Source organism: Gasterosteus aculeatus, chromosome 6 (genome assembly GCF_964276395.1).
Source record: "Gasterosteus aculeatus chromosome 6, fGasAcu3.hap1.1, whole genome shotgun sequence".
In the NCBI taxonomy this organism is placed as follows: domain Eukaryota; kingdom Metazoa; phylum Chordata; class Actinopteri; order Perciformes; family Gasterosteidae; genus Gasterosteus; species Gasterosteus aculeatus.
The window spans coordinates 8630603-8911065 of record NC_135693.1 but is presented as its reverse complement, the minus strand read 5'-3'; the positions used below and the strand labels follow the sequence as shown (position 1 = coordinate 8911065).

At 45.1% G+C, this 280463-nt stretch overlaps 20 protein-coding genes and 1 pseudogene across 50 annotated transcripts in view; 12 read left to right on the top strand and 9 right to left on the bottom strand.

The window, feature by feature from the left end:
- Window positions 1–2504, top strand: part of LOC120820816 (uncharacterized) — a 5446-nt gene extending 2942 nt beyond the window's left edge. Inside the window, exons 3-7 of the mRNA XM_078104872.1 lie at window positions 1–1275; window positions 1348–1527; window positions 1611–1783; window positions 1869–1986; window positions 2072–2504. The exon at window positions 1–1275 is cut by the window's left edge and continues 1998 nt beyond it. Of these exons, the coding sequence (XP_077960998.1) occupies window positions 1–1275; window positions 1348–1527; window positions 1611–1783; window positions 1869–1986; window positions 2072–2260 (1935 nt within the window). The 3' untranslated portion in view covers window positions 2261–2504. The remainder of the gene's footprint in view (window positions 1276–1347; window positions 1528–1610; window positions 1784–1868; window positions 1987–2071) is intronic.
- Window positions 2432–10804, bottom strand: zc3h6 (zinc finger CCCH-type containing 6). Of its 4 annotated transcripts, none has more exons than XM_040178772.2 (12): window positions 10281–10804; window positions 7944–8133; window positions 7748–7858; window positions 7404–7653; window positions 7170–7312; window positions 6774–6902; window positions 6578–6692; window positions 6374–6483; window positions 6034–6251; window positions 5562–5956; window positions 5267–5464; window positions 2432–5109 (listed from the first exon to the last, which is right to left on the bottom strand). In XM_040178772.2, the coding sequence occupies exons 1-12, from the start codon at window positions 10328–10330 to the stop codon at window positions 3620–3622; spliced, it is 3399 nt and encodes a 1132-aa protein (XP_040034706.2). In that variant the 5' UTR covers window positions 10331–10804; the 3' UTR covers window positions 2432–3619. The 4 variants fall into 4 exon arrangements, with proteins under 4 accessions (XP_040034706.2, XP_077960268.1, XP_040034704.2 ...); XM_078104142.1 differs by having other exon boundaries at window positions 5267–5461; XM_040178770.2 differs by having other exon boundaries at window positions 10077–10555.
- Window positions 10805–11395: 591 nt separating this feature from the next.
- On the top strand, window positions 11396–20364 carry fbln7 (fibulin 7). The gene is made up of 8 exons (XM_078104143.1): window positions 11396–11764; window positions 12711–12873; window positions 14221–14397; window positions 16581–16706; window positions 16852–16989; window positions 17471–17608; window positions 18012–18150; window positions 19318–20364. The coding sequence occupies exons 1-8, from the start codon at window positions 11690–11692 to the stop codon at window positions 19688–19690; spliced, it is 1329 nt and encodes a 442-aa protein (XP_077960269.1). The 5' UTR covers window positions 11396–11689; the 3' UTR covers window positions 19691–20364.
- A 1483-nt stretch (window positions 20365–21847) lies between these two features.
- On the bottom strand, window positions 21848–29679 carry tmem87b (transmembrane protein 87B). Its single transcript, XM_040178051.2, has 19 exons — window positions 29418–29679; window positions 28763–28823; window positions 28588–28679; window positions 28354–28488; window positions 28204–28257; window positions 27857–28028; window positions 27530–27591; window positions 27032–27215; window positions 26855–26954; window positions 26647–26740; window positions 26124–26195; window positions 25375–25483; window positions 25190–25248; window positions 24993–25096; window positions 24830–24903; window positions 24653–24723; window positions 24386–24438; window positions 24262–24292; window positions 21848–23511 (listed from the first exon to the last, which is right to left on the bottom strand). The coding sequence occupies exons 1-19, from the start codon at window positions 29565–29567 to the stop codon at window positions 23470–23472; spliced, it is 1719 nt and encodes a 572-aa protein (XP_040033985.1). The 5' UTR covers window positions 29568–29679; the 3' UTR covers window positions 21848–23469.
- A 411-nt stretch (window positions 29680–30090) lies between these two features.
- On the bottom strand, window positions 30091–41584 carry mertka (c-mer proto-oncogene tyrosine kinase a). The gene is made up of 19 exons (XM_040178050.2): window positions 41171–41584; window positions 40161–40476; window positions 39978–40078; window positions 39714–39884; window positions 36897–36983; window positions 36674–36789; window positions 36403–36592; window positions 35623–35768; window positions 34503–34638; window positions 33468–33618; window positions 32869–32954; window positions 32693–32788; window positions 32520–32600; window positions 32337–32429; window positions 32105–32223; window positions 31887–31996; window positions 31619–31778; window positions 30965–31101; window positions 30091–30836 (listed from the first exon to the last, which is right to left on the bottom strand). Exons 1-19 carry the CDS (start codon window positions 41337–41339, stop codon window positions 30392–30394), a joined length of 2910 nt encoding a protein of 969 aa, XP_040033984.2. The 5' UTR covers window positions 41340–41584; the 3' UTR covers window positions 30091–30391.
- A 658-nt stretch (window positions 41585–42242) lies between these two features.
- On the bottom strand, window positions 42243–43314 carry LOC120820815 (lutropin-choriogonadotropic hormone receptor-like; annotated as a pseudogene).
- A 1572-nt stretch (window positions 43315–44886) lies between these two features.
- Window positions 44887–53299, top strand: sft2d1 (SFT2 domain containing 1). The gene is made up of 8 exons (XM_040178055.2): window positions 44887–45179; window positions 46022–46108; window positions 47024–47106; window positions 48406–48487; window positions 48757–48792; window positions 48898–48956; window positions 50775–50804; window positions 52818–53299. Exons 1-8 carry the CDS (start codon window positions 45114–45116, stop codon window positions 52855–52857), a joined length of 483 nt encoding a protein of 160 aa, XP_040033989.1. The 5' UTR covers window positions 44887–45113; the 3' UTR covers window positions 52858–53299.
- A 2233-nt stretch (window positions 53300–55532) lies between these two features.
- On the top strand, window positions 55533–57342 carry prr18 (proline rich 18). The gene has a single exon (XM_040179319.2). The coding sequence runs from the start codon at window positions 55887–55889 to the stop codon at window positions 56655–56657; it is 771 nt and encodes a 256-aa protein (XP_040035253.1). The 5' UTR covers window positions 55533–55886; the 3' UTR covers window positions 56658–57342.
- An 8664-nt stretch (window positions 57343–66006) lies between these two features.
- tbxtb (T-box transcription factor Tb) lies at window positions 66007–70460 on the top strand. 2 transcript variants are annotated; one of them, XM_078104140.1, is made up of 8 exons: window positions 66007–67651; window positions 67738–68002; window positions 68112–68246; window positions 68415–68476; window positions 68564–68625; window positions 68716–68892; window positions 69189–69303; window positions 69618–70460. In XM_078104140.1, the coding sequence occupies exons 1-8, from the start codon at window positions 67446–67448 to the stop codon at window positions 69886–69888; spliced, it is 1293 nt and encodes a 430-aa protein (XP_077960266.1). In that variant the 5' UTR covers window positions 66007–67445; the 3' UTR covers window positions 69889–70460. The 2 variants fall into 2 exon arrangements, with proteins under 2 accessions (XP_077960266.1, XP_077960267.1); XM_078104141.1 differs by having other exon boundaries at window positions 67282–67651; window positions 68719–68892.
- A 3015-nt stretch (window positions 70461–73475) lies between these two features.
- On the top strand, window positions 73476–115525 carry pde10a (phosphodiesterase 10A). 10 transcript variants are annotated; one of them, XM_040178623.2, is made up of 23 exons: window positions 73476–73834; window positions 73938–74149; window positions 95938–96069; window positions 102597–102625; window positions 103660–103783; window positions 104291–104340; window positions 104470–104610; window positions 104861–105016; window positions 105348–105398; window positions 105841–105899; window positions 106167–106218; window positions 106750–106892; window positions 107296–107388; window positions 107537–107723; window positions 108601–108743; window positions 109278–109361; window positions 109443–109593; window positions 109715–109870; window positions 110546–110718; window positions 110836–110947; window positions 111125–111205; window positions 111623–111711; window positions 113081–115525. In XM_040178623.2, exons 2-23 carry the CDS (start codon window positions 74011–74013, stop codon window positions 113178–113180), a joined length of 2445 nt encoding a protein of 814 aa, XP_040034557.1. In that variant the 5' UTR covers window positions 73476–73834; window positions 73938–74010; the 3' UTR covers window positions 113181–115525. The 10 variants fall into 10 exon arrangements, 7 of the variants coding, with proteins under 7 accessions (XP_040034557.1, XP_077960265.1, XP_077960261.1 ...); XM_078104139.1 differs by having other exon boundaries at window positions 103611–103783; XR_013467873.1 differs by lacking the exon at window positions 73476–73834 and having other exon boundaries at window positions 73902–74149; window positions 110422–110718.
- A 1125-nt stretch (window positions 115526–116650) lies between these two features.
- LOC120821049 (uncharacterized protein C6orf118) lies at window positions 116651–121494 on the top strand. Of its 4 annotated transcripts, XM_040179409.2 has the most exons (10): window positions 116651–116743; window positions 116880–117543; window positions 117686–117808; window positions 118440–118499; window positions 118652–118776; window positions 118859–118941; window positions 119125–119312; window positions 119524–119577; window positions 119666–119727; window positions 119816–121494. In XM_040179409.2, exons 1-10 carry the CDS (start codon window positions 116700–116702, stop codon window positions 119862–119864), a joined length of 1452 nt encoding a protein of 483 aa, XP_040035343.2. In that variant the 5' UTR covers window positions 116651–116699; the 3' UTR covers window positions 119865–121494. The 4 variants fall into 4 exon arrangements, 3 of the variants coding, with proteins under 3 accessions (XP_040035343.2, XP_077960260.1, XP_077960259.1); XR_013467871.1 differs by having other exon boundaries at window positions 119125–119577; XM_078104134.1 differs by lacking the exon at window positions 119816–121494 and having other exon boundaries at window positions 119666–119755.
- Window positions 121495–122096: 602 nt separating this feature from the next.
- LOC120821050 (group XIIB secretory phospholipase A2-like protein) lies at window positions 122097–124522 on the top strand. Of its 2 annotated transcripts, none has more exons than XM_040179411.2 (4): window positions 122097–122831; window positions 123178–123254; window positions 123403–123568; window positions 123667–124522. In XM_040179411.2, exons 1-4 carry the CDS (start codon window positions 122237–122239, stop codon window positions 123783–123785), a joined length of 957 nt encoding a protein of 318 aa, XP_040035345.2. In that variant the 5' UTR covers window positions 122097–122236; the 3' UTR covers window positions 123786–124522. The 2 variants fall into 2 exon arrangements, with proteins under 2 accessions (XP_040035345.2, XP_040035344.2); XM_040179410.2 differs by having other exon boundaries at window positions 122105–122831; window positions 123178–123266.
- Window positions 124523–127899: 3377 nt separating this feature from the next.
- On the top strand, window positions 127900–131159 carry LOC120821017 (group XIIB secretory phospholipase A2-like protein). 2 transcript variants are annotated; one of them, XM_040179350.2, is made up of 4 exons: window positions 127900–129125; window positions 129582–129658; window positions 129807–129972; window positions 130071–131159. In XM_040179350.2, the coding sequence occupies exons 1-4, from the start codon at window positions 128531–128533 to the stop codon at window positions 130187–130189; spliced, it is 957 nt and encodes a 318-aa protein (XP_040035284.2). In that variant the 5' UTR covers window positions 127900–128530; the 3' UTR covers window positions 130190–131159. The 2 variants fall into 2 exon arrangements, with proteins under 2 accessions (XP_040035284.2, XP_040035283.2); XM_040179349.2 differs by having other exon boundaries at window positions 129582–129670.
- oit3 (oncoprotein induced transcript 3) lies at window positions 130243–137601 on the bottom strand. The gene is made up of 9 exons (XM_040179347.2): window positions 137446–137601; window positions 135000–135374; window positions 134799–134909; window positions 133765–133887; window positions 133538–133660; window positions 132932–133092; window positions 132432–132844; window positions 131527–131626; window positions 130243–131416 (listed from the first exon to the last, which is right to left on the bottom strand). The coding sequence occupies exons 1-9, from the start codon at window positions 137489–137491 to the stop codon at window positions 131252–131254; spliced, it is 1617 nt and encodes a 538-aa protein (XP_040035281.2). The 5' UTR covers window positions 137492–137601; the 3' UTR covers window positions 130243–131251.
- A 1178-nt stretch (window positions 137602–138779) lies between these two features.
- Window positions 138780–176709, bottom strand: mcu (mitochondrial calcium uniporter). The gene is made up of 9 exons (XM_040179050.2): window positions 176515–176709; window positions 158622–158732; window positions 146078–146141; window positions 144663–144833; window positions 144221–144325; window positions 143914–144074; window positions 143365–143568; window positions 142560–142676; window positions 138780–142365 (listed from the first exon to the last, which is right to left on the bottom strand). The coding sequence occupies exons 1-9, from the start codon at window positions 176629–176631 to the stop codon at window positions 142285–142287; spliced, it is 1131 nt and encodes a 376-aa protein (XP_040034984.1). The 5' UTR covers window positions 176632–176709; the 3' UTR covers window positions 138780–142284.
- Window positions 176710–182760: 6051 nt separating this feature from the next.
- On the top strand, window positions 182761–207957 carry micu1 (mitochondrial calcium uptake 1). The gene is made up of 12 exons (XM_040178432.2): window positions 182761–183029; window positions 186811–186975; window positions 187937–188129; window positions 189121–189283; window positions 191415–191458; window positions 199562–199676; window positions 201722–201804; window positions 202244–202444; window positions 203630–203767; window positions 204855–204963; window positions 206922–207011; window positions 207140–207957. Exons 1-12 carry the CDS (start codon window positions 182815–182817, stop codon window positions 207301–207303), a joined length of 1680 nt encoding a protein of 559 aa, XP_040034366.2. The 5' UTR covers window positions 182761–182814; the 3' UTR covers window positions 207304–207957.
- Window positions 207958–209612: 1655 nt separating this feature from the next.
- On the bottom strand, window positions 209613–217906 carry nolc1 (nucleolar and coiled-body phosphoprotein 1). 6 transcript variants are annotated; one of them, XM_078104124.1, is made up of 16 exons: window positions 217538–217906; window positions 217190–217245; window positions 215659–215822; window positions 215487–215560; window positions 215285–215390; window positions 215044–215162; window positions 214783–214891; window positions 214348–214473; window positions 214181–214270; window positions 213996–214094; window positions 212604–213623; window positions 212451–212492; window positions 211329–212306; window positions 211022–211137; window positions 210859–210942; window positions 209613–210755 (listed from the first exon to the last, which is right to left on the bottom strand). In XM_078104124.1, exons 1-16 carry the CDS (start codon window positions 217904–217906, stop codon window positions 210597–210599), a joined length of 3711 nt encoding a protein of 1236 aa, XP_077960250.1. In that variant the 3' UTR covers window positions 209613–210596. The 6 variants fall into 6 exon arrangements, with proteins under 6 accessions (XP_077960250.1, XP_077960249.1, XP_077960248.1 ...); XM_078104123.1 differs by having other exon boundaries at window positions 212451–213623; XM_078104122.1 differs by having other exon boundaries at window positions 211329–212492.
- Window positions 217907–218118: 212 nt separating this feature from the next.
- Window positions 218119–220044, top strand: mrps6 (mitochondrial ribosomal protein S6). The gene is made up of 2 exons (XM_040178436.2): window positions 218119–218568; window positions 219940–220044. Exon 1 carries the CDS (start codon window positions 218230–218232, stop codon window positions 218560–218562), a length of 333 nt encoding a protein of 110 aa, XP_040034370.1. The 5' UTR covers window positions 218119–218229; the 3' UTR covers window positions 218563–218568; window positions 219940–220044.
- Window positions 220045–220759: 715 nt separating this feature from the next.
- On the top strand, window positions 220760–227634 carry psap (prosaposin). 2 transcript variants are annotated; one of them, XM_040178434.2, is made up of 14 exons: window positions 220760–220952; window positions 222993–223126; window positions 223294–223368; window positions 223490–223615; window positions 224164–224361; window positions 224449–224592; window positions 224674–224730; window positions 225564–225731; window positions 225837–225929; window positions 226049–226232; window positions 226356–226519; window positions 226603–226683; window positions 226837–226944; window positions 227070–227634. In XM_040178434.2, the coding sequence occupies exons 1-14, from the start codon at window positions 220919–220921 to the stop codon at window positions 227103–227105; spliced, it is 1602 nt and encodes a 533-aa protein (XP_040034368.2). In that variant the 5' UTR covers window positions 220760–220918; the 3' UTR covers window positions 227106–227634. The 2 variants fall into 2 exon arrangements, with proteins under 2 accessions (XP_040034368.2, XP_077960257.1); XM_078104131.1 differs by having other exon boundaries at window positions 225564–225929.
- A 1831-nt stretch (window positions 227635–229465) lies between these two features.
- slc29a3 (solute carrier family 29 member 3) lies at window positions 229466–234322 on the bottom strand. Of its 2 annotated transcripts, XM_040178435.2 has the most exons (7): window positions 234193–234322; window positions 232656–232767; window positions 232167–232568; window positions 231723–231805; window positions 231257–231483; window positions 230960–231122; window positions 229466–230624 (listed from the first exon to the last, which is right to left on the bottom strand). In XM_040178435.2, exons 3-7 carry the CDS (start codon window positions 232491–232493, stop codon window positions 229997–229999), a joined length of 1428 nt encoding a protein of 475 aa, XP_040034369.2. In that variant the 5' UTR covers window positions 232494–232568; window positions 232656–232767; window positions 234193–234322; the 3' UTR covers window positions 229466–229996. The 2 variants fall into 2 exon arrangements, with proteins under 2 accessions (XP_040034369.2, XP_077960258.1); XM_078104132.1 differs by having other exon boundaries at window positions 232167–232767.
- A 1714-nt stretch (window positions 234323–236036) lies between these two features.
- Window positions 236037–276192, bottom strand: unc5b (unc-5 netrin receptor B). Of its 6 annotated transcripts, none has more exons than XM_078104126.1 (17): window positions 275418–276192; window positions 249624–249854; window positions 249226–249369; window positions 248743–248846; window positions 247833–248013; window positions 247289–247456; window positions 246615–246779; window positions 244969–245001; window positions 242294–242488; window positions 241558–241926; window positions 241351–241438; window positions 240858–241032; window positions 240533–240772; window positions 240042–240191; window positions 239405–239569; window positions 239118–239314; window positions 236037–238744 (listed from the first exon to the last, which is right to left on the bottom strand). In XM_078104126.1, exons 1-17 carry the CDS (start codon window positions 275500–275502, stop codon window positions 238579–238581), a joined length of 2856 nt encoding a protein of 951 aa, XP_077960252.1. In that variant the 5' UTR covers window positions 275503–276192; the 3' UTR covers window positions 236037–238578. The 6 variants fall into 6 exon arrangements, with proteins under 6 accessions (XP_077960252.1, XP_040034894.2, XP_077960253.1 ...); XM_040178960.2 differs by having other exon boundaries at window positions 239136–239314; XM_078104127.1 differs by having other exon boundaries at window positions 241558–241899.
- Window positions 276193–280463: the final 4271 nt, after the last annotated feature.

Sequence of the window (280463 nt, the reverse complement as noted above, 5' to 3'; positions counted from 1 at the left end):
AGACACAGCGCGCGCTTCTCTGACCTCATAAACAACACCAGGAAGGTTTTGCTGCTGGTCGCTGGCACCTGGTACAACGCTGTTTACACTCAGCTGCAAGGAAACCCGCCGGCAACGCCCGCCACCGTTGCGCGGCAGCTAAACGAAGTGATGGCTTTATGCGCTGAAGCCGTCCAGCTCTTGACGTCGTCCGGTTTAACGTCCCAAGGCGACGGTCACGAAACATTGAGCGTTTTACACAACAAGCTGAACAAAGCCCAGAACAACACAAAGCATCTGATCGAGTTTTCCTCCTCAACGGACAGACCGGGGGATCAACTCGAGGGCCTCTGTGTCCTCTGGGGCCTGTCGATTCAGGTGTTGCTGCGTTCGCTTGACAAGATTTTGGGGACATCAACCGCGACGAACCCGCTGAGCCCCCAGAGACACGTGGCCGTGTTGTCTGAGACCTCGCTTCGGATCCAGGAGGCGACGAGGTTAACCTGCCAGAATTGCAGAAGTGCGTACAAATCCAAACAGCTGGCAGGATACCAGAATGAACTAAAAAGCCTGACTGAAGCGTATCTCCAAGCTGCAGAGGAGCTCGACGCGATGCCCAGCGTCACGCAACTTGCAAAATCTGATGTCTTCCAGAGGCATCTTTTGATTAAAATCCGAGCGCTTTCCTCTCATTTAAACAAGACAAACAAAGATTACGACGCTGCGCTTCAAAATATTGTCAGTGTCGCTCTTTTTTCTGCTGAACATTTCAAGGAGAGCAACACGGAGGACACAGAGCGAACATTTGACACCGCTGCTGAAACGCTGCTTGAAAATGTCAAAACCGCAACCAAAAGGGTCGAGGACAGCTTGCACTTCATCCGCGACCCACATGTGCGTTCCCACCTGAGGTCCGTCAACGACCACCTGCCTTTTCAGATCTCGGATGTAATCAGCAGGGCGAGGCTCATGCTGGAGACTCACTATATTAGTGACACACTCAGTCTGGACGTGCAGATCCAGTGCTGGTCAGCCAAAGCTCGTTACGTGGCGGAGGAGATCAGGAAACAGGACGGGATTCACCAAGAGGTCAAAGAGGTCATCACGGCCGGTCTGCAGGGCAGAAGCCTTGAGGATAGCACAGAGGCGTCGGCCGGGGGGCCGTCTAAAGTAAAAGAAGGGGGATTTCCCTGTGACGTGACAATGACGCCGTGGCAGAGAGGCAACGCGGAACGCGTAGATGCTGCAGAAACAAATACTAATGCGGTAAAATATGGAGATGGTAATATTGAAAATGTAGGTATTTCATCAAGTTACACTATTATTCAATTACCTTTCGGTCACAATTAATCATATGTTTCTCTGCAGGACCGGGTCGGGTCCAGCGGGCCCAAAGAGACTCATTCGCTGACGTCCACAGCCCTTTTTCTAAAGCAAGAAAGTGACAGCTGGGATCCCAAGGACAACAGAATTGTCCAGATGACCAGGAAGACGGCTGACACACTCTGTTACATGACTCAGTACCTGAGGAAGAGAGGCCCAATACTGGTAACCACCACCAGAGGGTACTTTACTCCCTTGACCCTGATATATTTTGCACCCTCATCCACAATCATTCCATTTTCTTTCAGAATAAGGAGGCATTTGTCACCGCAGCCAAAAACGTGATCTCAAACTGCCAGTCAGTCACTCAGTTCATCCGAGTTATTGCCAACCACTGCCTGGATAAACAGTCCACAGTTGAACTCTCCCTCATAGTTGAGCAAATTCTCACCATCACTAACCAGTTCAGCATCATCTCCAGGTAAGAAGAACAAAGCGGTAAATCCCACACTGAACTGAGATAAAAAACAACGGCGATGAGAGCGTTTTTCTTCATCTCCACTCAGCGTCAACGCTGTAACACCCGGGTGCAGATCATCCGACGAGATCCTGGTGAAGAACGCTCAAAATCTACTGCAGACGGTCCTGCGGGGGGTCCGCGCTGCAGAGTCAGCCTGCATCACAGTAAATCTAACAGCAAAATAAGAGATGACTATGAGAAAGACGGAGGCTCAGACACTGAAGCGGCTCAGTGAACCTCTCGTTTCAGGGGCTGAAGCAGCCTGAGCCGGACTCGGATGGTGCCGAGGCCACGGCCTTGTGTTTCCAGTGGAGGAGGAAACTGGAGATCCACCGAGCCCAGCAGACCTCGAACACGGAGACCGACGAGCTGGGCTTGAGGAAGACCTCCACCCACCCGGCGGCCCCCAGCCTTGTGCCGCCAGTTGGCTTCAAGTGACCACCACCCCTTCAAAGCACGAGTGGAAACAGTGTCTCAAGAAAGAAGTGTAAAATAGATCACACATTTAGTTTATTTAATAAGATAATGTGAAACACGGGGCTTTTCACAGACTTTCACATTTATATTGATAAGTTAGTCATTGTTTTGCACACTAATGAGACAATGCACTTTGATGTGTGACTCTGAACTGTTTTATGTCTTTATTTCAGGTATTCATAATAAAATCACTGAAGTGTAACAAGCGTATGTGTTAAAATGCCATATAGTATTTTCACAACCATCAAAACTGACAAAAAAAGCTTTTTTTTCATTAAAACACTCAAAAACAGGCTGTACATGTGATACTAAATATGTATATACACAGTGTGAAATATGAAAATGTTTTTTTAAAGTACATAGTTTAGTTTAAGTCCAACACAGCTCATTTGAACAGAGACTGGACTTTTTAAATACACGCCAACATCAAGCGAACAACATCTTTTTGTAGGACACGCATGACTCATCTGGAGTCAACTTAACAGGAATAACGTTCATATCATCTCAATGCAAAGCCAGCCAGATAACATCGGCTTTCTTTGTAAAGTAAACTTACTAGTTGTGATAAACTGTTCGATATCGATATTTACAAGCTTGTCAGCAGTGAGTGTTTTGAGGAATGATGATGTCGAATTAAATGAAGTAACCAGTGATTGAAGTCATTTTCTGTCATTGCAGCTAAAAGCCCACACGGTCACTTTACATCCACAAAGCGTTTAGCTCAGACGTTTGCCAAAACAGAAGCTGAGTTACAGCAAAATTACACATTTCCTCTCAGCTGAGCAGGGAACCGTCTCATTGTACGAATAGATGTCACGATTTAAAAATTACAAACTCATATCGGTGTCAAGTCAATAAAAATGTAAATTTTCAAGAAAACACCTGTAGACTTATTGTGGAAAAAGTACCTCATTATAAAAGTAAGATTGTATAATGTAAAAGTGCTTTGAAATAAGGAAATACAAAAGAAAACAATTTAAGGGAATATTTCAGTTCTCTAAACTTATATCGACTTGACAATATTTTAACAGGATGAATACAGGTGAATTCTTTGAGAAGACTATACAGATTACCATAGTTTCTTTTTCTGATCTTGTAAAAACATACATGAATCAAAAAGACCGTAACAATCACTTTCAAAATACATCATAACAATAAAATGGTTGTGTTAAAAGCAACTATGCACTGTGTACAATAGATAGTACGTCAAGCTATACAGGATCATTTATGTACAGAAATGAATAAGTTCAGGCAAAGCTGAATAGAAATGTCTCATCAGCACACCGACCTGTGACTTCATATATTTCCACACTGGGCTGCTTACTGACAGAAAGGCGAAGCAGTGGGATCAAAAGTCTTGAACACATCTTTGAGTGTCCTGTCGTCTGCCTCCTCCTGTGGATCTTCCTCTTTTGGTTCCTCGTCCTGTTTGTCCCGTTCCTTCTTCTCCTCTTGCTTATTTTCCTCCACCTCCTCCTGTGCTCTCGTGGAGCCGTGTCCGCCCAGCTTGGCCTGCCTCGGGTCGGCGTACTGGGGTCGGATTAGCCCGGCCAGTGCCTGGATGGGGAGGTTATGAACCGCAGGGGGTTTGACAGGCGAGGCGGGAGGCACCGTGGGAGAACCGGAAGGCGGAGGCCGATCCGAGGCGACGGCCGTGCCTCTGGCCTCCTCGAAAGAACCGCTTTGTTGGGTCGGTGAGGGTGGCGGAGTACTGTCTTTCTTAGCTGGGAGTTTCAGAGTCAGGGTCTTTTTAGGCGGCTCCGCCTGCTCCTTCTGTTCGGTTTGGTTCCGAGGATCGTACAGACTGATGCCGCCGAGGATCGTAGTGGGACTCTCGAGACCTCCGCCGGAGGACGCCAGGCGAGGGGCGTAAGGAGGCAGCCGCTCAGGCTCCGGCTTAACTTGCCCCGCTTGAGGAGAGGAGCTGACGCCGGCCTTCTGTAACCTCGGGTCCACGGCTCCTCCCACAGAGAAGGGCACCTTCTGACCCGGCGGCTTGGAGTCCAGACTCCCTTTGCGCTTCAGTCTAGGATCCAGAGTCTTCCGTTGACGCGGATCCACGGGCCTTTCGGTGGAGGATCGGGACTCTACGGACCCAGACGGCAACCGGCTCCTACGTTCCTTCAAACGGGCGGCGACCAGTCTGGGGTCGATGGCCGGAGGGCTGGAGACGGGGGGAAGGTCGGACAGGCTGGTTCGGTTCATCTGGGCATCTGCGATTAGAGGGGGCAGGGGCAGGTTGATGGAGTGTTCCTGTTTGGGCACCAGGGAAGGGATGAGGTCCTCCGGGCCCCACACCACCGTCTGTGCAAAGGCCGGCCGCTGCAGCAGGATGTCCACCCGGATGTGGCTGAACTGCTTCAGCTGGCAACGGGGGTCTCGCAGCGCCACGTCAGAGCTGGCCTCCACGGGGATGAGCACAGCTTTGTCCCGGAGTTCCCGCTCTCCTTCGTCGTCCTCGTCCCCCGTGGGAGGCCTCTGGGGAGCAGCGTGGCTCTGCTGGCGATAGGAGCTCTGCTCCACAGGCCTCACCTTCCGGGGGTCCCTGGAGAACCTCGGGTCTGCGACGCCATCCGACTCCTTTTTCATGTCAGGCGGTCGCTGTCGAGGGTCCGTCTTCACGCGGGGGTCGCTGGGCGGGGCCCTCTCCTTCACCAGCCGGGGGTCACCCAGTGCCGGGGCAACTGGGGCGGTCGGGGGGGGCTTGGACTGGGACTGCTGCATCTCACTCTGCTTCTTGAGCGATTGCAGGATGGAGGAAACACAACTCCCATCCTCCTCGTCGCTCGAGTACCAGTTTGTGGTTTCATCTGCAAGAAATACCAAATTATAATTTCACCTTTATTACTGACGTGATTGGGTCCTTTACCTTGTTAATAATAATCTGTTTACTTCAGTCCGTGCTCCATTTCTGAGGGCCTGAGTTTTATTTAATCTTAATTAAGTCAGCACACCGGGGGAACTTACCTCTGTTTGTACCGCTATCATCCTGGCCTTCTGCTCTCTGTGGCTCATTTCCCTGTAGATGTGACTCTTGTTGTTGCTGCTGCTGAGTCAGGTGTAATAAAATGGCCTTCTGTACAGCCGGCGGTAAGGACTGCAGCTGGGACTCTGCACCCATCTGCTGCTGGAGGTTCTGCAGGGCGGCCATACCGGGGTCTACTACTTTGAAAATAAAGCAGAGAAACCCAATACTTGCAATTTCACTGAAGCTTAAAACATAAACTGACCTTTTAGATAACAGTATAAACACTGCATTCACCTCCTTGTGGACCGATGACCTGGTTTCGGAGGAAGTTGCTGAAGAACTCTACCGGGTTCTGACCCATCGACGGAAAAGGGAAGAGACTCTGCAGCATCTGTAGATCCGCCGGAGGAGGGAACGGAGGCATCGGCATGTTGCTTCCATGGAAAGGTGGGGGTGGACACGGGGGGATCGGTGGCTGCATTGGAAATCTGTGCGGGGGGTGCTGCCCCTGGGGGCTCTGAGGCCCGGCCGGTCCAGCGGGGTGACCCATGGGATCAGGAGACCCGGAGGGAGGAACAGGAGGAGGAGCAGAGGGGCCTGAAGGCGCCATGCTCCCACTCGGCGAGTCCTCGGACCCGGCGCTGAACTGAGCGGCGCCTTCACCCTGATTCTGGGAGAAGTTGGATCCGCTGAAAAATAATGTGCAACGTGAGGTCAGGGGGGAAAAAAGCTATTTGGAGTTTGATTAACGGGGGATTTCAGTTACCTGAGACCAATTTTTTGTGCCAAGTCGACGGTAGGCAGGACGGAGATTTCAAACAGCGAGGGGATCTTCTTCCCCCCATCCGTAGGACTGCTCTGACCCGGGGTGGGCAGCAACCCCACCCCAGGAGGAGGCTTGGGGAGCGGAGCGATGCCCTGCTTTCTCAGATCCTCCAGCTCCAACTCGTCCTCGCGGGCGTTCTCCTCCTCGGTGTTGATTATCTGATAGGTGAGAAAGGAGAAATAAGACGGCCGTTGACCACGACAGCCGAGTGTCGCTTAGGATAGAAGGTTTATTAAAAGCATAAAAAAAAATAAAAAAACACACTTTGATTTTGATTCACCTTATCAAGCAACTCTTTGGTGACATCGTTCAAAGCCTCGTGGGAGAATTTGCAGTTGTCCCCTTGATAACATTTGGCTCCAGTATGAAAGAACTTGCACGGGTATTCATGTACACTCGTGAGTTAAGGAGTAGGACCGATTCAAAAATCAGGCAATGCGATGACACAAATGTAATTCAAACACTGGTGCAGAGTGAAGGATATTGTGCATGTAAATGCAATGATCTCCTTTACTGCAGTATCCTTGGAGGTAAAACTTACAAAGTTCCCTCTTCTTATCTGGTATGACAAGCTCGTGTTCAAACTTGCACTGTTCCCCCTGTATGAATGAAGGACAAATATTAAATAAGTTTCAGCTTACAATGTTAAATCAACTAAACCAACATGGACGCTGCTGTACCTTGATGCATCGACCCTCCAGGAAGTACTTGCAGATGTATCTACCGTTGTGTTCGACCGTGTGCTGATTGATGAACTCCTTGCTCATAATTGGTCGTTTCTTCTGAAACCCAGAGGAATGTTTTCCTTCCTGAGACAAAAAATAAAACAGTTTTCTCCACTTTAGTGTTAATGTACAGAACAAACTGTATTGTACAAAGATAAACCGCAAACTCACAAGCTGAAACCCTGTAAAAATAAAAGAACGCATTACATTTTGAGGTAGACGCTAACAATACAGGCAGCGGCTAATACAACATTTCATGTATTTAAATATCGGGGACAGTTGTGCCTCGTATTCTACTAAAATAATAAATAACACCAATACATCTGGCAGATTTTTTTTGGGCACACGTACCGGCATCATGTCTTCCATGCAATGGTCCCCCCCTCGGCCTCGTCCCCGTCCTCCCCAGGGTTTTCCCTTCAGCTTCTTGTTCTTGTAGAGCATCCCGCGGCCTCTTCCTGGGCCGCTCCCTCTGCCCCGTCCCCGCTGCCCAACTGAAGACGGAAGAACGTAATAGTGAAGTCCAGATGATCGCATGTGAAAAGTGGTGGTGATTTTGGAAGAACAACAGAGGGACATTCATACAGTGCTGTTGTTTCATCCCCCTCATGCTTCCTCTCTTCATCTGGCCCTGGGCATGGCGTCCCCTCCCACGACTCTGGGAAACGGAATCTTTCGACTGCGGATACTCGGACATGTCGTCTTCGTAGTCCTCCTCCTCCTCCTCGTAGTCGTACTTGTCTTCGCTGTAGTCGCTGTATTTTTCAAACTCGCCGCTCTTGTGCTGCGGGGACTTCTGCGAGTTGCCGTGGGCGCCCTTCGAGTCGCGTCCGTGCTGGCAAAGGTCAAAGGTCAAGTGAGAAAAACGTCCACCAGTAGTGCCCCTTATGAAAAAGGAAGGGTCAGCATGGCGGCGGCGGTGATCTCACCTGAGAGGACGGGCCATCAGATCCCTGGCTCTTGCGGTTTTTGGATCTCTCTGGTCGGTCGTAGTCAGAGTCGTAGCTGTCCGAGCTGGAGCTGCTGGAGGGGGAGTGGTGCTGAGCAACAAAAGGAAAAGCACATTATTCAAGTGAATTATTACGTAGCTTGAAATGATGCCTTCACGCCGTTGTTATGGCTTACTTTGGGTCTGTCGCGCCTCCTCCTTTTGGACCTCCTCTTCTCTCTGGTCTTCTTGTATCTTTTCCTGGAGTGTCTGTGAGTCTTCTCTTCTTTCCCTTTCTCTTCATTACCGGCTGCAGCCTCTTTGTTTTCCTCTTCAATTCCAATCCCTTCATCATCGATTTCTCCATCTTCCAGTTCGCCATCCTCTCTAAAAGAGTCAATAGAATAAGTAGGTAGGTTATTATTATTTTTAGATCGTATTTTGTCAGCTTTAATAACCCAGCAAATAACTTATTATTTTTTATTTCTTATTAAATAATTATAAAAAAAAGTCATAATGCATTTTCCATTCATTTGGAGAAAAGTACTAAATATTATGCCTCACAGTTTCCAAATTGCCTTTCCTGCACTAAAACATCCTGTCAAAATGTAAACGCTTAGTTTTGATTTTTCTGTGAACCAGTATGTGGTTGTTTCATGAAAGCCAAATAAATGTTAAACTCAGGATGAGTAATATCAATGAAAACATCCTATTTTTTGACTGCAAGGTTAGTTCGTATATTTTATGACCCCCTGTACTCAAGAGTTAAGTATGATTTAGGCTCAAATTGAACCTTCATGACTAAAGGTCCACAACTACTGCAAAGTAAAAGTAGGTTATTATTATCAACAAACTCAATGGGGCTTAAAGGCCTAAGCACCCCTCTAGGAGCATTTGAAAGGCATAACTGCAAGAATTGTTGTTGACGTTTAAAGACACAAACATCTACTGCTGTTATTAAACTTTTCGGTGTTCTGTGACTTTGTGCACCTACATTTATATTGACCGCTGTGTGTCTGCAGAGGAGCTGCTACTGAATTACGACTGAGCTGGTGACCAGGCGACTATTCACTTGTATATATTTAGATGGTTAACCTTTAACAATATCCCCTGGCAGTTAAAAAAAATCAAGCTTTTGTATCGTCTGTTTGACATTTACAATCATGCATTTACCAGCTGATCACTCATCCCAGTTTAAATGTTATTTTTTCTAAAATGTGAAATAAAGGTCAGCGCATTAAACAAAAACACCTTGCAAAGGGAATGAATGTCCAACAAACAATCCAGGTCTGTTTCCATAAACATAATTTACAATGACCTTTGACACCAGTGTGAATCGGGCCTCAACCGGGCTCCCTTCATACAGCCAGATAATACCTACATTTATTTTTTGATCCAGTTAAAATAGGCAGAGAACTTTAAAAGGCTAAATATGAAACATTTGCCAATTTAAAGTCACATTTGGTCAGAAATTATGTAACTGTAGACTGATCAAATCTAGGAAAATACTTAGTTCTAGAATGACTGGACGATGTTATACACATATCACAGCATGCATATTCAACTTGCACGTGCAAAATGGAACCACAACCATCTTTACCGAGCACAATTAGACCCATGCAATTTACCTTTCCAACACATTTTAAGATTTTAAAATGTAATTAAGAGGGGAAACAGGTTCCCAGGGTGAGGCATGCAAGGAGTAACACAGGGACTGGCAGCCCTCCAAACTACTACACCAGCTTATGTTCCAACCAAACACCGCACCAGTTGTTTCCTCTTCTCTGCTTGATCGTGTCTTAAACAATAACATCACCTGGGGGGGAAATATTTGCTTTAACCCCCAGGAAACTTCTGACCTCCTTTGTTAAACATGATTCTACAGCCCTCCGAGGACTTTCAGACCAGTCCGCGAGGCACACAAGTCTCCCTGCCGGCACCGCCGCCCGCTGCCCGGCAGGGGGCGCGCCGCGGGGATGGGCGTGGCCCTGCCTCTTACGTCACACGTCTTTCGCATCTGCAGACGGCAACAATGAAGCCATGACATTCATCCGAGAACCGCTGCGACACAAACGACGAGGCTTCGCCATCTCGCGCGGAAATGATCGTGTCGTGAACTCTAATCTATTTGGAAAGCGATATCTCCGTTGCACCAGAGAGGCATGCAAATATTTTTTTTAGGAGGTCGGGAGGAAGGGGGGGGAGACTGTGGACCTTAGATCCTGCAATTCGTGGGTAAATAAAGACGGTAACACAAGCACGTAGACCCACCACAGCACTCAAAACGCACAGATGAGCGTATTAAGAACGGCATAAGAACGGTACTCGACCTTTCATCCCTTGCAAGCTCAGAGTCTGTCATGTTTTTGTCAAGAACGGGGGCTGGGGGACTGGAAACCAGGCTCACAGAAGCCATTTGGAAAACGGATCTGCCTCCTTTCTCCCCGGTACGAGAGTGAATTAAACTCAGTCACTCGAGGAGACGTTGGGTTGTGAGAGATGCTGGAAGATTTCAGACTGGAAAAAAAACTCACGGTGTTACATGTCTCGACAGAGACCGTGAACGGACACTGTCCTCTTTCATATCAATGTCGTTTTAACTCTGTGAGCACAGCTCGATACCCCGCCTTGCTAATGTCCCGTCGGTTGACAGCTGCCATGGTGAAATAGAGGAGACGGAGGGAGAAACAGACAGAGGTGTAACCATGTTCGTTGATTTCAGCATCTTCCTAGGATTTCTCAACAAGGATATCATCTCAAAATGGCTTCTGAGGTCTGCTGCACATTCCTAAATCATGTATTCCTCCACGGACATATATAGTCCTTTGAGGATCAATCTAACATGGTTACGGTAAACTCTCGTCTGCTATTGGTTCAGCATCGCCCGGGTGACGAGAGCTGCAGTTTCTATTGGCTCAAAGCAACGTCAGTTATTTTCAACATCTGCAACAACAACAACTACGTAAAATACGCACAGCTATATTCTCGATCAACGTTTACATTTACGGGCGTGTCTATTACGCAGTTACAACAGCCCGAGTGTATGACAGTTTTGAAGGCAAAAAAGATAAAGTCGATTCCCTTTCTCGAGTCTTTTTTTAGCGTCTTTGTATTTAGACAGTGTCTCGGGTTCGGGCGCTCTGCAGTCCCGCCATTGACCACAAGGTGTCGCTCTGCTCCTACAAGACAAAACGCTAAAATACTTGCTTGTAAAACTTTTCACAAACAAACATAATCCACGTCCGGTTGTGAGTAAAATGTGTATTAAAGGGTCCACTGTAGACTCAAAATTAGTGTTGTTCATCATAGTCTACAAAAACAATGTTGCCGTAATGGTCGGCGATAGCTATTGGTTAGGAAGACGTGATTTCACGGTCAGAAGACGTGAAATCACGTCTTTTGGTAAATGAGCATCGTACAATACCGAGGAAGATCTTATTTCGAACATATCGAGTCATTGGAGTTTGTTAGGAAAAATAATACAATTGTCCCCCACCCCCCTTTAAAAAAACATTTATTAACAAACACAATTAAATGCATATCATACTCCTTATATTTACCAGGTAGCCTAAAGTTATACTGTCCCTGACAGCAACGCGGAGATGTGAGGAGAAAAACACGCACATGTTCCGGAGGGTCTCGGTGGGAGGGATTCTACTCCGTGCAGGAAACAGTCACGGTGGCGTGCAGAGCTCCAGAGGCTGAACCTTTCGGGCGAGCAGATAAAGAGACGGGAGCGCATCTCCGTCCCGGACACCTGACGAGCATCCTCCCAACTCTCCACCCAAGGGGACAGAAGCTCTCAGGAGATAATAAGGAGGGGGTGTTTTTTCGGGGGTCGGGAGGGGGGGGGTCGGGATTTTTTTTTTTATACCGAAGCACCAAATCTTTGGAGAACACCAACTGGGAGCAGCATTACTTTATTTTCACGGGACCGTGAGCGATGGCGCTGTCTTTCCGACGCAGGTGTTTGCTGCTGCTGTGTTTGACCGCCGTCCACAGTGATGCTGCCGTCCAGGTAACCGCACTTCACCCCAAAGCCTCGTCGAAGCGGAGCAAAATAGACTATATTTGGGAAATATTCTTAAATTTTATTAAAAGTAATCAATTTTAATATTTTGATCCTACAATCCCCAAAAAGTAGCCAGTGCTAATAATATTGTGTTTTGCACGCCTTAATCCAGTTTATTGTCAGCCTATGTGTCATTGGAAGGTTTGGGATCAGGCTGCAGTTTCCACTGGCGGAAAAGCACAAATCGTTTTTGCTTTTGTCACAATGGAGCATCTGGATATAAGTCCTTTCATGTCTTTGCCTGAAGCGCAGCAGTGTTTTAAATACTGCACAAGTCCAAACTGTGCGCATGTTGTATTTTCATGTTTTGAAGCTGGTTGTTTTTTGTGTTTGGCCCGACAAAGTGCAGGAATGTAAGGTATGTTGCAAATACATTTTTTTCTCCAATGAGCATGTGATTAATAAACCCTCCTGAAAGGATTAGAGGCACTTTCTCTGAAGAACTCTGTAATGGCTTGACAAGCTTTCTCCCTCAAGTAACTGCTAGTGGCACCCATATTTTAATACTATTTTGAGTTTGCACATTTGTGAATCTCCAATGAACATGTGACTTCCATCCTACCGCCATGCAAAATATACTGAAGAACAGAGTTTTGGACTGAGGTCATATTGACATCTGCCTAACAGCTTTTGTCCAGCTGTGTCAGCCACCAGACTTGTGATATCAAGCGGAAAGAGGAGAAGAAGAGAAGATGGTGGGCCTAAAATATCTCGTGCAATGATGTTTAATGGAAGATAGATCTCAATCGAGAGCAAATAGTGTTTAAAATAAAATAACCGGCATTAGGCAAATTTAGTAAAAACATGAATTTATTCTCATATCCATGAATACTCTCTCTAACCATACCAACAATAAGATGGGTTTGACAACAATAAGATGCTTTATCCACAGACGTGCATGGACAAGCATCAGGTGGTCGGGGTGCTCCGTCAAATGGAGAAGTTTCTGAAAGGCCAGGAGTTGCGTTTTACGGAAGGCCTCAGGATCATGAAGTCAAAGCTGGCAACGCTCCAAAACTCTGTCTCCAAGTTACCTCAAGCCGACCAGTCAGCTGGTGAGTAATGATCCGATAACGACGCGTACCCGAGGCGTCACACTCCTCGTTCGATTCATAATTGCACCCATGCAGTTCCCGTCGTGCCGTTCCCACTGTCAAAAAGTCTTCTGTCCTCAATCATAATCTTGATGAACTTGTTCTTGTGGTGGTGATGCCTTTGCACAGGTTGATGTTGCGGGGAGCAATGAAGGGATGAATGTGACGTTATCACACATATGCTAATTGTTGGAGTTAATATACTACGTTCTGTCACATTAGCCCTTTTCACATTCAACTGCGCAATGGAATTTGGTGAAGATATTTAAGATAAAAATGTGTCTAAATGTTCCTGCGAATAGATGCTTGGTGTTTTTGGAAATGGAGGCAGGGTTTATATTTTTACATAAGTAAAACATCCATTGATAATCCAAAGTTAATACACATTCTTGAGGTGTATGCTGTAAAATAAACTTACCATAAGCATATGGTGGGCTGTAAACCATAAATACAATACAGTTTCCCAATGTCTGGTTATTCAATTGACATCCATAAAGTTACACATGCACAATACGACATTCACTGAATGATTCTTCACCTGCAGAACAAAAGAAGATTCCAAAGAATACAGTTTGAAACATTTTGGGAACATTAAATTGCTTGAAGTAAATCTTCAAACAGATTTCGCTTTTTCTGTTATGGGCTTACAAATTCATCCAACGGTCATCTCAGTTACAGAGCTGGATACCTGACAGGGGAAGTGGATTTGTGGAATTGTGTTGTTTGGCAGCAAACACTGAGACCAATTTGTTAGTGATGGACCAGTGCAGTCCATAACTCTCCAGTGTTCCTGGCAAGACGAGAGGAAGCAGATATTTTATATTTATACCAATAAAGCCTCAAAAAAATGAAAGGGCTAAAGTGAAATTATTGAAATACCAGCTTTAAATGCTCGGGATAAATATCCCCAAATCCACATAAAGAAACAATGTGATACATGGATACATTGACAATAAATGGAAGTCTGGCTGCGTGACATTGATCCTCCATAAAGTAAATGGTGGTTTTTACTCAAGGTTGAAAACATAGGAAACATTTTCTCCACCTGGGATTAGGCTCAATGTTATGTAATGTAATTACGTTCTACATTACACAAGCCTTTCCAGCGTTGTAAAACAGCGTAACGTTTGTCTGCCGGCAAAGTTTTGACTTTGCTGCCGCGTTGAATTGGAACGAGGCCTTTGAACCGTCCTCCCCATGGAGGCTGTGCGCTGCCCAGTGACACGTGTGCATCCCCCGGGAGGGAATGCCAGAGGATGTCGGGAGGCTTACTCGGCATGTGACCAGCTTCCTCTCTCTCTCTCACAGCTCCCACCACCTGCCCCACGCTGGAAGCCCCCGCCCACGGAACCAAGTTCGGCTCCAAGTATTTTCTCGGACACGAAGTCCATTTCACTTGTTTCCCGGGCTACCATCTCGTCGGCTCCGCCACTCGTGTCTGCCGGGACAACGGCACCTGGACCGGCATCAGCGCCGTCTGTAACGGTGAGCAAGACACAGAAGTTTCCACGCCCGTCGGCCTCCAACACAGCCTGATTTTTACCCGTGTGTGAGACCCGTGTTGCATTTGCTTCAGGTGAGGAATGCGGCCTCACTTCAGCAGCTGCATGTTTTCATCACAGGATTAGGATCCCCCCCCCCCCCCTGTGATTTTCTCCATGTATAAACACACATCCACTACTTTTCTGACACACACATATATAGATAACAGGCAAAGAAAAGAAGCATTCTTCAGAGTGGCTGGAACTCATCGGTGTACTGAATGAAGCCCTCATTAAAATGGCATTAAATGTCTCGGAACACAGAAAAACACCTGTACTGCATTCCACTGGGGGGGGGGGCACCCTCCAGGTTCCCCCTCCTCGTGAAAGCCGGTGGTTGGGCTACTGTAAGACAAACCCCACCTCTCCTGCTCATGTTTCCCTGCCTCTTCTTAGCCTCACTGGATGGGGTTAGGTGCCGACATTATATCCAGACCATCATGCTCTGATAGCACTGAAGTATGTTAAGCATGCTATTGATTGCCCGGTCAGCCTTTGCTAGTGGCGCTCCCGGGTTGAACATGTGCATACGTTTATTGACGTTGATGGTTAAAATAACAGGAGAGGGCTCGACTCTGCACAGTATTATCGCTGTGAAAGTTTTCTTTCAGCCAAGGATAAGTAGTCTAAATTTAGTCATGCTTAAAAAGCAGAATTGACAGAGTGTGAAAACTTTAAAGTTAGGAAAGGTTTAAAAATATCAAGCCGGGTGAAACGCGTCTCTTTCATGTTATGGCCCTGCGGTGGCTCCTGGGGAAGCCAAATAAACATTAAAGGGATTGGTTTTCATGCAGCGGCGGCTGCTTCATCATTTCAACGTCCACACAACTCTAAGCGATGATATATTATAAGTAAGATCTAGCTTGTAGCCACTTGTTGTTTTCAACAGTTTGCGTTTCTCGTACCTTCTACAAGTGGTCGTACTTTCTTACTCACTCATACAGTATCATCATAAAACCTTCACATTGTAAACCTCTTCTTATGTGTTTCACAAAGCCTTAAAGTTATGAATTAAACACACTTCCATAGACTAACAAGAACAATTTTAACATTGAAGCAGGAGCTGGATTTCGTTGACTTAGTCTTTATTTCTTCCTATAAGATTTTATAAAGATAACTACGTTTCCAAAAATGGAAGAAATAAATGGGCGTCACAGGCTTACAGTTGACAAATTGTGCCAGTACCAATTTCTCCTTTTTTAAGCATCAGTTATCAAACTGGGTGGACACTTATTGCATCATCGGTGCGTGGATGAGAGGACATTTTTTCATTTTGCTGATTGATAAATTGGGCTGCAGATGATTCCTGCCAAACATTCTGTTACTATTCCATGCATTTTATACTAAAGTGGTATTTTTTACTTTGTCAAAAGTGGTTGGAAACACACTGATGACCACTTTTTATACCTTCACAAATAGAGAAGAACTTCAGCCCGAGGCAAAGATTAAAATGTGTTTTCATAGTTGATACTCTTTGACAACAAACAATGTCGAAGGCAGCATCAGGATCGATGAAATATGTAGTAGCCAATGTAGCCAACTTTCCCTGACTCCCAACATCACTGCGACAACACAATCCTGTAGATACAGAAAAGATTGGTGCTCACGTACCATATATGCTGTGAATGGATCGGGTCCAGCTTACATCCAGGACATGGTGAAACCCGACGTCCCAACCCGGACTCTCCGCTCTGCATCTGCAAAACTGCTCGTCCCGCCTCACTGAGAGCGAAACACTCGACTAGATCACGACTCCTAAATGGTGGAACGAGCTCTCTGAAGACACCAGGACCGCAGAGAGCCTTCACATCTTCTGCCGCAAACTAAAGACACACCTCTTCAGACTCTACCTCGACTAAAGACTAACAAATTGTAGCACTTAAATTGTACTTATAACGCCACTTATCTATAGCAAATTGTAAATTGGCTTATTTGTGGAAATTGCACTTCTTGCTCTTCTGAGTTTGTATCCCTATGGTTGAATGCACTTATTGTAAGTCTCTTTGGATAAAAGCGTCAGCTAAATGACATGTAATGATGTCCTCCCAGAAACGTGTCCCTCAGAAGGACTTGTCTCCTCATGTGCCTTTGATACTCTTTTATTATTATTCTCTCCTGCACCCACAGATGTGAGTGAGTGTGCAAGTAATCCCTGCCAAAACGGAGGTACCTGCGTGGAAGGTGTTAACCAGTACAAATGCACCTGCCCCCAGAACTGGAGTGGCTCCCACTGTCAGCATCAGACGCAGACAGGTGAGTACCACAAACGCACCCGAGAGACTCTTTGCTTACTTTCTTCTTAGTTCACCGAGAGATCTTCTTCTCATGCGTTCCGCTCGAAAGATCAAATGTCAAGACAGCTCTTCGCCTCTGACGATGTCTCCCCTCCCCAACGCAGCACCACCTGAGTGGAGCGTCATGAACGATCCGGCGTTCAGCCGGAGACCTCGCTGTGCCCAGGTGAACCGGGCCCAGCACTGCAGCTGCGATGCAGGCTTCCACATGAGCGGCACCTCGGACAGCAGCATCTGTCAGGGTGAGCCGTCGACCACGTGCTCCTTAGTTGATCCCTGTTTGGGAAATGGTCTTTTCCCCGCTTGTCCTCGCTGGGGGGGGGGGGGGGGGGGGGCGGTTTGCTCTGCTTAGTGACAACTCAGCAGGACAAATGGGATAGCATTAGTTTAAGGGATTGTAACGCTGAAAAGATCCCAGGGTACCAAATCTTGTACTTGAAATCTGAGGGATCAGTATGTGACAAACAAAATAATCCTCTTGAGAGGTTGCAAGCTGATTAGCATCCATTTAGATCACAGGTCAGTAGCTTTTAAGAAGGTAACTGGGTTGGGTATTATTTGTGTTTTCAACAAGTTGCCTCAGATGCGTTAACGCTGCGACTCTAAACCTCGATACGGACGATAACCTGGGGGACAGACTGACACTGTTTGAGGCAGACCACGACTTCTGACGCCTGTTCCCAGAATGCGTCTCTTTGTCTGTTTCCATCTCTTTCCTGACAGATGTAAACGAGTGCGAAGTGTACCGACTGGACAGGGGAGGGAAGCTCTGCGCCCACGAGTGCGTGAACGTCCCGGGCTCGTACCACTGCGCCTGCCCCAGTGGCTACAAGTTGCTCCCAGACGGGCGGAGCTGTGAGGGTGAGTGACAAGAGGGAAAGAGGACAAAGGCCCATTCACGGAGCCCTGGCCGCAGAGCCTGCTGGGTATTTTAGAGGAATACCTGGGACTGAAAGAGAGAAGCCTTTAGCAATGAGCTTTTAGTTTCTGCAGAGGTGTCTGCCTGCCCCCGAAACCTCGTTACCACTTTAATTTGCACCCCTGAAGCTCGCAGTGCGAGCCAGTGGAATGAGTGAGCTCACCCTTTTTCCAGCAGAAGGGATCTTTAGGACATGAGACTAAACTAGAAACCCAAATAAACAATCCCAGCGCAGCCCCCCCGCTCAGACTGTGGTAACCAGGAAGCAGGGAGTCAGTCTGGCAAGTCTCTCTCTACACGCTTCTCGGTTCTTACATGCCCCCCCCCTGCTGTTTTGTCTTCCAGATGTGGACGAGTGTTTAACCCAGCAGCACAACTGTAGCCGAGGGACAACATGCATCAACACGGGGGGGGGATTCCTGTGCGTCAACCCGGAGTGTCCCGCCTCTCATGGCAACATCAGCTACGTCAGGACGTCCCCTTTGTAAGTGGAGAGACCGCACGCTCACCAGGATTAAGTCTCAACTTTTAAATGGCCGCGCGCACATCGAATGTGAACTTTGACTTGGCAGAGCGGGACGAGCAGGAAGAGAACAGAGCATTGGTGTGTTTAGCGCGTGCAGGTAATCCAAGCCAGTAAACGTGGTTAAAAAGGTTAAGACGCACGGATGGACCGTCATTGACGAGGTGTCACCGCCTCAAAGCTCCCCAGCTGAGACACGTGGACGGAAATTCAGTTTTCACACAATTTAAGACATCGTTTTTGGCAATATTGCAAAATGGTGGAAATTACATTAAACCTGCCTTGGTGGCTGCTGAGAATTGGAGATATGCAGCAATACAACTTTAGCAAACTAGTCTGTAAGAGAAGTCGAAGGCTTTAGATGAAACTATTACTATAACTGTTAAACATCCACTAGTTAACCTCCTGTTTGTTGCAAGTGCTGCAGTGGGAGTAGGACTAGTAGTACTAGCAGTTTTTGCAGTGATGGTAGAAATGCTGAACAGACGATATGCAGCATCATAGTGAGGAACGAGGTTGAACGAAAAATAATATAATAATAATAATAATAATAATAAGTTCTGCTCTTTTTCTCCTTGAACCTTGAACATCGGTGTCCCGGCCAAATCTCTGGAGAAATAATAACTTGTATGTCCATATTCGCCAAGTCATCAGCGAGCTGACTCATTAAGGACCTTGAAACAAAGTTCTGTTTAATTTTACTGAACCATCAATGTGGGGAATTACTGGCAGCAGAGGGATTGAATAAACGTTTGGAAAACACTTTTACCAAGAAAAAGCAAAGAATCGAGAAAAGACTTTCGCTGAGTCCCCATTTCGTAACGTTATGCAGCTTTTCGTTATGCTGCTGTGCACGGAGATCGTAGTTTCAGAAAAAAGGGGTCACAGCTTTCTATGCACATGACCTCATACGTACTGCATATGTGTGTCACTTCTTTCGCCACAAAGAGCCACTCATACAATTTTTTTTTAAACGATTATGTAATTGTTTTCTCATTGACAAAATGGCTGCACTACATGAAAACTGCCAAACGCACAGGGAGCGGAAAACAAGCATCACTTTGTCCTGCAACGCCGCCTCCCCCCCCCCCCCTGCTCACACCAGCTGCTGCCTTTCTGTCCCCGCAGTCAGTGTGAGAGGAACCCCTGCCCCATGGACAGCAGATCCTGCCACCTGGCCCCCAAGACCGTGTCCTTCCACTACCTGTCTCTGACCTCCAACCTGAAGACCCCTGCCACGCTTTTCCGCATGGCGACCGCCGCCGCCCCGGGGCGCACCGGGCCGGACAGCCTGCGCTTCGGCATCGTGGGCGGGAACACCCGCGGCATCTTCGTCATGCAGCGTTCTGACAGGCAGACCGGGGAGCTGATCCTGGTGCAGCAGCTGCGCGGGCCGCAGGAGATCAGCGTCGACGTGGACATGTCCGAGTACAGCGAGCGCACCTTCCAGGCCAAGCACGTGGCCAGGGTCAACGTCCTGGTTTCGCCGTACGGCTTCTGAGGCCGTGACAGACAGACGGAGGAGGAGGAGGAGCGAAAGGAAGAGTTTGTTATTGGCCACACCAGAAAAAATTGACACAGTGACAAGCCAATATTAATAGAGCAGTTATAATATGAGCAGCAATTCACAGGAAAACACATCATAGATCCTTCTTTCATAGTATGAGTATGAGTGTGTTTGAATGCCCGGCAACCAGCTTAACGTGAGCAGAAACCTGTTGGGAGGGATGCAGGACTGTTTGAGTCATCGCCGTTGTCCATCATAGATCATGTGATCAGGGTCCGGCCCGTGCACTGCGCTTTGTTGATGATAAATCCCTGTAGGACTTTAGTGCTCTTGAGGCTCTAATTTATTGGAAATATTATTGCTGGTTTTTACATTGTAAACATACTGTACGCCACATGTTTCTCTTCCACCATATACTGTATATTTGTTTTTTTCGTACCAGCTTACTTTGTTTAAGCACCATCCATTATACTAAAGGGGTTGTTGTTCAAACAGTAGATGCAGTCCTGTACCTGAACATATTTCCTTTAATACTCATATTTTGTATGTTATCCAGAAATCGTATATTCAGATAACTGTTGATTTGGCAAGCTTGCAAGTGCACTACACAATTTATCTGGAATTTTAATTTTCTCTACATAACTGAAATAAAGGAGGTCTAAATTTCACCATTTGTTATAAATACCTCGCTTGACGCTGAACAGTGTGCTGTTAAATGTCCTTGTGGCTGCGCTGTTTTTCCTTCCGCAGTCTTCTACCATTATGAGCGGCTTTTAATGAAGGAAATTCAAACCAACCAAGTGACGAATGAACGCGGGGACAGTTAGAGCGGAAGAATGTGCGCTTTATAACACGAAGACAGCACGAGCCAAAAGAGCATTTCCCAAATGCCTCCGAAACAAAACAGCGTTTTATATTTGACTTCCATCCCGGGGAACAGTAACGGTCACGTTTTGAAAACACGTCCTCGCGTGTCTACGTGTTGGAAAAAGGAGACACTAATGTCCACCACATGTGCGCTCTTAAACCCTGTCCTCCTCTCACTCGTCCCCATCCAGGGGTTCACGCAGCGTTTAAAGAGCTGCGCGGCCTCCGGGCGGGAGCGGAGGGTGAGGATGGAAACACGTCCCCCCCCCCGGCGGTACGCGGCGCTCTGAGAGGTGACAACGCGCCTCAACGGCAGTCGTTTCCTTGACCGACCGTAGCGGGAGGGTTTCACACGGCGGCCTCTGTTTCCAGGGCCGGTGTGCGGGGCTGTTTGATGTTTCATCCATTCTGAGGCAGCGGGATTCATCGCGCACAGAGGAATTGGAGAGCGCCCGAGCTACATACCACAAGCCATTTGCTGGAAAGTAACAAAACAAATATACAGACTCTGAGGAAGCTCCTGCTTTGTGCTTCTGGTGACTTCAGTGCAGGAGAAGTAATAACAGATGAAGTAATAGAAACACAATGTCATTGATGCATACAAATATGCAAAGGGCAGCACTAAATAGCCACTAGAAGCTTAGGATTCTTGTTTGTAGGATTATGTGTTTTTGAAACTTTAGGAACTGATGGCATTGCATCTTACTTTAGATTCAGCTTTCCTGTTCCGGTGTTGATTTTTGGGATTGATACATTTAAATAAAACCTTCAGCTAAGAGTATATACAACATCCTCCGGAAACACATTGTTCTTGTTCTGCCTACTCAAGCACAATAACAGAAATCATAATGAAGTGATACAGCAGGCGCACTTTAAATACGTATATGACATTTAACTTCTGGTTGTTTAATTTAGTCCTATTATCAATGCAGACAAAAAGGATCAATGTCAACATGAAAAACTAAAACGTATGTACGGTATGTTGAGGTTGAGATGGAGGAACTGGGTCTGTCGGGCTCACGGGTTTCTTAAAACGAGACTGCGCTCTTCTGTTTGTCTCCGCAACAAAATGATTGTACATTTGTAGCTGAGGTATTTTGGCTGTTATCGATTTTTTTAAAAGGTCAAAAGGGAAAACTATATTCATATCTTCATATTGTAACGACTGTGTGGGCGTCACGTGAAACGTACTCAAGGAAAATCCTTCTTCTCCAATTTCCTCTTGAATCTGGTATTTAAATAACATACATTTGTTAACGGATGCAGCAAAAATAACAACCAAAGTAAAACATGTAGTTTTATTTCCAAATGAACATGTCATAGACAAAGAAACTAACAGTCTTCTGTGTAAGTGTTAATATTGAAACCCTTCCTGAGTAGGAAGATTGAAGAAAACTGCTGGTATGAAACATTTAAGCCCAGTTCTTCATGACACTCGTGAGAGGAAAAAGACGACTCATATTATCCAGGCACGGCTCTACCTGCGGAATTACGCAATAACAGGAATCAGGCAATACCCATCTGTACAAATAAACGAGGTCCACTGCAGGTGTCTGCAGTTTTATATAACAGGACAACTTGCCGGCCAAAGCGCAACCGTTCCAGCTTTCCGACAAATACAAAAACTGAATAACGACGTTATAAACCCGGCGATCAGCTTTCACTCCTGCTCACCGTATATAACTGTCCTGCCGTTACACTTACTCCCAAAACAACACATGAAGACGATGACGACAGTGTTTGCAAGTCCAAAACATCTGTGCAGACAATTTTAGAAAACAAAATATTAAGACTTAAAACAAGACTTCACAGCACCTGCGATACAGTCGAAATGTTTTTTGTTTTTAAATACAGCAGAAAAAAAAAAATGAAGCTGCAGTTTGTCATTGAACAAACAGATTGTGAAACTGTCGAGTGTCCAAACGAGTCGACTAAACAGAAGCAAACATTGTAGACACACAAGAGTAAACATGGACACACTCTGCAACAACTTAGAAGTACACTTGAAACACAAATAAATAATGAAATTATTTAACTCCATATTGACATACATACGTTATATTGCTCCCTATTTCAGAACACACAAAAAGTAGCTTCTATATGTGACGCAATTTTACATTTCTGAACGCAGGTACACTTAAATTCAAATAGTTCGCGGTTCACCCCCCCGAACACTCACACACCCATACTGAGGATGCAAGAGACATGAACCAAGAATCCAGGCCTCCTTCAGGAACTACATGGAGCCAAAGACATCAACTTCAAAGTGCATGAAAGAAATGTTCTATTGAAAGAAATTATATAGAAAAAATCCTGTTTGGAATTAATTCATAAATTTAACTTAAATTTGGCCTGTCCAAAATCTTAAATAAATAAACCATTACTGCTGTTGATTATTGGAGGGAAAAAAGGCTTTAAATTAGCTCCCCATTATAAATCATCATTTTGTTTTATTAAAACAAAAAAGCATGGCGATACCCAGAAAAAGACACTCAAAATACATTTGAGGGAACGTCCAGGCATAAGGACCACTGCTCTTAATGCTCTGATAACATATATGATCATGAACATTCCAGAATTAAATACAGCACTTAATATTAAAAAAAAAAAACTCTTTGGAAAGAAAGGCTCAAAACTGATCACAATCAGGGAATCAGTGAGCCAGTTGGTCAGTGAAAAGACAGTTTTCCTCTGGTAGAGTCTTTTCCTCTTAGTAGTTGAGGAAATGAGCAGAGCTCCCCTAAGTTGTGACTTGCACCACCCTGCGAAGTAGACTCTGTATGGGAAGGGTCCTAAAAAACAAACTGCACTCCGCCATCACCTCCGCCCGACGGGAGAAAACTGCTGCAGACGCAGAGTCAAAGACATTTGCCGTCTTCTGCCTCTTCTCTGGCGGACGCGTTGCCTCACTCCAGCTTCGACATCTCATATCTGGTCGTCATAATTTCCTGCAAAATAATATTAAAACGTGAAGTAAGCCGCTTTGTCCGGGCTATTAAGAAATCCCATGGAAAAAAGTATTCTTGCAGGTTATTATTCATTTAACAGGGGAAGACAAACGCAAGCTACTCATTTCTATCCAGAACAAATAATTTTACAAGCTGCTGGCGGGTCACTTGCACCCGTGACCTCACCCAGCTGTGATGCGGCACGGTGCTAAAGGGTCAGGGGCCACGAGGCATCGCTGCAGCCCGGGTGCTGGAAAGAGCACGTTGTCACCACTAGCTGGCAGGGAGAGAGCTGACCTGTTAAGACTGAGTGCAGCCACTCCTCACCTACAGCGCCATGCACGCCATCTCCCAAATAACAAGATCCAAAGCCTAAAAATAAAAAAAAGGCCTGCGGTGCCTTCTTACAGTCACTGAACTGTGATCGGAAAATCCTCCTTTGGGAGAGCGGTTTAGTGAACAGTTGGTATATGCATGATTTCAAGGTATGTAGGTAGGTAGGTATGACCACAACATATCCACCAAAAAAATTCACTGTGGGTCCTGCAGTCACTCCCCATTTCCATTTCTTCACCGATGCAGTAACTCCAGAATGAGTCCCAAATGAGCATCACGCAAGGCTTTCTCGCTTGGCATTCTTGGACTAGGTTACTCATCTCCACATATGTAGACCAGCTGTTTCTGGTTGAAGAAATAAGGTGTGGGAATCCTGTAATTATTCATATTTATAGATTCTAAAGTAATTTGTACCTCGTCTGAGTCGAGCAGGACTGGTAGAGCTCTGCGGAAACAAAGACACTTTATTAGAATCACACGTGTTTTTTATGAAAACATCTTGCCGGGTTATTAAATATAAACTTGATAGGATACTCACACATCCGTGAGAGAGCTAGGAATGTTGTCCTCCACCCACTTCAAGTCTTCCTCCTTTAAAAGTGGGAAAAAGAAAAAGAGGATGAAACAAGTCTTAATAAGTGCAAATACTGCCATCTGCTGAAATGCGTGACACTTCTGCAGCTGCACTCCCTAAACACGAACAGCTATTCTCATCAAAACGCGCGTTGTTTTTAAATAATCCACACTGAATAACACCAATCAACACAGAACTATTGCAAAGCAAGAGTGCCGCTGTGTTACTCACTGGATTTATTTCTGGCGGCTTCGCTGTACCATTGGCATCACTCTTCGATGCTCTTAACTTGATGCCGTCAGCTGTGAAGAAAAAATTGGAAAGAATTATGGAAAGCGCATTAAAGCACAGTTAAGACACTCCAAAGCGTTTGCAGTGCTCCGGACTAAGCAGCACTTCGCATCGTACCGATGTTTGTGGAGGCGATGAATTCCTCAATCTCCTCATCGTCGGAGTCATCAATGAGGGGTGTGAAAGCATACCTGCAGACACGGCGGATTGAGAGATCAATAACAGAAGCGTCCAGTTCCGCTCAGGTCCGTCATTTCAATTCTCCCAACGGACGACTTGCCTTTGGTTGTTTGCCGACGGTCTCCATAAAAACATGATAACGAACAGGATGACGGAGAACAAGAACCTCCAGAAAGCATCCTCCACCCACAGCTCAATCCAGTCCTTTACCCCCAAAAAAAAGAAAGAAAAAAAAGTGAAATTACATGTTTATACAGTTTAACAGAAATACTGATGAATGTGCCAAACGTTACTCACAGACTGGCAATCTGCGAGCCGGAATTTCTTTGCTATCCAACCCATGAAAATGATGGAAGCTGAAGGAAAGAAGAGCCACGTTTGAAGCAACTATGTGTGTCGGATGTTTTTTACAGGTTACGTATGGAGGAAAACCGAAATAACCAACACCAATTTTCAATATTGCGATTGAAGGTTCCACTCACCAATGACAGCAAATATCAGTGTGTTTGTGAAGTGCCTGTACAGAGACAACTTGACGGGGTTTTTCCTCAGCTTCAGAGTCTTGATGGTTTGTGCAAGGCTGACAAAGACGTTAGTGGCAGTCAAGGTAAACAAGGGACAGACACTACACAATAGAACCTATAACCTTAACATGATTACACGCAAATACCTTTTTCTCAAGACACCGAGTCACATACCAGATTTAGGAGGTGAAGATGGGCTATTCTGAGCAACATTGAAATGAATGACAAATGAAACACTGAGAGGAGAGTTAAAATGAAGCCTGGTCGTATAAAGCATGATTCTGTGTGTTTAAACAGAATCAAGGTTTTTGATTTTCCAGTTGATATTCTAGTAAATGTGTCACATTTAATTAAAAAAGACGTTACAAAAGAGCATGCAAGTCACATTGCCCTTTCTAGTAGCAGTCATATATTAAACACCTGTAAAGGGTGGTGGAGTGGAATGCAAATAAATTCCTCTAACCCACTCAAAGAATATCCATTAATAGAAAAATAGCCCAATGTCCCGGAGTTTACATTAAAAAAAAAAAGCAATAGAGGACCTTAAGAGCAGTTAAATCACCCAGAAGAAAAAAAAGTTGCGATACATTTTAGTTTGGAATGAATGCTGAATGCAGTAGATTCTGTGTGGAGGAGCTGAGGGGCAGAAGGGAACCACGGGGGGAAGGGGGGGGGGGGGGGGGGGTTGTGGGTGCACAAAAGGATATCCACCAGCATAGAGAGGAGTCAAGCAGAGCCAGGGGAATGTTTGCCAGCAGGGCCAGGTCAGAGTCTTTCGCCTACAAGGGAGGACGGAGCAGGGCCAAAAGGACACGAGGAAGAGGAGAAAGACGTTCCCCAAGAGACAAAGAGGAAACTACAAATTAAAGCCAACCGAGAGGCGAGAAAACCCGCTCGCCCAACAGCTTAAGTATGACTTTGCCTTTACGTGACGTTGCTTATTGACTGAGTACACTGGAAGGATATGAACCAGATGGCGCAGGAGTCAAAAACAGCCAGAACAATTGCTGTAATGAGAGCGGGGCCATTGTCTCGACCCTTTTTGGCCCCCCGACAAATCAAGAAAATACACAGATTGTGATGTCAGTTTAGAGTCAAATCATTGCCCATCCGATGCTTCCGGGAGGGAGAAATCTCTTTTTTTTTATCTAAATAACACCAGCTGAGTTACTAAACTAACACGCAAGAGGTTGTGTGTTGTATGTTTGTTCTTTTCTAATCACAACTCACCCCAGTAATCCTCAGGACACCTTCAATGCTCGCAAAGGAAAAGTAGAGGATTCCAAGCCCAACGACTCGGTGCATTACTTGCCCCAGTCGAGGCCTAAAATAATACAGACAAAAGTAAAATTAGAAAAAGTAAAATTGCCTGATTTGTTTTGTGCAATAATTTGTTCAACTAAGTGGAAGCTTTGTGTTCAAATACACGCGGACGTACTTCACGATGCCATAGCCGAGGCTGACGATGATGACGAGCAGTCGGGCCAAAGTCCGCTTGAGGGCCGAGACCAGCTCAGCAAAGATCAGCAAGCCCGGGGCTGAAGGGGAATGAATTGCACTTACAAAACCAAACAATTCACTATCTCAATAGTGACGGGGATCTGGAGACACTCACAAGCAGAGCCCACAGCGTTGGTGTTTTCATACTCGGCACAGAAGACCGCTTTTTCCACCATGCCGAGGAATATGACCCCGGCTATCCAGAACTGGATCCTCAGCAGATCCTTCCAGTAGCACGCTGCCCAGATGAACCACAGCAGGGCGTAGAAGATGTACACTACGCACATCACCATGTAGAACTACGAGCAGGCGGAGGGCTTAGGTTATGAACACATATGGAACCAGTCATCACACATCTTTTTTTTTTTGTTCAGACTTGCTATTTCAGTGTGATTTGATCGGATTGGGGGTCATAGGTTTTGTGAATAGAGTTCGTGAAATAAAAGCTTATTGTATTGAATTTTGGGTGAACTGTCCCTTTAAAGCGGCAGTTTAGTCGCGGCTAAGATTAACAAACCAAAAACAACTCCCCCCTTAACATTAATGTGCATGTATATTTTGAAAATGGTTAAATTTTGGTTGCAACTTAAATCACCAAAAGTAATTTACTCACAATCATCAGAGGCCACTCCGTGATAGAAATGTAGCCGTGGCTGCCTTTCATCATCACATCCACTGGGAAATAAAATCCAAACATAAGACAAATATTAACATGATTTTGTTTTGTTTTTTTGTTGTGACAAGCTTTGAAAAAGGGACACTTCAGTTTGGAGTGACAAACAGTTTAGCACATACGAGTCAGCCTCACATTAGGGAAGTCAATTTTGCACATTAATGCACCACAAGCAAAGGGAAACAAAACACTGTGTCCAAGTTCATGTGTTCCAGTCACCAAATACTTTCGCTGCAGATGATTTATGTGTAAAGAAAATGGTCTCACGTGTTAAATTCCAGTTGGCATTCGGTTTACTGGACACAATCTTTACAACCAGCAAGTAAGGCCCGTCCCTCCACGTCGTGCCTATGACGTTGTCTTGGATACTTGCACTGCTTTTGTTGCCATCGCTGCGGCTGTCGTACTCCTCTGTAATCAACCAGGTGTCTTTCTCATCCTGCAGTATTATAAAAAAATGTTTATTACCAAGTTGTGTAAATGTAACACTAGCTTTGTGCAAGCAGTATAAACAAACCACACACACGAAACAAAACACTCTAATATTTAAAAGACATCGGAATGTTTACTGTGTGACTTTTCAGAATAAATAAAGATTGCTCGTGTTTTCTCACAGGCACTTCCCCCTCAACCGGCGGACTGACAGGACGCGGCCCTGCCTTGGCTTTCTGAAAAACACAAAACAGTCACCGGATGATGCGAGATAATAAATGCCATGACGCATGCGTGTGTGAACACTGAGGAGAGTAACTAAATAAACCTACTTTGAGCATTGGAAAGGAGCGCAGTCCGTCATTACATTTGATGGGACGGTGTTTGTGCTCGATGAACTCGCCTTGTCCGAGGGGATTGGGGTCCAGGCCCTCCCCGCGACTCTGAGCGGTCCTCCCGTACATTTCCTTCAGACAGGGACAGTCATCACTCAGCTTTCAGAAACAACAACGGCCCAATGGACAAACTGTCAGACGATTAGCATCACATTAAGCGCGTGCACTTACTTCGATGTTGTTGAATTCATTGTGACATGGGTAGTATTTTAAATACCAGTGAATAGAGAGGGACACTTCCTCGGGACAGCCAAAACGCACGACTAAAAGAATAGGACGGTAGTGTTGATTATACACAAGGGACAAAGACATTGTTTAATCAAGTCATTATCCCTTATTGTCTTACCTTTCAATTCAATGTCTGTGTCTTTATACATGGATTTTCTTAACAGCAGTGGTCTTGAGGTCTGCAGGATAAATAAATAATACGTTTGTGCCTCGTTCATGAATGACATGCATTGGTTTTGTAAGAAATTTGAAGTGATTCATTATCAGGGAGGGATGAGCTCATGTGATTAAGAAACTGTAATATTGTTCATAATATCCGTAACAGACTGAGGTTGCACCGCTCAGTCAGCACAGCAAACCGTGCGACTCGATACACAGACACGAATGACAACAGAGGGAACCCGAAACTTCTCCATACTTAAATTATTGAAGAATGTCAGGGAACTGTGTCTCAAGAGCTCCACGAAGCACCAGAGTTTCTCTCAGAAATGACCAAGAGCCCTTCACGCAGCTGTGCAACTTAACGTTAGCCAAGTTAACTTTCTGTGTAGCCAGCTAGTTAGCTCCCTGCTAACCCGTTTCCCACTAACCCGGGAGCGCACTACTCCGCTAACAACACAACCGGACCGGTAGATTTAGGGACACGCCGTCCCGGTGAAACGCTGTTGACGCAGGACGGGATTAGCCGGAGGACCGGACACACACGGGCGAGCCAGCGCAACGAGGCTAATGCTAGCTGCCGTTAGCTCGCCCGGCTGCTGAGCAATACTCACATTTACAACAGTGATTTTCCAAAGGCCCGTCTCGGGTGCTGCGTCTACCGCTTCTATGGCACCGAGGAGAACAAAAAATAGCACAGCCCAGGGATAGAAAACTGCCGTGGTCGGACGGCTCCACGTCCCCGTCCTGACGGCAGCAGCCATGTCGGTGCGGGAGTGAGCATCGCCGGCCTGCAGGAGGCGCCGTGAGCCCGCGGAGGAAAAACCCCGCAGCACCTTTTACCCCCGCGCGCGCGCGCGCGCACCTCGACCGCGCAATAATTTCTTTATTGCAAAAACACGTGACTTAATTGATCTGCAGGCTCAGTTGTAGCCCGTCACGCGGTTACGCGCAGAAGTAAACCCCGCACGTTGATTTGTTGCATAACGTCAATGGAATTGTGAAGGTCAGTAGAGAAGTGATCTATGCAAATGCAGAGATGCTATTTTACTAACCACTATCATTGAATTGTATTGTATAATTGTATCGTTTTTAGTTCAGTTTCTAGTTGGGATCTGTGTGTATACCTGGGGACACATTTTTTCTATAGCATATTTACCCCGTTGTTGCAACTGCAACTTTTTATTTTTAATTTACTTTTATAATCATCATTTAGTTTGACAAGATAGTATTTGCACTGTCACCAATGTGAAGGAATCGGTTATTCTTGGAATAATCTCAAAGGAGTCTTGAGGAAAATCATGTATTTCTCTACAGTATATAAGATCACTTTACAAATCTGCATATTTCTATATTTACATTGGAACACAAAAAATCCAATACAGTAAACAATTTCACAGTTGAGTACATCTTGAGCTTATGGAACGTGCACAAACATGTTGGATGTTGACACGCAGACATCACTCGTAACACTGAGATGTAAGCTGCCCATGTGTGGCACAAAGTGTTTATCATCAGGACATGTCGAGGTGCTTGCAGTGCAATGTACTGCAAACCAGGGTGATAGTTTTATTACAGGTACCAATCGTCAGAGCAGGAAAGAATCGTCCCTTGAGCTGTGATCCACAGCCGTCGAATCCGTCGCCTCATTTGCTTGACTAAAAGCATCACTCGACAGAAGAGGAGTGTTCACTGTAGCAGACCTCACGGAAGCATCAGAGGACGTCACCACCACATAACGGTCATCGTCCTCATCGTCCTCATCCTCCAGGTTCCCGTGAATGTCCGCAATGACCACGGAATTCTCTGCTGCCTGATGGCTGCAGGAAGGCGACGAGCTAAATCTAGGATGCTGTGCAGATGTCGCTCCGTTTGCGTCCTCTTCAGGAAAGCTGGTGTTGATATAGATGATGTCGTCCTTGCTGAAAGACTCCGGCAGCTTTTCTGTGAGCTTTTCCAACATTTCTCGCAGCTGGGGAAAGGAGGGACGGTCGAGCGGATCGGTCCTCCAGCAGCTGTACATGAGCTCGTACCTAGACGCAGGTAAAGAGAGGCTAGTTCTAAATTCTCCTTCTAATTTTTACTAAACATGTCAGTGTTGAGCAAAGCAGGCCAGTTTTTCTAATAGTAGATACTTGTTTCAAGAGGTGGCAACACTCACAGGTCATCCAAACAGTCTCCTGGCTGCTTCAGTCGGTTTCCTTCATAAAGGTAGTCGTAAATTTCATGGTTCTGGATGCCGGGGTACGGCGTCATGCCTCGTGTAGCAATCTCCCACATGGTAACGCCAAATGCCCACTGGATGATACAGAATATATACATATATATACATATATATAAATACTATTAGACCCTCAACATGTGATAACTAAACTACATTTGTATTTGCAGTCCACTACAATTAAATGGGTTTTTTATGCATTCGGTTTCGATTTTCACTTCCAATTTTTATCAATTTCATCAATTTTTTGAATGTTACAATATAAGGGGAAAACATTTGTTTTGTCAATTCAGTGGCATACATTTGGATTTTTCCCAACAAGTTCCAGGTTCTAAAATTTCAAAAGTAGGAAACACTGCAAAAGAAGGAACAAATCCACTTTAAAAGGAAGGCTGAGTAATAAGATATGCGTACATTCACCGGACTGCTACGTGCAGATCTCGGACTTCTGGCATTGAAATTCATTTGTAGTGAAACAGACACCGATACGCAAAACAGAGAGTGTAGGCGAGGGGTTAGTTCTTCTTTTGCTGATAGTGCACCCTCTCTTTTTACTGCAAGAACCTGTTTCAAGGAGCATATGTAGGTACTTACCACATCACTCTTTATGGTAAAAACTCTGTCTGCCAGACTCTCGACTGCAATCCATTTTACAGGCATTTTGGCTATTCTCCCCTGCCTGTAATAATCTCCACTGTAGATCTTCTTCGATAGACCAAAGTCTGCTACACACACAGTCAGGTCGTCCCGCAGCCTGTTAGACAAATAAGGCATGGAATGAAGAAATAAGCCAACTGCTCACCCTCACCAAATTTTGCCGTTAAAATAAAAGCAACTGTCAAAAAGAAAGTTAGAATCTTACATGCAGTTGCGAGCCGCCAGGTCACGGTGCAGAAAGTTCCGACCACTGAGATACTCCATACCCAAAGCGATGTCGACCATGAACTTCAGAAGTGTCTGAGTGGGCAAGAACTGTGTGGAAAAACACACAAACAAAAAACTATTATAGGTTTAGTCTTTTAAGAAAAGGAGATCACATGAGTTGGCTGGGATATATTCTTTGTTTGGCCGGATTCTTACGGCTGGACTTTCTCCCAGGCGTGAGCGCAGCAAGAAGCTGTGAAGATCGCCGTGCGACATGTACGGCAGGATGACCATCGGCTTGGGAAAATGTCCTGCGCCTTCTTCCATGCACACACCTAAAGGAGACAAGTCAATACATGGAAAATAAGAGAAGGGTGCTCAAGTTAGAACGGAGCATGTAACAGAGTAGTGGGATTCTTCAACGATGTGATAACGTGTCAACACGCACCGAGCAATTTGATGACATTAAGATGATCAAAATCCTTCATGCAGGCCGCCTCATTCAGGAATTCGTCAATCTCCCTTTGAGAGAAGCTGTCCACTGTTTGAATAAAGAGCAGAGAGAGTGATCTGCCTGCCCACCTGTTTATAGATGAGCAGAAGATGTTTGTTTTTATTGATAGATACTCACGTTTCATTGTCTTTACAGCAACTCTCTCCGATGTTCCATCTGGTCGTCTCAAATGTCCCTCCATCACAGAGCCAAATTCACCTGATTAACATTGAATCAGAAGCACTTCATACTCTGCACTGTACGTATGTGTGGTCGACCCAGACATAACGGCTGCACAGGTGCTCGCTCACCCTCTCCAAGAATCTTCCCTATGGTGAGCAAATTCCTCGCGACCATCACGTCCTGAAGCTTGGCCTGGAGTTCCTCACTAACACCGAGGTTCACAACTGCAGACAGGACCCACTCAAGTTATGCATATTCAGAAATGTGCCTTCTGCAGGACAAATTACAGTAAATCTCTGCATACATGTGACTCCTATGGCTGATCGGTTGTAGGACCTCTGGGTGTTGTACTGCACGAAAGGCTGCTGCTTTTCACCTTCGAACAACCGCCTGCAAAGGGGGGGGGGGACAAAAAGAGAACCCCCTTATTCTCTCACAGATGTCCTGCAGCTGTAATGAAGTAGTCCTAGTAAGGAAACCCTCAGAGTTGTTGCTTTTGAACTCCCATACTGTTTTCTTATCGTTTTGGCAGCCTGCAACACATTCCTATCCGTATCCTGAGTCACGGACTTCATAATACGTCCTTTCAGAGAATTATCAGCCGTTTGCTGTCCATTTCGCCAGCTGCACAGTTTTTAATACAGTTCTCAGGTGAGGACCACGGTCATTAAGAGGAAGTAAAGATCGTTTATTAACAGAGACTGCAAGTGTTCGGGTTTGAGTCTTCCAACATCGTGTCATTGAATCTATTGTTCTATCTAATGTATTGGTTTCTTTCGTCAAACCATGTGGACAAATGCATGACAAATAAGGTGATCTAGCAACTTCAAAGTTTAGACACTTGGGTTGGTGAGGTTGGTCATTAAACCCACATTGTGTTTACAAAGAAGATACCCAGCATACCCAAACCAAGATGTAGAAGTCCTGTTGCGGAAATAGATGGCTCCAGGGATGATAATCAGCAGGACAGCGATGCTAACCACCACGACCACCACAACAGTGGAGGAGTCTGGAGCCCTGGTGCCAGGGCTGGACGATGGGGGCACCACCGATTCTGAGATGTACAGAAGAAATCATATGCACATTTTAGGAAGATAACATCCGGTGTTACAATATCTCAGCTCCGGTAAGTCTGTTTTTCCCCCCAAATTAAGATTACAGTAATAAGTTATGAGATAAGTTGCTTTAATGTGAATCAATGAGGGAATGTGACCGTGAGCAGCTTTAGTCTTTTGTGTTGTCTGGCGTAACTGATTATCGATACTAATGAGTCGTAAAAGCTGGAAACTATTCAGCATTTTAGCATCTGTGGTTCGCTCATCTCAATGTAAACAGATTTTTGAATTGGTGTTCTGTTAGATCAAGAATTTGAAAGCTTTTGGAAAGTTGGTTGCTATCAACGGCTAAATGGAAAATACAAAACATCTTCAAGGTCAAATACTAATCTGCCTTTAAAGCCTCATAGCGCGTACTCTCACACCTGCGACTCTGCTGTTATTGGTTTCCGGCAAACATTACATTTTAACTTTAATTATAAACTTGTGCTTGCCACAGTTTATTTTCTGCAAAAATCCCAAATCAAATGGCAAAATCCCAATGGCTATTATTGGTCAAGAGAATCAACGCCTGGTATGGGAGAACAAAAATATGTTATCCAAGCAGCACTCTAATGCATCTTGAAAACAATAAACTAGTTTCCAAACAATAGTTTAAAAAAATTTCCATGATACGATTCAAATGATGGACAAACTTGAGCTGTAACCTGATAAACTTGAGCTGTAACTACGACAATAGTCTGGATGTTAGTGGCCCTGCGAGGCGTATAGACACAGCATTGAGCTAATCGGTAAAATCATTTCACAATGACAGTATCGGTGCTTGACTTGCTCTAGAATACTTCAGCTGAACTCGATGAGGTGAATCTATAGAGCAGCTTACTGTCCGCTGGCACAAACAGCCAGACTCGTGGGCTGACCATGCCGCTCCCAGCCTGCGTGCACGCAGCCACCTCCACACTGTAGGTCGTGTTGAATTCCTGCACATCTACAAAGGCCACGGTGTTGTAACTGTGGATCTGAAATCACAGAATAACAACAAAGGAACATCCTTTACACGTTTGCAACATCCCTTCTCTCCCCATTTCTCAATGTATCAAGAAAGAGTACAAGAAAACTGTTTCAAGGGACGGGTGTTGGTTTGACATATGCTTGGAAAATCCCAAAGAATTGAATAATGGACGTTATCATATATAATGAAACTACCCCTGAAAAAAAAAGGGAAGGAGAACAACATTCTGGAAGGAACATGTGACGGAGGTAGGGGTTTATTTCACAACACCACATGGTGGGGTTCCGTTTCTATACCAATGTGCTGACGGCCAGACTGGGAACACTGAACCCATGATTCATGGTGGAGTCATTAATTAACGTGAATGACACCAACAAGATTAAAGATTAAATTACAACTGCACATCCTCAACTCATTTTGAGATTTAACATCAAATTCTGAGGTAAATGACGGCAGCAAGACTTCCACCGTGAAAAACAGAATTATAAGAAAGGAATTGTTATTTCTCCAACCTCCGGCGGTTCCTGGTGCAGGTGGGATCGATGATTAATTAAGCTGCGTTTCCTCACATTTACAGTCACTGCTAGTAATACAAAGCCCACGGGTAATATGACATCATGATAGTTGGACCTACAGTCAACATCCCATTGTATTCATAATTCATTCACTCTAAGATGACTCAAAGCCACATGGGGAACAACTAAAAACACAGTTTTCACACCATCCGCTTCCTTTAGCGACTACATAGACAGGGAGGACGGGAAACACACTATTGTACAAGTTAAAAGGAACTTCTCGAAAATAACTTTCCCTGCCTTGTTCATTCCAGAGAGGAGTGGAAAGACTATTGGTCAGATATACCAGGCAAGCTTACCTCACATATTTTGAATATGCAAGAGTCATTCTTTTTATGTTTGGCAAATATGAATCCTTGTTATCAGAAATATAGAGAAAACATCAGCATTTACAAACAAGACAGAAATATTTTTACCTTGTTCTCCTTTTCGCCATGTCTGACAATAACATCGTAGCCACTCAGGATGCCATTTATCTTATCATCTGGAGGAGGTTTCCACCTGATCACCAGCCAAGACTCATTCAGCTGTGCAGTGACGTTTCGGGGATAAACTGATGGAACTGATAATGTGACAAGAAATGGGAAACAGAAGGATTGAGACGCTGGCAAGAGTATTTAAAATAAATCATGAAACTAACACAGAAGAGCAACCTATAAAAGAGAAAGTAAGTCTTCCCCTCTAGTGAAATCTTTGATTACAGTTTGGAATGTGGTCACTTCCTGGCCGGCGTATCAAATCTTTCAACTAAAATATCTTCTATGGTGGCTTAAGGAAGGAAGTTGAAAGCAGCTCCACCCAGGAGCAACGTTGTGTTTTCACAGTGAGACCGTTCCTACTTCCTATGTGACCCTTCAGGCAAACAACAGAGATTTTCAGTGGATATTACATTTGTTGTGAAGGGGACTTGCCACAAGCAGAGCACGTAGCCGTTACATGCTACTACTGCAGGGAGGCTTAAATTAAGCACATTTTGGATGGGAAAGTAGGCTAATTACAGTGCAATGTTCCTTAAACCTAAACCGCTATGATGAGAAGGAGGCACACAGAGGTTATTTTTAAATAAACATTATGGTTGTTAAAGTCTCAGCCTTGTGAACTCGCAGAAACTGGTTCATGTGCTCGAATGGATGAGATTCGATTTTAACAAGACTAAACCCGTAAATTGTCCCATAGTTCCTGTGGTAGCAACACACCTCCCTCTGTGGTGTTGCTCTGGATCCACGTGGTGACCGGAGAAGCTCCCACCTCATTGCTGCACGAAACGCTCACGTTGTACCACGTCATCGCCTGCAGCCCGGGGACTTCACACTGAAATGGCGGCACTGTGGCATTAACGAACCTGGTGGTCGTCACTTCCCCTTTCCTCCGGCTCACCTCCTTCACCTTGGATGCAACAAGGAGAGCGTGATGATCAATGGGGAGAGAGTTAGCGAAAAGCACGGTTTGAGCAGAAGTGGGACGTACCCTGATGTGGCACTTGGTTAGTGGAGAGAAACCATCATGTCCGGGGCTCCAGCTCAACAGTAACTTATTGGGTTGCCTCTCCGTCACGGCAACATCAGATACCGGCCCGGGAAGCACTGCAAAACCATTTTAAAAATCCTTAACATGAAGGAATATGGGCAGCTTCCAGAGCATGGACACGTTGTGACATGTCCAACCGCCCCCCAAAAAGACCTAGTTTTACCTTTGATGTTGATATTTGCTTCTCTGGAAGTGGTGACACCCTTCGAGTTGTGAGCTTCACAACTGAACTGAGTGTACTTGTCCACACCTGCAATGGAGACATTTTAAAACACAATTTGAACTCCGATACTGTATAAAAATGAAACAATCGATCCTCAAGGCCAAGATAGAGCTCAATATTTTGATAATGGTGTTTTATTCAATATGTGATTCAAAACGAAAGGAAAAGAGCCTGACTGGTTCCGGGTGGCTTGATATTGAGGCTTTTTGTATAAAACCTTGTTCTTCAGGTATAAAATCCTGAAAAACAAGCCAGCCAGAAACAATCTGACTCTTTGTTAGAACAAACAAACTGATTTCTCTTGTATGTCAACAGCCAATCTGGGGCAAAGGTGCAATGTCAGCCCTGATAGAGAAGCTTGAATGAAAACTGTTGCAAAAAAACACATTTGGGAATGTCTCATTCCTTTGTTTTACCTCAAATGCTGACACAGTAGCACCTCATGCTCCAAACGAGCCTCTACCGTGTGACGTACCGTTGTATCAATGCTCTTGCTAGGTCCATTTTCCCGGACGCACAATTACTATCTGTCAACAGCCACAGATCTGCCCGATTACAATAGAACTGGACAAGCGGCTAAATAATGTCCCTTTTGTGCTCTGTTTTCCAGCGTCTCTCTCTCAGAAACCTTTCCACAAAGCTCATCACAAAGCAGCCTGTGAGAGACGACTGGAACCAACAATCTGCAGAATATTACGTCCTCTTAAGTTTGCTTCCTTTCTGCTCGGAAGAACCACGGGTCAAGAGTGCTTCCCCTTTTGCACAGACCCTGACTGCGATTTGCCTGTTTGCACCAGGATGGAGTCTCGCTTGAAATACGTCTTCCAGACATCTCAATTCAATTTGGTATCACGTGGATCAAAAACGGAAAAAAATGTGCAAATACATCAGCACATTTTTTTGTTTTTATTTTTGTATTATACAGTAGAGCCTCAATTCTATCAGCTCGTGGCTCATTAAAGAAAAAATATGTTTAAACCATATCACTTTTGGGGAAATGAGTAATGGTCAAGCACCGCAAGGAAATTGATACAAAAAGCAACAACTCCATAAACTGTAATTATTATGGAGAAGTTTACCACGGGGCTTATTTCTTCACTTTTGTATGATGAATATTTTTTTCCTAATAGAGTCCTACTTCACTGTCAGGTTACAAATAATCCCATGACTTTTCGTAGTTTTATTCCACTACATCTGGTTCAACAGTTTGTCTTCTCAAAGCTTAACTGCATTCGCCTGCTGTTCTCTTCTTGATAAACAATGATATGTGGTAATGATATGTGAGCCTTCTCTTCGAGAAGGCGCAATGCCCCCGATGCGTAATCTGAACGATGAGCGCATGCTAACAATCATGCTGCATTCGCATCACGCTCTCATAGCATCACGGGCTGCAAGCTGTTGTGAAAAAAGGGGTCCGAGGCTCAACGCATTCACGAGGTCTAGAAAAGTGGGTTTGCACCATTCCGTTGTGCCAATATTTGATCTCTGGCAGCACGCAGCCTGCCAGCCTCCGCGTCCAGTCCCTCCCTGCTGGGTGGTGGGTTGCCCTGTGAATGAGGTCTTTGTCCCTGGAGCCAACCCCCCGAACTCCCTATGCAACCCCCCCCCCCTCCCCCTCTCCCAATACCCTTACTGCCGAGGCCCCTGCACATGCTGGACCAAAGCAGAGCGCTGAACCTTTAACCCCTCAGCTTTGGGCTGACTGCGGTCGCCAGGCCCAGCCTGCGGCGCACTGGAAGTTAAGGGTTAGAATAAACAGAACTGAAAGGTTTTGGTTCTCATAAACAAGTTTTGTTTATAAGTTGGAAAAAAAAGTTACAGAATTCAAAGAAATGTTGCTACAAACAGTCTAGTAATTATATGCATTAAAAATAACGTTGCATATATCAGAGTGATATATCAAACTTCTTGTCTAACTTTGGGAAGTGAGTAAGTACACTTCCCATAATGTCAAACTACAGCATTTCCACAGATTAGTTATTCTCTACTTAAGTCATATTTTCTTCACCTAGAGTAGCATAACTAAAAGCTCTGAATGGCCGCGGTTAACCACTCAGCAGAGCTGCAGGAGGACCTGGTGACACTGATTGTGGTGATGAATCTCATCGCAGTAAGCAGCCTATAGATGCTGAGGCAGCAGAGTCGAGACCGAACAGAAACCACGTACAAAGTGCTACTGGCCGAGCACGACCTTCTGTCACCAACGTCAGCCAAATATCCTTTTGAGCGTTCACATTCAATCACATTAGCAAGTCAAATGAAGCGAAACTAAGTCATTGATTTGATAAGCTGTAACTTGTGTGTTCCTTCTACTTGAGCAGCATTTTTATAGCGTTAAAGTTGAAAACAAAACTGAATTTGGTTCAGATGAGTGGTTTTCCTTTGAAGTTGATCTATGATTCCTATAATGAGTTCATCTTTGCACACTTATTAAACTACCTTGGAAAAAGAACTCTTGTGGCGGGAAATTCTGTCAGGATATGGACACGCTTTTTAATTTAACAAATATAGTTCTGAGGAAATATCTTAAGCTTTCTAACTGAACAAAATACGTATCTTGTGTTCAGCGTCTTATTGTCTGATTTGAGGCGTCACTCAGATGTGTCATGGTTTGCATTCACTAGTGTGAGAAGAACACTGACGCATCTCTTTAGAGACCACATCAACAGGAGCAGGTGACACAATTGAAGGAAAGTAGCTGTTACTCAGGAGATCGATCCCTGTGAAACACGGAGACTTTGTGGTCGATTGTCTCACCTGACACAGAGCAGCTGCTGCTGGAGTTCTGACAGTCTCGATAATGCAACCCATCGCGGAGCCAGCGGATTCGAACGGGGTCCGGAGGTCCGACCGCATCGCACGACAATGTGAAAGGCGCGTTTCTCGTTACATTCCTGTGCTCCGGCTGATGGATAAATGTCGGCAGACCTGTGGACCAATTAAAGACGCGTCATGAAAAATGGGGACGCCCTGGAAAAAAAAAAAAAAAGCATCCAATTTTGGCACCGTGCGGAAACTCACCTTCCACCTCGATTGTGACGGGCTGAGACTCCACCGTCGTGGTGCTGATGGTCAGTCTGCAGCTGTAGTTGCCGGCATCCCCTCGCTGCACGTGGTTGATGCTGGAACACAGTACACAAAGACACTTATTAACCCGTGTAATCAGACCATCACAATGCTTTTCACCCCCCGTGCGCTACCTACCCGACAGTGGACAGGAGCGTTATGACCCCGTCCGTGACGGTCTGAAGCTCATTGATGACCACCTGTGTGTTCCCCGCCAGGTCGGCGCCGTTCTTAACCCAGAGGATGGTGGGCTCCAGCCTGGCATCTGGGATGTCGATGGAGCAGTTGAATTTAGCCTCATGGCCCTCAGACAGCTGGATAGAGCCAATGGTGGGCTTAAAATGCAGCCGCCTGAGCTGGTCCTGGCTCAGATAAACCCTTGAAATGCGAACCGGTATCACCACAGGATCAGAAGTCCTGGTAAGACGCTGCAGCCGCCCCGTGAAATGCTGAGCTGTTAACAGACAGAGTTTTACATCAGCACCTTGTTTTACCTGCATGGGAGTTGAGGTCTGACCATCAAAGTGACAGAACTACAGTTCTAGGGTTCATCATCAGCATCCAATTTTAATACCATAATAGATCATGTGTCTTATAGGGCGTTAAATACCTATTTCGTTTTTATACACAATAATGGCATGATTAAGACGGTGTGCAGAGTAAAGCATTTGACAAACTGGAACCGATGAATTTTCAGACTTTGTGGCTAAAATGAACTTAAATGACGAGTAAATTATCAAAACATGTGTGGTATATTAAAGAAATAAATACATTTCATGAAATAGTACAAAAAATCAATCAATCCACCAAAATAAAAAATGTATATAATAAATATGGACTCTTGGAAAGTGCAACAACAAATTAATGAAGACAAAATCCAATAATGCAAAACAAATAAGCCACCGTGTTTTATGGGAAGGAAGCGATCATTTTCATTTACCACCTCGGGAATGTGCCTGAACGTCTTCAAAGGACGCAGAGAGAACTTCGTCTCGTCCCCACAGAGCAGCTTTAACGCGTAAACGGAGCATTTACACCCGTCGCAGCAGAGATCTCTTCCCTGCCGCTGCACATCGGACCCGGTTCCACCACAGATGCTTTCAGCGGGACGCGGGAAGTCGGTGCAGGAATGCAGGTAAACAACTCACCGCCGACCGGACTCCCGGCGGCCACGATGGCCGTGATCGCCGCAGAGAGGAACACGGCGAAGCAGCGTGGATTTGACCTCCTCGCCATGGCGCGGTCCGAGCGGCTCGCCGCTGCTGTCTTTCTGTCCCCGGTCAGCGCGTGTTTCACTGCGGGGACGATCTCCGACATCTGCCTCCGCCGCGGCTCGGTGTTCACCCGAGGTCACGTCCAGCTGGGGAAGGAAAAGTGAACTTTTCCCCACGTCACAGGAGGGATCCCACGAGGGCGGGACTGGACGCACCGAGAGACTGAGGACAACCAAAATACAAGGAGCGCAACAGGAATGGAGCTACAGACACGCAGCAGGACTGAAGCGGTTGTCTTCTCCTTTTTCTTTCGTTTTTTTGTTTTATTTATCTTTCTTAAAGATTCGGCTCCTTACAAATATCAGCGTAGTATCTTACAACAGGCATTATATACACGTTTATAGGCAATAATAACAAAACCTGGTGGCACACTGACGTTTTCTGCCGAACACCTCCACCGGGTGGTCATTTACTGTCAAGCATTGCCATCATACATGAAGGTAGATTCTTCATTTCAATTCATTCATCCAATCTGATACACGGCCAACTTCAGAATAAAGCAAACAATTCATCTTGATTATAGTATTAACCGGCTTAAGATGAACTGACACATGCACCCATCACAAGAGATGAAGTTAATCATGTTTCTATTTGACTAAACAATCAGTCGTATTGCTGTGGATTCACACTTTTTCAGTGTATTCTTGTCCACTTAAATTATCCATTTGAATGCAGGTTAATTTTTTTGCAGAGGTTGGCAAAACATTCAAGGCAGTACCAGTCAAAGGTTTGGACACGCCTCCTCATTGAAAGTGTGTCCAAACTTTGGACTGGTACTGCAGTAGCTGATTTGTAGCTTCCTTCTAAATGTTTTCATTTGTCGATGTCCACCATAATGCCACCGTATATCAGGAACTTTTGCAGGTTATGGTCCTGTTGTGGTATGTCCGCCTCATTCCTGTGCGGTATCCTTCATGATTGGATCCCAGGTTGCTCTGTGCAGCATTTAAGCCCTCGTGCGATGAACACTGGCCTTGCTTCCACCGTCGGCCCATGGCGCTCCTGAGCTGACCACGCCCGTCCTTTCCCCCCTGAAAGCCTTGGCGAGGACGGCGTAAAGGAAGGGTTTGGCACACGAGTTAACGGAGAGTAAGAGGATCAGCAGAATCTGGGAGTCAGTAACTGTGATGGAGGGGGGACCTTGAATGTATCGCAGCGCGTAACAAATGCACACAACAACGGGGGGCAGTCACGTTGAAGAGCGGGATTAACTACGATAAAAGCCTGGCCCACAGCTTTTATTGCTCCATGTCCATCAGTCAGCACATGCATACTTTGATGTAACTGCTCCCATCAACCACAGGCCACATCCCCGACCCCAGACAGACGAGCCAACCAGCTGCCATTGTACTCGCTGCATTTGTAACCCAAGCGGCGCTCTATCCGCACAGCGCTGGACACGGTGTGCAGACACTCAATCGACGTGTGGACATAAACAGCTTTTTCCCCCCAAACACAGACCGGGAAGCCTGAGGCACCACAACTAAGCCCTGTCTGCCATTCTAAAGCATGCTCAGTGCAGTGACCATGGGTAGATGGTAGATCCCAATGCACAGGTCACAGCACAGCAAGAGGGCCAGTATGCCGAGGAACCAGATTGCCCCTCCGAGATAACTGAAGCATGCAATGTCCTCACAGATCTACAGTTGGACGGGTCTGACAGGAGTCCCGTTCTGGTTAGTAGGAATTCACATTTCTTAAAAAAAGAAGCCGATCACCGCCCAGAAGAACTATCAAGTCGCCAAACCCTGTTTTTTTTCAAAGGAGTAGAACAAAATTAAAGGCTGACCAATTTGAAATCAGTAATGCTGCCACTAAAGCCCTTCTCTAACAGCACAGTTTATCTTTAACCTTACAGACGAAGAATAGAGAGGGAAGCAGTTTGTCGCTCTTATCACAATATGTTGAGCCATTAGTCCATGCAGGGCTGATGGGAAAGTATCTTCACAAAAGGCATGAAATCAAGAAAAGACTCACTTATTTCTTTAATATAAGAACATGAGACACACCAGATGCATCTTTGAAAATCAATACTCAAGTTCTCTGTTGTGCCTAAATCTTTGTCTGACATTATTTGCTAGACTACATTTCTGGGATATACTCTAACAGCAGAGAGGCAGAGCTTACTTTTGCTCGGCCTGTAAATGTCACAGAGGAATTCCTGGCAGTGACTGGGAGATGGGCCTCCCGTATGTCCATGCAGCGGAGGCAGATCCTTCAGGGCGTACGCTGACTGAGAGAGCAACACCAGAACAGACTCCAGGTAGCTCAGTTGGTGACTTTGTGGGACCTTTCGGTTGTGGATTGAATTATTCATAGTTTTAAGTATTTTCCAATTATTCTCTAACTCGCTGACTATATCTATCTGACTCGCGGTGAGGACCCGCACATCCTCACAGACCAGGGACTTTCAGTAACACACACCCATAGAACACACTGGAGATCTGGATCCTTTGATTCGCAGAGATTTATTGGAGCAACAACACTGAGAATAAACCGAGCTCTTTCAGGGAAGACACCAACGAGGCGATGATACAACGCATTAGTTTATACATTCCTCTGATCGGGCGAAGCGCTCCCCTACAATCCTAACTACGTAACTCTCCTCCTGTTGTTGTCGTCCCACTGTTCTTGTCCTTCACTAGCCCCTCTATCTGGCGTGTTGATGCTAAACTAACTGGCTCAGTCTGGTCGGCCGGCTCTCCTGTTCTGTCTCCTTGCGTCTACACACACACACATGAGGCCGTTGTCCCACGCCTGCTGTCTCCACGCCTGCTGTCTCCACGCCTGCTGTCTCCACACTATCGTGTTGTTTTGTATGTTTTTCATCTAGATGATATTCGCTAACGGCCAGTCATGTTGATGTTGAGTTCAAGGCAAACCAAGTCAAAACCACAGTATCCTGTTGTAACATATACACATTGCCGAGAGACTGTATTTCATATTGACATTGAAAATACGGCATGCTTACATGACTGATTGAGCATACATTTGGGTACTTTCCCTTTAGTAATCATGTCAGACAGTTATATATTTAGACATAAGCCCTCTTAAAAATACATTAGAAATGATGGTGTTTAACAAGCAGTGTCCTTTGCTTGGGTAACACCTATGCATTCATTCGACAAAACATTCTCAATATTCTTCACAAGATAAGTTGGTAAAATGACCACGCACGGTCCTGATAGATAAGTTACGGACTGATGGGCCAACTGGCCACTGGATGGAGACACAGTCAAATGAAAGGAATAGGATGAGGCATAAAACGGTATTCAATCCCATAGATTTTCACATATTTAATAACCGGTATAAGGAATTTTAAATTGTCCAAACTAAGAAAAGAAAGGCAATTTTCAGACCCCTAATGCAAGTTATATTTATGTGCATGTTAAAAGCCTAAACGATTAAACATAAAGTAAAATATACCATTAATTGTGCAATATACTTTGCTTAAATAAACATGATCATATTTTGAGTTAAATAGTGCAATTAAATAGTTCATTTGCATTACAATTATTTCCAACAGGATTTCCACTTGGAAGGAAGTTCCGGGGGAAGTGGGTAGTTTCCTAGCTGCCTTCAGCTGATCTAGAGTCTGCTATTTAAACCCCTCCTCGTTGACGTTGGCTGACGTTCGACGCAAATAAACTGATTCTGGGTCAGCCCGTACAGAGAGCCGTGTTGAGGGAGGCAGGAAGTCAAACGGCTTACTACTGCGATCCAAACTTTCAGACTTAACGTCGGATAACAGACGGCCTGTTCGAAGTACAGAGACTCTGAACCTTCCCGCCTGTTTGCCAGCGAACCGCTTCCAGCGATGGACAAACTCCGCCGTGTGTTAAGCGGCCATGAGGAAAACGAAGAGTTGGGTCTCACTGACCAGGTAACGTTAGTCGGCGGCGAGCTAACGAAGCTAACGTTAGCCGTGTGACAGTTCGCCATGCTAATGCTAACGCGGCGTCACGTTAAGTGGAGAAACCATGATACAAAAATCTATCTATTAGTTTATTTCCCTGTCTGAGATTGGGCTTTACTTCTCAGATACCTCCAATTAACGTTAAAGTGTGTTTGTTTTCCTTAATATTATTACGAGTTTACTTAGTTTTATTAGCTGTATGTCAGTATACGCGCTAGCCTATAGACATTTCCTAAGTTTGGCGACGTTAATGCAGCTGTTTCATTAAGCCGTTTTTCTGAGTATGTTTTATTTAACATTAATGCCAACTTTAACCCTGTGTTTCTGGCCGCATTCAATCAATTGTAACGTTTGTTTGTTTACGCTTTTTACACGCGTTGCCGATGAGGAGGACACCGGGTAAGATGCTGACGTGCACAATGTGTTTGTTGTAATCAGTTAACCTTCGTGTTTGTAACTCTTGTAGCCTGTTGCGGAGTAAAAGTTCCACACTGGAACACCACAGTCTGCCAACTTTGCAATTCTGCAATTTCTTGCAGATTGTCCGCAGGCAGGTCGGTTCGGACTGTGGTCACATGGTGGGAAATAAACACATCTGTTGTGTTGTTCCTTCCATGTGACTCCAGAGGTGCTCTGTACTTTGGTTGTATTTGTATTGGTGTTGCATTTGGAGTAATGTTCTGTCTTTTAATGTGTGTTAGACCGGTGCTGTGTGTGTTTTGTGTTTTATCGTAGCTGGGTGTTATTTGTCCTAATCACCAGTGGGTCATTAAAGTTGTCTTGTGACATCCTCCCATTGTTCCCACCAGATCCTCGATGCCAGCACGCTCAGCTACAGCACCAGGGTGAAATGTTTCGTCATATGCTTCGCTGGAGGCATCCTGTGTTCAATACTCGTGAGTGTCTCTGACTTTGTTGTTCAAAAGGCGTCCTTTATGTCCTGTCCGACGTTATGCTGTCTTTAGGAATACCGAGCAGACTGTTACTTTTGTTAGGAATGTTCCAAGTAATTTTTTTTTTTTTTCTTCTTTTTCTTTTGCTGTGTTTTTATTTATAGGCACTAATAAAACTTTCAAAATACCGTGCCTCAGCGCAAATACCATCCGGACAACTTCCTACGCTCTCTTGCACGCTCGCAGATTCTGGCGATGGAGAAATGTCATTTGTACTTTATTAAACCGTTCGCTTGCTGTCAGTGAAGAACTGCCTTTATCAGTTCGCACTGGGCAGAGCCTCGTTGCCGTTCTGAAAGGAAATCTTTTCACTGGCTTCAGCTCTTGATAACACTCTGAAGCCACCACCTAGTGATTCACACTGACAACGCCGCTAACAGAACCTACGCAATCGCTGGGGTGGTGAAAGTCACGTGCTCTCTTTCCTGTAGAAACAAGGTAGCAGCTCCAATAGGTGCTCTTTGGGTGAGAGCCAGTTATAATCTGCAGGTTAAGTGACCTAAATGTTCTTCCACTGAGATCCACTGTAAAATGTGTTTACACTTTGTATACTGTTAGTCTGCAATATGAAAGCCATTTCACTGAAAGTGGTCCTGATGGTTGGCATGCATGTCGCACAGGCAGCTTAAGCAACGCCTCGTATAGTATTTTGGCAGCAGGGGGAGCCCGTCGGGTGTCATTAAAACCCAAGGAGAGCTCACAGAATTCCCTTTTTTATTGCTTTTTGTTTGTTCCAAAAAGAAAAAAAACAACGTCCAGGATTTATTTTGATACTCTCCATTTATCCCTATTTTAAGGTTTTGGGCGATTATTTGGTGTAGTTGACAGACTTTTTTTTTGGTTGTTTTGTTTTATCAGGGATCAGCGCTGCTGTTCCTTCCGAATGGCATCAAACTATTCGCTGTCTTCTACACTATAGGGAACGTCGCCGCTCTTTCCAGGTGAGTCCAGCCCAAACTAGCAGGTCAGAATTGTGATGACTTGACTTTTCTTTCTCACGAGCATCGGCCTTATAAACTCTGCAACCGTGTTTTCTTGATGACTACTGTTGGTCATTGTTGGCACAGGTACACATTTTTCTCCTGTTTCTGCTTGTCAACTTTCTAAAGACACTATGGCAAAGTAATTATGCCAATTGTGTACGGTCTTACCAAGACATTTGTCATTCTGATTTGATAGGCAGTGGGACTAATGGTTCTGCTCCAGACTGTAGGAATAAAGCATGAATTATAATCTCCGTCATTTAATCAGATATTCATTAGTGTAACCGCACATTTTTTTGTATTACCACAATCGAAAAAGGCAACATACATTCATAGTTTAATGTATGGGTTAAGTAACATTAGAATTTTATTTTCTGTCACTGGGTATCAGTGTCGTCCATATTGGATTATTTAGATAAGCCAAGGGCTGGAGCTAATCAAGATGTCTTTTGAGACCGGTCAGTCTTTTGTCTGGTGTCGTATGTCCAGTGGGTCTAGATGTGCTGTCATGGTCCAGGTTACCAAGTCAAACCAAGACAGTGTCATATTTGAAGCCACGTCGTGCAATTTTCATTCTTATGTGACTTTGACTGCTAGAAAAGTACTCGGTTACCTCAACGGGAGGTTATTTCAGACAAATCCCATGTTATAAAAACATACAAAACACACATTAATTAATTGTTTTTATCTTTATTTGATTTAAAACCGACTGGTTTTTTTTTAATTTTTTTTTATTTCTTTCTTTTCCTAGTTTGTCTTTTCTTTTGTAGCCAAACTAATTGCGTGGTCCCACTCTAGCAAACACCGGCGTGGCAGCATGCGCGTGCACATCATCAGTGTCTGTCAAACCGAGCGGTCGCTAAAGCAGCATCCGTCCCTCTCGGCAGACCCGTAGAAAGAGCCTGCGTCAACACAGACACCTCGGATGTCTCATCTAACAGATGTGACGCCGCACAGACTCCCTCCGACCCACGCAGCTCTGCTGGGCCCAGAGCCGCGTGACTCGTCGGCGGGGAAAGCCTTTGTCTCGTTGCATTCGCTGACGTCACACTTGCGGCGTGTAGGAGGTTTGAGACGCCTCTCCGTGGTGTTTTGGGCGTGAAATGTTTACCCGCTATTAATCCCAACATTTAGATTATATCTGATTATGGCGGCGGTAATATTCTGGTGTCTGTTGAAAGACTATTTGTTTGTTCTGGAGAAATAAAAAAAGGTCGTCAGGCTGTATAAACATTTTGTGTGTTTGTTCCTGTAAAGCACCTGCTTCCTAATGGGACCACTAAAGCAGCTGAAGCGCATGTTTGAGCCAAAGAGACTGATAGCCACCATTGTCATGCTGGTAAATACAATGTGCTTTACTGTTACTTTGAGGCTGAAGTGAAGCCAAATGCGTCACTTGAACTGCACTTGAAATGTTTTGTCTGTCTGTGTATCGGAGAGTAATCCATACCTCTTCTATAGTAGGTAATGGATGCCGTTTTTCTTAGTTGCTTTTCTTTTTGTTTTTTTGTCAAACTTAATATTTGATGTGAAATACTGAAAAAAAATCAAGGGAACGTCATTCTGCGTGCGAACGAGAAGATAACCCTTGCTTTCTTCTTCCGGCAGCTCTGCCTTGTCTTAACTCTTTGTGCAGTGTTTTGGGTAAGAAACAAACAAGTGATTTTCTTTTTAAAGCCATTTATAGCTTGTATTGTTTGAAGTGTTTTCAACTATTCAAATTAACATTGTGCTTTTTTTTTTTTACAGTGGCATAAAAAGGGCCTCGCCATCATCTTCTGTATTCTACAGTTTTTGGCAATGACCTGGTAAGTGTGACTAGCCACGTTTCCACTGTGCCAAATTTAGCAATTTATTTACCCATCACTCACACCTACTGCGTTGACTGAGTCTTTCCGTCGGAGAGAACTTTGCTGCCTGTAAAGCGCCGGTGTTGTTCTACTTGGGGACGTAGACAGATGTGTTTTGGCCTCCGTGTTGTTTCTACACAGCGTCGCTCGCAGCTCACTGGGCTCATTGCTCATGTCCCATGGAAAGAGTGCGTTGTGAATGCGTGGCACCTCAAGCTCCTTTTTGTTTCGTGTCCCTTACTACGAATGTTTTTTTAAATTTTTTTTTACAATGGTTAGTTTGAGCGCTTTGAACGGCTCCACTCAGTTTAAACAAATGCATTTTTAATCCACGATCATTTAGATAACTAATTAATGGCTTGAGTCAAGAAAAATACCAAACTTTCTGCTTCTCTTTTAAACACCATATGGCAAATTACCTTTTGAGGAACTTTTTCAGACTAAGCAAACGTAAGAAAACGAAACGTAAGAAAACGAAACGTAAGAAAACGCCACGTTAGCACTACAACCTTCATCAATTTGAATGTATTTGCACAGCAGTAACACGAGACTTCCAGGTTTGTGAATGTGGAGTTAGACATAAACCCCCGTCAATGCAGAGGGGCGTCGGGGGGGGGACAGGAAAGACAGCTACGATGACGATGTCATTGCATCACTGAGCAGGACTGACTGCTTTTTCACCTACATGTTGTACATTCACTTCCGCTCCGCCTGCTTTCTCTGAGGCATCGCCATGGTAACCGCAAGTCACACTGCTCATTCTTAGCAGAGGGGCATGGGGGGGCACACAGTGCACTCCTACGCAGGCGCTCAGACGTCTGTGTGAAGGTGGTTCTGTAATAAGTAGTGTCTCATACCACACACACACACTCTGGTTGGGGGGTTAAAGTCCAGTCTTCTGTAGAATGACCATTAACTTTATTTAGTTTATGTATTCAGAACGTTCAGAGGTGTTTTGAAGCACTTGCTGTCATTATTGAAGCTCACAGATGAGTTTCCTGCTCCGTGGTGGTGAAGTGAGATGCTTTGGTTAATCATTCAACTGCCAATACCGGATTCCTCACATATTTCAAATATATCCGGGTGTTTTGTGCTGATCTTGAGCCGTAATCATTTCCAGTACAGGGTATTGTGTCTTTGGTGTGGTCTGAGTTTGGCTACCAAGCCGTCTGTAATCTTTTCACTAATGGTTCCAATGTATCCAAGTCATTTCCAATCAAGTGCTGTTAATCCCCCTGCAGAGCGACATCAAAGACCCTTCAATCCAACGATTACTGCTCGACTCTTTAAACCATATCTTACATTTCTGTGTTCTGCTCTTAAGGAAGCCATGTTGTGCTGCCTATGAGACTTAAATCTACTTCAAGTCCTTGGTTCTGCGTGGTGTTTTATTCTTTTAATCGTTAATCTCTTTAACGTCACATCCTTACAAACGCATTGCGTCATTCCGGCAGACATTGTTTATTAAACGTGAGAGCCTTAAGTTACGATCCGGCTACTTCCAGTGATGTGTTAAAATACAGGAAGGTGTGTTTGCAGTCCTCTACATGGTGAACATCTATGTCACGACGAAGCTTCTATTAAAAAAAAAAAAAGAGTCTTTCACTAATATGGCCAATTAGCATGCACAAAAATTGTAGGTGATACAAATATTAAGAGCAGTGTATTTTGATAATATCTCTTACTCAGTCTCGTAATATGTTATAATGTCCTCTTCTAAATCAGTCACTTGTTTTTGTTGCTTAATCCGGTCTTTTTTGTATTTGCATGTTTCAGGTACAGCATCTCTTACATTCCATTTGCCAGGTAAGACAACTTGATTATATGACTTATGTTTTCTCTGCGTTGACCTGAAGGTGTTTTGCATGTTCTTTATTTTACGCCCAGTTCTAACCGCTGCTTTAGTCGATCTTTAGGAGCTAACATTCATACCCTGACAAGGCCCGTGTCTACAAATGACACCCTACTGCTGCAAACAGATCCTTCAATGAAAACATGTTTTCATTTATCTCCAAACCCTGTTTGCCCCGACCATATGGCTGTAATCCTCCCCATAAGGACAGTGCTGGCACTTAGTCGGCAAATGGCAGCTTGTTGTTTCACGCTCCTCTGTGCTTCAGCCCTGTGGAGCAATTTGCTTTATCCATAAAATCTAAATGAAATCATTTCTTGTGCAATAATGCTCTTCTAGCCAGATTTCCTAGTATTTATCTGCCAAATGTAGCTTTTTATCTGACTTGTGATGAGCTTATGTTAAGCTCTATAGGTTTAAAGCACAATGCAAGGTTTTGATTAGATCGAGACCCAAATAGCCCCTCCTGCATAAGAGAAAAGGGAACTCTCCGAAGATTCTCTCTCACCTATTTACTGCTTTGTCTTTCTTGTAGATAATGTGCCATAATAAGCCTAATGGCATTAAAATCATACTGCATGTTTGTCATTTCTTCAGAGTGCATTAAATCAATTGAATTGAAAGAAAATACTCCACCAAACTCTGATGTTCACCTCCTAAGTTGTCCCATACGGTGTAGCACCTCGTTCCTTAAACCAACCAAGCACAAGGTGTGACGTTGTTTTGTCCTTCCAGCTGTAAGATGGATTTATGTCTCATTTGGTGAGCGGTCCAAAGCCCCCCACACCGCTCCCAGGCCAAATGCCTTGTGTATTTGGTCGACCCTATAATCCATGCTGACAGCTGAGAGACGTCCCATAACCACCCATAGTTCCCCCTCCCCCAACCCAAATGCTAATAACAATATAAAGCTCGGACAAAGACCAATTTGCCGTGCCACCCGAAAACCAAATTCCTATAGAGAATGCAAATTTGACTGCCAGTCCTTCAGCTAGGTATTAAAATACTAAAATCACATGATTATTTCTTTGTCCTTTGTTGCCTATACCCCACACTTAAGTCAAATCATTATTCTCCCCTTTTTTTAAGCTCCTTACTTTAATCCATTTTCATTCAATTTAGATTTAATCATTTATCTCTATCATTTGCCCTGTTGTTACAGGGCGGCATATTTTGATCACAGATCTCAATCTCTCGGCGGGAAGCATTAGGCTGCTGTCTCTCCCTTTTCCGATCTGTGGTCAAACAAACCGTCATACCTGCGTTGCCAAATCGCCACATGGCCAACGGACTTGATCTGTTAATGTATTTTACCGTGTGGCCTATTTATAACTAAGACCAAGGTACTGAAACCTGCTGCATGGACACGTCGCTCGGTGCTTTAAGGCTGCTCTTGCTCTGCCGCTTAATTAAAAGATGGGGGACTGACCAAAGCATTCAAAGGAGCAGGTTTCCTGTCTTGTCTGCTGTCCTCCCCTCCTCCCTTTCAACCTGCTTATGATTCCCCCTCCTCCCCCCCTTCTCCTTTTAACCTTGACGTGTCCCACACCACCTCCACGGAAATCTTACCGTGGCTAGAGGCAAAGTCTGCATAGCAACACACCGATGGCAAGAGTGAACGGTGTTGGGGGGAAATGGAGCAGGCAACGACTGTCTGTGGTTGCCATGGTGATCACTCGTATTGCATCATCCCTCAATGCATGGTACCTGGAGAAAGGGAGCCCCCATCACTGAGCATGTGGTGCTTTCCCCGTCAAAACACACTCACTTATTCATGACGAGCCCAACCCAAATCATCTAAACGAGTGCTTTTTATGTCTTCTTTAATTTTGTGCGCATGACAACATTTTGCCTTTGCTTTGTTATCTTTTTTAATAACATTAATCAATATTCCAGCATTGCTTTTCTCCTATTTCTTGTCGTCTTTGGTTTATTTATAATCCTATTTTTTACTTTGTTTTCTGCAGGGATGCTGTGATGAAATGCTTCACAACCTGTGTGAGCTAGAACTCTTTAGTGCGCGAATGTGAAGACTTGTCTTAATATGCAAACTGTAAGAACGGTAGCTCTGTAAAATATACTGTGTTGTCTGTGTTGTTTATACGCTGTATCTCCAGATTTTTACTGTGGCTCGTTTCATGCTGTGAATCTCTTTTTAGGCTACACTATAATCAGACTATAGCATATTTTGCTTTGTATGTGGAAGAAATGAGTGCATTTAATGCTTAATATATTTAAAGATTCCCTTATGTTTGCCTTTTTCTTTTGAAGATTTTAAAACATTTTGCATTGTGCAAGGAAATTATTTTGAATGAGTGCCTTTAGCTTTGCTTACAGTATTTGGTATATTACTGTGTATGCAATGTTTTATGTTATTAAAACACATTGTATGAGGCACTGTTGTGTGACGCTCTTCCATGTTTCTGTATAAATATTTTCCTTCAAGCAATTGAGACGGTGCTTCATTGATGCTCTGGAACTATAGAATGTGAACCCACCTGCTCCACTTAGCAAATCAAATTGCATTAACATTGCCTCTCTTATTTTAAAGTTGATTTACTGACAGATGTAGCAATGACTCCCCCCCCCCCTGTTAATTACGCTTTTCTGAGCATTGTAATTTTGATGTGACCCCATAACCCAGAAGAGCTTCCATCTAGTTGGTGGTGGTCTGATGGCATAGCCTTTGAGGATGTGGTTGTCATGACAACCTCCTCCAGAAAATTCATGAAACCTCAGCCGCCCTCCCCCCATCTGTTGTGCAGATGCTCACACTATCCTGATAAGGGGCTGTAATTTTGTTATTTCATAGAATACTTTGGACCAGTAGTTATTTATTCCTGTATTTTATAACTGCCTTGTGCATTAATAGCTACATGTAGGAAGACGCAGGGCACCATGTTTCCCTTTGTGTTCGCTACAACAAACATGCCTCCTCGTCTCCCTGCTGTATGCGACTAACAGAATCGTACTTCCTGTTGTGCAGACCCCGCGTGGTGTCATTACACGCTCGTATAGCTGTTTGTGTTTGTGGTGGATTAGAATGGACAAAATCTCCCCTCAGTACTACTTTTTTTTAATTTTTTTTTTATTTAACCGACTTGGCGGCGACCCAGCAAATCCTTGAGGAATTAATCAGAGAGCTAAAGCGCTTCGGTTGTGTGGAGGGAGTGCGGTTGTTTTTGTTATTTGCTGTCTTTGCCTGCTTGGATTACAGCAAAGTTTGAAGATGACTGGGTGAAGATCGCTGGCCTCAGGAATCTGTCCGACTCCCAACGGTTTCCTTTTTTATTACATCTAATCCATTGTTGTGTCGGAGGGGGACCCCCCCCCCCACCACACACCAAAAAAAACCCTGATAAAAAAAAAAAGTGTTTCCTCTTCAGCTCATCCTGTAAAAAAACACTCCGTTCAAGCAGTGAGTCAGCGGCAGTTCAACTAAATACATTTCTTTTGTTTTTGGTGTAAAATATTCTGCTACTGAAACACAATTGAAGTATTATGTAGAAAGTCAAACACATAAAACAATCCACACACCGTTGGCACCGATTGATTTATTTGTGCACCATAATGTTACTTATGTCTTTCCTTTTAAATCCCTCACATTTATATAGAAATGTGAGGGAGCTGTTAAACAGTAAATGTCCAAATGTTTCACAAGCAGTAAAAGCTCAACATCCTCAAGCAATATTTTTTTTAAAAGCTCTAAAACCTGTAGAGGTTTTTAACGGTTTTCTTGTTGACGCATATTGGCTCAAATGGATGCAGCGTGTACTGCTTCTCTTCCTACACTTGACTTACTTTTCCCATTCCAGAACCCCACACCTATGGGGCGCCGTTTGTAAAATGTCGCACGTTCTAGAATCCTGCGCAGTTTTGCTACATTTAGCATTATCATATGAACAAAAAAGCACGACAATATTCGCATGTCACTTTTTCAAACATTTAGAGAGAAATTCATGTACATTCATGCAATAACTTTTCCAAGGATAATGTTTGGCTAAATCTAAATGTTAAAAGTAAATTTAAATGTGTGAAAATGTGCCTCTATTTGAGGTGTTATGGTAAAAGGGCTTACAGCCTTAAAAGTCATTTATTGCCTATTTGTAAAGTGTCATATCCCAATCTTTGAACTGTTTTTAAACCAGATCCCAAAACGGTAACACTCTACTTTCATGTTGACGACCTCTATGCTCATTTACATTCAACATTTACATTTAACATTTAGATTTAACATTTAGATTTAGATTAAACTTTTACATTTAACATTTACATTTAACATTTAGATATAACATTTAGATTTACAATTAGATTTAACATTTAGATATAACATTTAGATTTAACATTTTGATTTACATTTACATTTTACATTTATATTATTTAACAACAACTTTGTTACTGCCAAACATCCTTGGAAAAGTTATTGCATGAATGTACATGAATTTCTCTCTAAATGTTTGAAAAAGTGACATGTGAATATTGTCGTGCTTTTTTGTTCATATGATAATGCTAAATGTAGCAAAACTGCGCAGGATTTTAGAACGTGCGACATTTTACAAACGGCGCCCCATACACACCTTCACCTGTGGTCACTTTCAGGATACATAACAGTGTTTGGCGGATGATGGTATTGTTCCGGGTGAGAACATCCAGCGCGTAACAGCGGCGCCGTGCGCAATGAGATCCGGGCACCGGAACGTCGCTCGGCGCTTTGAGGAAGTACTTTGGGGGGGGAATTATGAAATGACATCACCGCCGTTTTCGCCTTGGCTTTGTTTGGCGCTTCACGTAACCACGCCTTCCTGCCTGCTCCCCCATAAAGCAGCCAGGCCCCGCGCGTGTGCACCAGTTGAACTCCGGCACCTCGTGGACAACAGGTGCACGACGACGCAGCAGCCGCTCGCCGCCCCGCTGTTGGATCATGCACACGGAGCGCCGCTCGTCGCTTTGCGCAGGGCCTCCTTGCCCATCTGCACTTTGAACATTTTTTTTGCACGTTTTTTTTTTTATCCTGATCGCTTCCAGCCACAAAGAAAATGCCTTTTCCGCCCATCAGCCTCCACCAGCGGATCTCCTCTCCGGGCAGGGAACTATTCGGGAAAAAGAAAGCCATCGGGGCGACTGCCCACAGCGAGCACACCAGCAAATCCGGCGGAGAGAAGGGAGGCTCCGATAAAGAGAAGCAGTCCACTTCTTGGACATCGGCTAATTTAAGGAATCTGGGGCGAAAGGCCCCGCAAGAGAAGCGTAAAAGCTCCGCTCAGAAGGCGGGTGCCGGCCAGGAGACGCAGGAAAAGAGCTCCTGGCTGTCGGTACCGAAACCTCAGGACTCGTCCGAGAGAGTCAGGCGCTCCAGCTCCATGGACTCCGCCAGGCACCTCAACGGCAGAGAGGAGGGGAAGAGGGAGGTCCAGTTCACCCTCAGCCTCACGCCCGAAGCCATCCTTGTCATCCAAAAACGGAATCTCGAAAAGCAGATGATCGCTAAGCAGCAAAAGTGTTGCGCCTCCGCGGACTTTCGCCACAGGCGGGTTTTTCCATCCAAAAAGACGCACGGAGCGTCCAAGGGCTGCGACCCCGTCGCCAAAGTGGAGCACGGCACCGAGCAGGACATCACCGCCATCGTTAAGATCTCGCTGTTGAACGATCAATACAAGTACGACGACGTGGAGTACGAAGAGGAGGACGCAGACGTGGATGAGACCGTCGTGAGGAAGTGTAAAGAGTGGCTCAAAGGGGTCGAGAACGCCGCCGCTTTGGGGAAAGTCGACAAACTTTCTACACTCCCGCACCTTAAAAGCTGCTGACACCTGAAGTTTGAGTTGTTGTTGTTTTTGTTTTTTTACTTTATTTTTGTTTTACGCAGACTGAAGGAATGATGGGGGGCCGCTGCGATGGGCTCTTGAATTGAAGTATTGTAAATGAACTGTTTGCAAAAGAGAGGGGAAGAAAATCCTCTCCACAGGAATGTCTACTTCTTTTTGAAGCAATTTCCTAAGATAGATGTCACAAATAAATTACACGTATTGAAAAAGGAAAATATACAATCTGCGTTGGCGTTCAAACGAATGGGACATTAAAGGCGAATTGCAACCAACAGTGCTTCTTATATGCGCCACAGGGTCGTTGCTTTGCTAGTTTATTGCCAGTTCAATGTTTTGTTACAGTTCAAACTGAATACCTTAATAGCGTCGTCCTTTGCACATGTTCTTTAGTTTTCCGTGGGGGGGCTGCGGGTGGGCACAGGGCTCCGCGTAAAGGGACGTGGAAGCGTTTCTTTGTGCTGGAGAACAATACGCTGTCAACAACGCGGCTTTATACGACTGCTGCTGAGACCAAACTGGACTGTTTTTATCTTCTCTGCTGCGAGGGTGATGTCCTTTTGTAGGGATGTATCAGCAATGTACAGTATTTAATATTGGCTAAATATTTGTACTGTCAAAATTGATGACTTTATGCCATTTTAAGTAAAAAATGTTTTTTTATCAATTATGCAAGTGTCACTGAGCCTTTTAAATATTTCAAAACCAAATGTGTGTTGTTCCTCCTAAATAATTCTGTTACATGATGCTGATTTTCCAGTAACCACACTTTTTATTTGAATGATCTGTTGTTGCTATAGCTACCTGAGGCTATTTGGGCATTACTGCCGTAAGCCTCTTAGATTTCCTGTTAATTAGGGTTGACCAGTGTGCTGAGGAGCCTGCAGGTGCATGATCCCTTCAGGAGAGACTGGAAATGTCCACCCTGCTTTACTATTGTCATATTAAACCAAACAATGCACTTACACAGAGATACAAGGGTACGTTCCAAATCGCTTGGGGACAGTTTCTCCCCGAGTGAAGAACAATTTGGCAGCAAAGGTATTCCCAGTTTGAATGTAGGGCTTAATTCGGGCAATTCCAAAGTTATGTGGTACTTTCTGAAGAACCATGTTTTGATTCTATAAATGGTAATAAACGTAATGTACTGCTCAGAGAGAAACCACAGGTCATAGATCAGTTGAGGGCTTAGTAATAAACTATGAACAACTAAATAAACCAAAGTCAAAAGATAATTCAAGCCTTGGTTCTCATCAGCTACAGAATGCTTCATCGTATTGATCATCAGTCACGGTAAACTTTGATTACATTTTAGGCAGAGTCACAAATATATTTAAAATGTGTGTACAATGACACGGTTCCAATCAGGCTTCACTCCTTTGTTCTGCGTAACTTGGTAACCAGAGTTCAACACAGTCTGGTACACTTTTAAGTCACGAGTTGGACTGAAGATTTCCGATGTTAAAGACAAAACGGTGTGTGCAAAAAGCCAATACAGCAACAACCGGTAAGCTATTTGTAAAAAAGTATTCCTAACCTCATTGTACCTGGATATAATTTAGGACTTTGGTGCCAATAAACTTTTCTCTTACGGTCAATAGAGGAATTTGACTAAAAATCCGAAAGCAATTTTTTCTGAAAAGATGCCCACTTATTACCTTTTGTAGTCAAAAGGATATTTTTGAATAACTTGAGAGGGTGACATGTTATCCTGGTGTGCCCCCGCCGTGGTGATACATGGCATTACAGGACTCTATAATGGGAATAAACAAACAAGCTGCCAGGCTAATTGTTCCCATTCAGTGTCACAGAGGGTTTTAATTGTCTCATGTTGCGGACTGAGATCACGGCCGGGTCTCGGTACAGTGTGTACCAAGACCCAGAGCCTCCAGTGATGATATTATCTATTGCCTCTGTGGGCGAGAGTTGTGTAATCCTGCTCCATTGTGTCATTTCAATCGTGTCCTTGTTCGTGTGCCTCTCTACGGTATTCGCTGCGTGGGGTCTGGTTCAGGCCTGAAGGCCAGCGGCTAAAGACCACGTCTGTCCTGGCCGTGAGAGCTGCATCATCATATCTGAAGTAGCTCAAATACTTGTATTCAAAAGGAAAAGTGTAATTCAAAGAAGCAGAGAGTGTCAACGAGTTGGGGAGGTTGCCTTGGTGGAAACACTTTTTCCAAAGGGCTCAATCATTTGGAGTTGTTAAAACTCTTTTCACCTGTCCCCTTTTTTATATTCTGCCACCAACTGCTTCTGTCTACACCTGCAGCATCTTGTGGCTTTGATTTCAATTTTTATCTGCTGGCTCTACGTGGATCAAGAGTAAAAAATTTAAAAAAACAACGGAAACGGCTGCAGTCTTCCATCCCCTTTCTGTGCAGCGTCATGGTCACTTTCTAGCAGAGGATGGTTGGACCACCATCAGCAGCATCATCCCCCCTTGATTTATAGTGGCAGGGAGCGCAGATGGATGCCGCCTTCGCCACGTCACAAGAACTGCAGGTCCCTCTGCTCTGCCGTGACAGTATTACTGTGGCAACGGAACAGATGAATCCCCCGTTTCCAGCAGCTTTTGTGCGAAAAGACAAAGCAGACACTTCCCGAACAGACTCAGCCCATAAACTTCAGTAATGTGTTCATTCAGCGGCTGCCTGTTTAAAAACAAGGCATTTCCCGGGCGACCTCAGGGAGAAGCGTTGGATCAGACATTGCAGTCCTCCCACGAAAACTTCAAGCATCTTACATTCTTCATTTGAGGATTATGGGGAGCACGTGGACCCATGTTTTTCCTGGTTAATCTGCTGTGGTGTGCACGCTCTTACTCCCATAAACCCTGCATGCTTTGAGTAAAACACTTTGCCTTTTTCCAACTTCACATCTCATCTTTATAGCCAGGATAACATTTGTTTCAAGATGCAGTCGTTGAAAACAGCATCTCAAACCTCCCGCTGCAACATCTGTTGGGCATCCGTCTTGATCAGGATTAAATAAGGTCACTGTTGCCCGATGATATCCTTAGAGCGGCTCTCATCCTTACACAACGGCTTCCTACAGACACACAGGAATTAAGGTTTGGGCTTTGTGGGAGAGGAGTTGGGCATTTTCCTCCTGCGCATTTTTTTTTCCCTCTGCTGTTGTGTGGGAGGTTGCTTTTGGCAGATGAGAGGGATTACCAAAAATGCATTCTTTTTTGAATCTTCAGTCGAGCTGAGTAACTCACTCCCACGGAGTCTAAATTGGGTTTTCGCTGTTGACGGGCAGGAGAGGAAGAGCAAGCCGAGCCTCGGATGACGAAGGCAACGTCCGGACGTGGACCCAGAGGCTGAGGCCCGGCGTCAGGCTCGTCTCCAGGTCGATAAATACTTATCATTGAATCAAAAAAAGTCACATTCACTGTCACAGCGGCACAATCATGCAGCGAGGGATCGTTTTATGGACAGATACGAGCTGGGCATTGATCAGGAATCAATCATCTCCTGTCAGTGTTGAAGCACTACCGGCATGAGGAGACGCTTACCGGTCCGTCATTTTGTCTTCGATTACCCTCCAGCGCCATCTAGAGGCCCATAGCGACATGCACCACCTCCGAGAAGCTGGGCCAACCCCCCAATCTCCACCCTCCACCCTCCACCCTCAGGGATGTAACTGACCACCTGAGTGTTGAGTGTGAGAGTTTAGTGAGGGCTTTAAATTGTGTAAATAGAAAGGGGACGGCACGTAACGTAATATCATTTACAATTGAGGGTCTTTATTTAATACTTTTTATTCTTTTTTTGTTGACTCTTTCATGCTCTTTCCTTACAAGAAAACAGGTGATTATGAATAATGTTTGATGTTTTTTTTTGTTAAAACGTCTGCGATGGCTACATTTTATATTTCATGAATGAATATTGTCTGATATGTGTTTTTTTCCCCTCCATCTTTAATCCTTGATGTTTTAAATGAATACATATTGTTATGACAGACTGAACACACATGTCCCGTCCTCTTTGTTTACCTTTCTTCACGCCTCCAAAGCTTTCACTGCTTATCCCGTTTTTGATGTCACATTGTGGGTAATTCCCTCAGGCTAAGTCAGCGTCTCTGCCGCCCTGCTTGAGGTCAAGGTTCACGCAGCATTGCTGCAGCGGCCAGAGGAGACGGCCAGAGCAAAGACACAGAACGACACCAAGCAGGTAAAGCATTCAATCTTGACCGCGTCGAGACTGAGGGCTTGAGTCACGTGTGTATCGCAAAGGTAAAGATCTTGTGACATTCACTGTTAATGATTTCAAGTGTTGTATATTACTTAGCACGTGTTTGATTCCGGGCCAGTTGGTCTGCGTGCCTCCCTACATGGGGGCCTTCAGTTTAGATCTAATAACATTATATTATTACATTTTTGACTACAGGAGGAAACAATTTGATGCAATACGGAGCTCGGAAATCTTAGCTTTAGTTTGGAGGCCAAGTATCTTCCCGGGGCGCCTGATTTGGCTTTCAGGCTATTTACCTACAACTGAGCTACAACTCCAGACCCTGCAAACCAAAGCCTCTCTGTTTTCACAATGCAACGCCGCCACTTTCTCTTTTACTCTTCAAGTGATATGCATATCATTTAAAAACTGCTTTTCATAACTTAATCCTGAGTCTTTCTATTGTGCACACTGTAGCCTGCTAACTCGGCTGATGAATGGGACTCGTATTGTATCAACCTGCTTTTAACAAATGTTAACTGTTAACCTGCTGCAAATAAGACAAATCATTTGCAAGTGATGTTTGAGCAGCTTTGTTCCGCTTTGAACAACATTGTTCTGTATGTTAATGGTCCTCTGTCACATTCTGCTCACATTGTCCTTTGAGAAAGTCTATTAAAAAGAATATACATGACTGTCAATTTCTAAACACAGGTTTCACACTAAGGTATTAAGTTGTTTATAAGACTCAAATTATCATAACCTTTTTGAACTTTAATACATCCTGTCAATTCTTTTTTCTTTTGTTTTTGTTTATTTGCTTTTAGCAAATGCAATTACCTGTTCTCTCTTCTTCTTCTGCTTCTGCTGCTGCTGCTGTGGTTGGCTTTGATTTTGACTGTCTCGTCACAAGGTGTGAAAAGAGCAATAAGCTTCAGACTGGCTGCATAGAGGTGGTCTAACACGAGAGAGATCCTGTATCATCTGCCCTTCCTGTAAGAGCAGTGCTTCGTCAGGAGGATGTAAATGTCCTCCCTAATGACTTGCACTTGGGGGGGGGGCACAATAAAGGGCTTTGGAGGCCCTCTAGCTTCAAGTTGCTGAGCAAATGAAACTACCCGTTGTTTCCTTGGCTCCTATCGAGAGGTCACGAACACAGTGGTGAGGCGGGACCAAAGCAGGCAAAGGGAAGAACACCTGCTGGGGCCTAATAGGTCCTTGCAGCTATTAATGGCTTCCTGTGGCTGTGTGTTTGCTTCTCATTTGTTCTGTGTACCCCGTTTCCCCGCCCCCTGAAAAAAAGGGAGGGGTCGCTTCAAACCTCTATCCCGCAACTCTGTCTGTCGGCCTCCTTCCCCTTTATTCTGCAGAAACAAAAGAAATTGTCTCCAAGCTGCAGCTCAATGACTCATCTGTGAAGGCCCTCCTCAAAACCAGCTACTACCTGGTAGGTTTTGTCGCAGCACTGTGACACGACGACTTTAAGCCATAATTGATCAATGTTTCATCTGCAGTGACTTTCGGCAAAGTGTATTTTTCTTTCTGAGCTCTCTGATCTACAGAAGCTAGCTGAGCGTGGAGATCTGAGGGACTTTTGCTTCAGATATAACTGACAGACCATCTTAACTACACAAGAGTCTTGCAAGGAAAGGGATTCAGTGACAGTTTATAGAAGAAAAAACGGTAAATGATATTTTGCATGTGTGTCGATGTCTCGTTAATAGAAAGCAGACCTGCAACTTGAAAACAAGGTCCCAGAGAAGCATCCCTGCACTGCTGAAGATGGAGGAGATGAAGATCACTGCGGGTGGTTCAAATAAATAATGAAAATAATACAGAAGACAGTGTATTATGTGTGTCTGAGAATTGTACGTGTCCGAGATGCAGCTGGTGTTGGTGGAGGGGGTGACATGGTACTCGGCTATAGGCTATAGACTACAGAGTCTGCTCTGTTTGCACTGCCTTTAAGAACAAACACAGACTCCATGGCTGGCTTGTCCAGCATTGACCCTCGCGGAGGAGAGAGCTGATTACTCACGTCGAAGTGAGATGACCAAACAGAAGCCGACCCCGCTGTTGTAGATGCTCCCCTCCTCGGACGGCCGCTTTGACTGTGGCAAACATCATCCCGAGGGAGAATGTCGTAATAATGCCCACCACCAAAGACGTATGGCAATTGGGCCGGTGGTGTCACTTCATGCCAGCACTGCAAGCAGATGTTGAACTGTTTGGAGAGTTCCGTGTCATTTAAAGCTTTATGGGCTTCCAGGCAAACAGCGCTCCGTTTACCAAAAAGTGGCAGAGATGATGTGCGGGTTAACTTTAGCAAAGATTTCGTTCACTGTTTCTTTAAGAAACAACGTTTTTCAGTTAACGCAAATGAACGGTCACTAATTTCTTTCAACTATTCCACCTCAATTTCTCACCTAAAATTAACACAATTGCAATGTCTTGTTTTAGCATTCTCAGTTAAAGCGGCACTTGACTCTGCATTTGCACCTTCAGCGCTTAAAACTGTAACTTACGCTTCTTTCAGCACATCGATTTTGAACTGCTATTTTTTTCAGTATGTATAATTCCAACTGTCACTCCAACTGTTTCATTGTTGTACCGGTAAAGTAACTTAGTAAAATGTTTCCTTTTCTGTTTGAAATGATTGTAAATGGGAATGAGCCAAAACGTGATCCCTTTTGGTGAATTATGGCGGAACACTGTTTACTGGGAGCATGTATGATGTGAGCACATGCCACCGTGCAACAGCATTGGGAGCTGGGTAGGACAGCGTGTAAAGGCCTGCGCTGACAATTGGTCCATCAGTGTGAAATCTCCCTGCCGCACAAACAAAGCCCCCCCAGGCTCACAGGCACATTCCCCACATCCGTAAGAAATAAACAAAATATATAAGCAATTAGAGCAGGAGCCCAAAATATGGAGTCGGTAAAATCCTTATTTATACTTTCAAGCAATGAGCCAATTCATCTGTTCTGCTTTGTGCCCATCGACATGCTTAATATGAACGCTATGATTTATCAGACTGTTTAGGGAGTCGTTCGCTAACGTTGGGGCCATCTGGTCATGGTCTCTCTTCAACGTGTTGAATTTCACAAGTATGTATTACAGGTCTACAAAATGAGTTCACCAGAGCATATCATGTTTATTACTATGAATTGACTTCAATGAGTGGAGCTCGTGCATGAGACGGGGCTGGTCTGCATGTCTCTTACTTTGTAGGATCTCGCCAGGCAAACATTCATCAGAGGTTGTCACAATCAAGCTTCTGCAGTGTCGCGTGTCACCATCCAAGCACATGCTACTGCACGGGTCCACATCCTCAGTCCCCACCTGCCTCCGGTGCAGCTGATGGTGTTTGTACAGATTTGTTACCTGCTGCACTGTCCTGTGAGTAAACGCTGCCTTGCTCAGGAGTCACCCCTGGAGCCAGTTTGCACCCAGCAGACAAAGTGTGTTGTCACCCGAGTGCTCAGTGTTACTGGGTGTGAGCCGCGCCACACTACGGCTACTCTTTGGAAATAGCACGCCATTAGGAATATATTAACAAGCCGGCATTTCGTGTGAAGGTCAAACACCCCCTGCAGAGAGGAGGAGATAAAAGGTTTTTCAAGCAGTTTACTTTCCGAATTCACAGAGACTTTTCAGTGGTTTGGTCAAGTTTTGAGTATTCTTGCCTTTCTTTTAATAGTTAGTAGTTTTTCTTGAATTTTATAACTAATAACTGTACATTTATGTATAGGGCGATATTTTAAAATATTTGCAGTGGTATCATGTGATCAAGAGAGACTGGTGACATTATACTGAGGTGCTGAGGTAAGTATGTACAGAGACACCCCCGTGTCAAAAGGGGCCTGAGCAAACACAGGGCGAGCCTTGCAGGAGGGAGAGAGGGGACGGCAAGCGCTGGTCGACAGGCAAGCAGGAGCGCTATGCACCTCAGCTCGGCGCTGACGCCTCAGATCCTCCGCTGCCGGTCAGGTGTGCTACACTCGTTGACACCTTTAAGGTGTCAAACCAGGCTTTGTGTGTTTGTGAGGCACCAGCAGTAAGTAACGTTTGTGGGAAGAATCTCCCCTTTACCTCAGAGTACCAGGAGGTGTTTATAATATATGAACCGTATATTAGAGGGTCAGGGAGATCGACTCTGTGGGGATTTTGAGCTCACGTTTGGGTTAATTTGTCATGAACCTATTTATTCCACTCTGTTTAAGTGCTGAGTTGATGAGAACCTATTTCAGGGAAAAATTATATAGTTTACATTATTGCTAACTTTTCCAAAGTTTAGATATTTACATGTTTCTCACAACACAGAGTTTGCTTTATGTTGTCTTCTCAGTGAAACTTATAGAATAAAAGTCGAATTTGTTTTACTACACAACATGTTATAGAAAATACTTTTAAGCTTTACCAAAGCAAAGCAAACTGAACACAGACTTGATGGAAACAGGAAACATTTATTGATGGTGGTCTCTGAAGTTAATTTGAGTTGCACCTGCATTTCATCCTTTGACGAATGAATGATCTAAACAGCACCATATACATCAATAAGACTAATTCTCAATGCTGCAGGCCCACATCAGGAAGCGGCCCAGTGTGACTGCTGTAGCGCCGGGTGGGGGGTTGCAAGAGGGAAAGAGAGGCGCCAAACGACACACTAGGACTGTGGGAAATAACACCAGCCGTGACACCCGGGACTTTTTATTTACGCTGTCTTGTGGCCCAGGACAGAAGGAGACGCGCATGTTTATTAGTTTGTCTCAATTGTAGATTATCCGCAAACAACAGATGCAGATACTTGAAGGAACGGATGTACTGACATGGATAATTTGACCTCTTGTTTTTTCTACAAATCAAGGCTTTAGCAACATTTAGAACCTATGGGGCCGCAGGACATCAGAAGCTCTTTTCAAACTTCTGTTTGAACTGAGTGAGGTTTGTTTTTCTTCTCCTGCTGTGGTCCAGATTGCTGGATACAGACTCACTGAGCTGGCAGGAGATCTGGTTAGTAACACAAACCAGCCACAACACAACACTACAGAGGTCCATGGAAGCTAACACGTAGCTGTCACCCACTAGCTGCCTTTAACCTTTGTTTGTTTTTCCTTTGGAAGCTACCATGGCAACAGGTGACGCCGAATAAAATGACCAGAATACAGTAGTTATTCGCGGGTATGACACTGCGGGACTACACGTCTGGTTGTAAATCCTATTGTCCCATGAATCGAGTTATCAGCAGGACACTTCTTCTCCCTTCTTGCTCAGATGCTTCCCGGCATCGGCTCCACTCACCGAAAGACGAGACGGTCCAACCTGAAACAGCCGAGAAGTGTCTGCGATGACGAGCCGGGCAGAATGACCCCGGCGAGGAGCAACAGAGACACGTGAATCATATTCATTTGATTTGGTTGTGGCAGACAGACGTCACTCCTTATTGTGCGTGCGTGAGGGTGTTTTCTTGGCACCAACTTTTTGAGCCTCTGGTTTGGGACACAAGCCGTAAAACACCTGATTCTTTATCCATTGAAGATGTGTGTCAACTAAAGCTTGTTGAGGTAAAAATATTTTAGAGATTTATTTCATTTTTGTAAAGATTACATGGTTTTGTTGTTGTTTTTTTAAAAATCTTGACATAATTGGCCGTGGGGAGAAACTCTAAAGAACACATTTCTCATTGAAGATATGACCAACAAAGCATCTCTTGTTATCTGCAATGTCATTATTTATAAATGACTCACATATGACAAACATCCTTTTCACACATTTTTTTACATTGCAAACATGTTTCAATGCCATGTTTGTTTTAGTTCCCAAACAATGATAGTTTTAGAATTGTTTACGAGTCAAATGTCCTAATACATTTTTTAAATAAAGGGTTTACTATATAACAGCAATGATCAGAAATACGTTTTACTGATGTGGTTGTTGCACTTGACTGGATTTCCATTTCCACGTGTTTACCTATAAAGAAATTAATTTATTGATTTATTAATTTTAAGTGCGTCTTCTTTCAACTAATTGATCAAATTAGAAACAGAACAGAAAATGTCACAGGTTTCTGTAAAACTGGTTTACCAAATCTGTCACAGCAGCAACAACGTGTCAACATTTCGAATTTAGAAATGTAAGTATCATAAAGTAGAAGCAACGCAAAAAGTTCAAGAAACTTCATTGGAACTAAACGTGAGACTCCAGGAGCCGCGGAGCAGTGAGGCTCGACGGAGGGTTTTTCATGCAGGTGCGGCTTTGATCAGAGTGTCAATGTTAACAGGTCGACGTAATAAAGCGGGTCAAACCGACATATTCCAAAAGCCGCCATCCTGCGCGCTGATTGGCGCACGGCTGCTGCGGACCAATCGGCGGCCAGCCCGCAAAGATCAAAGAGGAGACGAGCCTATAAATCCGCAACCTGACGTCCAGCGTCCCGGAGACAACTGCGTGTTTTTTTGTGCGGACACGACAACAGGAATCAGGAATCAGGAATCAGGAATCAGGAATCAGGACACGGGTTGTTTTTTTGTTGTTGTTTTTGTTTTTCCAATAAGAACCGCGATTGGGTCAATTCGGCCCTAGGAGGTCCTGGACAAGGATGGCCACGGGCGCGAGCGAGTGTCCCGGGAAGGCCGGTCAGAAGCGGGTGGACCACCTCCTCAGCGCCGTGGAGAGCGAGCTGCAGGCCGGCAGCGAGAAGGGAGACCCCACGGAGAAGGGACTGAAGGTGTCCCTGGATGACGACGAACTTTGGCGGACATTTAAGGACCTTACAAATGAGATGATAGTGACAAAGAACGGCAGGTGAGGCTGAACGCAAACGCGTCGAACCAGACGCGAATTGCTCCATAATAACTAACTTATTCCCATCCATCTTTCCTTCTGTCAAGGCGCATGTTTCCGGTGCTGAAGGTAAACGTGTCTGGATTGGACCCGAACGCCATGTACTCTTTCTTGCTGGACTTCGTGTCTGGCGATAATCACAGGTGGAAATACGTGAACGGGGAGTGGGTCCCCGGTGGGAAACCCGAGCCCCAAACCCCGAGCTGCGTGTACATCCACCCGGACTCCCCGAACTTCGGGGCGCACTGGATGAAAGCGCCGGTCTCCTTTAGTAAAGTCAAACTCACCAACAAGCTCAACGGAGCCGGTCAGGTAGTTTTTATTTATTACGGAGGGAACAGTTTGGTCTCCAAACATCCCGTCATTTCAAAATAAGACAAACAATAGTAAATAGTAAATAACGTTCCTTGTCCCCCCCCAGATAATGTTAAATTCATTGCACAAGTACGAGCCACGTGTCCACGTGCTGCGGGTCGGAGGCCCGCGGAGGATGATCAGCAGCCACTCGTTCCCGGAGACACACTTCATAGCAGTGACCGCATACCAAAACGAAGAGGTGTGTGTGTGTGTGTGTGTGTGTGTGTGTGTGTGTGTGTGTGTGTGTGTGTGCGTGTGCGCGCGTGTGTGTGTGAAAACGCTCAAACGTGCGCGTTTTTATCTGTTATGATATTGCGTGTTGGCAAAAACTCAATTCTATTTTCTTTCATTTACGTTTGGATTTTAGATAACTGCTCTCAAAATAAAGCACAACCCTTTTGCTAAGGCCTTCCTGGATGCGAAGGAGAGGTAACAATGTTTTCACAGAATAAAATATTATTGATTGATATTATCGTTTAAAGTATAAGCATCAATAATTTCATTTTTTTTAATCAGAAGTGATCACAAAGACATGAGGGAAGATGCCGTTGAAAACCAGCAGTCGGCCTATTCTCAATGTGAGCACCGTCTGATTTCGTGTCACATTCTGGAAGCTATTTAGTCGCTCGCCTGGTTCCCTCACGTCTTCCTCTCCTCTGTGGCACCAGCAGGTGGTTGGTTCGTTCCTCCCTCCAGCTCTCTCTGCCCTCCCGCCAGTCCTCACAGTCAGTTTGGGGGTCCCGTCTCCTTCTCCCCGTCCCACAGCTGTGAGCGCTACTCCGCCCTGAGAAACCACCGCTCCTCTCCCTACGCCGGCCCCTACGGCCACCGCACCAACTCGCCCGGTGAGTGTTCCCTTCCAGCCTTTAATTGCACCACTTCCTCCCCCCCCCCCCCCGGTAATTAACGAGAAATGCAAACAAACGCCGCTGAGCACAGAATGTCTTGCATTCCTCTGGCTTTTGTGTGAGCGGAGCCACAGAGCTGTAAATATTTGGGCTTCGGCGAGGAGACAATATTCACACCTTGACCTGTCATGCGCGAATCACATCAGGCTGATGGCTACGGCTACGCTGTATTATCTGAAAGGTCAGGTGACCCGTGAAACGTGCTCAACCAGTGCTTTTGTCCGGTGTTACAGTCAGTTACTCCGACAACTCGCCAGCCTGCCTGTCGATGCTCTCGAGCCACGAGAGTTGGTCCAGTCTGCAGATCCCGACACACTCCTGTATGATGGACACCTCTGCCACCTCCAGGTTTGTGCAGCGTTTATGAAATCATAACCACAACTCACAACCACAAAGAAGATGACGTGGACGTGCAAGTGAACTTAATAGTTCTAGTGAGAAAAGAATAAGAAATAAAGCTTGTGTATCAGATGTTAATACAGAATAAATAACGGCAAGTCCTTTTATGCATTTCTTGTTTCTCAGCTAACAATGAAAATGTTTTAACAGAAATCATTGCCAGGTTATAGACATTGCACTGTTAGGCTTTTGCATGAGTTGCACTTCTAAAACACCCGTAGCGGAGCTGACTGAGGCGTTTTCCTATTGGTGTCCCTGCACAGTCAGTACACCAGCCTGTGGTCGGTGAGCAACTCGCCCCTGACTCCCGTGTCCCAGAATGGGGGGATAAACACCAGCCTGAGCTCCCAGTTCCTCCGAGGGCCCAGCAGCCACTACCCGAGCCCGGGTCACTCAGCCGCAGCGCCCTCCTCTGGCTCTCCCATGTACGAGCGCGCCGCTGCGACGGAAGTGCAGGACGCAGCTGAGTATGACGCTGCCCTGCACGGGCGACTGCCTTTGGCCTGGACTCCTGCGACGCCCCCGTCCCTCTGATGGAGACTCGGGGGAGAGACGGACACTAAATAATGACCGGAGGCTGTTTGAGCTGCTGCGATTCAAAGGAATAATCAATCAAGAGGGTTTTGTTTCACAGGCAAAAGAACGGTTTTGGTTTTGGGGGCCGAATTTGTCCCCACGATAAGAAAGCGACATGCTTTGTTCTCAATAAATCAGCGAGTGTGTTTTAAACTCAAGGATTTTTTTCTCCTTAAATTTAGCTCATGTTTTTGTTCGGCGTGGCGAACTTACATATTTTAATGTTTGCAAATCAAAATACATTTAACCTGCTTATATTAAGCATAGCTTAATGGAAAAACATCAGTAAACAATGTATTGTCTATAGTAATTGAAGTTTACCATGTAAATAGGCATTTGCTTAGTACCACAATGATGCAATTGGAAATATTATCTTCCCGATTATTTTTAAACGAAATAAACAGGGGGATATAATGTCATTATTCTGCTATGCAGACAATACAGACCTTTTCATATATTACAACACATGTATCGGTCTCTCAAGTTTTTGAAGCCAGCTACATGACAATAAAAACTTGAATGTACTTTGAGTCATTGTTTAAATTGTCAGTTCATTCAACTTGGTCCCAGTGTCCTTTTCGTCTTTTTGGTGCTGTTGCGATGCCATGTGAAGAGTTCTTTCCCACGTATTACATCCTCACAGTATCTCGCTGTGGATTCTCCCCCAATGAGCATTTTTTAAATTATAATCTAAGCGGTGGTTCTTTGGGGTAATGGACGTCCCCTACATAAGGGACCGTTGGATTTGAGTGTTTTTTGGGTCTTTGGGCGATAGACGTACAGGTCAGTGTTCTAACTCAAATCTCATTAGTTTCTACAGAAGTTAAGGGAACACCAGATTAAATCAAATAATAAATGTACCACCCTAAAGAAGTTAAGCCCCAGTCCAAAACACCAGATCCCAAAATCCAAATCCCCCAAAATCCCAACAGCCTTCCTACGAGTGTTTGTTAGTGTTGTCTCTGTTTGTGATTAACATTCAGGCTGCTATTTATGATCAAATGAGCTTTACTGGAGCAGCAGCTGTTGGAAATGAACAAAACAATAATAAAAGCATTGGTAAACTACAATGAGCTTTATTTTCCAAAAGGAACACAGTATTGTCATCCTAAACGATCACAATATCATGCATTCTTGAATACGACACGATGGAAATCTTTTGTGTTTTTTGATGTTTTTATTTGACATTTTAACATTGTTCATTACAAATCAGGTATATATTGTAAGAATCTCAGACTTGGGAGAAACCCTCCGGCTCCCTTTATGTGAACAGAGAAGGACTTTTCACACTCGGGTGAGGAATTACATCCATCTACGTCAGAAGGAGGGTTTTCCACTATTAGTCCCCTCACTCTATTTTCATTCACATCTCCCTGACATGAGGGCAGAAATCTCTGAAAAGATATTGATGATGCATCGTCATTTACTGTGTCATGGGTCTGCTGACAGTTTTGAAATTGCATTTATTCTGTCAGGAGCGCGTAGGTGGAGGCAGGACCCAGATGCAGAGTTTGAAAACAAAAAGACTTTAATCGGCAAAATCAAAAATGCGCGGGGACCCGGAACACAAGACACTAAGGGAATCACAAGCAGGCATATTATTAAATAATATCTGCATTTTCCAGTGATTTGGTGAAGCTATGTTTTAATAAAATAATATTTCCAGGGATGTTTTATTTGAGTTATGTACTGTTTACCATTGTAAATCATGACTTCTTGAAGCTACCAATCCACATTATAAGGACTTTTATATTTGCAAAACTCTACACGCACTCTGTTATACCCCCATGTTTTAATATTGAGTCCTTGTTGAAATCACCAGGAGTAGACGAGGCCAGTCAACAGGCACAAGCGCTCATTCAATCCAGAAGATCAAGGTCAGTGTACAAGGACATCAGGACATCCTCCCTTTTGTACCGGTGGCATGACTGACAGAATAGAACCACCCGTTAAATTGAATCCACAACTGCATCATATTGGTGGACGAAATGGCCCCATGTGCTTATATTGCATGTGTCCAAGTGCTCTGTGTACAGAAATATTTATCCCCACCTGATCCCCAGAGCATGTCTTTGGACTGTTGGGAGGAAGCCGGAGAACCCGGAGAGAACCCACGCAGACACGGGGAGAACATGCAGACTCCACGCAGAAGTCGTGGAGTCAAACCCGCAACCTTCTTGCTGTGAGGCGACAGAGCTAACCACCACACCACCGTGCCGCAGAAATATTTATACTCAATATTTTTTGTATCAAATCAATCAACCCATTTTTTGTGCACTACTTTATGAATAAATGCACTGTGGTTACTTAAAGGAATATGTAAATGTATTTAATAAACAATTTAAAAAATAGGCAAAAGTAATACATATATAGTAGAATGATATACAATCATTGAATTATTGTGATTTGCTTTAAGAACGATTTATAATGTTAAGAAATAATGTTGAGAACAAGAAAAGATAATGCGACATGCATCAGAAAAGAAAATCAAAAAATCTACGAAGGCGGAGTATTTCTCCAAGCCTAATAATCCCATTATGGTCCAGATGGGGGAAAAAGCTCTCCGTCAAAGCAAGCATTGACGCAAGCATGTCTTGACGTCAGTGTAGCTGCAGTGAATGAGGGATGGGAGGGGGGGAGAGCCAGAGAGTGAGTGAGAGAGGCGTGTTTGTCTGCAGAAACCACGAAATACCAGCGTCATTGGCATGAATGCAACTGTAGCTCTTTACAAGAAACCCGCCGCGAACGTCCGCGCACACAGACGCACGAACACGCCAAACATCAAAAACCATTTGCCCTGACATCCAAGTGACACGTTTTTGGAGACACAGTATGGCGCTGCTGTGGAAATCTAAACCAGATGTAGTGAATGGAATAGGATCCTCTGACCCGGGAGTGCTCATAAATAAATCAACATGTGAGAAAATTAAGAGAAGGGGGTGACTGTTACTCTGCTGACGTAATGCGCCCATTCGTGCGTCTCCTGAAAAGGAAAACACCATGTGAGGTAGAGCTCAGTGACAATCTGACGAGGTCTGTGCAGCTTTATCCAAGTGCACTTTACAGTGCAGCGCGCATTTTTTTCTTTCTTTCTCTCACGCATTCAAGGCTCATGATACCTGGAGGGGAAAAGTACCATCAAGCATTTGTAAAAACTCGACCAAAGTGGTCTCTGTCCTCCCCGATATATCGTCTGTTCTCACAACAAGCTGCATTAATCGCATCATATTTGCGATATGACGCGACACACATTTGCTCTGGGGCTCGCGGAAAGCAAACCAGTTGGTCCACTGATGGTATTGTAAAAGAGAAGGTACCCCCCACCACGCACACACACACTTCAAACACACGGACGCACAACGAGAGATACAGACACGCGCATGATGTTGACGCAGATGTTGTCCGGAGAACCTCTTCTGCCAGCAATGTCGTGCGCAGCTCCAATGAGGGACGCGCGCGCTTTGGATGATCTCCGTTTACGTTGGCCTATACCCTGCGCGATACCTAAGAGGTCCCGTTGTGCCGGCTGTGCGTCATCTATGCCTGATTAGACAAGTGTGACGTCGCCGAGCACCATTCGAGCTAAGCACCCCACACAAGAAGGCAAATTGATATTCAAAAAAAGACTGGAAACGAAATGACGAAAACCCTCCAGCTCGAAAAGCGTTTTAAGACGCGGATCAACAAGTGGCCTCCAGTGCGCAACTTCCATTTGAGCGGGATTTGAGCATAATCCGCGACGCAGATGATCGGCTTATCGATTGAAATATTTCTCATCTGCCAAGAGAAATACGGTCCAGACGATCCCCGGAGACATTATTTGTCCGAGAGCGGCGGGAACCAGGAGCCTCTACCCGGCTCCATGCGTCGCTGCGTCTCCAGGAGCTCGGCTGGCCACCACATGGTAACTTTGCGCACCCAGCACGCTGAAAAAGAGGACACACAGAGAAGGGATCTGAATGAATGGGACTGAGATTTATTCGTATTTCTCTTTTCGCCTCCCGCAGACTGTTGTTTGTGTCGTATATCCAGCCGGTTGAAGGCGTCTCGCGTTATCGGCAGATATCGATCCATCGGTGGATGTCCGTCAACCCGAATAGGGAGCCGCAAATGTCGAAAAAACGGAAAAGTCCTGACGAGCAGGACTTCGAGGAACCTCCACCCGCAGGATGCAGCGACGATGGTAGCAGTCGCGGTCAATGCTGTCGCAAGAGTGCAGGTATGTGATATCCTCGGGGACCAATCGATGGAACAACAGACCATTTCTTACTACATGTTTATTGCGAAGTCGGACCAGGACGCGGTCAACCCCTCTTCATGCAGTATTAAACCTGGCCGCATAGATGCAATGCCGTCATCTCCCCCTTAAAATAAGTATTTCATCCGGAGAAAACAATCTTGTGTTGCTGCGGGTTACTTTTAATAATCTCTCATCAATCCTCGATAGAGTCACATTGGGTTTCCTACGGCTTTGTTGCAGAATCGACGTTCATCGTTGGCTCCACTGTGGCAGCGACAGATGACCTGTTGATGATTAGTTTCAGTTCTGTTGTAAACGTGGGGTTTATTTATTGTGTTGCGGTGTGTGCGTTCTGGGGGGGTAATCACAGCCAGATCCACTGGGGGTATCTGGTGTCCCTGGTGTGTGCACCCAGGGGCCAGTGCACCCTTTTATGTGCATAGAGAAAATAGAAAAAAATAGCAGTGCAGACATGTACAGTTTCATTGGCAAATAAAAAAAAGCTTTCTTTAAATAAAGTAAACAATGAACAATAAACTATATATTAATGGTGACATTGTTTGTTCAGTGTGATGAATGAATGCCAGAACTAAATATTAATACTAATATTCTAATATGAAACAATATCAATAAGTCCATTTAGTTGCTCACAGCAACTAAAACCAGACACGAAACAATGTCTTCACAAATTTTCTGTAACAAAGTGTGTTGTTACAATTCCGGTACAGGTCCATTTTTGAAATGTAACCCCGGTTTGTGGAAGTCAAAATCTAGTCCTGGGGATGATCCAGTTCAGTTAGTGCAAAATATCAACGAGTTTGCAAACAAAGGCCAGTATAAACAATATCCGGTCCTGTTGGTTATGCCTTGATTTCCTGTGATCTGCGCGGTTGAAACCATCCTTTGCTTTCAATTCGAGCATTCCTTGTTTACACGAGGCAGCTTCTGAAGGGCCTCGATGGACATTGTGGCTGTTACGCTGGCAAACACATGACATGCGTTTAAGTTCAAGGCCAAGAACAGCATCGCCTCCGAGCAGAGAGCCGTGCCTGCCTACATGCATAGTGCCCAACAGAACCGGCTTGTGCCTGTGTTAGCCGTGTTTGGTGTTTCCTTTGCATCACATTAGTGTTTGAAGCGTGGTTGTCATGTTTTAGATTTAGCAAATACTCCATAATTAGGCATACTGTGCATCCTCTCACCTCAGCTTATTTTTTTACTTTTTTATTTCTCTTTAAAGGCGAGATCTGTCATATGACCTCTGAAACCGTTGGACCACTGTAGTAAAGAGAAGGCGCGCATGCCTGCGAAACCTGCGAAAAAGCAAAACCCCATGCATGTTTTTTTTTGCCACAATAAAATAAAGGGTAATGGGATTTATATTTTCAAGAAAGAGATATTGCAGTTTCTTTCTTTTCATTTCATTTTTCAACCCTTTCAGCACCACAAATATAACTCTGCTGTGCTCGTAGTAGCGTGGAGGACAAAGTCTGAAAACCTGAACGAAATATATTTATCGTCATGGTTGGATAGACGTTTATTGTAACATGAGTAAATACGCCTGGAAAGACTACAATATAAACTCAAACACAGCGCAACACATACAGTCAACATTACTGCTTTTCTCCGACCTACAGACTTGTTTGTTTGCACTGAAGATGTGACCTGTTTGCATCTTTGGCTCTGTATCTTTTTGGGTCTCTGCCCAAATGAGAGTTTCCCTTGGCCGACATGGACGGAGAGCCGGGCGCTTCCTTCCCTGACCGCGCCTGGCATCTGTGACTTCTTAGGGGGTGGATGCCCACTGCCGCCCCCCCCCCCCCCGACCCCCGACCCCCCCCATGCTTTGATGCACGCTGGCAGCATTATATTGTACGCAACAAATCATAGCAAATGTAAAATGCAAATGTTCATACACACTAAGGAGGCATTTATAAATTACGGAAAACCTTTTAATAAAAACAATAGTTCTGTAAAATGATTGCTTTTAACAAAAAACAGATATATTACAAAACTCTCTAATTTGATTTAATTTAATTGTTCGTCCAAAAAAAAAAGCAGCCACACATAATAAAGCCATGGTTTATTTGTGCATCATGAACTGAATGTGAAAAAAAGCACCAGAGCAAGAGCTGCTTCTGTTGCTGCTCCGATCACTGCCTCTGAGGGCTGACGCTCGTATTTCCTCATGGAGACCGTTTTTGTTGGATCTCCCCGGTGAGGCCGGGAGGGGAGATGCAGAAACGGGGCCATTGAGATTCTTATCAGGACCACAACGCTTTTTTTGTCTTGTCCCCATTACAGGGCCGCTCCTGGGAGCCCCCCCCATAGTAAGATACCAGTTCCAAGCTCTGCAAGAACCTTGATGTCGGAATACAAATTGGAATAGTTTTGTTTTGTTCCTGGTTTAGTAGCAATGTGAAATAATTGCGCCATGGCAGGCTTTAAGTAATACATATGTAGATAAAATTGCGTATTATGCCACACTGATGCAGCGCATTTAAAAGTTGTGGGGCTGCACAGAACAGTGAGTGAGATCCATAAAGGGATCTGTGTTGTGGGGCCATTGTTGGTGCATGTTCCCTGCAAAAGGCCATTTAAAGGTTAACGCAAAGGTCCACAACCAGAGCACATATCACACAGTCCACCTCTGGCTAGACCAACTTATCTCGTCACAACGTGAAATGATGTTTAAATTATCATGTCTTCACTTCACCTTTACAACAAGATAGATATTATTTCAGGAGTGGAATCCCCAAGTTTCAACACAACACACAAGTCCATGAAATGGCTCCGGTGTCGCTTCAAAGCCGTTCACACCACTCTGTTGATCTGGGCAAATAAATATATATATATATATATATATATATATATATATATATATATATATATATAAAGCGAGTTTAAATGACGGGCACACAGATAACAATTTGACTATCCTCTTTGTTTTCCTGGGACAAACCCGTTAGTGCAGATAGTTGCAAAACGCCTTCTCCATTGCAACAATTATGTAGCTCCCACATCAACACCACATAAAGAATAACATTACAAAATAGCCTCCGCTCACGGGAACACAAAGCCACTGTTCCTGTGAGAAAGAAGATCCGTGCGGTTGTGGCCAGTTGGAATTTCTCTTTTGAATCAAACTTTGCGAGAACAGTTCCAGGCCTCTTGTGGATTGGTTTGTCCTCATGGATTAAACCGAGGAGCAGCCCGACGTCATCGAGTGTCCACGCTCTGCAGCGCTACACAGAGTGTGTGTCTTTAGCTTGGCTTCATGCCCACCTCGCTAGAAGAATCGCAGCAGGGCTGTTTGCCACCACTGTGACGCCACAGAGCACTGGCGTACAAACCACACAACCTCATGAATATTCCTCTACATGTTCGTCTCGGAATAAAGCAGCTGCTCACAGCTCCGGCGCGTGAGGGCCGTGGCTGCGGACAGATGGGAACACGCTCGACTTGTGCAGGAATACCACTCGCGAATATTATCGTGAGGATAGAATCCAAACATCCTTCATTTTCTCCAATTTTCTCCATTTTCATTTTACATCTATACAGCAATTTGACCTTTCGACCTCTGTTATTTGGCAGTGGCTAAAAGTGGTCGACATTAGTGTCCTCAGACAGTCTGACACTAGGTGGAGCTAAAGTAACTAGGATAAAATGGAGGGAATTGACAAGTAGTAACTCCGTATTAATGTTTCCATTCTTTAAAATGATTGTTTACAGACTTGGTCATCACTCCTGAAAGGTTCCACAAAATAGATTTATATGATCTTGTAATGTCCAACGAGGTTTCACTGGCACAGTTTTTATGTTAGAAAGAATTCCCTCCAATTGTTTTGTCAATAATTCTTGTACATTTCACTGAGGTTTGTTGTTTCCAATTACGGTGTGATTTTGACAGCAATTCTGAACATGGTTCATTTTTTTTTTATCATTATCTTGCATTGTAAATAAATAAGAAAAACAAGTGCTGTAATTTCAAATGAAATAAAGCCCCAACAATGCTAGAGTCTGCGTGCAGGTGTGTGTGCGATCGGTTCGTGAATGGATTACGTCCGTGTGTTATCAGCGAAGAGGCCGAGCTGACGTCTGGCTGCTCGGCCGTCTCCGTCTCTTCAGGTGCCTGCTGTGCAGAGAGATTGATTGACGGGTCGGTACGTCAGCACCCACATTTCCCCCCCATGATCACACTGACTTTGTTTGGCTACTGAGGAGGTCTGCAGGCAGCTGTGGCGCTCGCCCCCCCCCCGGCTACTCCTTGCTCAATGCACACTTCTCTCTCTTTAAGAAGCGGTTCTATTCTATGGCACAAACTTAATTTGTCAACTCATTCAAATGTATTAAATTAATGTTCATATTCTATAGTCACTGTGCCTTCCTTTTCCCACACTGCTTCAGTTGACATTGAATAAATCTAATTAGAACATTATTATTACATGAGCAACTCAATGTTCTCATTTTGTATAACAATGCAATTACAGTGATAATTCTTCTTCTTTGTCCTACTGACATATGAGCACAAAGGGAAGGTTGTGGGTAGATAAAATGGGGTGTGTACAACATTTTTATATGTGTGTATACATGTTTTTTATATATATATATATATATATATATAATATATATATATATATAATTTGTTAATTTTCTGAGTTGTGTTGTCGCGTTTAATGATAATTTCCTCTTGGTGTGTTATGCCAAAGACACAGAATCGGTTACTAACTCCTCGCTGTACACACACCCTACTGCGTCATACAAGAAATAAACCTTGACAGGATGTGTGACATCACTCAGCTGTAAGTAATGATCCGTCCGTGTGTGTGGTGTTTAAAAAGCTTACGCTGGACCAGGATGTGGCTGGCTTCTCAGCTCACAGATCAACACGCGTGTGACAGCATCATATAACACCAATGGAGGGTGTTTGCCTCACGTAAAGCCAGAATGATCTCCTCACTGTGTGTGCATCTGTGTGTTTTAGATTGTTTACCTAAGCAAATGTAGTAATACCATGATATAAACATTATTCACTATTATTCAGTATACACATCAAGATATACTTAAAGTGCAAAAAGTAAAAGTGCTCTTTATACAGATGACTCAACATAAACAGTATAATATGTATATTATAATTAATGCATCAATATATTTAACTTATGTTGCACAATGTTGTTTAATCATTTTAATGATGAAGAAAATGGATAATAAGCTCAAACAAAACTATTTACATTTTATTTCAGGACAACATTTGGAGCTGTCTGTGTGTTTTATATACATGAGTGAGCTCAGCACGTCATTGCACGTGCCGGCTCTCATGTGCACATCTGAGGAGAAACATTTGACCCCCTGTTATACGAGATTGCACCGTGAAGCGTTTCACGTGGATGAGTGACGTCAGCTAAGCGAATGAGCACTGTTTGTTTTGTTGCTGGGCTTTTTTTCTTTCTTTTGCCAGCACTCTGACCCCATGCTCATCATCATAATCAGTCAGCAGAATTACGCATGTGATAATCTAGGTCAGAAGTGGTGACAGAAAACACTACTTCTTTAAATAAGCAGGATTTGCATGTGAAATATAAATGTGTGTGTGTGTGTGTGAATATTGTGTGGATCAGAGAGAAAAATAACAAATGTTTATGAATTTATTTCTGAATTTGTGAAAAATAGGGCTTATTATTTTTCTTTAACTGACAAAAGAAGTCCCTGATCAATCAGTACTCTGCCGAGCCAAACCTGAAAAAATACTATTTAATGCTACAACAATATAGCATGAATAGATCATGAAACATAATTCCGTACTGATTAGCTACGTATCCTTTGATACTGATGTCAGAAGGCCATTTGGTTACTCCAAAAATATCGGCAGTTACATAATCATCTTTCCATATGTTGCGTTGACATTACGTAAACATTAGCTCAATGGTGGAAAGCTTAATGTTAGAATAATGTGTAACCTTGTTGATTTATGAGAAAAGTATTTCCATCAATGTCAGCGCTGTATTCCTTTTCTTTTATGGAAAGAAAGGGATCACTGTCAGTGAGCTGATTTGAATGTACCCCAATAGTTTGGGATACTGTATTTGTTGAATGCATGAATTGCATCAAACCGTGTGCGTGTGTGTGAGTGTGGGTGTGTGTGTGTGTGTGTGTGTGTGTGTGTGTGACAGACAAACACTCGGCGGGGCTAATTTGTGCCCGCTGTGTGACGTAGAGGACATGAGGCCCAGGTGGGTGCTGTGAGTGGCACTAACAGCATCTCCCGCTCCAGCCTGCCCCGTCTCTGACTTCATTGGCTGCAGCTCTGACGCAGATACACGCACCACATCCTCCCCCTCTCCCTCCCTCCCTCCCTGCACGGTCACATCACGTTTTTTTTTATTTATTTTTTTTGATTCATGTGCTTTCTGCAGTTCCTTCCACTGCAGTGCTCCACATGTATCCACATCACACAAATCTACACCACCTTTCCTTTGTGCACTTTGAACGTGCATTCTTTGATAGAAACCGTATCAACGTCTTTCATCCTCGCCATATTCCTTTTGATTTTACTTGTGCAGTGTGAAGTCTGAATCACGGTGAGCAACTTAGAGGTGTTATCTGTTCCCATTCGGTTTGTCAGCATCCATTGTTTCAGTATAAAAACCAGTGCAATGAAATATGTTCCTCGTGGAACAAGTCATTACATTTAGTCACCAATTGTACACAGTGATGTGTTTTAAAAAATAAAATATGTGTTAAACTCATTCATGTCTTTAAATAACTTTAAATAAACAGAGAAAGATCATTTATATATTTTATGAGACTGCCTTTTTTCATTTAGCCAAAACGAAAAACATCAATTATCAACTGTGTGGGCAAATTTACAAACTAACTAAAACTGAAAAAACACATTTAACATTTTGTACCACTTACTTACTAAAGTGACCTTCTTCAGGCTACAGTAATGCGGATGTATCCACCCGTCCCCGAGGGGTGCTTGAGTTTGCTCTGACCTTTGACCTCCATGTCAAGGCCAGCTGCTGAGGACATGCTTGAAGGACATTAGCGAAGAGCACAAAGGCTGCGCTGGTAGAACAAAGCGGTAGGAGTTACAGTACTAGAGCGGTCATGATTCCCCATCATTGACCAGATTAACTAATTAAAGATTATATTGAATATGGAGACTATACCGGACATGGGCTTAAATACTTGGGGCAGTAGTGTAGTTCTTTTAAACTAAAATGGAACATGGGCATGTGGTGAATTTGCAAATAAGATGCATGTTATAGTGCTGTTTTTTTTTTTTTTTTAAATAGGTTCCTGTTAGTTTATAATTTAAAATAGAAAACCTCAATATCACATTACATGGCCTTTCAGAAAGATTGATTTAACATTCTTTCTCTCGAGGGGAGTCTAATGAAGTGTCTAGCCTACGCTAGACTAGTATTTACTATACATGGCCTGCTCCAAATTAGGTTGGATTATCCAGTCAGTCTAATGGGTCTGCGTGCAGCGCCCTGACCAGTCACACCGTAGCATCATTGCTTGTCCTCTACGATGAAGCACTTTTGGCAGATCGAGATGCAGGGTCTCCAGTTCTGTCACCATGCAAGCCAGTAATAATACTAAATGATCAGTCATTTAATCAGCTCTATTCCAAGTCAAAGTTATGCCCGACTCGAGTTGCATGCACATGCGGTTACCGTCAGGTCAGTCCATACAAGGACTCTTTTAACAGACCGGCACGTTCTTTTTGCTGTCGACTAGCCAGTGCTGCACCTCTTCTGGAGGGACGTGCAGGCAACTGAAGATGCAACGGTTTTGTCCGTTGAGGACACAAAGTGTAATCCCTGCTGTGTAATCTACACAATGTTTTCACTGGTGAGACAATGTTGAATAAAAATCATCCTGCCTTAAACGGTTCCGTTGCACTGGACATTTCCTCTTGGCATCTGGACGGAGGTCCTCCAAGATACAGGGGATTTAGGTACGAATTGCAGGCCACCAGTGGGGGGCTTGTGCCTACATGTCCCCTGAGAAGTTTCAAGGTCAGAGAGACTCCTGCCGCCTACCAAACTCAGGCAGACGCTACAGATTGCTTATTTAGGCCAATTTCTGGAGCACTCTAACGAGGCTGAGCAGCACTTCTCAAAGCCGGAGTGTTTAAAATGTACATTTGGATCTCATTGAGAGCTTGGATCCAGATTTTAATTGTTACAAGGAGAAAACCATAAAAGATTCAGTTGGGAAATCGAAGCATTCCAAGCGAGTTTAACATGAAATCCTTCTTGTTCAACCAAAACAATGCACCACACTTCAGGGGGCCATCTGAGACCAAGCTTCACAACCTCTACTCACCTTCCTCACTCCTCCAGTATATTCACAATGGACCCACTACATCCCATTGACCAGACAAACGCACATATACAGCACAAAGAAGTGGGTTGCTGTATATAAAAGCCAAGACTTTGTTACATTGTGTTGACATAAAATCAGTGCATCATAATCTGAGGAACAATCTTGTGTAATGCAGAGAACAGCTTCTCCTTTTTTGCATTTATGCCTTCTTGTATTCACCCTTTTGGTGTTGGTTGACATTTTCAGCACGAAACCGCTGCAGAAAGCTCCAATAAGCGACAATCTAATGACAAAAGGACTTTGCTACTACTAAGAGCACCAGCAGCATAGAAATAGTCAGCGCTAGACATCTCCGACAAGTGTGAATAAGAAGATGCACTTTTACATTTTTCAACACAATTCAGCATGAATTACGTTGTGTATGTGTTTTGGTTATTATATAATGTATTTTATGTCAAAGCAATATAATCATGGTATTTCTTTTAAATCAGCAGAATAATAGATTCAACCATTATAGGGGCCAATTGTTTCTTAGAGGGAGTGATGCAGTGAGAAGTGTTTTCATTCTCTTGTGGAAAATGTATTTCATTTGGAATAAAGATAAATAAATCCACAGATCCACATTCACTGTGTAAAACCTGTAATTAGTTGTAGATGACCTCAGTGTGTGCAAATAATTTGTGTACTTTTATCTGTGATGACATCATTGAAAATGTAACAATATGCTATTTATATTTGTCTTATGTTAAACACACACACCTTTGATATAGTGACCCTCAATGTATCACCAACATCTCCCTGAATAATCTCTATGGCTATCTATCTTTACAGACCCAAATTAAATTACATTATCCTTTTTTTTATTTTATTGTGTAAGATATTATTGATTGAAGATCAAAGTAGAACATACTGTGTTTGATTACGGAAAACAAAACATGTATGTTACATAGTGTGACAAGCTCAGAAAAGGTGTGAGGAGGACAACAAAAGAGAACAATGAGATAAATGGCTGTGATGTCCTAATGATGTTTCAGAAAAAGAAAAAAAACAGAAAGGTTCAGGACATTGAGCGGTAAACACGATGTCATCTTCTCTCCCGGGGCCGTGAGGACGTTTGAGGGAGCAACAAACCTTTCCTCTGGGTACGTTTAATATACGACAATCTGACAGCGGTTATTCAAAATGGCAAATATTAAGACTGCAGAGGGCAGGCGATGATGTGCGGTGATTTGTGTTACCATTAACCTAAATTATGCACCTATCTCACATTTGTCCTAATGGATGAAAGCGCAATGACGTCCATTGACGTCACGTTCCAGACGATCCGCATTGCAGTCGCATGCAAATGTCTGCATGCCGCGCTTTGTTGTAAATGTGAAGCTCCTCTTTTTTTTTTCATGATTTAATTTTTTTTTAAACAAATGAGAGTAAACAGAGACGGCGATGTGCTCATTGGTCGTTGATCTAGTTGCGAACCAAGCTGTGAAGATGTGCATAACTCCCTCAGCCCCCCAGGGACCCTGTATTTTCATGGGCCTGCCTCTGACGTCAATGCTCCGGCTGTCCTGTGGATTGTCAGAACAGACTATTCAGTTGGGGGAGGGGACTGCAAGTCTCTGTGGTGTGTGTCTGCCGCATGTGATGTGTGTGTGTGTGTGTGTGTGCCTTTGTGGATGTAACTATGCGCCTGTGTGTGTGTTTGTGTGTGCTTGCATGTGATCTGTAAATGTTTCACTTATGCGCGTGTGTGTGTGCGCAAAAAGCTTGCACAGTGATTTGAATCAGAAATGTGCTTGAGTGGATGAGGTCTATAATCTGAGGGTTGAGGGGGGGGGGGGGGCGGCTGTGCGTGAACGAGCGCACACACACGTCTGAAGATGTAAGGAGACAGAGGCCGTAGTCATCAGAGGGATGTTCGCTTAAAAACAACCAATAAGGGGGGGGGGGGCAGTTTGAGCATGGCGGTCGACCACTTCTCTCTTCAGTCAGTTGTTGATCCCGCAGCGGACTGCCAGGAACCTTCTTTCTGCACGTGACACACGCGTTAAGACACACGAGGTTTCACCTTCTTTCATCATCGCCTATTCTATTTCCATAGATTTCCCTTAAAAGCGTATGATTCACAGATGGATTTGGGATTCGGTGGACATGGAAATAAAGGAGTTGGTAATTGATACAGATCAAACTGCAGACATGTTGAGCCTGTCTTGGGGCTCTGGTGGCTTAGTTCATTTATTCCAAATGTAAATATAAAGAAATAGTGATCCACATTTAGCTGAAAAATCTATTTGTTGACCAGCATGTCTGCCTATGATCAATGGTCGTCTGTAGATGCATAATTTTTACATTATCCTTCATGAACCTATTACATTTACTGAAATAAAATACGAAATTTAAAGAATTCTAAATTGTGCTGGATTGGACTATTGGTTCTAATCTAGGCATTATATGAGGGAACTTTAAAAAAAACAATATATAAATTGCTTCACTATTAGAGGTCAGACTGTCCAACAGGCTCCCCAGCAACCACCAATGCATCCTCACAAAATGCCGTTTTCTTGATAAACCTAAAATAGTACAGGAAACACGTGACAGCTCAACATTTGCATCTTTATTGTTGCGTTACATAATATTTGAGGGTTTTAAAACCGAATACATTTAATTTTACACCAATAATAGCGAGGGCAAAAAAATACAACTATATCTTGTAAATTAATCACTTAAGTGGAATTTATATTTCTTGCCGATTGACCCTTGAAATATTATTTGGGTTTGACAGGTCGCCCCGGTCACTTCACTTCCTGTTATGTAATGATCTTTTAAATTCGCAACGGTTGCTCTGCCACTTCAGCGAGCTGTGGATTAGAAGGGTTCACTGGTGGGTCACAAACAGAGCTGTGGGATCGCTTGTGATCCACCGCGTTTGCCTATAAGTTCTTGACTCACAACTGTCCCATATACGCTCTGCTGGGATTGTTTTGAAGCATTTGTCTTGGATCTAAATCCCTGTGCATAAGTGCAGGGAGGAAGCACCGAGGCGAGTTGAAGCGTTTCTTGTGTGAGATTCTCATTTGTGAGTGTGTGTGTGTTTTTTTTTGTTATATCTGACAACAATCCAATAGTCTCCTTTCATGTATTATCATTGTTTTCCAAATCCATTATTTGGCTTTCCCTATATTTGAAATATCATTAGATTAGAATTTCAAACAAACCTCAAAATCATTTAAAGGTGGTTGAAATAAAACTGATATACCACTGCGTCCCTCGTTTTAAGGGCTTTTCTCGTCAGGCTGAAATGAGAGACTCCATTATGTTATACTTCTGAATGGACCAGCTGCTCAAGAGTGCAGGAATGCCAGTGATTGATAGCATGCATGCTGAATCAACCCCTCTCTCTCTCCTGATATGATCAGTATATGCTGCGGCCATGAGGGAGCCTGGCACACTATGCTGTATCATGTTGCCGCCTCAGAGCTGTTAATGTACAGTGTGAGCGCTGATAACACGAGCACACATCTACAAAGGTTGCAGAGATAGGGAGCTCACTTCATTTGGAACTTGATGTGGGATCCTCGCTTAAACTACTCCGACTTTAGTTCACTGATTTAAACAGACTGAAGAGATATTTTCACATTCGATCTGATCTGAGGTCTTTGTGTAATATGCAGAAAATTATTAAGTTAAGTTCTTGGACCAAGTTGGTTCTGCAGCAGGATTACTGTGATCTGACGTAATCTTGAAAAGCCATTGTATCTTGTTCTACATGGATATTAATAATATTCAGTATAAAATATAAAGATTGGTGTTGACGCATTGCTTGGTTAGCTTTAAGGCAGGAAATGTACAATAAACAGGAACCAAGTGTGGCCTCAAAGACGTCAGAGGCGGCTATTGTGGTACAGGAAATTCTCTGACTAACACTTGAGTTACAAAAAGAAATTGTAATGGGGTAATTCCACCATTTAATCATGCCGTTTTTTAATTTGTATGTATAGCACAACCATTGTTCAGCATTCTTATAATTGCGTATCTGCGTATCAGCTTCTATTGTTTTTTCTCCATTGTCGCCAGTTAGGGCAGAATGTATCATCTGTGACCCCAATTTGAGGATAATTAGGTTATTTTTAGCATTATCTTTATGGGATTGGATATTATTAGTGTACGATTATAACTGTAGTCCAAGTACTTAGTTGCACTGCAGATGTACGTTTTTTTCAGTAACGGTTCATACACTGCTTTTGCCAAAGGAATGGTCTACATTGATGTATTTCTTTGTGCCAATTCAAGGCGATATTTGCAATTGTAATTTATGTAAATGTCCTCCAACTGAAATCAATAGAATGCATTCCTTTGGTAAATGTCTCTGCAGATATTTGAAGTCAGGAGAAATATCAACAAAGGTAGAAACAAATCATATTTATTTGAGACAAAATAACTTTCTGAGAAATCTGAAGATAGACACAAATGTACACTGCCGCTGCTCGCTGGCTCGCTCTCACAGATACACACGTTGTTTATATGCTCCACTGTAGGAGAGTTTTTAAACGGTTACTCAAGTTTACTGTATCGGCTGTTCTGAATGCTTATTGAACAAGAGCCATTGATCATATTTGGCTCGGAAGTACCCAATGATAATAACTCTGCAGATTGATCCCTGTTTGTAACTCTATCGGCGGAGGAGGTCAGGGGTAAGAGTCAGGAGGTCAGGGGTCAGGGCCGGAACTTGGAAGTGCCGTATATACGACAGCAAGATGCTCCAACACTGGGCTGGACCCTTTTCGAGCATCGCGTGCCAAAGTTGGCGCTTCATTAAATTGTGCAGCAAAGGCGTAAATGTTGACCGCTGAGCGGTGGATGAGGAAGCAGCAGCGCTTGTGTGGCTCGGCCCCTTCACGCTGCCACATTCAGGGCAGCGAACGGCAGCGCAACGGCGTCAACGGCGCGCTCCCCGAAATGCGCTAAAACACCGGAAACGAGGAGGCTCTCCCCTTCAACATAACCGTTTGAAAAAAAAAATTCAGCGCTCTGTCGTTGCATGCAGGCAAATATCTCAAAACAATGTATTTACAATTTTGATTTGAATGTGTAACCTACTTAAAATTATATAAAAATGGCCTAAAGTCCATTGCGGTGTTTCCTACAGGTCATCCTGCATATGCTCCACCATGCAACGCTTTGGCTTTTTACTTTGAAAACTAAAGCGGAAGTCTTGCCAGATGTTGTGGTTGGTTTGACACTGGCTCGCTCCCGTCTTTCCCTCTCTCTCAGTGTGTGTGTGCGTGTGTGTGTGTGTGTGTGCGTGTATGTGCGTGTCGTTACTCCAGTCCCTCTGTGTCTATGCGCCGTCGTCTCCGTTCCTCCAGTCTGCAGCTGCACATCCACCGCGGAGCCACCGAGCCGAGGAGGCGGGCCGACTGTAGCTACACCTCGGCCAGCGGTGCTGGGTCATAGCGCTGGTGGAGGGAGCAAGGGGGGGTGTGGGGGGGGGGGGGGGTGCTGTGGGGGCAGCAGCAGCACACCGCTCTTCTTGCCCTTCCGAAGCCGTGCACAGCCTGAAGCATTGAGGAGGACACCATCTGACCAAACGTGTACTGGAATAGTTTTTTTTTTATTAGTTTTTTTTTTATCCTCCTTTTTTTTTTGGCCGAGACGCTCCAAGTTGCTGCAGAGGCGCGCGCTCCTTCCGTGGCTCCTCTCTCCTCCTGCGCTCGCGGTCCGACATGGAAGATGGTCCGTCTTCGACAAGCTGTTTCAGAAGGTTAACGGACTGTTTCCTGGGTGCAAGTACGTATTTGTTTTTACCCCCCCCCCCCCCCCCCCCCCCCGCACCATAAACACTTTGAGAGAGTCACACCAGTGGTTTGGTAAGCGGGCCAAAACAACGTGGTCGCGCGGTCGGGTCGTTCTTTTGCCCACGCGTGCGCTCAACTTTGTGAGTGACAGATTGATCGATGTTTTGACGGGTGGGGACGCGTCATCCGAGGCGGACCCAGGCGGGGCTGCCATACGGGGAAATGTAGCGTGTGTCTCTTCGGTCGTTTTTAAAATGAAATAAATATTGGGCTGATGAGTCCCGTCTCGGGTGTGAGCCGGTCGGTCTACCGGGGAGGGGACCGACGGCGGCGCTGCTGAAAGACATCCGTCCACAGCGCAGCGAGGACACGCTCCCTTTGGAAAATGAAATACAAAATAGCGACTTCGAGGCTACGGTTCAGGATGCATCATGTTACAGACGTTACTTTGTTTTTACAACTATATTAACACACATTTGCATAAGTTATTAGAGGGCTGTGAGTTGTATATTCAGTTGTATTATTCTCTATTGTTTTCACGTCAGCTGTTTGTCTTTTTCAAAGCAGTTCTTTCTCAAAGGCTGCTACACTCGCCAATAAATAAAGTATTAGAATCCACTGAAAAATTGGTGCGAATAAGAAATAATATGCAAAATGTTTTGTGAATATATTTGTAATATTCCCCAATAATATGCTTCCTCGTTCAGTGGTGAATTTACGCCCTATTGCAAATATTTGCGGTATAATACGTATGTATTTTTTTCAGTCTATGTAATATCACTGGCTGAACTGCTACTTTGGGAGTTATTGTAATGTATTGTTCTGTGGTTGCAACTTACCGTCCACGGTCCATTCGCATAAATGACACCACGAGTGACCTTTAGTGCCAACACTGTAATGACCCCTTAGCAGTCTAGGTCCTGGCAAACTGAGTGATGCCGAAATACACAGAAAGCATTTTACCGTCGCCATGTGATGTATTACTGAGGTACGGTTTGTAGGTGTCTTCATGCTGACCAAAAAAGGAAGGAAGAATTTGAGCTTTCACACTTTTTGAATTAACTAAACAACTGTTAGTGTTGCTACTCCATATTCAAATTGCAACCGTGTCCTCTGTGGTAGTAAACAAAGGTTCTTTTAAAGGTCTTTTTCTCTCTATAATAAAACTTAATTGACAGATACATTGACCAGAGCAAAAGTTAATTATTGACCACTTGCTTCCTCTCTTTTTTCAATATTCATTATATCTGAGTGTCACAGCTCACATTTATGCTATAATGTTATATTTTAAAGCTGTCAATTCATTTACAATAAATGTAGGATTAGTTTGACTCATATTCCCCTCTGATTGGTTTGGGATCAGAAATTCATTAAAAAAAATGATTTAATTTTTTTTCACTGTAATGTATTTTAGTTCTATATGATTCTACAAAAGCTTTTTGTGGGCAAAAGGTTTAGCTTTATTTTCTTGAAACTTCTGTCCTGTTTATCTATCATTGTTTGTCCTTTCTGAAATGGGACTGGATAAAGACAACATTCACCTTTGAGCAGCAAGTCCGTCCTGGGACATCATAAATCCCATCAAATGTAAGGGTGTTTTTTTGTGCATTGTTCGTGGATACTTGTGTCGTCGGATTTGGAGGTCAGCCCTAATGTGATCTCTCAGGCATTTTCAAACCTAATTGGTTGTCGCCGAATTCGCTTAGCTCCGTGAAGAAGGCTGCATTGTCGGGCAGGAAGTGCTCCTGCTGGACATTTCCTGCCCCGCCGCGCGCCTTCCCTCCCAGTGAGGAATCCTCTCAGCACTGAATATATAAACACATATTGAGCTCGCTATGGTTAAATTAGAAAATGAATGCGTGATTGAAATGTGCATGGCTAAATAATCCCAGACGTGGCCGAGCACATGCCATCTATGTGATTTGTCTTCAGTGCTTGAACTCAAGCCAAAGAAAATTAGCTTCTTTTTTTTAATATCAAGATCGCTTTCAGGAACTGGATCAGTGCCGTCGGCCTGAGCGCTGATGAGGAGACTGGTGACGTCCTCCTCAAGGTGTCCGTTGACCCCACGTCAGCTGGCTGTGGTTGCTGCCGTGGTTTCGGAACGGGAGAAGGCCTCGTGCGCGCGGACGTCTTTACAACTCGTCCTCGCGTCCGGGCTCATAAAAGAACAAGGCGCTCAGATCTGTGCTTCTCATTACCGGGTCCCCATCGGTTCCTTACTGCCGGGCGGCTGCAGAGTTCAGCGTCAGTCCAGATGTTCCGCGGGGAACATGGACGTGGTTCCGGGGAGGGGGGAGGGAAGGGGGGGGCAGCGCTGCATCACACCACCATTTCGGGTGAGATGTGAACACCGAGGCAGCGGGTGGAGCTTTCGTTTTAAGGCTCGCTGCTGTGTCATCTGCCGCCTCGGGCTGTCTTTCAGGGACTGCGCCAGACACTTTGGAGTTAATAGCGTCAGTCGAAGGTGAAGGTTGACCTGCTATAACTGTGGCTGGAGTGTTGCTGCGGGCCTGTGACAACACTATTAGGCTGTGGATGAAGGGACATGCCTTATCTACTTCTCAGTTTGCCATTTATAGCTCTTACCCTTTACGTCTAATGACCTGGGCCATGCAAGTGGAAATAATGCAAATTACATTTCCATGGAAATGTCCAGCTCTCTGTCTCTCTTAAGTGTTAGGTGTGCATGTTTGTGCAGCAGTGTTTGTTTTCACCATGCAGGGGAGTGTCTCTGGAAGTGATCGAACTACAGTTACAGTCTAGGGGAAACAACTGTTTTTTAATTTGACGTCTTTTCAGTGGCTGAATATTGATTTGAGCTGCGCCAGTCACTTCACCCGTAGCTGCCGTGGAATGTGGGGTGTGTGTGTGTGTGTGTTTACCTGTATTTGGGCACACACATGCACAGGCTCAATGAATAAATGAGTCGGGGCAGTCGGAGAGGAAGAGTCAAAGCGCTTTCAGTCTTCGGTCTCCTTTTTTTCTTCTCCTCTTCGCCGCTCGCTGACGCTGTGCTCCAGCCCTCCCAGAGATAAGATAAGAACCACATGCTCTTCCCACCTCCTGGCAAGGGAGTCCCAGGCGGACCTGCTGACGCACGCACTCCCCCTCCCCACCCTCCACTTTCCGGCCCTCAGCCTCATGTCAGGAAAGTGAAAAGTAGTACCTTGGCAGCTTGCCCTTGACTCTCAGCCAGAAGGAGTGCGCTTGAAGAGAAGTGGTCTTTTCCCATTTACTCTCATGTGCATTTTTCATCTATGTGTTGCACGGGGGTTACATCTTGCTCACTAAAACGTGGGCGCCGCCTGCGTCACCCTCCGCTGTTGAGCTTGCCCTCTCGAAAGACACATTGAGGCACTGTCACACACAGATGCATCATGGGAAACCAATGAGTGATGGATGGAGCTGGCCGTTGTTTTTAGCAGGTCTTAAAATGTTCCTTTATCTGCATATTTGGGTTTAGTTTTTAAACAAGGAGTCCCACGTAGAATTTGCTACTATTTTTTGTCTAAATCTTTTTTTTGCAATTCCATTCATGCCTTTTCTACGCCAAATACTGGTTACCCAAATGTCTCATGCCCGATTAAGTTACACCTCACTCATCTACAGTAACCACTTTCCTTACAACGGCCTCTTCAGTTTGACTTCTGCTGACAAGTGGCCTTATTATAAGGCCCTTTTCTTTAATGTGCATATTGCACCCAGCAACCTGCGGCTGCCATCTCTGACCTCAAACTAACCTTTTTTGTCTATAGAGCTGGTTATTTCCACCTGAGGTTTGTGCTATGGTGTCCATCGGCGGCTGCGTGCTCAAGGACCCCTTAAGGCCGCGGCGAGTCTCAACGTGCATCTTAGTGGGTGATTTATAGCGCCACAGACCGCCTGTTGACTCCCCTCCCCTCCTCCCACCTGGTGAAGACCGCAGCGGAGTGCATCGCTGACCACCTATCTGCCCCCGTGCACTCAAAGGGGGGGGGGGGTGACGGTTCGCAGTGTGTTGGGCTAATAGCGAGCGAGACTGCCAGTAAACACGCCGCTGTTTTTACGACTTGCAGCTTATTGGTGTCTAGACCTGCAGTGAGCCAACAGTGCATCGTGTTCGCCCCAATCACAAGAAACAGCAGCAGCCGTGAGGACACACCTGGCGAGGATGTTCAGAGCGTACTTTTCTATTTTGGAAGGAGGTTAGTCCGACTAGACAAAACAGTAACTTTAAAGAAGGGATGAACGTAAATTACAGCAAACCTGATGCGATTTACAAAGCAAACTAGTCGATCGGCAGCTATAGATGTGCAGAGCAAACCCAAATTCTGTTTGTCACGTCTCAGAGGAAGAATAGAGGTCATAGAGGCTCAAATCAAAAGGGCGGAACTGGATGACACAAGCCCTTCCTTCACTGGGGTTCATCTTCTTTCCCTATTTTTTCAGTAGCTTCCTTTAAAGAAATGCAGCGCCAGAAATACCCAGGGTGCTTTCCTGTACCATTGATAACTGTCCATCCGTAATATTATTACCTTTTATAATTCATATGACGTCTCGCCAGCGTCAGGTTTCAAAGCTGATGTTCATTTCAATACTTTAGAGTTTCTTTTCAAACTAATTAAGTGCTCAATGCCGGAAATTCCATATCAACGCCACAACCTGCTGCCCGAAAGCATGAAGCTCATTCCGTGTCAAACAGGAGCGCGCTCGTTCTGCAACTCGGACGTGAGAGCGCGGAGACCCAGACGGACGGAGACTGGTTTGGTCTCCCCTTCCCAGGCCCAGGGTGTGGTGTGCTGCAGTCAAGATAAGTGTTATGCAACAGTACCTCACCGAACATGAACTCGGGCTTCAGTTTCTTCACAGGAAGTCCAAGTCTGAGTCAGGCACCAAAATCTCTGCTGAATGGCTTCGAAGCTGCACAACGAGGAGCTTCCGACTTATGTACTTTTGCCCGAATGAGGCTGTATTCAGAGTTATATTTTATGCTATACTTCTACTCCCCTACGTTTCAGAGGGAAAGTAGAATTTGTAAAAGAATAAACTGGTGGTTCCCGTCCCTGTTTGCTTCCGACACACGGTTTCATTTACATGACAATTCAAGCCACAATATTTCACAAAAGGATTTGAGAAAAGTCCAAATTTATGTCATAAGCAAAAGTTTGTTCCCCCCCCTTTTAATAATCTTGCAACCACCGAGATTTATCGTCGCAGTCTTTGCACATCCGACTGTATACAGACAATTATATGTTGTAATCAAAAGAAGGCAAAGGATGATGAGGATTTGGACACATTTTGTTTGTTCAAATTAGATTCCATTTGCGTTTGAGGTGTAATGCAGTGTTTTGAACACGCCGTTGTCTTCAGCAGCGTTTGCCCGAGTGGAAAAGAAATTTCACTGAAGTAAGAGAAAATAAAAAAGCTCCGGGGAAACCAGTCCCCAAGCATTTGCTTCTACCACAGCGGTCTGCCCCTCCTGATTCAGAGACCAGATGTGATTCCCAGTGGGGTTTTTACCATGTTGGACCACAGCATGTGGGACAGATGTGGCTGCACCTTTGTCCCAGGACACTGACTCCCGTCCCACAGCTCCGAATGTCACTGTGGCTCGGACTTAAGAAGGAATCAGACGTCAGTACGGTGAACAGAAAGGATTGAGGATGTTTGGTCAGTGCTCTTACATTTGCTGGAGAGGAAGTCGGCCCTTGAAGGCTTTCCTGTCATGTGCGCGGCTTCCGTTAATATAACGTGATGCAGTACATTGACTCTTCAGACGCAGTATGATAATAGTTTAATAACCTTTGCTTCCTGAAGGAATCACTAGAACGCCTGAAATGTCTCCATCCGTTGCTGAAAATAGTCTGCGACCACACTATTTACTCCTTCTTGAGTAATGTTTGAATAAAACTACAATGTCCAGCGGGACAGCATTTATTTGTACCCTCTTTTATGTTTATGTCTCCTGTGGGGACAAATGGGGTTGGAGGGGACAGCCTCAAGCGTGTTGTTGGAAAGTACTGGGAACCAAACTAACACATTGTTGGTTTTGGTAATTTTGCAAAATGTTCACAATAAAAGAAAATAATAGACATGCAGGACAATTGTAAGCCTTCTATTTATTGAGTGCATCAGCCAAAAGTTATTGATCAGAGATAAGCAGTGTTTGTTTTAGAGGGCCGTGGTATTCCCTTCCGATGGTCATTTTAACACCACTTTAGAAACCATTGATATGCTCACTCTAAAATTGCAAGCCATTTGTTTCTGCCCCATGGAAATAGGACATTTGACTATTTCTGTTCATGTGCACACACATATGATAGTTGAATAATTTTCAACACAAAACCTGTATTCATAAATTAATACAGCCTCCTTGTGTTTTTTTTTTTTTTGTGTAGTGTCGCTAATCACAATGCCTTCTTTGTCTCAAATAGGACAACGTTGTGAGGCTATTTTGCGGCGCTTCCATTTTACTCCTCTGTGTGTGGCTTACTGTCCCTTGCAGTCCCCCCCCCCCTTAACTTTCCCTGATTTATTAAGCCATATTTGGCCAATGTGCGTCAGAGCTGGCCAGGAGTCTCGTGAGGCGTTCAGTCCCTGAAGATCTGTGTCTCGTGTCTGGACAGCGTCAGACTGCAGCGTCCACCACCCCTTTAAACTTACCCCCACCTCTGTTTGCCTTATTTGCCTGCAACCACGTGCCTGCTCGACCTGCACACGCACGCACACATCGAGCAGATGATCCATCGTAGCTGAAGATCAAATTATTTGTTCAGAGCGAATGTATCAAAGGTTGAAGGTGGCTTTTAAAACAGTCAGAAGCACTGATTCTAAAATTCTATTAGAGTGAATTGATATTCCTGAAAAGGCAAAATCGCTTTGTAAAGATAACCACAAGTTACTAAAGTGGATGCAATATTGTCGTGCTGTCTACACGTATGTTTTGGCTGTTATATTTTACAACGATATGTTGTGGGGAACAAGAATAAAAAACAATATGTGCTGTTGAATACAATGGGCTGTATTCTACCCTTATCTGCTAACAGATATAATTACTGTGTTCATGCCATATAATGTAAATTCAACCTGGCTGTAAGATTTGTTTTTTTTATATTGTGACATCTGGCTTTAGATAAAAGTGTCTGAATGAGAAGCACACTCCATTTGTGTGAGTGACCTAAACGTCACGGCCTCCTGGTGCATCGCGACGGCCTCTTAGACGCCAGCGGGTGTATTAAAAACAACTTTCCCTCAACGATGGTCTGGCAAATGGCTTTTTTGACAGCAAAGACCGTAAACAGCAGCACTTAGCGAGCTCTCAAGAACCCAATTGCCTATTAAGCACAATCAAGTCCTCCTCCATCCTGCTCCGCCTCTGTTGGGGGCTCCTATCCCTGCAGAATACAGTAAACAGCCCCGGCTATCTCTCAGCCTGACCTCACCTCACAGCAAAGAGAAAGAGATGACCTTTGGCTGTTTCCGGCCTGGGCCTTTTGTTTGTGGGAGAACGTCTGGAACACCGGGCAGTTGGCTGCGCGTCATATTAAGTTTGCGTCGTCTCATAACCGCTTCTTGTCTTCACTCTTTTCCAGCATTTTTCATTATATTGTTCAACAGTCATAAATAAAGCTGCGATGTGCTTTTGTTTTTCAGGCTTGACGGATGAGAAAGTGAAGGCCTACCTCTCGCTTCACCCGCAGATGCTGGATGACTTTGTGTTGGAGAGTGTGAGCGCAGAGACGTTGGACAGATGGCTGAAGAAGAAGACCAGCAGCAGGCCTGCAGGTAAACCCACTCCCACACGCGCGCACACACACACACACACACACACACTGAAGCCATAATGATTGGATCAGCGGATTTCAGGTTATTGAGTCAGATTTGGCATTTCTGTGATATTTTGCTTTGGTCAAATGTTTATACCTTTTAGCTACATAATCTCATAGGAGTTCCTGACAAGTCAACCACAAATACAGGCTGCAGCCACGTCAGTCATTTTCTGTTATTGCACTGAGAAGCCAAAACCTTTTTCGTTGAAGACACAGGAGTGACCTGTGTGCCTCTGCGGCCTGTGTTTATCATCCTGGCCATTTGCAGTTTAAATCACTCATATTTGCGTTTGTCTCTTTCAATCATCAGTGTTTGTGATAGACGGAAGAATGGCAGAGGAACGTTCCTGTCGGGTGTTTATGGGTCATTAGATGTGTTTGAGCGGGCCGAGTTAAGTCTGTTCCATGCACTCCACACACACACACACACACACACACACACACACACACACACACACACACACACACAGAGGACTGTTTCTCAGCCCATCCGCATCCATCAAGGGCCCACAGGGCTGGCGCTCTGCCCGGTCGAGCTACTGACGTCAGAGGCGACCTCCAGAGACATGCAGCCGGCTGAAGGGGGCCCAGGGGAGGAGTGTGGATGATGGTGGAGGAGGGTTGGGGGGGGGGTGGGGGGTGGTTGCTCTGGCTCAGGGTGTGGATGTGTTGAAGTGAAGCAGTAAACTGGCGGAGGACAGATTTGTCACATTTTGGAACTGTTTATTACATGATGCGTATAGGCCGTTGCATGCAGAGACGTTGATTCAGTGCAGAGCGGGCGAAGGCCCACGCAAAGAAAGGCGCAGATTCACTAAGCCTGACCGCAGCGCACACATGCACAGTACTCTTGGCTTATGTCTCTTGTGCTTTTCCCTCAATGCAAAGTTCCAATTCCTAATTGCCCATAAATCTACAGTTAAAGAAAGAAGAAGCAAATTAACCGCTTTGTTGACTACAAATCTCATTGCCATGGTAAAATAGTGAAGTAAACAACGATTGTATCCATGAGTTGCGCTTAACAAAATGCAGAAGCAATATTCAGCCATTATCAGTGTGCAGTTGGGCTCTTGAGCTGTGCGTGAAAAGACAACTCTCTCTTTAAGCTGCTTGTATTTCTCTTGGTTGACCTTAACATCAGTAAAATCACTCAGCAAGTCCACTTCCTCTGTTAGCGGACACTGTTGAGCCTTCGGGGGGTTGTATCCACTCACATGGCAACAAGCATTGTTTGATCTTCACTACATTGACTAAAGGGTCATAGTGTTAATATTATTGCTGGAATATGAAATAAAGGTTTATTTGACACATTTCTCTGCTGAACCTCTCCTCTAAATGTGTTTGTGCCGATAGAAGTAGCTTGCAGAGCTTGTAGTGAACCTTTGTGGGGATCAGATTGTTTTTGTATTCTTCGTGTGCAGCAGGAGCTGTCATCATGTGATCGTCACTGAGATAACCACTGTTCCCTGGAAGCAGTCCCTGCAGCCTGTCTCGTTCTCACTTATCATGTGATGGGCTACATTGGATGACATAAATCATTTTGTTTGTACACAGAGACACAAGTGTGTGTGTTTGTATCCAAAGGTGATATTACAGACTCTGATTTCAGAAAAATGCCTTTACATAATAATAATAATATAAATGTGCAGTTTCATAATTACTGAATCACAACTGATGTCCTTTGACCATCACACCTGTTATGTTGTTGGCTGTGTTTACTTCACACCAAATGCTGTCAGGGGTTAATTAATAAATCAGCTTAAAAGTGTCAGCTAGTCCCATCAAGAGGCCCCATCGCTACAATGCACACACAAACACGCTGTAAACATCTGTGTCCGTGTGAGAGGTGTGAGTGTGCGTGTGAGTGTGCGTGAGTCTCAGGCCTTGCAGGCCCGGCCCCCTCGGGGCAGGAGCATCGCCGAGCTGTTGAGCAGCTGACGCTGTTTCTCAGACGTGTTCGAACGGCAGTCGCGAGCAGACAAAGACGTGCTTGTGTAGCACAACCTCACACCCCGGCACCGTGATAAGAGCCGTCTCACCTGCAGGGCTTCACGTCGGGAGGGAGGAGGAGGCCTCCTGCACAGCCCTCAGTAAAAGTTAAAAAAATGTTTTTTCTCAAAGTCTTTGAGAAGTACAGATTGACACGACAAGTAAAAAAACAAGTGGGGGACTAACGGCTTGTGGTGGCTTCCTCCACCCTGTGTGGGTGGGTTCATGCAGACGGCTACTAGGTCGACCCGCTGCTTCGCTGCTGGCTGACCGTCCTGTGTGTACATGCGGCGGATCAATAAAGAGCCCATCAAGTATGTGCACATTAGAGCCTGACTCTGTCGGCCCGGCCCGCTGGTATGTTCTGAGTGCTCCCACAAATCCTTTTCGTATCCTTCCGAATGAGATATACTGAGCAGTAATAAAGCGTCACACAAATATTAAAGATATAATGTAGTTATGTCTACCTGAGCAGAGACTGAAGGTGATCTTGCTTTCCCCCGAGCTTCTGCGTGCTTTGTTGTCACAGCCGTGCAAGTTCGGCGTGCTTTTAGTGCATGTGAGTGCACCACTGGCTGGACGGCAATGGAAACGGTCCCAGTCTCTTCTTTCACTGTGGTTTCCAAAAAAGCAGATTAAGTGACCCAATTTGAATATTTAGTTCTTTGCACTTTGCGCAGTATTTATGAAACTTATTAATGAATTTATTGAATGATCACGTTGATAGAAGTTAATGATTTTTATTTTTTATTGAAACCATGTCACCACTCTGTGCCAACACACAATAATTCACGCCTTGGGAACCACAAATCAACTTTTCATACTGTCTTTGATTTATCAGACCATAACAAGTTGAATATTGATGAATATTATTGACCTGCAGTCTGTGTGTGCTTTGCTTTGTGACATTTAATTTGGATTACAAAGGGATTTGTAGGGGAAACAATGTCAGACTGATTTTGATTTGATTGGAAGCAACTTGCTAACAGACGAGAAAAGTATAAATATGTTCAGAAAATAATTCTTGATGACAATAAGAATCTATCCTGGATTAACAACTGATGGGGTTTCTGTGTTTGTTAACTATATGTTTTTCCCGCTGAACAAATATCTCCCACTACAATAAGATGGAATCTGCGATTTTTGGCAATAAACCGATCCGATTGTATAGTGTAGGGTGCCTTTATCGACGACATCTTCAAAGGAGCTAAGTGTTGAGTTACAAGGCAGAGTAGCACACATTTAAACTTAATGCATCACATCCTGGTGTTGCACACCCAACAAACAGTTAGTCTTTGTATAACGGTATCAGTGGAGTGCTGAAGTGTTTCGGTGTCTTGTCTGAGAACGCGTCGGCCCGTCCCGTTGTCTTTACTTAAAGCAACAGTAGGTTCTTGAACATATGGGATGGCATTGGAACAGGCTGCTGGTCTGTGTCCCCCTGCTGAGTGCTGACCACATTGTAGTGTGATAAAAAACGCAGACATGCACACACATAGACACACACACACACACACACACACACACACACACACACACACACACACACACACACACACACACACACACACTGGTACAGACACTTCTCGGCCCCAGGGCAGCTGTGTCATTAGGGATAATCCCCACGACACACAACTGATGAAACTAAGATGTTATTGTTGCAAAACTTGTCAAACTATTGTCTGATATATTTGTTTTGGAGTCTTATATAGTGTAATTTTCTAGCCATACAAAATTGCACAGACCAAAACACTTTTATTCAGTAATAGACAAAAGAATAGGCGAGCCATTTTTGGGGTTTCTAGGAAAACCAGGAAAGCCACGCTTGACCTGCAGCTGGAGAATGCGTGTGCATGCTTACTGCTTAAAGAAACTGGTCTAACCAGGCCACCGGTTCACTGCGACAGCTTTAATGGCCACTGGATCTTGCGTTCCTGTGATTCCCGGGCACAGGAGGCTTCTGCGTCTTACCAGACCCAGCGTACACAGCCTACGAGCGCAAACGCCTTTTGTTACTTTTTGTCTCCTAAGACCATTTTTAATGTGTGTACACAGTGCTCAGTGCTCCCCCTCTGCTTCCACTGGGAATGCTACACATGAGATGCCTACAGAGGTGGTTTGCTAGACTGATCTTGTATCTGCAACAACACAAATCAGTCCTCCAGGGGGGGACTTTAACATCTGTGTGGGGATGGGTGGACTGGGTGATATGATTGACACTTGATACGATATGATTGACACTGCTGATATATGTCCAATATTTCTTTTTTGTAAATGAAAACCAAATCAATTAGCAAACAAATGTACAAAATCAATGTCCAGTGCGATGAATTAGGTTCCACTCGTATGCGATACATCAGACTGGTGTCAGAGGGAATCATTCATCTGCGTGACAGAAATGTATTTGTAAGATGTTGTCAAATGTTCATATCAGTGTAGTAATTTACTGATATGATGTACTGTATCCGTGTTGCTGAAGTCGCTGGCACTGAAACACGTTAAAGTAATGTTAAGTGGCAATGATGTGTTGCTGAGAAGAAGCAACAGTCTTATTGTGGCCGCCTACATCAACAGGCTAACAAAGGTCAACATCTATCCATCACTTTCCTTAAGTTGTATTTGTTTTCTGTGGTTTTTCGACACCAACACGGATGGCATCGCTGTTATTTTAGCATTATGTCATATATTTGCCACCTGTCGACCTGAGCATTGATGGGGAAAAATGGTTGGATGCCGCTTACAATCACTGAAGCATCTGCACTTACTTGTAAATACTGAATATTATAAATCAAATTAAAGGAGTGTGAGGTAAATATCCTGGTAGGTCTTTTTATCTTTATATGCAAATCAGGTTTATATACCCATATATCTCAAATATCATTAAACATTGTACCTACACCAGACATTCTACGCCATGTACACACCATATACCACATTACTTCATACTGTGTAAACATCACATTCCTACATCAAAGCTAAACCAGTAAAGTGAGGGAAATGCAGCAACTGTACTTTCAGTTTTTCATATTCACTGAAGATGGCTCCTGTTCATGTATAGGATTCAGATGTGTGTGTGTGTGTGTGTGTGTGTGTGTGTGTCTGTGTGTATATGTATATATATATATTTAAAATGTAGACTACTTCCTCTAACAGGTCTCTAACATACTTATATATATATAAAATATGTCCTTCAAAGGGGTTTGTGTCAGAATATTCTTAGCCTCATCAAGTCATAAAAAAAAACAATGGTTCTGTTTGTTCTTCTCTTTTTTTCAAAATGGTTTGAAGTCTTTTCAAGTGCAGCTCTCGGTCCTCTGATTGACGTCACAGCCGGCCGGGGGTTCACTCTAAAATAGCTCTCATGGCTAAGTTAGGAAACTCATAGCATAGTGGAGGAATGTTTAAAACAACAAACAATGAAGCTGGCTGTACTTTCCCCCCTTCACATCTTTGTTGGCTTGTTTCAACGCAGCTCAAGTCGCCACTTCGGCAGATCCTTCTAAAAGATCGCCCGGCTTTCCGTACGGTTTGATCACATGCAGCGTTACCAAAGAGATCAGAGCGGTTACTGTTCTTGTTTGCTGCCGACCCCCATTTGTAATGAAGCACCGCTTGTAGCGGTGTGATTGTGAGCGCTACTTGGGATGAAAATAAAACCAGACTATAAATCCAGAAACTGTTGCGAGGCTTTCGTTATTATCACGTATGTCAGTGTCCAAAGACAATAGTCACACGTCTACTGTCTCTCTAACAGCCCGAAATGATGGCAGGTATTTGCACCCGAGGCCACAAAATGTTACACTTAACTACAAGTTAGATTAATAACGTTTAAGAAAACGTCTCCCCACATCAATGATAGATAAAGTATTCATCCATTATTTATACATAATGTATATTAATGCTTTATATACTGCTCTTTGTTTAGGTATTTCCTCATTAACCATTCAGTTTACTACTGTTTCGCTTATTTGATGCTTTTGCTGGTGAGCCTTTGTGCAGTTAAACAGCCCGGTCAGATTTCCGTTTTTTTTCAGCTTTTTTGCGCAGACAATTTTGCTCTTGACATTTGCATAGTCACGCTGACTTCCTTTTAAATGAAGAATGTTGCTCAATGGGCCGTGAGCGAAAGTCACAGCAACTCACTTCATTTCATCATTTCTCCACCTGCTTAGTGACAAAAAAACAAACCTAAATCCGATTCACTCACCAATATTAGTTAAAGCTAAACTTGGGCATGTATTTTGCCATGCAGCCACTTTAGACTCACGTGATAATGGATTGTAAATGAACAAAGTGTAACTAAAAGAGGAAGAGTTCTAATCTACAAACAGACTGTTCGCTCACATTGGCAACAGCAGCTACTGACCAAGTGGCTAAATTCAATAGTATATTAAACACTTTGGGCAACAATTTCATGGATTGTGAATTCATGTTTTTATTTATAGAATGTTGCTTTAAGCTGTATTTTAATATTCTGCAATTTTCTCCTTACAGATGACACATCAGCTAAAGAAGTCACCAGGGTAGGTTTTAGTTTCATATTAAGTGTACACATTTATATGACAAGCTCCAGCTTTATATACTGTTGCTATTCTATTACTTTGTTTGCTCCCGCATTGGTAAAACTAACCAAAGTGACATATTGAGTTTGTATTTGAGAATAATAACGATGACAGCTTAAACTAAACTTCCTCCGTCCTTCAGTTACATCGAAAATATCCTTGTGTACTCAGTGAAGATGCCCATTAACTATAACGGTGACGTTGTCTCATATAAAAACAACAAAGCAGTCTAAAAATTCCCACCTGTAAATTCTACCGTTGGATGCAGTGGTGAGTTTCGGGTTGAAATAGATTATACGCAGGCAGGAGGTGTATCCTCACACCTGTGTCACCCTGACACCGTCATGCTCCTACGAGGCCTGGTGTCGATGGCCCCTCTAGGGCCCGAGTGCTGGATGGAAGCGACTTTGCACACAGTGGGACCACTCGAACCCCCCCCCCTCAGTGCGTCATCCATACGTCTGTGCAAACAGGATACGAGAGGATAGAAGGCGTCCCGTGGGGGGGAGGCTTTCTACTGCGCCACTCTCCCCGCCGTCCTGCCCTCACCCTCTCTGCGGGCGCAGAAATAGACGCCTGTCCGGCCCCGCGCAGGGCGGGCGGTCCGCCGCTTGCATAACCACACTTTTAAGCTGAGACGGAGCAGCAGAGCTTGGCAGGGCTTTAATCGGGGGCCTCCTGGTGGGACTGCGAGGGGGGATCCCCGGGCTACAATGCAGCCGTTAAGGGGAGTGTACGGGTTGAGGCGATGGGTAATGTGGTGGTGAATGGGCCCGTCTTTGTAAACGGCAAGAAGATGATCCTCTTTCATTCCCCCCCAAAAAAGCCGCTTTGCGCGTGAGTTCGTGGCTCGCTGCCTCGGTAGCACCAGGCTGGCTGCAGGTGCGCGTTGTCCTCACCTGGTTCTGTATCAGACGTCTCACTAAAATTTGAAATTCAATTTCAGTGCTTTTGCAAAGCTGTGGAGCAGTAATGTCTGGGTGTCTTGTGTCCAGCAGTACCAGGACACAAATGTGCAGGGTGTGGTGTATGAACTCAACAGCTACATGGAGCAGCGGCTGGACACAGGAGGAGACAACAAACTTCTGCTCTATGAGTTGTGCAGCATCATCAAAACAGGTGGGAGGAGACACGATCCAGCTCATTCACCCCCCTCGGCTCCAGTTCCAGTCACACAAACGTCACGTCAAACCGTCTTTCCATGAGACTGGAGTCGATCGTTTTAATGTAATACTGAAAGTTTGTCAATTTTATGTACTTTTCTATTATTGAACTTTTGACACCAATTGAATTGCCCACTGTGGCCCAACCATTGAAAATTAAAAAGAGGAATAAAATGACCAGCAAAAATGATTCATACATGAATAGTATAATAATATAATAATACTGGAGAGGAGGACTGGGAATGAGATTAAGTGGATAGCCGTCAAAGCCCTCAGTCAGAGTGCCGTCCTTAAGTAGGACATTGCTAATAGATTGTTATTAAATTGTACCTGGGCTGTTATGTCCCTGTCACTCTGTAACTGCCATTTATTGTTGGAGTCGGACACATTGATTTTGGAGACCTTAACACACTAACGTTTCCGTTTCACATGGTCTATCCTGACTTTTCTCTGTTTGCTGCAGCAACGAAAGCTGATGGATTTGCACTTTACTTCCTGGGAGAATGCAACAATGTAAGTGCAGAGCACTTTTGTTGAATACATCTTGTAGATGAATCCAGTTGTGGTCATGTAATTTACTTTTTTTTCTTTTCTCTCGCTGTGTGTGTTTCTCTCTTTGTTCTCATCTATGCTTCGCATTAGAGTTTATGTTTGTTCAATCCAACGGGGGCCAAGGATGGCCCTCCAAGCCTCATCCCCTCTGGCCCCATCGCATTTGGGACAACCGTTGCCGCTCATGTTGCCAAGACTCACAAAACACTGCTGGTAGAGGACATCATGGGGGTGAGGCTGTTTTCCCTGTTATCATTGGAAGCTAACATCTCACTGCATAGCTGGGATGTTATGTTGTCAGTTCCCTTTATGGCTTCTTTCTCATCACCACCGGGTTCGGGCACCTTAAGGCTCTAAAACCAACAAAACCGTGCAAATAGAGTTTGAATCTTCAACTAACTCTGTTAACAGCTACATTCCCTTTGCCTAAACGTCTTTGCGCTTTAGGTGAAAATAGCCTTCGCTGGTCTGTGTTTTGCAGGACGAGCGCTTCCCCGACGGCACAGGGCAGGACTCAGGGATCCACGTTCACTCTGTCCTGTGCCTCCCCATCATCACCGCCATCGGGGACCTCATTGCCATTCTGGAACTGCATCGGCAGTGGGGCAAGGAGCCCTTCAACCTCAGCCACCAGGAGGTGAGTCGAACCCAGAGAGCGGAAGGCTGGAGCGAGGCTCCCAGAACAAGTTAGTCCGGTATTCAGCCGGTTCTGTTTAAAATCCCTATAAGATTTCTGGGGTTTGGTTTAATGTGTAAATGAATGGGTAGTTTCATATAAAACATCTACCAGTGCAGCTTAAATTTGTATCTGCAATAGTAGAAAAGGAAACGTTGCAGTGCTGCAGGTGTTTGTGTCCCAGGAGGGGCTCTGGATCCGCAGGCTAACTGGCTCTTCTATGAGTATCACACTGCCTGATGTGCTAATTATGCTTCATTTCTTTGGAGCTAATCTTCATTTTCTTTTCTAGGTTGCAACAGCTAATCTAGCGTGGGCATCCGTTGCCATTCATCAAGTGCAGGTGAGCAAACCGTACTGTAAAATCCCACCAAGTACCAAGAATGTATTTGTTTGTTATGATCTCGGATCACTTAGTCTGTTCTGGTGTTGTTTTAATGGGGGAAATCCACCGTGTTCCGGATCCGGTTTGTCACTCACCCCGGTGCAATCAACCAGACCATAGATTCTACAAACAACTCCCCGAGGACGCCATTACGCCTAAGGGCTGTTTTTATACGAGCATAGAGCTGAACACCTCAGAGAAGCAGCGTCCCGCTGCAGCACGGTCCACAGTGGACCCGCCAGCCTCAGTGGGACAGGACGTGGCGCAAAACACGCTTCGTTGTTTCAAGCTTCAAGTCGGTTGGTCGGCGGCACACGTGTGGCGGCTTCTCCGCCTCGTGAGAAATGTGTGATGCCTGTGGGATGCCGGGTCCTGACCGGAGTTTCTCTTTTGCCCCAAGGTGTGCAGAGGCCTCGCCAAACAGACGGAGCTTAATGACTTCCTACTAGATGTGTCAAAGTAAGAGCTGCTGTTGGGACAGTTCACCTAACACGATATTAATACTGCAAACTACAAAGTTTAGTTACACAATGTTGTTGTTTTAGTGTGATTGACAAAAGAAATCTGGGCTCAAAAGTGAGTCTTTACATTTAGAATCAGGTCAAACATTAAATACAACTTCTTGCTCAGTGAATATAGAGATTAGCTTTCATGTCTTGAATGTGAACGTCATCAGAGCTTCCCATTTGTCAACATCTCAATGCACCATTTCTTCTTTTCGCACAGAACATACTTTGATAACATTGTGGCAATAGATTCTCTACTTGAACATATTATGGTGAGTGTTATTTCTGCAAGTTTGTGTTCATTCACATTGTCTTCAAGGCTACACATCCTGGGAGTGTGTGTTAGTTGTTGTGTGATCAAAAGAGTATATACAGTAGCCTTAATGCCTGATACTATATGATTAGGATGATAGTAATGATACATTTGTTATCAAAATAACAGATACAAACTAAATACATGACTTGGCAAAGGTTTTTCAAATAACAATTTCTTAAAAGAAATGTGATCTTTTTGAGTGTAAATCGGGATTTCCCAGTTTTTTTACTTTTTTACTAAAACCCACCTCTCTGTTTGTATTTATTTGTTACCTCGTGGCTGTGGTGTCAGGTCATCTGGTTCAAACACTGAAATGAGTTGGAATGAACTGTAGTTAGTTCTCCTCCTTGTCTCTGCATTTAACTAGTCCCGAAGAAAACACTAAAACTCCTGTGATGTGATTCTATGATTTAACACAAAAGCACTAGATTTTCAGTTATTTCTAACCGCTGCTAACGATAGTTTGGCCTCTGGTGTTGTTTTGCAGATATATGCAAAAAACCTGGTGAATGCGGACAGGTGTGCGCTCTTCCAGGTAGATCACAACAACAAAGAACTGTACTCTGACCTGTTCGATATTGGAGAAGAGAAAGAAGGCAAACCTGTCTTTAGGAAAACCAAAGAAATTAGGTGTGTACGATTGACCCTTTTTCTCGTTCAGTGTGCTAATTAACTGATTTTGATCATTTATGTGTTCTAATTTCATCCATATTCATTTGTTTTTTTTGTACGAACAACACACGTCCAAAACTATGTTTCTTGGCTCATAAGACGGTGTTCACCGTAGTTTACAGTAAACAACGTCCTATTATGACAAAGAAAAGATTCCATTGGTAGAAAGTTTACCATTACAATACCTTCTGAAATGTGAATCTACACACAATCTGTGCTCTAAATTGTATTTTTTCAATCTGTAATAATCTCTCACACTATTATCAAGTTATTGATTCGGGCTCAGAACCGATAGACTGAGAAGTCTCAATGGACGTCCACAAAGCTGACTGTCGTCCTCCGCCCTCCTCTTTCCATCCAGGTTTTCTATTGAGAAGGGAATTGCTGGCCAAGTGGCTCAGACAGGGGAGGTCTTAAATATCCCAGATGCCTATGCAGACCCCCGGTTCAACCGGTAAAAGGCATTTTCACTTATCTTTTCCATGAACTTTGATGGACAAGTCTGTATTTACACGTGTACTCATTGCAGAGGCCGGACTACCGACCCTGCACATGCTGCACTTTCTTGACATTAACACATTTTTGTACGTCTCCTTCAACAGAGAGGTGGACCTGAAAACCGGCTACACCACGCGGAACATCCTGTGCATGCCCATCGTGAGCAGGGGGACCGTTATAGGTGTGGTGCAGATGGTGAACAAGCTAAGCGGAAGTGCCTTCACTAAAACAGATGAGAACAACTTTAAGATGTTTGCTGTCTTTTGTGCTCTGGCCTTACACTGTGCAAATGTGAGTGAACGCAGTCTTAACACGCTCGATTACTGTTAATCATCAATGACAACTGACTGATTTTCCCCAACAGAAAAAGCATAAACCAGCAATTTCATATCTGTCTGAATAAGCCTGCTCTTTATTGCACTGTGGATTATATAATTCTTCCTCGTCATGAATATTCCATTGTTATTTTGAGGAAACTGCCCCTTTGACGTAGCGGCCTCATCACTGCGGCAAATTCATTCCGTGGCTGCAGGGCTTCTTTCAGCGGTTACTAGGCTGTGGGTTTCCCTTTTCATCAGACGTTGAGCCTAAAAAGCTGTGCGCCCAAATCATTGCCCCAAAATATGAATTAAAGCGTATTTTCTGCTCGCAATGATTATTCCATTGAAGGAAACGCGCACAGGTTTCACAAATCAGCGGCCGCGTTGAGCGGTCTGTCTGTGGAAGCCTCCTCCTCCTCTGTGGGGCCCGACTCGCCATCTCGTGCGACAAACCTGACGCAGGAGCAGCGTCACAAAGTTGGTTTTAAAATTGATGGGGCGTGTTAATATTTCAGACCAGCAGCCCACATCCGTCTGCTGACAGGATTTATGTTTTGCTGTAATTTATGCCCCACGGCTCCAGGATATCTTGCTCGGGCTGGCTCCTGGTCTGGTGGTGGGAGGTGGGAGGCCTGGCGCCTCTACCTGTCTGGATAGGGGACAGCGATGTGGAGACTCTATTTGAGACAAATAAAATATGACACATGACGTTTGCAAATAACTTGACGAGGTCCGACCCTTTTGGAGGTTACAACAGGGATACTTAAAGAATAAAAAAAAAGATAGGAGCCTTTTTCTTTTAGTATTCAACCTGTCTTTCGGTATTTAAAAGACCTCCTCCTCTGCAGATGTACCACAGGATTCGGCACTCTGAATGCATTTACAGAGTGACGATGGAAAAGCTGTCTTATCACAGCATCTGCACATCAGAGGAATGGAAGACCCTCACCCAGCTCAACCTCCCCACACCCATCTATAAAGAGATCGAAATGTGAGTGCCCTTTCACGTTTCAGGTTTTAGTCGTTATCTCTGTCGCGTTACTGAGTGTGTAGAGTGGTGGTGACAGAGTCCAGAAGCTCTTCATGAACAGGCAAGGAAAGTTTATTTATATAGACCATGTCAGCAACAAGGCCACTAAAAAGGCCTCACATAAAAGACAAAGTGCACAAGAAACAAATTAGAGACATTTAATTACAATTTAATTGCAAATATTCATGTTAAAAAAAGAAAAACAATCTTAAGTAGAATAAGTGACTCAAATACAGCAGCAAACACGAAAGGCTTCAGTCTTTTAAAAAAAAAAAAAGGTTTCTGGGAGGTCGTTCCACATTTATGGTTCATAAAAACTGAACGCTGCACAGCCACGTTTTTTGAGACCCTGCTGAGACATAAGTCAGGAAGGGGAAGGTCTTCTGGAGGACGAGTTGACAGTTTAACACACCTCAGAAGTCCCCTTGTGTGTCCCACTGTGTGCTGTACATGCTAATTTAAGTTTCTCCTCTCGCCTCGCCGTCCCTCCTGCAGGTTCCACTTTGACATTAGTCCCTTTGAGGAGATCTGGCCAGCTGTGTTTATCTACATGGTTCATAACTCCTGTGGAAAGACCAGGTTAGGTTTCGCTCGTGTCAGCTTTGTGTGGACGTCGCCGGCCATCAGTTGTTGTTGTTCATGCGTACTTCATGTGTGCAGCTTCGAGCTGGAGAAGCTGTGTCGGTTCACCATGTCTGTACGGAAGAACTACCGGCGTGTTCCCTACCACAACTGGAAGCACGCGGTGACGGTGGCACACTGCATGTTCGCCATCCTTCAGAAAACCTCCGGGATGTTCACAGAGCTAGAGGTTTGCTCCTCGTTGGCTCCCCGTTTTACTGCTCCAAGATGGATAAAATACAGAAAAGTGAGTTCAGAAACTGGGCTCCTTTGTGATTTGAAAGTTTGTCTTTTTCTTCTCTGGCCCACAGAAGAAGGGTCTGCTGATTGCCTGCCTGTGCCATGATCTGGACCATCGGGGGTACAGCAACTCGTACCTGCAGAAGTTTGACCACCCGCTGGCTGCTCTGTATTCCAGCTCCACCATGGAGCAACACCACTTCTCTCAGACTGTCTCCATCCTACAGGTAGAGCTCTATTATGAAGAACATACTCAACAAATAAGCCTTTTTTTGTGAAGTGCAATGTGCATTGCATCAAGCATTTTTGACCTTTTCCTGATAAGCACATGAGCCTGTCTAAATACCTGCAGATGGTGGGGAAAGACATGGAAATACCTCACGCAAAAGAATTGCAGATATGATAAAACAAAATACAATGTACGGTAGCAAAGGGAGGGTTACGAAAGTGATGCCATATGTGGAGAAATTTCATTAGCAAAGCAGGTCATGTGAAACCCACTATTAAAGACAGATGGCCGCTTAAAACATAGTAAAGCTTTGCAAAAACACATAGTTTTGAAAACTCAAATTTACATTAGAGTTGACTTCTAGACGAAAACCACATGATTAAAACCTCAAGTTGAGGTATTTTTTTGCATTTCGTTTGTTCAATTGCAGTTTATCTGTGGACGAGAAACCGAACATTTCAAAGACACTTAACACTTAAATGAACATATCATTTTGGATGCTTATATCATAAATGTATATTTAGTTCTGACTGCCTTCTTTACATCCAGGATCCGCATTAACCCAAATTGGCCGGAGGTGGACGTGAGATTACAACCTGATGTTGGTCTAGCTGAGCTGAACGCCTCATAAGTGGAGCTTTTGCTTTTTTATTGATCTCTTTGTTTCTCATAGCTGGAAGGGCACAATATTTTCTCCAACCTGAATTCCAGCGAGTACGAGCAGGTGCTGGAGATCATCCGGAAGGCCATCATTGCCACGGACCTGGCCCTGTACTTCAACAACCACCAGCAGCTGTCGGAGCTGGTGACTGCGAGCGCACTGGACCTGAGCAACCACTCACACAGGTGAGGCCACGACTCGAGCGGAGATCCCAACAGGCCTCGTAGCGCGGCGCGCAGGCCCGGTTGGCGGCGCGCTGAGTTGCTCCTCATGGCCGTAACGAGGCTTTGCTTCCCCTCCAGGGACCGTGTGATTGGTCTACTGATGACAGCGTGTGACCTGTGTTCTGTTACCAAGCAATGGCAAATCACACGCCTCACAGCCAACGACATCTACGCTGAGTTCTGGGCTGAGGTACAGTAGGATGCGGCTGGAATTTAGACATTTATATTGTCATTTCGTGCCCCCGGAAGAGTCACAGCTGTGTGGCCGTTTTAAACCGCTGTTTGTAGTGGGTCTAGTGGTCTGAAGACTTGTCTCGGTATGCAAAAATACAACGAAAACTCGTGTTTTCGTGTTGGTCCCTCGCAGGGCGATGAGATGAAGAAGATTGGGTTGCAGCCCATCCCCATGATGGACAGAGATAAGAAGGACGAGGTTCCACAAGGCCAAGTAAGACCATTATTGTTACTCGTGTTTGGCTAATGGGGCTCACTCTCTACTTTACACTCACACTCAGAAGGTTTTACACAAATAGGCGCATTAATAGTTGATTACATCAAAATAAGAAATAGTATCATCGGTATACAGATATAAATAGAATAGATTTAAGCTATTTATTAATTTTTTTAAAGATTTGTATGGATATATGTAGTTTAATAAACTCTGCATATTGATAAAAGCAATGCAGCATACAACAATAAAAGTACTGAAATCATTGTTATAATATGCATCTATAGTTATCATCAAAATATCACAGACAACAGAGAAAATAATAAGTGCGTTTAAAAAACATGTCGGTATTGACTTATCATTCATTAGACAATTAATCATTTTGTGTGTGTTTTTTGTATTTGTCTGTTCTTTAAGGTGGGATTCTACAATGCTGTGGCAGTTCCGTGTTATACGACGCTAGCAAAGCTTTTCCCTCCATCTAGTCCTCTTTTAAATGCCTGCAAGTAAGTATTCAAAGTTACAGATTGAAGGTATGCGAGTGCATCTCCATTTTCCCTGCGTCCTTTGAGAAGACTGTGCAGATCGTGAGGTGACAGAGAATGTACGTGTTTAGCAAAACAATATCTGATTGAAGGTGTTTTAATTCCCTTTTTTTCTTGGTAAATAGGTGAAAAACATTAAACAATCCGAACGTTACTTCACACGATATCGTATTTCATCTGATATGCCCTCTGAATGCGCTGACAGCAGCTTGAAGAGCAAAAAGTGAGGCCTTTGCTAACCGGACAAATAGAGGTGATAAGAAGTACGTGTTTAGGCGCACATTCCAAGAGTTCCACTGAAAATACAAACAAAACGCACACTGCTGCACTGATATGAGACTAAACAAACTGTTCTCAAACTCTCGAAAAACATATTCAGGCAGACACATCTCAAAATATATTGCCGAGCACTAAACGGAAACAGCGTGCATGTGTATGTGTAAGCTTCTCCCAATCAATAAGAGTGTGTGACTTGTGTCCATATGTGCTATTTCTGCTTGTCGCACTGCACGGGATCATATGGCACCTGCGCCAACATCCCCCCCCCCCCCCATCCCCGTCCTCCGGGGGGGGGGGTAACCTGCTGGTCTTTAAAATGTAGTGACCTTGATCCGCGGGGGAATACAAACAAAGTGAGCAGTGTAATGTTTAATCCCGGCTGCACGTCAGCAGCGAACCCAGAAACCGGCTGCTTGCTGTGGGATCTGCTGCAGAAGCGTAGACTGCATCGGCCCGGCTGAGTGAATGCAGCAAAGGGCAGCACTCGTGTGTCAGGATTAATTATAGCACAAAGGGAAGAGGTTATCTTCATGACAGCGAGGCCTGATGGGTGCTGCAGATGACTAATGAATTACAATTGCTTCGCTTATATGCTTTTCACCATTGTTGATTCTATTTAGTCTTAATGACACTTGTTGAAGTTTAATGCAGCTTTTTGTTTTGTTGTTACAATTTTGTTTAGATCTGTTCAGTAACATATCTTACATTCTGATTATCTTGATATTCTGATTTTTCTGTTTAAATTGTATGTCTAAAGTTTCTGCTCTGTTAACATCCGATGCACACCCTTGTGGCAGCAAAGTGCAATACTCTTGTGTGCTAACTAGCTAGCCTATCAGAAGCTACAGGAGTGCAAGAAATTAATATGTAACAAATATACAACGATAGTGTTCCCAAATCAAAATGGCCCGTTTTGTACAATACAATCTAGTTGAAAAAGCTGTGAAATACTTAATTTGGTCAGTTTACATGTATTTGATTGACACTTGCGTGTATTTGCAGTAAGAAATGGAATATCTCTGAATCTGATGGAGCTGTTTTGTGTTTGCAGGGAAAACCTGGGCCAGTGGGAGAAGATATCGCGGGGAGAGGTGCCGGACGTGGTTCCCAAGCGCCCCAGTGACTCTGGACCCGTCAAGGTCGACAACTGACCACCAAAAGGGCCGCCGGCCCACCAAAGGAATACAAGACTAGACTCCTGCCGCGGACCGGGTGCTTCGTAGAGGGGTATGGGGGGGGGGGGCACATCCTGCATTAGCAGGAGACGGATCAGCTAAAGGCGACTTGACTTTGTGAACACACGGTTACCTCACTGGGTGACGATGGTGTCAACGGCGACGGTTCCGCCGATCCCAGAGACTGACAGGCGGCCGATGTGGAGGGACTTCAAACCCGTCGCTCCACATCCCCTCAGCTTGGGAATTCATTTGGTTAGAATGGACATGTGCTGTTATGGTTGTTTCATCTTTTGGCAGTTTTATGTTTTAAGATTTCTTTTTGTTTTTCTTTCTTTTTTTTTTTTTACATGAGCTGATTCTTTAACGGTCTTGTATTTGCAGAGGCCTTACTCTGAACCTTTCACGGGCTAGAAATATGTGAACTCTTGTTGTTGGTTCAGGCTTTTCTTGAAATGGTACTGTTAGCCTTCTGTGGTAGGTTTATCGTACGCACACTACTTCACCAAGGTATTTCCAGAGACAGGAGGAATGTGTAGAGCAGATGGTTTAACGCCACCTTACCGACGAGGAGGAGGCCGGAATGTTTTTTTTATTACTTTTTGAGCAAATATCCTTTGCAGTACTTGAATAAAAACATACAGCCTGCGTTGAGAAATCCCTCACAGCGTAATCTACTAAACCTGAATGAACTGTGGCAAGAGGATTTAGATAATGTGAGCACAGTCACAAGAGAGTCACAATGTTTCTCCCTGAAGTGGAGCCCACAGCACTGCCCACGGCCCCTCGTGGCATTTAGGAACCTGCCGCACAATGCATCCACTTTCCTCTGAACCACAGAACCTGAGCCCAGGTGAGCAGAACTAGTGTGAGTGTGTGGGAGAGGGGGGAGAAGATGCATGAATAGCATCAGTTATAGTATAGTTGTGTGCAGGTTTATATATAAGACTATTGGATTTTTACTGTCGTCACATTTTTATCACATCTTTAATAATTTCACGCAGCAATCTCCATCATTAATCATTTCTACAACCATGAATAAAACACAAGTAATATCCAAGAGTCCTTGCAGAATATTTTAAACTTTGCAGTGGCACAACAAACTTTTTACACGTTAACCACTTTATTTAATGACTAGACAGCACCCTGATTCATCAAACACAGTTTGCATACATTAAACACATGGTGAAGGGTGGAAGAAAATGGAGGACTATACAGTGACAGTGAGGTGGACATCGGTGTCCTTGCCGGTTCAAAGCCGTAGTGTGAAACATTTATGACACTATTTTGCTGACTATGTCGGGCACAGCAGCTCGGCGATAGTCAAGTTAAAGTGCACCATGTGTCTATCGCTGGGGTTGCAACTTTAGAAGGATTGGTTGACTTTCTGCAAGTGTGTAAAAGATTCCATGATCTGTTGACAGAAATAAATCCTCCTTTATGCTTTCTCTTCAGCGCCATGCGAGGGGGAACATTTGAACCCTTTCAAAGGAGTTTCCAAGATCTTCCAAAAGTCAATTTACTTCATCTGAAACTGTCATTCCAGTGGACATAATAATTAGTTTTGCGACTGGTACTGTGGCTCCAAAATGGTGTGACTGTGCATCTAGAGAAAGGTTTTGTTAATGGACAATCCTCGGTGGTGGTATGTGGGTAAGTGCGCCATCAGTTTTCATGATGTGCCCTGTCTTACGTTTCAGAATTACTTCCAGTAAGCTTCAATCAAGAGCAACAATTAGCATGCACCTCTACTGAACTTTATATATAATTTTGCAGAAAACATTAATCGGTGCATATTGTGTGCAATCTAGGAATTAGTTGGTACTGACAGAGATGTGTGCTCTGATGGCGCTAAACTGAACGGCAGTTGTGCACTTTCAGACTGTGTGTGTGTGTGTGTGTGTGTGTGTGTGTGTGTGTGTGTGTGTGTGTGTGAGGGAGAGATTGAAAGAGAGACTTTTGACTGTCTCTTTTCCCACCTGAGAACATGGATAAGTCCATAACACTGCACTGTCCCTTCTATTTTTCAGCACTAGTTATATTTCATTGTCTGCATTATGTTTAGCCTATTATCTTTTATTATTATTATTGATGATTATTATTGCAATTATTACTGATGTTATTTTCTTAGAGTTAAATTTAAATTAACTTATATTTTTTATACAAAGAAAAATAATGTTGGCCTTTTTGTTTTGTACAAATTAAAAATCAAGATAAGCAAAACGGTCCTGACATGTTACTGTTACCCAGAATAATTGCAGAATGTCTTGTAAATGTAAGAGCAGTAGCCCAAATGACTTTTATTAAATACCTGGAAAATATATGTTGGTGTCAGATGCTTCTTTTTTTCCCCGTTCTACCTACTACTATTAATTCACTATTTTATTGATGGAGCTGTTAGAATGGTGACAAGGCATCACCCTTGATTCGTCAGCAACTTACATACTTATTCGGGCCCATTTATTTCCTTGTTCAAGAGATGAGTCAGGATCAAATATTTGTACATTTTTGTGAAATGTTTAAATATAAATAAGAATTGTGGATCTATAAAAAAGCCAACTGTTCAGCCATTTGCAAATACCTGCTTGATGGAATAGGAAAAAAAAACGTCATAATCTACAATTGAAGTCACTGGCACTTTAATTGGATGTTTTCCTATAATTCATAAATTTGTAAATATGTAGTCATCAACGTCGTCAGACTGGCAAGTAAGCCTCTAGGAGCCACTCGTATCCTGCACTACATTTTATTTAAAATCAGTGCCTCAAATATTTATGAGGGGGGGGCCCAGGAAGGCCAATAAATGTGGACCTCATTGTAAAGCCTTTGTTTCAACATGTTACGCTGTCGGTTTCCTAACACACAATTTTTGCACTGTTTACCTATTCTGGACATTCAATCCCTGATAGTTTGGTGATTGAAACCTTTGCAGGAGCAGATTTCCCCAAGAAGCTCATTACATGACATTTTTCCGGTCATTGTGCGCAAGATTTTGTGGCAGTCCAGTCATTTAAATATCACAAATACGAAAGAAAATAGAAATAGGAGCAATTTATTCAATTCAGTTCATTCATTTTATTTAGTATAGCCCAAAATCGCAAATGACAAATTTGCCACAGAGGGCTTTACAGTCTGTACACATCTGTACATCCTCTGTCCTGAAACCCTCACATCGGTTGCCACCTTCCAAAGAGGAAAAATGAAGAGATTTAGTAGATTCTATGGATTTCAAAGCTACAAAAAACAAGAACAAATGTCATCATTTACTTTCATTTTACAACTGTTTTATACAACTTAGCGATCTAATTCCTTTATATTTTAATGCTTAGTATCTTATGCTTATGATCAACTTCGTTGTTGCCTCTCAGTGTGCCCGAGTGTAGCTAGCAGCTAAAAGGTCACGAGTACGATTATTATCAAGACATTGAATGCCTCACAGAGACCACGTGCTTGCGTCTCCTTGACAACTGAGCCCTCGAGCAGAGTGTTTGTTTTATGTCGCGACTCCGAACAAAACTACAGTTACCGTTAGCTGACAGGTGAGTTTGTTCCTTTTAGGTGTCTGTTTTCTACACAAGCTTCAACTCTCTTAGTAGAAATAATGTAAAGGCTATAAACGTTGTTTTTGATGCTTAGATTTGACTGGCTTTACCTCAATTTTGTGTCTTAATGTAGGACCTTTTATTGTCACCTTGTGCGACATTCAACAAAAGCTTCACGACACGGCGGCGCGTTGGTCCCCTTCGTAGCCATGTCCAGCAGATGTAACCCGAAGCCCGGGGGCTTCAGGAGGGACGTCCACGGCCTGCTGCTGGCTGCTGAAGCCGGTCAGAAGGCCGACATCCCGACCTACTCCTCGGGTCATCTGGGGCCCCGCAGCCTGAACCAGAGTCCGCCTCACAGGGGGCCGAAGCAGCCTTTCTGGAGGATGGGAACCCCGAACCTCGTGACCCCGACGAAGGGCCCGAAGAAGAGAGCGGTGAAACACTGCCCCTCTGAGTTCGGCCCCGACACTGCCGCTGTACAGTCTGACGTCCCGAGGTCAAGACGCGGTCCGGCCGCGCATTGCTCATCGCGTGCAGACAAAACCGAGGAGAAGTGTCTGCCTAAGATAGATCTCCATTCCTCAAACTCACTGGTTCTCCTGCCGAGAGCGTCGCATCAGAAAAAGAAAAACTTTCCATCTGATCTGTTGGGAAAACAGCATTCTGAGCAAAAAGGCCCGAGTGATAAAGGCCTGTTTAAGACGAAGCAACGGTTGGGCGGGAAAGTCGTGGCCAAGCAGGACTTCTGGGCTGGAATAAATGTTGCCCAAATTCACGAGGGGAAACTACAAAAGGTGAGAGTTCTCGCACAAACTGTGACATCCTGCAGCTCATTTTGCAACAGACTCATTTTACTTAAGACGGCGCTTTGAAATGTCCTCTCAAACTCTTGCAGAAGGTGCACACACGTCCTAACTGTCTCCCTGTCCCACCCAGGAGCTGGAAAGGTCGTCAGCGGCAAGCCGCCCCGGCAGAGAACGCCTGGCGGTGTTCGCTGGTGTCTTTGATGATGTATGTGAAGGCTCACCAGTATTTGGACGCATCCTGAGGGAAATTAAGGTGGGTTTTTTTCCCATTTCCTCTGTACCCACCCGCTCATTTTTAGCCTGTGCCGTCCGACGCACTTCAGTTGAGCGAGAGCCGAGAGAGACGGGGGTCCCTGGTGTGGCAAACGGAAGTGGAGCAGCCACTGGAGCCTGGTCGTGGTGCAGGTCATCATACTGCTCAGTGCTCATTCATTAGAAACGCCTCAGGTCTACGCAAAAGGATTCGTTTGCACACAATGGATTTGTCGGTAGTTTAGTGATTTTTGTGCATTTGGCTCGTGAAAAAAAATTCAATTGAACCTGTCGTTTCTTGACAGTCGTGTCAGTTGTTGTAATAAGTTGATTGTGAGGTTGCGATGCAGCTAAAATATATATTAACATATCATCTCACTGTTATGTTACAATAACTGTAAATATTTCATTTAAAACCAGATGTGGACCAGGCAGTATGTTCATGATCGATGTCCACAGTTTTTTACCATCAGCTAAAATGCAATGAAGTGTGTGTTGGGACAAATGCATGAGCAGTAAATTAAAGGATATTATTGTTTCCAATATTCAGTTTTTCAACACCACAAGTTCCGATCTATTCTACAAAGACAAATCCTTTTGAAACAAAATAGTATTTTCTTTTCTCTTTCCAGACAGAGTACGATATGTACGTCAACCACTTGATGGCTTCACAAACATTACTTCAAAATAAGGTAAATCACACTGCTCATATTCTATTAAAATAAATACATAAAACATGAGAAGAAGGCCTGAGAAATGTATGTCAATTTCTGGCTTAATATCCTGTCAATAACATTAAATAAACATAAAAGCGTTAGAGGTATTTGTTGTTGTTCTGTTTCAGTCGCTGGAGACTTCGCTCAAAGCTCTCGGCGATGACAAAGTGAGGCAAATGGATTTGGAGGATTCAGAAAAGGAGGTCTTCAGGCTGGAGCTCATTGCCAAGAGAGCTCTAGAGGAGAATAAACGGTACTGCAAGGATCTGCCTACCAAAATCTAATTTTTTATACTGTCTTATTATTCTAAGCATTTTGTTCCCGTTTGACCTCAGAGCCCGAAACGAATCAAAGAACATCCCAGCTACCGTCGGCCCGCTGGACAGTGACATGACGAGCAAGTCTCAAGATTACCCTGGTAGATGATCACTGTATATTTACCTGCAGGCCACAGCACATGCTCAATTTTAAATGTAGTTTTTCTAATGTCCACAGACTGAAGAAACAATTTAATACCATCTGTGACTTTCCAATGCCTTCAGGGAAATGCGCAGACACATCACACACTGCTTTCACATTGGCCTCTTGTGTGCTCGGACAGATGCGTCTCTGTCCGGCCGGCATGACGGAGGACTCGACGTCGGCCACGGCAGCAGCAGCGTCCAATCCAAGCGGCTTCGGGTGTTGAACACGTGGCGGGAGAACCAGCAGCTGGAGGAGGAGCTTAAGGAGATGCCGGTGGCCTCCGTCACGACCACGGCCGTGCAGCGGTGCATCAAAGATCTAAAGGTGGTGGGAGATGAGCTGTCTGTCTCAAAGTCAAATATTGTGCCCTTTTCCTCACACGTTCATGAACAGCACAGCGGGACGGTTGCATCCCATTTGGGGTCTTTCAGGATTAAAAGTAAAGCAGGACGTGTGCAGCCACTTCTGCAGGGTCACAAATGCATATTGCTGCATGTTTTATTTATCTATTTATTTCTATTATCTTTGTTTCTAGATGGAGATAATGAGACTGATTGCCTCAAATAACTGTTTGAATACTGCGAACGAGGCAAGGGATTTTTAACTGTTTAATCATTTGTTTAAGGAATAAGGATTGGAACATGTCATGCTGTTATTCTTTGCATTTTTCCCTGAAGGATTTGGAAAACAACATCAACATGGTGCTGAACAGAGAGAAGGCCAGCAAGACCACGAGACGGTTCGTTATGTGTTGCTGCGACACTTGATGTAGAGACTCATGACTCTTCCTTTTATTAATCTGCTGCTGTTGTTGTTTTACCATTTAGGACGTTGTGGGACGAAATACATTGTGATCTACAAACAGAGAGTGAATAGCTCCATCAACGGTGATCATTCTTTAGATGGACTTTCCAAAGTGCAGTACAATGAAGGGAATACATATTCCACAGCGTCATCTGTCATCCGCAAACTTAATTATAATGAAATACTAGTAGAAATTGCCTTTGTCCAGAAACAACATCCCACGATCAAAGCTCAAAACCACCACCAGTATCAAGCTAGCAATAATACAATGTACAAATGCTACAAAAACCGTCAAATCTATATAAGATTTAAAAGTATAAAAACAACGTAAATGCATTTTGAAATTCATTCATGTTGTTTCTGTGGCCCAGAGCAGTGCAATATGTATTTTGTTAAAATGAACAACTTCCACCTTAAGATACACATCCAATATTATACCTGCAGCCTGGAACGACTCAAATGTTAATGAGTTGAAAAGAAAACAGTTTGAAAGCAGAAAGAAACCTGGATATCGTAACATCCATTTTCTTTGATTTATTCGGTATGCTGCCTCTTAACCGCAAGTATGAACACGATACCACAGACCATCATTCTCTTTGCTGACCTCCGGAGACAATTCATTTGTACCGACTGGATGAGACGTTGGAAGGAAAAACTTGAAACTCCATGAGATCATTCGCAACTGGTATCCTTAACAGACGTCTGATGTGGAACAGGTTCACTAGAAAGTTCAAAATAATCCGGAGCATTAGGGGCACGTTACCTTTCCACCAGCAGAGGACAGCAGAGACGTCCCAATCCAATAGAATCATCTGTGATGTTATACCAAGAGAACCTTTTTACATAATATGTTCACATATTACTTATTTCATACTATATATATAAGGATTTGACTAGGGCCATTGTTATTTATTGCCCAAAACGACTGTGCCAGAGATCGGCCGGGCTGCTGCATGATTTCCTCGCAGCGAGCTCCGTCTCCGAGTACTTCAATGCAGCCACCAGATGGCAAAAGACGTTTTACTGTCGTCTCCTGAAATTGACCTCAGTTGTAGCAAAGACTAGTAGAAGACATTCGGCTGCACCACTATGCATAATGGTGATATTTCCTTTTAGATATAAATGGATATTATTTACTAGGCAAGGGTAGAAATGTAATGCATCACCATTTCTTCTGGAATTGTAATAGAAATAGTTTTACTTACAAGTGATTCATATCAGTTTTTCACCATTCAAAGAAGATCAGAAATATGCATTTTACTTAACGGTTGGAGCGCTGCTTCTGATCCTTTTTGTTGAATGTTTAGGTTTTATAACCTGGGACTATTTTTACATAGTGTGGCCTTTCTTGCTAAATTATATATTATTACAGACATATTTCCGACTTTTTTAGAACATCTTTCTGCCGCTAGTTTTTTAATGAATTGGAAAATAATATTCATAAATGACTCATTTGATGTAGTCAAGAAGAACCGACAATAAGAGGAATAAGGAATAACAGAAGCTTTGCTTTGATATGGTGTGACCTTTGCCCCCAAACATGACAGTGTGTCTGCTTGAACCGAATCCCAGGTCAAAATCTATGGAGCCAAATCCAGGTCAAAAGTTTTGATCATTTCAAAAACAAATGTGAACCTGAAAGCTTATGTTTTGGTGTTGAATATTGAAAAATATATTCAAAATAAAAATAAGTGCACGAAAAGTATTTTTGGGTTTTGCCTCAGTTTTACAATTTTTTTGAATAAAATATATTTCTTCAATCTTCACTTATAATGTTCCAATATAGTGTTGACAGTTAATATTTAATTTACACACAGACAGCAGCTTTACTAATATTCTGATGTTATAAAGGAAACTACCGTTTGCAGAAAAACGTAATACTACACAAAGGATGTGCTCGTATGTGAGAGCATGTCCACGATGAGTGACGTTACTTCTATGAGGACGGATGAGGTCATGTGCATATTTGATGGACGATACCGTTTAAACAAGTAGTTATCTGGAAATGGGAATATGTCTAATCGGGGCCTCAATATTCTCTCCCGACGTGTTTAACACCCTGCGAAGTAAAGCCGCTTCTTCATCAACAGGATCGTCCAGAAAAGGACGCGTCATGTTCGAGAAAACACTTTAGTCGTTTACGTAACAGAGATCTTATATTGTTCATATGTGGAAACTGCGCTAAAATCCGCCTGATTCAGAATGAATGAGGAAATGAACGCGCGCCGTGTGATTGGCTGGGCTGCTGTCAGAGGGAGGAGCCTGTGAAGGAAAACCTGCTCCCGACCAGCTGAGGTTCACAGGCTCAGTTACCATGGAGACTGACCCTGAGCTGGTCACCTCCAAGCCAGAGTTCCCCTCATCTCAGGGTTAACAAACTCTGAGTTTCCACTAAACCTGCTTCTTCAAACGGACCCCTGCTGGTTTGTCCCCAGTTCAACACCATGCTGCTTCGGGCTGTCGTCCTCCTCTTCCTCTGTGTGTCCTCGGGCATTTGTGCCACTTTAGGCCACTACCAGACTCCGCCTGAAGAGGAGCAGGCGTCTCCTGTGGACTCCGATGCTGTTTCTGCTGCTGTAGCAGCTGAAGAAGCTGCAGCTCCTGCAGGTACCCAACAAGGAAGTTCACCTGCAGTGGAGGAACCTGCAGCCGACTCCTCTCGTGGTGACAGTGAGTTGGCTGTGGATGACCTTTCAGCTGACAAAACAAAAATGGAGGTCCCGGTGGGAGATGGTGCAACAGCCGATGAGCCAGAGACAGACAGGGAAATGGCTGCTGGAGACCCCCCTGCTATGGAAGCTCTTGCTGGTGAAGCCGTCACGCAGGAGCAACATTCCTCTCCTGGGGCGGAGGAGGAAAATGACATCAGACCGGTCCAGACGGACCTGTCGCTAAATAACTCTTTGGCACAAGAAGATGATAACAGCTGGAGCATCGACTCAATTAGAAATAGTTTCCGCAGTTTGCACGGATACTTTGAGTTGTTGGTGGAGCTGGCGGGGGGACGCGATGGTGTGTGTCAGTATCGCTGCAGATACGGTAAGAACAAATCTCTAAGTTAACATAAGAGTTGAGTTATTTTTCTAATAACAACACAATTATTTTAGTGTCCTGTAGGTTCGAATCAGAATGGGCTACATGTTCAAATAGTTGAACTACCCAAAAAAGAATCAATGCACCTGTTTAACAGTATGTTGTCGTTTAGTATTTGTTTTCTTTTCACGTGTCGAATCAAGTAGACAACACAAGTTACGTCTTATCTGTAAAAAGCCACACTCTGAAGAACATAGATATGGTACAGATATAGATTCTTGGCTGGGCTACATGACGACATTAGTTGGTTGATGGAATTGAAATGGAACCTCTTGCTTCCCGGTTTTAACAGGAGAAACTCCTCAAAAGCGCCCCGGCTACCAGCTCCAAGAGCCCAACGGCTGCAGCTCCTCTCTGGTGGGATTGCAGGTGAATGCAGTTGTAGGTGTCTTGTTCATAACACCGACAGTCCAGAACCACACTACTACGCCCAAACAATGGAGCCTAACACACAACCACAATGTCTGCATATGCTCAGTTAACTTCACTGACGCAACAAAGCTCTTTCTTTTCCCAGCTTGACCTCGGGATCCCCGCTATGACCAACTGCTGCAACCAGCTGGACGTGTGCTACGACACTTGCGGCACCAGCAAGAACCGCTGCGACTCGGAGTTCCGCCTGTGTCTGCACGGCATCTGCGGCGACCTTAAGAAGAGTCTGGGCTTCGTGTCCAAGGTGCAAGGTAAGATGTTCACAAGCATCTTCGTTGTGAGTTACCAAAAAAACAAGAATGAACTCCTCCTCCTTCCTCTCTCTGATCTCTCCGTATGTTCTTCCTAGCCTGCGAATCAATGGCAGACGTCCTCCACAGCACAGTGGGGACTCTTGGCTGCAGGCCTTACATGAACAGCCAGAGGGCAGCGTGTGTCTGCGAGGGAGAGGAGAGGGAGGAACTGTGACAAGCACTCTGTGGACGCATTCGCAGACAAATAACTCAGTCACAGGCGTCTCTGCACAAAACACTGTGTATTTATCGTCAAAGAGGATGTGCCGGAATTCCGGACTACAAGCCGCTGCTCTTTTCCCCCCCACGCTTTGAACCCTGTGGTTTATGCAGCGGTGTCTTACGCGCGAGACAGACACGTGCAGGGCTCTCAAGTGTCACGCATTGAGCGTGACAGTCACTCACTTTGGTTTCCCGCCACACATCCAATTTCTCACGCCGTGTCCCTGCACGTGCAAGAGATAATGCGCCGGGGAAGACGCTTGTTTAGTAACAGACATTTTGTGCATCATATTCAAAACACTCGTCGTGGAAAATAAACGTGGGAATGCGCGTGATGCAGCATTTAAGTGTCGGGCGACTAAGTCTGTCTGTCGGAGAAGGAAACAGCGGCTGCACTTAAACTTGGCATTAATGAATCAATGGTGAGACGTTGGAGACGGCCATGTGAAGAACTCACTCCATGTAGAAAGACGACAAAAGCTTGCAGAGGGAATAAAAGCAGGTGACCCGAACGTGGAAACTTTCTTGAAGACTGAACACACAGACAGCTGTTTCCACCGTGCACATCCCGCTGAAAGGCAAAACAATCTAATCAAAGATTCACTGCAGGTTTAGTGCCGTGTTACAGGAATTAAAAAAAAAAAAAGAAGTTTCTGGTCATTAAAAATAAAACGCTTTCTGTGTATCATCTTTCTGTCTAAATATCTCATGTTACAACGTCAACAGCTGCGCTCTATAGGCTGGATCGTGGCCCGATCACGATTCAGTGCGAGAATAATGCATTTCTTAGGTTTTACTCAGAGGCAGTACTGACATATATCAAGTATCTCAATATGGCTTTCAAAAGGTTAATTGATAGATTTTGCACATGTGTTAAACTCTTCATACTCCTTTACTACTCTTCAATACTCAATTTCCTTTTAGGACATTTTAGGCCTCTATGACTCCATTACCATAAATGACCTTGATGACTCCAAATACAGTGTCTGATGGGAAGGAGATTGTAGTTGGATTCATTTCCTCTGGATATAATGACATAATAGAATTACTAAAATGCAAATTGTTTGATGTGTGTGGTTGTTTATCAAGATAGTATGATCAAAGTCAATGTCACCTAAATGTGATATCTATATAATGTATATAATACACGACTAAACGACCGGATTAATTATAGATTAATGGGCACTTTACTTCACCACATCACCACTATCTCCTTTGTCTTCTCATCTCTTTGCCAACATGTCACGTGTGACGTGATCCTCCAGCCGTCCACGAGTCCAAATATGTTGATGTGTGTTCCACGTGTATTTCTCAATTCATTAATGCTGTGAAATAGAAACCAATTCTATAAATCTAAATCTTAAACTGTAATCTTAAATGTAAGTCTGAGAAATGTCTGAACGTGTGACCTAGAAATCGTTTACGCTGTAGTTGCTTAAATAAACCGTCGCCCCTCCGAATTATTTCAAATAGAAATGTCATTCAATTTAATGTCAGCAGCAAATCTGACTGCCAGGCAAACACCTACACACACAAACACGCAAAATTCAAGAAATATTGTAATGGTAAAATATGTTATAACAGCCTTTTGCTAAAAGAGTGATAATTGTCTGTATTGAAGTTCCTGTTTGCTGCCGTGTACTCAGGAAAAAGGAAACCGTCTGCGACCTCATCTTGAACTTTACCCTAACAGTCTCATAACAAAGGCTCAAAAAAGAACAACTATGTTAATAGTTCCATATGTATTGTGTGCATGTTTCATAAACTGGTTTCAAATGTATCTGGAAATTCCCCGCGGACCACCTGCCACTGAGGTTGACCTTTTGTGTGTGTATAAAGGCCCCCGAGCTTTGACTGCTCGGAGACGCAATCTCCACAGAGCACTGTAATACGCGCTTGTGCATTTGACCTCCTGGGGGCAATAAATTTACTTTTACAACTTTGATCATTCGTTAAGTCTGTTTTATTAGATAAACCTAGAAACAAATCATTCTTACAGTGAAATATTCCACAACAATATACAGCACTGTTAGTGACGCAGGGACGTATATGGGAGTAAAGAAGAGTGTGTATAATGTACATCTGCATGTTCATCTGTATATAAAGGACTTTAAAATACCAAATAAGCTGAAACGGCCAGTTCATATCCTTTAATCTAAATGATGCTCTGCAATCTTCTCCCATGGTGCATTCATATGAAAGTTTGAGTTGCTCAGCGCTCTGGCTCAGGCACGATGAAGATGGGGCCTCCACTCAGAGTGTGCTGCTCCTGAGGTTCAGTGGTCCCAACATCCCTGCGGACACGTCCTCCACAACCTTTGGAGCAGTGGGAGTCTCCTGCTCGGCACACTAACACCTGGCAGTGTAGGAACACTTGCTGCAAACGAAGGAGAAAAGCTTCAGACATGGGCTCACACACACACTTCCTCGGTTGTCCTTTCAAATGAACTTGTATAAGATGATGAACATGAGTATGAAGTGTATCCTATGGGAGCAACGTGTGAGTCAGGAAAATGAGTCCCGGGCACCGAAACGAGTGCAAAAGCAGCCCACCACCATATAATAACTACCATTAAAGCCCTCTGATCAAATCATGAAACAAATCACTTGATCTTATTGGCTTGTGATGCCTTTGCAGGATATGCCCCACATCACCAATAGCAATTCCAGACATAGCAGAGAAATGGTCAATTCTTATCTATGATGTGTTTTTCAAAACAATGGCGTGATAGTCTGTATTCCTCCAGGGTTCCTTCAGGCTGGTGTACGCAGAGCACGGGTCCAGAGCTGAGGGGGCAAAGACAACCAGCACTTAGTTGCACGTGCTCGGGGAAAAAAGTAGGAGCATGATGTACATATGCGTTTAGGAGCTGGAGACGTTGGTAGAACAATAAAAGAAGTACGGTGGTATTTATTATTTTGAGATACTTTAAACTTTTGTAGTGCAGTAGATTTGGGACTTATACATAAGAAACTATGATAGGTGGACAAAATATGATGCCTGTTCCCACCCTCTCCTCGTTAGGCAGGAAGTCCATATACGGCTCGGGGGTGGAGCCATCTGACCGCAAGATACCTGCCCTCCGTCACCAACCCCCCTCACCTCTCCCCGTAACCTACCACACATCCCCCCCTTCAGCTCGGACCGGCAGGGAGGGGCGTTCCAGCTCCCTATAGCATCCCGGCTGGAGAGGAACATCTCCATACATTCATCATTCTTCTTCTTGATGAAAAGTGGGGGTAGGTGATAGGATTTATCCCCTCAATTGGTTTTCCATCCACTACAGTAACTTGCTGGAGAGCGTGGGACAGATTGGGGTCCTTTATTTGGGTCGTGCCAAACTGACCCGCTCGAGAGGCAGGCTGTGGCTCCACCTCCTGGTCCTTTGGAAACAAGTCGTTCAGACTCGCCTCCACGCTGAGGCCGTAGGCATCAGGACATCACGTTTTGGGCAGGACCAGGCGACGTGTCCCGGCTCGCCACACTCAAAGCACTTCCTGCTGTCCAGAGTTACAAGAGGGTGTTGTCTCTGGAAGCCACCTGCGGGCATCCCCCCCCTCGTTAGCCCCCATTAGCCCCAGCGTGCTCCTCCATCCTTTTTCTCCCCTTCGGGCGGGGGGAGGGTTCGGTCTTCCGGGGTTGTGCGCAGGACCTCTAAAGCAACCTGCTGACCCTCTACCAACTCCGCCAGCTGATCTGCACTCTGGGTTGGCTTGCTAACCTTTTGGCTTCGAACAGCAGAGCCCGTAGAAATGTATCCATGACGACTTTCTCTAGGGGCGAGCGTGTCGGGGGGGTCCTCCATAAGGCAGCTCTTCGACTAGCCTTATCATGCATTTCTGACCCCGGGGGAACGGTGGCATCAAAAGTCCAATGGTGGAACCTTTGTGCCCTGCTAAGCAGGTTAACTCCATGGCGGCGCAGGATTTCCTTCAACACCTCATAATTCTTTCCCTGTTCAGTCGTCAGGCCGGGATAGGTCTTCTGGGCCGGGCCTGACAGAAATGGCGCTAGTAGGCTGGCCTATTGCTCCTGGGGCCAATTCATTTCCGATAATATATATTTATTTTTGACTTTTGATACTCCATACAGTATTTCTACTCTATAGATGCATTACACTACACTGTGGTATTGCTACTTTTGCTTATTGCTTTAAATACTTCTTCTGTCACTGAAAGTACGACAGAAATTCTTGAAAGAGAACAAATAAGCTAATTTTATTCTAGGTCTCAAAACTATACATAAAGGAGGTTTCATTTAATGTATTTTCTGGTACTCACAAGACTAAGAATATGAAAAAGGTTTACAAAACATGAGCACCCCTTTAAGCTTTAGTGGTAAACCTTAAACCACCACACCTTTGAAATTTTTCTTTTGATGCAAATCCTTCCCTGCCCCGAGCCTCTAGTTTTTTAATAAATACATTTTAATATTCATAAATGACTCATTTGACGTGGTCAAGAAGAACAGACAATAATGAACAACAGAAGCTCTGGATTGATATGGGGTGACCTTTGCCCCCAAACATGACAGTGTGCCTCGCTGTCTGCTTGAACCTAATCCCAGGTCAAAGTCTGCCGCCTGGCTCGCGGGACCAGTAGGATCAGTGAGCGTTTGTCACTGTCTGAGCTCTTCTCGCCCTGTTAACAACACCTTTCCTTGTGGTCTCCTGCTCGGTTTGTCCCCAGTTCAACACCATGCTGCTTCGGGCTGTCGTCCTCCTCTTCCTCTGTGTGTCCTCGGGCATTTGTGCCACTTTAGGCCACTACCAGACTCCGCCTGAAGAGGAGCAGGCGCCTCCTGTGGACTCCGATGCTGTTTCTGCTGCTGTAGCAGCTGAAGAAGCTGCAGCTCCTGCAGGTACCCAACAAGGAAGTTCACCTGCAGTGGAGGAACCTGCAGCCGACTCCTCTCGTGGTGACAGTGAGTTGGCTGTGGATGACCTTTCAGCTGACAAAACAAAAATGGAGGTCCCGGTGGGAGATGGTGCAACAGCCGATGAGCCAGAGACAGACAGGGAAATGGCTGCTGGAGACCCCCCTGCTATGGAAGCTCTTGCTGGTGAAGCCGTCACGCAGGAGCAACATTCTTCTCCTGGGGCGGAGGAGGAAAATGACATCAGACCGGTCCAGACGGACCTGTCGCGAAATAACTCTTTGGCACAAGAAGATGATAACAGCTGGAGCATCAACGCAATTAGAAATAGTTTCCAGAGTATCCACGGATACTTTGAGTCATTGGTGGAGCTGGCGGGGGGACGCGATGGTGTGTGTCAGTATCGCTGCAGATACGGTAAGAACAAATCTCTTAAGTTAACATAGAGTTATTTTACTAATGTTTTAGTGTCCAGTAGGTTCGAATCAGAAATAGCTACATAGTTCAAATAGTTGTTGATTGACCCCAAAAAAGAATCAATGCACCTGTTTAACAGTATGTTGTCGTTTAGTATTCCTGTTGTATTCCTCTCATCAGTTTGTGTTTGTTTTCTTTGCATGTGTCAAATCAATCCCTGTACTGTCAGTTTATCAGCGTCTTATTTACATCATGCTTGGTTGCTGATAAAGTACCCTGAATGCATCGTGGTTATCAGTGAGGTAGACAACCAACACAAGTTACGTCTTATCTGTAAAAAGCCACACTCTGAAGAACATAGATATGGTACAGATATAGATTCTTGGCTGGGCTACATGACGACATTAGTTGGTTGATGGAATTGAAATGGAACCTTTTGCTTCTCGGTTTTAACAGGAGAAACTCCTCAAAAGCGCCCCGGCTACCAGCTCCAAGAGCCCAACGGCTGCAGCTCCTCTCTAGTGGGATTGCAGGTGAATGCAGTTGTAGGTGTCTTGTTCATAACACCGACAGTCCAGAACCACACTACTACGCCCAAACAATGGAGCCTAACACACAACCACAATGTCTGCATATGCTCAGTTAACTTCACTGACGCAACAAAGCTCTTTCTTTTCCCAGCTTGACCTCGGGATCCCCGCTATGACCAACTGCTGCAACCAGCTGGACGTGTGCTACGACACTTGCGGCACCAGCAAGAACCGCTGCGACTCGGAGTTCCGCCTGTGTCTGCACGGCATCTGCGGCGACCTTAAGAAGAGTCTGGGCTTCGTGTCCAAGGTGCAAGGTAAGATGTTCACAAGCATCTTCGTTGTGAGTTACCAAAAAAACAAGAATGAACTCCTCCTCCTTCCTCTCTCTGATCTCTCCGTATGTTCTTCCTAGCCTGCGAATCAATGGCAGACGTCCTCCACAGCACAGTGGGGACTCTTGGCTGCAGGCCTTACATGAACAGCCAGAGGGCAGCGTGTGTCTGCGAGGGAGAGGAGAGGGAGGAACTGTGACAAATACTCTGTGGACGCATTCGCAGACAAATAACTCAGTCACAGGCGTCTCTGCACAAAACACTGTGTATTTATCGCCAAAGAGGATGTGCTTAACAAGAGCCCAGAGGTTAATTGATAGATTTTGCACATGTCTTAAACTCTTCATACTCCATTTCCTTTTAGGACATTTTAGGCCTCTATGACTCCATTACATTACATACCATAAATGACCTTGATGACTCCAAATACAGTGTCTGATGGGAAGGATATTGTAGTTGGATTAATTTCCTCTGGATAGAACGAGATAATAGAATTACTAAAATGCTAATTGTTGTGTGTGGTTATTTATCAAGATAGTATGTTCAAAGTCAATGTAATCTAAATGTGATGTCTATTACTACTATTCCTTTAATGTTTGAAGTAAATGATTTGCCATTTGCCATCATTTCATATTTCATATAATGCATGACTAAATTCAGTTTAACTGACCAGATTAATTATAGGCACTTTACCGCCCCGCCCCACCACTATCTCTGTTGCCTTCCAGGCCCACCCCAGTACTATCTCTTTGCCAACATGCCACGTGATCCTCCAGCCATCCACGAGTCCAAATATGTTGATGTGTGTTCCATGTGTATTTCTCAATTCATTAATGCTGTGAAATAGAAACCAGTTCTGTAAATCTAAATCTTAAACTGTAATCAAGTCTGAGAAATGTCTGAACGTGTGACCTAGAAAATACATCCTTCACGCTGTAGTTGCTACAAATAAACCGTGGCCCTTCCGAATGATGTCAAATAGAAATGTCATTCAATTTAATGTCAGCAGCAAATCTGACTGCCAGGCAAACACCTACACACACACACACACGCAAAGTTCAAGAAATATACAGCACTGTTAGTGACGCAGGGACGTATATGGGAGTAAAGAAGAGTGTGTATTATGTACATCTGCATGTTCATCTGTATATAAAGGACTTTAAAATACCAAATAAGCTGAAACGGCCAGTTCATCTCCTTTAATCTAAATGATGCTCTGCAATCTTCTCCCATGGTGCATTCATATGAAAGTTTGAGTTGCTCAGCGCTCTGGCTCAGGCACGATGAAGATGGGGCCTCCACTCAGAGTGTGCTGCTCCTGAGGTTCAGTGGTCCCAACATCTCTGCGGACACGTCCTCCACAACCTTTGGAGCAGTGGGAGTCTCCTGCTCGGCACACTAACACCTGGCAGTGTAGGAACACTTGCTGCAAACGGAGGAGAAAAGCTTGTTTTGAGTAGATGGAGAAGAACACAATGCTACTTCAGATAGTGTACGCAGACAGACATGGGCCCACACACACACTTCTTCACTCACTCGGTTGTCCTTTCCAATGAACTTGAAAACAGGAACCTGGTAGTGCTTAGAGAGCTGGTCCTTGGATAAGTACTGAGTCACTGTTTCATCAGAGATACACCTGGAACATGTCAGAGAGGAAAATGGGATCTGTTGTGAAGTAATAATAATTATTGGTATCTTTACACATTCGTAAATGATTTCTGTTTCTCTGACAAGGTCATTCGTCAAGGTCAGCAGCCGTAAAGCACTATTTGATTTTTGAAAGGATTTATGAAAATACATGAGACCACGGCTCTGTTGATATTTGTTGGATAAATAATTTGCCAAAGGTGAGTGTAAACATTTTCGACTTGTTTTCTTTCCACATTGTTCAGAGTGTGAAGTCTGTAGCGTTGTTCACTTGACACTTCGCTGAGTGGAGATTACATTACATTACATTAAATGTCATTTAGCTGACGCTTTTATCCAAAGCGACGTACAATAAGTGCATTCAACCATAGGGTACAATCTTCCACAAGATCTTCCAGATCTTCCACAAGCAGCAGACGCTAGAGCTTTGTGGTCACACGGCGGTTCGGTCTGATCTCGTTGGCGTTTATTATGAGCCGCATGACCAAAAGCATTTTACATTGTTAAAAAGACCGGATTCTTCCAATTATTAATTGTATGCCAAATACTGACATGGCTCAGTTCACCCAATTTACAAAAAACGCATTTTCTGTACCACTTAATCACTCACACATCTTTTTCTTCGACCTTGCTGTATAGATGTTCTATAAATAGTGCTCATAAATCTGGAGTCGGTCCAATGCTTTATCATATTCTGTAGCAGGGTAGAAAAACATTTTTGCAGCAGTGCTACATTCTGCTACAAGACATCGGTAATGAGACTGCTGTAATGTATAACTTCCCGCTCCATTCACCCGTCTTTGATGAGATAATACTTAAGGGCCTGGTCAGCTCTGGGCCCTGGTGTGGCGAAGCAGCTCTCCACCAGCGCAGAGAGGCCCTCCACCCTCTCCTTGGGCTCCACCCCGAAGAACAGGGAGTCGTGCAGGCGGAGCTGCGGCGGGGTGCTGTAGGGCTCCGAGAACTCTGCGCTCTTGAAGAGCTCCAGGGAGAAGGGGAAGACCCCCTCGCTGCGGCCCGCCAGCTGCAGGGCTGAGCTGCGCTGACTGGCCTGGTATCCGTCCGACACTCGGTACTCCCTGGGGAACTCGCACGTGACCGGGAGCACCAGCTTGCTGGTGCGGACTATTAGGTCACTGCTGCTGCTTGGGCTGCTCCGAGGGAGGCCCGTCACCAGGTTGGTCCCCACAATCTTGTACTCCGTCACCTGGGAGGGGGGGACAATATTCAGCTGTCAAATATTTCTTTCAAACAGCACATTCGGTATGAAAGGTTTCCCCCCAGCGGTTCTGACCTCCACCACGGTGCCGCAGGTGTTGAGGCTGAAGCTGAGGTTGATGTGTGTCCCATTGGAGACGCCGCGACAAGACGAGTTGGACAGAGAGAGCTCCAGTCCTTCCACGAGGTCCTTTGGGACCGACACAATGATAGCGCTGGAATCACACTGGACTGGCACTGCAGCAAGCGGAGACCAAGACATGTTATTATCGTCCTGTATAATGGCAAGAAAAACATGAAACAGTGCACGGATACAACTACAGAGGGGAAAATACACCAACCCAGGATTAAAAGCTAATGAAATTAATCAATTGTTGCAACCCCAAATTTTCATTTGATTGGGGACAGGAAACTACAAAATAAAACACACTAAATTTTCTACCAAAATGGCATTTGGGAAATGGTCAGGAAGCAACATATCCTGTTGCCCTCATTCATTTCTCAAAAAAAGTGTGATTATTCTCCACTGCCGATCCTCCCGTACATATATTAACCCTGCACTGAAATGTTGAAAATTGAGGTAATTTGTTCAAGCCTCTACTATCAGGAACAAAATCATGCATCTCTGTGTCAGCTTTCCTCGGGGTCTGACATGCAGGCACACAGACACACTGATACACACCCTGACATGTGCGTTTATCCTCCCCCAGCTCCAGCCCTCTGGGACAGTGGCACTGATAGGAGTCCAATAGCGAGGAGCAACCATGGCTGCAGCCTCCATTGTTCACATGACAGCCTGCTACCTCTGCACGAGGCCACACGGAGAGAAGGGAACAGATGAAGAGCACCGTGTGGCTCCCGAGGTCAACCGTCTCTGTGCAAAATTGGAGCATCACACCACGGAGGTACCTCTGCAGGTGCTTCCATCCGCGGCCGGCACGCGACCCGACCCGCACTCACAGCGCCTGGAGCCTTTGGTGTTCACACACATCTCTGCACAGCCACCGTTGCCCTTTGCACATTCGTTCACATCTGAAGATAGGACGTACACCACCACCGGGTCAGATGTCATTGTCAGATGAGCTCCGGATTAATGGACTGAGAATCAGAAGGGTGGAGTTCATCACCTTGAGGCAAATCACTTAATGTTCTTAGGAGGAAGATGATTAACTGACTATAAAGGACGTTAATGCCGTGTGAATAATGCGGGGATAATTAGTAAAGAAATAATCATTGGTGAAATGAAAGGAGGGACTGAAGTGAGATTAGCGAGAGAGTGAGGAGGGGGATTTAGGGAAAATTAAAGAATGAAGGTTCTTCTGAGACAGCGGAGGGCGAATTTGGTTGATGGGTGTATGATGAGATAATGGAGGTTTTCAGAATAGGAAATGATTCGGTGCACGTACGGACCCTTCACATGCACACGTACAGACACAAATACACTACTGTAGGAGCCATATTTTCTGTTTTGTTACAAATCATTTGTTTGTTTTGTTGGTATGGAATTAAGTGCATTCACTTAATGAAAGAAATAGATATTTTATTTTATTAGATTCGCCAGATGAGGATCAGCAGATAAGAGGAGAGCGTGGCACCGAGTCACGGGTGCTTACATTCCTTACGTTGTCCACTATGTTAATCATGTTCAAATTAAACGACCAAATGTAAAACTTAAAGAAACAGCGTAAATGAGTAAACGTGATGACTTGATCTTATTGGCTTGTGATGTCTTTGCAGGGAATGCCCCACATCACCAATAGCAACTCTAGAAATAGCCCAGAAATGGTAAATTCTTATCTGTCTATGGTGTGTTTTTCAAAGCAGTGGCTGAAGACACTGTGAAGCCAGGCCGCTTGATTTCTCTCGTCTTGTCTCGTCTGTCCTCCACCTCTGTTGCACAACTTATCTGTCCTCTCGCTTCCTCCCCGCTTTGTCCGTCTCACCGAGGCAGGTTTGTCTGTCCGGTCCCAGGACAGTTCCGGGGGCACAGCGACAGTCAGACTTGGGACAACTTGGACCCGCGCAGTCCACCTCATCACAGATATCGTAGAAATCTAGGTAACACGCACACACACACACATAATAAATCAACAATACACAACAGAGAAACTATCAAAAAAGGACTCTTTACATATAACACCCACGGCCACAGTACACATAGAAGCAGACTGGGGGTCTGGGCAGGCGGTAGACAAAATATCCCCCGGTACAGGCCTTCACATCGACACTGGCGTTCCACTGGCAGCAGTTGTCGTTGAAGCTGGCGCAGGCCGGCAGGGTGACGATGCCTTCGTGGGGTTGAGGGTGGCTGCCGTTGAGCCAGATGGGAGCGTGCGTGCCGCAGTGGTCTTCGGAGACGCAGAAGGTGGGCATCGCATCCCCGGCCATGCCCGTGAAGCGGTACCATTCTCCGGACACGTGGCTGTCACAAAAGGGCCCGGCGGAGGACTGTTTGACGTGATAGTCTGTGTTCCTCCAGGGTTCGTTCAGGCTGGTGTACGCAGAGCACGGGTCCAGAGCTGAGGGGGCAAAGACAGCCGGCACGCGTATGGTGGTATTTTTTATTAAGTTTTTAAACTTTTCGTAGTCCAGTAGATTTGTGACTATTCATAAAAAACTGTGATAGATGTACAAAATATGATGCCTTCTTATTGCCTGAATTAAATTACACCCCAGTATATGGAGTTGTTAAAAATAGTGCTTATATTTTAGCTACAGTCATTTCCGATAATACATATTTACACGTACACTATGTACATGTACGTACATATGTATACCACTTTTGGGACTTTTGACATTTCTACACTCTACTGTGGTATTGCTACTTTTGCTTATTGCTTTAAGTACTTCTTCTGTCACTGAAAGTACGAGTTCACAGAAATTCTTAAAAGAGAACAAATAAGCTCATTTTATGGGTTTTATAGGTCTCAAAACGAAACATAAAGGAGGTTTTATTTAATGTAGTTTCTGGTACTCACAAGACTAAGAATATGAATAAAAAAAGACTTCCAAAAGATGAGCACCCCTTGAAGCTTCAGTGGTAAACCTTAAACCACCACACCTTGGAAAGTGTTCTCTGAATAAACCACATACCTCACGGCCAATAGCTCTCCGTATAAAGTGGTTCCAATGACAACAGAAATCTCAGGAACCAAAACTACCAGCGCGGCTCGAGACCACTGAACCGGTAAAGTGGTGCGTTTTCTCCTCTCTGCTACACCTCACGGTTTGTACTAAACTGGTCCCTTGAGGAAAGGTGTTGCCATGAAGCACATCATTGGACCTTCACGTTGAACCCTGACAGGGAGTCTACTCTAATCTAAGTAAAAGGCAACAAACTAAATCCAAAGAACTCGTTTTTATAACGTTTCTTTTCCCTGCAGCCAGCTTTGCAGAATCAGGAAAACAACTGAATGAGCAGACTAAACAAAGTGTAGCAGAAACAATCAATAGTCTCTCTCTCTCTCTCCTTGCCCCTTCAAAAGTGTAATTAGGAGGTAGACATAAAACAAGAGGAAAAGTAGAAGAAAGGAGAGTTAATGGCAGCGGGGCAAAGTAGGCGAGTAAGTGTTATTCAGTGAGAATCAGCTGGGATGCAGCGAGAGGCTGATCAGACTCAGCAGTAAAGCGTAAAGCAGTAAAGCGTCTTCCGTGAAAGGCCATGAGACGTATCAGCTCATGAGGCTTTACTGGAGCATTTACCTCCAACATAAACAAAAATCCAGGTTTTCCATTAATTCGGATTGCTTTACATAAAAAAACTAAAAAACGTTTTTATGGTTTCCCGTTGCTCATTTTGTACAATGACACGCAAACAAATTTCCCCTTCATCGCCTAATGGACAACAAGTTGGTCACTACCTGCAGTTCCAATAAAAGCAGAGGGAGTGTTCTGTATAAATGCTGTTCTTACTAAACTTACCATATAAATGCTGCTGCGGGATTAATAAAGTTTATCTATCTTTCCATTCATATAGACTTTCATAAATTAAGTATATATTAATGTTTTTTTAAAGAATAAAAAAACACATGGGGCTGATTGTAGGGCTGTTAAGGGATGTCCAAAAGTTTGTATGATAGATTGTTCGGTGTTTTCAAGGCCTTTTTGACAAATAGATAATATCCATCCATCCATCCATTGTCAAACCGCTTATCCTGCACACAGGGTCGCGGGGGGGCTGGAGTCCATCCCAGCCAACTTTGGGCGATAGACAGGGTACATCCTGGATTGGTCGCCAGCCAATCGCAGGGCTACACAGAGACACAGAGACATACAACCATTCACACTCACATTCACACATCTACGGGCAATTTTAAGTCCCCAATTAACCTGATCCCCAGAGCATGTCTTTGGACTGTGGGAGGAAGCCGGAGAACCCGGAGAGAACCCACGCAGACACGGGGAGAACATGCAGACTCTACACAGAAAGGCCACTGGGCGGAATCGAACCCAGGACCTTCTTGCTGTGAGGCGACAGTGCTAACCACCACGCCACCGTGCCGCCCCAAATAGATAATATAACATTGTCAATTTTTTGTACCTGGTATTAAAGTAGTCTAAAAGTGAAAACGCAACAAATGTCATACTCACCTACACCCGCAACACCCTCCAACATCGTAATCACCCAAAGAATCATGCTGTCTTCTCTCTGCTGGCCCTGTGATAGTCAGTGTCAATGCGTGCGTCTCTTCTCGTTCATCCCGAGGGGGGAGGCCGTCATTTAAGAGGCACCTCTTATCTGCACGTGTGGTTTTGTCGTGTCGGTCCGGCTCACCTTGACCTTTTGCTCCCCGCGTCCACGGACAAGTCCATCCTCCCATTGTTTCAAACGGTAGGGCGCTCACACTGTCCTCCCTCCATCCTCACACAACCTTAAACTAAACCACACATAATACATTGTTTTTTCTTCCCATCAGGCTGTGAACATTTTAGATTTTTCTGTGGAGGACTAAACCAATCTGATAAATCTTTAGTGTCATGCTGTGTGTTCAAGGACACAGCGCTGATGTTTAGTTCACTCAGCAAGTATCTGAGAGTAAAGTAAATATGTTCTCATTTAGCTAATGGCTTGACCTCTGATATTAGCCAGTCAGTATCTGCAGCTTGGCCCTTTTCATTAAGAAAGTACCCAAACTGACCTGATGCTTGGAGGTTTTCTTTCTCATTATGGAATTAAATCAATGGAAACATAAATACACTGGGCTGTTTGATAGAAATGAGGTTGAACATGTCGTTGTTCTTCTAGGATTACTCCTAATAAAATCAAACATGCTTTGCCACTAATCTTTTCAATTATATTGATGTTGTTTAGGTTCGTTTTACTGCTAATTGGACCGGTTTCTTATTGGGTTTTTTGTAATGAATGAATGTGTGTTCATAGCACTTTTCCTCTTGCTCTACCTGCAGTTTTAACTCTTATGAAGGTGAAAAGTCTATACATCCTCAGGATGAATATGATGACCATCGGTGAACCCCTCACTTTTTTATTGTGCATCAAGTTGAAATCTAGCATATATTTTGGTTTCTATCAAAAACCTGCAAAACGAATGACCTTCCCATCAACCCAAGCTTTACTCTGTGTTCACTGCCGCTGGCATAGCGCAGCCGGCTTCGTAAGATTTCTCCATGTTTCGTGATCAAATATTTTTAAATGTTAAAAAACTAAATTAGCGTTTAATTTTGCAAAAAAACCCCAACCTTTCGATTGTATAACCATCAGAATCAGAAGCCATGTTCCTAATGTAGACAGACAATTTATCTTCTCAGGTCTATCTCTTAGGATGTCCTGTACAGGAAGAGCTGGAGGCCAAGGAAAGCCGGAGGAGGTGGTTCGACCTTAAAATCCTGCTTCTTGTGAACTCGTGTAGTATATTCATTAATCTCCTCATATCCAGTGAGAACAGAAGCGCCAACTGGACCACTGGTTCCAAAACCTGGATACTGATTTTATTGATAATTGAATTACATTTCTCTTTTATACATATTTCATAAATGGTACAGGATTTTACATGTTTCTTTTTCGCCAACATTAGAGCATCATGTCAAACAGAAGAAAAACAGACAATAAAAACAAAAAAAGAGGTCAGATCGGAGTACAAGATAATTTTCAAACCTATATTCTGCTTCACTCTTTAGGCATTTTAAAACATCTTATTGTAAGTGCACAAACGAGATATTCAAAACCTAAACACACATTCAAAAAACATAATAATAATATCGCTTTGGAGAAAAAAAGGCTGACAGTGGATGAAAATGCCGTGAGACAGGGACGAGAATTGGAGGTGTTCCCCGATAAGCTAACAGAGGCCCTGAGAACTACTCCCTTAGAAATGCACCCAGGATGGAGTTTTTTTCCCCCCATTTATTGGGGAGTATAAATGCAGGCTGAGGGAGGGGATCACGGGAGGAAATAAGGTGAAGGCGCGAGTGAGCAAGGTTTGAGCAGTTGGTTGGCTGGGATTTGGGTTGGATTTGGCAGAGCAGATCCTAAAGACGCAGCCCTGTCCACTGCCCTTCAGAACTACGAATCTCTACAAACAACGTTCTGAAATGATCTTTGCAGGTTTTTTTCTTCTTTTTTCTCATAAATCATCTTTTCTATTTTCACATAATTTCCCATGTAGACATACATTCATGCAACACCCTCTGTATAATAAAGTTTCCCTATATTTGATATATTTCATTTTAAGTAAACAAGAAAAACAAAGGCAATAAACGGTGGATGGCGTGATCAAAAGGAGGAGGTGATGATGGAGAAAAGTGTCGTATAGGAACAGCAGAGGGGAGGATCTCTCACCTGCCACATTACCACAAATGCCACAATGTGTGTGTGTGTGTGTGCGTGCGTGCAGGTAAAATAGCATATTTTGGGAAAAACCCATGACTTCTATGGAGCGATCCCACTATTGACAGTCAGGAAATCAGGGCAAAGGAATTGTGAATATGGAGATATGAACTTTGTCCCACTTGTCAGCACGTGGATTTGACAAACACACGCGTTCACAGACAAACCAGCGAGATTGATTCTCACCTCCACTCAAATTTAAACCTTCTCAATACGAAGGTGTCGTTTCAAATAGGAGATTAACTTTCTCAATGATCTCATCATTGCTTATTACTGATTTGCTACATTGTTGATACTTTTTAAATCACTAATCAATCAAAAAGGCACAATCGAAAGTCTCCCTTGGAGACAAAACGCACGCACACACACACACACCCACACACATGCTAACAGAATAGACTAAATCCTGCCTTGAGATCTGCATGGCTAACTTTTGATTTGAACTAAAATCATGCATTATAATTGAAAATCTGCAGTTAAACACATTGATCTCTTCAGTGGGATTCAGTCAGACTTCACATGAGACACGAGCAGGATCTTGAACCATGTTTATTGGCATCTGGTGATTGTACTTCCTCCCTGCAGAGGTAAACTACAGCGGTTCAGAGTGAGAACCACTGACTTTAAGAGCTCCTTTTTTTGGAGACATAAATGGGGCTGAGAAGAGAAAAGTAAGTAAAGCTGACGTACGTTCCTTATGAACCTCTTCTTCTACCTCTAACGTATGGAGAGGATGAGATTCAGCTAGATGTGGCAAAGTGTCCAGCGAAGTACAAAATTGCAATAATTCTCCTAAACATTCACAAACGTCTACTAAGGGCATCCAACAGCATGCAGTCTACCCTGCCTGGCCATCGGGGGAGCAGTGGAGGGGGGGAGGGGCATTAAAGCACCAGTAGGAGGAGGAGGAAACTTAAAAAAGCCTCTATGGATTAAATCCATGACCATTTTTTTAAAGTGTAGTCTTTTGTGATTTTATCTAGGGGAAATTGTAGAACATAAAAACCTCACTTGTTCAATTGCACATTACATGCGGTTATGATAATGGCTGAAAATCTGGATTGGAGAAATACAAAAAATATGATATTAGGAAAAAAAAGGAATATTGAACCGCAGGCAATTATCTCAAATGATGCTCTTGTTGTAAGTAAACGATATCTAACATAATAATAATGACTGCGCATTTTGAACACGTCATTATGTAAAGCATTTTCTGCAGCAATCGTATTCATGAGGTAATTATCGAGGGCAAGGAACGCCGCTTTCTGCCTTGTTAGAATCCAATCAAAGCCAGTTTCTCCTTGAATCGGGTTCAACATTGTTTCCCCTCCTGTGGTGGCCATTCACAGGAGCCGTCGATCCTACCTGGACGCAGTTACTGTGGAATACGTCGTGTGTGTGTCTGACAAGATATGCAATAGGTATAAATGCATTCATTGTAATGCTCTTTGTGTGTGCGCGCACGTTGGATGTTTGGAGGATGTTGATTAATGAAAGGATGTTAGTAAGAGAGCGCCCCCCCCCCCCCCCCCCACTGGAAAAAAAAACAAACAAACTAGCCTCTGGTCAACTGTTATTTGATTGTATACATATATATTTATATTCTTTTCATAACAAATATACTATGGCTTTCAAAATAAAAAGTGCCAAAATATTTTTTTTTGGAATAAAAGAACACACAGTGATGTTGTTGTCGGTAGTACTCTCATACTTGCGCAGACCGGGCCGCTACAGGACGTCAACAGGAAGAGGAAGCGGGGCCTCGCCTCACTATCCTGCGAGTCGAGTCAGGCTCCTGACAAGGGGGAGGGGGGGGGGGGGGGGCGCAGGGCAGCTGTCCGTCACCTGGCACAGGCGTGGCCGAGGGAGGGAGGGAGAGGCAGCAGGGTTCAGCCACAGGAAGACGAAAGTCCCCCTGATGGTGCAACTGCAGTCAGGACTTTCTTGTAAACTTTGAGAAAGAAACGCTTTCTAGATCCTGTCCTAACCAACATTAGGAGTGTGTGTGTGTGTGTGTGTGTGTGTGTGTTGACAGTTGGACTGCTGGAGGAAGCAGGAATACACCCTGAAAGTTCACACAGACACACACACACACACACACACACACACCAGTGACTGCCCCTCTGCAGGTCCTCGGCTCTGGAGTGTCTAGACGAGGGATAATTCCTGTTTGTCCCCTCAAATTCCCTGCAGGCTGTCCCTCCGGGGACGTGCGGCATATCCATAGAAGCCCATGTCCTTCGTCATCATTGTCCTTTTCATCATACTCACCATCCTTGGGCTGTAAAAGTTTTTCAGTTCCCGGTACTCTCCCCATCTTTACATTTGTCTTTTAGCGGTTTTCAATTGCAATTCCAACTGGAGTTTTCAGTCAGGAAAGTAAAAAGAAAAAAAAAAGGGAAAGAAAGAGGAGGGAAAACTAACTCCCACAGTCCAAAAAAGGGATGGGTTTATTTGGTGTGGGCGCAATGGGGGAGGGAGGAGTCTTAGCAAAGAGTTGGGGGCAAACAGGGGTGGAAGGGGTGTTGCACAGAGGAGGGAAAAATGGTTGCAGGAGTAGAGAGTGGAGGAAGTCGCTCCTCCCATCAATTTTTACTGGCGCCGAGCTGCTGAACTGGGAGCTGGAGCTGGAGCGGGTCCCGAAGACGCTTCAGATCCAACTCCACCTGGAGAGCGTTCACAGAGGGAGTAGAGTTCAGAGTGTGAGTGAAGTAACGTGTGCGGTGGTCCATGCGAAACTAAATCTCTGTAAAGCCGTTGTGAATCAAAGCACAGAACTGTAAAGAGTAACAATGCGCCGTGTGGCCGCGGTGCTTATTTTACATCACAAAACGTCCCGCTGTGAAGCGAGCGGCTGTACCTCAGCGATATCACCCTTCAGCTGGTTGTACTTGTCGATGTCGAAGCGTGTCCTCTTCGCACCCTTGTGGAAGAACAGCAGGTACTGTCGGTCTCTGGCGTCGGGGTAAACGTACTCCTGCAGGTCATGCGGGGAACACAGACGATTTGATCACATATCGGTTATATATTTCTGTTCGGTGGGTCGAATCCCAACTGTATGAAATGTGATGTCAAATGGACCTGATATAAAAGCTACAGTTCATTTATGAATGATGAACCTTGTGCCTGGACAAGACAAAACGAACAAAATGCGTCGCAAAGACGGGAGCAAAACGTATTTAATCACTGTAATGCTTTGTTGCCTGGTTGCTAAAAGAGTTTGATGTTATTGAGTAGGAAAATACCCCCCCCCCCGAAAATCAATGGTTTTGCTTTTCAGTGAAAAAAAAAAAAGAAACATGAGTGTTCCTACCAGAGGGAAGGTTATTAGCATGATTAATACGATAGCTTCTATGATCATTCAGCTAAGCCATTAGCATAAATAATGCCATTAAATTGTCAGATTTCTTATTTTTCTCTTACCAACAATGCAAAAATAATCAATAATTCCCAAAAGAAAACTGGAAAATCCTTATATTTTAAAAGCTTGAACTACAGAAGGTGATCTGCTTTAACGAATAATTTACTATTTCAATTGTTATTTTTATTGATCAACTAATCGTTTCAGCCCTAAACCAAACCGCAGCAGAAGATTTCTTCTTAAACTCAAACAGGAATTAATGCACGTGTACTTGTCTACTTGTTGCGTTTTCGCCACATCTTACCTGGCGTGTTAGAACAAAGTAGGCGTACATGGCCATGGCCGTGCCATAAGTGATAAAGTAGGTGACGGGCTCCATGATGTCCCAGGAGTACTCCCACCAGGTGAGCCTGGCCAGGATGCCGAACTGGGTGGCCATGTACGCCATGCCGCCCCACAGCACCCAGGTGGTACGCCGCTCTGCCTTCCTATTAAGTTCCTCCTTCACCTGACAACACAAGCAGCCGGTAAAAAAAAATAAAAAAATGTTGCACGGTCTTTAATACAAAAAATGTATATATATATATATATATATATATATATATTCTGTCGGCAGATAAGAGTTTTAAATATCAAAATTCTGAGCAACAACAGCTCCACTTGGATTCCACGAAAAGCATCCAACAACATGCAACTTGTTCATTTGCAATTCACTTATGTTTTACTATTCTACCATCCATCAGTCACTTGGTTGGCTGGTTAAACATCTTTGCAATGGTTGGTGGGTCTAGATAAGAGCAGCAATGAAACAGGACCAACGACCAAAATGTCAGTTCGTTCAAAGGAAGTGGACCTTTTCCAAGGGGCGGAGTTGAGAGTTGAGGTCCTCCAATCGTCCAATCAGCTCACGTTCCTTGCCGAGTTGGTGCTCCTCGATGCGCAGGGTGGTGTAGAGCTGCTGCACCAGGAACTTGACGTCGTTGAGCCTTTCGGCCTCCTCGTGGGGCAGCAGGTCTGAAGCACACGCAAAGGCCAACCAACAAAAACCATCAACCCGCTGCCAATAAAACAGATTCTCTCAATCTCTTTGGCAGTGACCCCCAACTGTGAGGAAACGACTCAAGCAAACAGCGACGGCCTTTTTCTTTGCCGACCCTCACCTCTCCTCGGGGGCTGCACGAGGTGTGTGGTGTCATTGATGACGAGCTTGAAATCATCCAGCAGCAGGATGTCGATGCCCGTTGACGAGGCGACCCTCGCTCCATCTGGAGAGAGTGACAAAATTCAAGTGTGTGTGAGAGGGGAAGGGTGGGGGGGGGTGCGATGGCTCACTGATACGCAGCCACTTCGAATAGCGTTGAAGTCTCTGACGCCATCCGTCACAAGCTACCAGTTTGTTCCTGAATAATAAACCCTACTTGCCGAGAAGCAGGTTACAAAATAAAATCCCCTTAAATGATGCGCGCAGTGACATTGGATTCTGATCTCACTTAACAGCAGTGACAAACAAGAACACTTGAAAGCATGTGTGTGTAAAGCGCCTGTGTGTGTGTGTGTGTGTGTGTGTGTGTGTGTGTGTGTGTGTGTGTGCGCACACGGTACCCGTGGAGTAGATGGCTACCCGGTCGATGCCTCGGTCCTCCGCCTGCAGCTGTTGCAGGAAAACTCCCACGCAGTCACTGAGAGGCTTGAGGGTGAACTGGCAGCGCTCTCGCCGGGACGGCAAACGGACCGAGATCACCGGCAGCCCGTTCTGATACACCACTGTCACCTCTGTGAGGAGGGAGGGGTGGGGGTGGGGGGGGAACAAATGTCACACAGTTGAAAAATGAGAAATGACACAGCGACGTCTCGCCTGAACTACGGCGATGAATTACTTAATAACGCCGACGCTGCAGAGGGTGATACTGTGATGGGGACACATATGTTAGTGTTGTTTGAGACCCAGCAGGGGGCAGTGCAATAAAAGAGCTCCACAACTAAGCTGCGCTTAGTTTTATGACAGACTTTAAATTAAACTGCAGTGTCTGCAAAGAGGAACTACTACCATTTATAAATGTGTCATGAATTCTGATTCAACCAATTGACTAATTCATATTCAGACACAGAAACACACTGATGGCGGTTAACTGCAAAACTAAATCCACTCTTGGGGGTCTGAAGATTAACACAGTAAAATCTTGCTACGGTTTTCCTCACAGAATTACGTGACTTTGTTTGTTATTGGCGACAATTGACAGCTCTTATTCCCGCGGAGAAGTTAGAGGGATGATTGCGTGGTGCCGGTTTATTGTGCTCCAGAGTTTCCAGCTGTTCTCTTCGTGTCCCAAAGCGCTGAGCCACTGATCCTCTGACTCCTCTAGCGTTTCTTCCTCTAGCATACGCACGACGCTCAGTGATTCTGCTCTTTTTGGAAACCAAACTCTGGCCAGAATGAGGCTGCACAGCTTGTATTATTTCCATGCCGAGGGGCCCCTAACGTCAGAGCCTCAACGCTGGGAGCCCACTGCCCCCCCCCGCAGTCCGCCTCTTGGCCGCGATTGAAAAGTCAAGGAGGGCGCAGACGTTTTATTTCACACCCACTTCTCAAATTGAAACCTCGCCCTGAGGCGTCGTAGCCGTTACCGCACCTGGTCCCCTTTGTCCCCCCGCTACCCCGTCATCGCAGGCGCATCGGCAAAAGCGTCTTTCCCCAAAAAAAGAAGGATCCGCTTCCCGTCCGGCGGCTGTCAAGGCCCACTCTCAAGTCCCATCCCGCCTCCTCCTCCCTCCCCCTCCCTCCCTCCCCCCGTCCTTCTGTTCAGCTCACGCTCTCCGCCTCGGCCGCCTCTCACCCAGACGAGCGGTTGCTTCCCCGAGACGGATTCCACGTTAATGACTTCCGACTGTTCATTTCAAATGAGCCTCCTGATCAATGCGGCGATTCCCCTCAAGCGCAGAGCGCATTTGTCTCAAGACGAGGAGCTGGATTTGGGGAAAGCCGTATGGACAGAAATAAAGTGGAGGCAAGGACTTACCCTGGGGGGCAGTGGAGGAACACAAGAGTCTCTGGCCGTGCCAAGAGGGGGCGCTCCTCCAGACCTGCAGACGGGGAGACAAACAGAGGTTACTCCATTTCAACAGCTCTTTCTCCACTAATGTTTCCGTTCTTTTACGTGTGAGCCAACGTGTGACACTTAGCAACATGACACCAGCCCACTCGATGCCATTCACTTCTTTTATCTTTCGCAAGACTGAGCACAGGTTCTTGTTACAAAATGGCTTCCTCTGTTCCAGTTTGAATGATCCGATATGTATAAAAAAAATAAAAAAGGCCCGGCAGCCACACCCATGACGCACGTTTCAACTGCAGCTTCCTGCTCACGGAAAGACTTTACAAACGGTATGACGGGTTGAAAAATCACACACCCTAACACACCCTTTCTAAGAAAACCACACTACTACAGGGAAACAACCACAGAGGGAGACACGGGCCGAGTGCAGCCGGTCTAACAGCATAGATCAGCCTATGAATCCTCCACTTGTGTAACAGCCCGGGTGAGTGAGGGAGGGGGGACGAGCGGAGCAGCAGAGCTTGGGAAAACCCTGCTCTTTTTTTTTTTTTATTCTTTCTATTGCAACCCAGCAGCAGCAACGCGTCTCGAATTACAGAGCTCGTCATGTTTTCTGCCGAGTGGCGATGGAGCCTTTTTTGACGGATCTGCTCTCACAGCGATTGGTGGCGTGAGGACAAGGCATCGCAAAGCAAGCGAGCCAAGAGGCCCGAGAGCAAGCGGCATCTCATCCTGCCGCCGGTCGGGAACAAAAGGCTTCGTTTCTCTGCCGACCGTTTGTGACGCTGTAGCGTCTTCGCATACGGCACGTTCGCCTCATGAGTGTGAAGCGCACGCACATGCACACGCACACGCACACGCACACACACACACACACACCTGTACACGGTAAATGCTTTTCAATCAGACCTGTAACAACTGTGGTAAATATCAGATTGACGGTGTGATCGAGGCTCGGACAGAAAGCCAGCGTTTTGTTCCAGCGGACCTGGACAACCACAGCCGCCAATCAAGCCTCTTTTGATTAAACGTCAAGCTGTCAATCACAGTCTGCGCGGACCGCAGCGACGACGTGTGGAAGGAAGGACTAAACGCAAACAATGACGGACGCCCACCACTGACACTTACTTACTACCCGACTGGACGTTGCTGCGAGCGTCAATAGTCGACCATCACCGACATGAATTAATGATGAGGTGCTAACCAGCTCACCACTGCAAGGACTCTCCTCCACGCAGAGGCTCAGTGGGGGGTCCACAGATGGAGGCCTCGCAGAGTCTTACACGGGTAGACCCCCGAGAGCCAATAAAAAGAACCTCCTCGTACGAGTTAGAAAGCTTTCATGGAAAGTATCTGTCACCACTGCAGCAGTGATGCAGTTCCACTGTGAACCGAGCAAAGATGACAGACAGGTGTGTGTGTGTGTGTGTGTCCACTGTTTGGACTGCTGATCAGGTGACCTGCTGCACGGTCCGCCGACGGCGGCAGCACGAGATCTGCATCGCTCAGACACCAAACTTTTCAGCTGCTCGAAGACCCCCCCCCCCCCCACGCAACACACGCCCACGCTCTCCCGATCGGGCATTACGCACGTTAGCAAATGTGACACCGGCACCAATTAGCATTCATCTGCGGAGAGGCGTGTGTGAATGTACCTCTGTGTGTTTGCAGGAGGTGTGTGTGTGTGTGTGTGTGTGTGTGTGTGTGTGTGTGTGTGTGTGTCCACCCGTCTGTTCACCCGTCTGTCAGCGGTAGTTGCGGAGCGACTGAGCAAAGCCCCCTCTTCCCTCCCCCCCTTCTCCCCCCCCTCTCCCCCGGCACACAAGCCTCTGACATGCTGCCTGAAATATTTAACAGTGGAGCCGCAGTCAATAGCACAGCAACCTAAGAATCAATGTCATACAGGGCATCACAGGCAGTGGAAGGAAGAGACGGGCATGGACGGGAAGATGGACAGATGAGCTGCGGGGGAGAGAAAGGAGGTGTGGGGGAGAGAGGATGCCAGGATAAATGGAGCGGCAGCAGGGGAGCGATCGAGATAAATGAAGGCTGGAGTAAAGCGGTGTGAGCTTGCATTTCTAACCATGTGCTGCATCTACAGTACGCTGCTGCAGCAGACAAATGCCCCCCCCCCCCCAACCGAAACGTGACTGTACTGTGTGTTTGAAGCGGGGTGAGGGGTGGAGACAGAGAGAGAGAGAGGACGAAGGGAGACAGAGGGAGGAAAAAGAGGGAGTGAGAGATAAAAAAAAAGGGAAAGCTGGGAGTATGTTGAAAAGCAGCGAGAGGAGAGGAGCAGTAGACCCGCTCAGAGGGGGGGAGGTGGGGGGGGGACATGGAGGGAGAGGATGAGGAGGAGGTCTAGGGGGGAGGACTGCTGATCGCTGCAGTAAAGGAATCCCTTGTCTAGAAAGGGGGGTTGCCCCTCTCCATCACCCCTCCCTCTCACACTGAATCCCGACGTGCTGGTTTTGATCTTCTATCAACACTGAGCTTCGGGCTCGTCGCGGCACACGCGTGTGCATTTAAAAAAAGAAAAGAAAAAAAGAACAATGAACGCGAGCTACGATTTCACATCTCGCTTTCAGCGCGCTAAATGCACGCCGAGCGGGAACACGATACGCGACAGAGTGGGATGTGAAAGTAGATTTGATACGCTGGCCCCTGCGCAGCAGGCCGCGTGCTTCCTGCGTAACGCAGCAACGCGCACGAGAGGCGCGGCATCGATCCGCCGTTAGGATTAATCATCCTCATGCATCACAGCAGTAACAATCTCACAAAGATGTTCCCGGTATCGAGCGGAGGAAAGAAGAAGTCCACGCGCTCGGGAGGGAATCCGCGTTTGAAAGCGAAAGGCGCTGCAGCCCTTCCTGCTATCGATGTCTCCCTTCTGTGCAAACGGTTCCCTTTTTCTGTGGTGGAGCAAAGCAACGTAATTAAATCCTCTGCCTTCATTTCAGTCAGGATTATGTAAGCGAAACAATTTGCGAGATTTATTAGGCCCTTCCTCCTGTTGCAGGGCCCTTTTTGAATCAAAAAAATGAAATAAAAATGAATATTCGAGCTGTTGAGATGCAGCTGTGTCGATTTCAACTGAACGTAGATTGAATATTGATAATGAGTGGATAATAAAGCGGAGGGCTTCAGAGGATTGTACAGCATAGGACACGCTGTGTCCTTGTACCTTTGCATCGGATAGGGAAAGCCTCCCCCCTGTCGCACATCCCCAGGCAATGGCAGCAGTGCCTGCAGGGGGGGAAGTGGCCAACCTATGGTTGTCACTTGGCTTTGTTGCTAAGGCTGCATCCGAACACAAGATGACGCAGCAGTTTGAAGGTCTCCTCTTCCCCAGAACACATCAGTTTATCTCCAAAAAACACCACAGGGCAAGATCTGGAGGCCGAGCATTGCAGAACGTGTGTGCGTGTGTGTCTTACGGACACCGGAGCTGAGGAATATTATCGCTGACATAATTCCCATTTCATGGTGCCCCTCTGGGGGAGAGGAGCGCTCGGCCGTTTATCTACACAATGGCTGCTTCCATTCATGTGGCAGCGTGCCGTCCTGAGCCGGGCCGACAGGCCTGATAACACAAAGTCCTTCATGGATGCTCATATTCAATGTAAATAGATAACATGCCGTACACCGTTTCAAGGCATCGCGGCACACACGCGCATCTAATTCATCTTATGACGCTTCAAGTTCAAAAGTCCTGACGTAAGGACGGATTTACCATCAAAGAAGCTGGGATCAATTTGAAGTAGGCCACAAATAATAATCTGTGGAAACATCCCTTCATTCATTTTGATTAATAAAGTATGCAAATGTGGTTCATGAACTATGAAATTGGATGTAGAGTGAATCCGCTGTCACAGCTGGGAGAGACGTGTGTGGACAACGCGCTCATTCATTCATGTTTCTTTTGTATGCTTGTGCTTTGTTTCCTCTTACACAACAAGAGAGAGCTGGGACCATTAAAACAGCCTTTCAGAGCAACGTGTAGCCATTCTATGTTGTGTTTAGCATTTCAGCCAAAAGACGCTGCTTTAAAATGATTCAGATATTTTTCAGGTATCGGTTTGTTAAGTCTAAGTAAATTGTGAACATGTCCAGAACATTTTTCTCTTGAATAGGCTACTGGCCCGGGTTCCCTCGCACTGCGGTGGTGGGAAAAGGTGTCAAGCGAAAGGACCAAAACGCTGGATCGAGTCTTCCAAGGTGCACATTCTACGTGAGGGTCATATCGTCCATCTGCCCCGTCCACTCGGCTCCTCGCTGCCCACACTTCCCGCCTGCCGGGTTAACAAGGGCGAAAAAGCACAGCTGGCGCCCGTTCAAAGGCGCTCGTGATCCGCGCACAGCCGCACGCGCTCTCAGAAACGCAGTGCGCGGCCTCTCAGCTGTTGCTAAAGAAGAAAGGCGACCTGAGTATTGCGACATGAGGTAACACCTCAGCTGTAAGGAAGAAAAGAAAAGAAAGTCACTGGACACGTGGGCCCCTTCGGGCCATTTGGACCCTCAACCAGGCTGGAACCCGATGCATTATTAAACAGCAGTGCGGGCTTTGCGAGACGGCCGGGCGCTCTCGGCAAATCGTGCTCGACGGCTTCTTCGCCTCAGAAGGGGGGAAACGGTTCGGCATTTTCTGACCTCCTCGGGTTACTTTTGGGAAGAAAGCAGCGCACAATTTCAAAATGGCGTTAGCCTGTATAATGCTTGGACTGTGTGTATAGAATGTGTGTGTGTGTGTGTGTGTGGTCACCCTGCAGACCCCCCCTAGGGTTGCTCACACACCAGATGGCACTAGCTGCTTGTGTCGGAGTAAGTTTCACAGCAGGTGAGGCGTCACTCAGCACCTCAGCTACCCAAGCAGAGTGTGAAGGAACTTGCTCTCCTTTTTTTTTGACCTTCATATCAAATATTTGATAGAGATCGAAGCACTGCATGCAAATCCAGCCTTTTTCACTAAGCATATCTCGGTCTACAGTGATGAAGCCTCATCACGTCGCACACCAACCACAGCTTTTATCATCCTCACTTTCCTCCTTTCACCTCCCACCACCACTAGACCTGGAGGTTCCACCATTATCACGCAATCATAATGGACGCTGCAACACTTCTTTTTTTTTTTTTTTAATTAAGGAATGCATTAAACCGCCCATTTGTGCTCTCGAATCCTGATGAAGCTGCTTTCAGCTAAAGAGAAACGGCGACAGTCTGCAGAGCTTTATAGAAATGTTTGGCCGTGGGGAAGTCAGTCGAATCGCCGTGATATCGGAGTGAGGCACAACCGGTGCATTTTCAAAGGATTCCAGTAGCAACAACATTCCCCCCCTCAAGGATTCAAGGCTTAAGAGTTGAGAGCAGACGCATTAGTAGGGTGTCATCACCGATGCTGAAGGGTGAAACGAGCCACGAAAACAAACCTTTTTAGATTTTTGTTAATTCAATATATTAATTCTGTTTGCAAAAGAACATTTCAAAGTGCGGTTGTTGAGGTCACGAGTCGGCAACGTCAAACTGTAGACTCCAAGTTATGAACTATGCTGGATTATTTGATTATTGTTATTTGATCGATCAACAGACAAAACATATTTTGGCAAACCAATTTGAGAATTTCTTAATTATCATATTTATTGGGTTTTAAGACTTTGGTAAAAGAAAACAAGTCCTTGGATGTTGGAATAAGTTTCCCATTGTTTGGGTACCTATTAACATTCAAACTAACAACTATATTTGGACTGTGGTGATGGACAAGTAAAACATCTCGGACCCGTAATCAACAGATTAATCCATAAACAAAATAATAGCCGCAGGTTATGAGAACAATACTCCTTTATAAAACGTTTTTAAGAGTTCTAAAAATGGAAATCAACAGTGTTCACTTTCAGTTCAAGTTTTCCAGTTGAGGGACTGGCTAATTAAATGCAAGATAAAGCGAGACAAAGCGTGCGGCTCAACCGTGAAAAAATCTAATTGAAATTTCAAGGCAACCAGGTCACTATCATTTTTTGTTTGCCCCTGCTTTTTATTTTGAGTTTTGCAGTTTGCTATGAAGTCTTCTGAACTGTCTGACTAATCGGGCCGATCGGGTGGCATCGAAACAAAAACACCGTCTGGCTACAGGATGCGTGGAAGTAAAGGCCAAACGCAACTGGGAATTTAATAAATCAGGGGATCATCTTGTACCGGTGTTGTCAATTAGAGTAATAACACAACTATTTGATTAGTAGAAATCCAATAGCATTAGTCCACTCCCTCCCTGCACACTGAGACCCATAAGAGAATCTCCAGAAGGGGGAGGGGGTTATTTCACAGCTGCGTCCATATATGGTCACAAAGCAGCCAGTAGATGCACGTTCCACCAACATTCCCACGAAGCACAGCTGACCCCGGATGCTTGTGAAAGTACGTGCGGTGACATTAGGAGAAGCGTGCGTTGTCTCGCAGGCCGCCGTGATGTTCGTGGAGGGAACGCTCCGTGTGAAAGCGCTCCTCCTCGCTCTGTGCTGCTAGTTTGAGAACTAAATGAAAATTGTGCCGCAGCAGCAAATCGATATTTACTGATCTGTGTCACGTAGTGAAATGTATTAACAGTGCCTGGCTTACAGAGTGGAGGGATAAGAGGACAGGAAATAGATGAAGGGAATACTTGCCATTTATATGGGGATACAGATTTTAGTGGCATTAAACAATTTTTGAGAAAAACCAATGGAGGATATGTAGGCTGAAAACGTTTACTGGACTGACGTGTCGCAATGACAACAAACAGCTTTGGACCATTTTACATCCGTGTGACTGTCAAATAATTTGTATTGATGGACGTGTCTCTCGAATAAGCCACGTCTTCTTTTTGCCCCATTAGCGCCCAAGCTAACTAGCGTTGGTGGCTTTGGCCCCAGCGGGGCCTCGACGAGCTTCTAGCCCAACCCTCAATAGGAAGCACTGATGGACTTTGCTGGACCACTTTTTGGAGAGACTACGGCTTTACTCATCAGTCATCAGAGGTTGCAACAGAGGGAAAGAAATAAACAGACAGAAAGTTTTCCGAGGGTGAGGGGCTCGGCCCCTCCTACCTAACTCCCTTCCTTCCTTCTTTCCTTCCTTCACGTCCTACGGGAGCCGCAGCAGACAAAGCGCCATCAAACTCAAATATCACACAAAGGGCAGGAGGAAAGAACCGTCTGATCAAGTCGGGCTAACAGACCCTTCTGTCAGCCACCACGTTGAAGACCCGCTCTCATCTCGCCTCGCGCTCTCCCTCTAATCTCTGCCCCGTCGTCCCTCCTAAATGACACCATGACCTCGGGTTGAAGCGTGCCAGTCGGCCTCCCAAATCCTCAGACAAAAACCCCTGTCGCCATATCTCTCTGCCCTTGTGCTCCCATTCACAACGTCTTAATCCTCATAACCGGAACAATGTCCGCTGTGGCAGCCTTTTCCTCAAATCTGGAATGTGATTTGATTAATCCATCCTTCTCAAGGGCCCGACCCCGCTGACATTGTATCAGCCATTTGCCCTCTCTCGCTCACGCAGGAGTCAGTCCAGCTTGATTGTTGACCAATGAGCTCAGGCAACTATTCCCACCACGCTGCCTCCCGCGCAAACAACCTGGCTTCCCCCGGCTGGGAGATAATTCAAGTGATTCAGGAACATTCACGCGAAACATCTTCCTGTTCTGTGCCAGATGTTAATAATGCACATGTTAGGTTAGCGTGCAAATGCTACTATTGCAACAAATTACAGGTTGAACAGCTGATCGGTGTGATCACTTGTGAGAGCGGCGTCCCCCACCTGGTAAGCTGCGGGGCGCAGCGCGGCCCGGCTTCATCACCGGCGTTAGCGTGGAACCCTTTCAACCCATCGGGGTTTGTGACATAGGCGATATGATATCACACTGTTGCAAATATGCTTTATTTATTAAATATTTCATCTGCAAAGGTCATCAGCTTTTCTGTTGACTCGTCATCTTGCAGCGATTCAGCAGTCTTCTTTTACATACACATAAATAATCTAGTCAGTGTGATTAAAACATTAATGATGGTCAAATAAGACCCCCCCCCCCCCCCCCGTATTCTGAGGACGGGTTTATACTTGTGAGACAACTTAGTCTACTTTATTATACTACACAGCGTCGAGGGTACAACCTCTTTTCTGAGACGTCACAGATATCCAAGGAGCACAAAGTCGGTTCTTGAAGGATTCCTGGTTGACTTTTTAAGACTCACATAAACCTTTACACAGTATTGATGACTGAGCAGAGTCAATGAAACGTTAAGAAGTGAACATCAATGGGTTTGTTCAAACACATGACAGAAGAACATGCCTGAAGGGAAATCTTTATGAACTAGACACTTTAAAATACTATTATTTCATGAAGGTTTGTAGTTATATATATTTTTTGTAAGTAAAGTCTTTTTTGATTTTCTTTTAAATTGTAAATTACACATACAAAATGTTCTCAGTAGTCTCTGAAGAAAACATTTTTACGATGAGGAAAACAAAGTGTTTTACCTCTCAGATGTAGTGACTTGATGACATCTACCTATATATCTGAAGATATATAGGTAGATGGATAAATATATCTATAGATGGCGCAACATTAATAAAGTTCAGATTAAAAGGTTTTGTCACAACCATCTTTATTATTTTTTACTCATGGTTGGGGTTCTCAGGGGATGAAAATAGAGTATTTCCATGGAAACAGGGCGTTAGCTGTGGGCTACAAATTAGCATAGTTGTTAAAGCCTATATTTAGTCACGTTTTGGATTCTGATTTGAATCTAGCCTTTGATACAAAGACAGCGATCACGGAGCGGCTTTGATACTAAAGGGAAAATAGAAACAGGATTATTCTCACGGAGGTTCTGGAATGATTGATGTCTTTTTTTATCAACGGTTTCTATTTATGGACGTCTAGTTGGTGTGGAAAGAGGTACAGTTATGACTCCAATCCACTCGCAGGTTCATTTAGTCTGCAATGAACACCGGGTAAAGGCGTGGCGCTGTGTGGCCCAATAAAAGCATTGCTTACAGTGAATACATGAGCCACTGCATGCACCTTTTCTAAATTGTTTTCATCCAAATCTCCTTGTTGGGGTATTACAATAATACAACACAGAGAGAGAGAGATGCACTCTGAAAAGCCGTCAATGGGGACTTGAAGGAAACCGACAGAAGTGTCCGCTCGCTCTGCACGGGCAGTTCAAGGCTGAATTCCAATAAGATCAACATGGCTCCCTCCATAACACAACGTAAACACGAAAACAACTGCTTTTTGCACCGACGCAGGTCTGCATCGTGAGCTCTCTGCGTAAAACGGCTTATTCTGTCGCCATTCTCTGAACTACACCCGCCTCAGATATTGGAAAATGTGTAAATTGCCAGTATTGTAAAAAGTAGGTTTCGATAACTTACAAATCACCCTCCAAAGGGAGAGAAAAGAGCAAATCAACACTTAAGCTTACAGTAACCGTGTTATTTGTTGACCGATGCCTCGGCTGCCTTCAGGAGGAGGATTGCACGACGGGGCCGGTTCAAAGTCTCCGTCGACTGTGTGCGACTTAGTCAAGACCTCTGCAGACTTCAGTGGCGACACTTCCTCCCCGCGCTGCGCCCTGCTGCTGCGTCCACAGTGCGCGCCCACTGTTCAATGGAAGGCCGCGCCATGAGCCAACAGTGAGTGACGCGCGACACTCGGGTGTGGACGCCCGGCAAATCAAAGTTGAGCTGGTTCTAAAATCTTTTTCTGCGCTCCGACGACTCGGCGATATTTGACAACACAACGCGATTGCTGCTCGGCTGTTTGAACGCAACGCTCTGCTACTCCTGTTCCATCAATCTTTCAATTCAAAAATAACCAATCCGCCCTGCAATGGTTTCTTGTGTACTGTTACGTGTGGAGTAACATAAACTGCAGAAACGGGAAGGGATTTTTTCCACCTCGTTTCAGATTGCTCCATTTGTGTGTCCGCGTAACATTCATTAAGTTCTCTAAATTGCCTCGGCTCCCATCTGCAAGAGCTGCCAAGCAGATGGGTCAAGATGTCCGTGTATGAACTGTGCTGCTGAGAATGGCTCTGTGCGTGTGTGTGTGCGTGTGTCTCTCTATAGCCGGTCCGGTGGGGGACGGCGTTTTAAAAGATTAACAAGCTCGTGCATCTAGATTGCCGTTCCACTGCTCGTGAACCTTGATTCTACTACGGTCGTGACGGCCGCATCCTCGGCCCCGCACCTCCTCGCAGAAGCAACAAGCCCTGGCAAGTCCAACCCTCCCCGCTGCGCCTCCTCCCGTCCCCGGGCCTCTGCACAAACAGCCCTCCCTGCGGGGGCAATGAGGCACGTGTGGGAGACACTCGGGACACTCGACTGGCTCCCTCTCAGCGCCGTGGCCTTGCTGGGAAAACTCACAGCTGACGTTTAAACTCCCGGGCAGCGCGAGGAATGCATTAGTTTCCTCTGTTCTCCTTTAGCAACAGACCCCCCTCCAAAAGCGCCTCGCCTCGCGGCCTGCTGCAGTAGAAAGTAAACAAAGTGAAGAGGAGCCCCGTTGCTCAGGTTACCTTGTACAACCACCCTCACACATGAAAAACACATGCAGCATCGCAATCACAGCACGGCCAACATACACACTCGCTACCTGAGAACATGAGCGCACACACCTGCGGGCGCAGACACACACACACACACCATTTGGAGCACGGGCTAATGCACTGCGATCCACGGCCAGAGGATCGCATGCACTCAGGGAACGGAGATCCTGTTCTGGTCATAAAACTTTCATCCCGAGCGAGCGCGCTGGTGGGCCGAGCGCATCGTATGGTAGAAATATACACACTTAACCTTGAGCTGACCTTTTTAACATAATGCCACTACTACATTGTAGCTGGACCTTACCAAGTACAAAGGGCTGCGGTCCGATTGAGGCGGTTGGAGGAGCACAGAGGCGTCGTGATGTGCTGGTGGAAGGTAGCCAATATAACGCCTTGTGCTGAGAAGAGTGTTGAATTAATCTTTAAGTAACACCACGAAGGAACCAAGATAATTCACAAATTCAAAATTGACATGCACGTGCGCGCTGGCGTTGAAAACGAGCTTTTCTCCGGTGCCGTTGTGAGAAACATTTCACCAACCCAGCAGTTGAGTTCCATTAAGGCTTCTCTGAGCCGCACGGACCTTCAAACTGCATTTACATCAGCTGCATTGAAAACAACACATCACAGCAGAGAACTAGAAAAAAAACCCAGATGGCGATAGTCAATCAAATGAAAAACTGAGAAAGAAAGAAACGTGCCATTGATGTCACGCTGATGGGCTTCGCTCAACTTGTGATCCTCTAATTAGACTGAGCCGATTCAGGGAAACAAACAGAAAATCTTATCATTAGTAGCAAACATGTGTGATTTCCTGGTCTCACACACACACACACACACACACACACACACACACACACACACACACACACACACACACACACACACACACACACACACACACACACACACACACACACACACACACACACACACACACACACACACACACACACACACACACGTGTGTAAGCAGCCCGATGGTTTGCCTTCAAACAGGCCAGAGGTCACCGACAACCTGCTCTCATTCGACCTCCGAATACAGATTTGTAATACGTATCGTATTCGTACAGTGTTGATTTGCAGGCCGTACAGAGGCTGGATGGGAAGACGGGGGGGGGGGGGGGGCGGCACACACGCTGCTTCGCGTCAGCACTGAATCAAAGGAACGACACCCCGGCGGAGAGGCTGCTTTGAACAGTGGGGTTTTTGAATACATTTGAATAGATTTCTTCTGCTAATGACTTTATTAAAAGGCTGCCGTCCCGCGTCCTCGACAACCTTCAAAGGATCCTCGCCCAAATAGGCCGTGCGCATGCTAATCACTGGTAAACGGGAAACGATAGAAACAACAACGGACTCATTCTCGTCGAAGCGGGGACGCGTGGTGGAGGATTAATCAGATTCGGATGACGGGCGCTTTAGTCATTGCTATCAATCCAAACAGAGGCGACCAACAGAAAACGCTCCCCGGGGAATGAAGCCATCCACTTCCACTCACTTTTATTCTCTGCATCCGCTCAAGCCAAAATTATTTAAACGAGTGGAACCAACTGCCAATAGACCAATATTGATTTAAAAAAAAAAAAAAAAAATCAGAAATGATGACACAGCAATATTCTGACTATACAAAGTACTTCAAAAGCTGCCACACATGGTGATGAAGCTGTTGGATAGTGCTGACGATGCTGGTGCTGGCTGCTGTCAACACATTAAGAAGTCTTGGATTGACGCGCTGTCCCAATCAATGAGCCACACACACACACACACACACACACACACACACACACACACACACGCTCTAATCGATATGGATTTGCTCTAGAGGCTTTATGGCAATAATCAATGATGTCCAAAAAGGTGTCATTGTCTATTCCTTTACGATAAGCACATACGTGCATGTAGGCAGTCTCACCTGTGGAGACAGGGCAGGGGGGGGCTGGGTGAAGAGTGTGGAGGGGGCTGCAGGCCGGAGGCTGTGTGCTCTCCTCACAGTCTGACGGCTGAACGGTGCAGACAGCAGCTCCTGCCCAAGAAAAGACACAAAACGTTAAATGAAATACGCAGGGGGGGGGGCATCAGGTGGAAAAAGACGTCTTTGAGGTTATAGCAATAAAATGGAAAACGGCAACGCTGGCGCTATTTTCACAACAACCGCCATCACGTCCCAATGAGCTAAAAAGAGGCTTAAAGTAATGAGGCGCGAAACTGGTAGTTTTACTTTCTATTCCCAGAATAGGCCTTCGCTCAGCAATTCCAACACGGCGGGCGCTGCAGTGGGGCGATCGTGCAAAGCTTCTCGTGTGCGCTGGGGGAAGGGGGGTGTGAGGGGCTCTGCTCCTGTGACCGTCAATCAGAGGTGAACATGTTGACCTGCATGCAGCTGCTCCTCAGTCACATAAATAAAGCAGCATCGGCCCGAAGTTAGCAAGCCATCAATTACTTTGATAGGAAGGCGACTGGTGTCATGTGAGAGGAAGACGGCCAACGTGCTCAATGTTTCTCAATGTGAACATTTGGGAGGTTGTTTTTGTAGAGAGCGATAAAAAAACAGGCAGGTTTGCAGGTCTGCACTTAAAGTGAACTGGGAAAGAAAACATTGATTCCAGAAAACATTGATTCCGCTTTCACCTCCACTAAATAATAACATGTTTGAAAGGAGTGCGTTTAATCACTTACCTTTTCTGATTCAATCAAACATACATCATTTAAGAGTTTTTCCTACCACATTTTTCCTTTTCTTCTCGCGCAACAATGCAATCAATCAAATAGAAGGGAATAGTTTGACACCTTTTATTTGCTTCCTTTCTGAGAGGTAAATGTGTGGGTAGATACCACACATGTGTTTATGCAGGAAAAGAAAAAGAAATTTGTATATTAAATGAATGGTTTGATAAATTGTTCTTAATATATTCTGTCCTTTCATCGGGCCATTCTCATCGAGTGTTTCCCATCATGCAAGTGGCTTCGTCCACTAAGGACAGTTTGTTGGACTAACAGTGGACTCCAGCTGTGACACAGCTAACCATTAAAGGGGCCATATTATGAAAATTCCACTTTGTTAGTGCTTCTATACGTTAATTTGGGTATCTGGCATGTCTCCCAACACAAAAAACGCTGGAAAAGAACAACTCACGCGGCTTGTTGTGGTGTGGTGTGGTGTCAGAAACGCTATGCTTGAGTGCGTCCAATGGGATCACCACCAATGTCTACGTAGATTTTGAAGCACGCCCATGTAGGGAGTCTGCCTACATGGCCTTGGACCGCCCCCCACCACCACTCGACCCAGGGGGGAGGGGCGGGGGGGGGGGAGCTGGCTTCTTGTGGTATTTTGACCAAAATATGTTACAAACATTTCATTGAGACCCCAAGGAACCATATCAACTTGTGGAAAAATGGGCATACGATGGGTCCTTTAAGAAGTCAGCTATGCATTAATTAATCAAAAGTAATCATTTATAGTCCATGATAAGGAGCCGTGGTTGAGCTGTAGCTGTCTAATTACGCATTTGGTGTATGGACTCCGACCTCGATAAATGGATGTGTGCTTCGGTCTCGTTGTACGTGGTATAAAACACACACAAAGGCCTTTTCTCTAAAATACTTTTAGCCTCGCTTGGTTGGGCTTGAAAAGTAAGGCCAGGAGTTATTTATGTCCATTTCATTTTCCGTCCGTTGTAGCCGTTATGAACACTCAGGTAGACGAACTTGCACGGGTTCCTCCTCCTCCAGCTGTTCAGACAAGCTGAAGTAACTCTTGAAGTTCCGCGGACGATCAATGACACGCACGGCCCATTCTTTGCCGTTGTGTTCGACGCGGCCTTCACAACACAAAACTACGGCTTTAAACGACCTTGGTTTCCTCCTCCTCTTTACCAAGTCAGACATACAGAACCAACTCATGGCAGTGACCTGCATACAAGACTCAAGGGGCCATAAAAAGTGTCCATGAACTGCCAAGAGATTGTCCTCCCGGCTGATACTGTGGAGGCGCAAGTAGCACTCGCCAGATTGTTTGCGGTGTGATGTGGGAGACTCACTGATGCGACGTCTCTGCCAAACAACCAAACTGACTCATTTCCATTCTGGCAGCAAATGAAAGCTGCGGCAGTGCAGTTATAAAGAATTATGGTCAATGAGCTCCCATTCAAAAAAACACTGCAGGTTTTAATTGTGCAGTGAGACTACGGTGAGCACAATAAACACCACAACATTGCCAAATATAAATCATTCTGTATGTAATGTCTTACATTAAATGATCTTTGTGCAGGATCACAAGGTATTTTATACCATTAATGCGAGAGCACAATAATAATGACATCTCCACTAAGTGAGGTGGTCCTGCTCCCATTCTCCCAATGCTTCAGACGCACAAACATGAATGTGCAACTGGACTTAAATGTGTGTAACAATAGAGCAAACGTTTAAGGCTGGGGGTTAAACATGAAGCTTTGCCAGCTTTACTGTTGTTCAACATGTGATAAACGTGCTACCAAGTGCTTGATCTTACACATGCGAGTTGTTTCTCCGTTGAAGCGCGAGCGAGGGAAGTCCCTGTCTATTTCTGTTGATTACACTCAAGATACAAACCACAGTGTAGAAAGCTACTAAAAACACGCACACTCAACACACCTCGTTCTCGGGAGACAAGAGGCTGCAGCTGACGACATCTTCTCTCGCACACAACAAGCAACAAACAGGTGAGCAGAGATCTTCGCGTATTGAGAGAAGACCATTTTTTACAACGGGGTCTTTATCAATTGCAGAAAATACTGAATAAATGGAAATATTATTCCCTGATAATCTGGAAACAGGAGAGCGATGTATTTAAAAAAAGGAATTCCTCCAAAAACAAGGGGGCATTTTTTTCAGTTTATAAACGTGTTCCTGCCCACGGATTCAAGTCCAATTGTCTCACTGCAACAATTCAAGTGACCACCAAAGTGTTGGTACACGTCACACCTGAACCGCCGGTCCTCTCAGGTAACGCCCCAATCACAGCAGCTCTCTTATCCATCCCTCAAGCTTCACACGTTGTCAGTCCGATGCACTGCAACGCGTTCTGGAGCGTTTACATGAGCAACGTCTGGGAAGGACTCATCAGCAGGCAGGCAGGACACTCAAACGTCTCCTGATGCAACAGCTCAAATTGGCAAGTGGGTAATCTTAGATGTCGGAGACGCTGAGTGAAGTGGGCCTGTGAATTGGCCTGAGGGGGTTCTTCTGCATAAGGAGGTTTCAGCACGTGTTTTTCAGCACCGCCAGGGAGCATGTAAGCTTTGACCACTTCATTTGGAAGATAATATCTGAAAGAAAATGGCGTTATAGCAACACTTGAATCCAGATGGGACAATTTGTATTGAAATGACTATTTTTAACTTTTCTCCTTACCCAACACGTAAACCTGACACTTGAGCCGCAGTCTGACGCGCCCCCCCCCCCAAAAAAAACGCTTTTGATACAAGATAATGACGACTGGATCCTCTTCACAAGATGGTGAGAACACGGCTGGCATTTCAGCAGACCTCAACGGCGCCGGTTGTGTTTGCATGCACAATTGTTCCAATAAGAATCGCCAACATTTCAGCAGCTTTAGATTCATTGTTCACATGGTTTAATTGGATTTATGTTACTCTTTTTAGGTTTAATTTAACATGATTTAAAATTCCAATTCCCCGTGTCTGTGTATTATTAATAACTCAATGAAATTGGTCTCTTAGAAAGGGGCTGTCTGCATTTTTATGCTATCGCATTATATCAACAACATTGAAAGGTCTTGAAATTACAATATCGTTTCCTGCAATTATTTAACAAACTCGGGAAAGAAAGCAGCAGGAAGAAAAGGCTAAAGTAAATAGAATAGAAGAGATGCGTGGCGGCCATTTCTACCAACATCATACCCTCTCGAATATAAAGAGCTATTTAATATTGCATGTTGAGTACATGTGCCTTGTGTTTTTTCTCCTTGAAGCAGCTCTAGTCAGCCAGTGCACCAAAGTAACCACCATTGTATTGTGCAAGTTAAGTGATTCGCCTTCTGATCTGGGAATCTCTGCCTATCCCCTTATCTCGCTTTCTCAGTTTCTCTTCCAGCCTCGTTCATTCGTCCTCTCCACACCTCCCTCGCTAGAAGGAGAAAGGCGGTCAAACCCAGCGGGATGGGGGAGGAGGGGGAGGAGGGGTAAGGGATGGAGAAAGTGGGGAGGCTGCAAGCAATCACTGGCCACCGAGAGCAGAGAGGGAGAGATGGGAGAGGCGAAGAGGAGAGTTAAATGAAATTTCCAACACATTAAGCACACGCGGTTACCCGGGGCCTGCGCGCGCTGGTGGAGCGGGGGGCCGAGTGACCGCCATCCAATGAAAGTATTACAAAAGCTGAGGGGAACTGATTACGGTTCCAGGGATGCCCCAGATGTTCCCTAATGGCAGGCGGACGTATAAAGCCAAGTGCTCAAGGATGGACAGCAGTAACCTGTGCAGCAAAGGACGCAAAGTGACGACGTCCCAGACACAGTCAGACTCCCAGTTGACCTCCTCTGCAAAGGACATGAGGAGAGTGGTGTGAAGGGCCGCAGGAGGTACAAGTGAGAGGTGGTGCGAGCGTTGCAGCAGGAAGGGCAGAAGGCTGCTCGGTCCCGGACCGCCGTTCCCATCCATCCCTGGAGACAGGCGACGGAACCTCGTCCCACACACGTCCCACCGTGTAATCCCGAATACACACATGTACGCAAACATGGCCGTCGAGGTGGGCGGGGTGTGCAGAGCGAGCTTGACAGCTTAGCGGAGATGAATGGGCGGGCTGAAAGCCGCCTTCATTCATAATGGAATAGGGCAACAAAGCAGCTTCATCCCCAGGTGTCTCCGGGACTTTAAGGGGAGGAGGACAGACACAGAAAGGAAAGCAGGGGGAGACTCGGGCAGAATAAGAGCGCCGCGCAGGCTGATGCATGCTTAAAAGAAGTCATACATCACGCTAAAGAATACGTGTCTGATTTATTGCCCCGGCCCCGGGTGTTTATACCTTTATAAAGAGAGCAACACAATAACACTGCTGGTATTGTTGAGTCAGAACGGTCAAAACAAACATCGCTCGATCGTGCCGTTTCGTTGGGCTTTAGAAAAAGGTAAGGATGCAGTAAACGAACGAACTGAGGAGACAAAAAATAATTTAAAGTAGGCAAAATGCGCTTTGATGTAAACACCACATAACAGGTTGTACGGCATCGTCGGCGTTGTCTCACACAAAAGACATATTAAACGTCCAAGCAGGCTGTGGAGACAAAGCCGACGATCAGCGGTACTGAGAGTAGAAGCGTAGGCGTGAGGGGGAGGAAGCACAAGCTCACGAGAGAGGGAGCATCAGAGAGGAGAGGGAGGACTGTGCATGAAACAAATTCTGTCTGACCGTGTGTGTGTGTGTATGTGTGTTCAATACAAAGCAAGATTGTGAATCATCAGTGAAAGCCACAAATAGAAAGATTCATCTACTTACCCAAAGCTATAGGAATAAATAACTTATAACGATGATGAATTGTGATTTGGGGGACAGAAAAGGGTACGTTTAATATTTAGTCGATGCCGACATACTGTGTTTACACAATTGAGTAAATGAGAAGGTGTGTCCAGACTTGAAGGGTACTGTATAAACACAGTGACAAAGACCACTGTTGTATGTATTAAGCGTGCTATGGTTTACGCTCGCTGTGGTTGGCTTTAATTCTACATTGCCAGCAGAGAAAGCAATGACTGATCGCAAAATAGGAAGCGATTTGCTTAGCGGAGATCTTCAGGATACGTCCTCCCAACGCTGAGCAGTGCTTCCCCCCCATCGTGCCGGACAAACGGAGAGAAGTAAATCTAAATAAAGCATAGATTCCTAATGCTTTTTCATGACAATGTTAATCTGCCGGTTAAGGAAGCAATTTACATTTCAAAGATTCCCAGTGTGAGGGGGCGGGCGCTACAGTCTAACCCACCACTTCCACCCACACACTTGACAGAAGACATTGTCCTTTCACCTGCAGCGGGTCCTTCAGAAACCGGCTCATTATCGCTCAAATGATTTGCGGCCAACGTGAGGTCGCATAACGTTCCCGCTGCACATGTCAGGAAGTAACTGGACTGACCAGCATATCATGGTATATATGCTCTGCTCATGAGCTACTGTATGTTAAATATTATTAGTGGAAATGGAATACGTGCAGCTCCTTCACATCAAATATTTCCCATTTTCACATAGCCACTATTCCGATTAATGAATTCCAGTCTGTTTGAATAAGGTTATCGGAGACTGATATTCTCACTCCCTCTGACACCCGAAATGGATTTTGATGCGTAGGAAGATGTCAGCTGAACCCCGAGAGCTCAGAGAGTTATTGGGAAAATGGCAAAAGGGCAACAAGAGGACAGCAGAAACAAGAACATATTCTTTATTCCCTCTGGATATTTGTGACTATTGCCGAATAAGCTGACCACTGATCTGCAGCGCTTATATTTGCAGAATTATGATTTGTATTAAATTTTGCATTAAAGTAAAGACACATTTGAAGGGAAGCCTGAAAGGCAACTCAGTAATTCAGGACCAGTGCATAGCAGCGTTACATTTACTCCAAAGAGGCGTCTGAAGGGAGGGGCAGTGACGAGCGCCCGGCAGGACAGTAACCAACAGCCGGTTTGTGCTCGAGGCCTTGTAGCGACTGCAGGTCTGCACAGGGAACTCTGCACAGTCGATAGACAGACATGTTTGCATGTATTGCAGAGAACAGGAGACAATGAAATGAAGAACCTTCAAAACTCTGAAAAGGACCTTTTCAGTGGGCAAAGTGTTACCCAGGCAACAGCAGCAGCGGGGCTTTCGGCTCCAGAAACCTGTATATCTACATCTCTTCACACCTGCTCTCACCTACTCTCTCATGTGGCCCTATCGCGGGGTAAAATATATGGATTCACGAGACAGCAAACAAAGAAAACATAAACCTGTAATTGTTCACCTGTCAAAAAAGGAGTGGATTCTAACCTACTCTCCCACCCTTCCCCTGGTTCCCCCCTTGCTTGTTTCTCCCTCCATCCTCTTCGTGTCCAGGTTGGGATTTCCCCAGGGTTCCCCTCAGGACCGGGGTTGATAACGGCTCTGGCGGCGCGAGTTGAAGTCGTTCTGCCTCCTCAATGCTCGGCTGGGGAAACCACACCGGGGCGAATACCCGGTGACGGTCTGGCTGAATGATGAGCACTGGATTTCCGTGCAGCGGTTGCACAGCAGAATAAGTCAGACGTTGACCTTTCTATGACAAGCGGATAATTGTCTTCCCTCCGCAGAAGAGACATTTATTATGAGGCCGCGGTGCAGGCGGGCAATGCAGCGGGCGAAACAGCGTGGAGGCACAAATAACTGGGTCAGAGAGAAGTGTACCAGCTTTTCATTTGCACAGTGGAAAGAGCACCTTTTATTAATACATATATATGTATATATGACGACAAAAAGCCCCACCCAGATCAATAACCCGGAGACCACTCAGATTCCACCATTAGCAGAAGTAACAGCTGAAGTGAAAATATTCAAAAGGTTTAATATAGCTGCCACATGCTGGACACGTGGCCATTTGTCCATTTTAAGAACAACCTAATGGAGTTATAGAGGGACACGTGACGCGCGCAGGCTGCCGGTGGGTCATGAGATTCCAGGGTAGTTAAAAGCCTCTTGGAGAAAAAAACTTTTCAATCTGTGTGCGTGTGGCTTCCGCGTGGTTCCAATAAGAAAGACGTCAATTTCACAAACAAATGTTTGCCGCGGCCTCTTTCATATCATTTCAGTATTGCTGTTACAGTATTTGTTGTAGACTCTGGATTCTGCAACTGGAAGAAAAGGAACAAACATTTGCTGTAATTTGACTTTTCCTACACGTCTACGGCAACACTGCCCTTAAAATAATGAATGTAAATACATACTTTTTGGCCCTCTGATCGCACAGCCGTCAGAGAAAACGGTCTCCATGGAAATGAATTTTTCCAACAAAGTCTTCTCTCCACCATCTCCTATTTATAGAACGGTGGGGCACCAGGCGGCTGGCACAGGATGAGTAACCGTATAGTGAGAATGGAAATGTCTAGTTGTGTCGCCAAAGAGCTCGTCTTTCAAATCAAAAGGCGCCCAAACAAAACAACTGACAAACAATCCCCAGGCTCTCGCAGGAGAAAGCAGGTTTGATGTGCGTGGAGTTGTGAAGAACGGGTGTGTGCATTTCAAGCTGATGCAAGGCCTGCAGGTCACGCAGGTCACGCACACGTCCGATGCCAGCCGGCAGCACCGGGAAGACAGCCGGCAGCAGCCCCCCCCCCCCCCCCGGGGCACGCCGCATTTTGACCTCACTGTGTGGAACGAGGAGGAAAAAACCCGCAGGGGTTTTTTTGGGTGGTCAACATTAACGCGTTAATCCATGCGATTAATGTGGCAGAGATTAATGCGATGGAATATTTTAACGCAGTTGACGCAAGTTTGTTTGTTTTACGGTGTTCCGGATGTAAACAAAGTTGACCCCTGGAAATGAAACCGCCGCTAGCTGCAGTCAGTTAGGTCGGAGAGAGAGTAAGTGAAGACGGAGAAAGCGTTTTGCGTTGGAAGTAAAACAAACCGAGGCGCGACAGACAGCAGACGACTGCGCAGAGTTGAGTGTGTCAATCAAAAAGGGTGTGAGTGGCAAACGAATCGCTTTACGCACCGCTAGGCTAAGTTAGCCGCTAGGCTAAGCTACTTCCCTCTCAAGTTCTCAACATCTACCCTGCAGAGGACCACCACGGTGTCCAAAAAACAACAACCTTTTAATGTATTCCCAAATGTGCGATTAATTAGTTAGGAAAAGGGAGTAAGGAAAGTGTGTGCGTGCAAAAGCACATGGAAAACAAATAAATATAGATATATTTCTCATTCCAGGTCTGATACGGATAGGTACAGATACGGCTCAAAAAAACAAACACTGTCAGTGCTCGAGGGGAAAGAATCCTCACCGATCACACTGATAACCCTCATTAGCATGAGCCTACATGAGTGTCATGCTTATTACCTGGAGAGGAGCTCCAGCAAGCGTGGCGGCAACTCAATGGCCGAGAACAACAATTATGACTGTAGTCTTTCATCAACAAACACTCAATGTGTTGAGACCACGAGTCGACATCATTTTAAATCAAACATCATATTTGTAGTTCGCCTGCAGTTATTGTTTCTGAATATGTCCCTCAAAATGGATGCTGTGACACCGCCGTGAGTAGAGATATTTAACTTCTTTTTTAAATTTAACGATTTGCTAATCTTCCATGTCAGGATGTCAATCACCTCGTCAAAAAGAGATAGCAGGAGCAAAGCTATTTACACAAGCAATTTACTTACTGCCCTGCTTCCCAGAGGTGAAATGTGCAGAGAAAAGATGTTATCTCTTGCAACAAGAGATTACCATATATTTGTGATACATAGAATACACTTTTAAAAGTTTTTTTCTGTACATTTGATAATGAGGCAGCATCTCTGTATTATCTCAACTTGACATCATCAGCAGTGAGTGAACTTACTAAAATCAGATGCACTGCATGGCTGATATGGACACTGAATGAGGCTATGGGTCATTTCTCTCATGATGTTGACCTGTTCTGTGAAGGTATCTGAGGACAGACCACTCAGTAAGTCAGTGAAAACTTGAACTATTTTCAAGTTCAAGTTAATACATATATACAGATTTATATCCCAGGCCTGGCTTATCCAGTAGGATTATCAGTTCAATATCTATAGTCCACACAGAAACATTGAATACTATGAAAGTGCGGCTGCAGCAGAAGGCAGCCGTATCCCCCATCACCACCACGCACAGCCTCAGATGAGCTCACTGAAACAGGCCTGCTTATTCCACGTTTGTCTGAGGCCACTGACCCACTACTGATATAGGAGTTAATTAAAAGAGACTCGGCTCAATGCTCAGACCCTTGATTCATTTAAAACTAGCATTTAAGTATTCAGAATAGAGGGGCCCCCTATCAAGAGGAACCCTTTAGAATTTCCACCTGCAGAGCTGCAAAAAACATGCATGCCAAAATTGTTTGGCTTGTCCAGCTAATCATTACAAAAACACAATAGGACGCTTTGAGCTTTGAGTCCGTTGTTTGCAGGAGATGAGCATATTTGTTTGTTTTCTCCATGGTGAATCCCCCCCAGTGCTCTGGTCTGCCGTGGCATCGCAACAACCTGGATAATTACAGAGCAAACAAAGTTGGCGCCAGGCCGAAAAAGAGCGTCTCGCTTTCTGCATGTCTTTCGACTCCCTGCGTGCGCTCGGAGTCTGATCGGTCTCACCTTCCTTCTGCTGGCGTAGCGAGGTTGGCACCGGCGTCACTCGGGCCGTCTCATTTCAAAAGGCGCTTTGGAAGAAGCGAAGCGGGACAACATATGGGAAGAGTTCTCTGAGTCAGCAAAAAAAAAAACTCAAAGCGCCCGGAGGCTCAAAATGGAGATCACAGCGCGTTTCACGCCGGCATGCTACGTTGCTTGTGCCTGGCAGACATCCTATTTCCTGTCATGACCTTTCAGACCACATGTCGTCTCTGAGCAGCTGCCAGGCAACCACTTATTTCGCTTTGCCTACCGGGAAAAACAGATATTTCACGTTTCAAAAGACCCCTCCACCTGTTTTCTGTTATGAGCGAGCAGAATTCTCCTGACCGAAGGTATGCAAGCCGATAGGCGCAATCAGCAACCATTTTAATGCCACGGTGATACACGCAACATTAGTATTATTGTCTACCGGCCATAACAGCTTGATGGTCATTCTCGATCGTTTCCTAGTAGCCACTGACACGTCTCCCGACAGCCACGATGACCACAACGCAAGGATCACGTCACGGCCCTCCATACATCCTGTTTAACCATGACCAGCCAAGTCCTCACCGCGCTGGTAAAACCAACACCACTATGTTAATCCACACAGATGAAGTCTGACGCGCATGCAGATTCTCCTCCGGCGGAGCGGGCTCATCGGTCCCCAGAGATCAACCAGCTTTATCCGTGGAGACACCGGCCCGTAATCTCAAATCAGCGGATCTAAAAAGGTAAAACTAATTTGAAAAGCCCTCTTCAACTAACCCAGCACGCCGTTCCAGCATAGACATAAGCACTGCTTACGAACTTCTTTGCCCGTGTTTAAGTTTAAGAAAGATTTTCCCTTTAAAAGTGACCCTTTAGGTTATTTGCGCACTGTATTTGCCTAGAGAGGTTTGTCTGCTATTTTGGTCAAACTTTAACATGACGTAACAAATGTTGTTGAATGCGGAGCAATGCATTACTTATTCCTCCACATGAGTGACCAAACTACATGCACCAATAATTTACAGAGTAATTATATCTCAAATGCGTTGTCAGGGATCCTAAATGCTCCTGCTTTGTCATCATGATAGATCTCATTAGCTGTATCCTTTGAGAAAACGCTGGCCGTGGATCAAAACGCTGCTGATATTCACAGCTATTCACAGCAGTTCTACCAAGTAAAAAAAAAAAAACGAACACTCAATCAACCTTTTAGTTTTTACCTACACACCTACCAATATAGAACAGGGTATTCACCCCCAGGATAAAAATCTAATTTTCCAAGCCGTGGGCTCTATAGTTCCACGGATACGATGATCCTTGGCGGTTGCGCTGGCGGTGAGATGGGGAGGCTGTAATGAGAAGCAGCCCGGTGAAAGAGATGAGAGGGAGCCGAGGGAATCCTCACATGACACAATCCCAGCATTCCCCTCGACAGCAACACAGTCATTACTCCATCAGCCAAACAACAGTCATTCATTCATAATGTTACCGTCTCTCTGTTGACAGCAGAGCTAGTTGCTTCTTTCTTAACGTCGTGTTTGTCCTCTGGCTGCACCGCCCCAATAGGATGGTTTTACACTTTATGGTAGGGATGCAAAAATACTGCTAAAGGGCAATGAAAAGAGCCTGTCAACTCTGCATATATTTACAGAATATACAACATATACCACGGTTTTGAATCAAGTTTTGACTATTTTTTTGACTAAATATTACACATGAATTGTATTCCTGAATTAAATGAATTCATATCTGTGTATTTATTTCTTAGTTGTTGTTAAGAAAGCAGTTTTCACGTAACAAAGAAGGACCCAAGTCACAGTGAGGCACACAGGTTATCAAGTAAACACTGGTATCTGAGTCGGTACCAGCTAATACCTAAAAATACAGGCATCACTTTCTGCATCGGGACCCTAATAGTCAGATCGTTGCATCCCTGCTGCAAACAGTGAAAAATCGTACTGTCATTTTAGGAACAGATTCCATACTCTAATTGTTTTCAATTTAATAAAGCAGCACAATGTAGATAAGTGGGAGAGAAGATTATGGGTTTGTTAAATACAGCTCTGTAATGGGGCTAATATGAGAGGCCTCAATCATCAGCTTGGGTTCTTACAGTCATTTAAATCACCAACGTCTTCCAGTGACTTTACTCAATGTATTGGCTTTCCCCAATAATTCATATCTGCAGCTTTGACACATTTCAGACATTAAACCAGCACAAGCCACTGTGTGTGTGTCCCTGCACTCCAGCATCCGGCCTACTCTTCTATTAATTCATCATCAACTTTAATAAACACGGGTATAAATGATCAATACCTACCTAGAGTACAACCCCCTCTCACTAATAAGAAGCGCATTGGAGAATCTTGATATTTTGCAGAGCGATGTTCTGTGAAGGGAAGCAAATGCTTCTTGTCCCATTTTTTGCTGAAATGAACAAGGAGACATTTTCTTTTGTTTCAGCACGTTGACAGGAGCTGGTAGAGGTACAACTCCTACAAGAAGAAGTGTGGAAAAAACGAAAGTTTTCTCTGGTAATATATCACCATCCTCACAAAGCTGTTGTTTGGAACTCAGGGTCATCTTTCTTTTAAGGTTCTCTGGCCTCCCTGCTGTTCATGTCCTAATTATTTGGCCTGTGTAATTTCTGACCAAGGCTTTATGCAAACTAGATGTCACGATACAATAAATGAATAAAACATGCCTTCCAATTCCATTGAAGCCCACATGCAGTATGTAAACTGCAAAAAGGAAAACCATATGGCCGCGTGAAATACTCGGCACCGCAAAACTCTGGACCCACTGACCCACATAGAACGGACAGCAGGACCACAGATCATCTCGGACGAGCAGACCTTCATACAAACCACATCTGCCTGTCCGGTTTGCACTCACTCATTTGGACCCAGTATTGCGGCGGATTAGTTTCGCCATCACAATAATGAGCCCGATCTTCTACCCAATGGCTTCTAATGGCCTTCAGGTACTACTCCCCTGCCCCGCTGGCAGAGGACGCCGCCGCAACATCCCAGATACGAGAGGGGGGCAACCAAGCGGTGTCTCCATCCATCATCACGTTACACAGGGAGCCTAGTTTAATGTCCTTTTCAGAGTGCAGAGAGACGCTGCGCCACTCAGAAACATGGGAAGCAGCTAATTAGTAGACGCCAACAGCAGAAGCTCACCAGTCACTTGCCACGTCAAGGGTGAAATCCCTTCCGCAGCACTAATGAGGACTTTGTCCATCACAATAGTCTCATCCATTGACAATGCTACAGAAACTCTACAAATACCTGCAAGTTCCAGATGTGGAATGTGATCCGGAATTGCAGGAGCCAGGGTTGTTGAATAAAATTAAATACATATAAAATACTAATCTTGGAATATTATTTTATATATATTCCCATTCCAGGAATGTTCCTTTTGACTGCGGGGCAAACAGCTGGTGAGCAGGCCGAGCAGGTGTTGCAACGTGATGGACTCGGAGAGCACAGGGGAAATTAGAAGAAGAACGCATCGGGGGAAAACACAGCTTATGTCTGGATATGCAGCAGATCTTAGACAGGCAAGCGGCAAAGGCATCTTCCCCCCCGTTCACCTACGAATCACCTGAAAAGATGGAAGTCAAAAGAGTCAACGCTGAGTGCTCAGCCATCTCTCAGCCATGGCAACCTAATTGCATTGGCAACAGTAAGAAAGATGATAGAAAAACTGTCAAACTGGGTGCAGCAGAACAAATGCACCACTCCCATTTCCCTGCCAGGTCAGCCATATAACAGCCGGACCGCGGCGACCCGGGAAAGGACTGCGGCTGGTGCTCTAGCTGACAGGTTCTCCGTCAGAAGCACAGCTAATGCAGACAGAATTTCGCCGCTGTACAGTGGAGACGACACTTGTCGTTCTGTGCGATTGTATTGAATATAAAATGTTTGCACCCTGTATGGAGGTTGTTTTCTTAAAATGTACAAGCAAAGTTGTTCCAGGACCATTATCAAAAACTATAGTAAATGTTCATTTTTAAAACATTTAGTCACCGTTATATTTTGCAAGTATAAGATTTCCACACAAAATGATCTCACCACTGATTTATTTCCATTTGTATTAACAAGGATGGTGGGTCACACATCAGACTTGTGATGATGAACAAAGGATTCATTTCTGCATGAGTCCACCTTGCCGCTGCCCACGCGCAAACAAATGAGAGCAAACCGCTTTAATAACAAAACACAAAAAGGACCTGATGCTGGAGCAGCATGGCCTCACTTCATGGGAGACCCTTCCCCGGGAAAATAAAACACAAGCTCCTGACAGCGTTTGACAAATTACAGATTCTACTGGCCCCTCAAGTCCTCCAGAAGGGCAAACACATCAAGGGGAAAGGCTGTCGTTCTGAATCTGGAAATTGGTCAAATACCCCAGGCTTGATATACGAGATCCAGGTAGTCTCTCTTCTGGTTCCTGTCCATTGCTCTGCAGCTCTCTATCTGCCCCTAATTCAAACAAAGGGGGCAGTCGCTAGCGGACTGAGCCACTTAGTTGTTGGTGGGTGATAAATGTGAAACTGGCAAAAAGATTTTAGAAGATGTGTTTTTTCATGCCTTTTACCACAAGATAAAAAAAGAAAAAACACTTCATAAACCAGCTCATTAATACTTTACAGTTGGTACATGTGTCACTTTTAACCAAACCAGTTTATATTATAGAAGTTGGAAAATGTTACCATGTAAATAGAGACCAGAAAGAGGAGCGTGGCCTACGGCCAGAATGTCAAATCCAGTGAGTCGATCATTTTGCGAATTGGGCCTCGACTCACTGAAATCCCATCGTCTCACTCCAGCTGGACTGCATCAAACCCGGCAGGAAAGGCGATCACGCCAATTAAAATTTCCTCCCGTGTAGAGAAAGCAATTCAACATGATTGAGAAGATGGAACAGTGCAGCTGCGCTCACCAATGATTACTAAGGGTTCCTTCCAATGAAAAGGAACCAGACATGAAATGATAAGATCTGCGGTCATTATCGTAAACAGCCAATCAGGCTTTAGAACTCACAGCTTTTCACACAGCAGAGGCTCATACGCCCGTCAGATACCAAACAGCCAGTGAAACAATTCATTCACCTTTTCCTGTGAAAACGGTTAAGTCTTCCATACGATATGCACACGTATGAACACGTAGGCCTGTCGCAACATATCGCACACACGCGTCCAATACTTTTTGGTGCTGCGATATTCATTTTACATATAAAAAGGTCGAAAGCCCCGCGGCGCCAATAATCGCACAAAAAAACATTTCATATCATGACAGCCCTAATTACAGGTGCATAACACCGCCCGCGTGAGCAGGTTTATCAATCGTTAGACCATCTTATCTCCATTCTCACAGACAACCGCCACAAGCTGACAGCCACTCTCTTATCACACCAATCGGGATACGGTCCTTAGTGAGCCTGTGAAGGCAGCAGGGATAAATTAGTTTACTCCTACACTGATTGGATTAAAAACCGGGAGCGGGCCTCGACCCCCCCTGGCCTCCAACTGCTCAGCTTTAATGAACAAGTTGCCTAAAAAAACGACTTCACATAATAAAAACATTGTTTTGGTTGTTATTTGCTCAACCTATATTTGAGACGCAACACACGCGATTATTGACGCAGCCTGCTCGCACTATTGAAAAGCCAACTTCACCCTCTGAGTTATTGAGCCTTTACAAGCCCCGCTGATTCGCAATGACTCGACTCTCCTGCCACACTTCAAGACAGCAGCGACAGCCGACTCCTTAGTGATCTGGGGCGGGTTGAACGTGCTTTGCATCCCCGCAGAGTCGACCCATCTCTGCTGCATCGGGGTCACTGAAGCGGCAGCCGGAGACGTTTCTGTCGGCTCACATCTCAAAACTAAAGCTGCAGACACGCACGCGTCTCGCTAACGGACACTACCTGCTTATTGGAAGCTCCTAAGTACCTGCACCCCCCCCCCCTCCCCTTCCTGCAGCTTTACAGACACTAGTGTTCCCACTCTTCGGCGGTGAAGGCCGACGAACGGAGAAGCGGGCCTGTCACACAGCGACAGGCCCGCGGGGGGAGCCGCCGCAGCGACGCTTCGAGGGGGGAGAAAAAAGACACAATATGACAGGCAAACAAAACTACCATCTGTGCCGTCTGAAATAAAAACTAAAATGAATCGGGGACAACTCTGCAGAGACCCCGCGGGCCGCAACTCACCCGGCTTGAATAGGCCGACGTGTGGTGGGAGAGGGGAGAATATCACTTCTCCGTGGGGGGTAAATGTGTTCGATCTTAATGGTTCACCAGGGGACGGAGTGGGCATGGGGACCGAGTGAGTCTATTCTGACAACCTGCAGGCTGGCCTGGACAACAGGTATAGGGCAGCCTGGTTTAATTTAAAAAGGGACGGTCTGTCATGTGACTTCCTCATTCTTGGGTATTTCCAAGTCCATCCTCCTCCTTCTCAGGCAGCTGCTGCCATGAAGGCTCACACTTTGAGGCAGCATAGGTCACAGGAACCATATGTGCAACCACTCTTTTGTTGTTGTCAACACCTCTATGGCTTGGTTATTGTGAGTATTTGCTAAGGCCTGGCGACCTGCGCGGTTCTGCAGGAAAACCCAGGATCTCCCCGCTGAATCGGGAAACACCCCCGTTGGAGGGGGGGGGGGGGGGGGGGTGAAAAACAGCAGGCCGGCTCGAGAGTCTGACATCATCCCCAGTGTGTGGGCTTCTATGTTTCTGCAAAAGTCTCCTATGTGATTGAGTGCATGAATAAACGGGGACGATCTCCATCACTCTCCTCTTTTATTTCTCCTCCGTACGCGTTTCTGCCGCCGCACGACCAAAAACCCCCCAGAACCCCGCAAGCTCACGCAGGAGGAGCAGATCAGCGGAACCGAACCGTCCCGTAAGCTGCAGCCTCGACGAGGCGACGAGCACGCGAACCAGACACCCGTCGCCTTCACCGGGCCGATCGCACCCCGGCTGCTGCAGAAACAAGCCCGCGCCCCGCAGAGACGAACCGCCGCCGGCCGGAACTACACACACACGTATTAATATGGAAGTTGGGGAGGCGGCGGGGGGGGTGCGGGTGGGTTACAGTACGCGGCGGGGCAGCGCCAGTGGGGGTGTTGATGGGCTTGAGAGGAAAAAAGAAAAGAAAATAAATAAATAAAGAGAAAAGAACTGCATCGCCCGCGTGAAAGCTCTCGTCGTCCCACTGTGGATTCAAACAGCCACGCGACACTCTTTCCCCGTGACTCACGCAAAGTGTCTCACCTTCCGACACGAAACGGGCAATTATTGAGGCTAGTTAGCTTTACTTCCTTAGCCAGCCCAGCCGCGTCCTCTCTATGTCTCTCTCTCTCTCTATCTCTATCTCTCTCCGGTCCAGCCCGCCCGCCCGGTCCTACACCTCTTCTCCCCCACCCCCGCTTCCCGGCGTCCTGGGACTTACCGGTCTTATGTGCTGGTGGTGCCGCTGCGAAGAGGCAACTAGTGCGGGGAGGCTGCCGGCCACCGCTCCGCTGCTCCGGGACAACAGCAGCACCGATCTGCACACTTTCGCAGCCATCTCTGTAGTGAAAGCTCGCCGGGGAAGGAGACTGCTGCGGGCGGACCGAGACGCACCGAAGGGGAAGAGGGCGGGACGGAGGGAGGGGGGGGGGTGGTGGTGGTGGTGGGCGGGTTCGCGGGGCTGGACTACGGTGTCGTACACATGCCCAGTGTGTTTGCACCAGTATGCAAAAAGGAAAACGCCACTGGTTCAGAAGACGAGCGTGTGGCGGTTGCATTGCGATTTTCTTTCCGCGTCATCACAGGTCACGATGGTGTGGTTGGCATTTGTCAAAAAAAATAAAAACGATCACAAAGGATGCATGTGGCATGTTTAAAAATGTCAATGACTAAAAGTGTGATTTACCTGTATCCAGGTCACCATGATATCAAACACAGTGGTTCCATTTGGACACTGTGCCTACTGTCGCCATTAGCAGGCTGTCAGAGGGAGAATACTGCAAGATAAACGAGGTGGGTCCAACAGTTATGGGACCTCCCCTCACGATTAGGCACCACGTGCACAGCTGCCCCCCCCCCAGTGGTAAAATAAATAGGAAATTAAAACACGTCAGTATTTGCTTTTTTCAGTTAACCTTTTTTTTTTAAATCCCAACTAGAATAATACTGGGATTATTATTTTAAAAAAGGAGAAGCTGAAACTCTGAAGCATTAAAGCGTTCACTTTTAACACTCTTGAAAGACATAGACAATATAACATCTGAAAGTGTTAAGTAACATTTTGCCAGACGTCTAATATTGGTTTATCCTTCCTTGAGACGATGTCCCAAAAGAGCAGTCTGTACGGGTTCACATCGAACTGCAATGATCTTCAGTGACTTTTAAACGACACAGGTTACTTCCTGATGCACAGTGCATCCGGAAAGTATTCACAGCGCTTCACTTTTTCCACATTTTGTTGTGATTTTAAGTGAAAACTGTTTTTTGCAAATTTTTGCAAATCTGTTAAAAATAAAGAACAAAAACATAACATGTACATAAGTATTCACAGCCTTTGCCATGACACTCAAAATTTAGCTGAGGTGCTTCCTGTTTCCACTGATCATCCTTCAGATGTTTCTACAACTTGATTGGAGTCCACCTGTGCTAAATTCAGTTGATTGGACATGATTGAGAAAGGCACACACCTGTCTATATAAGGTCTCACAGTTGACAGTGCATATCTGAGCATAAACCAAGCAATGAAGTCCAAGGAATTCTCTGTAGACCTCCGAGACAGAATTGTATCAAGGCACAGATCTGGCGAAGGGTACAGAAAGATTTCTGCAGCATTGAAAGTCCCAATGAGCACAGTGGTCTCCATCATCCGGAAATGGAAGAAGTTTGGAACACTAGGACTCTTCCTAGAGTTGGCCGCCCAGCCAGACTGAGCGATTGGGGGAGAAGGGCCTTAGTCAGGGAGGTGACCAGGAACCCGATGGTCACTCTGACAGAGCTCCAGTGTTGTTCTATTAAGAGAGGAGAACCTTCCAGAAGGACAACCATCTCTGCAGCACTCCACAAATCAGGCACACAGCCACAGGTAGAAGTGGCCAGACGGAAGCCACTCCTCAGTAAAAAAGCACATGACAGCCCGCCTGGGATTTGCAAAAAAGCCCCTGGAGGACTCTCACCATGAGAAACAAAATTCTCTGGTCTGATGAAGCAAAGATTGAACTCTTTGGCCTAAATGCCAAGCGTCATGTCTGGAGGAAACCAGGCGCTGCTCATCACCAGGCCAATACCATCCCTAGAGTGAAGCATGGTGGTGGCAGCATCATGCTGTGGGGATGTTTTTCAGCGGGAGGAACTGGGAGACTGGTCAGGATTGAGGGAAAGATGAATGCAGCAATGTACAGAGACATCCTCGATGAAAACATGCTCCGAAGCGCTCTGGACCTCAGACTGGGGCGACGGTTCATCCTCCAACAGGACAACGACCCAAAGCACACAGCCAAGATAACAAAGGAGTGGCTTCGGCACAACTCTGTGAATGTCCTTGAGTGGCTCAGCCAGAGCCCTGACCTGAACCCGATTGAACATCTCTGGAGAGATCTGAAAATGGCTGTGCACCGACGCTCCCCATCCAACCTGATGGAACTTGAGAGGTCATGCAAAGAGGAATGGGAGAAACTGCCCAGAAATAGATGTGCCACGCTTGTGGAATCATACCCAAGAAGACTTGAGGCTGTAATTGCTGCCAAAGGTGCTTCAACAAAGTATTGAGCAAAGGCTGTGAATACGTATGTACATGTTATGTTTTCGTTCTTTATGGATTGTTGTGTGTAGAATGTTGAGGGAAAAATAATGAATTCAATCCATTTTGGAATAAGGCTGTAACATAACAAAATGTGGAAAAAGTGAAGCGCTGCATACTTTCCGGATGCAATGTACAACCATTATTTCGGTTTGAATGGCAGAAAACTGAGGGGAATCAGTCTAGCATAATGCATTTTGCGTTCTCTCCAATCATTCAACCACTGCAGAGGTAACAGTGCTAATGGGTACTTTAAGTCAATGAATGTCTAGGAGACGCCCCAAAGTGGAATGTAACATTTGCTCCTTAATCTTTGACCCTTGCCCTTCAACGAGTACCGCCTGCCCAACCTGTATTGGTAAAGGGAGGAACCAGACATCATTGCATACAGAAAATCTTTAGTAGCTGATATACAAGAGCAAACCTCTAAAGTAACTTCTACTGTATGATTAATACGATGACATGCCTTCATATCATGGCTCAAGGAAAAGGAGATCTGCTCGTTTTGTTGTTTGTGTTGGTCTTCTGTTTGCTTGTGAAATGCTCATTGCTCCACTTCCTGCTGTACTTCTTCAGGTGCGGCGCACCGAGCTGTGTGGCCAACGCAATTTAAATGCAAATTCACAGGCACGGACATGTCCTTGAGGCTGCATTGATTCTCCAAACCAATCTCTCTGTGTTGCCAAATACTACCAGGCCCTGTTTTACATAAACCTTTACAGTGTAATGCTGTAGCTGTAACATGATAATGTGCCTGTGCAAAGCCAGAGAGGCTGCGCTATGGTGAAAAGATTCCATCAAGTCATGTAAGATATGGGAGGTTTTGCATGATTTACTATGTTAAATCGGTGTAATCAGCTCCATAAAAAGAAGCTATGCAAAGTATAATAACGCATAATGACCTCAATACCTGAGTGGTTGGATCATGATGTGAGCTACAACAAGAATGAGTACCATTGGACTCTATTTAATTCTCTTTTCATGAGTAAAAAAAACTTTTAAACCAGAAAACAAATAACCCCAAATTAAACAAACTTCATAGTTCCACCTGCATGACTGTTGTTATATAAAATGTATATGAAATCACAACTTTCTCAGCATAAGATATACAGTAGTGACAGTGACGCAACATGCTTCAACACCGGTGCCAATAGTTAAATACTAAAGTAAATAAAACAAGAAGGATTCACACCAATTTGCATTTTAAATTGTGTCTCATAAATTCCAGTTTCAAAAGCATTGTTTTGAATTATGCAATTATACAATATGCACATGACAAAGCCACATTAATCTACATTTATGTAATTAAAATATGATATTCGCTGACCGATCCTTTTTCACAGTTCTCTACGGACTGGGAGAAAATACATACATAAGCAAGACAGAACTGCACCAATATCTCAAGGTCAGAAGTGGATATATCGAGCACAAGAAGAGGTGTGCTTGCATGTGTGCCTGAAATGTCTCCTAGCAGCCTGAAATAGCCCCTCCCATGGGTCTACAAAGAAGGCAATGCCCAAAGCAAGAATGCGTGGATGGGTGTAACTATTTCATCACACCCCCAATCACATACATCATGTAAACACAGACTTTGTTTTTTACTGCTGACTCCACACAGTAATACCGGCGGAAACTTGAGCCTGCTTTTGTTTGGCAGGTCATTACCCGAGCCGTCTTTCACCAACAATTTAGAGGTGCAGCTAGTGGATCAGGTTTCAACGTAGTTTTAATTCTACAAAGCAGCTCAGCTGCCGACTTGTGTGCACAGAAACACAAAAAGCTGGCACTCCCTAATGGAGTAACAGCCATGTTGCATCCAAGATTGAAACACCCTCTTCAACTAGAGTCACCGGGGTAGCAACACAGTCATTGTGTAATAAAGCATTTGAGCAGAGGAGCTGGCTCTCCTTATCACCTGTGCCACCTTTGCACCGCCGGATTAGCAGGATGAACGTAATCGGCATGTAATGCTATTGTCAGGATAACCATTGCAATGCGACACCAAGAGTGCAGAGGAAACAGTCCAACCCAAATTTAGAGAAATGGGAACGAGAGGAGTGGGCAGTTGTGTACGAGAAAGCTGTGGTCTTATTTAAGGTTTACACGGCTCAGTCAATGTGGCGTGTGGTGAAAGATTTCAACACACTCTGGTAGACATAAGTGTACCAGAGTACTGGCTTACGGGGTACTGATTAGTTTCAATATATAAACACGTATGTATTTTGAAAATTTTGGAAACTAAATCGTGTCTTGCATATTTATGACTGACATAGCGAGGTTGAACGATATGAACGGATTTGAACTACTCTACTGTACAGGTGCCATAATGGACACCTGTACAGTACTAAGGTTATTATTGTCATTATGCTATTATAATTCAATATTAAATGTCAATGGTCGACAGTGTGGTCCTTTTGATAAATTGCTTGCATTAATGAACTCTGCGCTGGAGGGCTGCATGCACTGTTAAGCCTCCCTTATTAAAAAAGGAGGAAGAGTAGAGAGAGAGAGAGAGAGAGAAGGGGAAAGTGGTGTGGATGTTTTAGAATTCTTCAATAGAATATGGTGGGTGAAGAACTATTAGTAAAGACAATAATTTGTAATAAGATAAGTGGAGCTATAGTTGCAATGTGTACATTTTATATCATAGTGCTGTTCAATCGAGATCAATGATTTCCTAAATTTCACTGACACGCTACTGAAAAGGTTGTGTGTGAAGCGACTGTAGCCAAAAAGCTTACAGGAAACTGCAGATACCTCTTGACCTTTTGGACAAAATGCCCATTTGATATTGCGATAATTGTATTTATTGAAATGTATATAGATTGGCTGGTTCATGCATCACACCCATCACAATGTCACGATCATTTGAGGATCTGATACAGCAGCGTAACGCAGGGGTTTGGGTTTGGAAAAGAAGACACCTGGAGAGTTGCATTAAGCGCACCTTATTTTGAGTTTCATCCAAGCATGTTGAAACTGTAGCTGAAGATTCTTAGCAAACCACCTTCTCCCGGGAACAACATGTGTCTACCAATACCTTGTAGTAAAGAAAGTTCATGAAACCCAGTCGAATCTTGGGTAACTTGTTGCTCTGTTTAGTTTTGCAAGAATTTCTTTCAGACATCATGAGCAACTGAACGTTTCTCTCATTTCTATCTTTATTACAATTACGTTGTCACTTATCCTTCTATCCAAAGCGACTTTCAATAAGTGCATTTCAGGATACAAACCCAGAAGAAGAAGAAACAAGAAAGTGCAATTTCATCAAATAGAGTATTTGTCAAGATTGACAACTTGCTATAGATAAGAGCCATTATAAGTATAATTAAAGTGCTACAATTTGTTTTGTGTTTTTTATTCAAGGTATAGTCTGCAGAGGTGTGTTTTTGGTTTGAAGCAGAAGATGTAGAGACTCCCTGCGATCCTGGTATTTAACCTCTCATTAATACATTCACATACAGCTGAAATTTGACCTACAGTTACAGATTAATAGTAACAATTAGAACTGGCACATGGCAAAAAGGCAAATCAATTAGTCTTGACACCATTTTACACTGGAGCTCTTTGAAGGCATGTATGACTGACAGCAGAGACTCCTTTTCTCCCAGTTCATTTGACTATTCATTCAAAAACAAATGGCTAAATGTTCTATAATAGCTTAATTCATATACCCCATACCATGTATAACAAAGATATGTAGAATGAAAGAAAATACTATGCAATTAGTCAATAATAACAGCCTCGAGAGTGATCCAGCTCAATGGGCTTTTAGGGGACCATTTTATTCAAATTGGTAGCTGTTGGCCTTGAGATGTAAAATTAGAAATTTAGCTGCAGTGACTGATGAATCTCCATAAAATGCTTGAAAGACATCTGATTCTGGGCCATTTACACAGTGATGGCGTGCACCCCATAGACATATATAAAGGCCTTTATATATGTATGTCTATGGGGCACCGCTCCAAGCAGTGGTGGGACGCGGCCCGTCTGAAGCGGGTACGCACGCGCGCGTTGCCCCGCCCCTTCTGTCCGCACGGTTTGTTGATTGTAAACGCGGAACTGCTGTTAGCGCTGCGCTCCGTCTCTGCGGGCCCAAGAAGACAAAAGGACGATACCCTCGCCGTTCGGCACCGACCGCCGTTCGCGTTATCACCAGCGTGAGTAACCGTGCCGCTTGTCCGCGAAGTTGTGTCCCGCCGACGGAGCAGCGTCAACCCCTCGGCTGACAGCAGGCGCTATGCTAACGCGCGCTGCTAGCCGTAGCTTGCTAGCCAGCGCGAGCCGCGTCGCGGAACCGTTAGCGGACTGCCGCACTCAAAAGCTGCGCACTGTCGCCTTATCGATACGGTACGATGCAAAAGTAGGACCGGTGTTGGAAGCGGACCCCGTTGTCGCCGAGCGGCGGGAAGCTAAACGCCAGCGTTATGATGCTACAAGCTGGGGGCTGCGAGGTCGAACTCACGGCTAAAAACAAAACACTGGAGATCCTCGTGAATCTTGGGAACTTTGCAGACTGCGTTTCTCTGACACGTTGAGACCGTAACGCATCGTGTTGGTGACCTCCATCTATTTTCCACCTCAGTGATTATGAATCAACCCATCTGCTCATTTAGATGGATTGATAGATGTCTGTTAGCCACCGTGATGACTTTGAGGTGCGGTAGATGTTGGTGTCAGAGACCTTTTCTCACCAATCTTATGCTGCCAACACCTGCCTTTTCTCACCTTACCTGACCGCGCGTGTATACGTTGCCCAGTTGATATGTTGGATTATCAATCTTTTTGATAAATCTCTCTTAACCTTTTTGGACTAATTCACCCGCACTGCATACTTCCCAGATGTGATATGTTGGGCACTGACAACTGGCTTCCTATCTACTGAGTCACCAACCTTTCAAATGGACCAACCTTTGAGTGTTGACTCGAGTCTGTTCGCTTTTTGTACTTTTCTTCACTTCAAATGATTGAACTTTCACTGCGAAAGGTTTTTATAAGTCACACGGAGGTCACAGACCTGCCTAAAAAAATCACAGGACGTCCAGGGTAGAAAGCAGCCATGAAAACATATCTTTGCCTGTGTGCCCTGTACTCCTAAAAATAATCCCATTTTTATTTACCACTCGAGGCAGAAAACATCCCCGGGCAACAGATGGACTGTAAAGTTGAAAGAAATGGGTCACCATCTTTAAACGAGGGAATGAGACCTCCTTTTTAGAGCTCCAGGGTGTTGAGTGAAACTACCCGCTCCGGTCCCTTTTTATTTTTTATAGGAAACAATCATCCAAGTTGAGCGAAGTGTTCACACAACATAAACGCCTACGTTTCTCTGGTGGGCCCTGACAACTCGTAACTGTCAGAGGTGGGTAATGTTGATGACCACGGTGGACATTGGTTGACCGGGTCCCAGGTCACTTTCATGTCCCAGCGTGCTAGATTTTATAGAGCTTATAAGGATTGTGAAATGGCTTTATTCTAACGTATACAGCCAGACAACCACTGTGAAAAATGCAGAAAAGGTGAACGTGTCAAGCCTGTAGACCTAACTTAAGGCTTAAGGCCTTTTACAAACATAGCAAAATCATTGCTGCTGTCCAGCTGTTACAAAATGCATATTACAATGCGTTTACTCACTAAAAACACTTGAGGTAGAGGACGTGTAGCTGTTTCATGGCTCAAATCCCAGTGTCCCCTTCTTCAAAATGTGCTAATGAGAAAAAAGAGCATCGCTGTAAAGAATCTTTTTTTCTCTACACGTGCCAAGCCCCCCAACTGGTCCCCTACTATGGGATATCTTTCACTTTTGAAAGCAATTCCTTTTAGGCTCCATCGACTTATTTCAAAGAGTCAGGAAGAAACCAATTATACTAGTCTGAATGGATGGTCCTCATCTGGCAGCTTGGAGACAAACAGACCAAGAAAAACAATTGATTCATTTTGTTCCTGTTGCCTCTTGTATTCTGAGTTTAAAAAAAAATGTTCCAGGTGAACATTTAAACCTGTAAATGCATTTCGATTGGCTCTAATGTCGCCTTCAATGAATTCTCTCAGGATCACATCTGAGAAATGATTCTCAAATGATTGTCTCAATTAATGATTTCATTTAGTTTCTGTTGTTGGCACTTAATTACTTTATATGAGACGCTCATTAGGAGGACGTGTTTGTCCAAAGAGACTTAGAATGAGAGCATTGGAACCTCGAGCTAGAGTAGAAAATGTATTTCCCTTTTTCAAGCACATTAGTCTCCAACCATCTGTCTCCAACCTCATCGATCGTTGAGCGTACGCGGACCTGCTGTTCCCCTCGGCCCCAACATTTACGGGCTACCAAACTCTCCATTTGGCACACGCCATGTCTTCTGAATCAGTTTGACCACCGATATGCGAATAGTTAATAGGATGTCGACACGTGACCGACCCAGACCTGCAATGACCTCGTCCCATGCTTGGTACTCAGGCGGGCTTCAGATGCACTCCATTGCCCCCTTTTGCTTTTTTTAATCATGATATAGATGAATGCAGCAACACTTTGGTAGAAAATTAGTAAGGGTGTAACGATTCATCAACTGAATCGATTGATCGATTTATATTCCTGCGATCCAATTGAATCGGCATTCCGGACGACATATATCGATTACAAATCGATTGAAATGGTACATAATCGATTGTATCGATACTTGGAAACTGCACATTGGATTTAAGCACAACAACGGTATGGATGTGTGTTTGTGTGTTTGTTTGTTTGTTTTTTAGCACTTTAGACACGTTAAACACGTTACTCGTTTAACGTGTCTCAGTCTGCCTGTCTGTGACGTCATCAGTACGCAGCGGCAGCCGCGTGAAACAACAACAAAACACAGCGTGGAGGAGACGACTGCGAGCAAGACATTTACAAACCAACTTATCGATCCAGCGCGTGGAAATATTTTGGCTTTTGCAAACACGGAGGTATTCTAAATAAGTCAGTCGCTGTTTGTAGAATATGTAGAACACAGAAACACAGAAACACAACAAATCTTTCCGGCCATCTTCTAAGGCGCCGTGAGATTAAACAACGCCGACAGTCAGGCACCTCTAGCAGCGTTACCGCTGCAGCAGCAGCAGGTAACTCCAGCTCTGCAGACACCTCGCCAGCACGAAATTCATCACAGTAACAATTGCCAAGTTTATCTGTAAAGACATGCGACCCTACAATGTGGTTGAAAATCCGGGGTTCTGTGAATTGATCCAAACATTGTGTAGTTATTGTGTAATGTTTACATTGAAAATGGCACTTGATTCAAATAAAAGGTTAATACATTTGCCATCAATTGTTGTTTGGTTGTTTATAATATCCATAATTAAGTTAAACCTGATTTCCTTACAAGAAACAACACGGATCTTGGTAACTTTGCCTGCACTGTCCAGTAAAGTTACTCAATCGATTTCAAGTCACTGAATCGAATCAAATCGAATCGTTCTAAATTAACCCAGATCGTCCATGAATCGAATCGGCAATCGCGAATCGAATCGTTGTTAAAATGAATCGTTACACCCCTCAAAAATTAGATTCTGGAATTTTGCTGCACAGGCGCTAATTAGTTTCTTTGCTCTCTGTTGTTTGTTAATTGAGGTGTGTTGGGATTCCAGGACGTTTATGCGTTGAATTTTGAAGTGCAGTTTTGCCTGCAGTGCCGTGTGACCACTTATCCCATGAGTGCCCTGCTATTCTTTGAGCTCTACCCCTCGAGTTGAGTATTCATTTGTTTTTTAGTCAAATTGTTTTTTAGAATTCCATGGCTTATGACTGCAGAAGGATGGGAAGGCATCTCTCGGCGCTTCTATGTCACTTGTATGTCTGCAAAGACCGCTGCACATCTTTGCCATCTATCATGTTTCGTTACGTAAGTTTTCTGAACCAAAATCGCTGAATGTGTATTCATTTGAAGCCTTTCCCCGCAGAATGTTGCGCTTGCGGGCGTTGTCCGCGGTGTCCCTGGGGCTGGCGCAGTTGTCCCGGCGCTACCACAGCGGAGCAGTTCAAGGCTCCGGCCGCAGGAGGCTGATGCTCGCAGCGCTGGCCGGGGTAACGGGCGTGTCTGCTGCCACTGGGCTGCTCTGGAAACGGTAAGTCTGGGGTCAGCAGTAGACCCGTGTGCCTCTTGGTTGCACTGAGGAAATGGTGATGGATTTCTGCTATTTTGATTCAAATGGAGAAAAAAAAATATCTGTGCTCTAGCGGCAGTTTGTCCTTTATTTCCTCTGGCTTGCCGCTTATCAAATTATCATACAAACCTGTTCACCATTTCATTTCTTGAGTCCATCCGCTATATTCAAACAATTACACGAGCAGTCCTCCATAGACATTGAGTGAACTAGAATCTGTTTTTGCTGCGGTATTCAATGGCGGTTTATCTTTTGAGCACACGACCAGACCAATTCCCCAGCATCACACAACTGTACGGGAAACAAACCAATGCAGCCGCATACCTGCATTCTCGTTGCCAAGCCACCACCCAAAGTCATATTGCATTTTTTGTAATGGATAGCCATTACAAAGGAGGCTGGTGTTTAGTTAAGGCAAAAGATGGCAGAGTGTGTTGCCTTGAGAGCTCTGTGTGACAGAATGACTGTGCTGCGCGAGGCGCAGTGATGGATGGAGCCTCAGGGCTTTTCTGTCTGATGGGATGAGACTGTTCCAGGCCTTCGCCCCCGGGCTTCATTCTCCTCATGTCTCGTTAAACTGAATTATTCAGCCTCCCCCTGACAGACTCTGTAATTCATCGTTATTATTATTATTATTATTCCAATATCCAATTTAGTCAGAAAAATGGTCACGTGGGATTTTGCCTCTGCAGACCAAACGCAGCGCGGACCGCTTACTCATCACCGCCTTTCCCTGTTTGAACTGTCGAGCGTCGTAGATATAGTACACACTTGGCCGTAAAACAGTCATTGCACACTTCCTGAATTCCACTTGGAATCATTGGAAAAACGGCAATACATAAACTTTGTCAGTGTGAAAGAAGAAATGTCCCGAAGGCGTTGACTTGTTTCTAATGTTTTTTTCTTCTTTAATTCAAACCAGAGCATACGCAGAGGCAGGGTCTTCCGTTCAACACTCCGAGCAACCAGGTGGAGAGGGGACAGATTTCGTGAGGGACGCAGCCTCTGAGACGGAGTCTGAGAAATCCGTGGAGGCCAGCAGCGGAGACGAAGAAGGAAATGACGGCGGCGAGGGGAAGAAAAAGAAGCCACGCTCTGGATTCCGTGACCGCAAGGTAATCAATAAATGATCAACATTCAGCAAGTCCAGTATTTGATTCACCTCTGCTGGTGTTTTGAAAGCCCCACCAATCAATGTCCAGTGTGCAAACGCTGCTCTATATTTCTGACGGGAAAAGTTAATCGGCATGCATTGCTGTTGTAAATAGAAATGCACCACCTGGAAAACATTTTACTGCTGCTAATCAGGCTGCAGGTGACAAACCAAAGAAGAATAAAGCCTCTTTATAACGATGCGGAATAAATACAGTTTGCTGCTGTGTCTTTTGAGGAGTAGAGAAAAGAGAAGGAAAGAGATAGGCGATAGGATGCAATGCCTCTATGCCTCAGTGGAAGCCTCAGTCCGCTGAAAGCATATTCAATTTTGGGGAGCAAACCGCTCTAGTAAATCACAGCTTCCCAGGATTCACTGGTGTGTTTGTAAAGACGGGTTGTTTGTGCCAGCACACTCACTCTGTCAAATAAACAGTCAAAGTTTAATAAAGAGCAGACTGTGCTCTTTATATCTGCAAATGCCAGAGCATGTGCTTCAGACTGAGAACGCCCTCTGTGGTTGAATGTTGTTGGAGCTGTACAGTATTTGTGCTAAAAACTACCTTCTAGTATATTTAGAACATTTATGAGATTTTGTTCCTTCCATACGTTTTCTTTAAATAACTCAAATTTAATGTGGGTGAAGCAGAGATCAGAACTCTGAAATCTGAAGGCATGAGATCCAGAGAGATGACACTGTGTCATGACCGGCCTGTTAGCTCTCACCCACACACTGAAGGTTGTGTGGGGGGGCGGCAAGGGCAAGGCTTTCTAAGATTTCTCTGTAGACCAATAACTTTGAATAGCGGGAACCAACACAGAAGCATGCAGTCATCGCTACAGACTCGATGAGCGACCCTAGGGTTGGAGTGTTGGATTGGAGGCTGAGCTGTGTTCGAGGGCCCAGTGGATAAAATCTATTGTCGTTAATTGTGGCTCCTGTCTGGTTGGCAGGTGATGGAGTACGAGAACAGGATCAGAGCGTACTCGACCCCCGACAAGATCTTCCGCTACTTTGCAACGCTGAAGGTCATTGGCGAGCACGGAGATGCTGAGGTTTACATGACGCCGCAGGACTTCATACGCTCCATCACGCCAAACGAGAAGCAGCCTGAGAGTGAGTCTCCTCTTTCTTCCCTCAACTTCACACTATTTCTATGGATTTTTCCTTTTCATCACTTGTAATCTGGTTCTGTAAAGTCTATTTCCTGACTGGTTCTGCCTCTCATCCAGGTTCTCGACCCTAAATAAATACTCAAGCAACCGCGCGGAGATGATTTTACTCTACTGGTTTAACATTACCCTCCTTCCCCCCTCCATCCATCCCACAGCAGGGGCACTTAGCACACACTTGGTACAGACTAATGACTCTTTGTGGTATAATTATCCCACTGACTGTGTCCCTAAATATGAAAGGGACTGGGGGGGGGGGGACTGACAGGGCTGTTGTCAGTCCCCCCTCATCCCCCTCCCTCCCCACAGTCACTTGCGACACAGCAGTTGGTGTATCAATTAACAGGCTCCAACCAGAGAAGATCTCAGCCGTCACGCATGGAGCCGGAGAGAGCTGTTTGATCCAAAGCCACGGGAGCGTTGGGAGGGCGAGGAGCTTAAATTGGCATAGATTATATATTTCTGCACCGCTCCCGTTTTTTGAGCGTCCTTCTCCGGATTATTCAACACTTAAATTAATTTAGATCTACATGACGCAGGAGTGTGTTCGCCTTCCTACTTCTGGTAAATGTAGAGCATGAGGCCCACATTAATCTGCGGTAACTGGTCCTTCCATTCTGGCACCCAGTTGACTTGCCTCCCCACTTTACGACTTTTCCCAGCTCTTCCTTTATTCATCCTGCTTTCCAGGCTGCAACTTAAGAAATGATGAGCCGAGCTCTGTTGGATAAGAGAAGGCAGCAGATGGAGAGCCAATAAGAAGCTGAAGTTCACTTCAAACGCAGCCACTTCATGTAAAGTTAACGCACAGACGTTCTCTCCCCCCCCGTTCAATTAAAAAAACCTAATGATCAAGTCTCAGTTGCTGATTAGTCTGCTTTTGTTGTTTTTAAAGCTCTGCAGATTTTCTGGCCCTTAGATGATGAATAAACCATGGACCTGATTAAAAAACAAACACTACTTAGAAGATAGAAGTGCTGCATGGCCAGGATTGTACATAAATATATAGCCTGTGTGACCTACAAGACCAGCTTTTACCAGCCTCCCTTAGGAAAATACTTAGTGCTATAGTGAGGTACGCTAAGTTTGAGCGAAACAAGGCAGTGCATTTGACGGACATTGTTTGCCAGGTATTTGTTCTAGAAATGTGTCCCTAAGCTCAGTGATCCAGCCCCTCCGTTGATACATGTATTGATCGTGTTGAACTGACCTGGCGTTAAAGGATTATTGGCTCGGCATGGAAAGGTGATAAGCTATTATCAGAGGTCTAAGGTGATGAGGTTTTCTTTAATGCTGAAGAAGCGAAGTTCGGTTTAACGAGATTATGCCCCCGCCAGCGCGCTCAGAGTAAATCTGATTTGATGAGACTTGTATCAGCAGGTCACTATGATAGTAGCATCTCGCCATGATAAGAGCCTTTGTGACTCCTTGAATATTTTGTATAATATTTGTCTTTATTTGATAGATTAGAGCTGTAGCCTAGAAATTGTGTGTCACCTCAAAGTTTAAATTAAAGGAATATTTGTCTTTTTCCACTTAAAATTCACACCTTGTGTACTCGATCAAGAGAAAATAACATTTCAAATAATTATCGCAAGGATTGCTAATACAATGTCATGCTGTCTTGTGCATAGAAAGATATGACACGAACCAGTGGACATTGAAGACCACTCATGTATCACCTGATCCTAATGTGTGTTTCATTGAAGTCGTTATTCATAGAGTAAGCAATGAACTTAAACACTTTGAGATACTCCGTTGGAGCGTTCATGTATATTAATAATATGTAGATGAAAGGAGTGTTTCTCTTGGTATGCTGGGAGGGAATTTGTTCAAGATTCAAGAGTCAAAGCTGAAGGCAATGATTATTTATTTGAAAGAATTAGCTGAATAGAAATGGTGTGTTAATGACTATTATTAATCTTCAGCAGATGTCAGTGACACAAAATGTTTAGTAATGACACCATGTAAATACATTTGCTCTGCTTAATGCTAGGCATAAATCCTGATGCTTATGCTGATTTGTCTAATCTGAACATCTGTTGACATTTTGTTTTGTCTTTTTTAAATTCCAGGTCTAGGCCTGGATCAGTTCATTGTGAAGCGATATGATGGAAAGGTAAGAAGTGGGCAGTGCGTCATCTTAGCAGGGATCAGAGGCAGAGATTTGAGTCTCAAAAACATTGTATGCCATGTTCATTTATTCGGTTTCTAGTAACCTGGCGGATTTCATAAATACACTGTTAAATCAATGTGAATTACTGGTCAATAATTGTTTTGGAAATCAATTAATGCAAAATACAGGAAATAAAATTGATTTTTTTTCTGACTTAAGCCAAATCTTTAGATATTTTTCTCTGCCACCCACCCAATACCACGAAGGAGAATAGAATTTTTTTTTTCTTTTGGACGTTTTCAGTAAAAACTGGTTCCAAGTAAAAGCTCAATATTCAGTGAAAATGTAAGTTGATAAATCCTTTTTTCACTAAGCATCTTTTTAAATGTTTTCTCAGAGGTGTCCCTCTGTTGAATCCTAAATTCAAGCCACCGCTGCATAATTCTGCTTTATAATCCTCAGGTTACACTGAGGGTTTTATAGGTTCACCGCTTGGATTTTAAATATGCATTAAGAGAAGGAATTATAAGTGAGTTGGTTTTAAGTACGGTCTTCATTCAGTGCAGTACTTGGGAAATGTATAATCTCTGAAAACTGAACTATTGATCAGCTCAGGTTGTTATGATTCTGTCTATATATAATGCAGTATATGAACTTGATTATTTGAACCTGAATTAAATCAGTAAAATAATAATATCTGAAATGTAATATGAGTCAAACAACTACTCAGGCTGAAGAGAATTTAAAGAAACCTTTATACAAACAGTGTTTTTTACTCAACGTCATAGAAATAAACTACCACCATCAGGGGCCTCATAAGCCTAAAAGATGACATAGGCTAAGAGTTCGTGGAGCAACGTTAAAAAATCCAGATTGTACCACTTGATAAAAAATGTGGCTATAAAAATGTAAGCCAGCCTTTCTGGGTCCACTTTGTTGTTTGATGGATGCATTTCTGTTGAGACTTTGCACACAGGCTGAGATACGTCCTCTGCAGGTACAGGTTTTAAGACAAACATCTGTTTTGGAAATGTTGTCTCTTCTCTCAACTGGATTTAAATTGGATTTTTTTATTATCACAGACCATATCCTTTATACAATGTCTTTCTTTTTGCATGTTTTTAGCTCTTGCCTTCCTCCCTCCTTTCTCAACCGTCATTTCATGTTATTTTCCAGTCACATTAATTGTCACTCGAGCAGATAATGTTTAAAGTTCAGAAAGGGAATTAAAGGGCACGGTAATGATGACGTATGTTGTGTTGAGTCTACACCTGCATCTTATCTGCCTTCAGTTGGTTAAACCTGGCTTTTTAATGCATCAGCGCCACACTTAATCATTAAGAGGGACGTGTACAAAGTGGGTCTGTCCAGTGGATAATGACCCATTTTAAAGACAATAACAACGAATGAACTTTAGACGGGCTAACCTCCCAGACTCACTTGAAAAAGAAAGGTCTAAATGCCAGCACCTCTATATGGTCAAGAAAAAGAAACCATTGATACAAATTATCATTACTTTCATTACGGCTTTCCTTGGTATTGGTTTGTGACCATTATTGTTGTCTCTGATCCCCAGCAGGGTCTCTCACACCCTTCCACCCGTTTTAATTTAACATGAGCTCATCTGCACACATTAGAAAACCCATCAACCCCGATGGCTGGTATGAAGATGAGTAAAGTCTCTGCCTCATCATCTCCATATTGCAGTTAGATGAAGAGTCAGTAAGGTCAAAGACAGAACTCTTTGTCAAACCCCCTTTTTGCTTCTCGCGTCCTACTTCTAAACCTCTGCGGTGATTCTGCTAAGCTTTGGGTTTAGAAGTCCTCCTAACTTTGATACAGCCATATTTTAAAAGCAGATTGACTCAAAGAGCTTGGGCTTGTAAATGTGTAATTCAGTGACATCCAAAAAATCAACACGGTCCTTTTCTTCTTTTGTGAATGTTTTCCCTCCAGCCACCTCCAGCCTATTTGCATGGAAAATCAAATGGCACCCAACTGCTCCACCCCCCCCCCCTCCCTCCCTCCCTCCCTCGCTCCCTCGCTCTGCCCAACCAGAGAAACATAACTCCTCCTCGTTTGCTTGAAGTTGCCCCCTAGCTAGTCGCCGTCGGAATAAACTATTACAATTTCCCGCCATGAAATGTAGTTCACATTAAACCTAAGCCTGCATAGAATTCAATCAAGTGTAAATGGCCATGGCAAGTATGTGGCGCCTGTTCTATGTAGTGTGTAAATCATGAAGTTGAAGGTGGGTGTGGTGAAGTACGAGGGGAACATTTCATCTGGGGGTCAATCGTGGCGAGGTGTGCGATATTGTAACATGAGAGCTCTTTTAAAAGTCTTACTCCCCCTCGCTGTATCTGACAATATCCAGGCCAACTGTGAGATTTGTCCCATACATACAGTTTGACCTGTTTTAAAAGGTCCAGGTCCAATCTGTGTGTAAATATAACATTCCCTATAGAGTTGTTTCGCAATCATTGTTCAGACTGACTCACTGTGTTTGTTTTATTTCTTATTTACTTGTCTATGAAAACCGTTATTTGAGAAATTGTGAAATCTCATTGTTTGCTCGACCAGTTGTTTTTTTTCCCTCCCTCTGCGTGTTGTGTTCCGCGCCCCTAATCGTGTGGCCCGCAAATCCTATGTTGATGTAACCTGTCATTGCCATTGTTAACTGCTGATTATTCCCCAGCCATCCCCCTCATTCGCATAACGAGTAATCCCTCCATTTTCTCTCTCTCTCTCTCTCTTCCCCTCCTCGCGAATAACCATCATCCTCCCAAAATCCCTACCTTTGTCGCTGCCCCCCCCCCGCCCCCCCCCACCCCCAATCATTCCATCTATTGATTCTTCACCCGTCCCTCCTCTTCTGTCCCCCCTCCCTCTCTCCTCATCTCCCTCCCGTTATGCCCCCTCCCTCTCTGCAGGACTTCTGGCAGGTATGGGGTGTGTGCCGAGCAGCATGTGTGCACCGGAATGAAAAACTGCACTTGTGTATTCTCTACCTCCTCCCTCCTCTTCTGTCTCTGACTGGTTTTCTCTTATTGTATTTTCCACTCTTGTGGAGTTGTATGGAGGGCACAGCTTTTCCGTGCCCTTTAGTCCAGGGGAACAGCTGAAAGGGGAGTTTTCCTGCGATTCCCACATCTCAGCTTCAGCGGGTGTGGGTCTATGCCTCAGTTAAGCTACATGTGAATCAAACTCAAACTTTTCTCTGCGTGCTGTAGGTGTTAAATGGGGCACCACACACTGTATTTCCTCAAACAATAAGGCTGATTATATCATGGAATTGCAAAGCGTTGTCTCTGATCAGCATTCTTAACGACAGCGTAAAAATATCATTAAACCGCAGATAGCCTCACATTACTTATGTTGATGACTTTTAAATAAAGAGGTCTGATGGTTGCTGAATGAGCACAGCTTGCTTTATTGCCGGTGGAGTTGGGCAATGATGCACCTCAGATAACCGTGTATGGAAAATAACAAATGGGTGTGAGGAAAGCCATCTACGCCCCGCGTGTTCATTTTCCATCGCAGGACTCCTGAGCCGCTTGTATCCCGTACATAAATGTGTACGAGTTCATTTGAGTATTTACTTGCTACTACTCGATGCTGCAAAACGTTTCACCAGAGTGCGCTGAAGAAACCTTTTTTTGTTATTCAAATGCTGCTGAATCACACATTTATATCGCTACGCATTGATAAATGGGCCCCGACCGATAAGCTTCATCTACAAAATTGTTTGTCCTTTTGAGCAGGTCTGAATTCCTCTGTCAGTCAGGATGAAGCGAAGATAAGCCAAAGGGCAGGTTACAACCTATGCACCTGTAATGGCGGGGAGTGTCACAAACTGAAGCGCACACACCCCTTGTGTGCAAGCTCACGCTCCTTATTGTCGTGGACGGCGCCCTTTGTACCGCCTGTCGCAGGCAGCTGTGTGCCGTGCCTTCCCCTCTGAATTATTGAAAGTGAGGACTTAATACGTTGCCTCTACAGGGATTATTAAACACTGCAGCGCTGCTGCATAATTCACACCCCAGCCGCAGAAAAGTTCGGTTCACGTACATTTCCATCCAAAGTCCGAGAGGGACATCGAGTCTTGCGAAGCTGAGATGTGAAGGCCGGCTAAAATGAGTCATTCATTTGGAACTTGTATTGGTCTACGTCAAATCCTAACGCAGCTGTTCCCCTGCGCTCCCTCTGTCCTGCTTTTATAAACGCTCCTTCATTCCTTTTTTAAATTTTTTTTTTAAAGAAGTACCAGCGCCAGCTTTTCACATGCTTTGGCACTCTGGCCTTTTCTCTCCAGCATGCACCGCTCTGTTGCCTGTGCCTCACAGAGAAAGTAGCTGGTGGTGGCGGCGCCCCGACTCTACGCATGGTGGCCTTGCAAGGTTGTTTTGGATCCAGGAAATTGGTCCGTTAGCTAAACGTCGAGGCTGCATTGATGTGCTTGGTGGCCCCTCGCAAATCCATCCACGGGATTGTCCGGATGTCAGTGCTGCATGATTTCTGTAGAGCATGGTTTAAGAGTCCCCGAAGGCAGGCGCTCTGAAACGTGTGCAAAGTGTTCCCTCCGTGGCCCTCTGAAGCCTCCGCATCAGCCGCGCCAACAGCTGCGAGCGCGAGCGCACACCTGCCACTCGGGTGGCGTGGGGGGGGGGCGCTGCTACTGTTATGAAAACGAGCCTCTTCTCACCCCCCCACCCCACCCCCCCCGACTGTCATGTTCACTCTTTCTGATTTCACAGGAAGCTCCCGGGAGCCGCTGTCTGGACTCTTTCTCCATCTCTTAACCCTGAATTTTATTCTCACAGGCTTTCTTTGTTGATCCCTATAAAAGCTTTTACACACACACACACACACACACACCTTGTCTTTCTCGTTCTGCTCTCCTCATTTATAGTAATAGAGGTTGGTAATAGTAATAACGTTTCTCCCGAAACTCTTCTTGCATTGAACCTGTCAAAGTGACAGACACAAAGCAGAAAAGGTATTGGTTTTAATGCGCTTGTTGTGTGTGTGTGCGTGTGTGTGTGTACCTGCTGGTGTACGGCTCCAGTGCCGTACTGGTTCTAGCGAGGTTCACCTGTTCAAAAGACAGGAGGTCAGCAGCAGACGCATAGACAAAGAGTGAGGGCAGCTCTCGTCGTTTCAGAGCTTGAGCTTCTTCGTTGACAGCACTCAATCTACACCCGGGCTTTCTTATCTGCGTTGTGGTGCTCGGAGAGGTTTCCCCTTCGATAGCGCAGCTGTGGTATAACTGAAGCCATTGCTGTCCGGTCGTTGAATTGACGATGTTAAAATCAAATTAATTAAGGTTTATGATACACACTTTGACATGTATCATTTGCGTTTTCATCTTCACTTTAAGTTCAACCTTCATATTGGTTTAGAATGAGAGGAAAGCTCGCCGCTTGAAGGGTTAGATCGTTTGTTGAAGAATGTCTGAACTCAAGTAGCTGGGTTAGTCCGTACAAATGAAGGAGCATATAATTCTTCTGTTGGATTTAACAATGACACTTTACAATGTATAAAGAGCTTTTGATGCAGTTTTCAACTGTGTCCCTTCCCGAAAGGTGTGCTGATAAAGTGTTTCTCGCGCAGTCATGTGAAACGAGAAGGAGAGAACGCCCCTTCGCCTGCACACCTCCGGCTGCGCTGGTCTTGCGCGGGGCTCATTTGTTGGTCTCTTAAGTTTAGGGTTAGTTTAATTCTGGCCAGGGCAGCTATCGGGCTGCTCCATCCATCATATGCACGCCGGCTGTGAACTTGGCCGTAACTCGGCAGTCACGCGCGAGCGGGCTCAAGGCACAGATGTAGAGTCACGCTCACGTACACTGATGGCTACGAAGTCGACGTCGATCAACGGACACGCACGCGCTGACAGACGAGGCGTGAGCGGCTAATTAACTTGAGTGCTGCAGCAATTAGGTTTACAGTCATTTGAAGATCGGTGCTTTGGGGGAAAATCTGAGATGGGTGTTAAATACGGACCCTACTGAAGTTGAGATCCCTTTTTTAAGTGATTGCAGCCGAGTGCTTGAAAGGCACAACGTCCTCATGGGTGGATGAATCAAAACTGATGAAAGACCAAACTGATGACTGAGATTCAGAATCAAGTAACCTAATGGGGATCTCTTGTAGGTGGAACGTGTTTTACCAGTTATATGAATTATACATTCATTTTTCTACCCATCAAGTTGTTGGCCCTAAAATCTAAGGTGAAACCCCCAAAACAGCTTTACACACACACACACACTGCCGAGAGGATGCAGTGTTACATCACACAACTGTGGGAGAGATTGACAGTATGATGGCAAGTCGTGCATGTGAGAGAGCGAGATGGCGGAAGCTCCACTGTGAGCTCAGCAGGGAAGTCTGTGGATCCCAAAAGCGTGTTCTCTTCTGACAGGAACACAGGAGGCATCGCATGCTATCTGGCTCCTCTCGGGCCAATTATATTCCACGGCTATTTCGTTAAAAGCCATTTTGGCTGCCTGCAGGGTTTCTGTCCTTGAGTCTGGACACTGAAAACATAAAAGTGTGCCGTGTGCCTTTTTTGTTCTGATAGTTCTAGGGATGCCCAGTGGATTCATGTCTCTCATTTGCCTTTAGCTGTCACAATTGTGTATTTTGTGGTAGTTGCTGGTTGTTGGACCGGACAGCTGTCTCTGTAGGTCACTGTTCCAGACCCGGGGGGCCAATACCAACCTCTGTTACTCACTCTCTCTTTTACTTTGTCACGTATTCAGAACTGTCCCTTTCTAGGAATCTTCTTCCACCTGCACCCACCGGGATGTTTGTCACAAAGAAAACCGTTTCCGTTGTTTCTTTCTGTAGCACTGCTCCAAAAATAACTTGTTTCTCTCTCCCTTTACTCCCCCGCCGCCCTCACTCCCTCACTCCCTTCATACTGTACACGTACATTAGACAACAGCAACAATAATTGAGGAATTAGAAACCACTTTTCTTTATTTGTGTCAAGACACCAATTGGGATATATTTAAATGCTTGAACCAATTGTGTGTAGCAGTTATTTAGTTATCTTAATAAATGTTAAGATCGTGTCTCTTTTTATGAGTAATTTGCACTCGGCATACAGCTCCATTGATAATACAGATACTGACTAAAGATGGTATTTATAACAGCTAGTAGGAGCTGCAGTCAGTGGGACATAATGCAATTTGTGGGGGGGCCCCAATTATCTTGTTTTGAGCAAGATTGCGTGTGTGCGTGTGTGTGTGTTCACTGTGAATGCCCAATGTTTTTGTCGTTCAAGGCCCTGCTAAAGACAGCAGAGGCCACGCTGTTCTCTAACAGTTGTTTCTCGTCCTTCCTCCTCTGAATTGGACCTCTTACAGACGGAGGTAACTCCACATGGGCTCAGAGCCCCCCCACCTCCCCACCCCCCCCGTCCAGGCATGCTCTATCCGTCTGTCCACTCTGTTCCGTGGACACTGTCTTTCCAAGTCTCTATTACTCAGTGTGTAGTGTGCATGTGATTAAGTCTCTTTCATGCAATGCTGTGAATATACACATGCTGACAGAAAAACGTGCGTGCGTGTGTGTGTGAGTGAGTGAGTGAGACCGGACGGGCTAAAGTCACTATCTCTAATGACTAATACGTTTAGGGTGTGTCGTCTACATGGTTACTCAATAGTGTGTGTTTGTGCTGCAGTCTCTTGTGATGTTTTTCCTCCCTTCTATGTCAAGTTCACACTGAGTACAGCCCCTGATGGGTAAAGTGTTTAGAACCGACCACAAACTAATTGCTTGTGACTCCAACCCTCACTTGCCTGTACGTCTTCATGTGTATGCAGCATTTGCATGACTGTAAAGGTGGAAGAACCGTGGATCTATAAGCATCCTTCTGTACCAGGAATATTGCTAACGTGTGTGTGGAAGCATTGTAGGTGTGCACAATTCCTTGTTTTGAAACTAGACATTCTTTGAGCTTCGCTCTGACACACACATTTGCTTGCACACACACGAAGACGCACCTGGGACAACTGTAAAATCTGTAAGGCTTGTGCTCGATTCAAAATTGTATCTTTCTTTTTTCTTTCATATCCCTTTTTTTGTGACCTGAATGAGCAGAAAATCGCCCAAGAAAGGGAGAAGTTTGCAGATGAGGACAGCATATTTTACACGCTGGGAGAATGTGGCCTTATCTCCTTCTCTGACTACATCTTCCTCACCACTGTGCTGTCCAGTAAGTACATTGTTGACAGGGATCTAATGGCTCTGATGTATATCACCCATCCCATTCAATCCCACATCCTTCAAATCGTACACACAAATCAAATCCAAGATCTGTTTACTTCTCTGCTCTGGGCTTTTAAAAAAAATGTTTACTGCACCAGTTTAAGACCGAAATTGATACGCAGCAATATCTTCTAATATGACATTATTGTCTAGGTTATGGAGCTGTGCGTCGGTTCAGTAGGATCTCCAGTTCTATCAAGTTTAATAATAGTAACAGTTCGGGGGCGTTGTTAGGAAACCCTCGAACTGTTAGATTATTGAAGATAAAGTACTGCCTCTTGCACCTTATTGCTTTTATAATACGGTTACCGGCGAAATGATAATTAGTAAGTAAACGGCCGCCTTTCAGCACAAAATAGTTGTAGCCACCAAACGTCCCCGTAGGTGCATGTAAACAGCATTTGGTCGCCTTGCAAGATCTCGCACCATGTCATTCATTCACATCGCTCATGACGTCCACCTTAATTGTCCAGTTGCGAAAGCTCACATTGCCTGAAACCGATCATTTGTGGTGTTTCCGGTCTTTTTTCGGCAATCGGCCACGAGCTAAAACCTTAAATGTCAACTAACGGTCACGAAAAAATCTAACCTGTTACCTTGTGCGCAGTGATGTGGAACGCTTGGGTCAAAGTGAACAGCAACTGTACATTATCGCTCAATATGTACCCCCCATGACTCCCTCTCAACCAATAAGAACGCTGGATTTCCTCTACGCGTATCATGATTCATAATAAGTAAGCCCCTTACTCTCCAATGCCAAGTGAAGTCCTATCCCCAGCTTAGCTTGACCATTTAATATAATCCGTTCATAGGAAGAAAGTCTCTGAAGGACTTTTCAAGGACACGTCACTTTTAAGCAGACATGGCGGCGCTGTATGGTTGGTCTCAATCCATTTAGCACGGCCACAAAAATAGTGCGATGGAGGATTTTGCTTGTGTCAGTCGTTGTGTAAAATGAGACTAAATTAATCTTTAATGCATCCCTTGAAAGAGATGTTTGCTCTTCATTGAATAAAACAGTCAGAAGTGGTGCATTGAAAATAATTGACCAAATAAATTATTTTAATGGTTGTATAATGTAAATGTCATTGCGTTGGCGCTGTGTTAAATCAGATGAACAGTGTAGGAATTATATCCCTTGTTCACATACAGCTCTCAGCACTGTGTATATCTGCAATGGATCAGATGGTTATTGGTTATTAAGGAGTTATTATCTTGGCATCATGTAGGCTTAAATATAATTGCCGAAGGGAAGTGCCTACACACATGAAACATGGGCATTGACAGCTGTAAATGTTAAAACAACAACTTTTCTCAAAATATAGGATTTTGATTACATATAATAATTTAATATATAGCTCCACACAGCTCATGTGTAGATGTGCATTTCAATCACATCAAGAATTCTACAGAAAGCCACAATTCATTTTTGCTTGTTGTATTGTGAGGAAGAAAATGTTAATATATTACCTACTTCAATGCAATGCAGTTGAAATAGCGTTAAATCATAACTCATAGCTCATCCCAACCCACTTTATATTTAGAGCAGGTGGCTATAACTCTTAAATTACCAAGACCCAATCTTTGTTCTGTCATCATCGGACTCCGGGTGCCAACGCTGTGAACTCCTTATTATCCCGCTGCACTGACAACTAATTTCACTTTCTGTGGCCGCATGGTCATTAAAGTGACGTGGCTGTTTAGTGCAGTAAATACTATTTGCAGAGGGTTTACCCATGTTTGAAAAAATGGGGGAAAAAGACAGGGAAATGTATTATCATGAATGCAAATTTTGTTTTCAAGATTAGCTGTCATTGTGCAGTCTCTAATGGTAGCTCTGGGTGAGCACCGGTGGGGTGGAGGGACAGGAGGGTGGTGTAGGGTGGTGTAGGGTGGAAGCTTTGTGGATGCAGTGCTACGGGCCACTTTTATAATGCGCTGTATCGATTTCACAATGTCTTTTTTTGTGTTTGTGTGTCCCGTGCTGTTCAGCTCCCCAAAGGAACTTTGAGATTGCTTTCAAGATGTTTGATCTTAACGGCGATGGAGAGGTTGATCTTGAGGAGTTTGAACAGGTAAGTTGCGAAACAAACACACACACACATGGTCAGCAAATTGAAGGAGGCGTAAGGTTAAATCAGCCGTCCCACACGGTTGGTCGATGCTGAATCTAGTAGCAAGTGATTGCATTACAGTAACCGGCAAGTCACATTGACAGCCACTAAAGGACTGTGACATTTTCTCAGAGGGAAATGATAAGATCATCTCACCAGGAGGTTTATGAGGTCTAGTTCTGCATGAACAGTATTGTATGCAGGTTTTTTACCGTAAAACTCATTATTCAAGACCATTTATGCAATATGATTTAATTTGCTTTTTAATTTGATGCAACCGTGTGATTTGCTGCTACTTCATCATTTTTACAATTTCCATGACATTGTTAATGGAATAATATAAGGATATAGTCAGAAGCCGGATGGTCCTGGTTGACATGAGACCCCCCTCAATCCTTAGGTCCAGAGCATCATACGTTCCCAGACCAGTATGGGCATGCGACACCGCGACCGCTCTACCACAGGAAACACCCTGAAGACGGCCGGCTGCAGCTCTGCTCTCACCACATACTTTTTTGGAGAAGACTTGAAGGGAAAACTCACCATCGGCAACTTTCTGGAGTTCCAGAGGAAACTGCAGCATGATGTGCTGAAACTAGAGGTATAGAAATAGGAAAGGCAACGAGTGGAGGAAACGAGGAATATATGTAGAATGTTCAACTGCTTTCCTGTACCGTTGCTGACAAGTATAACAAATATATGTGACCGGTATCTTAAACGTTACTCTCCACTGCTGATAATTGACCGCACACGGCAATTCACTTACATTTAGTCCAGCGGTAAAAGTACAAATTAAAGCCCCTAAAGTGCGTCCGATTAGAGAAGAAGCAGGAGAACCGTGGTGGAGGATGACGAAGCAGTGCGTCGGTCACTCTCTCAACGCTGAGACATCTGTTCATAGAAGCCCTCTTCTGTCTCCTCAGGGTGACACCAGACCCCTCCGCTGCCTCTGCAGCTACAGCAAGCGATCCGGGTTGTTGAGCATACGGTTATTCTAATCTATTTAATTAGCGTGGGCGGTGCATAACTGTTCACTGAAGCCTAATGGGTGCCTCCATCTGATGTTCCAAGAATAGGACTGGAACATCTGACGTAAAGAAAGCGCTATCTGTCAGGGCTTGATGGTGCCACAGGGCTCTGATGGGGAAATCACCACAGATAAAAATGACACCAACATGGGTATAACAATCCAATTCACAGCTCACCCTGCAGCTCACCCAGGGCCATATTTCACCAGCTGCTTTTTGAATTCCCAATGAAGCCAAAATAAAAAAGAACTTTCATAGCAATTGTGTATACATAAATATAAACTTCAAATTAGTTCAATATAAAGTTCAAATTAGCTGTTTCCATCAAGCCTAAGCATCACCTAACTTGATGTGAGTTCACCTCACTACATGTAGATCCCCTGCAGGTGCACGAATGGTCAGTTCACCTCTGCAATCTTTGCTCCCCGCTCATTTCAGCTCAGCCATGAGCTGACTAAAGCACAACAAATTAACATTTTGAGCGGTTGGCGTGTTCAGCTCGGAAATAAATCAAAAATCCGGACACAGCCGTGACCCCACTGCTGTTAAGACACACTCAAGTGGGACAATATAAAATCGGAATAAAAGCACCCGCATGCATATTTAGTGTAAGCCTGTCAGCCTGACACCAGTATTCACCGTTTCCCATCTCACCCTGCCGCCCTCCTCCTCCCATTGACCGGTTCGTCGCTCTGCCCAGCTCTCGGTCTTCATCCTTCTGTCTCTCTCTCTCTCTCTCTCTCTCTCTCCCACTACAGTTCGAGAGGAATGATCCCGTGAGCGGCAGAATCAGCGAGAGGCAGTTTGGCGGTATGCTGCTGGCCTACAGTGGTGTCCAGTCTCGTAAACTCAAGCAGATGCAGAAGGGCTTGAAGAAGATGTTTAAGGATGCACAGGTAGATTCATCCATGTGTTCTTACCGCCAGATGAGTGACGGGTACTTTGTGGTTCTACGCGGTGCCACATCTGGTGGTGCGGAGCGTTTTTAAACAAAGCGGCGCGCACACACACGTGAGGACGCGTGACAGGCGGTGTGTGTCAAAGTGGGGAGAGGAAGGGACCGGGTGTAAGGCCCGGCGTTATCCACGTGACTGACACATTACGCTCTCCGCTATCTCTCTTTGTGGGGACCAAATACAGAGAGTGCTGAGCAGCAGGACATAAGTGCTCAGAGCTTAATAAAGCCTCCGGGTCTTGTCCTCCTCTGTGGCTCTTCCTTCAATAAACAACTCTCAAGGAATCCTTCTACTTTTTATACTTATTTGTTTTAAATGCAAATACTATTTACCTCCCCTACATATACTTTCGTAAAACGCCACCTTGCTCTAAGCTAGTAATATGACTCTGCTGGGAAAGTGAAGTAAAAATATTCAAGAGTTTGAGGGCAATCATCAACAACAACAACATACCCATTTCGCTCCCATTACCAGTGATTTGCACAAACTTTGGTTTCATGCTGGTTCTGCCTCACTGTAATGATACTAGCAAGCATATCTGTCCCCTGAAGCAAAAATACATCCCCTTTTCTACCCAAAGGCTGTAATTGTCTCTCAAGACACATTTGATTTTTTGCATTTAGCAGATAAGTGGGAAGCAGGGAAGCTGCTGTGTGTCCAGGGCAACGCCGGTGTGTCTGCCAGCGTTGAGTAACCTGTAGTGTAAATTTACTGCCCGAGACCAGCTGCTCACTTTTCTTTGCAAATGAGCTCATCAGTGTGTGTGGCAGCTTTGTGACTATTTATATGTGCACGTGACTCGTGCACATATGCTTCCCCGTCCTGCCGTGGCACACTGTTTATTCATGTGTGTCGACTGCCTCTGCCGCCTTCCTCTCGTCATCTGTGTCAAACTGCTGAGCTGCTCCCAAATGTTTGTTGTGCAGTCGCAGTTTGTGCGATGACAATGTTAAGTGGGGGGGCTGTGTCGGCTCAGGTAAAACAGCAGAAAAAGCAGGATCTCCGTTTATTTTCCCGTCTTTTGCAGGGCATCACATTTGAGGAGGTGGAGAATTTCTTTACCTTCCTAAAGAACGTGAACGACGTGGACACGGCGCTGAGTTTCTACCACATGGCCGGAGCCTCCATAGATAAAGGTACACCCACAATCCCTCTCTGTCTGCCGTAAGTACTCGACTGTTGTCTCTTAGAGCTGTTAGTTAACACTTTGTCCGCCAGATTAGCTTCCCACATCTCCTTCTCCTTGGCTTCGCTCCCGATCCCAGCTCAGCCTTTTGTGGCCGGATTGCCCGTCCATCCCTTAATCGACCTGCTGAGGCCCACTGACACGAGCATCCTCCCAGGGAGGTCGAGTGGGGTTGGGACTGCGCTGACCCGTCATTAGGATGGTGCATCATCTGTGATTTGGAGGGTAACAAACGCTCCGCAATGGCTTCTGAAGTACCCTCGAGCAAGCGCGCCTACATCTAAAGTACTCCTAAAGATTTCAGTCCTGGCTTGTTTTTGTAATACCTGTGGTTACCATAGGAACCAACAGTAAGTGTAATATTATATTCCCTGAACTACTTAATTGTAAATGCAAAAACGGAGGAGAGAGTGGAAGGTCTGTTCAAAACAAACGTACCGTGTTTGAATATAGGATCCAGTTCATGGATCCAAGTGTCCAATGAGATCTGAGATCTACTACTAAGCGTCAAATTCTTTATTAAATTAGTCCTTTATCTTCCACAACGTCAATTTGTACTGACGTAATCTGTCACATCCCAACAATGAAATTCGATTACATGTGAGCGCTGCAGGCCTGCAGCCTCTATAATGCAGCAAGTGGTTTGATGCCTGTGTTATCTTTTATATTTATTGTCTTAATGTTTTTATTCATATACATTCTCTTTTGACTGTTACAACGGAATTGGCGACTCATCAGAACAGTAGTATGTTTTTTTTTTTTTTACAACGACATATCCATTCAGTCTATCCATATCCTACGGCACTCTTCAATAGGCCTCCATGTATTTCCTGTCAGCACATCTACTTGTTCTGATTCATTCAGCTTCTGCTGCAAGTGCACCGTTTACCCCGAGGTGCTCGTTTCATAATTCAAAACATCAGGCATCTTGTCTGTTAGTTGGAAGCTTGTAGGCGGGCGTGTGCAGATTTCCTCCATCCTCGTGCAGTTAAACCTTCATACGTCTTCACTATACTTGTACAGCCTTGAAGGAATACTTTGCCCACAATATGATCTTTTTGTATTTCAATGACTTGCCTCTTGTTGCCTTGAATCCTCGAAGAACACGTTGATTTTCCATCAGCGGTGGATGTAAAACCAGAAACATGCGTTTACAAACTCTCATATAACTTGTGCACTACAGTTAAATTCCCATTCATCCAGCTGCTAGCTCACGTTGCATACCTGGCACTTTTTATACAGATGTAAAATCTTAAGTTATATATTTTCTTCAAGGATTCAGTGCAACACAGGTGTGTAATTGTTAAAATGTTCATCTTAAGTATCTTTTTTTGGTTATACTGTTATTTTACATCTTTTGATCCTCTTTTGTTTCTCATCTTTTATCTCCTACATCTCACCGTGGTGATTTCACACCCTTTAGTGCAGTTCCTTCTATGTGGGTGTTATCTGGAACTGCTCATTGTTGAACGTTAGAAAAGCAGACCACTAATGGCATTCTTGGTGGAGTGATTCAGCTTTGTTTTTCTTCTCTCCTTCTTTGCCATTTTCAGGTAGATTCCTTCACCCTTTTCCTCCTGTTTCTCTGTAACTTTGCTCCTTCCCATGGGTTCCTTTTTTAAAGTCCCAGTCTATGTAGGTTTTCTTCATTATATTATCTATTTTTATATTTTTCCAAAAATGAACCCCAAAGGTGTTTTTTTTCTTTTCTTTTTTTTTTTTACTCTCATTTTTTCGCTCGATGCGGTCCCCCCCTCCTCCTCCTCCTCTCACCCCCCTATTGTTGCTCTCTCTATCAGATAAATGGGAGTCCTGCTTGCTATCGATCCCACTGTGTCCTCCACAGAAGTCGTTTACTGTCTCCCACAAAATGATGGAAATCTGTGGTTTGCTCCCTCTGTCCCTCAGTCACCATGAAGCAGGTGGCCCGCACCGTGGCCAAAGTGGAGCTGTCGGACCACGTGTGTGATGTGGTGTTTGCGCTGTTCGACTGCGATGGTGAGTGACTCCGGCTGACTCTGTTCATGGGAAGCAAATCAAGCTGAAACTGACCGGTAGACATCATCAATAAATGGACGTTGCCCCCCCTCCTTACCCCCTTTATTTTATCATCCCTCCCCCTTCAGGGAATGGAGAGCTCAGTAATAGGGAGTTCATAGCAATTATGAAGCAGCGGCTGATGCGTGGGCTGGAGAAACCCAAGGACATGGGCTTCACTCGGCTGGTGCGCGCCATGTGCAAGTGTGCCCAGGACACGGCCTGGGACTTTGCCACAACGAGGACGCAATAAGGCCGGCGTTGGAATGAAGCAACATCAGCATCAGAGACCTTTTCCTTCAAGACGTCGCAACGATCCAAACGGACACTTAATGAAATGAAATCATTGGGGCCGCAGCTCTGACGCATTAACGCATGTTGCTGTAGTTCAGACCGTCCATATATGGACATAAGCGCGCTGACGTAGCGCACCGTGTCCCTAAAAGGCTTCTCTGGCATCCCTGTCCAAGGCATCGTGGGTATTTGTGTGAAATAAAATGACGATTTGTTCCATATTCTATAGAGGAATGCACTGTCAGCAGGTCGCTGTGGCCCCCACAAACCGCTCGTGTGCATTTCACATGTTTTCGAGGTCGAGCAGTGTAATAAATCCTACTTGACCTTCAGCTGTGTAAATGCTGCAGCATGTCTGTTGTATGCAGACAACAGACCCTTAGTTATTCCTTTGTTGGTACAGAGAGCAGACGTGGGTAATCTTGTTGGCACCTCTTCATCCGGCCTGCTAACTCCAACTGCACCATTTGTCCCATATTAGCACAGTGATGCTTGTCTCGCTGGACAATGTATACTGTTCAACGTGTGTATTCATCCATTTCCCTCTGAAACACTTTATAACAGATGGATGTTAAAAGAAATGCTCTATTAAAGATGTTTTTAATAACGTAAAGCTGCTTTACTGGTGGGTTTGTTGTCCTGCCATGTTCTAATTTGTGCCCTTTGACTCCGAGTGGAGAGAACAGAGGGGAATTAGCGGGACTAATCTATGGCGCCGAAGAAGTCGTGTATAATGAAATTGAGTGTAACGCTTCTAAGCAACAAAAAAAAACCCCCTGCTCTGCTGCTTGTACGACGTGGCTTCGAGTGTGTGCATGGGGAAGATGCTAATGTGTGTGGGCGCGCGAGAGCGGTCAGCAGTTTTGTCTAATTGAAATGGACAGGCTGGGCGGCCCTCGGCCGGCGCTGCCCATTAAAAGATCGTCCTGCAGCCCCTCGGTGCACACTGTGCTGCATTGGCCCGAAACGCGCTGCCGTGCTTTCTCCTGAACACTGCAACCGACAGACGGAGGGGGTCCTCCGGAGCGATGGCTGGGCAGCAGATTAGAGCGAAAGGCCTCTCGTCGGAACTCCTCAGGCATGGCGCTTCAATCACGTGGAAAAAAATTGATCTGTGACCGAGCAGCCGCACTGGTGTATCAACCCTACAACACTCACATTAAGAGCCACTTCCAAAACATTAACATTTAACATACACGTTGTTTTTTGGGGACATATTCGCAAAGTCGATAGTTTATCTGCTGCAGAGCTCTGTCCATCGGCTCGTCCTTCACCCTGACTGATGGTGCTGATGATAGTAGATCAATCTGCATACGCTTTCCTTTTTTATTTAAACCACAATCTTTCATTCTGAGCAGGGGTTTAAAAATGTCTAAAACTCCAACCCAAAACAATATATTTATTGTGATACAAAGCAGCTAAAACAAGTACTAGTCCTTATAAAAATAACTAACACTAAGAAAAAAACGCACTAGAACGCTGGTGGCCAAAATCACCCAACTGCATTGAGTCTCTCCACATCAGCTCCATCTGCGCTGAAAAACGACCCAGCAACAGCTCTCCAGTAGCTCTCCCTCGCTTGGTGAGCACTGAAGCAACTCCCAGTGGTTAGAGGTTGTCGGCCTTCTGGAGGGGAGGGGGGTCTTTATTTGGAGCGACTGCAGACCTCCCTCCAAAGTCAACAGCTCCTAATGTGGAGGCACAGAAATGTACACAGCTTCAGTGCTCGGCCTGTTTGTCGAGTGTTGCGGAGTCCAGCAAGTGTGTGTTCCATTAGGCCGTATGTCATGTACCATAAGTTAATGCAAAACCAAACTTATTTTAGAAATGTAAGAAGTTTACTCAGTCCGATTAGTCTAAACTGAAGCCAAAGGATCGCTTTGCCTGCTGAGGTTTTACTTTCACCGCTGTTAAAATAAGTTGGTTACTGAGGGAAGTGTTATATCTACAATCAGATTATAGTGTTGCTGTATTTACATGAATATCACTTACTTCATTTTTCAGTATAAGGTGATCAAAACATGTTTTGCCTTCAAAGATGTAGCCTGCTAATGTAACTGCTTGGTACAACAATAAAATACTAATACTAAGGTTGCTTCCCTGGTGATGTCATCAGGGTTCTTTTGGTGTTAATGGAGTGTAAGGTCCAGCCTCTGTGGAGCTTGACCCATATTAGCAGCTTCCCTCATACTGTCCCATAGTTGCATCCAGAGGGCCACCTAGTGGTGACTAACGAGCTTGCTCATTGGCCACAGGAGGAAGAACTGGTTACTATAGACTCAAGACTTTATTGATTAATCAGAAACATGGTTTGATATATTTCCCTAGCAGGGTTTGCGAGTAGCCATGCGTGTTTGTATCGATTAGGGAAAAGAAAAAAAAGGTAAGTTTCCCCCGAAATACGAGCTAACAAATTAACTTAAGTATTCCAATTCATGTAGAACAGTGAAATTAAAAACATTGGAAGAAAGGTTATACAATCACACCAACATTTAAGTTTTAATTACAGCCACAAGAATAAAACAAAAAAAGTCCAAACGCTGGAAGAGGAAAGTCAAACAAATGAACACATGGCTCCTTTAGATTGGGAAATAGACAAAAAAAAGGTATGTTAACGTCAGAACAAACCGTTTCAAAGAAAAATGGCTTTAGAACAGCATGGGAAATACTACCTGAGGGCCTAACCATTGAACGAGAATAAAATGTAATAAATACACTGTATAAAACTCAGTTTACCCTCCGTGCTCGTATGGCGTTAAGATGAAAACAACTGAGCACGCAGCCCTCTCGACTCAAATCGTATCCAAATAGAGGTTGACTAACCTTGAAGAACCAATGTTATCCATTAGAAAAACAAAAATAATCAATGCCAGACTTAACATAACAAACGGGGATGGCTTGATAGAAAAGTTGCAAAGAAAGACATTTTTAATTTGATAATGAAGTACAAGTTTAACTAAAAAGCATAAGAAAAGAAAAAAACGTATTTTTCCCCCATTAAGAAGTGGCCTGCAGCCACCTAGTGGCTATAAGTGATGTCAACCGTAACCAGTATTCTACCTCTTGCTGCCTAAGCTCAAGTAACGCGTCGCTTCAGATCAGAGACTAAACCAGTGCCCCTCTGTGATCACTGCATGCAAGTGCCAGCTGAGCTTTGGGGTCACGTCCCGTCAGCTGGGGGGGTGTAGACAACAGAGAGTCCTGATCACAGGTACAGTGAAGTCCAGGGGGGAGGGGCCAGATTGAGAGTCCTTAGTCACTGTCAAACTTGATGGAGTTGACTGAGGTGGAGATGGCGCCGCCGCAGTAGCTTCCCCTCTTCTTCTTGGTCTTTTCGTGGCGGAACGACTTTCCTTTTGTAAACCGGAGCACGTCGTTCGCTTTCTGGCCCCAGTCACCCCTGGCTCCAGACTGGATTAGCAGAGACAAATGGACATGTTAGTTGAGACATAAATTGGATCACATCCACAGTCTTAGTGCTGTAGCAAGAAGCCACAGTGGGTACCGAGCTCACCTTTGCGTCAAAAGAGTTGTCTTGTAGACGGGGATCTAGTTCCACTTCTTCTTCTCTTATTCTACGGAATGGCTCGTTTGTGGTCTGAAAGACAAGTCAATCTTAATAAATCAAGGGTCGACCCCACCTTCAGGAGACTGCGCTCTGGTCGAGCAGGCCCTACCTTCTTATGGACTTTAGGAAACGTTTGTGGTGTGGTCGTGATTTTCTTGTTTTTTGGTGTGACTTCCGTCTCTTCCTCTTTGGAAGATTTATCCCTTTTTCTCTTTCCGTTTGTACCTGTATTCAGAGGAAAACTCATCGTTTGTGCTGCTCAAATTAGTGGAGGGCGAAATTGTCACATAAGCGTTACATACACCCAAGCTACAAACATTTCACAGGCCAGTAAAACATTTACTCTACTGGCTAACAGAGGGATCCATCTCCCCTTAAAGTGGCCTGATCATGTCGATTACTTTATTGGAACTCACCATTTGCTGCGGGGGTGCTGGGCGCCGTGACGGCTTTCTTGGGTGCTTCCTCATCTGATGAACTGTCCGAGGAGCTGCTGCTCTCCTGAGCTTTAGAAGCTGGGGTCGTCTTGGGTGTCGCGGCGGGTTTTACGGCACTTTTACTGGCCTCTTCCTCCTCCTCAGAGCTGCTGTCGCTGGACGAGGACTCTGCTGGCTTTTGTGGGGTTTTTGGTGTTGCTGCCTTCGGGGTTGACGTCTTTCCATTGGTGACTGCGGGCTTAGCAGGGGTGGCCTTTGTGGCTTTGGGCGTTCCAGCAGGGGCCACTAATGCGGCTGGAGCTTGTTTCTTGACTGCAGGTTTGGCCGCCTCATTTTCAGAGTCAGAGCTGTCAGATTCAGAGCTGCTGCCATTTGCTGCCACAGTCTGCTTTGTGACTGGGGTCGCAGATTTAGCTGCTGCTTTAGATGTAGGCGTAGCCTTGACCGCTGCTTCGTCTTCAGAGGAGGAGTCAGAGTCTGAGCTGCTTTCTGCTGCAGCAGCAAGCTTTGATGCAGGCGTAGCTGGCTTAGCTGCAGGCGTAGCTGGCTTAGCTTTGACTGCAGCCTCATCTTCAGAGGAGGAGTCAGAATCCGAGCTGCTTTCCGCTGCAGGCTTTGATGCAGGAGTGGCTGGCTTTGCTGCAGACTTGGCTTTTTTAGCTGCTACAGGTTTAGCTTTGACAGCAGCTTCATCTTCAGAGGAGGAGTCTGAGTCAGAGCTGCTTTCAGCAGCAGGCTTTGATGCAGGCGTAGCAGGCTTTGCTGCTTTAGCCGCAGGCGTTGATTTGACTGCAGCCTCATCTTCAGAAGAGTCAGAGTCGGAGCTGCTTTCAGCAGGAGGCTTTGCAGCAGCAGGTTTAGCCGCAGCAGGTTTAGCCTTGGCGGTTGGTTCTTGCTCATCTTCAGAGGAGTCAGAGTCTGAGCTGCTTTCTGCTGCAGCAGCAAGCTTTGATGCAGGTGTAGCTGGTTTAGCTGCAGGCGTGGTGGGTTTACCTGCAGGTGTGGCTTTTTTAGCTGCTACAGGTTTAGCTTTGACTGCTTCGTCTTCAGAGGAGGAGTCAGAGTCTGAGCTGCTTTCTGCTGCAGCAGGCTTTGATACAGGCGTAGCGGGCTTCACTGCAGGAGTGGCAGGCTTTGCTGCAGGTGTAGCTTTGACTGCTTCTTCATCTTCTGAGGAGGAGTCAGAGCTGCTTTCTGCTGCAGCAGCAAGCTTTGATGCAGGTGTAGCTGCAGGCGTGGTGGGTTTACCTACAGGTGTGGCTTTTTTAGCTGCTACAGGTTTAGCTTTGACTGCTTCATCTTCTGAGGAGGAGTCAGAGTCAGAGCTGCTTTCTGCTGCAGCAGCAAGCTTTGATGCAGGTGTAGCTGGTTTAGCTGCAGGCTTGGCTTTTTTAGCTGCTACAGGTTTAGCTTTGACTGCTTCTTCATCTTCTGAGGAGGAGTCAGAGTCTGAGCTGCTTTCTGCTGCAGCAGCAAGCTTTGATGCAGGTGTAGCTGGTTTAGCTGCAGGCGTGGTGGGTTTAGCTGCAGGCGTAGCTTTTTTAGCTGCTACAGGTTTAGCTGCAGGCGTGGTGGGTTTAGCTGCAGGCGTAGCTTTTTTAGCTGCTACAGGTTTAGCTTTGACTGCTTCATCTTCTGAGGAGGAGTCTGAGCTGCTTTCTGCTGCAGCAGCAAGCTTTGATGCAGGTGTAGCTGGTTTAGCTGCAGGCGTGGTGGGTTTAGCTGCAGGCGTAGCTTTTTTAGCTGCTACAGGTTTAGCTTTGACTGCTTCTTCATCTTCTGAGGAGGAGTCAGAGTCTGAGCTGCTTTCTGCTGCAGCAGCAAGCTTTGATGCAGGTGTAGCTGATTTAGCTGCAGGCGTAGTGGGTTTACCTGCAGGTGTGGCTTTTTTAGCTGCTACAGGTTTAGCTTTGACTGCTTCGTCTTCAGAGGAGGAGTCAGAGTCTGAGCTGCTCTCTGCTGCAGCAGGCTTTGATACAGGCGTAGCGGGCTTCACTGCAGGAGTGGCAGGCTTTGCTGCAGGTGTAGCTTTTTTAGCTGCTACAAGTTTAGCTTTGACTGCTTCTTCATCTTCTGAGGAGGAGTCAGAGCTGCTTTCTGCTGTAGCAGCAAGCTTTGCTGCTGGAGTAGCCGGCTTTGAAGCCGGCTTGACTTTCACTGGTTCATCCTCAGAGGAGTCCTGTGTAGCAGAGCTGCTCTTGGGTGCCTTTGTTGTGGGTTTGGTTGCTGCAGATTTAGCAGCAGGTTTTGCCTCATCCTCATCTGAACTGCTATCTAAGTAGACAAAATGTTAGACATTTTGTAAATGGACAATTATGTAAGTGGCCAGTTTATTGGGTACACCCACCTAAAACCAATACGTGTAAAACTACAGCCCTGCCACACATCTTACCACCGTGTTCAGGTCAACAGGTTTAGCTAGGTGAGGCTAATAAACTGGCAAATGAGTGCAACAAAAATGCAGGAATGAAAATCATTTAATTTCCGACAATTATTATGATACGGGACTTTACGGATACATGGTAGCCTTCATCTCACCAACTCACTGTTGGGACTAAACAAATTATAGCTAATTCAAGGTACCACAAGAGATATAATCACGTTAACAGAAATGCTGAGTTCACATGCTAAAAATCTGTCTATTACCTGAGCTTGAAGTCTGGCCTTTTTTAGCCGGGGTGGTCTTGGCCGCCGCTGGTTTCGCCGCTGCTGGTTTCTTTACCACCTCTTCATCTGAACTTGAATCTGGCAAGAAACAGCCAGGAGGAAAAATATTTTTTTCACATATTTTTCATCAGCAAAAGAGTGAAGTAAATGACAATGATTTTTACCGGAGCTCTCAGAGCTGGACTCTTGCTTCTTTGCAGCGGGTTTGGGCACCACCGGTTTGGCAGCTGTTTTTTTCACCAGTGCAGGTTTTGCTAAGGATTACAACACTGTTAGACACCATTAAATACACGGATACTTTCCGTTTGGGAAAAAGGTAGGCATCTCTTACCAGCTACTTTTTTGTCTTCTTCCTCGTCACTGCTGTCTGAGGAGTCACTATCCTTGGACTTGGCGGCTGCGGGCGCCGCTGGGGCCTCCTGGATCAAAGCAGGAGGTGGGACTGCACTGTATACTCCTATCAAGACAAGGAAACGGCTTATGACATCATCTGGACTTCATCTAGTCTTGGCCGTGAATGAGGCAAAAGAATGAGGAGTGGGGGGGGGGGGGCGACTATGAGTCAGCATCATAATTCTGGACTTCAAACGAGGCTCCAGTGAGTTTAAAATGATTAAACTCTTTAGAAAACTGACAAGCAAAAAAGCAATCAAACTTATGAAAATATGCCAGGACAGCCCTTTTCCATAAAAAAAAAAATGTGTGGAAGTTAACCAGGGTATAATTGTGTAAAAAAGAAAGGGAAAAAAATCCATAAAACCTATACCTGCTTTGGGTCTTTTGCTGGGCGGAGCCTCGTCTTCAGAAGAGTCGTCGCTGCTCGATTCTGCAGCAGCAGCAGCGGCGGCTTTTACCGCGGCAGGTTTGGCTGCAGCCTATGAGGACAGGTGTCATTTATGTATATGAATACATATATTTACCTCGTACAATCACCATTTGACTGAGCTCTGAATTGTTTAACCTCTGGAATCAATACTATTGCAAATGTGCACTGGCATTTAGATATGCCCAAATCCTTATTGCGTACCTTGGCCGGTTTGTCGTCTTCAGAAGAGGAACTATCTTCACTGCTGCTCTGCTTTTTCTGAGCTGCAACTTTAGCAGGAACCGCTGGTTTGCCTGCGGTGACGGCACCAGCCTTGGCTTCTAATGATCAGAGATGAATCCAGTTAATTAGGAAAGCCACATTTTATTATCAGCTCAATTTTAGTACACATTTCAGGGCGGTTGCATTACACAAGGTGTATGACCTCTGGCTCAAAACTCACTTGGTGTAGGGGCTTGGGCGGTCTTCTCGTCTTCAGAATCAGATTCTTCACTGCTGGAACTGCTGTCCTGCTTCCTTGTCGCCACAGCAGGCGACTTCACTGGAGCCTTAGTGCAAAAACAATTTTAAATTAAAGCACAAATGCAAAAACGTAGCCTTGCACCAAAGACTAGGTTAGTAGTATCTCTGAGGTTTCCCCCTACTTTTTCCGCTGTCTTTGCAGGTTTGCTGGATGCAGCTTTACCAGCTGCTGCTTTAGCAGGCATCGGCTTGGTAGCTAAAAACAAACATGCAATTTAATGATGCGATCCAAGATCAGGGAATGGCACATTACGGTCATTATTCAACCAGATGCATCCGTTCTCTGGACTGTACCTGCAGGAGCTGCCTTGATTGGTTTGGCAACAGCTTCTTCATCCTCGCTGCTCGACTCGTCACTGCTGGAGCTCTCTGCACTCTTTTTGACTTTCTTGGCTAACGGACCGTTTGTAGCATCACTCTTGTTAGGAGGTGCCTTTCGTTTCTTGGCTTCAGGCGACCTTAGAAGAACCAAGGTTGTATTTAGGTTTAGAATAAATTAAGACCAGTGTCTAACAGAACAAAAGAGCGACAAGTGTATGGATCAGGATACACTGGGGCGACAGCAGTGGCGGTAAGCGCTTTTAATTTGAAATGATATTTCCTACTTAACAACTTTAAGCTCAATGGGTCAACATTGAACATGGGTACTGATAATACTAGGGGTGGGGGAAAAAATAAAAATAAAAAATCGATTCTTCGATTTCTCTCGATTCTCTCAATTCAGAAAAGTTAATAATCGGAATTTAAAAAAAGTTAATCTCGCGCAAGATATTTGCTCGCTCGCGGAGTGTGAACTTCCTCGCTCGCGAGGTTAGTCTCTGCTCACGCTCAAAGGTGTTTTCTACTTCTGACAGTAAGGGGGCGGAGCCAGTCACCATGGTATCTACATCTGGTTGGTTACAAACCCCGTCTTTGGATTGGCTGGAGTGATGCATTCACACAACTATAGAAGCCCATTTCTGCACTAATGTAAGGGGATAGAAAGTCGAAATTATGAGATAAAACGTCGTCAAAAAACAAACGCCCCCCCTTCGGTAATCGTAGTGGACCGTAGATGACAACCAGCTACAACCATCATTTACCATCATTACCGGCACATTAAGAGCGATGCGTCCAGCTCGCAGACCGGTCCGTCAGTCTGAATATCTTGCTAACTTTACCGAACTATGAAGGAGCCTGCGCATATCTTACCTCATTATTTCGATTTTTCCAAAAAGTCAATCCATATTGAAAGTTGGCAAGATATTCACAGATTTTTACTTTTTTCCAGTGTTTTACAAATACGGACCGGTCTGAGACTAAGAGCAGCTTCTTCTTCATTTAAAAGAAAAAATGAATCTGTTCATTATTTTTTTCTACAGAGGCTACTTCCATATTGTGTTGAAATGCAAGCTGCATTGGTTCTTGCATTGTTGATAGAAAAAATGAGAGAAGGTAATTCATCTTGATTTTCTTTAATTATCAAATAAAGTAGGAAGTGATTAGCAACCTCTGAGTAGCAAACTTAGATTTGAGAAAATCGAGATTCATCGATAATCGTTTTATCAGCTTAGAATCGAATCGTTGACCTCTGAATCGGAATCGAATCGTGAGGTGCCAAGAGATTCCCACCCCTAGATAATACCACCAGTGAAACAGGTTTTCAGATATTGACTTAAGTACACAAACGTTCACTAAACTTTACAGTAGATTTCTGCTTTGGAGAGAGTCTGAGATAAAACAGATCGGTTACCTGCAAACACAAAGCTACATGGCCATATTTTATACAAATATATTAATATTCGTAAAAACTAAATAACGTTAAGCACAGAGATGAGTAACTCACTTCACCCAGAAGTCGTAGATGCTGGTGAGGCTCTCTTCATTCTGGTCTTGTTGTGTCTGTTGAGAAACACGTGAAGCACTCATTTAGCCCAAGAGTTACAACGTGTATAGACGAAACAGTTGCAATTCCCACACAATGACCCCCCACAGACAACATATGATCCCCGCATGCAATTTACCAGGTCCGAACATTAATTACTTGCATATTAACAAGCGATGGATGGAACACCGCTCATCTGTGCCACTCCACGTGCTAACCTAGCGCGCGGCTGCACGCAGCCTGTACGTTACACAACTCCACGTGAGCGCTAACTGACACACGACACAACACACGCGATGAGCGGCTCACCACTTTAGTCTGTTTCACGAACTGCGCAGCCGCCTTTGTGAATTTGTTCTCCAGCAGAAACGAATATACGCATTTGTAAAGATCACTCGGCTTCGCGTTTTGCTCCGCCATCTTCAACGCGCTCCTGTAAGGAAAGGAAGTGAACTGCACTTGTGAGCACGTGTGCAGGCGCACATTGATGACGTAGTCGTCGACTTCAAACAGTTTACACGAGCTTGGTTTTTCAAAAGGAATATCAGTTTGAGGCATTTGAACCATTTTGATCCATTGTTTGGACAGGATGGATTTTTTTTCATTTGCGGCATTTTCCTTTTCTAATAGTGGTATACATTTATGGAAGTTACGGTTCTGATTTAAAAAAAAAAACATTTTGTTCCGGGTCGCACAAGGAACTCTCGTGACAACTCATTGCCATTAACAATTTCCTCCCAGTAATTAATTATTTTTAAAGTTTTGAATGAATATATTCGTTTAGTGTTATTAGTATCACTGCATATATATCCTATTACTTTTTCAGCTGGGATAAGTAATTTCGTTATCAACATAGACGCGGACTTTATACGTCATCACCGAAGACCTTTCCTGTCCCTCGTGTCATAACATGGTCGCCTTCAGCTGGTTCATCTCGCAATGACACCGACCCTTTTCCAGCTGAATTAAGAGTGTGAATCGAGGATTTCTCCACCGAAGCCATGCCTCGCTACGAACTGGCCCTGATCCTGAAGGCGATGCAGCGGCCGGAGACGTCGGCCGCCCTCCGGCGGACGGTGGAGAGCTTGATGCAGCGGGGCGCGGTGGTGAGGGACCTGGAGAACCTGGGGGAAAGACTGTTGCCCTACGCGATCACCAAACACAACCAGAAGCACAGCCGAGGAGCGTACTTTCTCATCGATTTCTACTCGGCCACCAACATCCTCTCGGGGTTACTGGATCATCTGCACCGGGATGTGGACGTGGTGAGGCCCACTGTGCTGAAGAAGGACGACCAGGTTTCCAGCAGCAACTGCTGTGGCCCCCAACAGTGATTTCATGTAAGGGGTGATTCTCGTTGCTGAAGCCATGTGCATCAATGTGAACCATGTATCCGTTTAAGAATTAAACCCAGAGCTCGTGCAGGAGTCACGTTTCAATTAACGGCAGTTTTCACGAGTTGCTAAAAGGTTGCGATTATTGTGTCATAACAGTTTCATGCATGGATTTAGTGCTGCAAATAAATATTATTTCAATAATGTATTTACCTTCTAAATCAATGAGAAAACAATTTCTTCAGCAAAATGTCAATCACAATGATACCACTGGTTAAATCTACATGCCCAACATTTACATTTTTAATCTATTATTGAAAAACACTCCTTGTATTTATGAAGGCATTTCATCAAATGTTTGCAGTTGAGGTTAAATAATATGCTAATACACTGATTTTTGCAATATTTATCCTGATATGATATTGATTCTGAAAAAACGATCACAAAACAAAACAAAAATACTGGGAGGATTACTGTAAATCCCCATGGAGATGTCCAAACTTTGTCAGGACGGCCCCATCTTGAAACGGTTCAAACAAAGGGCTTGGGAGTGGATTCGCAAGTGCAAAGCCAGCGCAGTCTGGCCTTGTTTCTGCGGCTTCAATTAGGGGATTTCACAAAACAGTGTTGCGAAAGTGAGGGATTTTTGAATGGATCCTAGTTTTTAAGAAGACAGAACGCCTTCCCCTTAAGGCTGATGATGTTGGCGGATCCTATTTTTTAACTAGTTAACTAAAAATCTGTCATTTTAAAATTTGAAAATAGGAATGATGCTCTCCCCTCTAGTCATCTAATATAACTGTATTGCTATTATTGATTTGCCAACACTGTGCCGTGCCTCTTAGGTCGCTGTCTTTTTCTTTGTGGAAGTAAATTTGGACTTAAAGGACATACTTTCTGCTTAGGGTACTTTTGGAAACGAGTAACTTGTGTAAGTATAATGGGGACAAACTTGTAAGATTTAATGTTTTTGGCATCCATATAGATAGCAATAATGGAACTAAATAAAATCAGTGTAGGCTAATTGACAAGAAGAATTGAGAATTTGCTGTCCAAGAATGGCCAATATGTGATTTTAGAAATGCTGTTGCCTTTTAAATAGTATGTAAAATATAAATACTTTTTTCATTCAACTTTTAAAATGTCATGCTCCATATATCTTTTTCACAATTTTGTAGAGAATCCACATTAGTAGTTTGTATCAAAATGTTATGTTTTTGTGATAAATATGGAGCACTTGTCAGAACAATATATATTGTTCTACATATTTACTGACTTCATTGAATGTGTTTATTCCGTTACTGCCCTCTGTTTATGGAGATCATGCCGTACTGACGGTTGTGTCCGAACTCTCTAATGATTGTTCTTGTTCTACAGGTTTCCACAGCCCGTATCCTGATCATGTACACTGTGATGCTCCCCCCTTTGACCTAAGAGACAAAACATTTGGAAGTTATGTCATAATAAACTACTTTTTTCACATTTTCATGTTTCCCTGACTTTTTGTTAAAACATGTGAGGCACTGTGCATCACATGAGTGGATGAGATGGTGGTTTCAGTTCTTTTTATAATTTGCATAGACGTGGTTGATGCAGCGCTGAGTTCTTGTGAGTAGCATGTTTGACGTGATCATTGCGCTATGTCAAAACGCTGTTAGTAATAAACAAGTGTTACTTTTGTTTTGTTCTGCTTCCAAGCCTGGATAAGTTTGATTTCATCAAATTAAGCAACCATCCCATACTTATGAGAGGTCAAGGTTATCAGTGTTTTCTAGGGACTTTCTGTGACTGCTAAAAAACAACAACTATACAGCCATTACAGGAATAATGGGCAGTAAACATCCCAATGTTTGGTGTAGAAACACAAGCTGTTTAATAATAAAATATCCTGGGTTTCCTCCAAACATCACTAAACACTGCACATTGCCCTGGTTTTCCGCACGTGGTCTGTATTTTATATATATATATATACACACAATCAGAATCTTGAGAAATTTCAATTCAAACACGTATATATATATATATGTATGTATGTATGTATGTATGTATGTATATATGTATGTATGTATGTATGTATGTATGTATATATATATATGTATATATAGAGAGAGAGATAAATTTCTCTATTTACATATGTGTGTTTGAATTGAAATGTCTTTAGGTTCTGATTTTTAGTGACTGTTATTTTCACCTCAAGCATCGGCCGAGTCAGAGTCACGTGGCCCGTTGGACACAGTCAGCTGACTGAGACGTCATAAAGTCGAGCAGCAGGCCTCGCCCCCCTGCATTGCAGCACCCACCTCTCCGCAGCGCACTTCACGCACAACAGCGAGACGAGCCAGGAAACCGCGCAGTCATGCTGCTCTTAACTCTACTCTTCGTGTCCGCAGGTAACGAGTCCACCGCGGGACAGTTAACGTTAGTTTGTGCCGACTTGGTGATACTAGTCAGCCGGCGGTCAAATGCCGCGTGAAGGGCGAAAGTGTTTGTGTTGTTAGCTAACTAACGTACGTATGTAACGTTAGCTAACGCGAAGTGCGTTTCACCTCGGGAAGGCGGAAGCCTTTCAAGCGGCTTTTGTAAACACGCACTAACCGGACAAATGTAACGTTCTACCTCAACAAACGCGGGTTAATACTAAATATGTATATTAGGTTATTTTGAGAGTCGCACTTTGTCTTTAGATTAAAAAAAAAGCCCACATTCATAACGTTAAGCGAGTTGTGTTCTGTTGGTGTTGTTGTTTAGGCGGATCGTTGTTGGACCGCTTCGCAAAGAAACCAGCTGACGCTCCTTTTTAACGTTATTCTATCGCATCTATTCTCTATCAAACCGAGGTTTGGTTTGGTTCCACACGGAAGTTCGGGTGGCGTCCTCTGAACCAGACACTTTCATTTCAGCTTTTCAAGTCACGGTGGTCGTCGTTTAGGTTTTTATTCCTCATTTTGTTTCAGTGAAGTTGAGGGCGAAAGTCCCCCGCGTTGGTCCTCGTGTGCCGCTTTAACAGCGCGCCTATCGGAACGTCCCGTTGTGACCAACATGGCCGGTGAAACCGAGTCGCCCCCCCAGGAAGCTTTGCATGACACAGACTCGACCCCTCCCGGAGGTGTTGTGGCCATGCAGCTGAATGACCCGTTTTCTTATCGGAGACCCAGCGGTGGTTTTCCTGCAAGCTTTTGGCCACATTGATTCCTTCAAGTCGTGGTATCTGTTCTTTGTGTGTTTTGTGTTGATCTCACCTGACTTCTGGTTCGAGCACATTCTTGCTTGGGCAGCTTGCACTGTTACTTCTGTAGCTCAACATTTTTTTTTCTTCCTGTTTCTACCCCCCATCAATAAATGCTTTCTGTTGCGTATCATCACTTCTCATCACAAACCAGAAGTAAACCAGACACATTTATTGTGTGTTGCCTTGTAAACCTTTTACTGCAACGTGCTGCTTCTCTCGAGCAGAGATTTAGTCCTTTTCACTTTTTGTTTTGTGTGACTGGTCATGTGACTCCAGTGAGAGGGGGGGTGAGGAGGGGGGTGTCTAGTCTCACTGTGGCGTAACTGGCTTGTTTGACCTCCATTACATCAGGTCTGGTCTCCGGCAACATTTGCATACTGATTAAAGTATATTGAAACCATATTGGTCTGAACCGGTGTGATTGCTCTGATTTGTGAGCGGTTCTGTGTTACTGGTTTTTTCAAGTAGCTTTTATGAGTGTCGGTGGAAACGGGACATGATGCTGTCTGGTACTTTCCCATGTGGCTTTTCTTCCGCTTCAGTAAAATGGAGAACTGAGAACATTTTTTTTCTATTTCGCAAATGAAATCATTTTAATTTGCTTGACCCCTAACAATCATCGTCACGTGTGATCTACACGTCAATAAATGTGTCCGTTTGGTTTTTCTCCTTTGGCCTGTTGAGATCTGCTGGTTGGCGGTGGGGAAAGTTTGTCTGAGAAGCGTATTATAATGCGACTAAGCAGTTTGAGCTAATAGGCTTTAGTGTTTTTTCTTTGCTTGCAGTTCTAAAACCGGTTCAAGAGCATTTTCCCACAATCCTCAGTGTTCTGCGTATGCTCTCTCCGCACAGCTGATTTTCCTTTGTCGTCAACAACAGACCGTTTGTAGTTTAGGGAGACGGATGAGCGCTGTTGGATCTCTGCATTTCTTTTTTGAAATGTCAAACCGTTCTAAGAATTTAAAGACGAGGTGCCGCTATTGGTACCTATTTAAAGGATGCTGTGTTGTCGTCGTACACGCCACATATCTCAACTCCGCTAAAAGAGCAGTAACTCCTAAAATCAACCGCATGTAGTAAGTAAGGATGATTGACAAGCCGTTTTGGCTTGAGCCTTGTTTACCTCGGAGCAGTAGTGACGCATCCAGGTATTTTGTTTTCGTGCCGCGTCTGACGCGTGACCCTCTTGTCTCCTTCGCAGTGGCAGCGACCCCCCTGCTGGGGACTGAGCAGTGCGCCCGAGGCCCCACCTACTGGTGTCAGAATGTGAAGGCAGCGTCTCTGTGCGGCGCTGTGACCCACTGCCAGCAGAATGTCTGGAGCAAGCCCCAGATGGTGAGCCCGTCCTCTCGTTCGCTCTAGAGTGACTTCCCTGCACATTGTTTGGTTTTAATAAATATTTGACTTTCGTTTAGACAAGGTTGAATGCAAATCTTCATCAAATCTTTCTCACATTGGTCATTTGTATTAGGCTTACTCACCCGTACCTTTCATTGTTTCAGGAATCCGTGCCATGTGACTTGTGTAAGGAGGTGTTGACCGTGGTGGATCAGATACTGAAGGACAATGCCACTGAGGTGAGATTAAAAATCAAATGGGGAGAATGTTGCGAAAACCTTTGTGATAAGAGAACGACTTGGCTGTAACTTTAAGAGACTCCCTGTTTGAAGAGTGACGTGGGACTTGATGTCATTGCAGGCCGAGGTTCTCGGGTACCTGGAGAAGGCCTGCCAGCTCATCCCGGATAAAGGGGTGACTGCAGAGTGCAAGGAGATGGTGGATAACTACTACCCCGTCCTCATGGGAATCATTAAAGGGGAACTGGTGAGCATAACCTCAAAATAACAGTTTGGGCACATCACAAAAGTCCATTTACAACCGTATTGGATGCCTGATCTTGATAAGGCTTATTGCAGATCAGTTAATCGTTCGGCCTCATTTAAGATTCTACGTAAATGGTCCATCGGCCCCCCGGTGTCTGAATGGAGAAGAGAAGTGGCTGTCAGCAAAGTGCAGGAGCTGAATAAGCGCTATTGATGGAGAAGTGATTCAACGGCTACATGGGAACAGAGTAGTTGTTGTGTAATGCGCAACCTCATGACTGGGGGCATTTGTTGCTGCTCATTTTGTCTCAGCTCACCTCTACAGCTTTGGAAATAAAAGGGCTGCTTCTTTACTGATCCTATTGTGAGCTTAATTTTGGTTTAATCTCCACGAAAACCCAAAACGTCCCATTTCTAGATATCTTCTGTTTTTTTTTTTTCTCCTTTTTAAACTGGGGTTAAGGAATTGACTAAGCAATTCCACCAACCAACGCCTGACATTTAAAAATACTTGTAAAGTTGATTAAAAAAAGTACATTGTTTTTTCAGGAGGATCCCACTGTGGTATGTGGAGCCTTGGGGTTGTGTCAGTCACAGCAGGTAGCCATGGCGACGGCTCACGCCCAGGAGCAGCTTGTATCCAATGAAATCCCTCAGATGGACCTAGCCCAGCAGGTGTCCCCCTTCCTGCTCAATGTGCCCGGCCTCCTCTATCCTCAGAGCCCCGAACAAGAGGCTCCAAAGCAGGTACGTAGTCTACCCGCCCTCATCTCCAGCTGTTGATGGATCCTTTCTGATTATGTGGCCCTAAATGTTTTTTTTTTCTCCCTGTAGGAAAATGATGCCGTGTGCGACGACTGCGTCAAGTTCCTGACCGACGCTCAAACCGAAGCCAAAGCAAACACCTCCTTTGTCAACTCTCTCATCGAGAATATTGAGAACCAGTGTGACCTGCTTGGATCAGGCCTGTCTGCAATGGTGAGAGGAAGTTGCTTGTATCAATGGGTTTTGTTGTTTTTTGGTCGATCCCGTAACCAAACTGTTTTTCCCTCATCGCAGTGCAAGCAGTATGTGGACCAGTATGGCAGCCTCGTCATCCAGCAGCTCATGTCCATGGTGAGTGTCCTCCTAATGCACCAAACTGTTTTTTAAAGAACGGCAAACCTACTGGGCTTTGTATATTCAAGGCACAGTTAAACATACTTTTTTATATTCTGATTAAATTACAAGCTTAACATTAATACTTAGCATCAAAACTATCTACTCCAATAATTAGTCGTTTTGCTATCGCTAAAGTCTACATTAAGTCTCCTGGTCTGCTGACCTCAATTCAGCCACATCTTTAAATCTTTCTGTCCGTTCATTTCTGATTTATTTTGTGCCCTGTCTTTTACCTTTCTCCTCCATTAATGTTGTCCTGCTCTGTTTTGTCTGCCGCTCCCCAGGAACAGGTAGGTCTTTCAGTGCTCCGTCTGGGGCCTCTCAGCTTTTAGCTCTTGCTGCTCCTAATGCTACTCACCGGCCCCGTAGACGTGCATGCAAATGATGGCATTTAAAGTGAGGCCACTCTATTTCACCAGAACACTGCTTGTGTGGTTAGTGTCTTGACGCCTAAATGGATTCTTGCTACACATACATTTAGTGAAAACTAAGTCACAACTTCCTATCATTATCTTCACTATCACTTACTAACATTGCTCTTAAAAAGACCATCGAGGCATGCACAACCTTTTGCTGTATAAGGCTGTTCAACACTGGCTGACTTTTTTAAATGTTTGAGAGATCCTTTTTTTTTTTTTTTTGGTCAGTACGTGTGTGGCTTTATTGTGAAACTTGTGGGTATTGCATGTGTGGTAATGTTGTGGAATGGTATGCAGATTAGAGACCTGTCGTGACGTATGGCCCTCTCTGTAGTCCTTTCCATATATTAAAAATGACTGTGTCCTCAGGCTCCCAAGGACATCTGTGTCCACGCTGGCTTCTGTCCCGCTACAAAGAAGACCGTTCCCATGATGAAGCTGCAGGCTGCCAAGACTGTAATTGCCGCCAAGGCTTTTCCTGCTGCCAAGCTTTTCCCCGCCACCAAGGTCGAGTCTGCTCCCGTCAAGTCCGCTAAGGTAAGTCGGGCTGGGCGCCTGACCGCCGGATCCCGCCTACTTCCAGTCGATGCGAGCCGGAGCGCTGTTGAACGTGCACGTGAGACCGACTTCTTTGTGTTCCAGGCCATGGTGCAAGTCCGCGAGTCCCCAAAATGTGCCATCTGTGAGTTTGCGATGAAAGAGTTGGAGTCTCTCTTGGAGGATCAGACCACGGAGGTGGGATTTGTGCTACTGGATGAATCCAATGTGGTCATGAAACGACTCGTCTGTTGGTGCAGCAGGCAAAGAATCGGCTCCAGTTCCAAGCTGAGCAACTCGTCTCTTTCGCTCCTCAGGAGAAGGTGGTTCAAGCTGTGGAGAAGGTCTGCGCATATCTGCCCTCCTCCCTGAGCAACCAGTGCAAGGACCTGATTGACACCTACGGCCAGGCCATCATCGAGCTTCTGATGCAGCAGGCTGACCCAAAGACCATCTGCACCATGTTGGCACTCTGCAACGAGGAGGGACGGGCTGTTGTCCGTAAGTTTACTGCCGTTCAAAAGCACAAACTTATAAAAAGACTGCAGAGTTGGATTTGTGTTTAGATGTGATAGCCAACGGTTTACTTCCATGATGATGATGATAATGGGGATTTCTGTCCAGCTGCACTCGACCCGAATGACTTTAAGAACGGCGGCTACTGCCAGGTATGCAAAATGGCCGTCAGCTACATCGATGGCATTCTGGAGGCCAATGCCACAGAGGCACAGATTGAGGAGGCCGTGAGGAAAGTGTGCAGCTTCTTGCCCGACTCTCTCCAGACCGAGGTGATTTAGTTACAGTAGTAGGTTGATCAATTCGTTTTACCCATACTCCCGTTACCTAAACCCTCGTGTGTCTTTCTCCACAGTGTGACCAGATGGTCGCACAGTACGAGCCGATGCTCATCCAACTGCTGCTGCAGATGCTCGACCCAGACTTTGTGTGCATGGTAAAGAGTGAACTTCCTCCTTTCATGACTTGATAGCAACACTTTATCTTGCTCCCTTTTGTCATGAGTTGTTGGTAACAAACGGTAAACGGGAGAGATTTGGCTCTCGTGGAGCCACGTCTAGTATCTCAGCTGTGTGTTTGTACGTAACAGAAAATGGGGGCCTGTCCCGAGGCCGTGCGCAGGCTGCTGGGGACGGAGCAGTGCAGCTGGGGACCTGCGTTCTGGTGCAAGAACGCAGAGACAGCGTCTCGCTGCAACGTGAGTATTCCAGTTGCGCAGAGGCCTTCAGCCTCTTGCCGTATTGCTTACTGCTAATGATTCTTTAAATGTGTTGCTAAGAATCTACTTCACGGCTTGTCTAACACATGTCTGTCCTTTTTTAGGCGGTGGCCCACTGCAGACGCCACGTGTGGGTATAGAGGGAGCAAATTGACCTGTGGGGGACTGAAATGTTCCTCACTTTTTTTTCTTTTTTTCATGACTGCAATTGTTTAAATTAACTTTGATATTTTGAATAATGTCGCAATGGTAAGGGACGGATTTTTTTTGAGGCGTGACTAGTCCCAAAGCTTCACTTGTTCACTTTCCAGCTTTACGTCATTTAGGTTTTACTTAACGTTTCTTCCTGGGTGTAAGACTGTATAATTTTTAACCCAAAGCAGAGTTCTACTGTCCTGATTAGTCTTTCAACCCAGTCTTTAATTCACTCAGCTCAATGTGTCAATAACGACCGACTGTGTCTGATCCCTAAACAAATGTTATGTAGAGAAATGTGTTCCTGAATTGGTTTATTTGATCCGCGAGCGTATCTCCCATTGTTTGCACACTTCCTACTTTGTAAATCACTGTTTCTGATGGACAGTAAGCACCTTTAATTCGATAGCTTGTGGTTTGAAGCAAACAGTCTGTCAATCTGTGCATTTTAACAATTAAAGTGATCAAAATCCACTTTCCATTCTCTTTTTAACTGACCAGCCTTGTCATAAAAAACAACTGGTTCCGTTGATCATTGGAAGGTTCGTTTTTGCAGACCAGGAGCACTTTGAGGCGCGTCAGTGTTAAACACTCTTAATATCCAATATGATATGAAAAATACATTTGCATAATGCATTCACTTTTAATTAATAACTTAAATGACCCCATACCGAGGATTACTAATACTCTACAGTCAATCCATCAAAGCAGCCTGTCCACACATTTAGGCCCGTAGACGTGGTCAAGACAACTTGCTGACGTTCAAACCGAGCAGCCAATGGGGAGGAAAGGGGACTGAACGTGGTTGTTGGTGCCAGACGGGCTGATCTGCGTATCACAAACTGCTGATCTGTTCACCAGCCATCGGTGGGGTTTAATGGTCAGAGAAAATATCCAGTAAGCGTAAGTTGTGTGGATGAGAATGCCTTGTTGATGTGAGGTCAGAACGGGCAGACTGGCTAGAGATGATCGGAAGGCAAACTGAACGCTCGTTACAACCATGGAGTGCAGAACACCATCTCTTAACGTGGAACCTTGGAGAAGACGGGCCCTGGCAGCAGACCTCACCGGGGACACTCGTGTCAGCTAACAGGGAACAGACTACAATTCACATGAATGAAATAAAATACAAAAACGTAGCCTGGTGTGATAAGTCTGTTTCAGCTTCCACATTCAGCTGGTCGGGTCGGAACTTGTCAACATGAGCACGGATGCATCCGGCCTTGTTTCAACGCTTCAGGTTGCTGGTGGGGAATATTTTCTTGGCACACTTTGGGCCTTTAGTATATGGGCCCATGTAATGCACCACGGCACAAAGCTCAGCTCAAACTGGCACAGTCACCACATCTCCATCCAAGAGCACCTTTGGGACGTGGTGGAGATTCGCATCCTAGATACAGCTGACAAATCTGCAGCAGCTGTGGGATGCGATCATGTAAACATGGACCAAAGCCTGAGGAACGTTAAGACAAATTGTATGATTTGAAAAATGTCATTTTGCAGTTTATTGTATGCTGAACAATTGTTGGCGCAACTTTTAGAAAATTGAAGAAGTTCATGCAAGATGTCACCTCGTCAATGACCATGAAGGTGAGGGATCAGCCTGGTTAATGACCTGGAACCACAGTCTCAAAGAAAACCATTAGTAACACCTGACGAAAATAGACCTTTTCGGTCTAAACTCCTCTCCCCATGTTTGGAGGAAGAAGGATGAGTACAACCCTGAGAACACCATCCCAACCGTGAAGCGTGGAGGTGGAAACAATATTTGGGGTTGTTTTTCTACAAAGGGGGCAGGCCGACTGCACCCTGTTGAGGGGAGGATGGATGGATGGGGCCGTGTATCACGAGATCTTTGCCAACAACCTCCTTCCCTCAGTAAGCGCATTGAAGATGGGTCATGGCTGCGTCTTCCAGCGTGACAACGACCCGAAACACACAGCCAGGCCAGTAAGGAGTGGCTCCGTATGGAGCATCTCAAGGTCCTGGAGAGGCCGAGCCCGTCTCCAGACCTGAACCCAATAGGAAATCTTTAGAGGGAGCTGAAAGTCCTGAGGTCTGTATGGAGGAGTGGGCCAAAAATCCCTGCTGCGGTGTGTGCAAACCTGGTCAAGAAGTATAGGAAAATGATGTCTAATTGCAAATAAAGGTTTCTGTACCAAATATTAAATTAGGCTTTTCTGATGTATCAAATACTTATGTCATGCAATAAACTGCAAAATATATATTCAATCATACAATGTGATTTTCTGGATTCGTTTTAGATTCTGTCACTCCCAGTTCCTATGCAAAAACCTGCAAAACCTGCAGTGTATCAAATACTTTATTAGGTTGGATGAATTACCTTCACATCTAAAGAACTGTTACAAAAACGAGCATGTTACAAAAACGTATGAAAAATAAAACTAGTTAGTGGAAATGTTCAGTTTATGAGGTCTGCTCAAGTTAAGTTACATGGTGTACAAACGGCACACAGCAGTTCACCAAAACCAGCACGTACAAAATGTAACCCTCAATGAGACGTGATGCTTTACCATCTGCATATTCTAATCAGTGGAACCAAAGTAACCACACATTTTAACCCCTTGAATACATTTTGTTTTAGAATTGCAATATGAAATGTGTTGGTTTCCCTTTGGATTGTTGGTATTGCCTGAAGATTGTCCTCCTGTTCTCGGATGTAAACACCAAGTTATGGTGGACTGCCATCATGGGCCGCAGTGTAAACGACACATATTCATGTCAGGCTTTATCAAAAAGAGGCTTCTAGTCCTTTGGCATCAATGCTCTGAGGCTCCACCACAGTAACTGACTGGGTTATTGCTCAGGAGCTTGGTTAGATGTAGTGCACAATAAGCACAGAGAAAGAAGATCCCACAGCCAGCCCTAAAGTAAGGAAGAAGGACATGACCACACCTGTGGCCTCTGCCAGCTCTCGGGGTACGACCTTGGGGCCATAGATCATTGGCAGGGTGCCTAGGTAGCCGTTGGTGAGGCCCAGCACGCAGTTAAAGACCACAGGGTACACGTCCCGGGCGAAAAGCACAGCGCGGAGGTGGTCCCTTGGCTGGTAGTTGCAGAACATCAGAAGCGGCACCATGACGGAGCGACACAGCACCAGCGCGGGCAGGACTCGACTGGTGGGACCGGGGACCTGCAACCAGAACGTGGCCTGCCTGCCGCAGAAGTCCGCCACATTGTACACGAGGAAACTGGTGAGGGGCACAAAATAAGTGGTGGTCCAGGGGCTGCCGCTGTCTTTGTTGACCGACTGGATTCCAGAGGACACCGCGGGGAACACCATGATGGAGACGCAGAAGACGTAGAAGACGCTCAGGCCGAGCACCCACGTCTTCTGGAGGATAGGCCGCAGCGGTGGGATGGAGACGGCGCTCCCCGTGCCCGCGGCTTCTCCATCGCCCATCCTCTCTGCGCTGGTGCGCGCTGCCGCCTCCATGTAGTATCTACGGAGAGAAGAAGCAGCCACAGGCTCGTACAGCTGGAAGGAGATCGTGGCTCAATGTCTCAACGTCATGGCTGCCTATTTAGATATTAGTTAAAATGACCAAGGAAGCCTTTGTTTATGTCGTCCAACGTAACTTTTAAATGCAGCATTTACAATTATTAAGTAACTTGACCGGATTTTGTGCAAGATTTGAATATTTCAAACGGTGGCGCCATCTAGTGGTGGTGGGAGGAATGACAACGGGAGAGATTACGCACACTTGACTGCGCTACCACAGATAGGTGGTATATGGTTCTTTATAGGAACCATAATATATATTGGGCTGCTACTGACCTTGAATATGCCAGCTTTGGCAGCAGCAAATATGCAACGATGCAAAACAGGATGATGACGTCGGCTGTCAGGAAATAGACCAGAGCGCTATTTGTCACATCTTTCGCCACCGCCAGGTCCACTATTGACGCTACCGCACTCAACGTGCCTCCCATGCCCTGGCCTGAGACAAGAAAAGACCTTCGCTAGTGTTGTGCAGTCAGATAAAGATGAATTAATGAAGCTGCTAAATAGATTGAGACTGAAAATGTTTTTTTTTTTTTAAACAGGACAACATGACAGGAATGAGAGCAATACCTGATATGAGGGCCTGAGAAATCCGCATGGGGAAATGACCACTGATCCCGAACACGCTGCCAGAGAAGAGGTTAGAGGCTCCGCTGACCACAGCCACGCTGGCCAGCGTGCTGACAAAGAACTCTGTCCTGCGGTCGGACACGTCCACCTTCACCAGCACCGTGGTCACCACGAACACAAACAGGATCACAGCGAGAGACGTCAGGATCCGCACGTTAGAAGACAACCTGCCAGCACAGAGACGAGCAAGGAGAAGGCAGGAGTTTATCAAAGAGCGGACGATCAACTGGTACACAGAGAAGAACATTCTGTGCTGTTGAACAAATGTGAGCGAGTAAGCTCTTGATTACCCACTTATGTATTCTTCTGCAGAGATGCTGTCCAAAATGAAAGAAATGACTAAAGGCCCTTGATAGGAAACGAAAGCCAACTGAAGGAGAAGTGCTGTGTGTGTGTGTATATTCACCTGTTAACTAGAACATAGTTGAGTATCAGACACAGCACAGAAGGCACAGTGGAGGCAATGGCCAGATAGCTTTCAAAGTAATCCTGTAAGTTTTTTGGGAAAAGACAAAACGTTTGTAATGTGACAAACCAGCATATTTTCTTTGACATGTTTTCAATAAAATCAAACATCCATCTCACACTAGCGGAAGAACATCGATCAAATTCATCCATTCTTGAAACAAAGGAAGCAGATCTCCCTCAGCACCCTGACTTTGGCGTTTCAAACGGTATAATTGCGTTGTACTGGATTTCTTTCACACATGTGATAGAACACTCAGTGCTCACGTCGGTCACAGGAACGTGACAGTTCTATAAAAAGCCGGCACAATTAAGCAAATGTGCATCTTCCTGTGTGCGCACATGCTGAACAATAGTAGTAGCGGTTGTATTGGGTCTAACTCACGCCGAGGTCTGAACGTTGCTCCTCTCCGGCGCCGCCTTGATAAGTGCTGTTGCTCAGTTTGTAGAGCCAGTAGTGTTTGGCGGTTACGAAGAAGTTCCAGGGCAGCAGGGAGCCGATGCCCATCAGAAAGAAGATGATGTACACCAAACAGTAAGAGTCATCTGGACTGTAGCGCATGGCCAGAGGCACGGAGGAGTCTTTGCGCGGGTGTGACACCAAGGGACTGTGGTCCTCGCTGTCCTCCTCGTCGGACACTTGCTGGTCGCCCAGGGCAGTCGGAGCGTAGGAGGAGTTGAGACTGGGCAGCAAAGGCTCGGTGTCGGCCATTTTCTCAGACACAATTAAGAATATTCTCAAAGCAAATAGAAGAGAGAAAAGGGACGAAAGGTGTCAAAAGGAAAGCTGTAAAGAAGACGAAGAAAAAGAAAACGTTGGTGTGAAATAATAGTGGCATTGTAATAAATGCGCTCGGATGATACTCATGTTTACCTGTGCTCGTCCAGAGAGGAAAAGACTCCCTGTTTGTTGTGACGCCATAGTGTGGACAGCTCTCTGTGTTGCAGCTGGATGAGAGCAGTCCAATTGTCCAGATCTCGAGGCGCTGCAATCCAGAGATGAATCTCGTTTAACCAATTTAAAAAGATTATCGTTCAATGCGTAGCGAGGGGAGTTTTTGCAAATGTATTCCTGCAAAGTGCACGACTTTAAAATGACTCGCCATCTTAATATTTGACATTGTCCTCTCCATTGCACCAACAACATTAGAAGAGGCCTTAGAATCAGTACTATTTGGCAGCGTGTGGATGAGAGCCCGCTGCCCTCTCGGTCCCGGCCTTGTCAATTCCCACTAAAGGGAGGGATCGTTAGTGGGAATTTGCTTCATCACATGCATTTGAGTAATTCAGCATCTGCCAAGACTAATTTGGTTCATGGCATGTGATTGTTTGACTCATTGTACTGTCGTGCGAGCGAAACAAGAACTGGAGACTTTAATCAAACCAATATGAAAATGTTTATTTGTAACAAGAGCATTCCGTCCTGCAGTAAGCAGTTTAACAACAACATGAAAAAAGGCGCTTAATATGAAGTGCGCATGAATTATATAGTCTTTAAGAGCATTTTTGATTGGTTCATTAAGATGGAGAGCCCCATTGGAGCACAGGGATGTCCATCCCTCTAGGCTCTCGGATCGTCACGCCTCCCGTTGTTCATGGGTTCACTACATATCAAGCTGTTTGCAATACATGCGTTTTGCATACGAGTGCAGCTCCATGTGATTCTTAATATGGGGAACAGGTGTTTCCTGTTTTTCTGCATTTGACCCAGAGAGTGCGTGCAGCTTTTTAGCAACATGTTCGTGTGATGATGTTGGGAATTGAAATACATGCCGTTTGTGCAATCTGGAACTTTAAGCCATTATTACCATGCATTTGTAGTTCAAGTGTAATTTCATTCTAGCGTGAGCGTGCATGATTATATTTTAATAGTCAACAGTACCAACCTTCAGCAATAACTATGGTGCGATCTCACGAAACAGAAAAGCCAGACTTTAACCAGCACAACTCGCTTTGCACATTATATAAAGTCGTGACTGAAACCGTTATAGAAGGAGGTGAAAGGAACGCGGACATGACACAACGGAGCATCCGAAAAGCATCACGTGAGCCACCAAGAAGGAACCAGGATTCACGTGATTAAGAAAACCGATGACATCGTAGTAGCTTTAACTCAAAAAGCATCAGGTGACTGCAGACAGCAGGTTCCACCAACACGTTTAGCACGAATAATTTGGAAGTTATTCGGAGCATTCTTCCCTAGTCTTAACTGGTCATTGTTGAGGTCTTCCAATGAACAGACATCAGGTTAACTTGTAATGTGTCTGCGGACACGGCTGAAAACAATCAAACTGTATTTGAACAAAATGTTAAGCTGGTATAAGAAGACCTTACGTAGCTAACAGTTAGCGTCAGCTAACCAACTCAACCCGTGCCTAATGTTGGGCTTGTTAAATAAAAGATAGACATACCTCACAATTGGACTTCCCTCACTTTTGCTGCCGTGTTTTTCAACAAGGGACTGAAAACAAAAATCCATTATCTCAGCAAACTTCATTTCTGGTCAGCTGACTGCAGCAATCGCAGTACGGTTTCCGGCACGAGTCCTTCAGATTAAAAGCTCTGTCTTTACAAATAGTTAAACCGGATTTTCTTCAAATGAAAAATATTTACAATAACAACACAATTTAAATTCACGCAATACTTATTCAAGCCTTGGTCAGAAAATTACTTTAAGAAATGTTTTTAAATAAATACAAATCTTATTTCTTTTCCGAAAGCAGCCCCACATACCGGAAGTTCTGTTTTTTTCCGGTTACAAGATAAAGGAATCTAACCCAACCCCTAACCTTATTTCTGTTTTTAGGTCCTTGTAGGTAAAGTCATAGTATAACAAGGGAAAATGTACGACACGGTATGCCATCAAAAATAACAATAGGATAGTATGTCATAAAAAGGATATTGCTCTTGTAATGGCATAGGATTGTTTTATGAAATATACTCTGACTTTTTGAAGGAAATTTGTATAACAGAATAGAAAATGATAAAGAACTTGGAATACAAATATAACACAATAAAGATCAAACATTAAACAAATGAATTAATAATATAATGATCTTATAATAAAGACGTGTGTCCTAACTTTTGCTGAGAAGTGAAGGTTATCCATCACATTTACCAGATGAGGGCACTGTAGGAGCGCATATCTAGCGTATTATTGCACCTCTCAGGAGTGTGAAAACTATTACAGCACCAAGAAGAAAAAATACTTGAATTTCTGTTCAGCAAAACATACCAGGTGGATTAGGCCATTGACTGGAATAAATACCTGCACACTCTTGGGTGTCAGTAACACATGAAACACTTTACAAAACTAATCATTATCATACAAATAACTCTCTGAAATTCACAAAATCACAGCTGTTGAACTGCTGTTTCCTCCTGGCAACAACATTTATCATTGTGAAGGAACAATCTGAACAAATAATACAATGTTTTCCAAGTACAGTCTAAGATCAAATACATCCTCCATGTTATTGGGATGGTTATAATCCTCTGCATTGATAGGCATGTATGTTTCAATAAAGGGTTGCATGAAATTCTGAAGCTTTCAAAGCCAAATATTTATGAATAGTTCGACTCCAAAAATACTATTATCATTTTATTATGCTTATTATTTCTAAATGCAGTGTCATTTAATTCTGTGCATGTATGGGCATTGTATATTGTCAAAATAATTGTGAATCCTTCAAAATAATATTTTATTGACGATTTAATCTCTAAGAAGCTTCCCGTTTAAATGTTAGCTTTTTACTGTCCTATCATTTTTGGCAGTTGACAACATTTAATTAAATGAGTGAAGAGGTGCGTATAATAAGTCCTAAATTACGACAGTACTGCAGTGCACTCTAACTAGAGACGATGCATTTGGATATTTGCCCGCAGTATAAGAGTCCAATTTGATAAATCCCTACTCATACACTCGTGGAAAAACACCACAGCGTTAAAATGCCGGTCCAACTTCCCAGAATCAACACTCAAAAGACACTATTAGTGCCTCCAAAACCGTGTTAATTGAAGGCTGAACAGCCTGCAAGTTAAAAGCTTTTAAAGACAAATCGACCGTAAGGGAATTTTCCAATGAGGTGTGAGGAGAGTGACAGGTCGAGGAGCTCGCTATTTACTGTGGAAATGGGATGTAATTGATGAAAACACTTTTTTACTGCCAAGAAATTAAATGGATTTTTATAGTTGGACCTTATTAAGTCAAATTTTGCATGTTTCAATAATTCAATAACAACAACACAGACTATTGTTAAACTAAGAAATATAATTTATTGCATAAAAATTATATTTAGTTACAGGTAAGAAGGATAGACGTTTATTTACAATTAATACTTTACAGAGATAAAATAAAGTCACTGAATCCATTTTGTTTTTTTTCCATAAAAATGTCAGTTTTTTAAAACAAAGGCTAAATATGTCTCTTATCGAACCAAGGAAGAATCAAGTTCAGCTCCACCATAAATTATCCGGAGCTACAGCCAAAGATCCAACAGATACACGAGAAATCTGGACAAATGAACACTGTAGTCTACAGCTAAACAGTCTCTGTAACAAGAATTGAAGAAAGAGCAATTGTCCTCAATTGTTCAAAGATCCAAAGTTCAGAACTGGGTGCCTTCACATAATTCTTCACGGACAAAGACCTGCAGGGCACGAGTTCATAGCATCCGTCACAACATGTTTTGCAGCCATTGTACCACACTTTGTTTTCTTCTTCTGAATGGGCTTCTTTAATATGTCGTTCTTGGGTAGTGATCCAATCCTTCCGAACCAGTTGAAGAATTCCTGCACACACCACTGTAACCAAAAATGTAAAACCACTCTAGAATACAAAATCAAAACCCTGTCAATGCCCTAATCTGAAAAAATAGAATTACTCTTCCAGGAAATAAAAGAAGTCAAAATGCTTCACTTTTCTTTTGTACTTGCATAGCACTTACAAAGAGAAATGACAGCTCTTAAGCGTGTGCACACATGGTACGTGCACTACCACCTGTATACACACACACACACACACACACACACACACACACACACACACACACACACACACACACACACACACACACACACAGCTCATTCACACCCAACAGTGACTCACTGCTGTAGAAGCGGGTATACTGCCTGTTTTGGTTTTTTGTGGTTTCAATGATACAAACACTTTTTGTTGATTTGAGGGAGAAACATACAAAAAAAGCACAGAACTAAAGTATTAACAAATTTGATGGATGAAAGTATTTCAATGTCCGTCTAACAATAACTGACGGAATAATATTGATAATGCAAAAAGCTTGAGGACCCTGACCACAAAGCAGGCGGCTTAGAAAAAGGTTAACAATATGCTATAAGATTGAGAGCGGGGAGATATAATGAGTCACAAGGTGATGGATAGACAGATGGAAACATAAGATGGATTCAAACATAATGTTGGTGCCAATTTGATTCAAGAAAAGTCAAATCTACTCTGTGATATTCATTCAGTTACAGCAAAGCAAAATGTAAGAAATACAGCATACACTATATTCACCTGGAACATTTGAGCGCCTCTAATCAGGTTTTACAGATTGCGGTTTACAATTCAAATAGATGCACCATGTTCAAAATAACAAATACACATGGTTTTGTAATCCACAGCTGAGACGTCCACTATACACATAACTCTCCCGTTTGGCCTCCTCTACTGGAGTCAAACAAATAAAACACATCAGCTCAGCAGCCTAAATGAGCACAGATGATGGAGCAGGTTCTGTGTGATCGTAACAGCAATGACAAGGGAATACAAAATCCACACATATGGATGATAACGTAAAGAGCGTTCCCCAAAGGAAACTTTTGAGGGATGACCAGAATGCTCCTCTGCAGTTTATTCTCGGATGAGTGCAGATGAGTGAGAGCGACAGAGGAAAAGAGAAACCCCCCCTGTGAGTGGGAATTATATGCCAAGGCTTTGAGGCATTTGTGGACACAATATTAAATAGTCCATTGGTTTAGTTATCTTCAAATTCTCAAATACACTTCAGAATTCACCCTCCTACCGCAAAAAGCACACAGCGACATGCTCCAGCCCTCAAACCTTGAGGGATGGACAAGAAATCCTAGCCTGATTCGGAGCCTGTTAATGACCATTTCTTCTGTGTGTAGTTGTGTGTGTGTGTGTGTGCTGGGCTGTTTCTATAGCCTGAGGAGGTTTTTTCGACAGGTTGCTGCTGCCTGTCATTCACTGCACACACAGAGTGACAATGGAGAAAACAAAAGCCGTGCCACCAAGTGAGATGCTGGGAAACGATGCACTTTCATGCTGCAACTGAAACACGGCTAACCCCGTGTTGGCATTTGTCCGATGTTTTACTCTGCGTACTTTAGTATTGAATACATGAATGTTTGTTTGTTTGCCCCAAAGCTTTTGTTATCTATATACAAAACCAACATAGTTTTCAATCTTTGAGCAGACAGTCAACAGCACGTAAGACGTGACTTTGCACCTATTTTACGCTTTAGCACCCTCAAATAGCTTTTGTATCTTGCAGATGTTATATTGTTTTGGTGGATTCAGACAGTATCAGATTAGCAGTTAATATCGGAGTGGGCTACGGTCCGTATGTAGCTGCAGGGGCTACTTAGGGGTCAATTAAAAGGGAGACGAGGCAGAGGTAATACATTGCATGTGAAGAAACCAACATGTTATTCGGGCTTATGGTTTGTGCATATTCATCGGCAGGTATTCTTATTTTCATCCCGGTGTAGAGAAAAAGGAAAAAAAGGTCTAGCTTGCTCTCTTGTACCTCGACCAATCAACAATCCCCGTCTGTTGTCATAACAACTAGCACCTCACTTTTGCCCATTTCTTCCAGCGCGGTCGCCAAAGAGACCAAGTCTGCGTCCGCTTGGTGACACGCTTCCCATAAGTCCAGTAGAACACCTGTGGGACTGGGCTTTGTTGCAAAGTAGTTCAAGTACCTGCGGGAGAGAAAGACAAGGCAAGATGTAAGAGGAATGAAGGAAGCTCGCCGTTATTGATTATAGATATTTCATATAATTAAAGCCGTATGTCACAAATACTGCTAAAACGAATGCCCCAGTAACTACTATATTTTACTAATCAGATTAGCTAATTAGCAATGTGAAATATCTAGTCTACCGTCTATAACATGCGTGGATAGAACCCTGAAGTTAATATTCAAGTCTTTTTTTCCATATTCCAATCTGAGATTCAAACCTCAGTCATAAAACAGCATCATCCCCTTTTATACATAAAACTGGGTTAAATAGTAGGAACTGGGATCCTTAGGACGCGCACTGGACTCATGGCCAAACTACCTTTCACACATACATGTGAGGCAGATCTGACCTGTCAAAGCCCAGACTGCGCGCCAGGAGCCTCCAGTCACATCCTCGAGCGCTCGGTGCATCCAAACTGGCACAGATCTTCTGGCGGATGGAATCAGGCAAGCGAAAGGCAAAGGGTCCAACTTGAGAGGAGGGCAGGCAGGTGCCTCCTGATGGGAGGGGCGAGTGGGGGGGTAGAGTCTGGATCGACAGAGAAAGGGGGGAGGCATTGAAACCAACAAAACGTGACAATTTAATCTGCTTTTGCAATTTCTAAATGGTCGCCGTTACCTCCTGAATGTCCGTGTGAAGCTGGAATATCTGCCCCTCCCCTTCCACCTGTCGGACACAGATCTTACAGGCGATCTGGGACACGGCCAGGCTTCCTCTCTCTAGGCTAAAGGTGCAGTGCAGGGGTCTCTGGCTGCCGCTCCAGATGTGATAGAACGGGATCTCCTGATAACACAGACAATCGTTAATAGGGAAAGCTGAGGAAACACGGCCTCTGTGCAAGTTATGTTGTCATGAGCAGCACAATCAGGAGCGATCTAGAAGACAGTTTCCATTCAATAACCAAACCAACTGGCCAGGGGGGGGGGGGGTGGGGGGGGGGTTGAGAATTTATCTCCTCAGCAAAAATGTCCATGAATTAGGATCGCTATCAGATTTCTCCATTTCTTTTTTTATCCCAGAGAGGGTTCAGAATGCCGTGAATGCAGCTGAGAACTTGTTTACAACACAAATGACTAGCTAGCTGTGCTTTGGAAGCACCTTCTTTAAGAGGTTACAGTTCAATCGTTTTATGGATCTACATCGTTCAAGCTGCAGCTGATTTGTGCTTTGGAAGCATGAACATGATCTATAGGCACTCTGCATATCGGCAGGCTGTTATATAGCGTCTGCTTTTTTTTTTGTTGAAGTGTCTCACCTGATACTTTGCAAGAAGTTTGCTTCTCCAGTGAGTGTGAGGAATGTCGTGGATGGACAGGCGCAGGTTGTGATAGCTGTCTTTGAAAATTAGAGGCTTTGGATCCTCCAGCAGAACTCCTCCTAGACTTCTTTCCAAATCCAGCACCTCCTGCATAGAGGCAGAGAGAAGAAGGGCTTTCAGAACACATTCATGACATTCCTTTTATTATGCTTTAAAAAACGCTTAATTAAATGCATTGTGCATTCCTGGGCTTTTTAGGTATGTTAAATGAGGAATCATTTTTAGCTGTACAACTAAGGTTTACATGATGAAGGGGTTTATATTTTTTAGAATATCTTTTCTATTTTATTATGAAATGAATTACCAGTAAAGCACAAATTCAACACAATTCAATGGCCGAAATGCAAATACCAAGACAAGAAGAAAGCTGAACATTAAATGAGAGAGGTGGACAGACACATGCAGGTATTTTAACACACAAGCGGCACCTTGAGTGCATGTGGGGTGTCATGGATGCAATAGATGCGAAGGCTGTAGTCCAGCGAGAGGCAGGGCGCCCGAGGGGCGAACAGCGCCAACTGCAGGCGTTTGCAGGCGGGCTGCGGAGGGCAGGACTGGCCGACGAGACCGTACGTTCCCAGCTGCTCCATCAGAACATGGCAACACTCCTCCTCCAGCTGCAGGTAGCAAGGAGACGACAGAGTCTCCTCTCCTGCCGTCAGCACCTCCTGAAACCGACAGTACACAGGGTTCAACGGCGCAACTCCAGCTGCCCGTCATATATTTATCATACGAGTCGCAGGTTTCTCTCACCTCCCACGCCCCCTGGTGAGTCTGCGTCTTGAGCGTGAGCGTCCAGTCAGGGGTAGGTGTGTCTAGCTGGGCGCAGTGGGGCAAAGTAAGAACCACGGGACGATTCAGCAACATACCGGAGGGGCCACAGCTCACCACAGGACTTAGTACGGTCTGACTTCCCTCAGAGGGTAACCTGTGAAGGGCACACAAACACACACACACACACACACACACGCACACACACACACACTGGGCGTTTGCAATAGTTGACAAAGAATCACAATTCATCTATAAAAGAACATTGAGGCTGGAACACGATTTGGAACTTGCTGCTATTGAGGAATCACAAAAGAAAAATGACAAAACTATCAAACAAACTTCACGTTGTTCTCAGTAGGGGAACTTTGCATGGGGGGAAAAAAGGAATTCTGATTGAGGCGTGCATGAGGTCCTGCCTTGTGCTTGTGAAGGGGCTAAATGAAACAGAGGATTGAAGATGAAGGGGACTCACGTTGTATTGTCCCACTTGTTGATAATAAGGTACATCTCATAGAACTTCCCCTGCGGTATTGTGCCCGGCGGGACCAGCAGGCTCACACCTGAGGGGGGAAGATGTCATGATCTTATTCCACAGGTCGTCCACACGTTTCATTGGTTCACACTGTGTGCTTGTGCGTTCTGCCAATGACCAAGAAAGTTGCAGGAAACATTCAGTTACCAGTGTTGGGGATGGTAAGGCGTCCTCCCAGGTTACCCATGGTGGCGCTGGTGCTCAGCCCGGGCTCCCTGGGGAGCGTGTGGCTGTGGTAATCCCGCTCTCTGCCCATGGTGCTCACTGACTTCAGGCTGAGGATCTCCCCGTCACACAAGCCCATGTCCGCGGGGAGCTCCAGGGAGGAGAGCGTGGAGCCGTTATACACCTTGATTTTGAGACTCGGCAGTGGGTCCAGCAAGGGCGAGGTAGTCATGGGGATTTTGTGGGGGCTGTCGTTGACCCCCTGCTTCAGGGAGAAGAGCGGCCCGCGGAAAGTCCCCGCCGTGGCTGTCAGATCGGGTGGAGCTGAGGGATGCAGAGGGTGGGTGTTATCTGTGGGCACAGCAGAGGAGAGGAGCTGTTCTCTCATCACCAGGAAGGACACGGGCCGGGCTGAAAGTGCTAAAAATGACGCGGGAGGAATGGATTAATGTGTCTAATTAATATTTAATGGCAAGAACAAGGGAAGGGATACCATGACAAAGGCTTGAAAAAAAAGTAATGCAGTAAAAAATGTAGAATAGACTAAACGAGAGGAAATAATGGTATGAAGAAAAACGATTTATTGGATGCGTTTTAGTTTAATGAACTGAAACGCTAGTTTGTGTAACAAACACAGTGATAGAAGGGGAATTGTATGTGAATGTGTAACTGGATGGCAGATGTTGGAGTGAGTGTGTGTGTGTGTGGTAGAACCTACCCTGTCTGGGGGGCTTGTAGTTGCCTGGGTGGAAGGCCGCAGTGAGAGCAGAAGAAGAATCAGTGATGTCTCCATGGAGATGGCGGCATCTGCGGCGGTATGCCAGCACTCCCACGCACAACACCAAAATCACACACAGCAGCAGGGCCCCCACCAGACCGGCGTAGACCGCGACACTCGTACCTGGGGCGAGCGCTGAGAGAGGGACACAGAGGCCGGCGGTCAGGACGCGATACGGAGACGCGTGGAAACCAACGGATACGAGTAGGAGTGAAACAAGAGACACGAGAATCGGATTTGTTTAACACATATCAGCTGTAGCAGAAAGAAGTGTAAGTAAGTTATTGCAGTCTGAGTGAGTGATGAAACAACAGGAATTGTGGGTCGAGGTTGGAGAAACCTTGACGTACTTTTCTCGCGCGAGTACACAATTACTACATAGAACCAATTATTCAAATAATCCACGGACGCAGCACATTTCTTTCACACGAGAGTCTTCGTAGAAATGTAATTCTTACAATTCCATCTTGAAACGATTCCTGACGTTCCCACATGTGTACATTGAAGTAATTCTCGGTCACTGCGATTGTTCATCCTGTCCACACTGGGTCCTCAGTATGATGGCAAAATCCACAGTCATTGTTCCGTGTAAAAATGAATTAGATGAAGCTAATGTGACACTTCAGCAGTCTGAAGTCAAATCAATGTATATCTAAAGTTACACTATTTATAGGGCTTGATTCCTTTTCTGTGTTACTTTCAAACGTTCCCAGCACAGTAACTAAACACCTACAGGGAAATAAATAAATAGATAATTAAGCTCTAAAACGGTAAATGTAGAAAAGTAATAGAGATCCTATTTAGGTATGTCCGGTATCATCAGGCAATGATGGGAACGGTCGACATTAAATAACAATAATATTCACTGTTTCACTGGTTTAGGCAGGCATCAGGTTACCTTTTAAAAATAAAGACAATGAGTTCCAGCCAATCGGTTGTGTCAATTTAAAAGTTTCGAGAGCGGAAACACTGGTATCAGGAGAGAAAGAGTTGGATTGGTACATCCCTGGAAAATGTGAGATGTCCGATTATTGAAGCCTAATTTTAGTTTGTGTTGACTGTTGAAAGCGCATTTTTACACAGACTCCTCCGTCTGTTTCATTGGAACCGCATTAGACAGGTGATCCCTTCACAGCCAGTATGGACAGGAAAAATAATAACTAATTCTCTTAGTATACTTGTGTGTGTTGCAAGATAAACTTGAAAAAAAAAACTATTATATAACTCTGGCAGTATGCCTGCTGGCTGTACCCGGTGTTCAGTTCGATTCAAGCTAAGGCAACAATTTCTGTGTTAAAGAGCTCACTGAGGAACGACACAATAATAAACGGGTCCTCCAAGCCTGCGAGGAAGCGAACCGGAGGGGCTTCCTATCTATATCCATCTATGAGTGATTTTCCAGCAGGCCCAACGCAGCTCGCTTCCCTCCGACTTCCCAAAACCAGCGTGGTCGCTTCAGACACGTGAGCCGTTCACACAGGAAGCAGGAAGGAGCCGACGATGAGCCCGGTTTGTGTCACACAAAAAAAAAGGAGTTAGAATAAACAGCGCTGGAAGAAAAGGCAATTTGGGAAACGAGATAGGAAGGAGTTAGATAAGGCCGTGATTTGTTGAGCGGACAGACGGATTATAAGTGTGGTGATGACGAGAGGGGAGATAAGGGCAGCCGTGCTTTTGGAAAAGGACCCGTGTTAGAGAGGGAGGGAGAAGTTGAAGGAAACACTACAGAGCAGCAGCGAGCGCAGAAGAAAGGGTGGAGGAGAGGAAGGCCGGAGGCAGACGGGCTGGATGAGGAGAAGAGCTCCCGCGTGCTCACGTGGCGCGACGGAAACAAATCCGACAGCCATCCGCACTTATTACTAGAAACGGCACAATGGCGAGTTAGGTGCATTGCCGCGGCTGCTTCGCCCCCGAGCCCACGACACGGTGAGCTGGAGGAATTACCATCAGCTGCAAAGCAAACTATCTCACAGATTAACTGAAGACATGAATCAACTATTTCCCCATCAGCCAGCGCCCTGCTTTCACCCTCCTGGTTTGAGGATTAATGGGTCTCAGCCGGACGCATGTCGTTTAGCTCCCTTCATAACACAGCGTGCAGATTGGTTTTTAGCAACTTGGGTTCGGGCCAGATGAACTTTTTTCGGGGAATTTGTTTAACTACACCTTTTTTTTTCTTCTACTTTGAGCTTCAGTGAACTGTTCTCAGAATCAGGATCAGAAACACGTAGAAGGAATCGGGCCAGGCGACTGGTGCATAACAACAAACACAGGATATTGTTTAAAAATAACAGAAATGTAACCACGGTTACGTGGAGATCGCTGAGAAACGCGTGTTACGCTAAGTCAACGTACGAGACAAGACGGGGCCACGACACTCAAGACGGCTGAACTCAATCTGAGACGACAACAAAGTGTGTGTTTGACGGGCTCGAAACAAAACGCTGCACACATTCAGCTTCACGCGCTAATACAGATGTTAGGGACTCCTCATCCGTAGGAGGACACGGACGGACAGACGGACGGACAGACGGACACACATCCAGCGTGGACACAAACACTAACAGTGCGGTGGGAAACAGTGAAAGGGTGAAGTCATGGGAAGGTGAACTTACGATGGCTTGCATGTTCAATAGAAATCTTTTTATCTGTTTGAACGGGAGAAATAAAAACAAGGGAAGAAAAGAAAAAAAAACACAACAACATAAAAATGGATGGACTAGTAGTTGTTCTGCAAGTGAACAATACAATAACAAAAATAAACAACAACGCATCAATATGAAAATAGAAATGTAAACATAAAAGAGGTTCTGCAAGAAAGAAAACATACTTTATATATATGTGAAATAAAATAAACTCTTTTTGAAATGCATGAGAATAGTGAATAGTTGGATGAGGTTTGGCGTAATTGTCTGTATAACATCCAAAAAGCAGAATGAAAGCCAATTAGAACTGCGTGTGAGAGATTAGGATCATTTGGCAACGTTTAGGACTAAATGAACGTCAATGTTGAAAGGTACATGAGGGAGAAAATGCAGATTAAAATGGTCTCTTTAGGTACGTTATCACCTTCATCATATGAAAAAACACCTGACAGGAACAATCTCTCCTGAAATAACCATCAATTTGAAGCATCCCTGAGTGGTTTGATGAATGTCAAAACCGTCTTACGCCACTTACTAGATCTCAAACCCAATAACCTTCTCTCCCAAGGATCATCAAAACGCCAAATTGCTCCCTTCCCAGTTTCATTATTTCAGTAGCAATTAAAGCCTACTAGGAAGGCAGCGCAGATGATGCTTTGTGGCGTCTCAGAGCATTTTATAGGCCCGGAAAGGGATCAACTCGGATTGAGTCGTTACAGCCGCAGAAAGTCATAACGTCGTCAGTTGGTGATGCAGAATGTTCACATTAAGGTGATGGCAAAATAAATAAGTCAGTGACCTCGTAGTGACAAATGTACAGATTTTCCAAAAGCACAGCGCTGCCCACGCCGCACCTCCTCCGGAGCCACTTAAGGGCGTGTTTTCCTGACGGCCTCCTGAGGATGCCCTGCTCCGACAAATCAGAGTGTTTGTCTAATCCGCCTGCTCCGTAGATGATTATTTATGTCAAGGCTCGCATGCACGTCTGATAGAATCGAAGCACGGTGTGCACATACAAGTGTCTGCGTGCTCGCCGTGTGTTGGCTTGTGCATGTATATTTTTTTTTAAGTGTGTACTTGAAAGTATTTCGCTGCCTCTGTGGATGTGCGTCTCAAAGACTCTAATGTGCTGTCAGCTGGATTTCTCCCGGCTCATCACGGGCTGCACATTGGGAGTCAGTCAGAGTTTAACTCACTCTCATATGCTCTTTCCTGTGCTAATTTTCTGACTTGGTTGTGTCATGCTCGCATCTTACTTTGTGCGTTACGTTACCCTGCACGTGCATCTTCTATCTTCTTCTCTCTCTCTCTCCATCTGTGCCCTTTAGATGTGGATCACCACTCTCCTTGTGAACCAAAATCTTTCCTCACGAAACATCTGTCTCGAATTTATCTGTTTTCTTTTCCATTTGTCTCTCTCTCTCTCTTGCTCTCAGCGTCATTTATGCTTTCGCCGTGCTGCAGAGCCAAATAACCTTTGCTTATTCGTTGGATGATTTGCATTAACTGAAGAATTACGATGCATTACAAATAAATATATGCACGATCCAAATATCTATTCTTTTTTTGACATTTAACAACCACCCCACTTCAAGCACATTGCTCAGGTGACTTACTGCGTGCACACAACCCCTCGGTGCAGTTTTTGCTCTCCATCATGCTGCCGCTGCAGTGCTTCCCGCCGTTTCTGGGCGGGGGGGCCTGGCACTCGCGACTGCGCCAGTGGGTGCACTCGGTCCCACAGGCGGACCACTTTGCCCAGTCGGTCCAGCCTCCGTCCACTGGAATGAGACAGCAAAGACGGGAGTCACGTTCCAGCAAACCAACGTCTGAGTACTTTGAACACGTCGGGTGGAGGGAATCGGGCATGACTGAATAATGTGGCGCCATGCGCATGTAATGGCTGGAAGGGCCTCGTTTTGGAATTAGCCAAATGCATTTGGCGGTATGTTTTTAAAATTACGTTAGAGTCAAGGTTGAGGCAATAAGTGGGAAAATGGTGCGTGACAGTAAATCAGATAACACCAATCAGATGTTCCTGATTTACTTTTCATGTTGAAATTAAAGCAGCAACATGAGCAAATGTTATGCTGTCCTCGTTGGGAAAAAGTAAAAAGTTTTTGGCATTCAACGTTTTGAGGATTAACATCCTGGTTTTTCCTGCATTTAATGTTCTAGAAGTTCTAAAATCCATCCGGACACGTCGGACAGGAAATTCTCTAATGGTTAAGTGCTCGACTACTTTGCCTGAAGATGTTATAAGTAACACTAATGAGTATGTCATCTTCACCTGGGCAAAGTGTGGTGCAGGTCACTCTCTGGAAGGGTGGGCCTTCACAGAAGGCTCCTCCATTCAGAGGGGCAGGATTGGTGCAGCTGCGTGTTCGTCGCTGCCAGCCCCGCCCACAGCGAGCATTACACTCTGACCACTCAGTCCAAGACGACCATCCTCCGCTCACTGACGGAGAGACGGACAGGCAAGTCTGGCAGTTAAAACCTCGGTCATCTTTAAGAATAATCAGAATATAAACACCAAAACAAGATTTTGGGTGAGTGTTAGATAACTCAGGGGATTGTAGGCATTGTATCTACAGCAAATAGTTCCTATTGGTATTTTACATTTTTGATTCTTTCTTATGTAAAAGTAAAAGATTCATCAAATTATTTTACGTTATTTTAGGTCTACATTTTGAGCCGCTAAAAGTATCTAATTTTGCGAGTCACCTATTAGCACATAAAAAAAAAACTTGAGGATGATTTCTAAAAAAATGTTATGTTATGATTCATAGACCAATCCCTCCAAAATGGAAGAGGGAAACCCATGTTTGTTTTACCGTAAACAATAAGAGTGGCCGTGCTGCTGCGTCTCCGGGCCACCACGTTACGAGCCACGCAGGTGTAGTTGGCCGTGTCTGAGAGTCTGGCCTGCTTGACGATCAGATCGTGATCGATGGTGATCAGGAAGTTGGAATCCTGCGATGGATCGATGACATCCTCGTTCTTCAACCAATCCACCTGTGGAGAGGCAGGAGCACACACACACACACACACACACACACACACACACACACACACACACACACACACACACACACACACACACACACACACACACACACACACACACACACACACACACACACACACACAAAGTACTGAAGCTATTCAGACAAAGCAATGAAATGAACCACATCAGCCAGTATTTGAGCCAACAGGAACATCTGCGCTCGCGAACCTCGCGTTGAATGGATTATATAATGAATGGATTATTTTAGCAGATGACGCTGCATATGAATGTACAAATCTCCAGGTGTGTCTGCATAAAAACACCACACACAGAATGCTTCAGAGAAAACTGTAACCACAGTGTATTTAACTTTTACAGCAAACTTCACTGCTAAAAATACTGTCAATATTTGGATGAAATTAATGAAAATTTTTTATTTTACTTATGACATTATTTTTTTGACATCCTCTCTTTGTTTACGTCACACAAAGTGAAGTTATTTAGCCACAGTAAAGAACAAATTTTCATGAATTATTTGTTCTCTCTTTTTAATATAAATCTCTCAAATACAAATGCCGTGCACCATATTACCTTTTATATCATGTTTATGTTGCTCCATAACTAATTATTTAACGCAAAGCTTTGTTGTCTCCTTTGAGACCAAATACCAATGAGGTCACACTATTACAAAAAACAAAAAAATGCGTGAAAGCGCGTACGAGGAGGTAGAGTTCTACCTCAGCAGCAGGCATGCCTTCCGGGGGGCGACACTGAAGCAACACCTCCTGTTCGAGTCGCACCTCCCTCCCCAGTGGCTCCTGCTCAAAGTTCTTCCTCAGGTCTACAGGGGGCGACACAGATGAAGTTAGTGAAGACTGCCCCGTGACAGCAGTCAAGCCCTGTGACATTGTGCGTGACACAAAAACACACACACACACACACACACAAAGGCTCTGTTACCGTATCTTGTTTTTTCTCTTCATACCCTCATAAACATGCACAGTGTCAATCTCACTCCATCACCCTTTTCCACGGGGGAATTGGAGGGGAGGCTACAGCAAATGTATTAGCATATATACTTAAGCTGACACATTTGACAAGCAAAAAGTCAGAGACACTCGCCCTTCTACTAGCGCCCTTCCCCTCTTTCTCCCCCCCTCTCCTCCTCCACACACACACACACACACACACACACACACACACACAGCTTTAGCACTGACATGCAATGCGAACGTAGGCCCGGTTGCTCTTGGTGGTCCCGGCCGAGCTCCAGGCCACACACTGGCACCAGTAGTCCTCCAACCCAAACAGCTCCTCCACCTGAGTCCTCGACACCGAGATGTCCACCTCTCGCACCACCAGCCCTGAGCAGAGATAAAGAGACGGAGAGGGAGAGAGACATTATAGACAGAGACAGATATTAGTGGGGCATATAAAGAACGCGCTGGCTGCAGGCCTAATGCAGTTAATGTGCCCATAAAGTCCTGTGGGAACTAGTGGACTATGTAGTATGATGTTTATGTCTGTGAAATACAAGGTGACATTACCGTGTTGGTATTTGTGTCGTTGTATTTAAAGTACACTTCTGTGTGTGTGTGTGTGTCTGCGTTTGAATTACCCGTGACCTGGTCCAGGCTCTCTCTGGTGACGTGATCGTTTTGATTGACCCATTCTCCGTTACATTTGAAGTAGATCTGGGTGGCGGGCGACGCGCGGCACCGCAGCTGGACGGGCCGGTTCTTTACGATGAAAGCGTCCTCCGGTTCCAGCAGGAATTCTGGGAGAGGCTCCGCTGGTGCTGACGGGAAGGAGTCGGGGAGAACCTCTGCCTCGCTGTAGTCGCTGCTCTCTGGAAACGCACGGAAACACAAAACTGATTTAAATGCCCCTCGATGGGAAACCTGACTTATAGAGTCTGTCTGCTGCAGGCAAACTGCAGCGCAGCACCTCATCGCTCAGCAGCTGACCCTTTGCCGTGACCCAACTGTTGGAGAGGTAAGAAATAAACTAAATTACAAATGTATCCCTCGGGGATTAATAAACTACCAAACACCCGAAAGGGAGAATATGTGTGTATGACACCGCGTCTCAATCCAACTTTTGACAGCAAATCGGTCAGCACTGCTTCCTGGTACACATGAAGGAAACAATGTTGGTGTATTTCAAGACGACATTTAAGGTGTGGACAGTTTGCACTGTAAATGGAAGGACATGGTGACATTCTTTGCCTCCTTGTTATTGCCAGTTATGTGGTCGATGCAGGCGTCCTGCTCTGGAGCTGGAGAGGAGGGCGGCTGACCTCCCACGGACCGGTCCTGTTATTCGCACATTCCCCGACATTCTCAATGTGACAAAGTCCTCTTGGCAATGGTGCCAAGAGCTTCTCCTTGCAGGAGGGACACAGCATTTCTAACCTTTTCACTCTGACGCAATACTTCAATCATAGGTAGATCCCAGGCAGTTTATCAATGCTGCCGCCTCATTGCCTACTAGCTTTCATCAGTAGAGGCCCCGAAGGTGTCGTGATGTTCAGCCCAGTTTTCCTCACAGACTCTCAAACTTGTGGTGCTGTGGTTTTAAAAAATCGTATCCTCCATATTCAGATGATACAGAAAGAAGTGTGGCTGGTTTTTCATACACTGACACTTGATGCAGACAGTTTGCAGTTTGCACTTTTCAAAAATGTATCAACCTGATCAGTTATTCCACAACCAGGGAACAAGAGAAACTACTTAGAAAGATACCATCTCCTATTCTTAGAAGCGCCTCCCCGCGCTCACCCCGCTGTCTCCCCTCGACAGACTGTGAGACATTAGGGGAAAGCAAATAGGAACGTACTTTACGTGTAAGTAAGCGCCAGGGAAAGTTGGGGCATTATTCAAACCAAAGTTGTTGGATTCAAGAGGCTGTACCGTGTTCAGAAAGAACAAACAAGACCAACTTTTGACCTCAACCGTCTCCACCACAACAGGGCCGGACGAAAGAAGGTGAAGCTGCACAGGATGGACCCGTCATCCTTCATCGCTCTCCATCTGTCTCTCTGGCAAACATAGACCTCCGTTCCTTCACCGGTCAGCCCGAACTGAACTCTCACCACTGCAGCTTTTACTCCACCGAGACCCCAGCGCTGTATAGTAGGATAGGATTGGCTGATTCTGGGGGCGGGTGGGTAAGTGGTAAGTTTAAAAAACCTGATAACTGGTAAACGTGGTAATATGAACGAGTCAGGATATAATATAACCACTAGAGACCGTGTTTTTCAGAGATGGCGTTTTACCACTTAAAGAGTCCACAAGCTGACTAAGAATGAGACATGCCTCATTAAAATATCACCAAACACTTTATATCACAAACTCACATTTGAATTGTGGAAAAACTAAAAACACTGTCAACATGCACAAGGAAAACAAAGAAACACACCGAACACACTGTTCCTACAGGTTACACCCTGGGAGGTGTTCACACTAAACAGCTAAAGATAAAACAAATGTGTACGATGAAAATGAACACATCTCAGAGTGATACTTATCCGTGAACACATAAAGCGCCGTGTGACTCCCACACTCCTTCTCTCTGTTCTCCCCTTAAATCTCCTTGTCTGCTCTTACTAAGCTGTCGCCTCCAGTATTTCAGACTTTGAATTCACAGTCAATAACCAATTGTGTTGCCCCTCCCCACCTCTCACCCCCGCTCTTTCCCTTTGTCCGGCATTGATCGTTCGCTCTTCAAACATCGGCTGAAAAACACAGCCTGTCACTCTTCTGTCACGGGGGGGGGAAGAGGAAGGAAGGCAGAGGAATAATGGCAGCAGAGACAGACAAACATGGAGAGACAGTGGTTCAGACGGAGACAGGAGGGGAGGAGAGCAGCGTGTGTGTGTGTTCTAGGATCTGCACTGAGCCAAAGTTTAATTAAAACACTTTTGTATGACTGAGGAGGAGTCAGGGAGACAGACCCCCCCCCCCCCTCCTCCCTGTCTCTCTTTGGGATAATGGAGCTGGGGGGGGGGGGGGTTAAAGTGGAACCTGTGTTTTGGGGCCAGCATACAAACATCCATCAGAGCTCAGCAGCCGGCAATTTGCGCGGAATGGAGGAAGACAAGAACTCCTCGCCGTGCATCACAGCAAGTCTTTTATTACTCTAATGACAGACAGCAGACAGCCAGAAAGCAAACACGGGCTTCTGGGTATTACTTTCCGAAAAGCACCAGATCGCAGGAACACACGCACGCATAGACACAGACACCAGATGACAGCCTGTGCTTATACAGTGCATTCCTACCCAGCCGTATGCATTCACGCTGCACTCGAGCAGCTGAAGGTGCAGCCTCCTCCGGTGACTAAGCGCAGGGATGAGGATCCAACGTCACGGAGAGTCGCACCGACAGTGGCGGCGCGAGGCCACGCTCGAAGGCACGGCCGCGTGGGAGAGAGGACGGGTGGAGGGGGGAAAAAACACGGGCAAACAGGAAGGCTGGCCAAAGAAGTGGAGACGATGAAGACGCTGGACTCCCATAATAACCGGCAAGGACAATGAATCACGGTGTCTATCTTTGTCCAACTTGACGTCAAAAAATGTTTTCTCCACCCTCTGTTCTCTTGTCTCTCATTCTCTCACACAGACACACAACACACACACACACGGACGACTGTAATTTCCTTAGCCCCAGCGCCTCTAGCCAAAGTGGAACCCAAAGTGTCAGTACTTTATCATTACCTTTACAGAGTTAGTCATTACTGTCCCCCTCCAGTGCCCTTTCTATCTCAACACAGCACTCAGTGGGGGGGAAAAGAGATCAAGAGAGAATAAAGCATCGGGAGAAGAACACTTTGAAGCAGCCGAACAACAGAAAAACACTATAAAAGACATTGGCTCATTGTGTGTTTGGCAAGATCGGGATTTTTTTTTTTTTTTTTTGTTCGAGGTCACAAACACATCCGTTCTGCTTTTCAGTTGGGTGTCTGACATAGGAGTGCTCTTATTCAGGGCCGTCCCCTGACTCCATCCTGCTGGGTTCGAAGCACCACTAGACTTAAAATGACTTTAACAAACACACACCAGAAAGCCTGCAGCCCGCAGCTATGAGGCCCAACCGGTCCGCCGAGCCCATTAAGGACAAACAGCTGTGAGGACAGACACTCGAATATGATCACACTGCTGGTGACGGAGGAAACAAGGCCAATAAATAGAGTGATCAGCAGACATTATGTTCCATCCATCATTCTCACCCAATCAACCCCATCATCATCATTCTTGCAAGGAAGCCCTAAGGTAAAGTCACACATGGCACGCAGAGGCAGGTCGAAAGAGACAGAGATGGATGGGGGGGGGAGACAGTCTCTCCTTTGCCTTCCTTAAAGGACAATTAGATTGAGTGATTGATATTCAGACTGACCTCATGCTCATACGCCTGAAAACTACTGGCCAAAGGAGGATGGAGATGGAGAAAAAAAAATACATCAGGAAGGACAGTGATGGTGAGGAATGGTGGAGTCTGGATTTGGACGAACGTTGTGTGAGTGGCAGTGACAGTCTCTGTGTGTGTGTCTATGTGTGTGTGTGTGCTTCGCTTCTCACATCAACAAAGGCAGACGAGGTGTGAGAAGTCATGCCGTTAACCCATCTGACCGAACACGCTCGTTCAAACACTCACTGCATAACCAGCCTTTTGGAGTGAGGTGTGTGTGTGTGTGTGTAGGGGGGGGGGGGGGGGTGGTTGACTCACTAGGCATTATGTTCATTTCATCACGGTTGCTGGGAGCCAAAAAGAGGCAGGAAGCAGAAGTTGACGTCCCGCTAAGAGTCACACATATCCAACTGGCTGTGCGCGCTCATAAAACCGCTCCACGCGTAGGCTTTGAAAGTTCTTGTTTGGCTATTTTGATGCCGCCACCAATATGTGCACCACGCGGCTCGGCAGCCTGTTTCATTGTGGACTCACCATGGTGACTCTTGACTAACTGACTTCACGTCCCAAACAGTCAGGCACACACATTCCCCGTCAGGTCCTCCTTGATTCTTACATTCTGTCTCCGCATGTGGCTTTTTATGTTTTTCTTCCTCTATCAAGTAAAATGACGAGGTGTTCTTTTCTTTTGAAAATCAAAAGAAAGGGGTGCTATTTTAGAAATTGGTTTACTTGTCGTTTTGAGAGACTGACAAAAATTACATTGTCGGTTTGATTTTGTGTGTCTTGCACAGAAACAGGTCCAAGATGTATTAGACGAACCCAAAGATTTCTATGAACTTATTTACAGCTGGTTACACATTTGAGCTTCTTCTTGAAGAACCACTGCAGCAGTTCAAAAGAATCTACCCAGCAGAATGCATTGTTAATTAAAAGGGTAATTAGCTAGCAAACAGCCTTGGAAGTGGTTTGGAAATTAATACTTTGTGAATACATAACCCAATATACATAGATATACATATACGTGGATCAAGGCGCAAGTTCAAGCAAATGCCCATAAGTAAGAAAGATGGAAGAACAGAGAAAGAATAGAAAAAGTGTATTTGTGTGTGTGTGTGTGTGTGTGTGTGTGTCTGTGTGTGTGTGTGTGTTTGTGTAGGACAGAGAGACAGGGAGGAAGGTGACACAGGAGGCTGGAAAGCAGGTTGTCAGAGGGAGAAGAGCGAGCAGGTGACGGAAATGCAGAGTGACGGAAATGCTTCGCTCGTCCATCCGCCATGTCCGGGTGGCAGGAGTAGAGTGAGCAAGCATGACCGCATGATAACACACACACACACACACACACACACGTGTGCCCCCGCAGCAACTGCTGGGGTTCCCGACACATCATCTACAGATCTGCTTAGAGGTGGTGTAGCATCACACACTCTTAGCTCCAAGGTGGGTGGACCCCTGTTTCTTAAAGGACTCACCTTGTCTCTCCTGTAAGCCCTTGGTGGTTGGTTTTAATGACACTTAATCTCACACACACACACACACGCACACGTAAACATGTTATCTAACTATGTGGTAGATGTGCGAGAGGTGGTGCGGCCGTGTTGGTAACAGATTGTAGATTAAATATGTCCCGCTGCGTATTCAAGGGCCTGAGTGAGATTCTGTGACTGTATTTTGGAATGTGTGGGAGAGTGTGACTGCAAGCGAGGGAGCGCTAAGAGGATTTACACTTGTGTTGTAGCTGTGATCCCACTGCTGCTACTGCTGCTTTTGAAAAGACGCGGGGGGCGGGTTGCTTGTGTCGTGGCTGAGATTGTGCTTTACGGCAGCCAGGGGGCGCCACCCCCTGTAGAGCTCATTAATCACAGCCCGTCCAAAGTCGCCCGGTGCTGTTTGTGCGTGCCCCGACGACCACCTACTGCATGGGAACACAGACGTACACAAGCGGCACTATCAATCACTATCAGAGGAACCGAGGGGGGGGGGGAGTGTGTGTGTGTGGAGGAGGGGGGGGGGGGGGGGGGGGGGCTTCGGAAGGGTGGGAGGGAGACAGAGTGGGTGAGACGATGTTGTTTTCCTATTATCAGCTCGAAATTACAGGCCGATACTCGGAGGTCAAACTCATACGGTGGAATGGGACTCGTGGACATAAGTGGACGCGTCGAGGGCGAGGCGCCACTGCCTCTCTGCTCAGCCGCCTGATGAGCGAGGCGCAGATGTCCTCGCGGGGCGGCCGGGTTGCCATGGCGGGTATTCACATGGAGCCGGCTCCTCTAGGGGGGCCCGCGTAGTCTACGCTGCACCGACCGCAGCTACACCCGTCGTCCCTCTCTCGCTCGCCATTCGTTTTGGACGTCTTGTTGAAAACGTGTCCTTCCCCGTCCCCGGCGATTGTCTCGGCGTGACTGCGTGTGCGCGAGGAGCGAGGTGAATAGGTGAAGCAGTACAGTGGGATGAGTGTTTGGAATATGCGGCTGTTTTTTAATGGCAGTAATTACATGAGAAGATGAGCTGCATTCCTTCCTGAGGGCAGACTGATTACAGGCCTCTCCTCTCCGGGCCCCTGTAATTACCCACTCTACCCTGCCCCCCCCCCCCTCCTCACCCCACCCCCCCGCTGTACTCTGCCTCGGCGGGGCAACAGGAGAGTCCCCCCCCCCACCCTGTCCTCTGTTCCACCTCTTTCCCAGTTTACCTGCAACACTCTACCTCTCGTCCCCTCAGCCGGTCACTCTTCTGTCCTCGCTTATTGCTCCTCCAACTGATTGCTGGACACACACACTTGCATAAACAGACTCACACTAAGACACACTAAGAGACCACATTGCAGACGTGGCATCGTGCCCAAAGTGCATTACGTTTCTAACCTAAATGGAGTTGAAATCTTTTTCTCAATCTTCTCTTTGAACTTCCCAAAAAGACAAAGAGAAAATGATGCATATGGAGCATATATTGTACATGGGGGGGAGTGTGGGGGGGCATTCGATGAGGGTTACACCTTGAGACAAAACACAGACAGTTTCCGCCTTCCAGGTAAATTCCGTCTGGTTTCAAACAACAACGGAAACACAAAGTAAGGGTGCGGTTGCGCACATGACCTCACACAAACACCAACTTCAACAAAACCAGGAGGTCCACCCCAGTCGGTCAGAGTTAGGGTAAATCTGCCTGGAGACACTCCGCAATTGTTGCACCAACCAGCATTCGGAAGCCTTTCACTCGCTAAAACACATGCTCTTATTTATTTACAGTTTGACATTGAATCTTTCAGAATCTTAAGGCTCTTGGTTGCTTAAATAATCGTAGTTCTTTTGAGATATCGTGCTACTGTCACCTTGTAATGTGTTAAATTTGGCATGAACTTTGATGCGACCAGAATTGGCAAAAGGTATTTCATATGCATGTTTTTTTATTTGACACGATGACTCGCCTCCTTGGTGACAAGGAGATTCTGAACATAATGTCTCAACAAATCACATCAGACACCCCGAGCAAGTGATAATGAAGAGAGAGGAGAGTGTTTTGAGTGGGTTCAAGGAGCAGGAGAGAGAACCAAAACATCACGGCAGGGATGGATGGATCAGGAACGAGAAGTCTTGATCTCTTCGAGCATCATCAAGTCATAGAGCAGGAGGAAGGGAGAGCTATAAATCGGGGGGAGGGGAGGGGGTGGAGTCAGGTAAGTACAGGTAACCATGCTGATGTCAGGGGCGGATGAGGATGGAGGGAAAACAGGGCGATTAACGACGAGGCTGGGGGATGGGTTGCCAAGCTAGATGCCAAGGAAGAAGGGAGGGAGGGAAGATACGGGGAGGAAGACACTGAGAGTTGCAGCAATCACCCCTGGGTGCAGATCAAGTGCAACTTGGTCCAAGTGTGTGTGTGTGTGTGTGTGTGTGGACATTGGCTATGGTTGCCACGACTGCCAGGGCTATTAGAGATGCCTGCTGCTGTAATGTGTTGTGACGGGGGCGGATTCTTGTGACTAACTGCTTTGGCAGGAGAGCTCCTCTGTCATGCTAATGACAAGACGAGCAGATGAGCTGGATCGACAGCGGGTCGACGGGCCGCGCACGCGGCTTCTCCTCCAGCTCACGCGCCCGAAAACAGAGGGTTTGGACGCCGTGTTGCAGAGACCCCCCCCCCCCCCACCACCCCCGAGGTGTCCTCCCTGTCATGAAAGTGTACGCCGCGCGACAGGCAGAAGCAGACGTCCGCGCTCGCAGACGGACGGAGGGCGACGGCACACGGACGGACAAAGTGAGAAAGAAAATAAAGGGACAACAACACGTGACACGATGGCACGATCACACCCCACACAGCCGGCTTGGCGTCACTCTGTTCCTGTATTGCGTCCCCTTGCATCAGAGAAATCCCTAGATGTGCAGTGCACAACAAGCCACATGCTGAAGGCCAGCCTCTGTGTGCGGGGATGTGTGTAATTGTGCGTGAGAGAGAGAGAGAGAGAGAGAGAAAGAGAGATGGTTTGTGAGCTTTGTCAATTTTTACAAATTTACGCTTGAAATAATTCAAGCACTGCAGCATTTAAAAATAAATGCTTCACAAAAAAAAGATTAGCAAAACTTACTTCAGGGTTGCTAATGATTACATATTGACAATAATATAAATGTGTTGGTTAAATGAATAAACACAGTTTGGATAACCTGTTAAACAGGGGCTCAAAACAGATGCAGGCTGTAAGATATAATTAAAAGAAATAGGAATGATAGACGTATAAAGAGATCAATAGTGAGGAGAGACAGAAGTAGACAAGGAACAGTAAAGATCAGGGCACTAATAGGCTGAAAATCCATGTTGGGGCAGATGGATGAAGAGAGGTGATGAGGCGATAGCAGGGGAGGACAAATGGAGAGGCAGAAGATAGAGAGGAGATTCTCCCATGTAAGCAAAAGTAGAAGGAGAAGTAGAAGATAATGGTTGTTTTATCCTTCCTGATCTTTTCTCCTCACTTCTTTTACATCTCGCTTCATCATTCTCTCAAAATGAATTTCGCTCCCTGCTTCTCCTCGGACATGCTTTGCGCAAATCCGAAGTAAAGGAATGAGAAGCGATATCCATCCCGACCTCTTGCTTCACTGAAATTGTTATGTTGAAATACCCATTATGTTTGTTATCCAATTCCATACATTTTTTATAACGGGGTTCAATTTTCCCTGAAAATTATGCTACTTTTTGTATTTCTAATCCAACAGCACGCAAGAGAAGAGAAAGTCTAAACCCTGAGGAAGCACAACATCAGAAGGAAATGTGCAGTTTGAGATAGTAAAATGGAAAAAACAACACACTCTTTGACTAACAGGTAATGTCAGTTGGGTGCACCACCAAAATATAAAATGAATAACTGAAGCACAATGCATCTTCCAGACATTTTAGGCCGGGGAAACTTTCCCATATCTGACCATCTCAGCTGCTGACAGATGGAGAGAGAGTCAGAGCCGATAGCTCTGCATTGCACAAACGGTCTGACGGCATCACTGCAACGTTATCTGCAACCTGGAAGCGCCACGCGCTGCTCTCGACCATCTAACGGATGTAAATCTCGCTACGCTTCAGGTCAAAATGTTGGCTTATTCCTCCTGTGTGCTGAGTCAGCACTCGCGTATCAATCATTCATGAGGCTTTGGTTTCTGTCTGATGTTTTTTTCTTTTCTTTTTTTCCTGCTCTTTCCGCAGCTTTGGGAATCGTGTCCTTGACCCCGGGGGGAACAGGACAGGGGACTGAGCTGGATTGAGCCTTCGGGGGCCGGGGCCGGGACCGGCGGGTCTGGACGGGCAGGAATGGCAGCGATGGCGTGTGCGGTGACGAAAGAATGACGAAAATCCCATCGGCCCCGACAAACAGAATAGAGAGCGGTGAATGAGATGGGAATACATGCTGGTGTGTTCCTGTGTAAGCTGCAACAGGGAGAGACGGATGGACGAGTGTCACCCGGCAGACGCCGCGAGCCACCGCAGACTGATGACGACACTGAGTGGTCCAAGTGCGTGTGCCACTGTGACAATAATGACTTCAGAGGCTCTTTCCCCGATATCTGGGGTTTCTTCACCTCTACTCTCTTCCCTTCCCCTTTCCTCTTTCTTCCCTTCCCTGCTGCGGCTTTGATCCACACCCGACCACGTGTCCTCCGCTGGCCCGGGTCAAATCGCCACGGCGAGCATAGTATTGTGTTCCTTTAACGGATGTCAGAAAAAAAATCCTGTTCCTGTTTAATGCCGACATATATTCACAAATTCTTTTAAATAAAACGTGAGATATTGTAGTCTGGTGCCATTATTACGATACAGTAACGGGTTTGCTTGTTTGGGGTTGTGGTGCAGGGAATTAACCGAGATTCATCCACGTCGTGCGCTGATATCCAGAAACAGAAGTAGTGGAAGCAGGCTCCAGCCCATTATCATTTATTTAAGAAGACTAAGAGTCTACGTCCACGCGAGACGCTGAAGCTATACTTAGGCATAGCGACGCCGGGAGCCGAATGCTGACATTAGCTTGCAAACATAATCAAGATGACAATTTGTACAGGTACCAGCAGGTCAAGTGTTTACCGGGTCACCTCCTTTCTTTATCGTGATAGTGTAGCAGAAACAGATAGGATGACAACGATGGCCTAAAGATTTCATGAATTGACTTTGGGAAGAAGCAAAAGAGCAGACCTCCCCCAGTTTCATTACCCGACTGGTTCAATGAAGCCACTCAGGGGACAGCAGATTGTGGGTCTATTAGTCCGGGTATGAGTGTGTGTACATGTGATAAAAAAAATAATTGTATTGAGATAAAAGGTTGAACAACGGGACGCCCTTTTCTTTTGTGTTGCCATTGACATGCAGTTTTCCTATTTCTGGTGTTTCCTGGTCTTTACTGTGGCTCCGTGCCAGTGCAGAGAGCGGCGGCCGTGGCTCCTGTGGACAGCAGGGCATTAACTCTCTGTCCCAGATCCCGATGGCCCCGGTCCACTGAACCTCTCGCACCCGGGCCAGCTCCAGAGTCACGACGCTTACGGCTTTGGCCAAAAGCATTGTTTTGCGTACATAATACTTTTTGTTCTGACCCGTGTTTTCAGTTGAAGCCCTCTGTGTCTGTGTGTGTGTGTGTGTGTGTGTGTGTGTGTGTGGCCCGGATAGTCTCTCTCTCTCTCCTGCTTCACCCAGCTGAAGACATGGCAGCAGTGCTAGTTAAGAGGTTTGTGTATCCCATTAGGATGATGAAGAGGCCTTTCATCAGTACACTCCCCCCGGCCAGCCGCTGACAGGAGCTTTACCTCGACAAGCCTCTCAAACGCACCGCTCGACATGAGACGGCACCCACCAAAGAGGTCCGCGGGCGGCACACGTACTCACTGACAACAATCACTGCTCCTCATACACGCACGCCGAGCAGAGACAAAAAAGGGAAGGCCCGGCCCATTTTGTTGCTAACGTTTCGCTGTCAGTCTTACATCCGTTCCTAACATCCGCCACTAGTGTACGAGGAGGAGAGACGAGAGGAAGCTGGAGAGGAAGACACGTCTTGACTAATTCTGACTCTCGGTGCTGCGCTCTATTTTTAATCAGCGCCAAAAGAAGACTAATGGTGTAACAGGCGTGCGGGGCTCTGTCCAGATGGGCAAAGTCATTTTTCAGGACGAGGAGAGCGGGAGGAAGGGGACGGAACGGCGAGGACAGAAGAGGGAAAAAAGAGACAGGAATAGAGGAGGAGAAGACAAAGACGGAGAGAGGGCACAAGTGAGCAGGAAAAAAAAGGGACAGAGATTGATAAAGACAGAGACGGAGAGAGAAAAGGAGACGGAGAAGCCACGGGAGCCAGGATGACCTGGATTTATAGGACCAGTATTGACTATTGACAATAAAAAAACAAAAGAATGCGCTTTGCTCAGAGACGAGATAAATGAACTCACACGCAAAGACCTGGGAAGACAGAACTGGGTGAAAATGATCAACAGAATCTGGCTGCTTTGGCTTATTAAATCTGACAAGGTGGAAGCAAGTGGCTGCATGAAATCTGTTTCGACGATAGATAATACCTGCTGACAGAGAAAACAGTGTGACGGGAAGGGATTTGTGTGTAGGCCTAATCCACACACGCGCACAAACAACATATGGGATGCTGCACAATCTGATTAGATTTGATTATTTGTGGGATTTACAAGGCAGTCCATGGAATTGTGTATAGATGACGTATTGGGTTTCGAAACCACAAGCGTGCATCTTCTTATCGTGTAAATTAACTTTCTATAATCGCTTTGAGAATTCTAGGACAAAAGCACCGACGCCATCAAAAGACTCGTAGTACACTTCAGTGGATCCCGGATGGCACATAAACTCCTACCAAACAGCACAGCTCCACTTTCATGTGGTATCTAGGATGTGAGGTGGACACGCTTACCCGAGCTACCCACGTTGAAAAAAAATGCTAGCTGCGCTGTTCAATGACGAGCAGTGAGTCATTCAGAAGCTGCGCTGAATAGAATACTGTCCATTGTTTGGGATGAGAAGAGGAGCTGGTGGATAGCAATGATATTTCTTGAATGAAAAGCTTGAATAAGATCTAGATGGTTGGCAATGCACATTGACGGTAATCCTGTGTTGAACATTGTCATCTCAGCTGATGATGGCAGGTATTAGCAACCCTTGCACATGGTCATTTGGTCCATTGTTTACAGGAAAATGTGATTATGGTCGTTTAAATAGTATTAGTTTCCTAATCCTATAGAGTTCAAAGTATGTAGGTGTCGTAACAGTAAGAAACGTCAACCGTCTACTATCTGCCCTGAGGTATGTCCTGGTTCATCATGGCCAATACTGATGGCCTATAGAGCAGCAGTGCAGGCCTTGAGTGGCCGTACTGTGCTGGAAATCGTAATAATAGAACTGCTTGACCCTCATATCGCCGCGGCCACTCGGGTCATTTGTGACGCACAATGGCAGGCCGCGAACATAAAAGTGTTTATAATCTTCCCGACAATTTACAATCTATTCAGCATGACTGACTTCACAACTTCCATTTTCCACAACAACAAAGGACCGGCGTGTCGGTGCGTGTGAGTGGTGCTGGAGAGCGTAGAGGTGAGTGGTTTTTGGGTGGCTGACCAGATTGCAGAAAACATGTGAGGTATGCAACACGGATCGGTTAACTACATCATATTCGCAACAATACTGCTGCGGCTTCGTGAATAGTTAACATGCCGGCCGCGGAGCGGAAAAGCAAACAACACATGACTGATGTGAATAAATGAGACTGTGTTCAGCTTCTCTGCAAATACTCCTAATTTATTCCAGACGCCACCTTTTATCAACTGTACGGCATACCGAACCTCGTTAATAACATAAAGTATTCATGTTGAGGCTTCTACCATGATGGCTTCCACTAGCGCCCCCGACAACAACATGTATCACTTCACTTCACTTCATTTAATTCATACGTTGCTAGAAGGTGGCTCAGAGGTCACGGCTCTCTGTTAACCCTCCATGCAAGCTTCACTGACAACCTTTGTGCCGCGCTGCACTCATACCTCCTGCTGCACTATTAAAACACATGCTTATGTGTCTCTGCCCCGGCCTCACGATACTGTGATCTCCGAACTCCACCTGTGACAGCCTCCTCACGGAGCGAGCGCTATTCTGCACACGCGTCTAGAGAAACCACAGATCACAATCTGAATTGAATTACCCGACACATGAGGCGCGTTTTCCTTTTTTTCCTTGTGAAATATTACAGCGCGCACCGCGAAACTACTCGAAAAGTACCAGCACATTAATATACATTACGCGGCCTCCAATCATTTTAATGCCTGTGGAGACGCTGAAAGGGGGGGGGGAGAAAATAAAAAGGGACAGGAAAGACCCGGAAAGAGGCGAAGGTAATCACTGAAGAGTGTGACAACAAAAAAAAAGATGGAAAAGTCAGCTGTGCAGAAGAGGCAATTTCAGACGGTGTGAGATTCATCATGCCGTCTCTTCCTGGACACATCACGTTCTAAGTTGCTCCATATAACAAGGTGTGGAGATCAATACCATCCGTTCACTGAGGTGCAGCTCATCTAATCATCTGGCGCTCCGCTGCCCAATGAAGGCGCCGCGACACACATCTGGGCCTCTGGAGGAGAACGGAGTAATGAAAAGTACACCGCCGCCTGGTCTGTTCTCAAGTCCCCAACAGCTAAAGCAAACACAGCCCCCGCGCCTCCCCTGTCTCCCTGCCTTTATCTCCTTCCACCTCCACATATGAGCAATAAACCCAGGCCTTACTTCCTCGCCCCTCCTTCTCTCCACCCGGCGCGCAGGCCCGGCTCTGGTGGGTTCTGCTAAAGTTGCATATCGTGTGGTCCATTAGGAATCTGAGGCACGGGGACCAACGTGTCCACAGCGCTCGATTTCTCTCTCCAACTCACTGACCGAGTTCCTCGGGGTGACGTCACAAACGCGCGCTCCTTGGTCCTGCCGCCCAATGCAATTTTATAATTCATCTTAATTGAGAAAGGGGAGCCCTGGAAGGTCGTCAAGCGCACGCCGTGCACAGTATTCCAGGGGCCGAGGGACCTGGTGTGCTTTTTGTGTAAGTGGGAGGGGAATTTTAAATCTTCCGTTTTTTGGTGCAAATTTACCGAAAATGGACATTTGTCTCTAGGTGGTTGAAAATACATTATGTAAGTAAGAACGACATACAGAAAAAATAAATGATGGTGATTACCTCTCATTCCGGCTCAATTGCTCCAAAAGGTGAATTACATTGAGACGTCGGTTATATGTAATTGAAAGATGCAGCACGATTTTCCTCTTAGATCATTTTCATAAAGTGGTATTTACGGCAGGTCGAGAGGAAAACATTTTAAATTAGACACTACGTGCTACAAACAAAATAAATGACAGGGAATGCATTTTTCCTTTTGGCGCTCACTGTAATTTTAAAGGATAAACTACAATTCATTCAAGAGTCCTTTGGTTTAAATTCCCAGGCTTAGAGAGCGGGGGCTAAAAGGCAGATGGTGTTCAAACACAGTCTTGACAATGCAGACTAAACATGATTGCCTGAGTATCAAATTGTTGAGCAACTTTCAGGACAATATGGCAGCTCAAACACAGATGGAGCACCCGGCTTTAACTGCACACATACAGACGGTTGTAGCGGAGTATTTTTGGTCTCTTTACGGCTGATGGAAGTTAAAGGCAAATTTAAACTGGTTGGCCAAGGCAAATATTCTGGTCCAGTATACCCTGCGAACATGTACGATCTAGAATAGCTTTGCTGGTAAACGCCAGGATCAATACAGGATTAAAGGCAGAAAAGGAGATTTTCACATTGGCGGCCAGCGTGCTGAGCCAGTACTCCCACAGCTGCATTAGAGAATACATGTTTTTAAAATATGCAGCACTGTATCGTTTTGGTTTGCTTTTATCTAGGGCAGTGGTCAGCAGTTTTAATCAATTCTCCAAACACAGGGGCAATATGACTGTTGGACAATCGCAGCAGGATAGTAGGGAATGGACATAGCAATAATAACACAAAATATAATCTGAATTATACTCTAAAGAGATTAGGTCAGAGTAATCCCCAGAATAAACACAAACGGGGAGGAAGGGAGGCTGCTTGTGATCAAATGACTAAAGGGGGGGAGCAGCTTCTCTGTTGATGTTTTTATTTTTGATGGTTGGATATCTGCAAAGTTGTGTTTGGTTTTGGGTGTACGAGTGATGATGTTGTTCATTTTGGGAAATTAGAGTATATCTGAGGCTCAGAGAGTTCTTATTAAAGCGAAATGCTTTCTATTGCCAGCTCAAACAAAGAGAAGTTCCCTCAACGTAATGGATGTCTTGACTGTCTTTAGAGTAATTTAATATCTGAATAGAATCCAGATTGATTCATACATATCACCACCCACTTTGACAAAGACCCATTGGCTTCCATTGTCCTTTTTATAGTATATAGTTTAAACATTCTACCTCCTACCAGTTCCTCTGAAAAAGGGTCGGGTCAATTTTGTGATTGCACAGCAAAAGATAAAAAGGACTCAAAGTAGATTATAGTTAATATAGCAGCATCGCACTCATTTTATGTTCCTGCAAAAGTGTGTGTGGCTTTAAGTAAAAATGAAAAGGAACAGTTAGATGATTTATCATCAGCTCACGGTGAAAAAAAACTCAACTTCTTGTGGCCCAATTTCTGTTTGTGTACGGAGATTTGTGCAGAAAGAGTTAATGTGTTGGTTAGTCAAATCTACAGGTTTTGGTGAATGGATCTGCAGGGTCTTGCTTCAAATTTAGCTTAAAAATACAATCAGATTCTCAACAAGAATGGTGTTGGGATTCTCTGCTGTGGCTTTCCCCTCCGTGTGGGGCGGGTTGACGGATCGCAGTGGACGGGGCCGGAGCAGACCTCTGAGGTCACTGGCCGCCTTTCTGCTGAGCAGGCTTTTGTCCTGCAGCTGCATGGCCGCACCACTCCGGGTCTGTTCGGAGTCTATTCAGCGTCTCCAGCTAAGTGCAATAGAAGACCTCGGCCTATTGTCTGACGCCAAGTCTGTTTGAGCTGCACCAGAGCGCTCGCTTCATCTCCCAGTGAGTTCAGAGAAACAGTCGAGTCCCTTCAAAAAAGGGGGGGGGGGGAGGGGGGATTCACGCGAGTAAAAAGACACGTTAAACACATTCAGACCGACTCCATTGCTCTTGACCTCCGTGACCTTTGCAGAATGTCGAACCACACAGGATGACCTTTGTTTTCTTAATTCAACACAACACCCCGACGTTCATTTGGAGAATGAGAAGAGGTGCTCACCGAGTAGAGAAAAAAAAAAAGACAAATAGATTGTTCACTAGATTCGTGACAATTGACTTGGAGGCAACAACTATTTTGTATTTCTGCAAGCGTGTCATATTAGTAAGCGTTTTTTGCATTTATCCCATATTGCGAGTAAAAGATGAAGTAATAAAAGCATTGTAAGAGACAAACGGTTGGAAGGAGACCATTAGCATTGCTAGCAACATATCTATTCCCAAATTATCGGGTAAGTGTATGATCATGCTTACAAAATGGCCATATCACACTCACACAGTAAGAAGGCCATCTGGAGGCATCAGCTATTCTATGAGGAGAATTAAGTCAGAGTGCAATGACTTTCTTGTTTAAAGTGCCTCCAAAGAGTCCCATTATTACCTTCCTAGCATGCAAATGTATTTTGGGCCAATTAGGGGTTGAGCCAATACCAACGTAAGACTGTAGAAATCCACCCTTCCATAATCATTCAGCAATATGACTCATGGGCAAGATTGGAACACCGGCCTGTAAATGTGTTATGATTATGACTGTGCCTAAAATGAATGGAGAAGCTGTGCATTTAACTCACTCTGGGCTGGAGCTGAGCCACGCATTTGTTAGTGTCAGTGCTTCTAATGAAATAAATAGACCTGTGATGGTACTTATTAGGTCTCCATAAGTGGCGGGTAAAGACAGGGGCCCTGTGGTGGATCAGAGGTCGTTAAATGGGTCTTTCTTTAGATCTCCTCCTATCAGGAGGTATTTAGGGGGAGAAGGGGCTGCTTTTTTGTTTTGTTTGTGGGGACAGACGCCCTCATCCAGGATCCCAGTGTGTAATTACACGCCACAGAAGACCTTCATTCCTCTCCTCTTCACAGGGAGAGATGAAAGAGAGACGTAGGCCTAATCGCTCCTCTGGCTGAAAGAGGTGGGGAGGGAGGTGAGGGACAAGGAGAAGGACAAAAGGATGGCGAGTGGTGATGGGGTTTTAATAAACCTCTTCTGTCGCTTGTTTACTGAGTCAACCCTACCTCTACAGACCCCCACCCCCCCGCACACACACACAATCTTTAACTGAGACTTTCGTTATTCTCAGTTGCCCGTTCTTCGCCTCTAGACAGAAGTGCAAATTGTTGCGCTAATGTAGAGCCGACTCCTGTGCTGAGCGCTTTGGGGGAAAGGGCTTTAAACGCTCCACACCACTGTAGAGCTGTCACTCACAAACTCACGCTCACAAGAGCATAAAGAAGGACGCCGGCATAAGCGACAGTATCTCAGCGCACACACTCATCAGAGCATGCGTGCAAATGTGCACGCACACACACACACACAGTTGGGTACTGGCAGAAGCGTGGGTGGACGTCAACACGCGCACGTAAATGTTCTATTTCGTTCTGCCATTCTTCTTCTCCTAGTCTTAACAAAAAAACAAAAAAAAGACTCCCTCACCAATCACAAAGCGCTCAGAGAGCACCACGAAGCCACAATCTGTTTCACACAGCAAAACGTTTGTTGCCATTGCAGCCCTTAAAGAATTCAAAAGAACACCTGAACGACACCTGTAAATGATCTCCCGTTGCCGCTGCGGTTAATTAGAAGTGCTAATCCGATTTTTTTGAGACATTTATAATAGTTTAACAACAGCTGGTCTTTTGAAACAGCAAACTGCTTATCATACAATTCAGAGAAATGTGAGAAATAAAATAGAGATGACATGTGACCAAAGTCACATGTCAGACAGGCAGATTCGAACAAAAACAATATAATGCACATTTTCCATTGAGTCGTACCAGGGGTATTAGTGACTTATCAATTAAGGGATCAACAGAAAAATAATGAGCAGCAGTTATGCATGTTTCCTCAAAAAGTTGAATTTGTGTTTCAGTTTCTCAATATTGACAAATGTCTTAGTTTTATGATAGTTGGTTTGACAAAACAAATCGATTTAAAAACAGCACATTGTGATGAGCATGTTTCTCCATTTTCACTAAAATTTTAAAGACTAATGGAGTGAAAGTAAATCAAGATATTAACTAAAATTTTAACGAATAATTAGCCACTGTAGCCGTTCACATTTCTCACACCTGGCCATGTCTCTGCCGAAGCTGCACGACACGAGGTGACTCACTGTCGGTGCCGAGGTCTCGGAGGGTTTCCAACAACCCATCCCATCGCCCAGGAATCTGCCAGTCCGTCTGCCTGTCTGTCTGCCCGCCTGTCTCTCCACAGGCACGTCTATCTCCCCCCGTGTGGTACATGCTCCTTTTATTAAACCGCGGGAGAGGAGAGCGGGGCAGGAGCTGGCGGCGGCGTGAAGGTTGAAGCCATAGACAGCGAGAGTCACCGCTCAGCGTTTAATGAACCTCGAAAAACGACACCTATTCATCTCCCCGCGTAGAGCCGCGCATTACCATGGAAATGCTGAAGATGTTGCATCACGCCGAATCAGGACTTCTCTGCCGGCGCTGGTGAATCGACATGTTTGTGATGCTCACACAAACTACGCCCCCCTGATTGACATGTACGGTTTTCCTTGGCTAGCGTGAGCGGCTTTCCCCGCAATCTGTACCTACACGCGCGCGAGTGGAGCTGAAGCAAGAGCAGCGTTAATGAACCCTCACCAGTCAGCATGGCCGTCCATCTGCTTTCATAATCCCCATTGACAGCAGGCCCGAGCAGCCACACACACACACACACACACACACAAGCAGCATACCGTCATCCTAAATGTCTTATCTGAAGAGTGAGGCGTGTGCGGTGTGTTTGTGTTTGGGTGGGGGGGGGGTTGGGGCAGGACGTGTCCGTTGTAATGCTTCTGTGCCTTAGCTCAGCACACCGGCTAATCCGAGCCGAGTGGTGGGAGGAGGTGAGCGCGAGTTTGGCCCGCCGAGCCCATCTGGTCGGCGGCAGGTAAGAGGCTTGACGCCCGTGTGAGCTCATACACTTAAATCTAACCTTAATTACACGCAGGTACATCTGCCACGTCAGACCGGAGCCCGGCCGCTGCTTCGCGCACAAGCCGGCGGCGCTCAGAGCGATTCACCGCGCTACGGCGAGGTGGCACTTTGCGGCGTGCTCCTGCTTACACCTCCGCTTGGTGGAGGAAGCAGGAGGACACACCAGGTTTCCTCCCGTGCAATCACGGCGCCTGCCAGAGCCAGAGAGCTGTGTGCTGATTGAGATTGAGAGCGTGACCCCACTGTGACCCATGCAGAAAAGGGAGTAATACCTAAGTAATACGGCTGGCTTCCCATCACGCACACACACACACACACACACACACACACACACACACACACACACACACACACACACACACACACACACACACACACACACACACACACACACACACACACACACACTCACGGCAAACACACAATCCCCGGCCTGTCAGCCCTTGATTAAGACCTGCATCCAAGGCGAGAACAGAATCTTTACTGTGTGTTTGGAGGCTCCACGTCAAAGCCTCTGGAGGAGAAGTAAGAATTAAGTCCCGGAGCTGAAGACGGATGGAGGAATTAAAGATTGGATGAGGGCAGATCTCATTCTTGCGTCTCTTCTCTTTGCTATGGTTGTGATCCAAGAGTGTCTGAGCAGAAACAGGGATTATTGCCCCTGCTGATGCGTGCTCGTATGTGTCATAGGGTTTGGGAATAAAGCTGGATATCGCGTAGCAGACCTTTTCCGTAAGCACAACATTTTAAGCTCAAGCCGAAAAGAGAAGAGGAGCGAACAAGGAAAGGAGACAGGAAAATGAAAGTAAATCAGGTTACAGAGCAGTGAAGGGGATGCGAGGAAAGGGAAGGTCTAGGCGTGATTGCTGAAGGAGGGCAATGCAAACGTGGACGGTCACTGCATTAAGTAACACATGCGGCCGATCACAACAGCCCACGCTCCACTCCGACGCACCCCACCCTTCCCACACCCACAAATAACAAATGCACTCATTAGCCATCATTCGCCTTGATTTAAAGCCCGAGAAAAAGAAAAAAAAGTAGGTTGTTTGAAAGTCCTGCTGTTGCCTAGCTGCCTGCCATGCCGACAGAAGGAGGCAGGATCATTTCCGTTCTCTCGCCGTTAGCCGAGAGATACGCACACGTACGCTCAATGCACCATCTCTCTCTGGGGAGGTCTGTGTGTCATTCCCCTACTTTAGACACACCAGCTGCTTGATATGTGCTCTGCAGTGTTAAGAGCCCCTTCCCGTCCTCGCACGAGCCCCCAGTGGCACCCACATCCACTTACAACACAGGCATGACCAAGCTCCTTTTGCCCCCCACTGACTTTTACCTACCCACAACAATCCAACCCCCCCTCCAGCCCCATATCCATAAGTACCCTGCGGGCAGATGGGACCCTAATAAGTGTTACACTCATATAAATGGGACTCTTCACAGTGCCTTCTAAAGAGCGATTCCCAAACTCCGCCTCAGAGCTGGCAGGGAGGAACAAATGATGGAGTGAGCGAGATATGGATGACAGAGGTTGGTATATGTGAGACTATCAAGCTATAAATACACCTGATGAGACTATCAACTTGACTGAAGGTAGGGGAGGGGAAAATGGGGACATGTGAAGGTAATCTATTAATGTGGATGTGGGGAAATGTAGCTTTGTATGCCACATTGGTAAAAGTCTGCCATTGCCAATGCATTTGACACACTTTAAGCGGACTTTTCCTCCAGTTAGCTGAGCCCACGTGACACGCTCTGATACAAACAGTCGCAAACACGAGCATTAACAGATTGTCTGTGGTCTAAGCTCTGAGTGGATTGGCTCAACTGCCTTTGAAAGACAAAAAAAGCCTCTGCTAAGGAGATGAGTGGGATCTACACGGTCTGAAAAAACTCTCCTTCTTTAGAGCGGGACACACATAGAGCACAGCACCATCAAGTGCTGACACTGCTTCTGGTCAATGGACCTCAGCGAAACCGATTTCTCCAAGTCCGGTGTGTGTGTGCATCTATCTTAGGCTAAGGAGGTTGCTCAGGATCTGGCGAGACCCCCCATGGTGAATCATGATCCTGTTGGTCACGATGCCCAGAGTGCTGCTGAGATGTTAAATGAAAATTCCTGCACTCACTCTCTCGCTCCTCCCAAGTCACCCAGCAGGTTTTCCCACCATTACACAAATAAATGCTACCTCTTCATTAGAGGATGTGGCTCCGTTTTGCATATGCGGGTGTGTGGGTGTGGGTCCCTGGGTGGGTGGTGGTCTGCTGATGTCAGGTGTCACAGAGCTTGTGTTAGCATATCAATGGTAGATCCTGAGATCTTTAGGCTTCAACAGGCACACGTGTCATCTTAACCCATGAATGAATCATGCAACAGTAACACACATCTGAAGAATCACAACCATGCAAGTGTAGACCCTGTTGAAGTTAAAGTGAACGAGCATGAATGTATGAATGTGTGTGTGTTTGTGTGTGTGTGTGTGTGTAGGTGTGCGTGTGTCTGCTCGGTTGCTACCCCCCACCCCCCCCCCCTCCCCTTTAGCACACACAAAAGGGGCAGAAAAAGCTCTGTGGTCTCCTATTCATCTAAAGCACAATGGAACCCCACAGAGGTTTTCTTCCTGTTTCCCTGTCTGCCCCACCCATCTCCCCCACAGGGCAGGATGGAGGGGCAGGGGGTACCCTGTTCTACCGGCCCTGCAGCAAACTTAGCCCCCATCTGCCACCGAAACTCTCCTCCCTCCACCCCCGGCACATCCATCCATCCCCCCTCTTCTCACGTCAGCCTCAACTCGTTGAGGCTATTTGAAGGTCTGGGCCGAGATTCTGGTGTTTTATTCAGAAAATATGGCCTGCAAAATAATTAGAAGAGTCAAATAAATGCTGAGATTACATTTTTTTTATTTGACCTTGAATTGAACACCTCGCTCAAAAAGGGTTTTACATTTTGGAACATTGATTGAAACATTCCAGCATCTTATTACTTTTCACAGCTTCACAGTGAACAGCTTCGCTTGATGATCCGTACACCTTTCAAATTATATACAGCAAATTAATTAATTAATTGGCTGGCTCGGCAATATTGATTAGGTCATTATTAGCCAAGATTCTAAATACTTTAAGATCATATTGTCATTGAAAATGAAAATAATGGCCTGTGACTAGAATGGTATTCATCTCAAGTCTGCCAATCTCCGCATGGATCTTTGGAAACAGGAATTGGCAGCAGAACATTCTTTACAGTCAGCTCCTTCTTCTATTTACCTCAGTATTTTGACTCCTACAGAGCCCTCGCTGTTTGCTGCGGATTTATGGTCCGGTCTAACATGCAGAGAGTATTGGCAAAGCATTAAACATGTCTTCTCTTAATACTGTGAGCTCTCTCCATCGATAAGAGCCTTAATAAAAACATCCCCCAAGTGGATTTGTGTGTCTCTTTTTCACTTTCCTCCCTCCTCGACCGTATCCGTCACTCTTCTTCTTCTGCTGCTTTGCCTCAAACTGGTTCTGCTGCGCATCACCTTGCCTTCCTCTCCTTCTGTTCCACTTATATCTTCCCACCCACACCGCACCTGATTCTCCAGCCCATGCCAGAGGTTTAATGACGCTTGAATGCCACTGCAACGGAGGTTTCGTCTCTGCTCTTTTCTCATAACGGATATTTAAAAGCCATGCCCTCAAATCAATCCATCTCAAAGTGTCTCTCTTCAATCTCCTCTGTCTGTTTTTCCTCTGGACTTTCAGACGGATAACGCTACCCTGCGTAACCCTTCTCCTTGTTTGGTTCTTACATGCATCCTCTGCAACAGCCTTCGGCTTTGCTCAAACTGTCTTCTATATCATCTACAAAAGGCCTATTGGTGCCCTAAAAGCCTTCGTTGTTGACCCCTGCAGCCATCCGGGTCAGCAGCTGTTCCCCACCTTCTTCTTTCTTCTTCGCTATCTCTGATGTCATAAATTTGAGCATCATGAGTACATTTTAAATATTAACAAAGACCACTTTGCACGTATGAATAATACAGCAACAGAGGGCAGCGGCTGGCCAGCGATCCCCTCCCCTGCCGCCCGGCGACCATAAAACTAATGCACACAATGACAGAATGTGGCCCGTCCCAGTCCGCCGGTGGGACCTGCCTGCAGGAAGCAGTCCGAGGGGTCTACTTATTTATAACAGCGCCCCACCACCTGTCCAGATGCAACAGCCTGCAGCACTTTTGTTATGACTACATGTTTCAGAGACACTTTAATCTAATCTGACATTTCAATCTGTTGAGCGTCTTTGAAACCAAATCTCTTCGGTGTCTGTTCGAGCTTTGTTGTCGCATTCCTTTGTTTTGATGCATCAAAAATTCATCCGAAAACTACAGAATTTGTTTGACCAAAACAGGGGGGAAGGGCGGCAAATATTCTAGCAGCCTTTTATTTGCTCACATACAATACTTTAAAGTATTCTTACAGCTAATGCGCTGTTATCAAAAGGCAAGAGGATTCCAACACAAACAGGCCGCCATTCGTCCAACACTGAACATCCACCTCCGGCCTCGCTCTCCTTCTGTCTGCACCTCCCAGTCTGGACACTTGTCTCCCGTTCCGCACTCCGCCCCTCCGGGACTTTAGTGGGAACCTCGTCGTCTTCGTTTAATCCTGACGTCAAAAAGCAGCGCGTAAACACGCTTCCCGTATGTCGGGTTTTTTTTGTGATTCTGATAAAGTCATTAATAATGATGCACACAAAGAAAGGAGCGCGGACAGAAGGGAAGTTACTCCAGACGAGTGTTCCTGGCAGTCTGGGTAATTAACGCGTATGTCAACACAGAAAGAGGAGCACCAAAGCAGAAACGTGAGCTCAGCAGATCCACAATGCAGGCGGAGACCGAGGAGGGATCTGAGAGATGGGGGGGGGGCGACGGAGCAAAGGTACACACACACACAGAGGGAGTGAAGATAAACGCTATCTGTCCGTCCAATCATGCATTCCCTATATTTATCTCTGCCTCCCTCTCTTCCAGACAGAAACTTTCCTGGGGGACACTGAGCGATTGTCCCCGGTTGTTGTCCCCCTCCTCCCAGGCTCTGCTCCCATAACGGGACCTCGCTGCAATCCCCAACTCTTCATTGTGAGGATTTCCAAACGTTCTAGATTTTTAATAAACATAAGCTGCTTTTCTGCTCCGCCTGCTCAGGGAATATTACACAAACGAGGACCTTGGGAGGTACGGCTCATTGCCATACAAAGAAATGACCAAGGACCTCAGACAGTCAGTGTGTCTTCCAAAAGTAAGCGATTACTGTTGTCATGTAGAGAAAAGATGGTCTTCCTCCCGAGAGAGTCAGGTTTATCTGTTACAGAGGCCTTTTAGCAAGGCCTGCGCGAGTTCTGCACTCATTGTTGACCGGATTGTCCTTTTGTTTTAATCCACAATCCAACGAACCCTCAGATTTCAATTCTGCCCGACAAAGCGAGGGGATGGAAAATCCACGCTTCGCCTACCACACGGCCACAACGAGTGAAATCATTCCTCCAGCGCGATGAGCAGAGTCACCTTGGTGTCCAGGTCCTGCCACTTCAGCTCACAGTGACCTGCCCTTCATACCAAATGATTTCATCTCCATGAGAGCGGCTGCAGCCTTTGAGGTCATTAACTCTGAGCAATCCCCAGATTGAAGTCTGTGTTCCCTGATCAAAGCCCGCTCGGACAGAAATACTGTCTTCTTGTAATAAATGCTTTTAAAAAGTATCAACGGTTCATGGTCAATGGGTGAATCCAGTATTTCAGACACATGTAGTCCCAAGCTTAAAAAACAGTGAGTGTACATTTTCAGACGATGCAATGGGGAAATAAAAAAAATAAATAAAATGACATCTTTCCCTGAAAAACTTCTCGTGCTCCGTCTTACTTTTCACAATGATTTTCTGTTTATTTCTGTGGGGGCCTAGAAGACATGTAGCACAACCTTAATTACTCCCTGCGCACCGGGGGAGTTAGATTCTTCAACTCCAAGTACAAAAGAGAGCTGTGAGCTCCGGTCTACCGCAAGACCCCCCCCCCCCCCCCCCCCCACACACACACACACTGTATCTTAAATCAGGCCGTAAAGGTACTTTCGGCATTGGACACAGATTGTGCGTGTGCAAGTTGTGCATGTGTGCGCGCACATTTTTGGTCAATGTTGCGCAACGAATGCCATGTATAGTCCACAGTATTTCACCACGATCATCATTGAATAAACACTCAGTATTTCAAAAACGATAACACACTGATCTTTCAATAGCAAACTCACCAGTGCCGGACACTAATCCCCCGACCAAGAGGAGAAGAACCAGAGGACCGATCCCTTCCCCGCGCTGCATCCGAACAGGGAGCATCTTTTCCGGATACGCCGTTTGCGAAACGTCCCGGGGTTTCCCCCGCAGCGCTACTTGCAGTGTTTGTGACACAAGTCGCTCTTGTGCGAAAATGCCTTCTTGTCCTTCTCAGGAAAAAAAAAGAAGCAAAATACCAAAGCGCCCAGTAACTGGTGCTGGATGCGGTTCGTTTGGTAAATAGTTCAGCGGCGCTCAAACATTTGCGCCCGTAATCAAAGTTGGAAGAATAGAAATCACACCCCGTGAATCCTGCGACTAATTCCCGGCAGATCTAATGTCCAGCCGGGAGGACTCTGCTCGCCCGGGAGACAAAAACGCAGCGGTGCCACCAAAGTCCCCGAAAAGTTTGACGCATAGCCGCTCTGGACGGGGAGGTCGAGACGGAGACAAGACTCCCGGCAGAAGACAAACTTATTTTGGCGACCGCACAAAGAGGGACGCGCGGGGAGATGCGGCCGCTTTGCCGCGTCCACAGGTGACTGGACTCCCGGCTCTGCTCTCGGGGGTCCCTGGGTGTCTTGCCTCGTCCCCGCGAGCAAGGTGTAAACAAGAACACGGGGATCAACGCGCAGCACAACGCCAGCCTCCGGACTACCAGTCCCCGCCCGGCCAATCACAGAGCATCCTCCTCCTCCTCCTCCTCCTCCTCCTCCTCCTCCTCTCGAGAGTGAGGGCTGAGCAAGTGAGGGTAAACTAGTGGCAAGCGAGGAGGACATACATTGGGAGGAGGAGAAAGAGAAAACCCGGAAGCTCCGGATTTTAGCGGCTGTGCTCTCACTGCAGACGAGCTGAGAGGTGTTTTTTTTTTGTTCTTCATGAGAATCGATTAATAACCATCATCCATCTGTTTATCCTCAAGTCTAATAAGGTGAATGCATTGATGCCCCCCCCCCCACCCGCCTTAATGTGAACACTCAGCAGCAGGCAGCTTTCTTGAGTCTATAAAAGTCCAGCAGGGTTTTATGACTTCCTGTCAGTCCATCCCTCCCGCATCCTTTGCCCATATAATTTGCCCCCAGTGGCCACAAGAGAGCAGCCTTTCATAAACGACACAAGGACTTGATGACCCAAGTCCATTGACTGAATGGTGCCGACAGTGTTTAATTGGTGAGAGGATGCTTTGGGTGCGTCAGCTTCAATAGTTGATGTTGAGAAGCAGAAACAATTAAAGTCAGCTTCCCACCCGCTTACTGAGCGGCTGTCTTATATTCAATGTTGAAAGAGTCTTTTAGCTGTTGTATATATATTTTTCTGAAATCACCTGTCATTTCTAGCAGTGGCATCCACTTTTTAAAGTTTCAGATTCTTTCTTATCTTCGTGGAGCTGCAGTGACATTCAATGCGTATCCTAACGGCTTATTTGCTCTTTGATATATTCTAACAAAGCCACGTTGTTGATGCTTCTGGTAGCTGTAAACATGTCACTTCCAGTGAGCTCAAGAAACCTTCAACACATTGTTTCATTTTTTGCTGCAGGATCAACAGAGAATAAGTTTAAATGCGTCCATGCAGTTGAAAGGTTTAATGAAGACGATACAGTGGCCAGTGTCGAACCAGTTGGACCCCACGAGACCCATTTATTTACCACCACAACCATCAAAAGAGGGGATATCTTTAGTAAGAATGGTGTAAACACTCTTTGAGAGATAAATTAAGGAGCTTTGACGCTGCTTTGGAAACATGCTGTTTTCCTTTTCCTTTAATTTGCCACCCACAAATGAAAAAGTGACATAACGGATTTTCTTTTTTTGTAAAATGTCACAGACTATTACTTACAGCATGATATTATATCACCTTTCTGACTCAAACAGAGTCTCACATTCATTACTTCTGTGGATGAATCACATTGATGATCAATGTGGAGACAGTCTATCGTGGCATCATTAGTGCATAGAGATTGGATTAACACTTGTAAATTGTAAAACGCTTTAAATATGCCTAATAGTACAATCATAGTAAACACAGAGATTAAGGCATGTGGTGACAAGCAAGTATGTAAGCAAGCTTTTAAAGCAAAGCCTTGTTCAAAGATGTGACAGTCTCTGGAAACAGAACAGAATTGCTTTATTTAAATTCAACTTTAACAATTATTAATTTGCCTGCAGTGATGACTCCCAAAGCTTCTCTCCTCCTTTGACAATTATGCTGTTTTCTGGACCACAGAATAATATCATTCTCCAAATATGTATTGTGGCTGGTGAGAGACGGAGAGCAAGTGAGGTAGGAGGAGTGAAGTGAAGGAAACGGGGACAGAGAAAGCGAGACGCTGGCGGAGACAGTGAGAGTGAGAGAGGTTATGCGTGAAATGGAGTTTGCAGGTTGTGTTTGAGACAGATTTGCCTCGTGAAGCTGCAAATGCATTTTCTGTTTGCATGTCTGTGCATGCCATCGTTTCCAATTGTCTTTCCGTGCCACTTTTACCGCCCTGCTCCTCCATTTACCAGCTGTGTGCTCTGCATTGATGAGTACATTGAGTATACACTCGTGCGACGTGAGCCACCATCCTTTTTTGGTAGTCGCCTCACTTAAGAGGAGCCCTTATGGAACACGGAGAACCTCGGGGCGACGACCTCATTCAACAGCAAACGGCTGTGGTGACACGTCTACCTGGATGAGGTCATGCTGGATGGTAACAGCTTACAAGCTCTGGACTCTTTGCTTTCTCTTCCTTCCCTCCAACACACACCCACAGCTGTCATTGGTACGACGACACTAGTCCCGGTCGAGATGAACTTCAGAAAGTGGAGGAGATCCGGCGGCAGCAGGGATGGATGACAAAACGCTGTGATCAAGTCATGTCATCAGACATATTCATGTGCCATATTGCATATTTGCCTTTGCGCGTGACGACAGGGAAGTCGCGATCAAGTTGGACAGAAATTCTAATTGGCCTGCTTTGGGAGGCAATCAAGGGTGAGTTAATTGTGGCCCGGCCTGGATCACCTCGGAACGTTGAACTCGCCTTAACTAAGATATTACATTGTTGTGACCGTCGCTAAGACCGACTGAAGGTATAAATCAAGGGCAGGCCATAGAAAGCTGGAGAGGAGAGCTGTTTGAAAGGAGAGCCATAATTGAGTAGGATGGAACTCTTATGCGGTGGACCACACAGAGGGAGAGACAATGAGAAAGCCAGAGCTATTATAAAGGATAATATAACCACCGAGGTCTGTTTAGCTCTGCTGACTCCCAGGTGCTTTCTGTTGCAGGCTTGACACAAAAATGATCAAACTTCTTATCTCTGTGAAACAGAGTGGGTCTAAAAATAGGAGACTTGCTCTAGAAGTTGCTGTCGAGATAATTGAATATTATTTTCAGGAATGATTAAGTTGACCTATCCAGTAGACTAATTATTTCTTGCAGACCAGGGGAGAACACGCTGAACCGATTTGGTAGCAGTGAATAATGCAAAATTAAGCATCCAATCAGCAGGCTTTCCGCCGGCCAAAAAGACAACACATGTTGAGGAATGAATAATATCCATCATTAGAGTTTGGCCTGGGGGGATGTCCAGTGTTTCAGAGTGGTGTCCTCTGACATTGTCTTTGGGTGTATTTAAAGTTTAGGGTCATCCAAATTTAATTAATTATTTTCTCAAGCCAGAAAAGTGCAACACATCACAACCACGCATTCGCCCGCTGAAAATGAGCGTAAACGCAGGCCAATCAGTTTTGTATTTTTGGGAATGGCGTTTTGCACATCAAAGTACTTCCTCCCAAGAGTGAGCTGCTGTGTCAGGGGAAGAGAGAAGACGGGCTTTGTCAGGCGCCAGCAGCGGTGGGATCCTTTCCGCCGTGAATGAGCAACAACCTCCACCGCCGCCTCTGGTCGTCCCAGCCGGCTCCTTTTGTAGATGATGCTGAGTACAACAGCTCACCGGTGCCAAAGTTCATCAGTCCACCCCCGACATCACTGTGCTGGGACTTCTTGCTGATGTACCCCCCCCCCGCCCCCCCGTTACCACTAAGAAGAAGCCAATGAGACAACTCAGGACACACGGTCGCACAGAAACACATTTTCCTGGCGTGCGCCCTCTCCTAGTGGTCTCCATCGCCACAGAAGGGCTTTTTGGATTGACAATGTAAAGAATGATTTGAATTAAAGACATTCCATTTCTCGGAGAGTTCAGTTACCTCTCCTGCCTACGTCCTTGCCTTATATTACCTCCTTTGCCTTCCATGACCAGTAAGGCGCTCCGTCAAAAACACTTCGACTGGTGATCGAAAGAGACTTCCACTCCAGCCACTGTACATCTCAAGTGCAAGACAGGGGCCGGACACAAAGGTTAACCCAAGTTTCACCCTACACTGGACCCAAGTGTAGGGTCAGCATACCCAAGTATTCTTTGTAGCTTGCATTGGCGGTGCTTTGAGATAACTCAAATATCAAAAACAACACCCTAGGAAACCAAGGCCCACACCAGCATTCATGCAGAGCCAACTGAGTGGAAGCTGAATCCATTGCCCGCCAACAAGCCCTCAAACATCCTGACAACAACACCTACATCCGAATGCTGTTTGTTTATTTCAGCTCAGCTCCCAACACAATCTCCCTCATGAATTGAACTGATTGGTGGCCTAAGCACTCACAAGTTTGAGTACCTAACTCTGCAACTAGTTATTAAACTTCCACACAAACTGACCTCCGGGCAGTTCACATCGGCAGGCACACCCCCTCCACTCTGGAGCTAAACACCAGGACTGTTCAGGGTTGTGTGCTCAGCCCGCTTCATTTTCACGCTACACACCCACGACTTCAACCCCAGACATAAAGGGAGCTGATTAATAACGACCTGAACATCACTGGGTTGGTATTGTAACATCCTGGGTGTTTCTAATAATTGGTACAGTTGTTTGTGTGTGTATGCTTTCCACATGTAACTAAATGGAAATGTCAAATATAGGTGCGGAAGATGCGATTACTCATGGCCTTTGGCAGTAGCGGCCCGTAAGTGATCTCAC

Coding starts and splice junctions, on each gene's coding strand:
- mertka (XM_040178050.2), bottom strand. CDS start 41,339: ATGTCGGAGATCGTCCCCGCAGTGAAACACGCGCTGACCGGGGACAGA. Junction 32,789..32,868: donor ATCAGCCATAGGAGTCACAT/GTATGCAGAGAT, acceptor TCCTGTCTGCAG/TTGTGAACCTCGGTGTTAGT. Junction 30,837..30,964: donor GGAGACTGTTTGGATGACCT/GTGAGTGTTGCC, acceptor ACCTGCGTCTAG/GTACGAGCTCATGTACAGCT.
- unc5b (XM_078104126.1), bottom strand. CDS start 275,502: ATGCTCCCTGTTCGGATGCAGCGCGGGGAAGGGATCGGTCCTCTGGTT. Junction 245,002..246,614: donor CGAGGGGTTGTGTGCACGCA/GTAAGTCACCTG, acceptor CCGTTCAAACAG/ATAAAAAGATTTCTATTGAA. Junction 239,570..240,041: donor AACTTCTTGCAAAGTATCAG/GTGAGACACTTC, acceptor CTGTGTTATCAG/GAGATCCCGTTCTATCACAT.
- LOC120821017 (XM_040179349.2), top strand. CDS start 128,531: ATGCTGCTTCGGGCTGTCGTCCTCCTCTTCCTCTGTGTGTCCTCGGGC. Junction 129,671..129,806: donor GATTGCAGGTGAATGCAGTT/GTAGGTGTCTTG, acceptor TTCTTTTCCCAG/CTTGACCTCGGGATCCCCGC. Junction 129,973..130,070: donor CTTCGTGTCCAAGGTGCAAG/GTAAGATGTTCA, acceptor TGTTCTTCCTAG/CCTGCGAATCAATGGCAGAC.
- mcu (XM_040179050.2), bottom strand. CDS start 176,631: ATGGCTGCGAAAGTGTGCAGATCGGTGCTGCTGTTGTCCCGGAGCAGC. Junction 158,733..176,514: donor ACCACCAGCACATAAGACCG/GTAAGTCCCAGG, acceptor TTTCTTGGGCAG/GAGCTGCTGTCTGCACCGTT. Junction 142,366..142,559: donor TGAAGGGTGATATCGCTGAG/GTACAGCCGCTC, acceptor AACGCTCTCCAG/GTGGAGTTGGATCTGAAGCG.
- psap (XM_078104131.1), top strand. CDS start 220,919: ATGCTGCTCTTAACTCTACTCTTCGTGTCCGCAG. Junction 225,930..226,048: donor TGGAGGATCAGACCACGGAG/GTGGGATTTGTG, acceptor TTCGCTCCTCAG/GAGAAGGTGGTTCAAGCTGT. Junction 226,684..226,836: donor ACCCAGACTTTGTGTGCATG/GTAAAGAGTGAA, acceptor TGTACGTAACAG/AAAATGGGGGCCTGTCCCGA.
- tbxtb (XM_078104140.1), top strand. CDS start 67,446: ATGGCCACGGGCGCGAGCGAGTGTCCCGGGAAGGCCGGTCAGAAGCGG. Junction 68,003..68,111: donor AGCTCAACGGAGCCGGTCAG/GTAGTTTTTATT, acceptor GTCCCCCCCCAG/ATAATGTTAAATTCATTGCA. Junction 68,893..69,188: donor CCACCGCACCAACTCGCCCG/GTGAGTGTTCCC, acceptor CCGGTGTTACAG/TCAGTTACTCCGACAACTCG.
- LOC120821050 (XM_040179410.2), top strand. CDS start 122,237: ATGCTGCTTCGGGCTGTCGTCCTCCTCTTCCTCTGTGTGTCCTCGGGC. Junction 123,267..123,402: donor GATTGCAGGTGAATGCAGTT/GTAGGTGTCTTG, acceptor TTCTTTTCCCAG/CTTGACCTCGGGATCCCCGC. Junction 123,569..123,666: donor CTTCGTGTCCAAGGTGCAAG/GTAAGATGTTCA, acceptor TGTTCTTCCTAG/CCTGCGAATCAATGGCAGAC.
- sft2d1 (XM_040178055.2), top strand. CDS start 45,114: ATGGACAAACTCCGCCGTGTGTTAAGCGGCCATGAGGAAAACGAAGAG. Junction 48,488..48,756: donor TAGCCACCATTGTCATGCTG/GTAAATACAATG, acceptor TTCTTCCGGCAG/CTCTGCCTTGTCTTAACTCT. Junction 48,793..48,897: donor CTCTTTGTGCAGTGTTTTGG/GTAAGAAACAAA, acceptor TTTTTTTTACAG/TGGCATAAAAAGGGCCTCGC.
- pde10a (XM_040178623.2), top strand. CDS start 74,011: ATGTCCGTCAACCCGAATAGGGAGCCGCAAATGTCGAAAAAACGGAAA. Junction 106,893..107,295: donor AGGAAAACCAAAGAAATTAG/GTGTGTACGATT, acceptor CTTTCCATCCAG/GTTTTCTATTGAGAAGGGAA. Junction 109,871..110,545: donor AGACTGTCTCCATCCTACAG/GTAGAGCTCTAT, acceptor TGTTTCTCATAG/CTGGAAGGGCACAATATTTT.
- nolc1 (XM_040178422.2), bottom strand. CDS start 217,906: ATGTTTTTTTTTTTAAATCAGAACCGTAACTTCCATAAATGTATACCA. Junction 215,561..215,658: donor AATCAAGGCAGCTCCTGCAG/GTACAGTCCAGA, acceptor GTTTGTTTTTAG/CTACCAAGCCGATGCCTGCT. Junction 214,474..214,782: donor CAGCAAAAGACCCAAAGCAG/GTATAGGTTTTA, acceptor TTGTCTTGATAG/GAGTATACAGTGCAGTCCCA.
- zc3h6 (XM_040178770.2), bottom strand. CDS start 10,162: ATGGCTTCTGTGAGCCTGGTTTCCAGTCCCCCAGCCCCCGTTCTTGAC. Junction 5,957..6,033: donor GCACAAAAAATTGGTCTCAG/GTAACTGAAATC, acceptor ATTATTTTTCAG/CGGATCCAACTTCTCCCAGA. Junction 5,465..5,561: donor GGTCATCGGTCCACAAGGAG/GTGAATGCAGTG, acceptor TTATTTTCAAAG/TAGTAGACCCCGGTATGGCC.
- fbln7 (XM_078104143.1), top strand. CDS start 11,690: ATGGCGCTGTCTTTCCGACGCAGGTGTTTGCTGCTGCTGTGTTTGACC. Junction 11,765..12,710: donor ACAGTGATGCTGCCGTCCAG/GTAACCGCACTT, acceptor CTTTATCCACAG/ACGTGCATGGACAAGCATCA. Junction 16,990..17,470: donor GGACAGCAGCATCTGTCAGG/GTGAGCCGTCGA, acceptor CTTTCCTGACAG/ATGTAAACGAGTGCGAAGTG.
- oit3 (XM_040179347.2), bottom strand. CDS start 137,491: ATGATTCTTTGGGTGATTACGATGTTGGAGGGTGTTGCGGGTGTAG. Junction 133,888..134,798: donor GGACAGACAAACCTGCCTCG/GTGAGACGGACA, acceptor TCCTATCTTCAG/ATGTGAACGAATGTGCAAAG. Junction 133,661..133,764: donor GGATGGAAGCACCTGCAGAG/GTACCTCCGTGG, acceptor GGCCTCGTGCAG/AGGTAGCAGGCTGTCATGTG.
- LOC120821049 (XM_078104133.1), top strand. CDS start 116,700: ATGTCGCGACTCCGAACAAAACTACAGTTACCGTTAGCTGACAG. Junction 117,544..117,685: donor ACGAGGGGAAACTACAAAAG/GTGAGAGTTCTC, acceptor TGTCCCACCCAG/GAGCTGGAAAGGTCGTCAGC. Junction 118,777..118,858: donor GCTCTAGAGGAGAATAAACG/GTACTGCAAGGA, acceptor GTTTGACCTCAG/AGCCCGAAACGAATCAAAGA.
- micu1 (XM_040178432.2), top strand. CDS start 182,815: ATGTCTATGGGGCACCGCTCCAAGCAGTGGTGGGACGCGGCCCGTCTG. Junction 188,130..189,120: donor CTGGATTCCGTGACCGCAAG/GTAATCAATAAA, acceptor TCTGGTTGGCAG/GTGATGGAGTACGAGAACAG. Junction 204,964..206,921: donor CGGAGCCTCCATAGATAAAG/GTACACCCACAA, acceptor TCTGTCCCTCAG/TCACCATGAAGCAGGTGGCC.
- prr18 (XM_040179319.2), top strand. CDS start 55,887: ATGCCTTTTCCGCCCATCAGCCTCCACCAGCGGATCTCCTCTCCGGGC.
- mrps6 (XM_040178436.2), top strand. CDS start 218,230: ATGCCTCGCTACGAACTGGCCCTGATCCTGAAGGCGATGCAGCGGCCG.
- tmem87b (XM_040178051.2), bottom strand. CDS start 29,567: ATGGCTGCTGCCGTCAGGACGGGGACGTGGAGCCGTCCGACCACGGCA. Junction 25,249..25,374: donor ACTGATATTTGCTGTCATTG/GTGAGTGGAACC, acceptor TCTTTCCTTCAG/CTTCCATCATTTTCATGGGT. Junction 24,293..24,385: donor CCTAGCTCTCTCACGGATGT/GTGAGTATCCTA, acceptor TTGTTTCCGCAG/AGCTCTACCAGTCCTGCTCG.
- slc29a3 (XM_078104132.1), bottom strand. CDS start 232,493: ATGGCCGACACCGAGCCTTTGCTGCCCAGTCTCAACTCCTCCTACGCT. Junction 231,806..232,166: donor AGCAACGTTCAGACCTCGGC/GTGAGTTAGACC, acceptor AAAAACTTACAG/GATTACTTTGAAAGCTATCT. Junction 230,625..230,959: donor CCAAAGCTGGCATATTCAAG/GTCAGTAGCAGC, acceptor TTCTCTCCGTAG/ATACTACATGGAGGCGGCAG.